The 280,448-nt window shown below is 44.2% G+C and overlaps 19 protein-coding genes and 1 long non-coding RNA gene across 37 annotated transcripts in view; 11 read left to right on the forward strand and 9 right to left on the reverse strand.

The window, feature by feature from the left end:
- Positions 1-8,584, reverse strand: part of LOC148405360 (uncharacterized) — a 51,912-nt gene extending 43,328 nt beyond the window's left edge. For both annotated transcript variants that reach the window (XR_015864218.1, XR_015864219.1), the window contains exons 1-4: positions 8,505-8,584; positions 7,825-7,885; positions 5,896-5,972; positions 5,671-5,813 (exon numbers count right to left, since the gene is read on the reverse strand). This is a non-coding gene — a long non-coding RNA (uncharacterized LOC148405360). The remainder of the gene's footprint in view (positions 1-5,670; positions 5,814-5,895; positions 5,973-7,824; positions 7,886-8,504) is intronic.
- Positions 8,585-11,659: 3,075 nt separating this feature from the next.
- LOC148405362 (keratocan) lies at positions 11,660-14,349 on the forward strand. Of its 2 annotated transcripts, XM_088406577.1 has the most exons (4): positions 11,660-11,702; positions 12,197-12,265; positions 12,347-12,896; positions 13,246-14,349. In XM_088406577.1, the coding sequence occupies exons 2-4, from the start codon at positions 12,199-12,201 to the stop codon at positions 14,342-14,344; spliced, it is 1,716 nt and encodes a 571-aa protein (XP_088262703.1). In that variant the 5' UTR covers positions 11,660-11,702; positions 12,197-12,198; the 3' UTR covers positions 14,345-14,349. The 2 variants fall into 2 exon arrangements, with proteins under 2 accessions (XP_088262703.1, XP_088262701.1); XM_088406575.1 differs by lacking the exon at positions 11,660-11,702 and having other exon boundaries at positions 12,160-12,265.
- Positions 14,350-24,835: 10,486 nt separating this feature from the next.
- On the forward strand, positions 24,836-35,400 carry dcn (decorin). The gene is made up of 8 exons (XM_088406705.1): positions 24,836-25,033; positions 29,791-30,029; positions 31,623-31,735; positions 32,339-32,552; positions 32,641-32,754; positions 32,823-32,916; positions 33,417-33,555; positions 34,696-35,400. Exons 2-8 carry the CDS (start codon positions 29,813-29,815, stop codon positions 34,894-34,896), a joined length of 1,092 nt encoding a protein of 363 aa, XP_088262831.1. The 5' UTR covers positions 24,836-25,033; positions 29,791-29,812; the 3' UTR covers positions 34,897-35,400.
- Positions 35,401-38,450: 3,050 nt separating this feature from the next.
- On the forward strand, positions 38,451-41,164 carry lum (lumican). Its single transcript, XM_088405792.1, has 3 exons — positions 38,451-38,620; positions 39,135-40,013; positions 40,085-41,164. Exons 2-3 carry the CDS (start codon positions 39,140-39,142, stop codon positions 40,237-40,239), a joined length of 1,029 nt encoding a protein of 342 aa, XP_088261918.1. The 5' UTR covers positions 38,451-38,620; positions 39,135-39,139; the 3' UTR covers positions 40,240-41,164.
- A 1,869-nt stretch (positions 41,165-43,033) lies between these two features.
- On the forward strand, positions 43,034-45,135 carry kera (keratocan). Its single transcript, XM_088406595.1, has 3 exons — positions 43,034-43,264; positions 43,560-44,434; positions 44,521-45,135. The coding sequence occupies exons 2-3, from the start codon at positions 43,573-43,575 to the stop codon at positions 44,682-44,684; spliced, it is 1,026 nt and encodes a 341-aa protein (XP_088262721.1). The 5' UTR covers positions 43,034-43,264; positions 43,560-43,572; the 3' UTR covers positions 44,685-45,135.
- A 1,199-nt stretch (positions 45,136-46,334) lies between these two features.
- On the forward strand, positions 46,335-56,889 carry epyc (epiphycan). The gene is made up of 10 exons (XM_088406580.1): positions 46,335-46,453; positions 49,167-49,356; positions 53,014-53,179; positions 53,408-54,091; positions 54,240-54,434; positions 54,676-54,795; positions 54,942-55,100; positions 55,175-55,377; positions 55,461-55,556; positions 56,107-56,889. Exons 2-10 carry the CDS (start codon positions 49,174-49,176, stop codon positions 56,275-56,277), a joined length of 1,977 nt encoding a protein of 658 aa, XP_088262706.1. The 5' UTR covers positions 46,335-46,453; positions 49,167-49,173; the 3' UTR covers positions 56,278-56,889.
- Positions 56,890-57,566: 677 nt separating this feature from the next.
- On the forward strand, positions 57,567-61,279 carry psmc2 (proteasome 26S subunit, ATPase 2). Its single transcript, XM_088406578.1, has 12 exons — positions 57,567-57,747; positions 58,075-58,112; positions 58,202-58,283; positions 58,387-58,486; positions 58,800-58,931; positions 59,014-59,086; positions 59,179-59,274; positions 60,182-60,346; positions 60,434-60,521; positions 60,591-60,793; positions 60,856-60,952; positions 61,023-61,279. The coding sequence occupies exons 1-12, from the start codon at positions 57,678-57,680 to the stop codon at positions 61,178-61,180; spliced, it is 1,302 nt and encodes a 433-aa protein (XP_088262704.1). The 5' UTR covers positions 57,567-57,677; the 3' UTR covers positions 61,181-61,279.
- On the reverse strand, positions 61,246-69,229 carry slc26a5 (solute carrier family 26 member 5). Its single transcript, XM_088406573.1, has 18 exons — positions 69,066-69,229; positions 68,386-68,595; positions 67,934-68,073; positions 67,624-67,734; positions 66,723-66,898; positions 66,453-66,617; positions 66,132-66,367; positions 65,193-65,340; positions 64,383-64,496; positions 64,234-64,311; positions 63,950-64,045; positions 63,786-63,892; positions 63,644-63,713; positions 63,480-63,572; positions 62,837-62,929; positions 62,187-62,393; positions 62,021-62,075; positions 61,246-61,779 (listed from the first exon to the last, which is right to left on the reverse strand). The coding sequence occupies exons 2-18, from the start codon at positions 68,559-68,561 to the stop codon at positions 61,652-61,654; spliced, it is 2,193 nt and encodes a 730-aa protein (XP_088262699.1). The 5' UTR covers positions 68,562-68,595; positions 69,066-69,229; the 3' UTR covers positions 61,246-61,651.
- Positions 69,230-71,137: 1,908 nt separating this feature from the next.
- Positions 71,138-90,164, reverse strand: LOC148405369 (protein bicaudal D homolog 1-like). 6 transcript variants are annotated; one of them, XM_088406572.1, is made up of 14 exons: positions 90,018-90,164; positions 89,275-89,430; positions 81,851-82,413; positions 78,432-78,644; positions 78,147-78,302; positions 77,285-77,589; positions 76,702-76,876; positions 75,320-75,820; positions 74,506-74,684; positions 73,469-73,862; positions 73,199-73,393; positions 72,615-72,766; positions 72,308-72,518; positions 72,032-72,201 (listed from the first exon to the last, which is right to left on the reverse strand). In XM_088406572.1, the coding sequence occupies exons 3-14, from the start codon at positions 82,085-82,087 to the stop codon at positions 72,178-72,180; spliced, it is 2,742 nt and encodes a 913-aa protein (XP_088262698.1). In that variant the 5' UTR covers positions 82,088-82,413; positions 89,275-89,430; positions 90,018-90,164; the 3' UTR covers positions 72,032-72,177. The 6 variants fall into 6 exon arrangements, with proteins under 6 accessions (XP_088262697.1, XP_088262696.1, XP_088262695.1 ...); XM_088406571.1 differs by having other exon boundaries at positions 71,138-72,518; positions 78,147-78,299; positions 81,866-82,413; XM_088406570.1 differs by having other exon boundaries at positions 71,138-72,518; positions 81,866-82,413.
- On the forward strand, positions 83,140-87,329 carry strap (serine/threonine kinase receptor associated protein). Its single transcript, XM_088405776.1, has 9 exons — positions 83,140-83,572; positions 83,799-83,934; positions 84,686-84,767; positions 84,843-84,915; positions 85,006-85,105; positions 85,195-85,332; positions 85,541-85,677; positions 85,809-85,958; positions 86,653-87,329. The coding sequence occupies exons 1-9, from the start codon at positions 83,461-83,463 to the stop codon at positions 86,712-86,714; spliced, it is 990 nt and encodes a 329-aa protein (XP_088261902.1). The 5' UTR covers positions 83,140-83,460; the 3' UTR covers positions 86,715-87,329.
- On the forward strand, positions 88,313-90,991 carry spx (spexin hormone). Its single transcript, XM_088406579.1, has 6 exons — positions 88,313-88,371; positions 88,585-88,665; positions 89,209-89,266; positions 89,361-89,423; positions 89,639-89,725; positions 90,824-90,991. Exons 1-6 carry the CDS (start codon positions 88,366-88,368, stop codon positions 90,886-90,888), a joined length of 360 nt encoding a protein of 119 aa, XP_088262705.1. The 5' UTR covers positions 88,313-88,365; the 3' UTR covers positions 90,889-90,991.
- A 55-nt stretch (positions 90,992-91,046) lies between these two features.
- gys2 (glycogen synthase 2) lies at positions 91,047-101,237 on the reverse strand. Of its 2 annotated transcripts, none has more exons than XM_088406574.1 (16): positions 100,998-101,237; positions 99,175-99,356; positions 98,200-98,391; positions 97,900-98,085; positions 97,054-97,198; positions 96,870-96,987; positions 96,004-96,124; positions 95,822-95,928; positions 95,544-95,603; positions 95,381-95,459; positions 94,392-94,505; positions 93,593-93,719; positions 93,280-93,375; positions 93,038-93,201; positions 92,859-92,939; positions 91,047-91,284 (listed from the first exon to the last, which is right to left on the reverse strand). In XM_088406574.1, the coding sequence occupies exons 1-16, from the start codon at positions 101,119-101,121 to the stop codon at positions 91,066-91,068; spliced, it is 2,115 nt and encodes a 704-aa protein (XP_088262700.1). In that variant the 5' UTR covers positions 101,122-101,237; the 3' UTR covers positions 91,047-91,065. The 2 variants fall into 2 exon arrangements, 1 of the variants encoding a protein (XP_088262700.1); XR_015864217.1 differs by having other exon boundaries at positions 91,216-91,284; positions 93,038-93,115.
- A 2,677-nt stretch (positions 101,238-103,914) lies between these two features.
- ldhba (lactate dehydrogenase Ba) lies at positions 103,915-109,762 on the reverse strand. 2 transcript variants are annotated; one of them, XM_088406440.1, is made up of 8 exons: positions 109,744-109,762; positions 106,935-107,070; positions 106,702-106,819; positions 106,457-106,630; positions 105,901-106,074; positions 105,637-105,754; positions 104,844-104,967; positions 103,915-104,548 (listed from the first exon to the last, which is right to left on the reverse strand). In XM_088406440.1, exons 2-8 carry the CDS (start codon positions 107,061-107,063, stop codon positions 104,381-104,383), a joined length of 1,005 nt encoding a protein of 334 aa, XP_088262566.1. In that variant the 5' UTR covers positions 107,064-107,070; positions 109,744-109,762; the 3' UTR covers positions 103,915-104,380. The 2 variants fall into 2 exon arrangements, with proteins under 2 accessions (XP_088262566.1, XP_088262565.1); XM_088406439.1 differs by lacking the exon at positions 109,744-109,762 and adding an exon at positions 108,140-108,383.
- Positions 109,763-114,784: 5,022 nt separating this feature from the next.
- On the forward strand, positions 114,785-117,740 carry LOC148405374 (tetraspanin-8-like). Its single transcript, XM_088406689.1, has 9 exons — positions 114,785-115,019; positions 115,134-115,199; positions 115,887-116,003; positions 116,165-116,239; positions 116,317-116,412; positions 116,479-116,568; positions 116,670-116,738; positions 116,819-116,902; positions 116,970-117,740. Exons 1-9 carry the CDS (start codon positions 114,960-114,962, stop codon positions 117,102-117,104), a joined length of 792 nt encoding a protein of 263 aa, XP_088262815.1. The 5' UTR covers positions 114,785-114,959; the 3' UTR covers positions 117,105-117,740.
- Positions 117,741-119,456: 1,716 nt separating this feature from the next.
- Positions 119,457-122,200, reverse strand: ucn3l (urocortin 3, like). Its single transcript, XM_088406430.1, has 2 exons — positions 120,444-122,200; positions 119,457-120,340 (listed from the first exon to the last, which is right to left on the reverse strand). The coding sequence occupies exons 1-2, from the start codon at positions 120,549-120,551 to the stop codon at positions 119,813-119,815; spliced, it is 636 nt and encodes a 211-aa protein (XP_088262556.1). The 5' UTR covers positions 120,552-122,200; the 3' UTR covers positions 119,457-119,812.
- A 38-nt stretch (positions 122,201-122,238) lies between these two features.
- On the reverse strand, positions 122,239-147,692 carry col7a1l (collagen type VII alpha 1-like). The gene is made up of 102 exons (XM_088406429.1): positions 147,654-147,692; positions 145,757-145,947; positions 145,417-145,597; positions 145,196-145,355; positions 144,089-144,182; positions 142,811-142,984; positions 142,579-142,742; positions 142,388-142,517; positions 142,084-142,200; positions 141,853-142,008; positions 141,466-141,582; positions 141,119-141,265; positions 140,931-141,050; positions 140,709-140,867; positions 140,520-140,633; positions 140,302-140,451; positions 140,104-140,241; positions 139,850-139,996; positions 139,651-139,770; positions 139,410-139,556; positions 139,158-139,343; positions 138,820-138,959; positions 138,621-138,744; positions 138,407-138,550; positions 138,139-138,329; positions 137,989-138,060; positions 137,898-137,915; positions 137,813-137,836; positions 137,688-137,753; positions 137,497-137,577; positions 137,388-137,414; positions 137,235-137,279; positions 137,084-137,158; positions 136,920-137,006; positions 136,811-136,828; positions 136,693-136,746; positions 136,551-136,622; positions 136,418-136,477; positions 136,307-136,342; positions 136,183-136,227; positions 136,072-136,107; positions 135,820-135,864; positions 135,169-135,240; positions 134,974-135,006; positions 134,711-134,782; positions 134,578-134,637; positions 134,475-134,510; positions 134,333-134,413; positions 133,945-133,980; positions 133,836-133,871; positions 133,681-133,752; positions 133,556-133,591; positions 133,339-133,365; positions 133,157-133,192; positions 133,026-133,070; positions 132,908-132,946; positions 132,779-132,832; positions 132,615-132,647; positions 132,480-132,545; positions 132,342-132,386; positions 132,231-132,266; positions 132,137-132,163; positions 132,004-132,075; positions 131,756-131,818; positions 131,673-131,690; positions 131,570-131,605; positions 131,453-131,491; positions 131,352-131,387; positions 131,164-131,283; positions 131,037-131,099; positions 130,862-130,969; positions 130,674-130,775; positions 130,546-130,590; positions 129,709-129,753; positions 129,333-129,419; positions 128,719-128,760; positions 128,505-128,633; positions 128,400-128,435; positions 127,771-127,797; positions 127,649-127,708; positions 127,229-127,354; positions 127,084-127,155; positions 126,974-127,009; positions 126,859-126,918; positions 126,749-126,793; positions 126,640-126,675; positions 126,533-126,568; positions 126,390-126,446; positions 126,244-126,315; positions 126,112-126,183; positions 125,925-125,960; positions 125,772-125,852; positions 125,603-125,710; positions 125,482-125,544; positions 125,351-125,413; positions 125,151-125,267; positions 124,865-124,942; positions 124,723-124,776; positions 124,614-124,662; positions 123,369-123,461; positions 122,470-122,707; positions 122,239-122,389 (listed from the first exon to the last, which is right to left on the reverse strand). The coding sequence occupies exons 2-102, from the start codon at positions 145,830-145,832 to the stop codon at positions 122,380-122,382; spliced, it is 7,929 nt and encodes a 2,642-aa protein (XP_088262555.1). The 5' UTR covers positions 145,833-145,947; positions 147,654-147,692; the 3' UTR covers positions 122,239-122,379.
- Positions 147,693-151,758: 4,066 nt separating this feature from the next.
- lrguk (leucine-rich repeats and guanylate kinase domain containing) lies at positions 151,759-158,994 on the reverse strand. Of its 2 annotated transcripts, none has more exons than XM_088406648.1 (19): positions 158,847-158,994; positions 158,324-158,422; positions 158,157-158,238; positions 157,984-158,084; positions 157,704-157,785; positions 157,509-157,633; positions 157,207-157,350; positions 157,049-157,129; positions 156,860-156,946; positions 156,605-156,711; positions 156,250-156,369; positions 156,025-156,121; positions 155,743-155,856; positions 155,439-155,640; positions 155,148-155,222; positions 154,885-155,054; positions 154,715-154,803; positions 153,102-153,142; positions 151,759-153,038 (listed from the first exon to the last, which is right to left on the reverse strand). In XM_088406648.1, the coding sequence occupies exons 1-19, from the start codon at positions 158,856-158,858 to the stop codon at positions 152,863-152,865; spliced, it is 2,004 nt and encodes a 667-aa protein (XP_088262774.1). In that variant the 5' UTR covers positions 158,859-158,994; the 3' UTR covers positions 151,759-152,862. The 2 variants fall into 2 exon arrangements, with proteins under 2 accessions (XP_088262774.1, XP_088262775.1); XM_088406649.1 differs by lacking the exon at positions 158,847-158,994 and adding an exon at positions 158,765-158,822.
- A 432-nt stretch (positions 158,995-159,426) lies between these two features.
- exoc4 (exocyst complex component 4) lies at positions 159,427-202,457 on the reverse strand. 2 transcript variants are annotated; one of them, XM_088406842.1, is made up of 20 exons: positions 202,330-202,457; positions 201,613-201,802; positions 201,357-201,551; positions 199,858-200,051; positions 199,130-199,236; positions 197,615-197,715; positions 197,386-197,540; positions 196,427-196,607; positions 193,897-194,042; positions 193,716-193,804; positions 186,538-186,634; positions 175,924-176,026; positions 175,328-175,444; positions 167,862-167,998; positions 167,647-167,802; positions 167,346-167,524; positions 164,348-164,492; positions 163,180-163,358; positions 162,946-163,105; positions 159,427-160,453 (listed from the first exon to the last, which is right to left on the reverse strand). In XM_088406842.1, the coding sequence occupies exons 1-20, from the start codon at positions 202,407-202,409 to the stop codon at positions 160,216-160,218; spliced, it is 2,949 nt and encodes a 982-aa protein (XP_088262968.1). In that variant the 5' UTR covers positions 202,410-202,457; the 3' UTR covers positions 159,427-160,215. The 2 variants fall into 2 exon arrangements, with proteins under 2 accessions (XP_088262968.1, XP_088262969.1); XM_088406843.1 differs by having other exon boundaries at positions 160,305-160,453; positions 163,180-163,362.
- A 3,293-nt stretch (positions 202,458-205,750) lies between these two features.
- Positions 205,751-241,003, forward strand: chchd3a (coiled-coil-helix-coiled-coil-helix domain containing 3a). Of its 4 annotated transcripts, none has more exons than XM_088407091.1 (11): positions 205,751-205,953; positions 206,536-206,814; positions 207,058-207,136; positions 210,435-210,528; positions 215,879-216,059; positions 223,387-223,401; positions 224,120-224,203; positions 228,964-229,034; positions 236,662-236,797; positions 236,919-236,953; positions 240,559-241,003. In XM_088407091.1, the coding sequence occupies exons 1-11, from the start codon at positions 205,873-205,875 to the stop codon at positions 240,566-240,568; spliced, it is 1,065 nt and encodes a 354-aa protein (XP_088263217.1). In that variant the 5' UTR covers positions 205,751-205,872; the 3' UTR covers positions 240,569-241,003. The 4 variants fall into 4 exon arrangements, with proteins under 4 accessions (XP_088263217.1, XP_088263220.1, XP_088263219.1 ...); XM_088407094.1 differs by having other exon boundaries at positions 206,536-206,706; XM_088407093.1 differs by lacking the exon at positions 236,919-236,953.
- Positions 241,004-249,290: 8,287 nt separating this feature from the next.
- Positions 249,291-280,448, forward strand: part of plxna4 (plexin A4) — a 138,545-nt gene continuing 107,387 nt past the window's right edge. For 2 of the 4 annotated variants that reach the window (XR_015864213.1, XM_088406533.1), the window contains exons 1-3: positions 249,648-250,062; positions 258,077-259,395; positions 267,498-267,680. Coding sequence is in view for 3 of the 4 variants with exons in the window: in XM_088406533.1 (XP_088262659.1) it covers positions 258,169-259,395; positions 267,498-267,680 (1,410 nt within the window). In the remaining variant the exon portion in view is untranslated. Of the gene's footprint in view, positions 249,386-249,647; positions 250,063-258,076; positions 259,396-267,497; positions 267,681-280,448 lie in introns of those variants that run through there. The other 2 variants (XM_088406532.1, XM_088406531.1) reach the window with 2 other exon arrangements.

The raw sequence follows: 280,448 nt of genomic DNA on the forward strand, positions 1-280,448 counted from the left end.
TCCGCTGCATATTAGAGGAGGTAGGACACCTTTCAGGCACCCGCGCAGAGCTATATGTCTTCATAAAGGGTACTTGCCAATGTAAATGTCCGCCATTGTGCCTTTCTGTCGCTTGCGAGTTCATTGTGATGGTTGATGCAAGTACCGAAGGGACTCAAGAGGAATACTGTTGCTTTATATTCAACTCTAAGTGGACTGTTGATTTTATTTCAGGCATGGATGTAGAATATATTTACTTCCTAGGTTAAGGGATTTAACAGACTGAGTTGAGACTATTCAAATGAAGTCCAGACAGAGCCACATTGGAGGTGTGGGCTCAGTGGGGCTAAATACGGGATTGTCTTTTTACAACTGAATCCGGGAAAACAGCCTGCGCCTCCTGGGATATTGTGCGAGTGAGCGTATTGCATCCATCTGCTTCATCACACCCCTCCAATAGCCCCTTATCGTCTCCCCCGGTTTGCCTCATTTCAGCTCCAGGTGGGCCTCCCTAAAGCCTGCTGCATGCATGTATTAGCGCCTCCTTGAAGCGAAGCGACCTTCAAACGTCTTTTAGTTTCCATAGCAGCCAGCCCGATGGACACCAAACATATACGGTTGGTGGACTCCGTCCCCATCGAAATGATGTGAAATTCATCTGGTTAAAACATTGGCAGTCTTTCCGCTACATTCGTGGTGAAAATGTCTACAATTTGCACGATACAAGTAAATGTTTAAATTTATATGTACAGCGGACCCCCGGTTTACGACCTCCCTGCCTTACATTTTTTTTTACCTTACGACGTGGACCGCGCTCATATGTGTGTACATGCGTCACCGCTTACCTCATTAATATGCTGGTTTGCTATTGGTCGGCGTCACAACTCCTAAGATACTTGTCTAGTATTGGTCGGCGTCCAAGAGGCACACAGATGCTAGTCTGCTACTGATTGGCGTTACTCGTTCTAAAACGGCGGACCATTTTATAGATACAGTATATATAAATCATTATTGGTCCAATTTCAGAATAATTACTGTCATAAACGGACTTTGCCAAAGGCACACTCATTCCAGGGTACATCTAGGAATGCCTTCCCTCAGTCACCAGGCCAGACATGGGCAAGATCAACAGTGATTTTCACTAGGGCTTCCTTCCAGCGGGGAAAAACAAGGACGAAACGAGGACAAATGTCAACCACAGGTCGGAGCATTCAAGCTACATTGTCTCCACGGGTGGTGCCCCCCCCCAACTACTCGATGATTTCAGTGTATGCCATTACGTTGGCCGTGGGGGACCACAGACTCAGCACTACCGCTAATGCATGTCTGTCTTCAGCCTCCCCCAATGGATGCATACAAACATGAGAAGAAATGAGGTCAGAGCGCCATAATCGTGTCTGCTGTGTGTCCGCTTGCACTTCACATGGCAGCGAAATGTGTCCGTATATGTGTGCGTTTCTACAAGGTTACTGTCATGGGTGGTAAGTATCCGATTGGCGGCTGGAGACGAGTTGTTGACGAAAAGGAACAGACCCCCTGCAGACTGCATCCACTGGACCAGACAAACACACGCACGCACAAAAACACACACACACACTGTAGTCCTCCAGCCTCACCCCCACTCGTACCAGGGAGAAATTTGTTATTATGCAGACACACCCTTGGTCTCCCGCTTTGGCGAGTTCGCTTTTGGTCTTCCTAACAAGCTGACAGATGTAGGGCACCATGGGGCGATTGCTAAACAAACTTAGATTCACATTCCTCCCTTTTGCTCAAAGCTCAACGCTGGTGAACTGTGAAAATTCGCAGAACAAACATGTTTCTATACTGACATGCCAATTATTTGCATGTGCGATGGATGCTAGAAACAATGGAAAATGTTCTATTTGGGGGCCCGGGGAGCATCATTATGCAGAAAAATGGGGCAATCCGTGCGCTTGTCACCCCGCGTGCAATATGAGCGAGGCGGCGTTGCGTGTTTACGCTAATTTTATTGTCACGCATGAGTATATTTCTGGATGCGGCATGAGGACGGCTTCATATTTTCTGTATGTGCCGCTAATGGTTTATGCGCGGCCAAGTATATGCTTGTCACTTTGGGTTTGCGCCTCATAATTACCGAACAGGGGCACGCAGGAGTCCACTGTGAAAGTTTATTTGACTATTTATTCATTTTTCGGATCAGAAATTGGTGCAGAATTTCAGATTGATTTATTTTGTAAGCTAACCATACACAGTATGCACAGTACACTAAGTAAACTCGCTAACCTGTTAAAACAACCTTGAGGGCAGAAAGAAACAGATTGTTGTCTGGTTTAAACAGGATTTCCTCATTCAAGGGCCGGCTGAGGCAAAAAGGCCATCCAGCGTTTCTATGGTGACCCTCACCTTGAGGCAATGCTCCACCGACCTCAAATGTGATATAACAGCTTCAATTGTTCATTGATGGGAGCTGGTGTTGATCCAGCACACCATTATTGTCACATTTATTAAGCAATTTTCCAGGAAGAGCAAACAAAAGGATGTTTCATTTTGTTTGTTTGTTCTAACCGCTGTGCAGACTTTACAGCTGCGCGAGAACAAAGAACGGTCTGTCGTTTGATGTGTGAAAGTTCAGTTACGAGCAAAAGGAAACAGAGTATATTAGCCTAGACGCTTTATCATTGGCAATTTGAGTAAATAGTTGTATGGAAACAATGACAAGACATTCCATTAGGTACTTTTGTATCGATTTAATACTCAAGTATCTGGAAATTAATGTCATTATTGTACTTAATACATGCTGTATTTCTACCGGCTCTGCCACACGGTTTGCTGCATTTTCCATTAATATGACCAGCGACAAATCTCTGTTGCCATAGTATCTCGGTTCTGTGAAGGTCAAAGCCAATGACCCAGGCAACGGTTCAGTGGATGCTTCTACAGAGGTGCAAATGAACCTCTAGACCCTGACGCTTTTTGACAGTAGGTGAGAGGATACGGGAACGTATAGGGGCGGGGACAGTGAGAATGGGAAGAAGCACTAGGATTTCAACCAAGGGGAGGATATTATGACAAAATAGGAAGCTTGACAATAGAAAAGATGGTTGAGCGGTAAGTATGAAGGTAGTCGAACGAACAGTCATTGAGTCGTTGCGTAAGTTGGTAGTTAGATAAGTAGGTCACTACTTGCTGTATGTTTTCATATTCATGTTAAAAAAAAAAAGAAAAAGTCTTACAGTCAAAACAAAAATTTGCAAGCTATAGTCCCTCTTCTCTGTTTTGTTTTATTTTTGAAGTCCCAAGGTGTTATATGCCTGACAAAACGAATTTAGGGAGTTTGCACCTACTTAGCTCAATTTGTTTATACCACTTTGCCGCTAATCCCTATGACGAAACCTGCTGGGAGATAAACAACTCAAAGTCTAAGCAGTGTAGAGCAGCAGTTCTCAAAATGGGGTACAAGTCCTCTTGAGGGTACATGAAAGCACCTTAGTGGATATGTGAGATTTAAATGGGGTTTCTGCACGTATCGGCACATTTAATTTAATGCTCTTTAATGCAATGAATAAAAACACCTTCAATTGTGATCAAGATCCTTAAAAAGCAGTCATTCGAGCTGAAGAACTACATCACCGGCTTTGCATCTACCACACTCCTCCAACAAAGATTTTTGATGAAACTGTCAGAGTTTTAGCAGTCTTATGAACTGCAATGAATTATTTAGATTTCTTTAACAGATCCTAGATAGGGCAAACCGCAATAGTTGTTCATTCTGCGTCTGTCGCCACCTCAAAAAAATCCATTATGTCATTAACACAGAGCGGCACATTGATTTCCAATGCCAGAAGGAAGATGGAGTGATCTACCTGACAATGTGGTATGTGGTGTTATACGATGCGCAGGCACGTCATACAATAAAAGCCGGCGAGATCTTTTGGCGAATTCCAGATGTCATGGCAACAGAAATCCTACTCTGTGATGGCCGAAGGTTTTCAGCGCGCATCATGCAGTCTCGCCGCTTGGCAGTGTCGCTGAATGAGCTTGATCCAGCTTTTTTTGTCGTGTACTTGGCATTTTTTCGCATTGAAATAAACCTGGCACGACTTGGGAATTTCTTGTGCTGCGGTACATTCGTCTCAATTTACATACTGTATTCTCATATGACGTACGATTGACAGTGGCTCAAGATGGGTGATTTGCAAAGTATTGGAATGTAACAAGAACTGTCCGCAACAAGTAGCAGACGGCGAAACAGGTCAACGTGACGTGACGGCAATAAAAATCTAGCTACGAGGCCAATAAAGCTAAGAAAGCAAACTTCAAAATAAAAGCGATGATTGCATTTTCGTCCATGTATTTTTTGGAGCGTTTGTATTGAATTACTGATTAGCATCTGATTTGTGGCTTTAATTACTGAGGTAGGTCTATGCTGAACCACCAAACAACACTAACTGCATTAAAATTACCGTATTTTTCGGACTATAAGCCGCGACTTTTTTCTCATGATTTGAGCCCTGCGGCTTGTAGTCCAGTGCGGCTTATCTGTTGTTGTTTTTGTTTTGTTTTGCTAGCCACCAGCAAGCAAATGTGTGTTGTATCTGTTCGAGGTTTCAATTTTTTGGAACAACTATGAAATAGAACCGAAAAGATGTGAATCAACGGCTCAAAAAGAGTTTTAAAAATATCGGGTCAGTTCATACTATAAAATTCTTCTATGTTGAGGGAAAAAAAAAAAAAAAGCCCCTGGATGGTGGTGTATCTTTTTGAGGTTTTTCATCCAAGGCCAAAATAACCCAATACGTTTTTTTGTACACTACATTCCCGTACCCTCGAGGTTCAATCCATGCAAATATATCCAGAAGGGCCAATTATTTACACGCTCTTAAGATCCGTTGAATACGTTTGAGATTACAAATCTCTACTAATGTTATTGAACTCCATCAGCTGTGTGGGAAGCAAAGAAGAAAATGTCCGAGAGAAACGTGGTTACGAAACGGTGGCGCGGAGGATTATGCAAAGGAGGGCTCACGTTTGACAAACAAGGCATCTTCAGGACCAGTGCGGTACTCCCAAAACAATGCGCAAGATATGGATGTATGGAGAGAAGCAGAAAAGCAGATGGCCTCGCTGTACATAACAATAGGACGAAATACGTCCAGTTAAATCAGTCACATGCCTTTCATATACACATGTGAATACAAAAATGACATTTCGTTGAGGTGTTACTTGATTGAGTTATGTCATAATAAACTATTGTGTCAAATCACAGCCATAACATAAGTTTCATTCTCTCAAAATTCCCTTTACCAACAGCCGATTGTATACGCGCCCCGGCTCTTTATTTTGCATATGCAAATATCCCTGTTCTTGAGGCTGTTTTATTTTTCATGATGAATTAGTCACCTAGCAACCAGAGATGACAGCTTAGCTTGATCAAAATCTAAGCCATTACGTGATGATGGTCCACTTTCACAAGGATTTTGACATTTTGAATCACAGAGACCGATACATTAAGAAGGAGAATGAAGTTAGGTCAGAAAACGCAGAACTGAGTTTTGGAGTGCATTTGTGGGACATTTTACCCGTTTGTGAGACTATGTTCAAATTGATCCCAAAAAAGGCAATCATGTCTAATATGAAAAAAAAAATGACATTCTAACAGGACCCAAGTTTGAGTAAATGAGGACTTACTTTGTTTTATTTACTTACCTTGAGAAATCTCTTGCAGTTTTCATCTCGCTAGATCTTGTCGTCATCCCTTCCTTAATATTTATGTTGTTGGCTGACATTTTTTTCTAGATAGGAAATGCCTCAGGCGGTCAAGGAAAATTTTCAGGTCTATGTCAGGGTACCTTTCACACAGAACACTGCGTGAAAAAGACGGCTCGGATAGCAAGTGCGAAAGGATCTTTTGTTTACATGTGCTTGAGTTACCTGCTAAAGTTGTTCATTTCAGAACCATGCTGACCTCCATGAGTCAGATGACCGTTGGGAAAGTCCTTGAGGCCCCCCTGTGAAAAAACAGAACAGTCCATTTTGCATTTCAGCACATTTTTAGCAGAGCACGGGACGGAAGAAAAATGAGATCATGAGGCTAATGGGAGTTCTGCTAGGGCGCTTCACAAAAGAGTCCCGGAACCATCTGCTTGGATCCACTTCATCCGAAACCGCATTTGCAAAGTTCAACGTGACCAAAGGTTATAGAAAAAAAAAAAAAAAAAAACAGGCGGCGTGGCATCCTCTTCCAGGCTTAAATGTTCTGTTTTGATCCTATGTAGAATAATCCGGTAATGACATCTGTAATCATTGTTGTCAGGGAAACAGAAATTGGAATTCATGTTGTGCATTTTTTCCTTCTCAGAATCCCTTTAATCCCATCTGATTTCCCTGACGCAAAAAAAAAAAAAAGTGGAGGTGGAAGCAGACATGATAATCCAGGACTGGACTATGGATTAAGATCAGATTGTCTGGGCAATGCAGTGAGAGTACCATGAAGCTCATTTCTCACATTTGGCTATGGTCTCAGACGCTAAATGATTAATAAATAAATGAATGAATACTGTAATACCCCAAATATAGGACACACATTTTTGCCAACACGAAGGCCATAAAAATGTCCTATGAATGGTAATTTAAAGACATATTTATTAATAATTATTTCATTTTGATTAAAAAAAATGTTGATTATTTATTGTGCACCAATACAAATTATGTTTGAAAGGTTCTAATAAGTCAGACATTGATGACGATTTAAGTTATTTTGTTGTTTTTTTTTTTTTACCCAAAAATGCTTTACACTGGTCTGAAAACATATTGACCTGTTGACCAAAGTTATAAAGTTGAATTTAACGTTTATGAATCAAGTTGTTTGCAACTACTGTAAACACATCATAAACTATCATTCTGCCATTTGTGCAAAACCTCAATTTCACGATTTAACAAATTTTCAAATTGCTCACTTGCAAATCCAAGGTCAAATATTGTACATCTTTGGTGTTCACTTGACTTTTGCTTTCATGTGAGAAGAAAAACATCATGATTTGCCACAGGCGAGGAATAGCAGCACTTCTTATGTAAGACATTTTCAAATCTGCTCGCATGCCAAGTAATATCTCACCAAAGTCCCTTAATGACAACGAGATTTCAGCATGTTTAGTTGACCTACATGCAAATGTTATCATTACAGCACCAAGGAAGATTTTAATGGCATTAATGTTTGCCAGAGTGGAATGTGTCAATAGTGAGCAGATCATTAGTCTATGTAAAGTTGAACTCCTGGTTATTTGGGTTACTTATGAAACTTGCATTTGTGCCAGGTCACCATGTACCAAGCAGGTGTGTGATCATTATTGTCATTATGGCCATCATCATGATTATTGCTGGTTTTCATTCCCATTTATTTATTTATTTTGTTACACAGCAAGGAATTGAGTGCCAGCTAACCCGAGATGCTGTTAGCTGCAACACGCACTGGCGGCTAACAGCAAACTGACTTCCGCCCTCTAGCTTGTCCCGTTAGGGTCATTATTGTAAAGTAAGAACACGGGCGATATAAAAATGTGCGTCTTTGCATCAAAATTGGCTTATGTGGCTGATGGATCAATCTTAAATAATGTCAAGTAAAAAATACTCAAATCTTTCAAGTTACCATTTATAGGACGCAACCATACTTTTCTGGGGGACAAAAGTGTGTTTTATATTTAGGGGATTACAGTGTGACTATTTTGCAAGATGAAAACCAAAATGGCAACCCCCTGACATCGCTGCCTGAGATGATTCCCATCATGTCACAATTTCTGGGATTTGCTCTGATTAGCAAAAGAGCTGGTCAGCGTTAGTTTACAACAACACACAATTCTTTACCTTTGCTCGATCCAGGTCATGTCGCTTTTAGGAGAAGCTGTAACTGCAGTTCCGATGAATACTGTGGAGAGATTACAGATTAAATGAGTCTAGCAACGTGTAACATGAACACAGTCGACAAAATTTGGCCTAACAGGGGAGATTTCCTGCAACTTTTTTTTTTTGTTCTTGCCTCCCAGGCGAGCTTGCACGTGCGTCATGGCCCACAGTAAAAACAAACATTCATGATCCCCCTGAGAAGAGACTCAAATCCCACAAAAGCCCACTCCAAGCTGTTGGAAATGCAGGTTCAGTTTGTGGCACGTCTCAGCTTGCCAAGCCGAAAAGCTTGTAGCTAATAAAGCCATCACCTTTGTTAAACACTAACAATGGCCATAAAAAAAACTGTGAAATGAGTTCAGATGGCTTTTATTTTATTTAAGTATCCAAAGGTCCAGTAAACTTTGCTTTTTTTTTCATTTGACGTTTGAAAATGTCACCGATTGCATGATCGTCGAGTTTAATTTTTAAAGAACTCGAAAATATTTGGGACAAGTGAGTTCAATTGTTTGGATCATAATGCCAAATGACTTCGTATGTGCTCTGCAAAGTTGTTTGGCATTTTTGCATTTGTTGTTGCAGAAACGACAAACAAAAGAACACTCTTTTAACTTTTGGCCCGTAGTATAGTGAAAACTTGCCCATAGTTTTGAGGTTGGGCTCTTCCCCCTCTTCCTCCTCACTTTGTTGTGGTTTTTGTCAGCGGTTCACTTCCGCATTGTGGCTCTTACGCTATTGGTCGGAGGCGGGCGCAAAGTTGACCAATGGGAGGCAAGTTGCTAGGCAGGCCGCCTCAGTTGAGACGAGCTGACACGCACGCACAGCTGTTTCAGTGAAAAACAGCGGGGTGTCACAACAAAGCTCTGCAGCATCTAACACACACACCATTGATTATTTTTCGGTTTAGAACTAATGCTAGTTATTGTTTAGCGAGTTAAAAATGTCTCTATAGTTTTCCTGCTTTTGCAAACAAACTACGTGTTATTTAAATTTGAATGTTTTTTATGGTCTATGCGCCCACTTCCGGGTTTAAAGGACAGGAACGATAATCAAGTCATAAAAAAAGTGGAGCGATCGAACAACAGACCTTCATTGTATGCGTTGTTATCATTTACCATGTTTTCACAAAGTAATATTGCAGATTAAGAAGGAATTTGACATGTTTTAATGTAATGTGCTTAATTGCAAAATCAAAGACCCAAATCAGCAGACCAATATAAGCCTTATGAGTACTGTAAACTTTGCATTTCTGCACACACTTTTCACACTTGTTGCATGTCGGCAGATTGCAAAAACTTGATTTGTGCACAATATCGTTTGCAGAGCAACAGCGAGAGCATTTATTGCTCGATCTTAACCATCTTTCTCGATCCGGCCTTGCAGCCAAAGCGCCATTTCCACGAATTGTGGATCTTTGGCCCATTTCTGTTGTTTGGATCAGCCTGTTCCACAGCCGGATGTCATGCAATCGGGGCGCGATGACCCACAATATTTGTAACCATCATCACCACCGAATAAGCAAGTCTATGCTTGCAAGGCCTTGAAACGAAACCCAAAGAAAGAACTGTGAACAATAAATAAACAAATCAATCATAATCCCAACTGTCTTGCCTCTCCCGGTGTTCCCACATGCCTCTCGTACAAGAAAACACACGTTTAATTAGGTAGGGAGGTATTCCGGGCAGGGTTAAGACAACATGGTGAGTTTTCGCGAGCTCGCCGGGACTATGAGCGGAATAATATTTGGATTTGAAGGCATGGTCAAGACGGCATCTGCTGGTTCTTCAGAAGAAAACACAATTTTCTCCTCTTGCAAGGAAAAGGACACTCCCAAAAGGAAATGTAATTGAATAGAACAACTTGGATGTGCTTTCTGTGAGTCTAGGGAAATGTTTATTTTTCCTTAATATACATGGAATTATGAATTGGAGTTTTAAGAAAGAAAAACTCGCAATTTTTGTAGATGACCATCACGCATCATACTGTATCATGCTCAAATTTGAAAGATGATCTTTTGTTCATTTGGAGAATGTGGAGTAGCAAGAAAGTAAAAAAAAAAAAAAAAAAAGCCCATTGTGTGTGCTCACACTAGTGTGGCGGTGACGCTTTTAGCCCACAAAATCAATCACAGTCTGCGACCCTTGGCCTTCGCCCTTGTTAACCTTGCCGATGACGCTTTAGCCAGCAGACAAGCAGATGGGGGAGAGGGAGGGGCTAAATTAAGCTAGGCCATGTTCGTAGGTGTCACTGTCAGTCAAATTCCTGCCTCTGCTTCCTGTTATTTAAGTCCCTATTTGATTATTTTGTCAATATTAACCCTTGTGGCATTATGTTACCAATTATTATGTTTTTACGATACGATAAAAGAATCAATGAGGAAAAAAACACAACATCAAGCAATGCAGTAATAAAATAAATGAATAAATACAAAAGTAACTACAAATGCGGTACAGTAGCTAAATAGATTCACGCTGGGCGTGTTACTGTCATGTTGGTCCAGTTATCTAATAATCTGTTGAATATATAATGGTGCTGCTTTTATTTCTAAGCATTCAGGCATGTTCAGTAACCCTAACCCTAAAATAAATAAAAATAAAATAAAAAGCACACCTCTAATATGTCTAAATTCTTTGTTACTATTACCTACCATTTTTCAACAGGTTAAGGTCGACTTTCTCTTTTTTTTTAATTTTCTTTTGTGACAATATTCCTTCCTGTAATCAGATGTCAGTTCGCTGGAAATAAATGATGAAGTGTTAAGCATTCAATAGGATTTCAACATTAAAAAATTCATAGAGAAGTAAAAGCTGCCTTTTGGGGATTTTTTTGGTAAGTTTAATGTGATTTAATACATCATTGATGCTTTATAAAAACGTATTTAAAAAATGTACAATATTTTGCCGAAGTTTAAACCAATGCGAAGTCCTTCTAAGGCATATGCTGCTCTCTAGTGGACATTAATGGAACTTCACGTTCTGCTTTGCTGTCTTGCAATTGGGGCTTGTTTTTTACTGAAGAGAGCAAAATTGCGTAAGTATGTGTGACTGACCGTTTTAATAAATAACCAGGTTGTTTATTATAACGATTTAATTTAGTTTGATTTAATTATGCGTTCTTTATCGGGACTTTGTTGTTATATCATGTTTGTCTAAAATTTAACATTAATTTATTACAACAAGTCTAAAACGCCATCCACATATTTTCATGTCTTTTTTTTTACCTTCTTGAGTCCCTTCTGGTTTTCCAAAATATTTTCTTATGATTTGTTCGCGCAACAACATTATTTATTTATTTAATTGTGATTTTTTTTCATGTCCAAAAACAGCATTCCGTTTTCTCTGCATGTCAAAAACTACCCGACCCCTCCTTCAACAATTTTTTTTTCGTTTCAAATATATTGACAGCATGACTTACATTTAATGCATCCTCGTCATTCCTTTGGGGTAACTTATTAGCATTTGTCCAGGCTTCCCGAATGAGTACAAAGGTCAAAGGTTGTAGCCAGGCGAATCTACACACCAGGATGCTAACTTTCAGCAGCAGCCACTGTTAAAAAGAAAGAAAGAAAACAAAAATAATTACCCCCTTTGACCTGCATGGGCTTGCTGTCCTTTCCCGCCATTGATCCCACATTGAGGGTACGTGCGACAATCCTTTTCCCCAAAAAGGCATTTTGAGCGTGAACATGGATCATTTAGGTCATCTGTAGGCTTGATGTCGCCGGCGTGCGGTTCAAAGTTTGACCTTTTGTGTCTGGACGGCTCCGAATGGCAAACTCACCGAACTAGAAGCGGGAACAGGCACGAACGGCAGTTTAGCTCGGAGGAGATACATTTCAGGTATTGTTATTTTTCATTTTTAAATTTCGTTCGTCTTTCTTAAAGATGTTCAAGGTCTGTTTCGGGCAAGAAGCCAGATTTGGACCTCTAATGACTCCGTTTGAGGCATTTAAAGCATGTGATTTGCAGCCAATAAGAATGAAGAGGAAGGGAAAATATTGTAATACTGCAAAATTTAATCACCTTGGAATAACATATATGTAAAGTGGTTGTTTTAATTTTAAAATGAAAAAAAAAAATCTTATATTGTATTCTAGTTAACTATCAAAACATTCCCATTTTTCAGAAAAATATGCAACTTTTGGGATCATAGTAGAGATGTGTTTACAAAATTAAATCATTAATTCAACAGGTAACGAGAGGTGGCATGTGAGAAGTTGGGTCCAACCATTACTGACTGAACATAAATTTGTTTCATGAACTTATACTCACTAATTATTTTGAAAGGATTTCTACATTTAAGTACTTACTTCTCACTCTGATGCCATCAGAAGAAATGGAAGTTCTCCCACTCTTGTTTCTACTCTTCATAGTTCCTTCACATCTGTCTATCGTCCAACCAAGTAAGTACCGGAAAACAGTAGAATAATCCGTCCTCGCTCGCTTGTGGAAACCTCCGATTGTTTTTAATCTTCTGACCTCAGGGGAAGACGCTTCGAACCCGCGTGAAGACACTAAACTGTTGACAGAGAAGAGCAAAGACGTTAACGGAGATGAACTGAAAGAAGAACGGGAGAGCATGCTAGTAGCAGGGATGTTCCCCCATGAGATGACTGCAAACACAGCAAACAGAGTGCCCCGTGGTACTCCTCAGTCTTACACTTTTCCCACTCCTCGTCTCTTCTCAATTGTCACTCCTAAAGACCACAAATCCGTGGAAGGGGTCCTCGCCGAGGTCCTGAGAAGTCCGGGGCATTATTCTGAGGATTTTAATCCAGGTGTGGAAGTCAAACCTGTGACGAATTCCATGGACACAAGAACGACCAACACCGTCGTTGAAAGTAGGGAAAACGATCAAAATAAAGTCAGCAAGCCTTCGGTCGAACTATACAAGACCAAAGGCGACCAAAATACCACAGATCGTAAGCGGAATGGAAAGAAAAAGAATCTCAAGAGGCAAAGTCAAGAAATGAAGAAGCATTTTCCTTACTTCCTGGACAATTACTGTCCTCCAGATTGTGCCTGCTTTGGAAGGTAAGACGTTGATGAATTTTCATTTCTTGCACAGGGTATTGAAAGGGGATCTGTTCACAAAACTACATCCATTATCAATAAATATTTCTCCCCCCAAAAAATAATCAAAATAAAGCGTCAGACCCGTTCTCAAAAAGAAATATTTATAAATATTTTTCCCACGAAAAATGTTAAATAAAGCACCCTCTTTTGGGATCACATCAAAGATCTGTTCACAAAAATGCATCTGTAACTTAATAATTAATAAATGTTTGTTTGCCAAAAATAGTCAACATAAAGTGTCAGACTTATTCTCAAAAAACAGAAAGCTAAACAGGAAATTCACGCTCTTCACGCGCCTGTTTTCCAGAGTGGTCCAGTGTTCGGACAAATCGCTAGACAAGATCCCGTACGGCATCCCCTACGGCTCCCGTTACATCCTCCTGATGAACAACCGCATCAACAGCGTCCAACTGGACCTTCTCCAGGGATACACCTCAATGGAGTTCCTAGTCCTGAGTCAAAATCGTCTCACGGATGGTTCGGTGGAGGGGGCCTTTGAAGGTGTCCCGGCCCTGAAGCGCCTATACCTGGATCAGAACCTACTGTCGAGCGTACCGACGGATCTTCCGGCTTCTCTGGAGGAGCTTCGACTGGACGGCAACCGCGTGAGGGTGATGTCGGAGTCATCTTGGGCTCGCTGTCCTGGCCTTTTGGTTTTAAGCCTCAGCAACAACAGTCTGGGTGACGGGTCGGGATCTCTTCCGGATGGTATACTGTCCCCCTTGCGTCACTTGAGGACTTTGAACCTGGATCGCAACCGACTGACGACCATCCCGCTCGGGTTGCCAGCGTCCATCAAAGAGCTGTACCTCAAAGGGAACCTCATCGAGCGATTCCGCGGCAAAGCGTTAAACGGGAAATCGCAGTTGACAATTTTGGACTTGAGCGCCAACAGATTGAGCGACGACGGCCTTGGCAAAGACGCGCTCCTCAACGCCACTCGCCTGGAAAGCCTCAACCTGGAGGCCAACCGACTCACCAAAGTACCCCGGCACCTTCCCTCGTCTATCAAAACCTTAAACCTCGAGGGTAACCTCATCCCCGCCGTCCGAAAAGTTGCTTTCAAACGCTTGAAGAACCTAGAACATCTGGGACTAGCCCGGAACAAGATCTCCAAAGTAGCCCCGGGAGCATTCTTGAGTTTGCCCGCCTTGCACCAGTTGGATCTTTGCCACAACGCCTTGCGCCAGGTGCCCAGACGGCTACCGCGGGCCCTCCACTCGGTGGCGCTCACTCACAACAAGATTGAGTCCGTGCCCCGGGATTCCTTCTGCTGGGGTCCAGCGGACTCGGGTCTCAGCCGATTGGTTCAAGTTCAGTTAGCCGACAACTTGATGGACATGGGAAAGCTGGACTCTGAGGCTTTCAGGTGTTTGCGGGGATTTCAGGTTGTGCATTTCTACTAAAACGAAGGTGCTTAGATGGCTTGGGACAAACGTTTTTTTTTTTTTTGTACAAGTTATCATGGTCTATAGCAGGGGTTCTCAAAGTGGGGTCCGTGAAATCATTTGGGTTATTAATAAGCAAAATGCGTATCTGTGTTGATTTCATGTTATTTTATATTAAACTGTGAAAGTATTCATGACTCTTCGATAAAGCAATGGATTATTCAGTTTCTCATTCAATGCCAGGGACGTATTTTCACGTTTTTTTTTTCCAGACATTCAATCCCAGTTTCTTAAGTATTGATTTAATACTTAAGAATCTGTAAATTAATGTCCTTGGTGTACATAAGTATTGATTGTCCGGATTCATGAAAAAACATGAAAATATATAGACCCGCCTTTTGAAGAAAAAAAAAATAGCTGGCGTATTGACTGTCTGGATTATTAAAAAAAAAAAAAGTTAATAGTTAACAGCATTTCTGGCTGAAAATATAGATACTGTATATTTATAACAATCAGCGCTCTGTATTCACTCTAAGTTGAGTTTTCTATAAATAGGATATTTGTTTTTTAATGTAAATATGTGCTAGTAAACCATATGGTCAAGATGAATATTTGCTTATGTTCCCAAAATAAACATAACATCGTACTGTATTGCTTCAGTCAACAAAACCAGACTCGCATTTTAGATCAATAACGCCGCTAGATGGCAGTAAAGTACAGGGAGACTATCACACAATAACAGTCGCGCTGATATTTGCACAAAACTGTCCATTGCGGCAAAACTATTTATTTTGCGGGTTCAAATATTTTATTTTAACTGCAAAGATTCGAATAGGACGCTAAAGATGTTTAGAAGCGGAATGTCATTTGCACATAGACGTTTTGCGGAATTTAATGAAGTTCTTCTCAGCAACGTGGCACCGCAAACACGAAGGGCCGGGGAATGACGGTGAGGAGGGAGGGAGGAAGTAAAAGAAGAAGAGAGGAAAGAGGGAGGATGGGGGGAGGATGGAGGATGGATCCAGGCTCGGTGTCCGGGAAAAGGAAGAGCTGTGACCGGGCAGACGGCTCACCAGCACCTCCCTACAGTCCAACAGGACCCTGACCCAAATTATAAATATCTGCAAACAACCCCTAATCGTGTCTTTTAAATTCTTATTTGCAGTGAGTGTCCAAAATCCATCATTTTTTTTAACATTAGAATTTGAAACGCCATCAAAATTCGGGCCGTTTTTGGATGTATTTTCTGCAAGCAAGCGCTGCTGCTTTATTCAAGCGTTTGCAGATTAAACAATCTTTTAACCACTTGATCGGCCATTAACATTGTTGTTATTTACTCCCGGCCTGAAAGCACGTCCATATGTTGCGGTTTTGACCACATCCAGCTTGACTGGAAGTTTCACCACATATTAAGTGGATGTTTTGTAAACACTTGAAGGCCTCTATCTTCAAAAGGAGGAAATCAACGAAAAAGCATTCCCGGGTTGTAGCGGCGCTGAAAAAGGACATTCTATATCATTTGAAGAAAAGATCCCGGTGAAGGGTTAACTGACACCTCGCATCCACAGCAGAGTGCGATTGCACGCGAGGGAAAGGAGGTGGCGCTTGAGCAAGTCGAGAGGAGCTGAGGGAAGGAGGGGAACCATGGGAGCCAGAGGGACCTCCACACACACGCATGCAGTCTATATCTTAAGCAGCATGCTCACTTTCATGATATTGTGCCTTTTTTTTGTTAAATCTCAGGCAACATACTCCAAAACCGTCATGCATTATTCATGACTTATTACTGTCATTTGAAAGTAATTAGTTCCATTACAATATGACTGTATTTGAAACTGAAGGCCTTACACTACCACTGCGTTATTTTTTTTTTATTACTTTCACCGACATAACTGGAAATATGGATTTGCTCATTAAGATTATTGCACTAAAGCTTGGTTTAAGCCTAAAAACAGTACAGATGAAAGGCTCATAACAGCGTGAAATATACTGTAAATAGACAGCTGCAAAACTTATATTCTTCTCGTCTTTATCTCAGAGGAACTGAAAGTAATGGGCGCAGTGGTCTTGGGGTGTTTTGGGCCAATCTTGGGGGGGGGGGGGGGGGGGGGACACACACACTTTCAGGTTAAAAACGCATTGCAATGCATTGCGTTACTCTCATTTGTACCGAGTAAAATAACTCCTATTTTTTGGTGTGTAATGCATTACTGTATACAGAAAAAAAAGTAACGCATTACAGTAATTGCATTACTTTTGTAATGCATTACTCCCAACACTGTTATCAACATTTCCTGTAAGGCTGTGACCCTCTTACGTACCGCCACAAAATTTTCAATTGTTTCATAATGCCGCAAATGTCCACTAAATTGCCTTTGCCGGAAAACGTGGAAATTTTCAGCCTTTTTAGGGCTTTCCGGCTAATTTGGCGAGCTGAGGGCTTAGTTTTAGCTTTCAGGTGAAGCGCTTCTTGAGAACAAAAACAAGTCCATAAAAATTAACGGCATACAGATCCATCTGGTTAACTTCATGGCTTGGACAAATTGAGCAGACTTGATGACGAGCATTTTCGAAAGACTTCTTCCTGGATTTTAACGATACCCTCGTTTGACTCATCAGACCCAAAGCGACAAACGCACACACAGGTGGTCTTGTCCAATTCCCGTCAGCCTCGGGGATCAAAACTATAAAGCGGGTCAACGCTCGCCTTTCTGTCTTTGTCGCAGTCTAGACTGACCGAATCACAAAACATCGTAGCTGGAGTGTGCTAAATGTCAGGAAATTTCTGCTGAGCATTAAAGGTCATATGTGAAGTTTTCCAACCCTGGGAGCAGACATTACCTAAGCCCTTGCCCTCTCTGAGACATCACGAGCGGAGAAAATACAACTCTGCAGGAGTCAGCAAAGTGCCTAACAGAAAGTTTCGCTCAAGCCTCAAAAAAAAAAAAAAAAAAAGGTGTGGAATACCGAGATGTGATTATGTGCTAATGTGAGCAATTATCACCAAAAATGGACCTTTTTTTAAATATAATGTGACATTTGTGCACACATACTATGCTGCAGGTTAGCTGACTTTTGATGACTCATTGCAATTCTGCAATCAAATGTGCTAAACGGCACCTAATAACTTCTCCATTTGTAAAAGAATTTCTGCTGAGTTGACATCTAAATAAGCGTCTCATTTAGGAGGAGCGTACTATAACTTTCCGCATGACAATGACTTTGTGGCTGAGAAGTATTGTATGATTGTCCATCGCCTCATTTCTCAAGTGATTGTAGAGCAGGAGTGTCAAAAAAGTCAAATCAATTTTGACCGTAACATTCCAACCAATGACTGTGTAATAAATTAGCTATGATTGATTTTTAAAACAAAATATTTCCTGAAAAAAAGTGCCTTTGGAAAGAGTATTTCATCAAATTACCGTATTCTCCGCACTATAAGGCTCACCGGATTATAAGGCGCACCACTTTATCAGTTCATTCCCCATCTACGAACCCCAATCTCAATATTGATCCATATACCGGATTATAAGGCTTTTAGGTGCGCCTTATAGTGCGGAAAATACGGTAGTTAATTCATGTATTACGGCTAATATAATGAACCTAAAGCCCCGCAAGTGCTAAAACCAAACCCTTGGTAAAGACCGGCACCGCATTGCTCCTGGTTGATGCGATGAAGCTGAAATTTGATGCGCTCATCATCCGCACGTGGCCTAATTTTAGTTTGAGCCTCCTTCGCTCCGATCCAATATGATCCTCAGGCACGAGAGAAAGTGTAAATCTGTGTCTCCGTGCATTACTACCTAAGTCTGAACAAGTCGGAGGACCATGACACAAAGTTGGATGTGACAGCGGGACGTTTGCGGCGCAGACGTCGGAGTAAACTGGGAATAATCCAAAAAAAACAAAGTGATTGACTGCCGGGCGCTGAGAAATCCAGATGTACGCCACCAGTCGGACAGGGCTAATGAGTAAAAAATATTACAACTGCAGCAGATGCTTGGATAAGGAGCACCAGAAAAATACTTCGATTCATGCGCAAAAGTGTAACGTGTGAAAAAGTCGACGCGCGTGATGAAACTGGATTTACGGGCCCGCGGTTGCGCGCCGTCGGCGACCAGTCCACATCCGTGTCGCAGCTTTAAATGGATCAACGTACGGTGTCATTACGTTTGACACTTTTGATTGCAGTACACTAGAAAAGACAAACGAGACGTCTTGGCTGACCGCACGGCACGGCTTTGTCACTTACAGAATAGAGCAGCGGGAATTGGAACTTTTGATCACTTAGGTTTGGATTCTAGAGAGAAGTCACTGAAACATTAATGCTTGCGTAGGACATCCTCCATCATGAGTCCAGACCCATTGGAAAAACTCACAGAATAAGCCTCTCATATGGAAATATAAATATGTGATGGCTGTCATTGCTGTGATTTTAAAGAACAGGAATTTTCAACCCTTTAGGACCCAAAACTAGATTAGATCTTAGTAGTTTTTTCTTTTGAGGGACAGCATTGCTGAGGTGCATGATTTATGCAAGGACTTGTCAACAATCCATCGCTCTATAGCGCAAGGAGATTCTGTTCCAGACCAACGCCAATGTGTCCTATCAGGATAAACCCCAGATTGTACTCCAGAGACAGATGACACAGTTTAGCAAACAGAGTATTGGAGCAGAAGGAACAAAAATGTCTCATTCCATCCTGCAGCAATATCTTGCTCCAGGAGACCCAGACTTGGTAGACTTGGTTGTAAATGCTACAACACATGGCTTTGCATATAGCTTTTTGCTAGGTCAAGCAGGAAAATGAACAAGTCATTTGTTTTCAAATGTGATCCTGTTCCAGACCAATCCAATAAGGATACGCCCTTAAGAAAAAAAAATAGGTTGACTTGGTTGTAAGTGCTATAAAACTGCATGTATTTGCTTACAGGTTATTGCTAGAGCAAGCAGGAAAATTGACATTTGTTTTCAAATGTGATCCTGTTCCAGAACAATCCAATCAGGATAAGGCCTCGAGAAAAAAATAGATTGACTTGGTTATAAATGCTATAAAACTGCATGTATTTGCATTCAGGTTCAGGGCAAGCAGGAAAATGAACAAGCCGCTGGTACTCCACTGAAAGCTTAGTTCAGAACAAGGGGAACGTGTCCAATAAACCCCAGATTCTACTCCAGAGACAAAAGAGGTGCCATGGCCATAGACAGTACAAGACAGCACAGATTAGCGACCAAATTATTTGAGCAGCAGGAACAAAAAGGTGTCATTACATCTTGCAGAAATACCCTGTTCCAGGAGACCCTGTACACCATTGTGGTCCATCAAGATGAGCTCCAGAGAAATAATAAGTTGACTTGGTTATAAATGCTGCCACACTATGTGGTCAATGCTCGATCGAGCAGGCAAAGGAACAAGTCATTTGTATTCCAGAGAGATACTGTTCCAGAACAACCAGAGTTCAGACAACTCAAATGATTGATCTGTTCAAAATGTAGAAATCTGATGAAGAACGGTTTGCTTTTTGTCAACAAGTGAGGAGCATGATTCTCTGACCGAAAACTAATTCAGGCATAGATGCCTTTGACCCCAGGTTTGTCACCAGGAACAAGATGACGTGATCACCAAATCAAATGTAGGTGTGGACACCTACGATTGTATATTTGAATAAAGTAATTGAAGTGTTATTTTTGTGAATATACTCTATGACATCATTCTGGCGGGGAGACCCTGTTCCAGTCTGACTGACTGCACGGCTGAAGAAATAAACCAAATAGTTATAACTACACGTTGACTGATCAATGCGGTGAGCAGTCAGTTTCCGTTAGTCTCGTCCCGTCTAGCCAGAATCGGGAACTTTCTTGTGTAGAGAGCGGAATAACCCGCATCACTGCATTCAGTCGGGATGAGCCCGGAGACCGAGGGCGTGGGGGACAATGGACTAAAACCGCCGGGCCGCCAAATCCCCGATTTTCGAGAGATTCAAGTCCGGACAGGAGATTCCAGTAAAAGCAGCAGGAAAACATTGTGAAGTCCTTTCGTTTCATCAGTGTTGACCTCAGCTGATTTGTTCCTCCTTCGGGCAAGGATACCAAACCCCGCTGGACCATCACCTCTCCACCAACATCCCCACCACCTCCACCGGCAACATTTTCCATGTTGTTGTCGAACGTTTCAAGATGTTTGGTAGGAAATTTCCATCAGATCTGTTGCCATTTTTCACCATACGTAGCCAAGATTTTCCAGGAAGAATCAATGGAGCGCATGTTACTGGTCTGCTTGCAATAAGCAGGCACGCACGCACGTATACACACACAAACACACGCACAAGCAAACACCCGCACGCATACAGCTTCACACACATTTTATAGTCCAGATCAAATAAACTGATGCCCCGACAACATTCCTGATGGCTGGGAAAAGGCCAGCGTTGTGGTTTTACACTTCAGGGAGAAACGAGAAAAAACAAACAAACAAAAAAAAAAACAACGGATGCAGACTTGTAACGGCGTGACTTGATGTTCTATTATCTAATCATAATAATAATAGTAATAATGGAATCAGAAAAAAAACATTTTAGCCCCACAAGTATTTATTTTTCTGTGATTTTTTTTTTTTTACATAGAATACTGTTGATTTACTGATGCTTTTAGAAAATAAAGATAATAAATTTACTGATTTTAAATATAAATTTGGGTGCTTAGATTTTTGTGAAATATGAATAAAATATGAAGGAAAAACATTCATTAAATAAATAAATAACAGTACAAAAAACAAACACATTATATATATATATATATATATATATATATATATATATATATATATATATATATATATATATATATATATATATATATATATACATTTTTTTAATCTATATTTTTTTAAATTAATTATAAAGTAAAAAACATGGAATAATAAGTGGACATATATATATATATATATATATATATATATATATATATATATATATATATATATATATATATATATATATATAATTTTGAATCTATATTCCGTTTTTATATAAATTATATTAAGTTAAAAAAATTAAGTGGATAAAAAAATAGAGCCTAAAAATTGTTTGTGATATAAACATCAACTTTCCTGCATTTCTAACTGACACACACGCTCTCCGCAGGCCAAATAAAAAAAAAGGAGGAGGGGGGTGTCACTGGCTTTTTCCAGTCTAGATTTCATTAGAAACAAACCCTGACATAATCGTAAGCAACGAGTACAAAAAATAATTATGTAACATGGCAAAAAAAAAAAAAGAAGAGAAATTCATGTCCTGGTGTCATCTGGTGTGATTTCAAGGCAGGACATGTTAAATGTGCAAGCTCTTTAACACCATCTACCACATAATTACAAGCCATTACAACAATTAAAAAAGACCCATTAAAAAACACAAAAGGAGTCTGACGGCCTAACATGCAAACAGCGTATCATATTACATGTAACTATGCTTTGCAGCAATGCGTTGGAGAAATCTTATTGGATACAGATGCGATACATCGGCGTTGTCAATTTTTCTTACATATTTTGAAGCCTATTTGTTTTGGGCCTGAGAAATGTAATAGCTCATTTCTCTCGAACAAGATGTTCATTTTGCTGTTAAAAGCATTTAAATCGGCTGAGTTAGTGCGATGCTATTACATGCCGTTTGTTGGATTTGCACGGTGGTTTTACTGTGTGTGATTCATTTTGTTTGGATGTAGCCTAAGGGGGAAAATGTCCATATGACTTTCAAAGCGTGTGTTTTTTTTTTTTCTCATTTCAAATCTTGGCGTCCGACACACTGAAAGGATTCTGGCAAAGCTTCTTGGCTGCTCACCTCACGAGCAAGCCAATCAAAAGTCCAGTCGTAGCGATGGAAAGAGAGCAAGGCTTCGCCAGCTGGGAAGATACGTGGGACCCATTATAGCTACCCGGTAGCCGTTAAACACTTGTTGCTAATGTAGATTTATGGCAGGAGACGCTAGCTATTAACATGGTGTCAGGTTCAGGCAACCTAGAATATTTAACACCTGGTTGTCCGGGGATTTTTTACTAACCCGGCCTTATTATCGCCCAACTTGAGCTGAATTTGAAAGGCTAATAACGGGAATGTCATAAGTTGAGCGCCCCCTGATGGTTTTGGGGTCTTAACACAAACATTTCTAGTTCACGTGTTGTCGTTGAAAGGATTATGCAGAAATCGGGGGAAATGCATGACACAAACATGAGGTTTTCAATATGTCCAAAATTGACAATTTGTAATGGCAGTAAATGAGCCCGACATGGGCAAAGTTTGACATCTGGCTTCCCTAATGCAAAACAAAACAAAACAAAACACCGAATATTACTGCAGCTTACCAAGTCAACTTAGTGTTGAAACTCATCTTTATCGTACTTTATCGTACTCATCTTTATGTATTATATATGATTTTATTATATTGCCCCCTGGAGGCCAAGGTATGCATACAAGAATGACCGCACTGCCAATAGGCATTGAAGCATGAAATCATGATGTAATTTTTAAATAATAAAAGAAATACAATATTTTGAGAGTCAGTTTTCATGCTATAGAATTTTTAGAGCAAAACAAAGGACTGCCTTTGCCACCACCGTCCAGAGTGTGTGTGTGTGTGTGTGTGTGAAAGAAAACAGTGCAAACATTGAACTAAACTTCCTCCAGCAAAGCATCATTATCACATGAATACGCGTCAGCGGCCAGATTAGTTTGCATCGGCCCACAAAGGTCATTTCCCACAGGGCCCCGTGTGTGTGTGTGTGTGTGTGTGTGTGTGTGTGTGTGTTCTGTTTATTCCATTAGCCGAGGAACAACCGGTCCGAAAATGGGGACAACTTTGTTCCCGCTCCTGCGAAAAGACTTAAGAATCCGTCCAGTCTGGGATTTACTTGCACACTCCCATCTCTCATTCTTGAAATATTTCCGCTCGTATGAATAAAAAAAAAAAAAAAAAAAGCCGGGGTGCTGGCCTATGGCGGAATAATGATGGAAACAGTGACTAAAGTAAACAATTTGATTTTCAAACCGGTGGCTTATTTTTATTCCAGGTGGGATCCGCGATTGTGCGCTTGAATACAAAATAAACGCTGTGTTGACCTTTCACCTTTAGCGCAAAAAATTTTTGCGTAAATAATTGTCAACTTAAAGCCTCTTGAATTTTCAAATCTTTTGGTCAAACTCTTGACGTACTTTTATGGTGAGTCATAAAACTTTGGCGCCGTGCTCTGCTTGCAGGCGATTAAGAAATCTTAAATGAATCTCATTGTGATGCGCATCTGTCTGATGAAAGCTTGTTAAAACACAGAACCAATCGGAGAAAACCTGAAGGATTTCTTTTTAACGCAAAAAATCCAAACCAAAATGGCAGACGTATTGGGGGAGGGCACCTCAAAATGGACATAAATGTCCGCAAATTACGATGATTAAGTCAATCATATAAATGAATTACAAATGCCATTCATTTCAATACATAATGTTAATTAGATGCAAATGAGTTCTTATCAATGCAAAACATTTGCATATGCTAACATACCGAAGGGTAAAAAGCTAAACGTTCTACAAGGCAGCACTATGTAGCATGCTAAAATTAGCTAGCATGTTACCCACAGTCACAAGTTGTTGGATCAACTACCAAACTAATTTTAGGCATGTTATTATAAGCTAGAAAACATGAAATTGCGCATAAGCGCTGAAGCGAGAGGCGTTGATGGTGGAATGATGTTTGAATGGGTTGAATCTGTGAAAAAATGTGAATATTACAAAGGTGGAACGGTTTGAATTGGCCAAATATTGTAGAAGATACAAGGGAAAAACTGAAAAAAGTGGAAATGATGTGGGTATTCAAATTACAAAAACATAAACGGGTGAAAGGAAGTATATGTCAGTGGAAAGAACAATCTTTAACATATAAAGTAGGAACGGTTTGAAAAGGCAAAAAAAATAATATATAGGATACAGGCAAGACCGGCACTCCTACAAGACACGTGATTGGCTCACGGCGCCACCACCGACCGATGAGGGCAGGAGTTGGGGCGGGAGTAGATTCCAACTCCCGCCCTCACTGGTCGATTGTCGTGCCTTGAGTCAATCACGTGTCTTGTAGGAGCGCCAGTCTTGCCTGTATCTTATTTATTGATCACATATGCGGGCGGGCAACAATTGATCCACCGGCACCGGACTGCTCTATTTTTCTTCAAAAAAATGACATAACCAACATTAAAGATTGAGTCGCTGCTGATGGTGGGACTAAATTAGGCAGGAGTGCGTTAATGAGAACGAAGCGAAGGAGTTTTCAAGTCCTCCCTATCATTACCAGATGTGAAAGCGGCTGCCAGCTGAATCACTGGCCCACTCTCTCTTTCCTCCCCTCCTTTTTCTTCTTCTTCTTCCCTTTCCAGCTGTTTTTGTTGCCTGGCCTCCACCAATTGTTTTGGGTCTTTGCCCTCCCTCCTCTCCTCTCCTCTCCTCTCTCTCCTCCAGTTGCGTCTCTCTCCCCTCCCCTCGTTGTGACACAGCACACCTGCTTGATCTGCGCTGTCGAACGCTCCCGAGTCCAATTACCCCAAAGGCCCGAGCAGCCGCTTTTCGCTGCCTCATCCCCCCGAAATAACAAACGTGCCCGGATTTTTTTTGTGTTTTTTTTTCGGGGAGTCCCAGCTTCTGCTCTTTGCCTTCTGCTTTTCCCAGGAACAGGTTGGTCGCTGCATCCTTTTCACTTTCGGGGGGAGAATGTCGGGAAACGTATGCACTGACGGACGTTTTTGGGACGGCGTCATTTGATGTGTATGTGTTTTCCATTTCTTTGCCATGGTTTCCGATTCCCGCTTGGAATTCCACTCAGGCACCCTTTAGTTGGGCTAAAGGGGGTGTGGTGGGCGCCTGTTGATGCCGGTCCCACACTCTCCCCTCTTTGGCCTTTTGTCCATCCAATCCGGTCTTTTTTTTCCAGGCCAAGTGGACTGTTTTGACACTTGGTCGATTGATTGTTTGGACTGAGCCCGTGCGGAACCTCCTGCATTCCTGCGTGGCGTCGGCTCCAGAATCCGTTTTTTTTTTCTCGAAAAGAACCAGACGGGGGGAGGAATTGGTGGTTGGATTTTTCTGTGATGATTCACCTCATTAAAATTAGTAATGGCTTGTTTTTGAGCAGCTAATCTGTCAAAAAAAAGAAAAGAAGAACCTCCAACCCAACTGCTTTTTTTTTTTTGCAGGAGCCAAATTGCTCAAGGGGCTGTTTGAAGGCTTTGAAGATGAAAAAAAAATGTACCTGTCATTAATCCTGTAATTGCACAGCTTCCATCTTCTATCATTGAGAGGAGGTCTCAGCTAACTCATTACATCCTTTTTGCCAGCAGCAAAAAGAACTAATAGGGTTCAGCTGTTGTGAGGAAAAAAAAACAAAAAGAGAGACAAAAGTGATGAAAATCTGGGCTTGGAGGACAATCAGCGTGGCGCCAAGCAGATGTTTAAGATTTGAAGCAGCCATGAGTGAATGGAAGGTTTGCGCGGAAGAAATTTGAAGTTCTTCCTTTCCATCTGGAGTCCAAAAGCTAAAGAACAATGCAAGTTGCACATAGCTTTTTGGTTAGGAGGATCAAACAGGGGAGGAACATACCAAAAGCAATGGGGGGATGGAATTGGGTGGTGGCAAAAATGTGGTTGAACATGCTGTATGAAAAAAAAAATCCTAATAAGGCTTTTTTTTCTTATAAGGGGAATCTCGTTCACTCGCTTGAGTGTTTGCACATGTTGCGCCTTGTGAAATCTCCTGAAAAGTCACAAATCCGTCGTCAGGAGCTCTTCCAGAAGATCTTCATGGCAAACACGTGGGAGGAGGATGGAAGGAAGGAGAGCATGTGTTTTAAATGTCCCGTGGCCTTGAGAGGATCGGGGACAGTATGGCTTCCTCCGCTGTTGTCAAAAGTCGAACGCAAGCTAGGAAAATGACACAAAAGCCAATGGGGGCGCTGCTTCCTGTCTGGGATTCATTAGGAGTACTGGGGCCACGTTTGGAGGGGAGGCTGCCATGGAGAAAGGGGGGCTGACTTGGATCAAGACATGCTTTCTTGGTCATACATTGAGATATCAATCATGTGTGAAGAAGAACATGCAGACTTTTTCCAATCTGGATGCCAAATTTTGATGAGGTCCATGCCCAACATCGATACCCACGTTGGTATCAATCCATACCAGTCTCAGGGGATCGATACTACAGTTTCTGGAAAAATCATTTATCTGAAAGGTGTATTGATCTTATTTTTTAAAAATAGTTATCGATTTGGCCTGTTACATCAGACAAAAAAAACAAACAAGAGGCATCATTTTTCTTTTTCGTCTAAATAGCTTCCAAAGAAATGCAAAAATTAATTTTTATTTAACACAAAGATAGAACTCGGAGGACAACAGCCAATCATCGATTAGTCAATTAACTGTTTCGGCAAAAATCTCGTTTTTCAAACACTATTTTCTATGACTTTCATAACGGGTGTTTACATCGGGGCCAAAGGAAGTAAATATTTTTTTAATAATTATTGAGGTAACAAAGTTATTATTATTTTTTAACACCTAAAATAAAAACGATATTTGAATTAATCTCCAGTTGAAGCTTTATCTTTGACAACCCTAACGTGTATATATATATATATATATATATATATATATATATATATATATATATATATATATATATATATTTTTTTTTTTTGACTCAATGTCCCCGATATACATACATATATCCACACAAATAAGTATTTTGAATCCAATGAATTAAACGGGTGCACAAAATGGTAGTTTAGCTAAATGTTTGTTAGCGCCATTCACCACTTGTAAGATTACTTGGACATTTGACAACTTTTGATGACTCAACCAAAAAGTATGTTTAAAAACAACTAAATCCTCCTCATGGTAAGTCCCTGCAGTACCTGCCACACACACATACACACACTCACGCACACACACACACAAAGCCACAGCTGGGAAATATTACAAGCCTATTTAAAAAGGAATGCCGTGAAAAATGATCAGCAATCATCTCTTTGAAAATAACCATCTCGCTCACTGAAAGGGAGACAAAACATAAACATGGATTTAAAACAACAACAAAAAAACGGGGGGGGGGGGGGGGGGGTTCCTTTGAGATGCAGATAAGACGTGTTGGAGGTGGAGACAGGTTGCGGCACGTTTTTGACACGTGTCCTGCTTCACCATACATCCCGCCAGCGCCTTGACAGAATTTCTAAGGGGGTGTGTCATCTGTTGCGATTTTAGCTAACTTTATCCAAATAAAAGGATAGGAATCGAGGGAATTTATCTTTTAAAAAGTTTAACATCGTCGAAAGCATTAAGCATAACTCATTTTGGAAAAATGGGGGAAAATCATTTATGGTACAACTGTGGTGAATGATGAGCTAATGCTGCAAGGTCCAATGATTTAATTAATCGCTTAATCTCGCGATTAATCCACGAATCAGATTTTTTTAGCGTGTTTTTTATCTAATTAAAATACCTGTTCCCAAAAGCTCAGTATTTTTTTTCAAACCGGCCGCAGAAAACGCTCTCGATTCATTTGCATCTTTCGATGATTTCAATCATTGATTAACGCAATTTGTCGATAAAGAAAGATAGATAAAGAAAGCTCATCAAAGTGAAACACCAAAGAAATGAGCCCTGTTGATTTTATGGGCGATAAACAAAGCGCGTGTCAGATCGTGCACTTTCACCGATGGGATTAGCTGCCGCGGAAAACTCATCTCCACGCGCATCTTCGGAACTACTCGGGGGGGCGGGGTGCAGCGCGCTGCCAGATATGTGTCCAATCCCAACAATGAAAATTTCCAATGAAGGACCTCGCCCTTCACAAACAGCCTCGAAGGCATCCGTCGAAAACTTGGCCCACCGCGCGCGCAGACAAGACGTCTTTGCTTCTTTTGCTGAATTCGTAGTTTGTTTTTTTTTTGAGATAAGAGAGCTTAATGCAGCCAAGGTGACTCAGCCCGTGAGGAGATTGGAACAACATGTCCTCGTGGATCTCAGACAAGAAGTCTTTGTTGTAACCAACATGAGACGACATGGCAAACAAGCGGAGCAATATCAACGTTTGTGGCGTTTTCTTTACAATAAACGCATTATGAATCTAATGTAGCTCGTTCTTGGATTCTAGGAAACTTGGACTGCGGCATTTTTAGCGGACAAGAGTAATCATTATGGCTTGGGTCGACGTCATCCATGTGACCTCACGTAACCCTGGTTCGGATTGTTAGAATTCACACTTTCGAGCGCCAAAAACAAAGCGGTAGATACTGTTTGTACGAGCGCGCAAATAGTCGATTAGTAGGAAGTGTCGCCTTGGTTTTGGCGTTGCGGTAGCGATATCCAAGTCGTTGCGCCAAATCGCTTGTTAGCTGCATGTGGCTTATGTGTGCCCTTTGATTACGAAGCTTACAGAGGCCACAAAGCGTGGCAAGAAGATTGGCGGGTCCTGTGAAAGGTCAGCGAGTGTGCGCCGCAGTTGCGCTGTGCATAGACGACGTTAAACGCAAATGACATATTTTCATTAGCTCGCTAGCTGTATTTTTGGATGAATTATTATTACTGCTGCGCAAAAGGTCATTCTTAGCAAACTGTAGGCGAAACGTTACGAATGAATGGTAAATAAAGATTTGAGCCATGAGCTGATGAGGGTGGATATAACGACTCATTTGTTATCTTCTATGCTAAATGCTAAATATGCTAAATGCTAACCGAATACCATTTTGGGTCAACAAACATTAACTACCTTTAAGTAAAAATATTACATTGTTGTCTGCCACTAGGTGGCGCTAAAAGTATGGGTTTCAATAAATCAGTACATTTGTGATTTTTTTTTAAAATTTGTGCAGCTGAGTTATAAAGCGGTTTGTCACTCGTGGCGAAGGAAATATTACACGCATATTTTGAAGTCCTGCCCACATTCTTTTTCAAATTAAAAGCAAATACAGTTTTGCGGCTACTAAATTATTTGTAAATTGATTTGTAAATTGATTTTAATCAATCCGTCTAACAAATGTCAAATGAAATCCATCTTTGTTTTGGTTTTTGTCAAGCTCAGCCCGTCATACAGCCGCATCAGGCCTATTCACGTGGCTTTTGTGATGTCACAGTCCTGAAAACATTCGATATTAGAAAATATGGAATCATATTTAGTGATTACCTCTGACCTAATCACTTTGTTATGCTGTAAAAGGGTCCTAAAGGTCTCAAACGCTTCAAATTTCACCCCCGACAATGTTGTCAGTGTCTTGCGATATATCATGACTGCTCCTCAAGATGTTCCCTAATCTGCTAAATTGGAGAACCAGGTTTTTAGCCTGCTTTGGCAGTCCACCTCAATTTATCATCTTCAACGTGACCGTAATCATCTTTTTACCCGTCTTCTATTCCAGAGGAGTGAGATTTTGTTCCTCTTTCTGCAGGCTCCCCTCCACTAGCAGCACCATGAGGTCGGCCTGTCTCTCTTTGCTCCTAGTCACCGCCTGTTGGGCTCTTCCCTTCCGCCAATCTGGCTTCCTGGACTTCATGATGGAGGACGAGGCCGGATCCGGTCTGCCCGAGTCGCCCAAACAAGTGGAGGAAACAATGATGTTCCCCGAAGGACCCAAGTGCCCATTCCGCTGCCAGTGTCATCTGCGCGTGGTCCAGTGTTCCGACTTGGGTAAGACCACCAGATGGGATCAAATTTCCTGGCGTTAGGGTTATTGATCCATCCAAGGGATTTTCATTTCAGCTAAAATGGATCTCTGATGTTTATATCCGTCAATGGCAGCGAATGAGTGAATCCAAGAGGAAATTGCATTACCAATAGGCCCGGAACGGAGGAAACTCTTAACTCTCCAATGTTAATAAAGCCCAAATGTTCTGTAAAACCACTTAAAGACCACAATTAGTCTACACACAGTCACAAAAGTTTACAATGTTATCGTCCATGTCTTTTCTACTCTGACGTACAGCATAAACACAGGACGAGAAAAGGCTGTTGTATAAAAAGAAAGGGGTGCTCGGGTCTCAAGAGTCCAGGACAAACTGGGCGGGGATCATAAAATACCAAGCCCCGCGCAACCGTATTTACTTAGATGGCCCGATAAAGAGCAAACGGCACTCCCTGGAGATGAAGCTTCAAGGCTGGACTCCTTAAACCACACTGACATGTCCGACAAACATTCCGCATGCAGTCCACGGTAGCAATACCCATTTGGGTTCGAATGACACTTAGGGTGGGTTATGAAAACACTGTGGCTTTGTCATCATGGAAAGGCTAATGACAGGAAGTAGCTAGCTGCCAGGGGCTCCGTATTTGGTGATTAGAAACATGTGACTGCTCATAGGGGTACGCAACCACAAGGGTGACAGGTGACTTTAATTATGAGCAAGTTAGCAGAATGACGCAAGTGGTTTCCATGTAGGAGTACAACTCGAGTTAAGCGTACTTAAGCGGTCTCGTGTACAGAGCAAAACTTGCTCGCTCCATAAAACCTATCCCTGAGGAGCATGTTCTGGGGAACTAGTCGATATGTGGGAGTTAGTCAAACTCCAAAGGATCATCACTTGCGTTTACCAGCTAAAGACTCATCGATCATATACTTCCCGTTGTCGTAATCATCTGTCGCAGGCATGGCGAGGAAAGTTGCTTAACGTTTGTTGGAAGTGATTCAAACGTGGCTTTGATATCAAGCAACGTGATTCATGGTGAATTTCAACTGCAGAGGGGTGTCAGACAGTACTTCTCTAATCCATTTCCTGGATCTGAATCGCCTACTAATTTGTCATACTTGACAACTCTTGGCCGCAAGTTTTCAAGTGTTGCGTAAAGTTTGACATTTTACTATGGTCAGGAGCGCAACACCCTTTGTCTTCGACATGTTAGGGTTTAGTGTAAACAAGTCGACTAGGACGGGCGAAGGAACCCAAACCTCAAACAACAAAACCGTTTGTTTGCCCGTCAAACGTAGATGAACCCGATAAAACGCAGTAGCCGCCAAATGCCTTTCATTCGAAACAACTTGTCATGTGATGTTAAAAGTTGAGCTTAGCGTGCCGGTATGTCGCTCAGGAAATTTGTTTCCAGCTCCATTTCCTGCCATGTGCGTCTTACTGAATACTTATTCTTATTTGGTCCCTTAGGAACATCAGCATATTGTCAACACACTGGACTCGAGTTTCTTCCTTTTGGACCGTTTGGAATAAACCAATTTCCATAAAAACTGATGAACATGCAAAGATATTACTCCTGTTTTCCCCTTAATCACAGGTCTGAAGGAGGTTCCCAAGGACATCCCAGATGACACCACCCTGCTCGACCTGCAGAACAACAAGATCACCGAGATCAAGGAGAACGACTTCAAGAACCTCAAAGGGCTTCACGTAAGAACCTTGGACCTGTGAGTGATCATACCCTGTCAGTTTTCATGCACCTGGCAACTAAGGAATTCACCGGTTCGCTTAAAGGTAGGATAGTGGTGAACCCTTTGGTACCGCCACTCCCTCAGTCACCAGGTGCACAGAAACTATTCGCGTCGATTTCTGAGATCTGACTCTCGTTGGAACGGGCTGCATTCCACGCATCGTACGGTTACGCGAACATAGAACATCAGCGGATGAATGCCAGTGCGGACTTGAACTTAGAGCCCCCCTCCCAACTTGTTCTGACAACTGATAAGCTTCCAGGATGTCATGGAAAAGTTTACAGTGACCTTACAGAAAGGCAATATCGTGGAGAAACTTTGTAAGTGTCAGAATTGTAGAAGGAGCCAATCATTGAGTCCGACGGAGCAGGTAATTGCCTCGCTGTCTTGGAATTTTTTTTTTATGACGTGTGAACACATGGTTATAGGCATGGCAAAACATTGTGGTCTGGCTTGATTTATGCTCTCCGGTTATGTCATCGCTCCCAATTACGATGCAAAAGAGTTGCGCTGATTGGTAACAGAGCACAAGTAGAAGATCCCAATATTTTTCCGCCCGCAGGCGCTGATCCTGGTGAATAACAAGATCAGCAACATCCACGCCAAGGCCCTCAACCCGCTGACCAAGCTACAGCGCCTCTACCTGTCCAAGAATAATCTGAAGGAGATGCCAGCCAACATGCCCAAGAGTCTGCAGGAGCTGCGCATCCATGAGAACGAGATCACCAAGATTAAGAAGGCCTCCTTCCAAGGAATGTCCCACATCATCGTCATGGGTAAATCAATTTAAACAAATGTTTGTTTGTGAGTCCCGCAGGGATGTATCGTCCACATTTTTCTGATTATTGAATTCTTTTGTTTCAGAGCTCGGATCCAACCCCCTGAAGAGCGCAGGAATCGATTCCGGCGCTTTCGCTGACCTCAAGAGAGTTTCCTACATTCGTATTGCCGACACTCAGATTACAGAGATCCCCCAAGGTACTCATTTGATTTTACACAAAGTACTCTGCCTCAAAAATGATATTCTGGATATTTGTTTTTCACAGGTCTGCCTAGCTCACTCTCTGAGCTCCACCTGGACGGAAACAAAATTTCCAAGCTCACCGCTGAGAGCATGAAAGGCCTCAAGCAACTGGCAAAGTATTCAAAATGTTTTGTTTCTCTTGTTTATCCATCACTATAATTTACTAGAAGTAAAATTTCAGGATGTTTGAGTTATGGGATTTCTCCACTGCTCAACTTTAATCACTAAGCATGGCAATAAAGTCGTTTATTTTTTTTAGATATGGGCCTTAGGTCTTCCCATAAAACAGGATTTGGGATATTTCATCCTATTTGAAACACTTTATCTCCTTGGATCCAGTTTGGAAACGCAAACGATAGTTGCGGGATCGTTCAAATGCCTGGTTGGACACAAAATACTGACGGTGGAAAATTGAGAATGAACAAAGAGAGCTTTGATGCAGGACCAGTAGAATGTGTTTCATTTTCCATTTGGTCCAACCGAAGACTGGGATTGGGACATCAACAGGTGTCGGTGAACTGTTTCCATGTCATCATTTTCTCACTCGCTATTACTACTGTACTACTAATGATAATAACACAATGAGATAAGTGGTGATGTCACTTGTTCCCCCCAGACTGGGCCTGAGCCATAATGAGATCAGTCTGGTGGAGAACGGCACCCTGGTGAACGTCCCCCACCTTCGGGAACTCCATCTTGACAACAACGCCCTGACCACGGTGCCTCCAGGCCTGCCCGACCACAAATACATCCAGGTTAGGCTTGAACTTCATCGCGATGGCTGCGTTTTAGCTGATTCGCGATAAGACGCCACTCCTTCGCTCTGATCAAAACCACGCAGCAAACCGTAAGCAAAATCACATGTATTCAATTACTCGTTAGGAAGACCGCTGACATCTCCTCTCTGTAGGATCAGTTTGACTTGTTTTCTCTCCTTTTAAAAAGACAATCGTGGCACGTTTCGCCACATTTGCGCAAGTATTTGTGAGACCCCAGATACTGCTGACTTGCATGAGACACAATGTTGTTTTGTGGGTTTCTTTGGATATTCATCAGAAAGCTCCAGAGTTTCAACCCTCATTTTGAAATGGGAGTTTTAAACCTTGTGGCATTATTTCCAGCATATGATTAAAACGTGTAAAATTTCAAATTGCAACGATTGTGACATTTCAATGTGATTGCAGCTAGACGTGCTTTTGTGTACAAAATAATCCAAATTTTGGACCATATAAAACCATTATAACGACAATTTTTGAGATGCATTCGGATTTACGACATTGAATTTTTGCAACATTCTGTTAAGCGGTCAAACTATGTCAGCAAATAGAAAATTCTTTTTTGGCTTGTGTTTCACCTCAAGACAGTAGGTGGCAGTCAAGACCAGTTAATGGCTATGTCTTAAAGGGCCATAATCACATTACAGACTACGACAATAGACTACAGCATACCATTAAAAAAAAAAAAAAAAAAAATGTGGGTGTTAATAAATGTAACCTACATATGTATGGATAGAACTGAAGGAAAACAATATTTAGAACTAACTTATTACGGCTTTAAAGCATTTACAAAATTAGGAAAAAAATGCAATGTATAAAGTGCGCACAAGGGTTAATTGTTATGAGCTCTAGCAGTGAGCTTTTTAGCAACATTTGTGGATGGTTAGCATCTGGCAAAAACGACTCAACTGATAGCCAAGTAACTTGGCCAGCTTTTTTTTTTGGTAATTTTTCAAGGGGCGCCGATCCAAATTGGGATTGCTTGGCCCCGGTATTCAAGTGTCCTGGACGTTTGTACAAAAATTTCCAGCGTATTGGGTTTTCAGAGTAGCTCTTATTGTTTTTTTTTTTTTTTAAACAACGGTTCGACGGCGTAATCGATTCAATCCCTTCCCGCAGGTGGTCTACCTCCACGCCAACAAAATCGGAGTGGTGGGAACGGAGGATTTCTGCCCTCCAGGCTTCAATACAAAGAAGGCCATGTACTCTGGTATCAGCCTCTTCAGCAACCCTGTCCCCTACTGGGAAGTGCAACCCATCACCTTCCGTTGCGTTTTCGACCGCTCCGCCATCCAGCTGGGCAACTACAGAAAGAAGTAGAAAGTCTCTGCCCCCAACATCTGTTCTTTTACCACCACAGAAGAAGTGTGCGTTTGTAAATGAGCGTGTTAAAGGTTGTGTTTGACCACTGACCATCACCCCGCCGACCCGACTCTCTCCCGACGGCGGACATGGACCTCAAGCACATTTTTTTTCGAATTCCAATTTTTTAAAAACCGTTATTTAGCTCGGCTTCGGTTGGTAAACGCGGCTTGCAGCAAACACGCACTGCACATCATTTGTAGAGCCGTAATATATTCTCACACTCAAACTGTAGCATAGTCACGCGCATCATACGGGACGGTTATTTTGAATTTTTTTTGGAGACGAGGCCTGTGGAGCAGGCGGCCAAGCCGTGAAAGTTTTCAATCACTTCTGTTTTCAAGTAAGCGTGACTTCCATCGCTTCCTCATGCTCACCACTCGTTTGCCTTTTCCTACTTTTGCTGTTCGGTGAGAACCAAGGTTCCTTTCGAAATTTAGAATAAACCATATATGTTTTAAATGTCACGCCCAAAAATTTATATGCATGCTTTTATTCCGCCATTTTTCCTCATGTTCTTTCCATTGCTGCTTTATTGTTTGTCTCAAAAGAAGGGTGCCCCGCTGCACACCTAAGTCGGTGTGAATGTTGTATGTATAGACACTGTATATAAATGCTGTATAAAAACCTCTCATTGCATACAAAAGGCACAAGCACTTATCATAGCTTAAACCTTTAACTAATATATCAGCAACAAAGGTGTTCCTCTTCATCTACAGAGTAAGGGGTTCCCGCTAAAGGTGTCCTGAAAGAATAAAAATACTAATGGAAAACCTTTGCGATGGTTGTACTGACAGAAACCGTGCATCGTCGTCACCAAACACTTCCTGGGAGCCAAAGCGAAACCAAAGGTAAGGCCATTGTCCAAGAAGAAGCCAGACTGCAGAAATGCACCACATCCTGGTCCACTAGCAAGCAGGAAACGCCACCTTCGCACCGCCTCACTTTACGTGACCATTTTTATGGTCCGAGACAAAAAAATATTGACACGAGAAGCACATTGGGCCTCTGTGATTTACAGCTCTCCGGAGACTGTGGGAATATTTAGGTGAATGAAATGAAGCGGGACGCAGTGGATGAGACAAAGCGTTTAGCTTCAAATAATCCCTTTGCGGTTGAAGATCGACATCGATCTTTTGCCGCAACATCTGTAAAAATAGTCGCCCTGACAACCGGGCTGCAAGGATTTAACCTACGTTTTCCAGGACCTCGTTTTTGAGAACCAAGACTGGAAATGTGGCTCCATCTAGAGATTGTATAAAACATGAGAAGGTTGTGAAAATGAACCGGTATGTTTTCCTTTGTAAACTGACATAGTTTCACAGATACAGCAGGCGACGACGGGGCGCAAGGGTTGTACGGAGGAACCGAGTCCTTCTCAGGTATTTACATTGTTGGTATTTCGGTTTACATGTCAACGCGGGGACGCAAACCAGCTCTGGATGGTTTACAATAAACCAGACCAGAAACAACATACTCCGGTGAACTTTAGCCACCAGATGGCATCTGTCACTAGTTTGTTTTTTTCACATATTTGTAAATGTCTGAAGCATTATCTATATATCACTTAAAACAGTTTATAGGATTGATCCACATATTTACCTGAGGATCATTGAAACCTGATCCAGATGTGACAGAGAATATTAGGAATAAGATGGTGCCGGCTAAGTTTCCTCATGCATCAGTCTGTTGCCCCCATGTGGAGGTTAGGAACATTGCTTCGATTCTCTGGCTCAGACACACACAAGCTCAATTTGTCTGTCGTCAAGCCCCGTAAGCCTAATTGCCTGCTCGAGGCTCATTACCCGCAGTTTGGCTGCAAACGGAGTTGGACGCACGTGTAATGCGGCCTTCGGGTTGATGTGTGAAAATCCCGAGACGAGAGGGAGGTTAAAAAAATATGTTTTCCATCTGTTTTGGTCACACAGTTAAACGACGCTAGCAGACGGCTTTTACATTGGTAAAGTGCACTCAAGCAGATGTGTTTCTGATTCGCAGCCTTTGCTTGCTCTAATCTTTAATCTCATTAGGAATATCTGGACCAAGCCCGCAATTTGCTACCTTATCACTAGCGGAGCTTCTTTTTGGCACTTGTGCAGCACATGTGCCCCCACGAGGGTTCGCAGTGACCACATGGCCGCACGGCAGGGACAGAAGGTGGCGTCTGGCGTCTTGTCTGAGAGTTTATTAGAGGACTCAGTGTGTCAGTGCCAAGGCGTCCCAGAATATCCCTGTTTGCTAATGCTGCGTGTGCCTGAATCTGCGAAGAGCCCCGTCGGAGCATGTGCGTCCCGGTGGAGTTTCTGTGCAATCGCTTACTCGGTGCGTGCGCGTTTGTCAGCCTGGGAAGTGCTTGCGACTTTGTATCATTCGCTGCACACTTTACTGAGTGTAACAATGGTGAAAGGAACACAATTTGCCACAATGCTAATGTTGGCATGGAAGATACTGTTTCAAACAAAGGTTGGTGCCTCAAAGACTTTTACCCATTGGTAGAACGGAAAGTTTTCTCCATTGGGTGTCTGTGCTGGGGAGTTGATTCAGTAAAGAACCAATGAGAGCTTTATTTCTCCACATTTTGCCTGCCTCGGGGGTGGTGACACTTCTCAAGTTCAGGGGGTTGAAATGAATAATAAACCTAGATCTTGTATTGCAGTTGGTAGAAAATAAATCTTGCCAAGTCCAAGAACTTCATAGATCCAAATATCTCAGCATTTACACCAAGAATGCCTACAAAGACTAGCAAATGGTGGCGAAACCTAATCTTCTTGATGGAGGTATTGCTTAGAACGTGTGTGATCAACTAGGCTTGGTGGGAGGACATTGACTTCTACGCCCGGTGGAGTACAACCAATCAAAAGCATCCATGATATCCCGCCGTGCGTTGACAGGGTGATAAATGTCATCCAACAAATGTTGGAGGCATTTGGCGCATCTAAACTCTCGTGCCCCCCCCCCTTTCTTCAAGAAGGTAAACCCCCCTGCTCGGTTGTCAATGTAGAACCAATAGGAAGGTCTAGATGGACAATTGTTGGCCTTCGAAATGTGCTGAGAGGAAAGAATGCAGCGGTGGTGTAAAAACATTGACGGAAACACGAGATGGATGCGATCTGCTTCTACTTACCTTCTAAAAGCACTTTCCAATTCAGTCTGAATGTTATGCAAGACTTTTCTGGCCGTCTTGCTACAATTTTTGCTCAGACTTTCCAGAACCGTATTGACAGATGATTAATTCCTGCACTTAAGTCTCTGGGTTTTTATATTTTTTTTTTCCTTTTACTCCACTTTTTGTTTTTTTCCAAAGAACAACCAGGTGTACCAAAACGAACACCTGGGATGCTCGGTGACAAGGTGACACCCAGACTTGCTTGCACCTGTTGTTGGTTTTGGACATTCACATCCATCCGCTGATTCTCTACAACTGGTATGGATAGAAAAAAGCCCCCCAAAACCTCTACATACACCCCCAAAACCTTTTCCTCCTCCTTCCCAGCCGCCATCCTCTTCTCCTCCTCCTTTTTCCCCTCTGTCTATCCATCTCCCCCCGCTTTCTCTCTCCTGTCTCTCTCTCTCCTCCCTCTCTGTCTTTCTGTTCTGTGTTTTCCTCCAGGGACGTCTACTTTAGTGTTCTACCACTGGCCCTCCAACCCCACGTAGACAGTACGTCGTGAGAGGAGAGCAGGTAAGACAGTATGTTGCATGGACGGATGAATTCAAAATTGATTGGAGATGGATGTGAGCTTTTGAGTTGCAGAGAATGCAAGGTTAGCAAGGAATTTTTCAAGGTTTTTACGTCTGTAGAGATGTCTTTGGATATGTAAAATTTCATGGTTTAAGACCAAGTTTTCAAAGAGTCTTATTTTCGTGCACCCTCGGCAGGATTGGAAAAACACACAAGATGGTAGGACTAAGTGTGACGAAGTGATGGGCAATATTTAGGATTTTTGGGACATCTGTGTTGCATTACCGCCGCCGTGGCCTTTGTGTGCACAGGAATCTAGGAAGGTGATCGGATTTGTTGTTGAGGCTTCAAATTGCCCCTTTGGGTCTCAGGTCTTGAACTCTTGGATGGTTATATAATGGTTCAAAGAAGTGGGTGTGGCACTGCTGCTGAATGAGTCTCCTCTCTTTTTTTTTTTCTTGCAGCTCTGTTGACCACCTTATGTGTGCTTCTCTGCTTCTTCTTCTCCTTCCAGAAGCCATGTTTCCTCTCCGTGTACACCTGTTGGCAGCGCTAGTCTGTCTGGCATTGTGCCAGTACGAGGACTACGATTATGTGCCGCCCTCATTGATAGGACCCTCAAGCGCAAACTGCGATCGCGAGTGTGAATGTCCCATCAACTTCCCCAGCGCCATGTATTGCGACAGCCGCAAACTCAAGGTTGTGCCAATGGTGCCATCTGGGATCAAGTATTTGTACCTTCAGAATAACCAAATTGATGAGATCAAGGCCGGCGTGTTTGACAACGTCACCTCCGAGCTCCGGTGGCTGGTCCTCGACAACAACCAAATCACCAACGGGAAGATCGCAGCCGGTACCATCGACAAACTGACCGCCCTCGAGAAACTCTTCTTCAGCCACAACCTTCTCACGGAGCCGGTGGTCCCTCCTTCCAAGGTTCTTGACGAGCTCAAGATGACGCACAACAAATTGAACAAGTTCCCCTCCGGTCTCTTGAACGACAAGGAAAATCTGACCTCCGTCAACGTGCAGCACAACGAGCTTAGCTCCGACGCGGTCGCCGGCGCCTTCAAAGGCTCCAAGAGGCTTCTGTCCCTGGACGTAAGCTACAACAAGCTGAGGAAGCTGCCCGTCGGTGTGCCGGCCTCGCTGGAAATCCTCTACGCTGACCACAATGACATTGACGCCATCGGCTCGGGGTACCTGGGCAAGGTCCCGGCTCTGCGCTACCTGAGGCTCTCTCACAACAAGCTGGTGGACTCCGGGATCCCGGCGGGAGTATTCAATGTGACGTCACTGGTGGAGCTGGACCTGTCTTTCAACAAGCTTCAGTCCATCCCCGATATCAATGAGCAGCTGGAGCAACTCTACCTCCAAGCCAATGAGATCAGTAGTAAGTGGCCAACGCCGCGTTGCCTCAAGTCTATTTTACTGAGGGACGACGTTATTCTCTTTTTCCTACAGAGTTTGACCTGTCAAGTTTCTGCAAGTACGTGACTCCCGTCAACTTCTCCCACCTGAAACATCTGCGCCTGGATGCCAACAACCTCACGCACCACAGCATGCCCCCCGAGACCTCCAACTGCCTGCGCATGGCCTCTGAGATCTTGTTTGAATGAGGAACTTAATTCCACATTTCCATCATTGATGGATTCACATGTCGAAATAATCCGCGAATCCCCTAGGACAAAAAAGTCATCTACTTGTTGAAATGATCCTCAACATTCACACATTCAGTATGGCAAAAAGGGAACCGTATTACTGCATAATTTTCAAGCTTGAAAAAAAAATCTGATTATACAGTAAATAATGGCAGGGGGTACTAAAGTTTCAATGCTTAAAAATATTTGTAGATACCAAAAAACGAAAATAAAAATAGTTTTGAAAAAAAACCCTAGTTTAGTGGTGCTGTAAGCTAATTTCGCTAACACGCTCATTTTTGTAGCTCTATATGACAAGGCTTGTCCCCAACTTGCTCGCATTTAACGACGATTTTCATAAAAAGCACACTTCAAACATTCCAATTAGACACGTTAGCTTGTCCAACAGAGACAAGACGGAGTAAACGATGACGTTAGCGTCTCCGGTGTCTCTATAGTAGCTTCACTTTGTCTTGTATGTTCTGTGTTTAGCATGTATAGTATCGTGTTTAATAAAACCATTGCTGTGTAAAAGGGCCAGCAAGAAAGACCACATATTTAGCGTATTCATGAATAAAATGTAAAATACTTGTTCATTAAACAGAATTAACACTTAACTTTTGAAAAAGTTCCACAAGCATCACATATTTGTTTGTCGCGCACGTTGGTGGTTTTGTATTCTTACCCTTTCATGCATGAATTCAAATGCTATCATTCTTCTGATAATAAACTACAGCTTTTTCAGTTGGAGAAGTTCTCTATCGTTGCTTAACGTGACTGTCATAAACTACCACATCTTGTCTGGATCATTTTTTTCTCTTCTTTGTTTGAGAGCCACTTTGGAAGATCAGTGCTCATGAATTCACTGTGAGGAACTCCGTTTCAATAAACCATGTTTCCAAGATGTTTGTATGTATAGAGCTTTTTCATATCATGTGTGCTTGCATGGAAACACCAAAAAAAAAAAAAACGTCGGGCTCAGAATGATTCATTTCAAAATTAGTTTATATTTAAAATGCGTTCAATGCTAGCTTTGCGTTAGCTTGGACCTTCTTCTGCAGCACCCCTAAAAAAATCATTTGATTTTTTTTTTTAGCTGCAGAAATAGAGATGGCAAAGCTAAGTTGCTCCAGCACATGGCAACCAACATGCTTGGCTCTTTGCATCGTCTGTCAAGCACTCGCTGACACCACTGTCAAAGTGCCAAATCTCTTACTGAGCTCTTGGCTTGTGTGTACAACACACATACAGATCATAAGCATCTGTAGTTTCACGCAAAACAATCGAGAACACATTGTCCGATTCTGTTCTAGTTAGGGGTTCGGTTTTCTTTTTTCATATTGCGGTGCGTGGACAATGTCAAGAATGTTAAGTGCGGTACTTGAGGGGGAAAATGGAAAAAAAGAAGATATTTTCGTGGTTTCTGCTCCATTTTGCAATACGCTTAACAATCCCTACATGATATAATCGGACTTGACTTTTCTCTTGGTGGAGGGAAACGTTCTGGTGTCGGTGGCCCATTTAAAATAACAGGTGGAAACCCAGAGGCAATGCGGTTTAAAATTGTAAATACTTTTATGCTAGGCAAAGTATATGACAAAAAATCCTACCGTAGGATCCAAAATTGTCAGCAGAAATTGAAAGTGTGATAGCTACTATTTAAATGGTTTCGTAACCAGGGGGGTCGGACGACTTCCATTGTATTCTTTCACTTCTTTACATGTTTTTAATGAGAAGAATGCCGTCTCATTATGAAGCTTCAAATCTCCTGCTAGTTCTAGACATTTTAAAGTTTAATCTCCTGATTCCCAAACATTGAACCACCCAAAAAAGGTTTAAAACCAGGGGGTTGAGGAGCCTCTATCAATTCACCTAACGGAGCTAGCAAGCGTGGCCCCAAGGCCTTTGAGTGGTGTAACCGACTGAGCATTAATAACAAACATTGACAAGTGAGGAGCAAGTCCACGTAGGGTAGGATGAAGACCAGATGCGTACCTTCCTCTACATTCAAAACCAGATGAGAAAAACAAAAATGCCGGACCAAGGACATGGCGGTTTTCACAAAATCGTCTTCAGCACTACAAGATTCAGAAGGAAATCCAAGTAAACGCTGACAAATCAATACAGCTGCGGACTTTACAAAAACTACTTACTGATCGGACTTTGCCTGTGTACAGTTTCTGGGAGATCAGGTAACGACAACATGTTTTGTATATGAACTTTTATGGTTAAAAGTCTTTGCCTTCAAGAGTTTTTGCTCAACTGTAAGGGCACGTTTAAGCCTAACGTCCGATATTTTCCATCCTTTCGACAAGAGATTCACAAGAGAGCAAACACGCGAGGTGGACGGAGTCTGGCGTGTTGCCCACGCCCTCGCACAAGTCTCTAGGGATTATCCTGTTGCATCGCCGTCTCTGCCGTCATCGCAATTGGCAAGTCTGATTAAAGCTGACCTCACACCAATGCAACCCATACCACCGAAAAGCTTTTGACAGGAACGCTACTAATAATAAAGCAAAAAAATAACAATAAATACATCAGGTATTGTGTAGCGTTATCTATCGCACTGCAAGGGCGCAACCGTAAAACTCCAATCCGATTTCTGGATGTCAATGAAAAGACAACTTTGGAGACATTGTAGATCTTGGCGCCACGGAATTAACGCAGAGATTGGCAGTGACCCTCGGGGATTTGTTAGTTCAGAAGAGATCAAGTGCAGCACAGAGGAATTAAGCAAGACTAAGGTGCATGCGGACGCAAGCAGACAAGGTAGAACAGGTAGAGGTGCAATGACCTCTTTCTAAATGGGCCATGTCTCGAGTCTTGTTAAGGCTTAGCACACGAGTCCTCATTGGCCAGTCAAGGATTGGAGTGGCAAGCTGGTATAGTTGAGGGAAAAAAAACAAAAAAAAACGGAAGTACAAATACTAGGAGGTGAGCGCTAGAGCCTCAACGTTTGGCTGTGACGACTCCACGAAGGACGCGTCTTTTGATTGAATTTGAGGTAGGTTTCTTGACTATCATGATGTTTATTCCAGCCTGTAATCGATTTTAGTGACAACGCTTTGACGGCAAGAGAACCGGGCGCACATCTCTTAAAACTAGTGGTCGACCTTTGTCTTTGAAGAAGTTCTATGCATGGAAATGTCTGAAAAAATTTGTTCTGCGCAAAACGCTGGGGGCATTAAGAATTTAAACCAGATGTCATCTGCAAAGACTCAGTGATCTGGAATTGATCGGGACTCCTGACCTGTGAGACGGACATGCTAACCACTCTCATGTATTTCTTTCCATCCAAGGAAGTCCATCAAAATGCGACTCTTTTTGACGCTTCTCTGTTCCGCGTGCCTGCTCGGGAAAGGCCTGAGCCAGGACATGCCTTACGAGGAACTGATTGCCCAGATCCAAGCTTGCCCTCGGGAGTGCCACTGCCCCTCCAACTTCCCCCGTGCGGTCTACTGCGACAACAAAGGTCTGAAGAGTATCCCCCCGATCCCTCCCTTCACCTGGTACCTCTACCTGCAGAACAATCAAATTCAAGCGGTCTCAGCCGACTCCCTTCATAACGCTACCCAGCTGCGTTGGGTTAATCTGAGCCGTAACAAAATAACCAGCGAGGGAGTGGAAAAAGGCACCCTGGATGCAATGTCGCGCCTGGAACACCTCTACATGGATGACAATCTCTTGTCCTGGGTACCGTTTCCTCTCCCGGCCAGCCTGGAGCACCTAAGTCTCTCCCGCAATCGGATCTCCAAGATCCCTGACGGAGTCTTCTTTGGCCTGGATAAGCTAACCCTCTTAGACCTGCAGGGGAATAAGCTGATGGATGATGCCGTGACTGAGGTGAGCTTGAAGGGTCTTAACAACCTGGTGCAGATCAACCTTGCCAAGAACCAGTTGAGCAGCATGCCTCTTGGCCTACCGCCCACCACCACTCAGCTCTTCCTCGACGGCAACAACATTGACAAAATCCCCGCAGGTTACTTCAAGGGCTTGCCCAAGGTGGCTTTCCTTAGGCTAAACCACAACAAGCTCGGCAGCAGCGGCGTACCAAACTATGTGTTCAACATCTCCAGCATCCTGGACCTGCAGCTGTCACACAACCTGCTCACCGAGGTTCCCCTGATCCCCACGGGCCTTGAACAGCTGTACCTAGACCACAACAACATAAAAAGTAGGTTTCCCAAGTTTCCTACGGATGCGGTTGTAGTAACCGGTGAAACTATGAGTGACCGTAATCGTTTCCCTTCTTCATTTTAGGTGTGAGTAGCTCCAACGTCTGCCCCGTGGACATTGATGCCGTGGACGCCAACGACAGTGCGCCGCGACTGCGCTACCTACGACTGGACGGCAACGATATTGAACCACCGATTCCCAGGGATGTCATTCTGTGCTTCCGTCTCCTTAGGTCCATTATCATCTAAAGAAAAATGGTCTCCTACCAAGAACAGTCCGAACGCACGACACAGGCAACATAAGAATTGTTTTCTATTTCAAGAAATGTACTCACTAGTTGTGCCTTCAATGTACAAATCTGTTGTTTAGTTACCTTGTATTTAAACGGAACAAAGTCTTCTATTGACATCTGCTTAATTTTTATGGTTTTTAAAAGATTTGGAGACGAGTACTTTTTCTATACATTTGTATTTGCCGGCTGTAATTTATGTTTTTAACCATTGTTCTTTTTGGGATTCTGGTCTTTGTATTTCTGAAAAAGTAAATTTCTGTATTTCCCTATGTCTAGCATGCAACCGTGCGTGACTAAATGTTAGGATCGAATCCAGGAATTTTCTGTTACCGTCTATAAAATGTACCAACTGTTTGGTGATCATGTAAAAACTTTAGAAAAACAAAATAAATCTTATCTTTGCTGTCTCTTCATATTTTTTTAGCAAAGACATCACACAGGAAGCACATCGCATGACCCCAAACTAAACTAATTTACATGCTCAAAATAATCCAAAAATGAATATTATTGGACTCTGGACATAATGATTCCTGGATCACTGGAAATGTAAAATACAAACGTAGAAATTAAATGACCTAAAAAAAATGTCTCTCTGTGCACTCATCACCAACACACCAGCACCATCTCATGGCAAACAAGTGAACTGCATTCATATGGTCAACTGCTACAATTAAGATGATTCATTTAAAGGGTTTAGGAGCATTTCCTATTATATTTTACGTGATGCACAGTATTGTGATTATTAGGCGCTAATGTAATTCTACTATGTATTTTTTATGGTTTTTGGTGCATTTTTAGAATTTATTCATGTTCATTTAAAGGATTTAGGTGCATTTTGGGGAGCTTGGAACGGATTAGGCGATTTACATGTAAAAAGCAGCTCTACTTATGAAAGATTCACATAACCACTTCCGGAGCTAATCCATTTTGTAAGTAAAGGTATCTCTATGTACAAAAGCAGGATGCATTTTCTATTCCAGATTCATTCCCACAGTGTCCGGTCGAGTATTCTTGGTGGTTCTTTACCTTTGATTCCAGATCAGATAGTTTTCATCCAGGACGACATTTGCAAGGTTTCCAGCTGAACTCAGATCAGCTGTGAGGAGATGCGGGGGGACTTCCTCTCGACTCCATGCTAACGGGGGCTCATCACAGAGGTTCCATTGTGTGCACAGGCCGGCGGATCATACCTGCATGCACATACGCACACATACAGAGATGAAACGCCAAGTTCCAACTTCAGGAAGTGAAATATTTTTGAGTGTCGTAGCAAAATAAAGGATACGCGTGTCGTAGCAAAATAAAGGATACGCTTGTCAAGGATCAAATCTGCCAGGGGGGGTTCTCCTGGTTTTTGTGTTTGATGTCTATGTGTAACGATATGCGCCTATTTGGGATGGGGTGCCCAGCCCACCTCCCCTACTCCAACCGAGTGACCAAAAGCAACCTGCTCCGGTCCAATCAGCCTCAGTGCCTACCTTCACACGTAAGCGGCAAGGGCACTCAAGTTTGCCGGACCCTACACATGCACGCACCACATACACACTTGTGACACCCGGACACACTCGTTGGTCCACAACCGAACCCCCCATCCCCCCCTCCCCTCCTCGCCACCCGCCCTCGTCGAGCTACCTCTGCACGACCTCTCCGCCATTGGCCGAGTTGCGGAGCCCTCAGCATCTCCATCGTGGCTGAAGGGAGCATTCGGGAGAGCGGGAGACACAGGTAAGCGTCCTTGCGGCGGCGAGCTTCGTGATAAGAATGGAGGGGGCCGCAGGGGGCTCCTCAAAAACTCATGGATTTCAGTTGGGGGGGCACGACAGGTGACGGTTTTTCTTGATCGTTGGGATGCTATGGATGGCGATTTTATGACCTTCGTGGTGGATGTATCAAGATGCGTTTCAATCTGGTAACCTTAGGGAAAATGTGTTAACTATGGCGCAATCTTCTAAGCCTGGGAAAGCGACAGGTGCATTGCACTGAATGTTGGTTTTATGACCATCACGGATGTACGCTGGTTTGTTTTCGAATGCTTGGTTTTGAAGGAAAAAAAAAAGGCTTCGAGAACTTTGCCGTTTTTTCAAGCCCATTCGGTTGAGTTTGGAAAAGCTTCGTGTGAAAGTTTGTTATCCTTGGTGATTATGATGCATTATTGATGTTGATGCATAAGAAGGTTTTTACTGTCTGAAGCGAAGCCATTTAGTTGAGATTGATGAGTGGGATGCTTTGAATTGTGGTTTTCTGATCGCCGTTCATTTGACTTTGGGTGCTTGACTTTTGCTGGTTCGTCTTTACGGTGACCCCAATTATGCAAATTCAGTTGGAACGCTGGGTGAAAAATTGCTTTCTTTGATTTTGGTTGATCACATTTTGGAATCTTAAACGGGCTTGCAAATTTATATTTGCAAAAAAAGTGGGGTTTGGTTTTATGATCTCCCTGACGGAAGTGCGAGAATAAACTTTGATTGATTTTAACGTGGTTTGGGATGCAGATGCGGATCAGAAAGCAATTAGCATTGCTACACTAATAGCTTTTCTTTTATCTGAAAATTTGCGGGATGCTGATAGGTAGCATAGGAAAATTGGTTAGGGCTACTTCGTTTATCACTGTCATCATCAAGAAACGTGCAGATTCTTATGCTTTGTACAACGATCGGGTGTCTCTCTCTTTCTCCGAGACAGTGCGCATCTGTGAGTCTTTCCAAGTGTGTGTGTCCTATGTGTGTGTGCTTGTGTGTGTGTTTCCTTGCCGCCCAAAAAGCTGACTGCCATCCTGTCCACAAACCTCGGTGGAATTTGGAGTTTGAGTGCTGAGACAGGCAGTGACCAGGCGCTCATAAAGGCCCTCTGTGAAGGGCCAAGGGGTCGAGCAAATCTTGAACCGGACCCCTCCTCCCTCTCGTCCCTCCTGTTCGCACTCTCTCCGTCTAACCCTGAGGGCCAACATCTTGTCCGTGACTCTCTCTCTCTCTCTCTCTTTTTTTTCTTCTTCTTCTGCTTCTTCCTCCCTCGCGCTCCATTTCTCTTCCCCGGCCCGGAGGACTCTGGAGATTCTTTTTAACCTCTTACACTGCACCTGTCATGCCAATAAATTCAGGAGTCTATGCAAGCTAAATAATAGCTTATTATGCGCAAATCTCCCGATCATCAAAAATGCCTTAACTCAGATCGGGATACAAACAAGAATGAACCAAGGAATCCAAAGTAAACAGGAGCAAAAAATGTGCTCTTCAGTGGATTCCAAGCCAAACCTAACATTAGCCCAAAAAAATACAGTTTTCTCCCCTATGTCAATGGTATTTGCTCCCTAAAATTTAATAAGCACTGACTTGGCTTACCCGCTTGACAAGTTCATGTTCAAGTTATACCCACGCACACAGAAAACACAAGTCCCTTATATCAGGGGTCCCTAACCTTTTTATTACCACGGACCGGCGAATATAAAGTGCACATGAAATATAAGCTCAGCACTACTGACAAATTAACGGGAGCACTCAGCTTGAGTCACGATTTTTTTTTTTATGGCTGCCTCCTCAAAATGTTCAAAAATGTACACAAATTACAGTGATTAAATTCCAAATGATATTCGTTTCGACACAAAACATCAATTGGATGCAAATAAGTATTGATTAATGCAAAACATTTGCATAGGCTAACATATACCAAAGGGTAATACAGTAGCTGGCGCCAACGAAAATGCTAACAGGCAAAACGCATACATGCTAACATTAGCTAGCGCGTCATCAGCAAACAGACTCAATTTTGGGCATATTCTCATCAATGACAACATTCTTACAAAGAAAGTACTGTACAACTTACAGACACTCGTAGGCTGGATTTCACAGAGAGACACATTTGTCACTGCCACGCCGTCCTTCCTCACTACAAAATGTAACATCACCGGAGGCGGCGCCTATAAACAAAGATCAAGCCAAACAAAGCATAAATGAATGAGCTGTTCGAGGATAAAAATCCAAGGAAAAAACGACGTCAACTGACACACCATATATTTAGTTTTAAACATAAATGCCCCATAGAGGACAACCCCAAAACAAATCATAGTTCAAAACAAAATGACAACTTCAGTTAATAACCCAAGCCAAGTAGATTTGGTAACCACAAATAGGCGGTTTATTTACGGCATGTTTTTTCCCATGCATCTAGTCAATTAGATGCAATGATTAGCCTGTCTTAATCAATCTAATTAATCATTTGTTTGATTAGGAGGTTTTTGTCTCAACAGTAAATATTTCGATTTTAGTCCTCCATGACACCAGACCGATTATTCCTGTCTTAAATCCAAATAATTGTTTATAATAGTCGCAGGACAAGTAGTAGTCGTAAAGTCGAGTTGTCAAAATTGATGATGAATGAATGGCAATACATTGAAGGCGATTTGGATTTTACTCCAACTGCTTATATGATTTTTTTTCCAAAGGTGAACGATGAAAACGCTTGTGCGACTGGTACTAGGACTGCTCGTCCTCGATGCGGCGGCGGCCAACCCCCGGTTCTCCCGGCAAGCCGACCTGGACTCGTACGACGACGGCAACTACGACGTGGATGACATTAACTCCGAAAATCAGGAGTATGACTACGAGGACGGGCCGACCATCGAGGATCCCGAGGTGAGCTGAAAAGCGGGGATCCTAAATTCGTCGCAATGGAGAATTTGCGTTCGGGCGGCGGCGAAGTGGTTTGTATCGATCGCATGACTTTTGGGGGGAGCCGGTCGGCAGGATGAACCGCTTTCCAAAGCCTGGGTGCGTTTCCAACTTGAAAGACGAACAATTTCAGAATAAAAGAATCCGAGGCGATGATTGGCGGTTGTCATAAGCAACAATGACAGCTGATGCTTCCAGCGCTGCACTTCCCCCCTCCCTCCCCCTAAAAAACTGGATTCCACAACTGCTTTAGCTCAAGCCCAGCCGTCTGATGTGGCAGGCCTGCGAGGCATATGCTTCCATCCATCATGTGAATGTAGGCCACAGAAAGACGTGGGGAGTATAAGAGGGGGCGACTAAGCTGGGAGACCACGATGTCAACGAGTTTAAAAATGACTTCTACCCCCCGATTCCACGCAAATGAGATAGATAGATAGACAGACAGACAGACAGACAGACAGACAGACAGACAGACAGACAGACAGACAGACAGACAGACAGACAGACAGACAGACAGACAGACAGACAGATAGATAGATAGATAGATAGATAGATAGATAGATAGATAGATAGATAGATAGATAGATAGATAGATAGATAGATAGATAGATAGATAGATAGATAGATAGATAGATAGATAGATAGATAGATAGATAGATAGATAGGGCACTTGGTAAGAGGGGGGCGGGAGGGGGGGTAGTCTGTGGAAATATCCTATCCAGGAGAGAGTACAGATAGCAGTCGTTTTGGGAGCAGGCCGACAAGCAATGTGGTTGGCCTTGAGTCCTAAGATGGGGGTTGAAAACGAGGGAAAAAAAAAAACTCGACTTGTACACAGAGATATACGATAAATAAAAATTTTGAGGAAGTTTCCTCTCGAGAAGTTGAAATTCCGTGTGATTGGACAACTTTCAATCTTCAAACGATTAATCGGTCGTCAAAAACAGACAAAGAATATACGGTAAAGCTTTGGCCATCCACAGACGTTTTGGAGTATACCTTTAAGTGAAGACACGAGCTTTCCGACATATTTCGTCCATGTGAATCTATTGTCAAGGGATCAATGAAGCATGAAGATGAGCTCCATGCCTCTGGAATGCTGAGTCTAGACTTTCCACTTCCAAACTTTGTGTGTGTGTACGTGTGTGTGTGTGTGTGTGTGTAGTGCGATCAAGAGGGAGTAAAGGCTCATCGGCAGTGAAACTGGAGCAAATCTCCAGCCAGCTCTTAATAACCAACTTGAGTTTTTTTTTTTGTTTGTTTTTGATGGTCTACCACGACGCAATCTGACTCCTTGTGCAGGTTTTGTGCAGGAAAGATCTGGAATAACAATAATAATACGCACATCATATTACAGTGTAATGCAATGTTGAGAGTAATGTATTATATAGCTAATGTAATTACTTTATGCAGTAATGTAGTGTAACGCATTATACACACAAAAATAGTAGTATTTTACTCACTACAAACGGGAGCAACGCAATGCATTTTTAACCTAAAAGTGTTTTTTTTTTTTCACCAAATTTGCCAAAAACTCCGCAAGATCAGAGAGAGAAAAGTCCGGGGCAAAATGTTTACTTCCTGTTATTAGTATCTACTGCAGCAGAGGTGTCAAACTCATTTTTATCTTGGGCCACAGTGTAGTTCTAGTTTTTACACCTTCTGAAAACAGAGGCCACTAAAAACTGAAAAGGGGTATTAGTTACAAAAAATATGGAGATCTTACAATGTGTATGAAGATGAAGCATACAAAAACTCACGTTAAACGGGACGTTAAACACAAAAACAATGATGTAGGCTAGCTGCTAACGTTAGTCTCGCCAAAACCATCTATTATTAAAACATATGTCCCTAATCTAGCTGACTGAACTCGAAATTAAATATTAACTTTGAAATTGTGGAATGCACTAACTGTTTCTACCCAGAGCAGGACTAAATAATGATGTAATAAATATTCCTATTTTAATATCATAAATATATTAATATGCAGCATAGTTACCTTTGCTATTATCGCATTTTTACAATTTTCGTACAGGAAGGGCTGAGGCCACTGAACGTTTTGAGGGGTTGAAATTAAATATATATTTGTATTTGACGACTGTTACGACCCTTTCAAAGTCAGCCCTTTTCCTCAGTGAAAAAAAAATTGTTTTTTTTTTTGCGAGACTCAAAAAATGCAAAGACAACTTGAAATATTAGCTTTGTGTTTTTGGTATGCCCATGCAAACTTTATTTTGGAAACTTTTGTCTGCTCTGGAAGCCACAAATATTCTGTCAAGAGCATTACGCTGCATATGAATGATATTAAGTCTTTTCAAAACCAGTGCAGCTTTTCCCTCAGCTGAATGCTTCCAGTGACTATTAAAATATGTAGCGGGCCAGCTACATACTGTTTGGCTTTGACATTGAGCGTCAGTATTCCCATGCTGTTTTTTCTGCACGTCTGCTTGCCAGCTTTTCGCCTCTTCTTCCCCCCTGGGGGAATATGTTTGTTTTGGGGGGGGGAAAAAAGGGGGGGGGGGGGGGGGGGGGGTCAGTACTTTCAAAGGCCTGCCTTGTTGCATCCCGCACTGTCATCCTGCCAAAACTCTAAAACACTGGGATAACTCTTAATTGCTCCAATTTAAGACTTATTACGATCCTACATAGCTTCGCTTTGTTTGATTTTTATAGATTTGATATGACAGTTTTAAATACGTAGCAAAATAAAGATTCGTGTAGCTACCGTGTGTGTCTTGGTTCCATAAGGACCATTGAGTGGTCTTTTTACTGCCTATGTTTAAATGTCAGGTATTACCTGTGCTGTGTGGTGTGTGGGGGTTTACTGCCACCAAGTGGAGAAGAATTGAACTGCAGAGTTATGAAAACGTCTCATCGTAATTTCACGGTCTTTTTTTTTCTTTTTGCAGACATTAAGAAAAAAAATTATGACTAGTAAAGTTTGAAGGTTAATGAGAAATATAATTACTAATATCATTTCATTTTGGAGTGACAGAGATGGCATAGCACTCCTTTCAAAAATGCTTCGGGCTGATTGCAAGGAACTTGGCAAAAAAATAAAAATAAATCGAAAAAATATAGATGATAACAATAAATCGAAATAAATGAGAAAATAAAATATTTTATTTAGTAGTTATTTCTGTCAAATGTATTTAGTATGAATGAAAATAAATAAATAATAATAATAGCACTTTTTCCATCCAAAATGCTTTGCACCTGTTGCAGGGTATTTAGCTGAAAAATACCAAATAAATAAAAGTCTATAAATAATAATAATAAATATTAACAATAAATAAATCTTATATTTTATTGATTATTTAATAAATAACCAGAATAAATAAAAAGTAAAACATATTTATTATATAAATTATATCAATAAAAATATGCATGGATATAAATATAAATAAATTAAAATTATGATACTAGAAATATAATAATAAATAAAAAATAAAGGGGGTTAAGGTAAATAAAGGTTGAGAGCCACTATAGTATAGTCTAGTATTGTATAGTATAATTCAGTACAGTATAAACGAAAGGATTGTGATCCCCACAACCACCGCACGAGTTTAATTGTTTCCAAGACGTGGCATTCGGGCGTCAGAGCTTTTGCCTTCTCCTCAGATAGAGATTGGCACCCTGGCCCCACCTGACTACAACTACCCGATGCCCGAGGCCTCGTTGGAGGAGCAAGAGGAGGAGGAGGAGGAGGAATTGCCCCTAAAGCCCCAGCTCACCCCTCAGGGTTCAGGAGGCTCCGGCGTTCTGATGGGCCCGGACACACAGAAAGGTCTGAAACGCCTCAAAGCAGTCCCAAACAGGAAGTTGCGTGATAGCTGAGGTTTTTGGAGGCTCTTGGAGTTGTGCAAGCAGCATCGGCCTTCATCAACAACAACTAATCGATTTTGGTCGTCTGCATCCTTGTGCATGCGTTCCATTTAACTAGCTGCTCATGGTTAAATGTGTCCTGTTTATTTGTGTCCTGTGTCCATTAATAACTAATCTTGTCTCTAACAAGAGGTGGAGCTGCGTCTGACGCCCATTGACATCCTTCATGTCTCCGGGGATTTTGGGGGCTCAGTGGGGTCCGGTGCCTCGGGAGCCTCCGGGGTTTCTGGGTCAGGAGGATCGGGAGACCTATTGGTCTCCGGTGCCTCGGAGGGGTCCGGTCATATTATCTTCATCTCTGGGGCTTCAGAGGAGATCCTTAGCAGCTCCGGGGGATCGGGGGAGTTTTTAGTCTCCGGTGATGTGGATTTCTTGATATCAGGAGATCTCTATGAATCCGGGGAGGCGTCTGGATTTGGGGAGCACTCCGGATCCGGGGACCTCCTGATTTCAGGGGATATCCCAGTATCAGGAGATTTCTTGATATCCGGTGATCTCTCTGGGTCCGGGCATCTCTTGATATCTGGAGATCTTTCGGGATCCGGGGATCTCTTGATATCTGGGGATACCGTGGGATCCGCAGCCTCCGGGTCCTCCGGAGACTTTGGCTCTGGAGGTTCTGGAATTCTTATTGAATTGGGATCAGGGGGTTCTGGTATTGTCAGTGAACCCCCTCCGGGCCCTGGAGGATCCGGGGACCAGTCTGGTTCTGGCTTCTCGGGAGACTTCCTGACCTCAGGTGCCTCTGGAGGCTCTGGGGTTTCTGGGGTCACTGATGAGTCTGGGGAGTCAGGGATAACATTATTACCTGGAGGTTAGTACTTGCGTTACTCATAACAATTGTCACCTTGGCCTGCTGTTTGGTCTTCACTGTGAGAGTGGTTAACAAGTTGACTGAATGTCCATACCACGTCTTATCCTCCCAATGTGTCCCCTGACCTCTCCACCTTGGCTCAAACAAGAGGTGGAACTGCCTCTTATTCCTACAACTTTGCCACAAGAGGTGTCAGGTACTTCAGGGGATTTCTCAGGAGTTTCAGGAACTTCAGGGGATCTTGGAGTCTCTGGAGACAAAGATGTCTCTGGAACCTCTGGTGTCTCTGCCTCCGGAGAACCCGAGGAACCTGATATAATTCTGATCCCTGACACTGATAAAGGTCAGTATCTAATCGAGGTCAAAGAACTATGCAAAAGTGTATTTGGATTTTTTTAATCGCGGTGCCAACGGACTATCTCATCTTTCTAACATTCAAACAACTTCCATTTAACTGTCGTTAAATGCAACGGTAACACTGCTAACTACTGCGGCAAACAGTTTTCCACTGATTGCCAGACTTGTGGTTCACGTCCATGCTCATCTAACCTGTTCCCTCAACGCCTAATCTTGTCTCTAACAAGAGGAGGGGCTGCTTCCGACACAAGAGACCCCTCAGGAGGGTACTGGTGGTGTAGAAACGACACTGGGCTCTGGCCTACCAGAGCCCGAGGAACCCGAAGAACCTGAGGTTGACGCGAAAGGTGAGCAAAGGAACGAAGAAAAGAAAAGGAAAGGACGTTTCAACATCAAACCCCGGTCGCAAAATGAGCCTGAAAGATGCATCTTATCTCTTACTGGATGTTCCGTTGCTCTACCACGGTATCTTCTCGCTCCTCGTGACTTTCAGGTATGCCCACCTGCTTGCTGTGCACATGCCTCGGTGGTTCGGTCTACTGTGATGACTTGAAGCTGGACAGCGTACCACCTCTGCCCAAAGACACCACTCACTTCTACGCCCGCTACAACAGGATCACCAAAATCAACAAGTCCGACTTTGCCTCCATGAGTATGTTCTTCACCCAAGGTCGCCGTGACCCGCTGACACAAAGATCTGACGGCGCGGGTCTCGTTCCGTTCCAGACAAGCTGAAGAGGATCGACCTGACGGCCAACGCCATCTCATCCATTGAAAGCAGGGCGTTTATGGGTCTGCCGGAGCTTGAGGAGCTGGTGATTCGAGAAAATCGCATTTCGCAGATGCCCGCCCTGCCGGAGACCATGACTCTGATCGACGCCAGTCACAATAACCTTGAATCCAAGGGTATTCCCAAAGAAGCCTTTAAGGTGTGTCTGTCGGAATCCGACACCGAGTAGAAATCCGTTCGTCCTCTGTAACTCGAGCTTCAAACATCCCGTGTGACATTCAGGACATGACCGGCCTGCTCTACTTGTACCTGACGGACAACGAGATAGACTACATCCCCGTACCTCTTCCAGACACTTTGCGATCCCTACATCTACAGGTAGGTTCTGCTTAGGTTTTAAAGTACTTTTTTTTTTTTTTTTAATGGGGTGCTTCTCTTGTAAGTTGTTTTTGTTTCTGCATGCTTTCTGGTTTTCTATCCCCAACACACCTGATTGAAATGATTAGCTTATTAGCAAGGTCTACAGGAGCTTCAAAATGATCCTGAATGATGAAAACATTTTTAAAACAACGCATTAAGCCACAGGTGTCAGACTCCAGTCCTGGAGGGCCGGTATCCTGCATGTTCTCTGGTGTTTTCTCCCCAACACACCTCATTCAAATGATTAGCTTAAAAATAAGCTTGAAAAAGATCCTAATCATTTGAATTAGATGTGTTTGAGAGAGAGAGAGAGAGAGGACTCAAAATGCAGAATACCGGCCACCTAGGACTGGAATTCCACACCTGTGGCTTTGTCCATTGTTTTAAAAATGTTTTCGCCATTCAGCAGTCCATCACTGACTAAATAAAAGTAGGATTCAAGCTAGCTAGCTGGCTGGGAGTAAGAACCTCTACATGGCGCTCATATTTCCCTGTTTCTTTCCCGCAGCGTAACAACATTCAGTCGATGCACGAAGACACCTTCTGCAACTTGCACGACTTCAACTACATCCGCAACGCGCTGGAGGACATCCGCCTGGACGGCAACCCCATCAACCTGAGCCGAACTCCGCAGGCCTACGTCTGCCTGCCCCGCATCCCGGTCGGAGACCTCGTCTAAAACACAAACATAAGCAGCGACCCCCATCACGCGCCCCTGTAAATATTGACCCGACAGGTACATGGGCCGTGCGGACTCCATCCACGTGCCGCTGGAATTTTTTTTTTGTTTTTTTGCGGTGAGCTACCACTCTGCCTGGATATCCACGATTCCATAAATGCGTGAGATGTGACTGACAATGCACATACACACCGCTGTAGCACAACTTGATTTAGGAGTTAAATTCAACCTTCAACTGAATGTTTCCGGTGTCTGCTCACAACTGGTCCTTTTTTTTTTTTTTTTTTGGTTTTGTTTCGTTTGTTTAAAGATGTTGGGTTTGTAAAGATGAAATATAAATATTAATGAAATCTTTTGGAAATGTAAACTTATTGAAGGCCGGAGCTCAATGGAAGGTGAGAGTTTGAGTATCTAATGCAATAAAAGACGCATTTTAAACACAAGTATGTGTTGCAATGTCTGTACTGTAATATGAAAAAGTTTTTCGCTATTCCCGAAGACTTTTGTTCATGATTTGGGAGAAGGGGCGTGGCTACGAACAATGCTAACAGCTTGCTACTGTGTGCTCTGTTTGGAATAACTTCATGAGTGAATAAAATTGTTTTGAACACCTCTTCCAAAATAAAAGTAGCTTTTAAAAAAAAAATGCTATTTCTCATTGTTTAAACCAGTTTTTCCAATGATGTCAATTCTTTTTTTCAGCCCAATCACAGCACTGAGCATTTTTAAATGAATATATTCCCCAAAACACAAATTAACAATGAGCTGGTTCGTGTTCCAACTAATTTGCTCTCAATTTAAAAACTAATCTTCCGAATAAATTAGATTTTCTGATTCCTGCATTTAGCTTCTGAAGTGTCTTGTACTGCCAGGGGTGCTCATAAGGTTGGTATATATATATATATATATATATATATATATATATATATATATATATATATATATATATATATATATAGCTTGTTTTAGCGATAGCCTGGAGCGGAAGTGACGTTGAGATAACTCACGCTCAGTTCAGTCTCAAAATTCGACCGGCTACACACTGCATAGGTGGCATTCAGAAAGAACACACAAACAGGGGGTGCTAATGACTACTTCGTCATTTCACGCAGAAAAAAATCCCAAACTGTTAATTCTTTTTCTCAGATATATTTTTGTTGTTTACTGAATCTATTGCTTAATTATTAATTTTTTATAAGATTTTAATAAAAAAACACGCTCCGAATGTGTACGGTCTGTATACGTAATATAATTGGTGCATCCAAAATAACGTTCCGACGTGTACTTCCGGTCCGGGAACGGAAACGCAAAGATGCTGTGTAATTCTCCAAACTAGCTCTTACAGCATCTCCGTGTGATTATTCAGAACAAAACAAAACAAAATAAAATCCAAATTAAATATGCCGGACTATTTAGGAGATGATCAGAGAAAGACAAAGGAAGATGACAAGGATGACTCTCCAATCCGAGGTATGTTTTAGGAAGCAGCCACCGTTGTTAACTAGATTTTTTAAACGTTAGCTGCCTTGCTAATGCTAGCGCTGATCGAAACCGACGAGAAAACAAAACAAACAGAAAATGTCATGTCTGGAGAAATTGTGTTTGCTTGCTTGAATAAAAAAATATGGAAGTGTGTGTGTCATGGATCGAATCGAAATAGCATCCAAATGTGGAATTATATTGTCAAAAATATTGTCAAAGTGAGCATGCATATTTTACTTTTACGTTTCAATACAAATCCAATGTCCCAGTACCTACCATGATTATTCCTTTACGTTGTGCTTATTTTGCGTGCAGCTTTGGATGAAGGAGACATCGCTCTGCTGAAGACATATGTGAGTGCCCACCCTGCAATGAAACGAAGTTGTAGTCATCCTTAAATGTTTATTTTAGTGCACATCCTAAAACTGTTTCGCATCACTAGGGTCAAAGCACCTACTCCAGACAAATAAAACAAGTGGAAGATGACATCCAACAGCTGCTTAAAAAAATCAACGAGCTTACAGGTGAATGAAAATTTGCATCTAAATTAGATACTATATGCTTTAATGCTTAAAGTGTATACTGCATCAGTATACCAAGTACAATGGTGTTTTCTGGCTGTGATAGGTATTAAAGAGTCAGACACCGGGCTGGCGCCGCCAGCTCTCTGGGATCTGGCCGCTGACAAACAGACCCTTCAAAGTGAGCAACCTCTACAAGTTGCAAGGTATGATCGCATGAATAAATCAGAATAATGAGAGTTGGGGATATGACAAGACTCAAATCACACAATACGAGATGTCTCTTGAGCTAGAGTCCACGAGATGAGACTATGAGAGTATGTACTATAAAATAATTTATCCAGTATCCAGCATTTATTTTGAAGCTTTGGGTGACCTTAATGTAGCGTTTTAATCTCGTGAGATTTCCTCCTATGATTTGTCATCCAGTCCCTTATGAAAGTATCTACTGTAAAATTTGGATTATAAGATGCAACTTTTTGCCCGTGTGTCTGAAGCCTTTTAATCCGATTTGGACAGATGCACAAAGATTATCAACGCCGACTCCGAGGACCCCAAATACATCATCAACGTCAAGCAGTTTGCAAAGTTTGTGGTGGACCTTAGTGATCAAGTGGCCCCGACTGATATCGAGGAGGGCATGAGAGTGGGGTAGGCGGGAGAACAAAAAATCTGATTACCCAAGAGATCGATTAAGACTGACTGACACTGGCCAATTTGCTTGTAATTTCAGTGTTGACAGAAACAAGTATCAGATCCATATCCCTTTGCCTCCTAAAATTGATCCGACTGTCACCATGATGCAGGTACAAACACGTGGGCCAACATCTACATGCTTCGTAATTCAATACCAGTCTACCCCAAAATGAAAAGTAGCAACATCTTCCCTCTCGCGTAGGTGGAGGAGAAACCCGATGTTACCTACAGCGATGTCGGCGGTTGTAAGGAGCAGATCGAAAAGCTGAGGGAAGTGGTTGAGACCCCCCTGCTCCATGTGAGTTTTTCGCCTAATAAACTGGATTACGTGATCCAAAGCTATTACCCGATAGGCACGTCAGTTCAGAAAGGAGACACGAAAATGGAAGAGCGTGTGAAGGTTATCGGTCAGATGAATATTCGTGTTACCTTGAAAATAAATAAGGCCCCGACGGCACCTTTCGATAATATTGGAAGAAGGTGTTTAAAACCCACAGAAGCAGCTCAAGTTTAGTTTACCACATCAATGCGAAGCACCCAGCTGCCTAACAATAACGAGAAATGTTAATGTAAAAAAAACTAACTATAAACTGGAGAACGCTCCAGAAATGAGCAAGTCTGCAAGGGACCGAAGACGAAGTGTCGTTTTAATATGATTTTCTGATTATTTGTAATGATTGACAAAAGAAAACAGCACCATTAAAAGGAAGTGCTTTGGGCAAGTCTCAGACAGACCAGACGTTAAGCACAAATTGCCTGTGCTACCTTTAACTGGAAATACTTCAATTTTTCCCTGTTGATGTACAAGTGTTAACGTGTGCATGTTACAAATTTGGGAGCAACACTAAAAACGTCCACAAGAGGGCGCCCTAAGTTTAAACCAGGGGTCACCAACTCCAATCCTTGAGGGCACCTATCCAGCATTTTTTTTTGTTTTCAGTGTAACCCTCCTCCCCTGCACCTGATGCAAATTATCATGATCATTTTGGTGCTCCTGCAGAGCTTCTTGATGAGCACATCCTATGAATCAGGTGCAGTGGAGGAGGGTTACACTGAAAAAATGCTGGATAGGTGCCCTCGAGGACCGGAGTTGGTGACCCCTGGTTTAAACCTAACTCAGACAAGGTCACATCGGCTAATATGCGGTATCAGAACTTAATAATAATAATAGTTTGAGGGGTCATTTGAGCGTTTTCTCTCACCAGCCTGAGCGGTTCGTCAACTTGGGGATCGAGCCTCCAAAAGGCGTGCTGCTGTTTGGACCACCCGGTACTGGAAAGACCCTGTGCGCTCGTGCGGTGGCCAACCGGACGGACGCCTGCTTCATCAGAGTCATCGGATCTGAATTGGTGCAGAAGTATGTGGGGGAGGTAAGAGAACAACAACAAAATATATATATACTTTTTAATAATTGTTAATCATTATATATAATAACAAAAAAAAATGTTTGTTTTTAGGGAGCCCGGATGGTTCGAGAACTCTTTGAGATGGCCAGAACCAAGAAGGCCTGTCTCATCTTTTTTGACGAAATTGATGCCATTGGAGGTATGGGGTGCCGTTGAAGTTGTGATCAGGAAAATAATAATGCTTTAAAAAAAAAAAAAAAAAAATCAGGTGCACGTTTTGACGACGGCGCCGGCGGAGACAACGAGGTGCAGAGGACCATGCTGGAGCTCATCAACCAGCTGGATGGTTTTGACCCGCGCGGGAACATCAAAGTTCTGATGGCCACCAACAGGCCCGACACCCTGGACCCCGCCTTGATGAGACCCGGTCGTTTGGATCGCAAAATTGAGTTCAGCTTGCCCGATCTAGAGGTGAGGTCGTACAAGTTTGAGTCGGGGCTTTTTAAAACTTCTTCCAATTTTTTGTTTTGAAGGGTCGCACACACATCTTTAAGATCCACGCTCGCTCCATGAGCGTGGAGAGAGACATTCGCTTTGAGCTGCTCGCTCGCCTCTGTCCCAACAGCACAGGTAAAACAGCCTACAGGCTTGAAACCATTTGGCAAAATTGTAATTCCTTTTTTTTTTTCTTTTTCGCCAGGCGCCGAGATTCGCAGCGTGTGCACGGAAGCCGGCATGTTCGCCATCCGAGCTCGCAGGAAGATCGCCACAGAGAAAGACTTCCTGGAGGCCGTCAACAAAGTCATCAAGTCCTACGCCAAGTTCAGCGCCACCCCCAGATATATGACCTACAATTAAGCGTCCTTTTTTTTTTCTTCCCTCTTGTAGACAAACTTAAGAAATAACGTCTTTTTTTGTTGTCAGATGTTAAAAATAAAAGTTTATTCCATGAGTGCAGATATTCGGGTTTTCTTTCTAGAAAACATTTGGATAGTCAGCAATGTCATTATACAACATTTCTCAAAATATGAAAACACAGTTTAGTCGAGATGCAACAAATCTCCCTACTCAACTCATTTACTGCCAATGACGTCTGTAGACATCAAAAAATCATTTTAACGGGCTGGCAGCGATCAAGCTGATGTTCAACCTATTTGCAGCTGTTTAACACATAACACAGCACACATATCCAGCACAATGCAACACTGCAGTAACAATAAAGACATCTGTCTTCAGGATGGATTTGTTCAATCCAGGGCATTTCACACGAGCCCTTGAGTGCTTTGTAAGAGTGCAAAAAAAAAAAAAAAAACAATCACTGCAGTCATATCAGCATGTGACATTTGGAGAGGAATGTTGACAGTGCAACACAGCATCGTGAATGGTGGGGAAAACCATCTTAGGGCTAATAACTCCAGTGAAGAACTGTAGCTGGTCCAGTTCAGACAGCAGACTTCCTAGTTGAGCCAAGAAGAAACGTATCAGATCAAACAACTATTACTCGTTCACTGCCATTGACGGCTAAAGACGTCAAAATACCAGCAGTTTGTTTATGAAGCTGTGGTTTTCAAATGGGGGTACGGGCACCTCTGAGGGTACTTGAGATTTTAAATAAACATGCGGAAATCCCTTTAAAAGTATTTTTCACATCACATCTCAAAATATACTGTCCTATCAATATTTGCCAGAATTACTTACTGTTGCAGCCCGCTATGACAATTCGAACATCTGCTGCCGCATACTCCTTAACCACCTGCGGAGATGGATGGTGGCTTTTGAGCTGCTGGCCTACGTAATTTTGATACGAGTCACATTCTTCTAGACGCGGCGTACAAAATATTCTTGAAAAGGTGAAACGAAGAACCTGTTTGATGGCTTTGGCTCCCACAGAGTCAATAAAGCAAACGTGAGTCCAGTCCAGGATGATGGAGTGGACGGAGCCCAGAGATTGAAGGAAGGCAACCTCTTCGGGAACGGTTTCTCCTCGACCCTCTCTGACGCGCCCGTTGGTCTGATCGCCGGTCGGTTTGCTAAAAGACAAAACCTCGTGCGTCGCGCCTCCTTCCGTGTCCTAAGAAGAAAAACAAAAGCTGAAGACCTGAACCTGAAGTTCATTGCAAGCCCGGTAAAAAAATCCCAAAACATGCGGGATACCGGCTCTCGAGGACTGGAGTTCAACACCATCGCTTTTTAACAGCTACTTAAAGGGCCAGGGGGCCCTTATCAAGATCTCCGAACGGGGCCCATTTGCATCTTGTTCCCTCTCTAATTAGTAGTATCAGTAACTATTTTGTGCCTAAAATAAAGATAGTTTTATTACGGAAAAGCTTCCTTCCCTTCTCAGCCATGAAAACAAGAGTTTCAGTCCTGTCAGCATTGACGCAATCCAGCACAGTACATGACACAGTCGCTATTGCGCAAGTAAACAGACTTGCAATGCATATTCGACCGGTGCAAACATGTTACTCATACTTAGAAAAAAAAAAAAAAACACTAAATAGTCAGTAAACAGACCTCAGAATTTTTGGGGGGTGAGTATGTCAGATTGCTGTTTTGTTTTTTCTGAGCTTTTCTGGCAGCTTGGATGTGTTCTGGATTGACGCCCGTCTGTCAAAATAAATAAGACAAAGGTGAGCTCAAAAACGTATTGCAAATGCAGCCAGGTTGACCGACAATAACTTCTTTCTGGAAATATGCAGAACTGATATTTATTATATCACATTCACCCAGTAGTTAAATGAGGTTTTGGTATTATTCATTTATGATTATACATTTGGACAAAAGAAGGAAAGTCAAACAGTTGTTTGACAATTGTAGTTTATATTATTACACAACATGTAAATGTTGACCTTTTGTTAATATCTTGCACTTAATAATATTCAAAAACACAAAAACAAGTTAATGAAAATTCAAAAGTAGCCTTTTCTAATGAATAAATAATTAATTAAATCCCATAAACATACATTTACATCTAAAGAGATGACTTTGCATTCCCATTCATTCTCAAAGACGTATATTTACGTCTTTGGGATTGAATGAGAATCCCGCAGACATTTCTTCCTTTCTTTTCCGGTATTAGCGTGAAAAAGGGTCTGAAAATGTCCGTCAATGATGAGTTTAAACTCATGGAATTTCAAAACCAAGCACCGGGACTTACCTTCTCTTTGAGAGCGCTCACATAAAGGTCACTGTTGGCAAAGTAGATTGACGAGTTGGAGTGGAAAATCTTAATCCCCTCACATTCCGCCGCCTTGGAACAAGACAAATCACAGACGGTCACTCTTGAAGGTCATTGCTGGCAGCTCTCCTCTCTCTACTAACCTCTTCGTAATCGTCCACATTATAGTAAAGTCCCGTGGCGGAAACCTGCCCAAGAACGGCATTTTTGGGGCTGCGGGACAAAACGATTGAACCTGAATCACTCGGACCACAGGAAATAACGTGTTTATGAAAATATACTGACTTCTGTGTTCTGTAGATGACTGTCAGTAAAGCAAAGGTTATGGCGGAGAGAAGGCCATAATCCAAGCCCAAAAGCACAGATGCCGCAAACGTCACCAGCCAGATGGCCTGGAAAATTTTCATAATGAGTTTGTCCATGTATCTTTTTTTTTTATTCTCACTAACCAGTTCAATCTTGCTGGTTCTCCATAGCGCCGGGATGTCTCGGAACTGTTTGAACATCCCCAGCAGGTTGACCATGATGATGGCTGCCAATGCGGTCTGAGACACAGAAAAGGCAAAAGAAAAAGACTGATTATTCATATCCACTGAACTCATCGACCCTGTAAAAATGTCTACTTGGCGTCTGAAGCAGAGGTCAACAAGTGCATTTTTCAATTATTTGTGTACACGCACACACGTTCGTTGCAGCACAAACAAAAAAATATGACATCGCTTCCTCGGCTCACCTGTGGGAGGGGCTCAAAGACAAAACCGATGGCGACGATCACCAGGAACACCAAGAGGGAGCCCAGCAGTCCGGCAATCTGAAGCAAGCAAACAAAAATGGCGTTTGACGTCAATATTGCAAAACGATTGTGCTGATTTCAGCAATTACCTGCGTTTTCCCTCCCGTGCTCTCTTGCACCAGGCTCCTTGACATGGAACAAGTGATGGTGAACGTTTGGAAGAAAGAACTGATGAAATTACACAGGCCGAGGGCAATCAGCTCCTGCAAAAAAAAAAAAATTAAAAAATGGCGAATTCTGTTCTCATATAGTGGGGGTGGCCCACTATATATATTTCAGGGAAAAGGTTTTGTTTTTGCAATGTGTAGTGTAATGTGTAAGGTGTAAATCTGTATAAACATTGTAAAAAATAGTTAACAGTTGTTGAAAGATGATTTATATTGCAGGTTACATTTTTAGGTATTATTTAGAGTGGGGATGGGGGGGCTGGAAAGGGGCTTTGCAAAAAATGATAGAGAAGCACTGATTTACATGTATATAAAATCATTTTAGGCCTTGCAAATGACATAATATTCATTTTGACTTCAAATGAATATTATTTTAATAGAGATATGTGAAAGAAAATTGGCCCTCCTAATCTGGGGGTTGAAAATGAGGGAAAAAAACTCAACTTGTACTGTGAGAAATACGGTAAAATGTTGCTTAATTTTTAGGATGGACTATGAATGATCTCCACAATCAACATACAATGCAGAGTCCAGTCTGACAAGTCTTTGTTTATACGGTAGAACCAACCCTCAGACGTTAGTTGTTGACATAATTTCAAGGGTGAACAAAAGTTTATGAACAAAGATGGTCCTGGACGCGTACACTTCAGACAAGAATTTTCCAAAATTTCTCTTGCTCCATTACAAAATATAATAACAACAAAATGTCAATATATCTTCAGCTTTCCGCACCTGATTACTGTCCACACTGTAGTTGTGCTTCAGGGCAAAAATTTTGGCCAGTGAAATTCCCATGGAGAAGCCTACAATGGCAATAGCGAAGGAATCGGTGATCAAAGAGCGTAACAGAGAGAAGTCAGGGATGACAGGTGGGAGGAGCCTGAGAACACACAAAAGGACGCTTGTAGCATTTTTGCACAGGTTAAACAGTTTATGTTAGAAGTTTGTTATATTTATTAATCAGGAGAACCAAATTTTTAAATTGTCACGTGCAATACAAAAAAATGCTACTCCTTTTACAATAACAAACAATATTGCAGAAAGTTATTCTTGGTTTCTGATTTAGAACGAGGAAGGAAAGTAAAAATGAATCAACAACTGATCGATGGTAAAATTAATACATGTTTTTGAGATGAAATTGTCCAAATACTAAGAATTTCAGCTTCTCAAAAACAACTATTCTTCCAGTTGGGTTCATTTTCTTGCGTGGAACCAATCTTTAAATCAAAACATTTGCTTTGGAAAACAATTATCATCGTTTATGGTATTTTCAGATGTGAAATCACTGAATTAGTTATGTTTTCTGCAAATAACGTCCTGTTTTTTTAAATAAAGGAGGAAATTGAAGGATACATTTTTATTTTATAGACAAAATAATCAAGAAATTCATTAGTGGCAGCCCTAGTTGAGCATATTTAATGATACAATTGAACATTTATTAGGTTTTCCCAGGAAATCCTACCTAAAAAAAATGACTTTGACATCCCGATAATAGATTGCAAACGCAGATCCTGTTAGGAAAACCTAAAAGGTCATAAATATCAACCATCAGGTCGGCTCAGATAAAACACGTGTATTTTCTTTCAGAAAAACATCAAATCTAAGAGGAAGACAGCTAATAGACGGCGTTTAACACTGAAGTAGAATTACGGAAGAAATGTGAACTCTTACCCAGTCGGTATCTTCCCAACGACATCAACATTATGATTGCCTGCCAATGTCATGCCATAAGAAACGCCGGTTGACACTATGACCACAATAATCTCTCCAGGAATGGGTATGGGCAGTTTTGTTTTGAATCGCTCGTTGAGGTATTTGATCGCGTACAGAAAGACGAGACAGACCAGGCCCAAACCGAGAGTGGGGATATTGGTACTTGTGATGACGCAAAGTACTGCCTTGATGCTCTGCGAAGAGAGAGGACCAAGGCGAAGGTTGATTTCAAAAAAATAATCTGAACGTATGGAGAAAGCACGTCCGTGAAAAACTCACAAATATCACGGAGAGAGGCCCACTGAATCGCTTTGTTTTCACTCCCAGCAGGTATTTTAACTGAGACACCACTACGTGCACGGCAGCGGCTGTCGTGAAGCCTCGCACCAGGGGCTCTGTGAGATAAATCGCCACAAAGCCGAACCTGAGAAGACCTAAAATAATCTGAAAGAAAGAAAGAGAAAAGTGCAGCCAAAAAATTTAATTTCGGATAAAAATGAACTGGAAAGAGTCAAAGTTCAAGTTGTGAATACGACATTCCACACTAACCTGAATGATTCCCACCAGCGTTGTGAGTACCACAGCCACCTGGACCCTCCTGGCTTCATGATCAGACGCGTTCAAGATGGCCGACATGTTCGATCCATTGGAGGATGCCACGTAAGTGTCCGGAACCTCCCTGACTGCGACACTTCCAATCATCAGGCTTATTACCGCAAACGTGCCTGCAGATCACAAATGAACAGACCTTGACGACTACCGTATTTTCCGCACTATAAGGCGCACCCTCGATTAATGACATATTTTAAATCTTTTTCCATATATAAGGCGCACCCTCGATTAATTACATATTTTAAAACTTTTTCAATCACAATATAGTAAGACTCAAAGTAATAAAAATAAATAATAATAAAAAAAATAATAACTCAAAAATAATAACTAATGTTTTTATAATTGATCATTCTATCGATTATTCTGTCGATTGAGCGAATAAAATTTGAATTTGTATAAAAGCATATTAGAAACCGTTTTTTCATGATTACAGTTTTTTTTAATGATTGTTATTTCTTGGAATCCATTTTGTATATGTATCATGGTGGTACAAGCGCTTATTTCCTAACATTGCAGTTTTGTCTTGATAATTACTACTGGAAACCGCAAAAACATGTCAAATCAAAAGCTCCTCTTGCCTTTTTATTTAGAAGCACCCCGGGTGCTCTCCCCGCTTCTGCCAAATGTGAAGAAATTATTTCCCTCCCAAGTCAGGAAACAAAAGCTCCAGTTCTTTGTTTAATAGTTGAACATGTTTGTTATCCTGGTTGTGGGAACTGAAATGTGTGGGAGAGCTCTGACATTTCACATCTTCCAAGAATCAAAAAGCTACAACATCTACATTCTGTCAAGTTCAAGTTAGTCTTTCATAAAGTAGTTTATGATTTTTGCTCCTCACCTATGGATATGTGTCTTGATGTGCCAAAGAAAGTGTAGAGCAGAACAGGGTAGAACGACGAGTACAGACCATAAACCGGCGGCACGGCAGCGAGCATAGCGTAGGCGAGACCTACAGTACAAAAGAGAAACAACCGGGTCAGTCAATTCATAAACAAAACCTCAGAGCTACAGAGATAGCAAAACTAAAGCGGCAGGTTGCGACAAGGAGCACCCCAGGAGTTGGCGCCGGGCCCCCAAACATTCTTTGTTATCGCAAATGAGTATCAAGTCTGCTGGGCAGTTCTGCTACAGGAATGCAGGCTGCTCACCTTGAGGGAGTTGCACAACTCCGGTGCTAAGACCTGAGACCACATCATGGAACAGGTATTCCCTGACGGGGTACTTTGGCAGCCATGTGAGAATAGGCAGGAAGCTTAGTACTGCCGCCTTTGTCCGCTGAGACGAACATCTAAGTACACAGACGAGATTTCATCACACAATAAAAAAAAATTGGGTATTGCATATCTATGAGCATCACATGGTGAATTTCTACATCACAGAGGAACTTCCTTGAATATTGCTTGTGAGTCATTTAATAGTTTTATTTTGCATGAGACAGTTTCGGTGGTGTTTCTTGGTGGAAATGGAAGTGGGGAATTTTTTTTTTCAAATTACAACAAAGTGGAGGCCGGCTAGCGTTGAGAAACAACTTGTTGTCAATATTGTACTTCTGCTGTGCATAACACCATAAACATTCAAATAATTTCTTGTATGGACTTACTGGAAGTAGAGTGCAAGTTTTTCTCGCAGGGTGGTGGAATTCTCCTTGCGGTGGAGAAGCTGTGACCTCAGATGGGCCTCGTCATAGACTGGACGCTCGATTTTGTATATCGGCAAATTATCTGCATCATCCACCTGTACAGCCGCCGTTGTTGCTGGTTCTTCTTTCGGCTCCATTAGTTATATTTCCTGCCTGTCTTCATTCCTTTGACTGACCCGTGCAAACGACACAGATGATGTTAGGCATCAGTCACATTTTCATTGATTCGCAGTGAATATGCGTTCGTTTGTTGTTTTTATTTGAATTGTGATTTTGGGGGGCAGCTGATGGTTCGTTTGGATATAATGAGTAAATATGTTTTGGATTTTGGATAGGACTTTGTATTTTTCTATTTATGAAGGCTTCTGTGAATGCATTTATGAAGCTTGTCAAATCTATTTGTGCATTATGCACAAATAGAAACGTGATATGGTACGCGGATTTAGTTGGAAGTAAGCAGTATTTCTACTACTTAGTTAGCTAGCAATCATTGCATAGCGACATTAATAACATGACAATTTATGTTTTAGAATCCCAGCTGTACGAAATTAACTAATCTCAGCTGCATGCCCGGAAGACTTTTCTCTTACTTTCGTAATGTTAGCTAACGCAAATGTATAATAAAAAGGCAACGCTCTTACCTCCTTTCCTTCGGGTCTCGTTAGGATGCTGCGAGCCAAATGTGAACTTTAAGAATGACCTTCTGAGTTAAAGTTTAACAGGGATACCGTGAACAGAGGACAGAGAACGTGACTGAGGGCGTCAGGACTACATTAGCTAAATTACAAAGATCGCTTCCGTTTCGGTAAGTGAGCTACTCGAGTGCTGTTTACTGTTCACTTCCGGTCCACGCGACCAGTGTTCCCCATTACGTTGGAGCTTTCTAAATAATAATAATAATAAATATATTGGCTTTAGAAAACTATCACTACACTCTGTTTTCATGGCTGAAATATTTTATTTCAATGCGACGAGTTCGAGAAATTTGATCTTTGCTTAGGATTCTGTGCCGTAAATATTGGTTCACGTGAGAGGTCTTCGCTTTGAAGTCGGTGTGGTAATTTAACGACTGGATGACGACAGTAAATATGATAGTAGTCACAACAACAACAAACAAACAAACAAAAAAAAAATAATAATAATAATAATAATAATAATAATTTTGAAATGAAACTGTGTTAATCATTTATTTTATGTTAGAGTCTCTGTCAAAGGTCATTGGAATTGTCATGCCACCACACACTAGTGATGAGCTCAATATTATGACGACCATAAATTATTATCTGTCGTTCTATCATAACCGTCAATGCCTGCCTAGCAACTTGGAGTATGTTTATGATAAAACAGGGATGGACCCAAATTGTGTGGATCCTCGATTCATTTTCAACCATCCATTTTCATAACTGTAAAATATTCACAATGATATAAATACGTTTTTTTTTTTGTTTGGTATTAATTTGTTGCAGGCTTTTTTCCCCAAAAAACGTTTTTGTCAACAGTTTGTGAAAAAAAAATGCTGGGGGTGTTGGAGGAGTCAAACTTGTTGAAGAAAAACAGCACACTGGATGGATGTATGGATGGGTGGCTTGTGAGTGTTTTTATTTTATTTTATACAAATTACGCGATGTTGTCAACTTTTAAGATGTAATATCACTATTCCCCACTAGATGGCAACCATAACTTGTGCTTGCACCAAATGTTAAATATGTTGTGTAAATGTTATATGGTGTCAAATTTAAAAAAAATAAATCAAATTTACACTACCGTTTATCAGATGCTTTTGGCCTTCATTTTTTTAAAAGAAAAAGTGTGTCTAATATTTGGGGAATTAAGTCCTTTACTTCAAATTGCAAAAATAAGAAAGCTTGCATATGACCTTTTGTGGATGCAGAATGTGAGATTCAATACAATTTCAGACAATGTGTCACTGATCAAGGCTATGGGATTCACAATTGCTCGCAAAAAGTCACGGGAAAATCTGATTTTTTATCTTGGTTTTAATAAATCTTGCATATGCGTTCCCAACTCAAAATGCTCATAAAAAGTCTCATAATCTCCTCTTCTGAACCAGTTAGTTTTAACAGAATAAATGGAAGGCAGGACCACTTGTGCTCCTGGTATCAAGTCCCTGAGAAAAGTCACAAAATATTCTAAATGCATTGCCCAAGGTGCAGGTCCAGGAAAATGGAACGCTCTAAAAACAGTTGGGTCAAGAATAACCCAATATAAAAAAGGATGTTTTACACAAATAACCTAATATATAATTTGGGGATAACCCACAAAACAATACATTGGCATAATTTTCTAGGTTGTACAACCCAATTTCCGTTTGTTTGATTTTTTTTAAAGGGAAAAAGTGAGTATTTTGTAAATACTTTTCGAGAGTTTATCGGTCAAACCACTTTGGGGGTGTTTGCGCAAAACAATGTAACATTTGGGGTAACCCACAAAACAACACACTTTATAGCGTGACAAAACAAAACCCTTTTTGGCATTATTTTATTGGTTGAATCAAGTAACCCAATTTTGTTGCTTTCTTTTTCGGTACAAAACGATGCAATTTTGTGAGTAAACCACAAAAAAACACACTTTTTGGTGTTTTTGGTTTGTAAAAAAAAAAAAAAATATATATATATATATATATATATATATATATATATATATATATATATATATATATATATATATATATATATATATATATATATTTTTACAAACCGATAACACCAAAAAGTGTGTTTTTTTTGTGGTTTCCCCAATTCTTTGGGTAACCTACAACACAACACACCTGTGTTATTTTGTGGGTTGTCTGACCTAATTTTGGGGAGCTGTTTTATAAATTAAAAAACCCAATATTGGCATTTTTGTACAAAACTGAGGGAAACCGACAGAACCAACAACGTTTTTGAATTATTTAGTGTGTTGTATAACCCACTTTTGCAGTTCTTTTGTTAAAAAAAAAATACTGTAAAAATCACATTTTTAAGTAACCATTTAAAGGACGCCCCCATATTTTTGGCCTTCAATTTTGTGTCTTATATTTGAGGAATTACGGTAATACTCCAGCCATCAAGCCAAACTGTGGAAGGGATTTTTTCTCTCTGGGCCTGGATCTGACACCTCTGAACAGAAAGAGAGGACTTAAGAAGTTTTACTTTGAACAAGGAAATAGAAAAAAAATAGAAGGTCAATGTCTGGGTCGATAGGAACTGTAGTATCTGGGGTAAAGAGGAGTGTAGTGGCTAGAGTGGCTGTATGACGCCGCACCGGAAGGGCTGTAGTAAGCGGGCGTATAACCGTGGACAGAAGAAGAGTAGTGAGATGACGACGAGGGAACGTGATGCGCCGTTGTCCCCGTCAGCCTGGACAAGGGTCGAGTTCTGGGTGAGGGACTCCACAAAGAGCGTTTCAGTCCCAGAAACGGGGAGCGGTAGGGAGGTGAGGGGGCGGAGCCGACTTGGTTAGCTCTGGTTGTCGTCATAGTGGCGGTTTGAGCATCTGGAGAGACGTGTCTTGAAGGGGTGGAGCTACGGGAGAAAGGGGAGGTGATTCGGAAACTATGGGAATCGACGACGAACGTTCGCATCCCGAGGGACCACCGCGACGGAGAGAGCCTCTGAGGGGTCGAGGACGCGGTTGACACCTCCAGAGGAGGAGGGATTTCTACTGGCAGAGTTTCAGGTGGCGAGGCAATGGCTGGTGATGATGGACTGCGACTGGGTATGTGGGATGTAGACGATGCCGGAGTTGAGGTCAAGTCTGTAGCAGTAGAAACAACTGACGCTGGACTATTAAGGCAGGAAGGGGAGGAACAACTCGGGACCAAAGCTGCGCCAGATCCTCGCGCCAGGTCCGAGGTGGAAGCTGAGGTCGGGAGACTTACTTTGGAAACGCTGGTCTTCCTGCGGGTCAGTCTGCTCCCACGGTTTCGGTGCGTTTGCTCTTGATCGAATGCCAAATCCTCAAGCCGCTGGGTGAGGGCCAGTTTTTGTTGAATGGCCATTCGCAGGAGAGAGTTCAAGGTCTTCTTTTCATCCTCAGCTGCCGCCAATTGTCTTTGCATCTCATCCAGCTGGGTCACATACTCATCGCACCTGAAAGACCAGGTCCAAACCGCGGGATTGACCAAAAGCAAAGAACATGAGAGAACAACAACGTAACATCTATGTGAAGAGGTTACGCCCACTGACCTGGTGGCGAACATCGCCCGTACAGAGGAGAAAGTAGCCGCGTCCTCTTTTAAGGCCTTCAGCTCATTTCTCAGCTTCATCATTGTGTCTGTCACCATTGACTTCTCCGTTTCATACTTGCTTTTCAGGTTGGTAAGTGCCACCTCTGCTGTCTGAGGGATTCCACACAGAAAGATACAAATCAAGATCATGGAAAGAGTGGACGTTTGCTTCATATTAGCAAATCATACCATATGTTAGCATATGCAATGTTTGCATTGATTAGCACTCGTTTGCTTCTTATTCATGTTTTGTATTGAAATGAGTAGCATTTGTAATTAAGTTATATGACTGACTTAATGTCATTTGTGTACATTTTGAGACTCGGTGTTTTTGAGACTCAAGCAAGCTGCGGGCTCCCATTAGTTTGCCGCTAAGGTATATTATGTGCATTTATTTTGCAATTATTAGTTTGTTGACTAACCAAGTCGTCATTGTACTTCTAGAATCTAGACAGAAGTATCGAAGACCAGCTTCTATGGCAATTGGGATTTTCTATCGCCTGTTTTTTGTCTGACAGAGTAATTTGTTAAATATTGATCCACCTGCTTGTTAGCTTTGAGCACCAGCCGGAGAGTGGCTATCTGTTCTCTCTTGGTGCTGAGCAGAGACTTGAGCTTTAGGATCTCCTCCAAGCAGCTTTCCTTGTCCTTATCAAGCAAAGGAGCCAGTTCCCTCGCCGCAGCTCTCTGCCTGGACAGCTGAAGAGCCCTGTCCACTGCTCTCTGCAGGTGCTTCACCTGACAATTGAACGGAGCGTTTTGAAACCAATTCTGAAGAAATGAGCGGAATAAGATTTGTGATTTTGCCTCTACCTGGTCTCTGATGATGGCGTTGAGATTGTAGATGTTCAAGGGCTCTCTGCGTAGCTCACCGGGCGGCTCCAGAGCGGGCGATGATGACGACGATGACGATGAGGAGGCACTGATGCTGGGAGATCGCGTCGGCGGACTGCAGGGAGTCGAACTTTGCTCCGACGGACCCCGCGTCAGCTCTTTGTGCCCCTCCTTACCGTCTTTATCTCTATCCCCGCCGGAGAGCGGTTCTTTGGACGGAGACTCGGAGGGGCTCCGCGACTCCCCGGAAGTTGAGGTTGTACAGGTGGCGGTGGCCAGTCTTCTGGCAAGGCGTGGCGTGAGGAGAACTCTACTGTTGTCGGCAGACATGGCTTTGAGACTGGCGCAAAGGCCCCTGAGCCCCCTGCCCTGTCTAAAAGGGAAAATAAAATACCGGTCTTTACGATTTGCCGGAGTTGCTCGGATTCTGACCTGTGGAAGCATGCAAATAAAATTTGATTGATTTATTTATTGAACTACAAGTCCCATAATGCATAGTAAGAACGTTGCAAAATGGGCGTCAGGCTAAGCCACTTAATTAAGTCAATAAAAGGCTTGCATATGTCATAAGTTGTCCGCAAGCACCACCCAGTGGTTTTGGGGTCAACGCAAAATTTGCCATTGCACCCCGTTCGCGAGTTGCCGTTGAAAGGATTATTGAAAAAAATCGGGGGAAATGCATCGGGTTTTCAATACGTCTAAAATTGACGCTATTTCCAATTTTTAATGGCAGTAAATGAGCCTGACATGGGCTAAAGTTGACATCTGCAAGGTGTTCCTCTTAACCTCGTCTTTGCAAGCATTTACCATGGATCTTGAATAAAGAATTACTAATTGAATACAAAGCCAGTGCTTTGAGATCTGCAGATCTATTGTTTTGATGGTGAAGTTGCATTTGCCGTTTATGCTGCACACAAGTAGGCGGTAAATATTTTTAAATCCAGGTTAAAAAAAACAAAACAAAAAAAAACGTCTGTGTTCCAATACTGTTCATGCGAATAAAACGACAATAAGACCTGTAGTAGTCCAGCATGACACGGTTGGGTGTCTCATTGTTGCACAGGCAGACATGATGGTAGAGCTGGGCAAGCTCCTCACTCAGATTCACCAGTTCATCCTGAGCAGCATTTAAAGCCCCTTGGCTCTCACCAGCTGCCAACTGAGCCGCCTGCAACTCAGCCTCCAAACTCGAGATCTGACAAAAGAAAACATCCAACTCAACAAAATATATATTTTTTAGCATTAAATGTTGATGCGTTCAGGTAAGTCAGTCAATCTGCAAGCCATTTTACTAATTAATTTGATATTAAACTACTAAACCCTTTAAATTAATATTATTAAATGATAAAAAATCATCAAAAAGCATAACAAATACATATTAGAATTATATTAGTGCATAATCATCAAAATATAACAAAAAAAAAAAATCACTCCTAAAACCTTGATATTAATGGTAGCAGTTGACTTTATGAATGCAGTTCACTTGTTTGCCATGAGAGGGTGCTGATGTGTTGGCGATGAGTGCAGAGTGAGACACCTATTTAGGACTTTTCATTTGTACGTTTTTAGTTTATCTTGTCCTGTTTCATGGACGGTCTTGTGAGACATCTTGTCTCGCGGGATTTGTGTCTCGTCCCATCTCCACCTGGAATGACTTTAAATTCACAGCTGTGCATTTTTAGGAGTATTAAGTATACATTTCTTGACCCAATTATGGGTTAAAAAGGATCGGTCCAAATATTGACCCATTTTTGTGATTGTTATTGATTGCTTGTTATCTTTTAAACCACAATTTAAGATAATACAAAAGAATGGCCTGTGTAAGCGTACCTTCTCTTTCCCTTCCTGGCAGCTTTTTTCCAGAGCCGCTACCTTCCGCTCCAGCCTCTGTTGCAGAGCATTTCCTCTCGGTTTGTCATGCGCTGCGCCTTCCCCACATTGAGTCAACCTGTCCCGCAGGGCTTTCACTTCTGACTTGAGCTCAACCACCTCAGTCACAGCCACCTGGTATTTGCACTGCAAGATCTCCAAACCAGGTGACTGATAAGGGAATACTGGACTTTGGTTCACTGCGCCATGCTTGTCCTCCTCATTTTCATCTTCAGCTTCAGCTTCAGCTTCTTTATCTTTGTCAAGTGCATTCAGGTCTTCAGAGCTGAGCAGAGAATCTAAACTGGTCTTCGCCCCTTGATGCCCGTGGCGGAGAGCGATGACTTTTTGGCTAAGGCGGAGGGTCTTTTCGTGCTGTTCGGACAGAGCCCCCTGGGTGTGCTGGAGCTGAGTCTGGGATTCCTGCAAACTGGTCATCAGTTCCATTTTCTCACGTTCCACCTAAATACGACAGGTGACAAAGTATAGACGGTAATTTTTCTAATAGACGTAATAGTACAAATGAAGTCATTAATGAGTAGACAAATTATAGCCAGGGTCCTAATTGCTATCATATCGTAGGTGTCGAATTCCAGTCCTTAAAATGATTATATACACCTCTAATTCGATATGCTAGGCAACCATTTGAGCTTGTTTGCTCTTTTAAATGCTCTTTCGTCATGCGCCAACTTATTGCCTCTTTATTGTCAACAACAAGTTAAGATAATTTTCCTGCAGACTTTGACGCATTCTGAAAAGGAAAAGACGTCTTGACTTGTCTCCTTCAGTCCTTGGACATGCTGGCAGAAAATACACCCCAAGCACACTCACGACTTCTAGTTTTGTTTTGGTTCCGGAGCTGAGGAGGAGTCGGCCAAGTAAACAATAACGTATCATTCATTAACTACAACGTTTTAATGTAGAAACGCTGAGGTGATCAAAATTCGTGTTTGGGAGCACACAGTGGGACAATCACCATCACTTGAAAATAATCGTGTCGTGAGAACAAGCTGTCGGGATGATGAATGGATGCGGTTACACGATAAGAGCAAACAAGCCGGTTTTTTTCTGGTTAGAAAGATTGGTACCATAAAAACTCAAATTTAATAAGAAATTAAATCGCTAATGTGCCAAAGATAAAATACGTAAAGATAAATCTAGGGAGACTAAGGGGCATAGTAAGGTACTGTCATGTGGTTTGCACGGTGGGAATATTGTCTGTTAGCATTCCTTTGCACTAAATTATTCATAAACATCTGGCTTTAAATAGGAGACAACTGCTCTATTATAAATGTTCTATTTAGAATGTTCTACTAGGAACACGGCTGCTTGCTTAAACTCACAGTCAACAGTTGTTGCTTGAGCTTTTGAACCTCTGTCAGGTTCATCTCGCTGAAAAGGTCTGACGTGGCCACGCCGTCGCTTTTACGACTTGTTGCCCGGATTTCTCCGTTAGCGCCAGCTGCCAAGCCCGAGGCTGTTGCCATTCGGGTTGCACCTTGGACATGGCCGTTACATCTAGTGGTTCAGAATAAAGGAAAGGCACAAATGAAAACATACATATTAACTCATTCACTGCCAGGAACGTCTATAGCCGTCATTGGCCGTGAATGACTTACAGTATATGTGATATTTATGGCATCAGATCTTATTTAATGCAAGTAATGTGTTTTTTTTATTCTTAGATATATATTCAGTGATGATTAGTGGTGAGTTGGATTGACTCATGCACTGCCGGCTGAGGAAAACTTGAACGTTGACGTCTATAGCCGTCATTGGCGGTGAATGAGTTAATTTTGTAAATTCTGTATGTCACAAGTGTCAAACTTTGGTCCTCAAGCGCCACTATCCCGCATGTTTTAGATGTTTCACCTCCTCCGACACACCCGATTCAAATGTCCTTGAGAACTGGAATTTGACACCAACCTCGTTGGATCTTCTGCAGTTGGCGAAAGCAAAGTCGTCGGAGTAGCTGTGCCGCTGGGTGGGGCGGATGTGAACGTCAGGTGCGCGCTGCCGGTGTATGCCACGTCACACATGCTCAGATGGTGAACCAGCTCTCTACGCAAGTGATACTTCTGCTCACGCTCGCTCTTCAGAGACTCCAGCGCCTCCTCCAGCTGAGAGTCCGAGATATCTTTCAAACGCAGCACATCCTGCAACTGGCTGTCCAGAACATCTGTCTCCTCTTCCAAAACCTTGATTTCATGTTTTAACCCTTCGTACTCCACCTGAATCCAAAACATTTAAAACAAGGTCAAAATCAATCAGTTTGCTTTACTATACATCTGATATTTGTTTAGAGCAATAATTGTGATTGGCTGGCAAGCAGTTCAGGTGGTGCCCCCCACCTACTACAGCTGAGATCCACCCCGGAACACCACACGTCGCGTCCGGGGGGTATCCTAAAAAGATCCTCGAGCCACCTCAACCGGATCATCTCAACATCGAGGAGCAGCGGATCTGCACTGAGCCCCTCCCGAATGACCAATCTTCTCACCCTATCGCTAAGAGAGAAAGTGATCCCTCTATAGTTGGAACACACCATCTAGTCCCCCTTCTGAAACAGGAGAACCACCACTTTAGTCTCCCAATCCAGAGGCACTGTCCCCAATGTCCACGTCAACGAGGACAGTCCTCTACAGAGACTTTATGAACGGAAGGTGGATCTCATTCACCTCGTGGACCTTGTAAACAAGGAAAGTGGCCATAGTAGCCCTAATCCGGGCCACCATAAACAAAGCGTGATGGTCATGCAGATTTCTTTTTCATGGTCCATATTCTGTACCTGATTCTGTTTGAGTGTTGAAACCAATTTCTGCAGAGAAATGTTCTCCTCTTCCAGCTCTGTGTAGTCCTGAATCAGCCTGGACTCGCGAAACTTGTACTCCCCTACCTCTTCTCGCACGCGGCTACGCTGCAGCTCCAACATCTCATTACTCTGCTGAGACACAGCAGAAAGAAAAAAAAAAAAGACTTTTTTCTTGAGTCAATCTATTTGTTTCCCTTGATTACAATTCACTACAGTCAGAATTTGAATTCTAAAAAACTAAACAGCCTTTCTGCACTTTACCTCCCGCAGCTCCTGCAGCAGGCAGCTCAGGTGGTCATTATCAGCCTGTGCATTGGCCGCAGTAGCCTGACTGTGTTTGACCTCGGCCTGGAGCTCCAGGAGCCGGCTCATGTAGTAGGCCTCCTTGGTGGCGGACTCCTTCAGCAGTGTCTCCTCGTTGGTCTCGCCATCCTCGGCCACCTTACGCTGGGTGGAGTAGGCCTGACCAAACGCCTGAATGAAGCAAAACAATGCATTTTATCCCTACCCAGTTATTTTAGTTATGTCTTTATTGCCATACAAGGAAAAGGTAGTGAGTTAAATCATCCCAAATCTTTTTATCCAGTCAACTCTTGAAATTTCTATCCACCCAGCTGCCATTGAATCTATTTATCTGAAATGTTGACCCATTCTTTTATTTGTGCATTTATTTATTCATTCACCGAGCAACACTTGTCTCATTTTTGCACACACTGTTGTGTTGTATGTGATTCTCTCTTGTGTTCTGCATTTATTGCTTTGTTCAGCACTGTGCTTGCTTTTAAAGTGCTTAACACATAAAGTCGGATTGGATTGAAATGGATTTTGAAGTGCCCTACGCACACAGACACACACACACACACACACACACACACACACACACACACACACACACACTCACACGGTTGCATGACCTCAATCTATATGAGGACTAAAATGCTAATAAAATGTGGAGAAATTCTTTTAAAGGATATCTGGGAATTTTTCACTAACCTGGTCTTTTTAATCACCCAACTTAGTTTAGTTCCTTTTGTCACTACAAGTCCCACAATGCATAGCAACATCTTTGCATTATGGAGGTCAAGCTAAGCCAGTCAATGAAGTCATTGAGTGGCTTGCAAATATTACAAGTTGTCCGCAAGCGCCCTCCGGTGGTTTTCTGGTCTTAACAAAAAAAAAAAAATCTATCGCACCCTGTTTGAGAGTTGCCATTCAAACGATTAATGCAAAAAATCAGGGAACTGCATGATAAAACATCAGGTTTTCAATACATCCAAAATTGACAATATTTCCCATTTTGAATGGCAGTAAATAAGCCCGACATGGGCTAAATTTGACATCTACAGGGTACTCAATCTTTTGATCTGATTGAATATGGGCTACTAAATGATAGTCCAGATTAAAATGTTATTTGAAATGTTACTTAAAATATCTTAAATGTGTGCTCAATTTAATTTAATTACATAATTGGTTTGATATCCAACCAAGAGAGACAGTCTGTCAGAAGGTCGTTAATTTCTTCAGGAAAATAAGAGTGCACTGGTGCAAAGGGAGGGATTAAGTCGGAGCAATTGACAGGGTATGAGACGGGAATATATAAAAGGAGGAGCGCTAATCAGATTTAAAAATACTTCACTCCCTTGGCATGGGTCCTTTGTTCTACTGTCCTCATCCTGTCATTGCTCGATTGTTCTCAACACTATGCCAATAATGCATTTTCTACACTGGGAACAACTTTGCATATCTTGGTATTTTTTCGGTCAGCCTTGTGATACAAATGCTGCTTTATGAGCCTGAATGACTTTTGATTCACAGCTGTACACAACGAACGGGTTAATAGCTTTAATTACCTGTTATGTGTTTGACACAATTTACTTGTCCTGTAATTTTCACTCTTATTAAATTACTACAAAAACTAAAATGACTACTAAATCTGAAATACTGAAATCCACATTGTATAAACAATGGGAACGGATGTTGGAGATTTCTGATGAAATTATCATGCCCTCATTGTTATGAATAATTCATGACACTGCTTCCACACTGTGTGTGTGTGCTTGTGTGTATGCTTATGTGAATGTGTGTCAGGCGTATTTGCACACATGCATTTTTCAGGGTTAGTCTGCTCCTGAGTGCTTCTGGTCTGCCGCTCCGTGTTATTCATAACCAAGACGGCTAAAGACCAGAAAGTTACGACTTTTAGACAATATCGTGATATAGTGAAATATAATACTGTCAGGTTAAGGCAATCTAGAACATTTAATAAACAACAAACAGGAAAGAAGAAAACTAGCTTTTTTTTTTTTACGAGGAGAGCACACAGGAATTCGCATCTGCTCAGATCTGCTTTTGGTCTCACTGCACACCTCGCCCGTTTCTCATTCATTCATTTGGGTTGGCCATTGCTGCTCATCAGGGTTGGGGGAGAAATATGGCAACAATGGAAACAATCACTTTTCGGATAAAGGGGGTTGTAGGTACGAGTCCACGCTGTTATCTTCTTTCCCAAGAACATCAAGAGCAACCCTATGCTGTTTCACCCTTTGATCAGGTCATGGTACCTGTTTTCTTTCTACAGCTGCTGGAGATGTGTTGCCTCCTCACAGTTTTTTTTTTTCACAAAAAGTTATTCCCGTGCGCTCCTACAACCTCAGTAGAAAGCTGACCTTCAGTATCCGATACCAAGCAGAGAAGCGTGTCATTGATAGTGACATAACAGAAGAGCAACGAAGCATCCCTTTGAGCCAAAGGCTCCCGCTGTTTTTAGTTGAGATTCTTCTGCATTTTTCATTAAGCTCCACTCACTAGAAATACATCACAAACAACTTGACTTCCAGCCCTGTACAACACACGCTGAAATTTGGAACACCTTCAAGAACCATTTGAACAAGATCTGGAAAAACAACAGTCATTTCATTACAGTGCTGATTTATAGCCGACAGACCCATTATTGATTATACCCTAAATCCTAATTCAACCCACCGGTGTCAAGTTGGAGGTTTCTCTTCATTTCTTTTTGCGGGGTTCTTGTTTGTTTCCCTCGCGTCTGGCCTTCTAAGTGCGATTTGTTTCCAAGTGTCTGTGTTTACCTGCCTCCCGTGTATCTATCAATCAGCTTCCCCTGCCTATTGATTTGGTCCATCTGTTTTGTGTCACCTTGTTAGTGTGGAGTGTATTTAGTTCCCTGTTTAGTTTCACGTTTTCTTGGATCATTCTCTTGTCTAGTAGTGTGTACCTGCCAGATCTTGTTTTTGGTTTTTTCTCTGAGTACACGTCAACCTCGCTTATAAGTTGGCCCCCGTTTTTTCCTTGAATTTGGGAGAATTTTCAAAAACACAAGGGTTTGTATATGGCTTTGTAACTAGAGAACCGAAATGAATAAATGCAGGAGAGACAAGGTGTGCATTTAGACAGGAAGCAAATCTGAGAAGGTGCAGGGCCCTGTTCACTCTTCTCGCAAGTAAAAGCTAATTGTCTTCCTTCTGGTTTGTTGTTTAGTAAATGTCCTAGGTTGCCTGTGCCTGACACTTTTCATTTAAAAAATCAATTTCATTTCAATCGTCATCTTCAATCTACAATTCTGTATTGACATCAGGGATGTGTTGACCAAATACTCTGAAATATTTGAGCCCGTTTCCCTCAAATGCCGTTTGACTCTTTTTCAAGTAACAAAGCCGTACCCCTGCCGAGCCCACCTCCTGCAGCTGTTCCAGCTCCAGCCTCAGAGCCTCCTGATCGGCCTCCAGCTCGGCATATTGCTGCTTCAAGCTCTGGTTTTCCTCCAGAACAGCAAGCCCGCACTCCGCCGCCCGGATCTTCTCTCGGTTGGCCTCCGCCAGCTCCCGACTCAGACGCTCCACCTCGGCCCTGCACTCCTCCACCGTGTCTCCGCATCCTCCCGCTGCTCCGGCGGCCATCGCCCCTCTCCTCCCTCCTTGCGTCGGATGAGCCGAACTGCGCGTCCGCAGGAGGGAGAAACAGCAAACTACAAATCTTCGCCGCCACCCTCTGAGGATAAAGCTGCTTCAAATCGCGCGTGGAAAACAATACGGAGAAATCCACGGAGTGGCCTCCTCATCATCGCCAGATTGAGTCATCTTCATCCATGTGACGCTGAAAGTGGTGCAGCTCCTCCCGATCCGCACCCGCGTCCACTCCCTCTGTTTTTCTGCTTATTCACCAGCTTCGAGCCGCCACCTGTCCCCGCAGCCGACAAGCAAGGCATCCTCTTTGTGCGATTCAGCTGCAGTCGCAGGTTACAAGGATACAGTTAGGACTACAGCACTGCCTAGTGACAAGCCGCATGCGTGCTCGCATAGCGTGAAATATTGCAAAATCATTCAAGACGAATCACGAGTCGTCCTTTAATCATGCAAACCCACAACAGATACAGTAATAAATAAAACAAAATAACACAACAAACGGCCTTTAGCCAACTATCATTTTGAGCGTGCAATTACAAACAAACCATTTTTGAATAAAGTACATCAGAAATAGCGGAATTGCTGTAGTAGTAGTAGCGAGGTTGATGAACGCGACAAGTATATTACTGTTTTGATTTAATTCCAACAAAACTTTGTCATTCAATACTTTCTGTGCAGTTTAGAAACACATAAAAAAAATACAAATATAACATGTTGTTGAGTATGATAGTATCCAGCAGGGGGCAAAATATATCAAGTTCCCCACCTCAAAATGAAAGAAATCTTGCTATAAGTGTAATTCCTGATTTCAAAGTGGACCAAAAACGGGCACATAAAAAAAATACGATGATTGATTTTAATTAGACATAACGTAATTTTAAAAAAGGTCGATTGGAAGAAATGAAATTTCTTGGATAGTGCCTGGTAGTTCAATCGGTTTGGCTTGTACACATCCGCTTCACTCAAAAATGTTTAGTCATACTGCACTTACACTGATTTTATTTTGAAAATATTTCCCGGAAGTGTAACCCCGCTGTGGCAAACAGTGTGCCGGGTTATAACAACCCCGCAATAGTTCCAACGCATTGCACGTTGCTAGTTAGTTGCTATGTTGTAGCTATTAGCACGATAGCCATTCCTTTGCTGGGAGGGAGCCCCGCCGTCCGAGTTGGGCCAAAACACGCCCCGAATTTTCTCCTGTTTATACACATCAAACAACTGTAATACGTACGAATATCGCCTGTCAAACTTCGGAAGTGTTTCCCTTCCTCCGTTAGCTTTGCCAGCTAGCTAGCTAGCCGCAGCTAAAGTGCTAGCCGGTTCTTGCCCTTCTCAACGCGAACCGTCATCTGCCCGGCTGGAGGACCATGGCGATGAGACAGACTCCGCTCACTTGTTCTGGTCATACTCGGCCTGTGGTGGATTTGGCCTTCAGTGGGATCACTCCTTATGGCTACTTTCTCATTAGCGCCTGCAAAGGTGAGACCGGCATATCCGCTCCTTCACTTTCTTGTTTGATTTATGTGAATTGAAGCGCAGTACCTGCTGTCCACTTCCTTTGTCGTTCTAATCTGACATTTCTTCATTTAATTACTGAAAATAAAATTACTTGGCTGAATGGCTGCACCGAGGGGAACTTCGGGTTGTATTCAATACAATTTTTGGAGCAGGAAACGTTTAACATTGTTGTTATTTCTTTGTTTAGATGGCAAGCCCATGTTGCGCCAGGGAGACACAGGGGACTGGATTGGAACGTTTCTGGGTCACAAAGGTGCTGTCTGGGGAGCCACTCTGAACACCGATGCCACCAAGGCAGCCACTGCTGCGGCCGACTTCACGGCGTGAGTGGACAAATGCATTTTGGACAAAATCACAACTCAAGGAAGTTGCAATTCCTAATTCCCCAAATCTAAGATGCAAATTATGGTATTTTCTATATTACCATGTATAAGACGCACCGGCAGTTTGTTGGTCAGTGAACGCAGCGGCAGTGTGATGTGCTCCAAGCAGTTTGAGTTCATTTTGCCATGAATACCCAAAGTTGCGAAACATTCATGTTCCATTAAGTTTATCATTGTATATGCCACAAGATCAACATTAATAAACAAGAATAAAATATGAACTTATCATTACCATGCATCGATCAGCGTCTGTTTAATATCAAACATCGTTATAACTCAGGTAACTCCCATATGCGAGGATTATATCTTACAAAAATATACACAGAATACATTGACTAAATCAATCATAACTGAATAATAAATGCAATTAATTTCAATACAAAACGTTAGATGCAAAAGTGTACTTAACGCAAAACCTTTGCATTATATACCAAACTTAACAAAAATTAACATCTGTGCGTCAAACGTGTGTCTTATATTTGGGGAATTATGGTACATTGTGAAAAAATAACCAAAGGGTTAGTAGTAGCGGTTAGATCTTTTACCTAGTCTTCTCTGGCTTTATATTCATTTTCACTCCGCCCACTTCTATTGCCGCACCAATGGTGAGTGTGAGTTGTTACCATGACGACGAAAGTCGAGCTTGGACTGCTTTGGACCTTTGACAAATGTTTCGCTATGTGTTTCCCAGAAAAGTGTGGGATGCAGTCAGTGGTGACGAAGTCCTCACATTAGCACACAAGCATATAGTCAAGACGGTCACCTTTACTCAGGTGAGTATTGAAGTTTGGATTTAATATTTGTATTGTATATTGAATCGTTTATAGGCGGTATTTTATAAATATTAGGACAGTAATTGTCTGTTGACCGGAGGAAATGATAAGCTCCTGCGCATCTACGATCTCAGTAACCCTGATGCAGGTGAGTAAATAAATCTTGTTTTTCATCAATCAGAGATTTGGAATGACTAATATTTCCATTTCAAATCTTCTCCTTGTTTTGTTTCTCCAGCACCGCAGGAGATTGCAGGTCACACATCACCTATCAAGAAGGCCCTGTGGTGTAACGACGACAAACAGATTATCTCAGCTGCGGATGATAAAACCGTACGGTCAGTAGGACGGCTGCCCCCGGATGAGCTTAGAAGACATATCAAATGATGAATGATGTCATAATTTTTTTTTTTTTATACGTGACCAGATTGTGGGACAGGACCTCCATGGAGGCGGTGAAGACACTGACGTTCGACGCTTCCGTGAGCAGCATGGAGTACGTGGTCGACGGTGAGATCCTGGTGATCACGTACGGGAAGAAAATCGCTTTCTACAACGCTCTCAGGTATGTCAAACTGAGTCTCGGCTTCATTTCGCTCAACGAGATGTTCACAAGTAGCAACAGCAATCGTGTCAGGATGTCACAATTTATGCTCTAATAGAAAGATCTCGCAAGATTTTGTTCCATCCCTACAGTTCAATGGAAAAAATGAAATCTCAAAAGATACAATCTCAAGATCTGTCATTAACTCCGCCGCAAATTAATTATTCAGTCTGGACCCGATCAAGTCTGTGGATGCCCCGGCTACCATCAACTCTGCGTCCCTCCACCCCGAAAAGGACTTTTTTGTTGCTGGTGGAGAGGACTTCAAGCTCTATAAATTTGACTACAGCACCAAGGAAGAGCTGGGTAAGAGGGTTTACGGTTGGTCTTGTTCACTGCCATTGACGAACATAGACGTCAAAGATCCATTTTAGAAGTACATACATGCATGCATTGAGCATTTCTCTGCCTAACACCCATTTTTTGTCTATTTCCAGAATCGTATAAAGGTCACTTTGGTCCTGTTCACTGTGTCCGCTTCAGTCCAGATGGCGAGCTGTACGCCAGCGGCTCAGAGGATGGCACTCTTCGTCTGTGGCAAACAGCAGTGGGGAAAACCTACGGCCTCTGGAAATGTGTTCTTCCTGGTAACCTGCTTTTAAGCCTTTTCAATTTGAAGGAATGCTAGGCATGTAGCAAGATGCTATATTGCTTATTTTCAAGATTCAAGAGTTTTTATGTTATATGCATGGTAATATTACACAATGAAATTCCTATTCCGTTCACTTCACCCAGCAGACTACGTTCCACAATCGAGCAAATAATAAAGTAGGCAATAAAGTCGAGGTCTTTCTTAGGAACTTGAGATTTCAACACAGTTTCTGGACTATCAGCAAATCTAATTGTATGTTTTGTAATATGAGAGGGACATTACATTTTCAAATTAAGATCAAAGTAATTTGAACATGAAGCTAAATTGTGGTTTTATAACTCTTTGTTTTGAGTTTCGTATTTAATGTTCAGTTAGCCTTAATTCATCGTTAGTGGGTTTTCTTAATGTTTATTTATTGGAAAAACTTTATTGTAGTTTAGTTTTTGTGGCTTTAGTAGAACCCTGGCCCAACATATTTAATTGCTTAGCTGCTGCAGTGGTTCTCAAATAGGGCATATTGCAATTTTTTGTCACATAATTTCTGTAGGTTATCAGCTTTGTAATATTGCAACAGGAACCCTACATTGTTTTGTTTTTCAAATTAAGAGAAAATTAATTGGAACGTGAACTGATTTATTGCCGAACCGTTACCGTGATGTATTTTTATTTTGTTTCGTGTGTCTCCTCAGAGGAACTTGCAGCAGAGAACTCTGAACAGATTTACACTTCACCTCCCGAAATCAAAGCCTAAAGAGAGAAGCTCGCTGGCGATTTGGGAAGGGGCAAAATCCGACGCAAGGAAGGCGCAGCTGACACGGCGGCCCCGGTTGAGTTCTATCAGGCCCCAGCAAGGAAAAGAGTGCAGAACATCTCCCATCTATCAGGAAGTGATGTTGAAAACGCGGCGCACTTGTCTGTCTGTCATAAATCACACAAACCCAGGTTTTTGCCGGCATGTAGACAATAAGGGCTACAGAGACAAGCAGTAGAGCTATGTGGGTGTGCGTGTGGGTGTGCGTCGCTCATTCGTAGCTGCCTGCTTTCTCTCTGATCACCCTGGTCGGTATGTCCGCTTCAACCTTTCCATACGCTGAGTTCCATTTTGGTTATTTCAGTTTTTAACGAGTTGGAACCGGGCTTTTGTTTTCAGTTGAGTTCCGCTACGGAAGCCTGTTGCGCTACAATGAAAAAGCTTTTGTTGAATTGCCGCCGCTTGTATTCGTTAAGGAAAACGTTAATTGTACATGGTAACGAATGTTTGGTGACAAAGCGGAAAGGAAAGAAATGTCGCTTTTTTTTCCCTTTTTGGTTTATCATTAACCGGTGATTAAATAAAGAAATAAATGTTTGTTTTCAACGTACTGTACTTAAAGTTATTATTCATTTGTGTCTGCTGTGTGGATTTTTTTTTTTTAAGTCTATTTTGACTCAGTGAAACCACCTTACTAAGTCCCGGTGACATCAGTAGAGGACATGGTATGGAATACTCCCCCCCCCCCCCCGGGGAAAATTTGACACTACTCGGGCCGTGATTAACCCTAAAATAAATAAAAAAAACACTAGAATATTGCATAGACTGTCCAAACATGACGACTTTCAATATGTCATGCTGCCCTACCTTTCTAAATGCTTGCAAACGGGAGGTCCCTATTGGTGTCAAATTTAGCCCATGTCAGGCTCATTTACTGCCATTCAAAATTGGAAAGGTCCATTTTAGACTTTTTGAAAACCCGCTTAAAACGCACTCAAATTACCGCTCACGCCCTTAGCAGGCAGAATTTTTTTTTTTTTTAAATACAGGATCGAAATTTTTCAATCTTTTATTCGACAAGCATGAAAAAAGCATGGCGAACAAACTTGCTCATCGAGAAGCAGTAATTAATCACCCTCACTTAAAATTTATTCCGGCCCTCGGACAGAAATGATAAGATCTATCCCTCCGTTGTTTATTTCTGCGCTCAAGGGTCCAGCATCAATATATTACAATGAAAAAATATTGCTGCTGACGTTATTTAACAGCGGTAACATCAGCTACCGCATTTTCCATTATCCTTCTTTCCCGCACGCCGCAATATCATCTATCTGAAAAATTGCACCATTGGTACGGCGTCAACTGCTTACGGCAGCCTTTTTAATTGCGAAATATTTACAGTGTGCCGCGTCCAGTCAATGAACACGTTGAATTGATCGCTGGTCTCCATTCATTCACTCTCGCGCGCCCGCCCCAACGTCCATCAAATTGGCGTGACCTATTGCCGCTGGCATCATAAAAAAGAAGGAGGGGGGCTGGGGGGGGGTCATCTTGAGGGTATAAATACAAGAAGGGGGAAGAGCAACAGAAGTCCTTCAGGACCTTTTAACACATCTTTGCTTGGTTTCTGGACACCAAACTTGAGATCACCATGAAAGTAAGTCGTGCAAGATTTTATGGTTGAATTTGATTTGGATTTGAATGACGTCTTGTAGGTATTATGCATGCAGTTGGAAACATTTTGATTGTCGGAAAAATACATTTCCTAACGCAAAAAGATTGTCCCGTTATAGCCCAGAAATTATGTAGTGGCTTTGTTATTCATTATACGAATATACAAAAATAAGATTCCTCCTCTAACCCCTCACAGGGATTGAAGACCATTACTTTAACGTATATACTCACTATTCTACTGGTTGCATTTGTGACGCAAACCCGGAGCGCACCCAAGGTAATTATTTTCCCATAACTATCAGCTATATGCAAAAATACTATATATATATATATATATATATATATATATATATATATATATATATATATATATATATATATATATATATATATATATATATATATATATATATATGCTCAGAATGTAAGTTTATTCATATATTAGTGGTTCATTATTACTGCCTCTATTGCTCTAATTATTTTTTTTTTCCATTCTATTGCCTACTTTATTATTTACTTGATTATGGAATGTAGTCTGCTCGGTATATGTGTATTATATTCAGTATTTTATATACATATACACTATGTGGATATATATGGTTAGCATGTCCACCTCACAGTTCAGGGACCCGAGTTTAAATCAACCTCACTTTGGCGTCCCTGTGTGGAGTTTGCGTGTTTTCCCCGAGCCCGTGTAGGTTCTCCCCGGGCACTCCGGCTTCCTCCCAGTATTGGATGCTCTAAATTGTCCTTAGGTTTTATTAGGTGCCTGTTTAAATACCACATATATTCATATATTGTTATTTTTCCCTTACTCTAGGGCTCTTTCCAAAGGAGAAACTGGACACCGCAGGCTATGCTGTATCTGAAAGGCACCCGTACGTACCTCAGCTCAACTTCCCGTTTTAGCTCGTTGTCAATTGTATCCAGTGGTTGTCATGCGTTGCTTTTCAATCCTGCACATTTTTCCAGAGGGACGCAGGTTCATCTCAGAGGACCGAAAAGAGGGAGACGTGTATGACACTTTACACTTAGGTATGATCTGGAATTGAAAAATGTTTCTGTTACAGTCAGATGGAGTTTACTTATAAAACCATGTATGTAAATGTTTATTTTCATAACTAAAGGGCATTCAATAAAATACTTAATGTTCGCCGCTTCCTATCAATAACATTGTGGTCGTTTAAATTATCTGTAATAATTTAGCATCTGTGGTGTGTTTGTTTGTTTTGTTTTTTTAACTCATTTAGAGACTCGAAGTCAGAACACAGAGAAGCTGAGTGTGGACCAGGCTGCTACTATTTTGCTCAACTTTTTGCAGCAGGCCAGGGATGGAGGTAAGATTTTAATTTTTGGCATTTTATGCAAAACCGGCGATTGGCTATCATGTCGTAATTTTATTGATCACTTCCGCAAATTAATTTACTTGAGCAAATGAAATAATAACGAAAATTAAGCACCATGCATTTCACCCTTTTAACCATACCCTCAATAACCAGTTGCTATTCACAGACATCAAACTTTTGACGTTCTCATCAGTAATTGGTAACATGTCAAAGGTTGACAGAGACAATCACCCCCCAACAGCGACAACCACAAACAGTCCATGATTTCAGCTGTGCTGCTTACCGGTTTCCTCTTTGGTTTTCTTTGCCGGTGTCTTCAGTTGCACACGATAGCTCGTCAGGAATTGTAGATTTAAACAGGCCGCCACTTGCTCGTTGTTTTTGGTAGCGTCTCATTGGTTCTGCGTTTTTTTCTTTCCGTTTAGGTTGTGCGTTACTTTAATAAGTCCGGGTGAAACACGTTGTAGATTTAAATAGGCCGCCACTTGCTCGTTGTTTTTGACAGCGTCTCATTGGTTCTGCGTTTTTTTCTTTCCGTTTAGGTTGTGCGATGCTTTAATGAGTCCGGGTGAAACACGGGTGATCGTACACTCAGTCGGGTTTTATGTTGCCGCAGTTTATTTACTTTCCTTTGGTCGTCAATTAATTTATATTTTGGCGTTTAAATTTGATTTATTTAGTTGTATATTTATTCTAATAGGCTGATCGCCCCGTCATATACATGTAAATATAGAAAAAGTGTTTTGATGAAACCAGGTCAGGGATATTGAGGTATTGACAAAACAATGAATTTTCTTCAGAAATGTCATCTTTTAGATTAAAAAAAAAACTCCTTAACCCCTATGCAGTATTTTGACCATACACACACATACACACACACGCATATACTGCACACACAAAATTTTTAAGATCATTTTTATTTTCCCAACAGTTTTACGTACATAGAGCACTGGATTTTTTCTGCAATGGAATGTTGCCAACATTACTTATCTGTGTGTATTTGAAGATATACGATCATAGTAAAAGCAGACATTTTTACTCTGATATAACTGATATGTGATTCTCCCGATGTTTTTCTTTGCCTCCTAGCTGACGAAAACCCAGACGAGGTGTACTTTCAGGAGTTGCCGGTGTGGAAGAGAGAATACTTCTGAAAGTGGCCCAATGTCATCATTTATTTCTGTTCAAGGGAGGAAAAACTGATGTTTTGTACATTGTATCAGAAAAATCTGAAAAGTGTATGTTTGAAATGTGACGTTTTAATAAACTGATGAAAAAAATGGTGTGAGATTCAAAGTCACTCTGATCTCACCCTTCAAATGAGTTCAAACTCAGTTCCTGGATTCTCCTGGTTGTTTGGTTTTCCCTTCCGGTGATGCACCCAAGACGAAGGGAGCCTTAATGTTCAGTCGGTCTTTCTCAGCCTCTTCGTCTTCATCATAGGATTCATCATCGTCATCCTCCACATCGCTGTGGTGGGGCGTGGAGTGGACAGACACTGACGGGGAGGCGGGTACGGAGTAGGGACGGGGATAGCGGAATCCCTCCGTCTGTTGAGATGTAGTTCAAAGATAGCTTCAGAAACATGTCACCAAATGTAAAAATTACAGAATTTGTGCAAAAAAGGGAAGCTGCCACTATGAAGTCAACATTTCTGACAAACTCAGGACTCAAATATGGTCCAACGTATATTTCAATGTACATTTGAACATATTTTCATATGTCTTCAAACATTTGAACATACAGTATTTGCAAATCTTTTCAAATGCACTTGGAAGCTAAATGCTAATAAGGTAGCATTTTTCCCCCATAATGCTACGGCGTATTCACATCCAATCCAGCGTTCTCGTTTTCTTGTGTCCCTGCGTACCCGACACATAATTTTTGATGCATATTTTCAAATAGATGTGGCAGCATGTTTTTTGTTGGTTTTTTTGTTTTTTTTTTACATCAAAACATAAAAAAAGGACAACTTTTTCCGCCATGTTTGTTTTGATCTTGCGTGAAAAAAGAAGACAAAAAAAAGAGACAAAAAGAACACATCTTTGTTTACATAAATAAAAGCCAAACAAAACTCTTCAGTAACCCAATCAGCGTCAATGCACTCCAAAGTTATGGCTTGTCAATCTTGAATCACCCAAATGCTAAACTGCCAATTAAAGACTGGCAAATGTGGCTCAGATACAACCCCGCGCTTGTCAATCACACCATGAGAGCTCCACTAAAAATTCATGAATGGAAAGGTGGATTTTTTTTCTTTACTAAATTCTTTGCTCACAAAATATATAAAGGTTACGAATATGAATGAACATTATGTTGATTTTTCATTGACAATCTATGGGTAAATATATTTTTTCAACACTGTGATAAATAAGTCTGGAGTCATTTAATTCCAGATAGTCCAGACAGGTACAGGTGTTTTTTTTTTTTTTCAGTGTAGCCTAAAACGAGTCTAAAACGGCTGATGCTTAATGTATTAAGTATTAATGTAATCCATGACTTCCTGTAATTAACCCTTGTGCAGTACTGTATTTTGTTCACCCTTTGATCTTTATATCAATGGCATTTCACATCAAATGAAAGACTTGAAAGAAGACAGGGAGCTGAAATTTCACCCAGATGTTGACAATACATTGAGGTTCAACATTGTTTGAGCCTTTAGTTACCACAACAGCAGGAGTGTGCCATCCCTTGGATAAAGTACTGCAAGAATGATGTGGAAGGAAATGACCCAAAAAAGGTCAAAATACTGCACAAGGGTAAACTACGAAAGTAATGGATTATTTTAATAGATTACCGGAGCAATAAATTACGTTAGGGTTCGTAAATAATTATTATAGGTACTTCTGCGCAAATGCTCTAAAACGGATGAATCCTATAGGTATATAAAATAATTTAAGCCTTGTAAAAGACATAATAGAATTTATTCCACGTTGAAATAAATGTTATTCAAACGCAGATTTGCAGGAAAAAAAACTAGTCTGTTTTGAGTTATGCGGTTGTGAAAATGAGGGGAAAAAAAAAACTTGTCTTGTGGTCAGAAAAATCCGCTAAGTACCTGACATTGAATGCCTGGACTTAAAAAAAAAAAAGTCTTCGTAATAGTATGAGCTTTCGATCTGACCTTCAAAGGCGCCATGGGGTCCACTTTAAACTTGTCAGGGAAAGCTCTGCTGAGCGCAAGAAGACGTGCATGGATGTAGAACTGTAAATGAGAAGTCAATAATTTAATCACTGAAAAGAAATTTGCCTTTCAATGCTTTCCCTCTCCCCTATGAAGCTTAGTGTTTTATGAGAACATACCCGTCCCAGATATCTCCAGTCCAACAGGTCAGACAACCTCTCTGCTCTGTTGCGCTGAATGATGCGCTGACGCCGTGACTGTTGGCAGAAAGTGAACATGAACTGAGTCAGCTGGTTACAGGAATCCTCGGCAGAACGGAACCGCCGGTCCACGATGTAAATACCTGAGAAGAGAGGAAGGAAAACATTTTTTTCGGAGTAATTGCCAATCAGTCCGTTAAGCTGCGCGCGTGTATACAAACCATAGGCAGCGGGGTCTGAAACATGTTCCTCCATAAAACACCCAAAACCAGAAAGGTTTGTCGTCACACTGGGAATACCCATTACAGTGCATTCACCTAAAGAAGCAGAAGAAACCCAAAAGTTTCTGATCACTTGGAGATATTTTCCTGAAGGCAAATTTCATCATCACAAAGGTCGCAAACCACCAAGTACTGAGCCAAGTACTGCTTAGAACGATTTGGTCTGACCAGACAAACCCTTTATAAAAGATATTTGGACTCAGCTTTTGTTCTTGGTCTATAGTCTCTCTTGTTGATAACGCTGACACCGTACCTGGTGTGTATCCCCAAGGTTCATAGTAAGAGGGGAATACTCCAAGGTTACAGCCACGGACAAAGTCCTCATAGTCCAGTGGCAGCAGAGGACTTGTAGAGGATAGAAATTCAGGATGGAAAATTACCTGGAAAGGAGAAAGCATTGTCATGTGAAATACCATACCATAAAACACATTTAAAACATTTATGTTTGAGCATAGTGTGCGCCCTATGTCCTGATTAAGTGTGGGAATCGACCCCATAATCGAGACCGCCTGATAATGGAGCGCCAAGTATGGTACCTCTTATCAAAACTCTTGAGTAATTATGAACAACAAACAAGAAGGAAGACAAGGGTCTTTTTCTCACGAGGATAGCTGACAGAGATGTGCACCTTTGCAGATCTCCTACTGTTCAGAAAACTCTTTCAAAAGCACTTGCTGCACACCTGTAAGGTTGGGAAAAAATTATGGCAGCAAGTAGTTGGGGATGTATCGTATCTCTCTGTGCACAAGTCGGGTTTTTTTCCCTCGTTTTCAACCCCCATTTTGGTCGACTTAAATGTATACCCGCAGAACCCAAAACAGAACTATTTTTTCTACATCTGTGTTTAAATAACATTAATATGAATTTGAAATGTAATATGTCATTTACAAGGCTTAAAATGATTTCATATACCTCCAATTCCATATAAGAGTATACAGAAAATATACACAACATTGTGAGGTGGTTTGGGTTTGATTGCCTTACTCACCAAAGACAAAAATCAGCTCAAACTCAACAAATGAGGAATAAGCTTTTGATATGACTCCCGGTACCTTAACACGGTCCATCCTGGAATTAAATAGGCCGATCCGTCTGATATTTGCAAGAATGGGATCAGATGAGTCATCAAGCATGTTGTGTGTTGTCACTGGAGGGAGGCTGTGTCTCTGTAGATACGTTGCGTATTAGAAGACGGAAAAATATCACAAATCGTAGAAATTGCACCTACAAAATCTGGTTTATACAACAATATTTTAAAGATTTACTCGGAAGCAGTTCCAGGGTTCAGTTTTGTGGATTGCACTTTAGTTATATCTTTTTAGCTCGTGTAAGAAAAAAATACATACAAATACGGCGAAATGTAGGGGGTGCGTGGATTCAATTTAAAAGTAAAAATAGGCGTGAAATAGCCATGTTTCTCCGTAAGAATGGAGCTAAGATTGACATTTAAACCTGTAATGCCTTGAATGCAGCCTGGACTGCAACATGACACAGGAAACAAAAGTGTAACTTTGAGAAATCAACAACAAAATGCGGGTGTGGTAAAAGTGCGAGGACTGCAGATGAAAACCCACAAATCACAACAATGCATTCTCCAGTTACCAATGAGGCAATTCAGTCCAGTCACTTCCATTTGCACTCAATTTTGAACCTCTGAAATATTGACATTAACATAAATTCCCTTCATGGGGAAAGACTTTTAATAGGCATTTGGATTTTAACCGTCTGATATAACATCGATCATACTGACACAACCGGTCTATTAAACTCCAGTCTGGGATGGGAGAATGTCATTAAGTCTCGGCTTAGTTATTGCACTGACTTTCATTCATGTTTTACCACACAGGAGGATCAAGCATCACGCCCATTGATCACGATTGGGAAATACCATATCCATTCAGAAATATAGCTAGAGCTGAGATTAAAAATGTACGGATTGCGCTAGTCACAAAAGACTCCAATTTCAGAAGACAATTGCTCAAACGCTAACACGTAAACACTAAGTATGTTAGCATTGCAAGATGCTAACTTTAAACATTACCTGAGCGGCGTAGATGGCTCTCTTCATTATAGTGAAGTCATCTCGGTCCAAAATGGAGTCCATATCCGGGATCTTTCCTCTGATGACAATACCAGTTATTCATGCCCTTATTTTAAAAATAAATGGACGTTTGACCCAAAAAAATATTAAAAGCTCTGCTTACATTAACAGCGCATCGTACAGTCGTTTTCCAAACTTCTCTTTCACGGCGTGGGCAGTATCCCTGTGAAATAGTAACCAAAATTATCTAATACTCTAATTGTACCGTATTTTTCGGACTATGAACCGCGAGTTTTTCAATATAGTCCGGTGCGGCTTTTCTGCTGCTTTTTCCAAACGGTCAAGCGATTGCAGACACACAGTTTTTCTTTTGCTTCCATATATTTGATGTAAAGCCAGCGTTATTATCCATTAGCGTTAAAAAAGTCCAGTAGGGCTTACCATAGCTGTTTGCGTATAGCTTGGCCCTTCAGGGATTCCACATTGAAGTTGTTGGTTTTAGCTGGCATTATAAAGAAAACAACTACAGTCACATCATGTCTGTGGATCTGCGGAGGGCAGAGAGTAAAAAGAATTGTTTACGTAGGAAACGTATTAGTTCAAACAGAAGATCGAGAACTCACTCGGAGCAGGTAGTTAAGCCTGGATAGCGATTCAAGGAAAAGATCTGCTCCTTTGTTGGAGAACTCATAGCGCCCAGCAATGAAAAAGAACAGTGTTTTATCAAGGTTGAAGTCCAGGTGTCTGTGAAAACGAATTGATTGATTAGCATACAATTCATTCATTCCAACATTGTAGCACCTTAACGTGTGTAAGATGGGTAAATGCTAACTATTGAAGTTACTTTTCCAGTTAGAGTGTGAAGGGTCTTTTTAATATAAATGTTTCAATACTCTCAATACTTTGCAAAAAGGAAGCAAACAAGTAAAAAGAAGCAAATAAGTGAGATTACACAAACAAGAAAAAGGATGCAAAAAAGAAAAAAAGAAGCAAACAAGAAAAAACAAATAAGAAAAAAGAAGCAATCAATAAAAAGGAAGCAAACAAAAAAGATGCAAACAAGAATAAAGAAGCAAACAAGAAAAAAGAAGCAATCAATAACAAAGATGCAAATAAGAAAAAAGAAGCAAACAAGAATAAAGAAGCAAAGTAAAAAATGCAAACAAGAAAAAAGAAGCAAAAAAGAAAGAATACACAAACAAGAAAAAGGATACAAAAGAAAAAAGCAAACAAGAAAAAAGAAGCAAAAAAGGAAAAAAAAAGCAATCAATAAAAAGAAAGTAAACAAGAAAAACGATGCAAACAAGAGTAAACAAGAAAAAAATGCAAACAAGAAAAAAGACGCGAACAAGAAAATGCCCGCAGCTCTCTTCTAAGATGTTTTTTTTATGCGATTTTCTTTTTTGTTTGCTTAGGGGTTTTTTTTTGTGTAATTTACACTTCAGCGCCACCGCACTTTTCAAATATTTTTCCTCTAAGAATCCCTTACCCGTAGAAGTGCCCTCTGACAAACTCCTGGATGCGAGCCTTGTTAATGGAGTGCAGGTTCTGAAACTCATGCATGGCTGAGAACTTTTTTACATTCAGCCCATTAGGAGTCACGACATCTGTTCAGCGAACACAGAAAAACAGTTATTACAGGAACATATTATAAAGCTGAGCCAATCGTCTACCTGGCTTCCTGTGTAGCATATGATTGGCTTCCACGGCGGTGATTTCCGAGACTGTTGTGAATACATGAGAGCAATGGACTGCGGCTCTCTCCAAGCAGTAGCGGTGGTAGATCTGACGTTCGCCAGCCTCCTTGTCAATGTTGAACTACAGCGCAAAAGGTGAGCGTTCAACTGGATTTGTTCTAATTTATTTCATCAATTATCATTTTTTAGAGGGTGTGGGGGGGACATACGTGCTTTTATGTACAAAAATGGTAAAAATACGATAATAGCAAAAGTAACAAGATTTTTGCATTATGGAATTTTGGGGGGTTTGGAACCGATTAGGCTGTTTATATGTAAAACGCGTCTCTACTTATGAAAGTTTCACCTTTGGAAATTACTTCCGAAATGAATGAATTTGTACCACTGTACCTTAATTCTCGTCGCAAGCAGGTGTGTTTACTATACACAAAGTGAAAAATGGATAATGCCCCCCAAATGATTCCATCCATAAAAATGATGAAGAAAATATGGATTGACCGCTCAGGTCAAACTGAATAAGTTTGTTGTCAATTACCCATTGAGCGGGTGCGCGGCCTTTAAACTCCGCGTTGACCTTTCCAATCGGCCAATTATGAAGCATCGGCCCCTTTACACGCGTTTCAAAAATCTTTAACCATTTTGTGGCATTTGCCCAATCCTTTCATCTTTACGTCAAAGGGAACGCACTGAATGAATGCACTAGGGAGCTGAAATTTCACCCAGATGCTGACAAGATGTGAAATTTCAAAATGGCACTCGTACAACTGCAAGAATGATGCGGAAAAATAAATAACCAGAAAGTGATCAAGGGTTAGACTTGACCTTATCTAAGTTGTTGTAAAAATCAACATTTCCGGCGCAGAGGTATCGTCCCAGCAGAGTTGCATGAGTGGTGAAGATAGTCGCTATGGGGATCTTCCGGGAGCGACACAGAATGAGCCCTGGACCCGCCTGCCACTCGTGGAAATGAGCAATGACGTTGGGCTTGTCTTCAAGATGATCTGTTAACTGGAAACACGAGGTATAAAATACATGAAAAAAAAATTAGAGGTCATAATCCTTTTTTTCAAACCTGGAAACATCACAGCACTTTAATATGTTGTTTTGAGTTAGTTTCGAGACCTCTTTGAAGAACCAAGCAATCAGGGAGCCGAGGATGAGAGCGTCATTGGCCTCCCGGTCTTGGTACGGCAGACCGATTTTGCAAGTCTCCCACAGGTCCCCCTTCCAGCGGTCCAGGTTCCAAGCGGCAGAACCAATGTCAAATAGGATCACGTAGGGGCTGCCCTCAATTAGCCAGCGGCCAAAATACACCTAGAGCAAAGAACAAGAGTCATTCCTTTGAATGGATTATGTTAATTGTAGCAATTGACAATATGGTGAAGAGTGCAGAGAGAGACACCTTTTTAGGACGTTTAATTTGTACGCTTTTATTTGACATTTCCAGCAATCAAGGAAGCGATATTTATTTTGGGGATTATTTTGAGCATGTAAGTTTACTTATGTTTAGTTTGGAGTCATGCGACGTGCTTCCTGTGTGATGTCATTGCTAAAGCGCTAAAAACACGGACATCAGACACGTTACGTGTTTTTTTTTTATGCGAACGTGTGCAATGTTAGCCGTAGATAATGCCAGTTTTACGTTTGTATGTTCTAGGCTGTAAATTGATTGACGGGAAGCGTAAACGAGTAAAGATGAAAGTGAAAGACAACGGTAAACATCATTTCAGAAAACTATTGTGTTGTTCGTGGGCAAGGCGGCATATTAATAAATGATAAAAAGGTACTTATTAGAATTAGCGCCATTCAGGTATGTCTTAAAAACGTTCCTAAAACTAACATCACCGATTACTAAGGTCATTTAATTGTTATTTTCAACCAGTTAACGTCTTGTTTGACAGGTTGTGGAGCTAATATTTGTGCTGGCATCTGACCACACCAGATTGCATTGTAGTGTAATACTGCCGTCTAGTGGTGAAATGTATGAATGTTTGAAGTAAAATAATAGCAGAAAATCAACAGTAGATTGCAGCAGTGTATCTAAACTGAAGTGAGTGTACAAATTACAAGCACATATGTCTGCGTGAGTTCTCTCACTTGGCAGCCATTTTGGATCAGCGCATCCATGGCCTTCCTGATGGGAGGAATCCGTGGCTCACACTTTTCCACCTGTGTCTTAAAGTTATGTTCAACGTAGGGTCCCATCATAAAGTAGTTCTCTCCCCATTCGTCCACGGTGATCTTGGCTTTGGTCTGGATCACAGTGTAGATTCCTCCGACTGCACCGACACAGACCGAGACCATTTATTAAAATCCATCTATTCGTTTGAAATAACTCCTGTAGAATATGGTTATGCATAACTTATCACATAAAAGACCATATCATTTCAATTACAGACAAATGAGCACTTCTTTGTTGTTTACATGCTTTTTGTTGGATTATCATTCACAAAGAGGTCAAAGGTCATGTCCAATATTCAGCTTGTACCTACATAAATGAAAAATACACAAATAAATTAGTGCTGTCATATATATATAATGGATATGTATTTGGTTTTCAATTTGATTTGTAGTTTGTAGCTTATTGTCACATGTATAGGTGTATTAATAATAGTTTGAAAATAATTGATAATCATAATTGAAAAAAAATGTTTTTGTTAAAATAAATGGGAGAATTCACATTTTTCTGATTCACTGCTATTTATTGTGGATAAAATATTGTGTCTTTTAAGCACTTATGTTGTGTATAATATCCAGTATAATAAAAGTAAAACACGTGGAAGTGTTTGTTTTTCCACTGCCTGGCTTGGTAAAAAAAAAAAAAAAAACACTGATATGAAAGCCCTCACTGAGTCCGCAATGACGTTGAAATGACGTTATTTGCGAGGACAGATTGAAACACCTGGAACGGCCTCTGAACTGGACAACATGACGAGTTAGGATTCATAAAAAAAACAAACCTCATTTGTGCGCAACAGAGTGATAGTAAAAATGATAGAAAAAAATAATACCATGTTTTACGTGCCAATAAATCTTCATTGGTAAATAACACTGTTTTAACATAAGTTTTTTTACAAATTTATATAAGTCAACATATAGGAATGACTGATCCCATTTGTGTAGCTTAATGTGTAACTTTTCAAAAGCGTTGGACTATCTCCACTTTCTCCGCCTTTCAATATTTACACAGCCACACACAGAAAATAATTCAATTGAATTCCTCATGGATTTCTACTGAAACGTGAAGCTTGAGATGTATCATTGTCAAGTATGAATGGACTTTTAAGTTTGTTTTTTTTAAATTGACTTTCAGATTTTGACGAGGCCGCCCCGAAACTTTTTTTTTTTTTTATATACATTTTTTCAAGGCATTTCGAAATTGATCATCCAGGTCCTGAAGTGACAAAGCAGCCCCAGAATTTCACACCACTACGACTATTTGAGAAGATTTTTGCTTGGGATGTTTTCGGTTCATTTTATTTCATGGTTTAGGTTTTACTTAACCGATTTTTTTGATTGAACAGACCCGAAGGTCATCAGGTATTCTGTTTATTATACATTTAAGGCACGGGTGTCAAACTCAAGGCCCGGGGGCAAGATCTGGCCCGTCACACTATTTTACATGGCCCACGAAATTCTGATTTGACTTCAAGTTTCTGGTTTAAATACCAAACTTGTCTTCTTTTTTCTACTTCCTCTTCCTTCAAGAAGCATTTTTTGTTCCCAGACTCTCTTTGGAAGAGTTTTTACAGGCCTCTGTTCTCAAAACTTAAATAAGTACGTGAGGAACACACTTCAATTTGATTTCGGTCTTCTGACAGAAAGTAGAAGGACAATGGACAGGACAATCCTTGATTTAAGGTTTTTTTCTTTGGTTCCTGGAAAAAGTTACCGAATAATATTGAGATTTTTTTTCTGACCTTTATTGGTGACCTCCCAGGCTACCTCAAAAAGAAGCAGGTCCTCCACAGGCAGGTCATCCTCCTCCCAAGATGGCAGAACGCCACTCAAAGACGTCATCGACAAAGATCGTGATAACGGCATCCTGGATTGAAATTTTCCAATCAAATTTCGACGATTGTATTCTTCGTAGGGGATTCTGTGTTGGATACAGCAGGACGAGATGCGTAGATATGGTCGGATGGGCTAAAGAACTCCAACCCCACTGACAAGCGCCAACCTTTAGCCCGCATGTGCACACACTCACAAACATCACGTGACTGCAAAATTTGGTTTAGTGGTCATGTATGAAGCTGCTTGTGAAATCAAGTAGATCTGAAAATGTGTCATAAATCCTTTTAAAATGAATTGTAATTGCAATGGTTTTATATGGTCCAAAATTTGAACAATAATTATTTGTGTGAACAAAATCTCGCACGTCCAGCTGCAATCACGTAGAAATGTCAAAATGGTTGCATTTTGATCATTGACATGTTTTATTCATCTGCTGGAAATTTCAGCTCCCTAGTGTTTTTCCCATTGATTCTTTTATGATATAAAATCAAAGGAATGTCCATAATTTGTAACATAATGCCACAAGGCTTAATTTTGATTCACAAACATACAGTAGAAACGACTGTAATGGAAACTTTGCTATTTTCTGATGAAAATAACGCCTAGTATGTGTTCCGATAAACGTTTGAAATGTTGAATTTCGTAGTATTTTACCGCAAATTGTTTTCCGGCTTACGCCGATGTTAAAAGCAAAGCCGGTAATGACATCGTAACAACTTTGAATCCCTGCTCGTGGAAACGGGCGAATCCAACTCCAAAGCGGGGCGTCATTTCCGAGAAATGAATGATACATTTCCGCGCCGCAATTTACGGCCGCCCAAGCGCCGACGGATGCGATTGGCCGCGAGACGCCGGGTCACCAGGTCACCTACTGGAGTGGAATATAAAACAAGCCCCAATGGATGGCAGCGATCATACGTTTTGAAAAGATATTAGCGAAATATTTTGAAGCTTTTCCCCGCACAAGACAGGAAAAGATGAAATTTGCAGTTCTGGTTTTGATGTGCGGGCTGATTGTTGGTCAAGATGCCGGATGTCTCGGTGTTTCTCTGGCAGGATTTCTACCAGGACGGGATTCACGGGCAATGGGTAAGATTTTATAAGTGGAAGCAACCTCATGTTCATACTTATGACTTTATATCGATATCGATACAGCTAAATAATTGCCAATTTGTGAACCATGTCACTGTTATTTACCTCATTCATTCATTAGCACATACAAAACAATTACGGTATTTTAGGTAATATATTATAGATAATATATTACGTTCAACTACTTCATTTATTATGATTCATATATTATTTTGAAATATATTTGCCACAATAATTGGATTCATTAATATTAATAAGTTATTAGGTTTTTTTAAGTTATTGCAATTATTACAAATGATTTTTTTAAATGTGTTTTGGGACATTTAATGTAAATAATTGGATTAATTAATATTAATATGTTAGTTTTTTTTTAAGAGTTATTGCGATTATTACAAATGAATATTTTATATGTGTTTGGGGATATTTAATGTAAATAATTATATACAATTGCATTGCAACAACTACTTTTTGCAGGTTATGATTATTTTGTCCATTTTGACTAAACTACCGTCATAAGAGCATGATTTTGAGATGATTTTTCTTCATTAGTTACTACAAATAAATGTTTACTTGTTTATTGCCCAACAATTGTTATTACATTCCATACGATAACGAAAACATGCTCGCCAAGGTCTTATTTTCTTTTGATTTTTGATAAGGTCCCATCCGCTCCAGAAGAAGCACCTTGGGAGACTTTTTGGAGGAGCCCAACTTGTGTTTGTCCCGGAGGGAAAACCACACCCAGCAGCAGCAGCAGCAGCAGCACTTGTGCAACGACCTCAGGAACAAATTCAACGTCAACCCGTTCGGCCTTCGCTTCGGCAAGCGCTACAATCACGCTTCAGTCTTCACGAGAGCTTTTACAAGAGCCACGAAAAGCAGATTTGCTCCTCCGACGTCCTTTCCGCGACAACTGACCTGAAGCACGTTTTGCCTTGCGAGTCCCATGCAGGATTAATGATAAATCGGGGGAAAAGTGAAAAAAAAAGACATCATCGCAGCTATTCCAAAAGCAATGCAAAATTCGTAAAAAAAGCTGTCATATTTTCTGTAGTGATTATATTTGCCACAAGAGGGCAGTGAAACGCCGTTCAAAGTATTCCTTTTTTTTTGTTCGTTTTGTTTTGAATCTTGTAGTCTTTTTGTTGTCCAAAAACGAATGAAAAAGTTTGTTCACCTCATGCAGTGCTGTCCATTTTGTGTGATGTCACTCATTTTTTTTACTCGTCGTGTTGACGTAGTTTTAATTTTTCAGTCGTTATTAATAAAACGAATTAGAAATATGCTGTATGTATTCAGATGCTTATTAATGAAGATCTTACCAAAAGTGTTCGCTCACCTGCCTTTGGTGTTCTATCGGGTTAAGGTCAAGAGGTTAAGGTTAATCCACGCCAGACTCTGTCATCCATGTTGGATGAAGAAGGGGCCTGCTGCAAACTGTTCCCACAACAGCCCCACAAAATAAGAGAGCGGCTCGTTCTTTCACAAATGTCTTGTTTCACAGTCTGCATGCCTGCGTGCTTGACTTGATACACCTGTGGACAGGCCAAGTGATTAGGACACCTGATTCTAATCATTGGAATGGGTGAGGGAATAATTTTGGTAATACTGTGTGTGTATATATATATATATATATATATATATATATATATATATATATATATATATATATATATATATATATAAAAAACGTCACTAAATAAATTCATAAAAACGCACACAAAATACTCATTGTCAATTGGTTAGGTTCATTTAATGTGATTTCGTCGAAGAAGATACTAACAGCGGCTTGTCTAAAATTCCATGTGCTTCGGGTTCATGGTGTGATTCAGTACAAAGACAAGACAAAAAATGCACGCCAGGAGTTTTGGGTTCTGTCTGACAGCGGTAAAGAGGAGCAGAATTACCGATCCGTTTTGTTGTGCTTCAAGTACACCGACACGACAATTTACTTCGCAGTTTAGGAGAAAATGTGCTCTTATTTTGAAATGACTTCAGCTTATACGACACCATCCACAAACACCGACGTTGTGCGTTAAAAGAACCACAGGGAGTGATTGAGAGGAATATAATCAAATGTAGCAATGAGCAAACGAAGCTTCGTGAAGCTTCATCTGTAGAAGTGCTTCACGAAGCTTCGTTTGTGCATCGCTAATCAAATGACATTGTGCATGACTTGTGTGGATCTATTAGGACTTCAAATGTCCTTGAGGTCCCTCTGGATGCCCCAAAGAGTGTCGGCGCTCCTTTTCAGCTGAGCCACTTCGTCGTCCGTCAGGGTCATGTTGACGACGCTGCTCACGCCGCTGTTATTCAGGACACATGGCAAAGACAGGAAGACCTCTTCTCCGATGCCGTACATGCCCTACGTAAACACGGAATTCCTCGCGGTCAGCTTGTTATTCGACAGAACTTGAGGATTTAGGAACATTTTTTGACAACTTCATCCGCCATGTTTGTTTTGATCTCGGAACACGTCTTTGTTTACGTCGGGGAAGCCCAGTTGAAACCGTTGTCATCTTATACAGTAGTAAATGATGCCAAAAATGTATACTTAACTAAGATTGACAATTTTTTTTTTTTAATTTTAAAAATAAAAATCTACATTTTTAGGAATTTTTCTTCCATAATTCAATATTGTGTGTGTGTGTGTGTCTGACCTTGACCATGGTGGAAACGGGGTGCACGCGGCTCATGTTTTTGACGATACTCTCCGTCAGGTCAGCCACGCTCAAGCCGATGGCCCAGTTGGTGTAACCCTTGAGCTTGATCACCTCATAGGCACTGACACACAATCCAGCAATTTGTTAACGTCATTTGAATGCATCCAGAAACTTGCAGAAAACACACTTGTCCCCCAATGGTTTTGTAACTAAGACCTCCCCAACCACTAAATGAGGAGGGAGGTCTGAGAAGGTGCAGGGAGCTGTACTCTCTCCTCGTGAGAAAATGCTACTTGTCTTCCTTCTGGTTTGTTGTTTATGAAATGTTCTATGTTCCCTAAACCCGACACTTTGATCAAAAAGCTCAATTTTCAAGCAAAGCACCATCATGTTGCTGATAATTAAAAGTAACATCATTTCCAATACTGCTGAGTGTTTTCATAAGTGCCTAAGTGACATCCAGATCTAATTACCAAGTAGCATGAGCGCTGCTCCACGAGCTGCGTTCAATCGACCAGAGTTGCATTTAACAATCCCACGGGACCATTTGTGGTAAAAATACGTCATCGCCGCTGGGCCTCAAATATCAGAGGCGCTCCAGTTTTCCCACAGCGACAGCACCATCAAATACCATCAATTTATGAATTGACTGACTTTAAACGCCAGATTTAATGACCGGTATATAGTTTCTGACCGCATTTTAAGCCCTAAAAAATGATTAATGTTGCAGCAAATCAATCATTGAATCACTTATATTAGTAATGGAAAGAAAAGTCAATAAAAAACAAACCTGTCCACCACAGCTTTATGTGTGGCCTTCCACTGTTCTTTATCACCATCACTACCGACGTCGGGATTCAGCTTCTGCAAGTTGACCCCGGCGACATTTGCACCGCTCCACACAGGCACTGGAACAGAAAAAGCGCAATACTTCAATACCGTCAAAAAGCGTGCTGTGGTCTGACGAGTCCACATTTCAAATTGTTTTGGGAAGTTGTGGATTTTGTGACCGAGGGTGAAGGCGTGCTAATAACGATAGTTAATCCCGACTCACCACTGGTGTCTCCATGCTCACCCAGCACCCAACCGTTGAAGGAGCTAGCATGGATGCCGAGGCGTTCGGCCATCATGAAGCGAAAGCGGGCAGAGTCCAGGTTGGTGCCGCTGCCGATGACGCGGTGTTTGGGAAGGCCGCTCAGCTTCCAGGTCACATAGGTAAGTATGTCCACTGTAAATAATCAAATCATGATCACACAGACAAGTGAGTATGTTACAGTTTGCACGAATCGGAACGTGACCGAAATTTCCAAGGACAAAAAAGCCTCAAAAGTCGAATCTAGCATCACGACACACTCGATATTCTTCTAGTATGAAATTCAGCGACAGTCTTTGTTGAATGAAATGGAAATATGTTGGTAAAAAATGTGGAATTGTGGGAAAAGCATGACGTTTTGAAATGTAAAAAAAAATAGCTTGCACGGCATAAATTGATGTTTGAAATGTTTCAAATGAGTCAGGATAAAATAAATGATTCGGAATGACATTTATGGGGATGCTTTGGGTATTTCCACAATTCCAGCACCAAATGTGAACCATTGTGTTGGATTTACCAGGATTGGAGACAACGATGAGCGTGCACTGCGGACTGTGCTTCATGATCTGGGGTATGATGGACTTAAAGACGTTTACGTTCCTTTGTACCAAGTTGAGACGACTCTCGCCTTCCTGCTGGCGGACTCCCGCAGTTACCACCACCAAGCGAGAATTGGCGGTCACTGCGTAATCTGGGAGAGGAAAACGACGGCCTTCGTCATGCGAGAAAAAGACAGAAAACAAGCGAGCGGCGCGACCCGACCTTTGTCGGCAACAATCTTGGAGGTCTTGAGGAAGAGGCTGCCGTGCTGCAGGTCCATCACCTCACCCTTCAGGCGATCTTCCATCACATCGACCAGAGCTAGCTCGTCGCACAGATCCTTCAAACGTAAACAATAAGCATACATGACTTTCTAGCCATGGAAGAGCGCCGTCATATTTGTCAAAACATCCCGGCAATGTGCCGTAAATCATTTTTTCATTGCTGAGTCTTACCCGCAGGAGGATGCTGATAGCGCAGGCCATTCCCACTTGGCCCACCCCAACTACTGTCACTTTGTTCCTGGGGGGCTCTGCAGAGGTTCCCGGCAAAGGGCTGATGAGCTTCTGTAGCACCGAGGACATGATGGAGCTGCAGGGATAATTTTAAGGTCACTCAAGACTTCCTTATGTCCACAATCCCCCCTGTACACTATATATATATATATATATATATATATATATATATATATATATATATATATATATATATATATATATATATATACATATATATATATATATATACATATATATATATATATATATATATATATATATATATATATATATATATATATATATATATATATACACACACACACACACACACACACACACACACACACACACATACACACACGTTGGCAGCTGGCGCCTGGTGAGACGGACTTCAAAAAAATCTCCGAAAAAAAATTACTGAACGCAAAAAATAATTCATCTGAGCAATGTAAATGTCTGCAACAGTCCAGCGATGCTATCAAGGTCATATGCTTGTGTTGGTGACAAAATGGGGACACGTTGCACAGCTAAAATGACCGGCACATTGTATGCTAGTTTTTTTTTTCCGCTCTGCTGTAATGTGCGTCATTCGAAATATTTTTCATATCATCGAGCTTTAATTAAAGCCCATTTGGGTTGAATTACCTAGCAGGGACACACGGGCAAAAAATAAAAAAACAAAAACAGAATATTATAGACATCATCAAGTTTAAACACAATAATGAAATGCATGTGCATGGACAAAGGCAGCATCATTCAAAAATCAATCAAAAATGTAATAATCGTTCAGCGACCATATGTGGCCTATTATATTAATATCTAATCGGTAGATATGGGACATTTTATGAATATTTTTCTCACAATTAGAGTATCACTGAATTTATGTAAGAGGGCGAATATTACGCAGATATTTTTTCATCGCCATATGATTTTGATTCAAATGATCAGACAGCGAATACGTACGGCATAAAAGGTGTTAATCGCCGCTCAACACGATCAAAATCAAAGCATCACAAAGAAGCATTTTTTCACGCGTGCACAAATAATATGATGGGTAAATGAGCAGAACATTTCAAGTCAAAGCATCCATTACTGTTGAACGCATCTCGAAAAAAATCCCCGCAGTAAACATTCCGATATATAACGATTAAGATACTTACGTTTATTTTAGTCGCGCTTTTTAAATCCGTTATTCCGACCTTGTCACGGGCAGGTGGCGAATCTATGAGGGAGAATAAAGTGGGCGGAGAAGGAGGACTGCTGGGAAGAATACCAATATGGGGTATCCCACATAAGTGACGGTATTCAGCCTTTTTTCACGGCATACAGTGTGGCATTGTTTCACATTAATAAATTGACCCAATATTCAAAACCAGATCGCATTGTCTCTTCCAGGGATTACGAAAAAAAACACGACGTGATTTAGAATATTTTAGCACCCCTGAAATGTTTTGAATAGCTATATTCACAGAGGCACGCACTTGCTTGGTACTACAAATCCCAGAATGCACTTCAACATCCGGCTATTTGTCATCTACCGTTTGGCAGTAACGATATTCATTTTGATGAAAGTTTAAAGGCGAAGTCAAGCCAAAACGTTCATGGACAATGGATCCCGATATAGTATTCTGGATAAAAATGGGTTTTAAAATACGGATCAAGCAGAAGAATCCACCTCTTTTTGGCTATAAAAGAACCAAACTTATCAACAAATGCCTACTTGTCATGTTTACCGACGGTGGCCTTCACAGAACAAAAGGGATTTCCTAGAGCTATACAGTAGTATCACATTTTTTATTCTACCTAAACCACTCAACTTTTCGATACTGTGATTACTAGTGATTTAAATTGGTATGACTAATAATGGGGACCTAAGATCTTTAATTTTTTCCTTTTACATGACGCACTAACTAGCGCTAATCACTAGCCGAGTATGATCATGATACCTGTAGCCTATAATACGCATTGCACCATCTTGAACATCTTGTACCTCTGCCCCCCTGCTGATGCTGCACACCATTATGGCGGCTGTGATACAGGCTGCTGTCCAATAGGACGCCAAGGTCGTGCTTCTCTCCCCATCCAATGGGATTAGAGCGAGCTCATCTCCTAAAGGCACCAACCGGGCTGCATCAGGAGCTTTTGTGTGGATGTTTGAGGACCGTTGCGTTTCAAGCATGAAAAGAGTGTATGTGTGTGTGTGTGGTGGGGGGCCTCACAAGGAGGCGGGGCTATTACATAACCACCCAAAGCCCCATCATGGAATGCCTCACGCGATGATTTAATCCACCAGTTTCTAAATCTCCTTTTTTTTTTTCACCAACACAACAAGCTCATGAAACAGGCTCAGAACATTTGAAATGGAATTTTTTTTTTTAGATTTTCACTATTATATCAGCTGGATGACAAGTTCAGAAATGTGCAACAAAAATATTCTTTTCTGTTTTAGTACTTACACTTAAAGTTAAAACCACATCTGTGGTTCTGCAGTTGACTGCAACTGAATTGCAACACAGTAATATAAGTGTAACACGAAAACAAAGCCAGATATGGCGTAAAACACCATCATGTTTGATACAGGTGCAATTAACGATCATGTCCACTGAATAGCATTATCATATTTTACATGACGCTCAATTGGCGGCTGTCGGTTCTCGTTTATAACTGCCTGCCCTACAACTATAGAAGACAGTTTCACTAACATTTGTCTAAATTCCACATCACATACACTACAAGTAAAAAGTCTACGTCGCATGTGACTCACCTCTCCCAGAATGCTTTTCTAGCCCCTCACCTCCATGGTTCCAATCACACAAACATTCCCAGGCCCCATATTGAAGCGTGTTATCATTGGGCTGGAAAGCCTCATGGCAGGAGGCTTTAAAGTCAATGAATGGACGCATGAATGAATGTGCCACTGCGATATTTCAGCGCCTTTGTTCTCGCTAGCTCTTTGTTTTGAGACCAATATAATTCCCGCATATTATCACCCTAGCTTTTGGGCATGTAGCGTTTGGTGGCGGCCCATTACATCTGCACAGCATTTGAGAAAAAGAACTGGAAGGCAACAGTAAACCAGTGTGATGGGTCAGGGGCTCCTACATTGTATAATAATAAAAAAAACGAAATAAAAACACCAGGGTGCTTGTATTCATTTTGGGGGTGCTTGAGCACCCAAAACAGTCTTGAAACAAAATCAAAATGGCAAAAAATGGCAGTGGGAATAAGAATGGTAGCAGTAAAATAAAATGGCATACCAGCGGTTCATTACACACCTATCTACACATTCTAGTGGCTCCTAGCAACTTGTGTTGTACAATTTCTCGTAAATTACGAGCATCCTCGTGTAAGATCATTTCATGATAACTAGACTACACGTGAACACGTTTATTTGCGAGCTTTTGAACTTTTATAATCATTTCATTCATTACCTATCATAAATGTAATTAATTACACCCTGCCTTATTTAGCTGGCACACCCCCCCCCCCCCCCAACATAAAGCACTGCCCAAAATGTACTTATTCCGTTTTTCCTTTCCGCATGAGGACATTAAATCAGAACTTTAGTGTAATTCCCGCAAATGGCTGACACCAATCGCTGCTTATCCTCCAAATCAGGCTTATTTTGCGTCATCCCAATTTTACAGGTAAAAACGCAAAAATGTGGAAATCGTTTGACAGCTTTGATATTTCCTTCAACGGCATAGAGGTGACTCCATTTCCCGTGACCTCGCTCGGTTCGACGCATCCTCTTTCCTTCGACAAGACGGGCAGCATACAAAGTGGCTACTTTTTAAGCGACCAAATGGATTCGAATGATGGCCGCGTTGTGTGCTACTACGACCCAGGCCGGGCCTGCTACCATTAGATGATGCAGATATTTCCACATGTAGCACATTAGGATTCACACGCTGTGCTAAATGGGGCCAAGGGGTGTTTGATATTTTTAGGAAATACTGTACCACAATATTGATATTTCCGACTGCGTGTGCGCACGCGCCAATGCGTTGGTGACATACATAATGTTTCAGTCTAAATACTGCCATCCACTGGTCAGCCGTAATTCATGCGCATTCATTCAAATTGACACAAAATCGCACATTTATTATTGAAAAAAAATGTTTTCAAACCTAAACAGGAACTCAATTCAAAGTGTTTTACTTACGCAAAATTGATGAATTATGGGTAAAGTACACTTGGAGGTCATTGGCAGGGTCAAGTGAAACGCTGGATCGGCCTCATTCGGAAAAATACCTGGTTAAAAAAACAAAACAAAACATTTTTGATTTTCTGAAAATGTCACAAAATTTACAAGAGTAAAAAGAAACATATATATTATATTATTTGGGGTTTATTTTGAAAATCTCGGATGTTAAACATTTAGTAAATTTTGTTTTTTATTATTCTGGAGTATTCTGGTGCCTTTTTCCGGGTTTAAATGCTCCTTCCCTGTTACAACATGGATTTGAAATGTTAAACGTTTGCTTTGACTCTACTGCCCTCTAGTGGTCATTATCAGCACACCGCGCTTTAAGGAGAACTGGCTTCATGATTGAAACAAGTGTCTTATCAATTATTCTAATATACTGCTTGTTCATAGACTTTTTTTTTGTCACACCTTCCACAGATGATGTTCAACATTTTAGGAAGAATGACCAATGTTAGAATTAAATGTTACTCTAGCTTCTAATTGTTTATTATTATTATTATTATTATTATTTACATTTAACGCTGCAGGAAGTCTTCCGGATAAAAATTGGGCAATGTAGGCATAATGAGTTGAGAACCCCAGGTAAAAACATCAAAATTGTACATACATATGAAAAATTGTTACCAAAATAGTATAGTAAGTGTTACCTATATATAATATACAATCAAAAAACATCACAAATAAAACATGTAAAAAGGATTTATTTACCTTTGAGTGGCGCTTGTTATGCCCATATTCCCTAGTAAAGGTAGCCTAAGCTAGGCTAGCTTCAGATTTCTTGATTATCTCCAGCTTCGTTTCCATACAAATCATCTTCTTCTCTCTTTAACATCATTAGAAATCTTGGGACCCATGGCTATCCCTTTCAACTTTGAATTAAACAATAAAATACACTATGAATACGCTTTTAGAACCACTCACAATCCAACAAAGCCTTCAGTTCCGCCATTTTGAAATGAGTGAGGCCGACCAATAGTAGATCAGCCTGTGAGGAGACTCCGACCAATAGCAGACCAGCATTGTACTGACATGTTACATGGAGGCATTGAAAATAAGTGCAATTACCTAAAAACGCCTGCAGATGGCGACATCTGGGCCTAGGGTCATGACGATTGTTTTTATCGCAAAGCTGGAAAAATACTATAAAGAGGGGATGAAAAAACTCAGTATTCTGCGTTGCAACAAGAAAAAAAACATAAGGGATTTCATTAAAGAAAAAAACTGCATAATAACGTTATGTTTTAATGCAATACAATTGAATAATTCCTAAAATTAAATTAAGCTAAAAAAAAAAAAAGGATTCAGCTCAGTTGTTTTAATGTGGTGTTTTAAGTGCATTTCCTCCAGGAATGTATAAAAATAATGAATATTGTTTCTTGGTGCTATAAATAAACTATGACTAATATTTGACCGGAAAGGATGATTGTCATCCTCCCCATTGAAAAATTCCCTTCCCTTGATCTTGCTGAAAGGCTTTTTCACATCATTTTTCCTCGATAATATCATCAAAGGGGACTTTTTGGAGTTGAGCTCAACTTCACAGTTGCTTCTGTCCCACTCAATCAAGACGCTACCAATTTCCAAAAGAAAAGACAAAACTTGTTTTCCCCTCCTAATTGTTAACGGTGGCTCACATGACTCAAGCTTGAAAAAGCATCCAGGAATCTTGCGTAACATCCCTGAAAACTCGCCGCGCTCTGCATGTTGATCTAAAGAGGCCAATGGAATAGCCCAGCCACATCTGGAGCGGAGTTTCGTCCGCCGTGCCGTTTCCCCGAAAGCCGGAGGAAAAGAAACGGCCATTGTACGGCGCCCGTGCGTGGGCGGGGCCAGTACTCCTCCACATGACGTCATGTATTCCTCAAACAAGCCCAGTTTGTATCCAAACAACGTTCATGTTCTGATGGGTCCTTGGCATCAGTCCTGTTCACTCAGAAAACGCATTCAACTACATTTTAAATTCATTGTTCAGCCACATCAATCATAATAAAACACATCGATGGAATTATTTAGCAAACATCCGCCATCAAAATGAATTTCCTTTCTTCAAACAGGCCCCTTTAGACGGATAACAGCTTTGCGCATCTTGATAGTTTCTCATTCACGTGTATGATGTGGAAGATTCTTTATGAATTGGAATGAGCCAGTTCATTGCAGGTAATAGCTTTGCGCATCTTTTTCTTCGTTTTCTGACGTTGATGATACTTTACGACCGGAATTACTTTCACGACGCAGGTAGTTTCTCAATCGGTTTCATGATGTGGATAATTCTTTATCAGTAGATAAACATGTTAGTAGTTTCTCAGCCGTCTATATAATGCGGAAGATGCTTTGTGACCTGGAATGACCTTCAGTAGATAGATGCAATGTTTTATGTCGTACTTCTGGCCAATTAGGATTTTTATGCGTGCCCTGAGTGCTGCTGCAAATGTTTTGACACATTCAGACTTTCGCCAGACACCCGCAGCAATCCTGTCATGTTTACCCATCCAGCCCCCCCCCCCCGAGCCATGGCGGCCAAGAGATAGTGTAAACGTGGCTTTAGCACTACGCAGAGCACAGCGACGACCCCCCTCCCCAAGCATGTGGAAATCTGGACCCCTTTGTTTATGTAAAGGTGACATCAAGTACTAAACGGGATGCTGAGGTGATGTGTCAGGCAGATGGTTTTCTGCCCTCGGCCTGACCCCCATTCGAAGCGTGGAAATGTGGCGGCGCCATTTGCACCCAAGAAGGGACGACGTGTGCAAGAATCCTGCAATAATTGCGCCGGGAACTTGTGGCGGTGGATGCGATTACAATAATTATCAAATAAATCATTTTACATTGACATCTGACTTGGTTTTTGCTTTTGGATTTTGACTGGGACAAAAAACGTATATATATATATATATATATATATATATATATATATATATATATATATATATATATATATATATATATATATACTGTTTCTTAGTAAATAAGGCTAATTTTCTCTGCTTTTGAGTCAGAAACTGGTGCTTGCTAACTGGTGCTTGTTGAGCATGCTAAAAGTGTCCTAGATGGATGGAATTTTTTAAATATTATTGTCAGCGGTATCCGAAGCTCGCCACTTATCTTGAAAGTGTTGATCTGAGCAAAATACTTCCCTTTTTAGGTATGGAAGTGGGTGTGAAAGAGGAATAAACGGGTGGGGTTGAAGTTTGGATGTTTTGTGCAATCGTCAATGCTCGTTGTGTGCGTGTATACTTTTTTTTAATGTAATTTCAGTGATGGTTCCTCCCGCAAGACAATGCTTGCTTCATGTTGATTGAGCAGGAACCAAGCGGCACCAGCGCCAGTTTTTTTTTGTCCTCCTTTTTGTTAGACGATTGCTTCCAAGCATTCCTTTGCACGGGACACATCTGGATGGAGGCGTTTGAGAAGGAGCCCCACCAGCACTCCTCTCCGCCCTCCCTCCTTAGATCAGGAAAAAAAAAGAAAGTGCGATGAACAATGCGCACATGTGTTCCACTTTCTTCCCAAATATCCTCGCTTTCGCCCCCCCACCCCCTTCAGTCCCCAATGCAGTCCTAACCCCGCCCCCCTCCCCCCTCCCATATTTCCTTCCCTCACGAGTAGAACAGGCCAGTTAGGAAAGAGGGGGGTGCGGTTTTTGTCTTTTTTTGTTGTTGTATTTGTGTGTTCTTTTGTTTTGTACGTTTGTAAATGTCGATGTGTTCCAACAACGCAGTTACTGTACTTTGACTTTGTTTTGACGCCGCGGGACATTTGTAGCAGACACAATGGGGAAAGTAAACATTTGGTTGAGAAGGAGTTTCATTGTTGTCACAAGTCTGATGGCGGTGAGTGTTGTTTTTTTTCCGATGCATTTGCTTCCATGCATTTCTATGACGCGGATATTTCAAAGGTTAACTCGAAACATGTGGCAAATTGGCTGTTTTTTCTCCACTTGGCAGATCATCGGAGCGCTTATGTTGGCTGGAACGCTTTTCAGCCATGGGCACTACCACCGGGATGAGCAGGTTACGCCCCCTATCTGCCAAACTGTCTATCTACTTTATCTCTCCTTGAACGTAGTGCCCCTCTTCAAAACATTTGCATTCAAGCAGTGAGAAACGTTCGTTTTCATTTGAATGATAAAAGTATTTTCCCGTTAATACATCGCTTGTAATTCTTGAGATGAGGCCCGCGTAATAGAAAATGGTAGAACTGCTCAATCGGTGAATATTTGTAACATAAACACTATTAATACAAACAATAAGAAACGTGACTAAATTGAATAGAAATCATTGTTTCACTGTTGTGCATATTAACCCTTTGGCAATTTGAGTCATTTTCTTCCACATCACGTCACCATGTGGGTGAAATTTCAGCTCCCTTTTGTCTTCTCTCAATGTTGTCCCTTTGATTTGAAATGCATTTGATTTAAAAAGCAAAATATTGGGCAAAATACTGCACAAGGGTTAATAAGGTTCAAATCTCGGGGGTTAAAAGTCTGTTTTTTCCGGCTTTTTTAGCCCCGTTTCACCCCTTAAGTCATGGATATTTGAACACAATCAGCAACACATGTCGACAGATATTATAACAATAAATAAATACGTCAAGGCACCACTGTGCAAGTATACCTGCTGCTGATAAATCATAGTAGTCCAATTTTGTGTCGGCTTTCCTGTTAAGTCCTCATGAGAACCTCGTTACCAAATCCACAGATAGAGGACATGATCGTGGGCATCAACGCCATGTACGCCCTGTCCATCACCACCCTGGTCCTGCCCATCGTCGGCTTATACGGCGCCTGCAAAGAGAAGAGATGGGTGCTCATTGTGGTATGCAAACACACGTGCATAGGAACACATCTAATTAATAATGAAATATAGTGGGGTTAATGAGGCATTTATTCCCCCCCCAAAAAAGTGGCATTCGAGCGAGGACGTGCAGGTTTTGTATTTCCTTTGACACTGTGATAGTTTGCTGATTTGTATCTCAGTTCACAGTGGGAATGATCCTGTGCAGCTTGTTTGTGCTTTACATGGCCATCCATGTGCTCATCATCCGGCCCATGGTAATTCCAAGGCATCTTTTTCTCACTTTCTCGCCGAATAAGGACGCTGCGAGCATTCCTTTGATTTTTCCTTGCAGATCATTGATATACTATCCAGCTTTTACTTGAGCATGCAGCCAATCAGGAACGCCAGTGAGATCCATCTGAAAATCCTGCAGGAGACCCAAATCGAAGTGCGTGACATCGGGCGGCGCGCATCCAAAATGGAGGACTCCTCTTTTGTTGTCTTTGCTTACTAGTTGCAGTGCTGCGGCGTGGAACGTGGCTACGAGGAGTGGGGCTACAACATCTCCGAATCCTGCCTGTGCAACAACTCCTCGGCCCGCTGCGTGAGTACGCGCAGGAACAACGACCGCCCTTGGTCAAAATTTGAAGCATCCCTGTCAATCAAATTTCACCACTGATGCCGTTGCTGTGTTTGGTGTGGCAGGTGGAGGCCCCCAAGAACAGCAGCCTCTTTGGGCTCAACGGGGACATGACAGTCATGATTTATAAAGAAGTAAGGTCCGGTCTGCTTTTATTCCATACGAGAGGGATAGTTTTTTACGTTCGCGTACGCGATTTCCTTCGCCGCCGCAGCCTTGCGTTCCGATCCTGATCTCGCATCTGAACTTGGCCATCAACATCATGGTGGGGGTTTCAACGGGCCTGGCTTCGCTTTGGGTAGGGATTCGCTCGGCGGCGCGTTCTAGACGCCGGCGCGCTAGGAATTTGCTTGGTTTCTTCCTAGATATTGTCGTGCGCGCTGAGCGTCGCCATCTTGTGTCAGCTGAGAGAGAAAAAGGACACGCTGGTGGTGGCGTACAGTCGAGAGGCCAAAACGGGAAACTACGCCGTCCTGGCCGAGCCGGCCGAGCTCACTTGATCGGACCTCCGGACGCGAAAGGTTAACTTCCGACGGGCCATGACCTCCCGGCGCAAAACCGACGAGCGCCTCCTATGATTTGTGAATGTGTCGGATTGTGTGCAATCGAATTCGAGCGTGGGATTCCGCAACTGACTTTTGCATGCCGAGGAATCTAAATGTTGTTACTGTGATGTTTTTTTGTTAATTGTTTGAAAATTGATTGCGAAATGAAACGATTCATTTTTGCTCATTAGCAAGATTATGTCTTTTTTTGTATCGTTGAATGATAAAGGGATCAAGGGTCAGGTGTTCTGGCTTTTAGCCAGACAAGAGTGCCTTCAACTTCCAATATTTCTCATTATAATTTGTCAGTAAGTTTGATTGTAGCAGCAGCATGTTTAACATTAAAGTTCAGATCAATAACAATAAAAAAATAACTCGTGAACATGGTCAGTCCGTGTTACATTTGCTAACTGGTTATTAACGTTCAGAAAAATGTATTAAAAATAGATAAAGACTATTGATTTACATTTTACTATGGAAACACCAACATTGAAATGAAGCGCGATTTTAATATTTATTCTCTGAAGCGATGTAGCACATTTTTAATTACATTTTTTGACGATGTAGAACGAAACAAAAAACTTTGTATTCCCGTTTGTTGTGATCTGCAGCGATTCTCATTTTGAGATGAAGCGCGATTTTAATATTTATTCTCTGAAGCGATGTAGCACATTTTTAATTACATTTTTTGACGATGTAGAACGAAACAAAAAACTTTGTATTCCCGTTTGTTGTGATCTGCAGCGATTCTCATTTTGACCACAAGACGGCGCCAGATGACGATGTGTCCTATAATATGCCATTCCCAAAAATGCGCTTGCATATTCTTTAAGCTATTTTACCCGAGTCGTATTTGAATTGTTCCCTGTTTGGATCAATTGCGTCTTCAATCTCAGCCTTACTTAAATAAATTACAGTTAACTGTGATATTGACAGACATATGCTTCTGATAGTTACCTAAGGGCCATGGAAAAATGAAAAAAAAATCTAATGTATAAACACGAAAGTTGTAATGTTCTGAAAATAACACGACGCGCTAATTGAACGTCCCCCAGGTGTCTTTCTAACAAGCACGCGTGCAATGGTGATTGAAAACTCACCAACATCTTTGCTTGACCACAACGTCTGCCTTCTTGAGGAGTTCTCTGAAGTTTTTCACCGTTTTGCGGGTTCTTGGGCTGGAGTTAGGAAGAGCGTCCATTCTGCGACCTGCAAACGGATTGAACGTATTTTGGAATTTTCATATGAACTGTATAATATTGGTCTAATGACTGAATGGGAGAATGGCGCTGCTAAGTCATCTTGCACAGCAGGGGGCGTTGTCGACAAGGGAGCGCTATTCCACCAACAACTTCACAAGCGGAAAAAGACGCTTCTATGGAGGCAATATTAAATCACTTGGATGTTTTAAATTTTTATTTTTGTAATTTTCAACTTTTTTTCCAACTAATTGTAGTTGAGCCTAGTTTGAGGGTGTCGTGTGGGGTTTTGTGCCCACCATTAAAAAAATAAAAATACAAAAAATAAGCCGCCGGAAAGTACTGTCCAATCAACTCAGCTGTGTGAAGTGAAGCAAAACAGCAGGTGGGCCGTTTGAAATAAATACACAAAAGGGCTCTCTCCGGCCATCTTCTTTTTGCGTCATCACCCAGTTTACACTACTAAATATGCATAGTTTTGATGGGGCTCCTTAAAATAAAGTGGAGGACCCGACGCCCACCAAAACAAGGCACAGTTTATTGGCGAAGGATCATTACAGCGGAATGCTGTCGCCGCCTTGTGGTCACAATGGGAACTGCCATTTGCACCTCGCGCTCTGTTTCGTTGAAGACATACCGACAATTACACATTTCCTAACTCGTCAATCGAAAATGAAGTAATTGAAAATGTCAGCAACTTTCCTCACCTCGTAAGTCGAAAATAAGTATCTTTCAAAGTTAGACGTGTCATACATAAGCACCAAATCCGCGTCCTTTCGATGGGCTTCTTAAAATAAGCTGCAGGACCCGACGGCATCAAAACAAGGCAAAATCAATTAGCGGATCATTACAGCGGAGGGTTGTTGCCCTCTTGTGGTCACCATGGGAACTGCTGTTTACATCTCGCGCTCTTCGTTTCGTTGAAATAATAAAAAATGACAATAAAACTTTCCCTAATTCATAATTTAAAAACGAAATCACTAAAAATGACGGCAGAACTTTTGCCTACCCGTAACTCGAAAAGAAAGACTTTCAAAATCAAATGAGTCACACATAGCATCATATATTGCGCCTCGGCGTTTGGGCAATCAAGGACAGAGAGACGGCGTGGTTTTGTTGCGTCTGCTTTATTTGGGGAAAATAATTTGGAGTATAAAAATAACATCGGGATAAGCGCGCCTTTGCCATGCATTTTTCAACGGAGAGAAACTTTGAAAACGAAATAAAAAGGGGCTAAAAAAAAACAAACAAACAAACTCGGGGGGTGATGATGACGTCCAAGTTGACAAAGTGCTTGAAGAACACCCAAGAGGGCTCGAGTCCTAGAAAACGTCCATGCAGGATTCATGAAAAGATGCTTTATTGACTCGATTATCCCCCGGCGACGTTGCGGTTTTGACGGCCTCGCCCGGAACAACACATCAAAGTCCCCGGCCGTGAAGCGCAAATCAGCCGCGGAGCCGGCTAGCGTCCGACGTGCGCCAGAAGACGCGCGTTCTCGGCCGCCTTGGCTCGCAGGTTCTGGGCTTTGGCCACGTCGAAGAGCACGTTCATGATGTTGGTGGGCACGTCCAGGGACAGGGTGAGCCTGCTCCTGCGCTCCTCCGCCCCCCCGCCGCCGCCGCCGCCGCCGCCGGCGCGCAGCAGCGAGCCGCGGAGCTTGGCCCGGATCGCCGAGCGCGACTTGGCCGGCCCGGCCCACGAAGTCCGTTTGTCCCGGCTCGCGGCGAGCTGGAACTCGGCGGAGGAGCGCAGGAGGGAGTCCCAATCGTCCTCGGGGGGGAGACCCCCGACGCCCCCGCCCATCTGGCCCGGGCACAGGAGGTCCGAGCGGCCGCGGGCCAGGCGGAGGCACAGGCTGGACGAGGGCGGGGACAGGATCGAGAGAAGCACGAGGGTCTTGAGGGGCCACAGCATCGCCGGGGGGGACGGCGGGGGGAGGGGCCGCGAACTGCGCAACGCTTGCCTTTCCTTTAGGCACACCTGTGCAAACTAAAACCACTGTTAAACCAGACTTTATGACTTCTTTTTTTTCCCAACTTTATGAGCGATCAAGTTCGGCGTCAAATATCAAAGTAGGAAAGTTGAAACTTACCACGCCAAGCAAAGCAAAAGAAAAGCGAGCGCGGCAGCGGTCTTTGCAACACAAAGCAAACGGTCCCGTCGGGGAGAGAGAGTGGCGAGCCGCTCTTTGGACCTTCATTTACCGCCGCCTTTCATTTAGTAGCGGCGGTGACGTCACAAGTGACGCATACAGCCGCCGCGCCCCCATCGACGCACGCCAGCCATTGGCAAACTTCAAGTGAGACGTTTCAGCACCGCGGACAGCTCACTGACTCAACAGCGAGAAAAAACAAAACAAAAACATTTCAAGTGCAGTCAAATTCGGTTGTTTGTATCAAGTACGACGTACTTGATGATCTTCAAATTTCGATTGATTTTTTCCCCCCTTTATCATGGAGGCAAAATGAGTTGAATTGAGAAACTTGGGGAGAAAAAAGTCGTCATCTTGTTGTCGAGGTAGTCTACGTTGAAGTGAGCTGAGGAGTTTCATTCGATGAGTAAGGAGCTGGGACACAAGTTGTGTTTACTGCCGCCTTGGGGCCGGAAAATGTCGCGTTTTTACTTAGATAAAAGTAGCGCTTGCGGCATCGGGCCAAAGTTGGTTTCCGCCGAAGCCTTGGCCATTTTTTTTTTTCCGCCATCTTGGCACGTCACCTTCCCCGGCTGAGAGCAAAGCGTTGACTCAAGGCGATTGCCACGCACGAGCGACTTTTGGCGGGCGCTCAAGATGTTAAGGAGGCGTTGACAGCGAGGCGTCCTCCCTCGCGCTCGCCAGGTGGGGGGTGATGACTTACGCCTCTTCAACTCCTTTCGGCGCTCCCGTCCAATGAGCCGCCTTTTCTTCGTCGAGCCCAAAAGGTCCATCAGCCGTCATTACCTCCTCCAGGGAAGCGCGCGGCGAGATGAGGCGGAGGCGTTGGCCAAACGTGTCATCACATCATCTTCTGCTTTTACAGATGACGTTTTTGCAAGAAGAAATATTAGATACAAACGTTCATATACAGTGATTGACTTGAATTTGGTTCTATACAGCAATTTTTATGATATAAGAGCTAATTGAAACTGCTAATCTTAAATTCTGATGAAAAAATGTTTTGTTTTTATCTTTGGAATGACACCAATATTTAAATACAATAATAAAACTGTTAAGCTACATTGAAACATGTGCCACAAAATGAAAAATTAACCAAGCTGGTCGAAAACAATTAAAATGAATTTGAATCAAAATGAAACAAAATAATAATGAACAAATATTCAGTAATTTATCAAAAAAAAAAATTACAGTGTTCCCTCGTTTATCACTCGGGTTACGTCCCTGAAAATACTCACAGTAACCAAAATCAGCAAAGTACACATCAAAGTTCTATTTCCTTTTTTTTTTTTTTTTAATCTTATTTTTTAGTTAAAGGTGAACTTGCAATAGATAAATGAAAATCCATGTAGCCGAGTTTGACATTTTTTAATAAATTAAAATGTAAATTCTTTTTTCTGGTCTGACTTAAAGGAAGAAAAATTGCAAGAAAAATAGTGACATAAACCTGCTATGGAAAAGGTTATGATCATGAATTAAAATCTGTAAAAAGTAAAATAATATCTAAGGCACGATGTGGCAAAGGAACACTGTAATACTAAAACTAATAAAAGCAAAAGTCAAGAACATTAAAAAAAATAAAACAATTGTTGTCAAGCAAAACCTGCTTTATAAATAAATAAAAGAGATCCGCCTATCGGTCTCAAAGCCGGGTTGCTGTCCAAGGTCTTTTGCAGGTTTCCCTCCTCCAACACAACTTATTCAAATTATTAGAGCAGTGAGAAAACATGCAGGATAGCAACCCTCCAGAACTGGACTTTGATCTTCCGCTGAAAGCGAGAAACCGTAGGTTTGGCTTGTTTTGACTCCGATTGTGTTTCTTTGACTGCAGTCTCTCTTATGGACAAAAGTGCGTCCTTCTTGTCTTTCCCGGGCATCACCGGCGCCTGTTAAAACACAATCACGCGCCTTGAGGAAAATCCATAGCGACCATTTGGGATTTCGGGGCTTTTTGGGGCCAAGGTACCTCCGGGGCCCGCACCAACGGCGGCACTGGCGCGGCGAGGAAAAGCGGTTGCGGTTGCCGCCGCAACCGCCGTACAGGAAGGGCCGGCAGCGGCCCGCTCCGGCGTGGAAGTACCACGCCAGGGCGTATTCAGAGCAGCCGCCCTCCGACATGGGCTCCAGGCAGCATTCCTCCCGCTCACCAGAGGATCCCCTCCCAGAACGGTCTCTTTTTTCCCTCCGCAGCATTTCCGTATCATCTTAGACGAAAACAAAAATGATTTTGGCACCTTCTTGCACATCTTTTGATTTTCTCAGTCGGCTTTATGACGCGGATGATAACCTGAAATGACTTTCAGTTTAAAACTTTCTCCGACTCTTTTGCCCAGAGAAGAGCTTTCCACATCTTGCTAATTTCTTAGCTTCATGATGTGGATGACGCTTTATGACCTAGAGAGAACTTTAGTTAACAACTTTCTCTAAGTAGGCACCGTTTTGCGCAGAGAAGAGCTTTGCACATCCATGATGTGGATGATGCTTCAGGACTTGGAATGACTTTGATTTTACTACAGTCCAATTAGGCACTTTTAGCGATGTCCAAGCAGGAGAGTGGAAAATGTTGAATTTTGAGGGGTTGATCAATAGCCAGTATGTCCAAAATATGAGCGGCGTGTCATTGAATGGGGCAATGTCAGTCTTTTGATGGCAAGAAATTGGGCCTCAAAGTGATCCTGCGCCGAGGAGAAAAGGAAAGGAGGGGGGGCGGGGGGGGGGGGGGTGATGATTGTGCGCCCTCATTAAGGAGTCGCCTGAAAAGCCCCGCCGCCCCTTGCACAACGTGGACCAGTCCAAATGTACTGTAATGACAATAAAAGCTACCTACTGTAACTACCAGTCTTCCGGCCACAAGGTGGCACTCACCCGTGCCGTTGGCCGCGATCCCATCCGAAGGGCCGACGGGTGCGGACCTCCCGTCGGGATCCACCGACTTCACCATCAACTTGTACTCCAAGCCTACAGTGAAAGGCGTTTTTTTAAATTTCCATCCTCCAACACACCTGACTCAAATGATTTGTCATCAGGCTTCAGATAATCCTTTGAATTAGCCGCGTTGGAGGACGGAAACTTGCAAAACATGCAAGGCCCCCGAGGACCAGGTTTGGACACCCTGACCTACAGCGTGTCCCCTTTATTGTCCTCTCTGTGTGTGTATTTATGTGGAGCACGGCACCGCGGTGCGTATGTGTTCCTCTGACGGAACACAACAGATGGTCGCACACGCACGGGTGCCATGTCGCCGCCGCCGCCGAACCGCACACGCACGCGGACGCGGACACGTTTTGGCACGGACAAACAAGGCCGAGTTCACCACGCCAAGCCTTCCCTCATTTCTTGTAGTGAACTCTGCAAAATATCGGTTGATTTTTTTTCTCTTTTTCATTTGGATACGTCCCAATAATATGGGGCCACGTTGTGTTTTTTTCGTTTATTGTACATAGAGTAATAATTTGCTGAGCTCCGGGAGGCGCCATTTTGAGAAAACTGCGCACAGCAGTTTTACAATTCCAAATAATGATTTTCATAGGCTTTTTGGGTTTTCACGTTTTTCTCACTTCTCTGCAAAATTTGCCTTTTCACCATGTGTTTTTTATTATACAGTTTTTATTGATTATACATTCTTTTTGTTTATCTTATTTTTCCCTTTGATTTTTCATTAGACTGTTGTCTCCATTTATATCGTTTAGTATTTATTCTATATGCTTTTGTTCAATATTCTTTTCATTTCAAACGTTTTTGTTACACAGTAAGTGCTTTTTGTTTATCATGTTTATTATAATGCTGTATGTTTTTCCATTCGCAGCATTTTTTTGTTTTTTTTTCCACTAATGTTTTGAAGCACACAGTTTATAAACAGACATTTACATTTTCTCAGGTTTGGCTATCAAAATTCAAAGAGCGACGGACGCACGAAGCTTCATGAAGCACTTGTGATACATTTATATTTTTTGCACTCTGCTTAGTTCAAAGAAGTGGGGAAATTTCATACGTTTTCCAGTGTTGTAAAATCAGTGTTGATTTTACAGCGAGCGCACCATCTAGAGGAACGGGTGCTTCATGAAGCTTCGTTTCTCCGTGGCTTTTCAAAGCTTGGGCACATCCACTCACCGCACTTGTCCGTCACCTCCTGGGTGACCAGCTTCTTCACTTCACGAGCCTTCAAACGGACGAACGGAATCAGCGGCCATCTCGGACAAACGTGCGCGCGAGTACGTACCGAGAGGCCGGGCTCCCCCTTGTCGCCTTTGGCTCCTCCGATTCCCGACACCCCCTGCGGAGACACGCGCTTCAAAAACGACAGCAAACGACAAAGCGCGTGCGTGTGTGTTAAGTTGCGTCGAGCGCCGCCGCGCGCTCACAGCGTGTCCTCTCAGTCCGGGACTCCCCGGCGCCCCTCGTTGACAAGGCTGCGTTTTTCCTCCGCGGCCCCTCGCGCCCTCATTTGGAAAAAAGCACACGCGCGCGCATTACAGTAACGACGTGACGCGGGCCCAATTAAAGCGCTCGGCGCCATCTCGTTAGTGAAGTCCAGACACTCTGTGGGCGTCCTAATTGTAGCTGCGAGTATCTAACTGATGAGGGACGCCATACTTTTAGCTTCTTCTTTTCAAACTTGCAGAAAAGTCCATGCGGCGGATTTTATACCTTGGATCCAGGGTCCCCACGTGGTCCGGGCGCGCCCGGCGGTCCCGGGCTTCCATCTTTGCCAGGTCTTCCCACGGAGCCCTTGAATCCCGGGAAGCCCGGGAAACCGCCGGCGCCCTGCACGAGACGCAAAGGCGGGAAGTCAAGATTTGGCGTGCTCGCTAGGAGACGGGAGTCCAGGTTCTTGGAGGTGTACAAACCTTTTCCCCTTTTCCTCCAGAGTCACCGCCGACGCCGTCCATGCCGGCGTTGCCTTTGTCGCCCTGACACGATTTTCATGTTAGATATAATGCAGCAGTTGGTTAGCGTTACAGAAATGTAGCTACCATACCTTTGGTCCAGGGAGACCATGGAGACCGGGGACGCCAGGGGTGCCCGGTGAGCCCCTGTCCCCCTGTTGACGAGAATTTTTAAAATTCCCCCTCGGCGCGATCGTTAAACTATCAACAAACCTTTTCAGCATTGCGAGCGGGAATCCCGGAAGGTCCCGGGACACCCCGGAAACCCTTGTCTCCCTTGGCTCCCTTATCTCCCGCTGGGCCCCTTTCTCCCGAATCCCCCTGAAACGCCAGTTAAAAAGCCGAGATTTCCTGAAATCCCGTTACGTTCGCTGACCCGTACCTGAAGACCTTCTTGGCCTCGCAGTCCCCGCTCTCCTTTGTCCCCTTTGACGCCGTTCACACCGTCGTTACCGGGGCTACCCTTCAAAGTGACATCACGCAAATGCGCTGAGTGGACGCTGCCGGACTAGCCCATGATTTTGATGCTTTTTACCGTGGCCCCGAGGACGCCCGGTTCTCCCGGATCTCCCTGCGAACGAACGTCTTTTTCAGATCACTTGGGCTCTGAACTCGATTGACAACATTTTCTCCATTCGGTCGGAATCCTGGAACCTCCGTATTCAAGTCGGTGGGTTCCCGATTTAGCGCGCGCGGCTGGATCGGAGAACAAGTTTACGTACCTTCTGACCGCCGGGTCCTCGAGCGCCGAAGCGTCCCAGTGCGCCTTTAGTGCCCGCGTCTCCTTTCAGTCCCTGAAAAGAATTGGAAATTCTAATCTTGGCTTGGAAGGGAATAGTGTTTTTTTATCATACCTTAACACCAGGTGGACCGTCTTCGCCCTTCTCCCCTTTATCGCCGTCAAACCCCGGGGAGCCTCGTTCACCCTACAACACGCCAAAGGTCTCAAGCCTACTCCGTTGCGGAGGACTCGAGTAACTCTGCGACGGAGGACTCTCACCGTGTCGCCTTTGCCGCCTTTTAGTCCACGAGGTCCGGTAATTTCAAGCGCGCTCCCCTACGGAGTCGAAGAAAATGAAAAGGGTTTTACGACGCACAAAAGACTTGAAAAGGCGCCCGAAAAACTAAACAAAAAAAGCATACTCGTTCTCCTCGGGTTCCTTGCGAGCCACGTTCACCCTGGCATGACATAAAAAAAAAAAAAACATGACGCCGATGGCAACTTGGCATCTGTGGAAGAGGACTTTTACCTTGACGCCTTTGAAACCACGTAAACCTTTGGCGCCCTAAAAAAACAAATAGAGAGGAGCATTTTGGAAAATTGGTAAGCGAGCAATTGAAATGTAAGAAGCTGCTCACGATGCGTCCCGGGCCTCCTTTCGCACCTGGTGCCCCTTGATCACCCTGAAACAAAATCCACCTGAGGCCACTTAACAAAGCATGCAGAATACTGGAGAAACAAATCGGACCTTTTTTCCCGGGAAACCGGTGAATCCGCGAGGGCCCGGCTCTCCGGGAACACTTTCGCCCTACGGGGACGGGTTCGTTGTTTTCAATTGTAATGACTTCTTTCAATTTATTTACCTTGTCTCCTTTGACCCCCGGTACACCAGGAGATCCCTGCGCGAGAAGAAAAACCTAGGAACGCTCCACATTTCGCTTCAGAAATGTCCCTCGCATCTGCGTATGCTTACATCGAGTCCCGGTGCTCCAGGAGTCCCCGCGACTCCCGGCGTTCCGTTTTTGCCCCGTTTCCCGCGTTGGCCCTGCACCCATGTATGCGGTCCACACCCCACGAGCGCCATTTTGGAAAGCGGGGACGCGAGAGGGCGCCGTTACCTCTGGACCGGGTTCTCCGGGGTCTCCCGGGGGTCCTTTGACGCCCGGGTGGCCCCGGATGCCCGCGCTGCCCCGGATGCCTTGGATTCCCTGAGCGCCCGGCGGCCCCGCCTCTCCCGCTTCACCCTGGAGTTTTTGGAGGCGAAAACGTCATTTGAGCGAGCGTTGATACTTTTGGAAAGTAAACAAGTGCTTGTTTTCCCCGGTTGTCATTCAGCTGGCAAATTCTTGGAAATAATTGCTTTGCAATTATATGTTAAGATCACACATAGCGCTTTGACTCACTCGGCCAATTAAATCTCCCCAAATTAAAATAGCAGCCAGACGCGAAATCAATCAAAGTTGAAGTGATTGTGTTGTAATTATTAAAGCGGGAGAGAGAGAGAGAGAGAGAGAGAAAAAAAAAAGGAGGCGTGTCACCTTGTTGCCGGGCGGACCCGCTCGGCCCTCGGGCCCTCGGTGGCCGATGCCCGGCTCTCCCTGAACGCGCGTCATCAACGTTGAATAATAAATCACATACATAGCAGCCGCGCACAGCGTACCTTTTGTCCTTTCTCGCCGACGTCGCCCTGCGGACGTGAGGAAGAAAACGCGGAAAAGTCAGAGCGCACCTTGGCGTCGTTAAAAGTGAGCAAAGCGAGACGGGAATAAAGGCGTTTGTCGGCGCTGTTAAACAAGGGGAATTATTCATGCGGGCGCTTCTTTAATCTAGCCGCCATCAAAAGCAGCGGGGAAAAGGCCCCGACGCCCGCCGAGTGTGACGCAACGTGTCCGACGTGGGCCGACCCAACGCTTGCGTTGGACGGGACGCTTGCCCGAACTTCTGTCGCGAGGGCCGGGGGCCGTGGGGGGGTGATGCAATTACAGAAAAAAAAAAAAAAGCGGATAGCTAAAGTGTCCGATGCAAATGTTTCACCGGCTTTTTGCTTCGCAATCTTGAAGCCGAAAAGAGTTAGAAAAGTCAGAAAAAACAAGATTGGTAAATGAAATCAAAAATTGCTAACATTTTTTTTCCCGTTTTTCTCCCGTTTAATTAAAACCTAGCTCACAGCCATTTTCAAAAGCAAAATTGACTTGAAAATTGGTTCTAATGAAATCCCTGATTGGACGCTCTTCATCAGCTTTGGTTGCTGGTCTTATATTTATTTTAAAGAGTAAAAGAAATGTTTACCTTGGGACCCGGCGTTCCATCCTCACCTGGTTGTCCCTTTATGATGCAAAACGCATCAATCAGCTTGTTACTGCGAATATATTTACATTTGTTTGATTTTCTTACCTTGAGGTAAAAATAATCAAGGTGGTAGGGGTAAGGCCGCCCGCCTTCCTCTTCCCGGTCCCGGTCGCCGCTCCAGTCCTCATCATCAGGGCCGGGTCCAAGCCCCGCCCCCACACTTTGTGCATTCATCTACAAAGTCATTGGTAATTACTACAAAATGTTGCATGAGGGCTAAAACATGGACCGTTTTGTATAGCGCCACCAGCTGGTTTACCTTGAAGTCAGCCCAGTTCCTCTTGACCCGGATTGGTGATACCTGCCAAAGTGCCCCCCCCCGAAGCATTGTCAGCAAAATAATTCAATACCTTGCGCGTGTGAAGAAAAGCCAGAGACAGAGTTGCTTTTTTTTTTTTATAGTGAAAATTTTCACCAGTGACAATGGATTGCTTTACATGGTTGACGTTTCAATAAATAAAAAGTACACAAAAATGTAATTTGAGCAAGCAATCACATGATGTTTTCCGAGAGTCCATACGTTCAATCCCAGGTACTTTTTTTCATATTATTTTTATGGATAAATACTGAAAAATTGAATTCATCAGTTCATTTGATATTATCTTTATAAATAACAATCCGCAGGCTCCTTTTTCCATTTTATTTGCTTTTTCCATTGTTGTCGCGTTCCTTTAAGAACCTTTGTAAGTCTTTGGTCAGTCTGTAATTACTCGACATCCTGTTTAAAAGATAAAAAAAAAAAAAAAAAGTTACTATTGTGTGAATTTGAAACGACTTAGTGAGCTCATTCCCATTCAGGCAAGCGTTAAATTCATGCTGCGGGTTGCGCGACTGGTGAAAATTTTGAAGAGTATTTTCAAAAGCTTTCAATACATGCATCCAAGCGCATGCGAGAGTGTGTGTGGACTCCACCGTTTCCGCCGCCCGCGTGGTGACGGGAGCCGTCGGCGACTCTTCACCCTGTCGGCGATGAAGCGAAAAAACGAACGGTCGCAAGGTTTTAACCGGGCGGTCGGATCAAAATCAATCTTCACGAGAAAAAGTCACGTGCCGCGACTTGAAAACAGCACGTCCACTTTTATAAGTTTCCAATGAGTAAAAGTGTGGGCTGTGACACCAATCAATGGGATGCTAACGAATAATAGAGCAAGTGGGCGTGCAATTAATCGTCTCCTTCCCGGAGATGATGCGATGACAGGCCCGTTAACGAGACGGACGTCACTTGAAGCGGGAAAGCGGGGCCGCCTACCTCCTCGTCGGGGTAACGTTCCGCGTCGGAGAGCTCCTCCTCCCACTGCCGGATGAGACGAGAGGTCGGCGTTTGACATTTGAGCTCGCGGCAGCACGGAAGCTTTTCAATTCATTTACTCATCGTGTTCAAAAAGGGGAGTGGCGTGTTAGCTTGTGTTAAGTCGTAAACAACATCATGGATGTAAAAACCATATTTTACAATTCATAAAGATTCCGTCGCTCGAATCATGACTTGTGTGATATTTCTATATTTGTGGTATCGTTAATAGAAAAGAAAAAAGATTTAGAGGGTGTTTCCAAACCTTTGACATTGGGATAAAACTACCGTATTTTCCGCACTATAAGGCGCACAGGATTATAAAGCGCACCCTCAATTAATGGCATATTTGAAAACTTTTTCCATATATAAGGCACACCCTTAATTAATGACATGTTTTAAAACTTTTTCAATCACAACATAGTAATAATCAAAGTAATAACAATAACTCAAATCATAACTCTAAACTCTCAATAGCATAATAACTCAATGTCAATATGAGCAACCTTGTTCAACTGTAAACACACAAAAGAAAGAGGTCAAGCTTACTTATAAGCATATATATTACTTATAAACATATATAAGGTGCGCCTGATTATAAGGTTCACCACCAGCTTTTGAAAAAAAATGCAGGCTTTTAGGTGCGCCTTATAGTGCGGAAAGTACGGTAATCAATTCAGCAGCGGTGCAATAAAAGCCACGGGTCTACAACATCTATGTTAGGTCATAACGCTAATATTGCGTTAGCGAGTCAAAGCCGGTTGCGGGTGTGATGCGAGCATGCTCCGCCTCATTTACCAGAGGATGCGTCTGCCTCCATTGTCGTCCTTTATTCCCCCGGCCCTGCTTAACACGCGGGTATCAAGCGAGAGGCGGTTGGGTGCAGGGCTGCGCTTTGATCTGCATTTGACCCCCCTGACATTTACCTTCCCGCGTTGTCTGTTGGGCTTCTTGTGTCCTGTGTTTTTCCTGCCCGTGTGTTTTTGAGTGAGCGGGACTGCCACGCTCATGGCTAGGCCGGAATCCCTCTGCAAAACATTCACGAATACATTTTGGGGCTTCTCTGCTTTGCTTTTTTGTTTTTTTGACAGCGATGCCTCATGCCAACTCTCACCTCCGTCGAAGCGTCTTCGAAAGTGGAGTTGACCAGAGTGGCATTTGCTTTGGCTAAAGATGTTGCATTCGCGGCCGTCCCTGCTTCGGCGCTTTCGTTCCGAGTGTCCTTCAAGTCGAGAAAAAGAAAATTCGTACGCGCGTGGCGCTTAGCGTATGACGGGAGTGTCACTCACGGCTTGCGTGGCTTGGTCCGACTCCAATTCCTCAAGTCTGGAGAAGCCCGCCTTGACAGAGCTCTGCAAAAACACGGCTCCGGATTTGAAGAGCCGCTGCAAAAACTAGCGCACCGCGTATAAATACCGTGTATTCTGTAATGACGTTGGAGGGATCCCGGTCCGGCCGGCCGGTCTCGGCGCTGTGGGGCAGCTCCTGGACGCCGTCCTGCAGCAGCCTGTCCATCAAGGCCTTCAACGCAGGCAGCTGGCAAACACGCAAACGCATCACAACACAAAGACAAAAGGCGCACCCGACGAGGTCCCCGAACGCACCTCGATGCCATACGCCTCAAACATGGCTTCGATATCCTGGCCAAGAAAAGAGCGATCACGTTGACTCGAAACAAGCGGTAAGAACAGCAGGAGCAATCCACCTTCATTTCCAGTGATTTCCCGGAGGCCCCGGAATCGCCCTATTGAAGAAAAATGTTCCGTCACGCACTCGTATAGCATACGGCTGTCAACGCTCGATGTTGACAAACCGACGATACCTTTTCTCCTTTTATGCCCGTGTCGCCTTTATCTCCCTGCAGCGAAAACACAAAATGACAAACTCGATTCGGGATTCGGAATCAAGCCCGATTCGTGTCCTACCTTCATTCCCGGCGAGCCCTGAAACACACGCGAGAGGAAATATGGGTTTGGATACGCACGTGCGCGTCGCATCGATCACTCACAGTTGCTCCTGGAGGACCCATTGGAACAGGAAAGGCTTGCCGGATTTCCTCCATACTGGCACCCTGTCAATTGATAGCACAAAAAAAATGCAGGGGATCATATTTTTGTCTTTGCGCCGGATCGAATCAACCAAGCTAGCGATTACGCGTCGTCTATGTCAAGCAGCTACTTCAAAAGCGTAATCTTACGTGAGATCAATGTCATTGATAGATTGGCAAATGAATGAGGGCAGTTGAAAAATTGTTACCTCTGCAGTGACCAGAACCTGCTTGCCAGGCAAACCCGGCACTCCCGGTTCTCCTTTGCTGCCATCCTGACCCTGCAATTGGGCAGCGAGGCTCAACTTTTGCTCCTTTTGTCACTTTAATCAAAGCACTCACGTTTGCGCCCGGGTCCCCCTTGTCCCCCTGGAACGGGACATCAAAAGTGTCAAATGCCACACAAATCAATAAATATCATGTGTTACGCGGGCACCTTTTGGCCTTCTTGTCCTTTTTGCCCGCCCTCTCCCTGAAAAACCAACAAAAACATCAAAACGGGAGTCAGAACGGAACGGCGTTGGAAAAGCAAGCCGAATCTCCTCACGTCTTTCCCCGGGAGTCCTCGCTTGCCGTCGATGCCGGCTTTTCCCTGGAAAGCAAAGAGAACAATCGTTGAATGCCCCGCCGCACGCAGAGGACTAATATTCTACGGTGCAATGGCTGTTTATTATGAGGGCTTGACCGGCGTTCCCGGTAATCCCGGCATTCCGCCGATCCCCATCCGACCGTGTTCGCCTCGCTCGCCCTTCTGTCAAAGTCACAAGCGGGAGGCGATCAAAGCGCACGTCGCTCCTCCGCGTTCCCTCGAGGCACGTACCGAGCCGGGTTCTCCTTTTTCTCCCCGCTCACCCTGCGGTTCAATATAAACTCATTTTAGGCCTTTACGCAGGGTGTGCGGAAGTGCGCGACCGCCGCCGTGGAGTTCAAAAGCCTCGCCTCCACATCGGCGGTCATGAAAAGCAAACGAGAGGTTGATTTCACCTTGCGGCCCGGTTGTCCCGGCGTACCGTGGAGACCGTCTTTTCCGGAAGCGCCCTGCACGCACGCACGCGCGCGCGTGAGCGTCGACGCGCGTGAGGCACGCGCGCCGGAGGAAATTTGGACACCAACCGGAGAGGATCCAGGCAGTCCCGGTTTCCCGTCAGGACCCTTAAGGAAAAGAGGAAATTTGACGGCGCCGAGAGCCAACGAGCGTATTCGTTGCCAGAAGGGGAAACGGCGGGCTCACTCTTGGTCCGGGTGGGCCCGTTTCCCCTTTAGAACCTGGCTCGCCCTGACGGAACAAGATTGAAGAAGGTTCGCGAGGAGGCGTGAGAAGAGGAAAAAAAAAAAAGCCATGCGTGATATGGACAAAGACACCTTGATGACCCTGGCGAAGATATTGTCTGTCGGCGTCTGGCGAAAAGACAAAAGACAAGATTGAGAGTGTTCATTTGGCGTTATTGTCTCCGCTTTACGGGCGCCGGCGTGACAAATGGGCCTGTTAAACATGACTGGACTGATGAGAACCTGTCACGCATGACTATAAAAGCTTTGTTTACTTGCGTTCCCGGAGGTCCAGGTTTTCCCTTTGTGACGACAGCGGAGGACAAAAAAAACAAAAAGCGTTACAATGGCATCGAGCGGACATCACGCGGAATATTTGCGGGCGCGCAATCGCGACGCAATACAAGATATCGGAAGGGCGATCGCCAGCGCAAAGCAAAGCGGCGAATCGGAACGACGCTTAGAGCAAAAGCGCCAACAGCGCGAACGCACCGGCTCGCCTTTGTCGCCTTTGCCGCCGTCACGCCCCTGGGGCAAGACAAAGAAATTCCATTTCAGGTTAGCATCGACTATCGCGCTCTCAAATGCTTTATTATTTTAATCGAAGCAAATCTTACAGGCGGGCCGCTTTGTCCAATATCTCCTTTATCTCCCTGCACTCCCGCTTCCCCCGGTGCTCCCGATTGGCCCTGATTGAACGTTTCATCAAACACTGTTTGGTCGTCTTGAGAATTCATATTTTTCTCATTTTGGAGAAACGGAAAAATCATACCGTTAATCCTGGGTGCCCGCTTTCTCCTGGTTCCCCCTACCGATGACAAAACGAGTTGATTCAGACATTTTGGACATTTTATACTGATTTTTTTGGACTGCGAGGACACCTTTATCCCCGGTTCTCCTTTAACTCCGGCTTCTCCCTGCAAAATCGACAAAAACACATTTCATATTGCATTAGAAAGTCACGCGAGTACAGAAGAATGAAACTGCCAATTTTAGACAGGCTAAACCCAATTAGACTTCACGTGCAAGGAAATAACAACAAATATTTATTTATTTGCGCAAGTCAATTGGTAAGGACCCTGTGGCATTAAAACGTTTTGAACATTTAACCCACTTGTCAAATAAATGTAATGTATGTCATGTACTTTGAAACTATATCGTTTACTCCGCGCTTGCGTATTCACGAGCATATAAGGAACGCAGGGAAAAAGAATTGCTGCTTTTGTGATGTGCGTAAATTCAGCGATTTGTTTCATGTGAATTACTTACATCTTTACCTCTTAATCCAGCTTCTCCAGGAGTCCCAGGTGCGCCCATATCGCCCTTGTCACCTTTGGAGCCGTCTTTTCCCTAGTCATTGATTTGGATGAGGATTTTAATGCATACGAGCTTTACGTTAAGCCGTCGGTACCTTTGCTCCAGGCTTTCCGGATAAACCCACGTTTCCCTGTGAAGGGGAGAAAAATTGATCAAACCAAATAAAAGCAACAAAACGTTGTTATTTAGGGACTCACTCGGTCGCCGTTGGCTCCCTTTGGTCCCGCTTGGCCCGGAATCCCAAAACCTGGACTTCCCTGCCGGCACACGACAATTCAAGCACAGCTGCGCGTCGCTCATTTTCCCGAGCGCCGCTTTGAAGCAACCGACCTTTTCTCCTTTGTCCCCCTGTTCACCCTTGGTTCCCGGGGGCCCGGCGGGACCCATCGGACCGACGTCTCCCTGTCGGGCGGCAAGCGCGACTTTTCAAAAGCCAACTCGCTGAATCATTCGACGCAAACTCGCAAAGCTAATGAGAGGAACTCATGTTTGCGTTTGATTGGCGGGCCCAGAGGAGAAGGCGTCACCACAACAACCGTCAATCGCCCTAAAACCCAGGGGATTTCTCCTCGGGAACAGCATCAAGTACTCACCCGGGCGCCCTTCTTGCCAGTTGGACCAATAATCTGTTATGATGGGGACACAAATACGAAATTTGAGCACTCTGGAAAACAATATTTTTCTTGATATATATATATATATATATATATATATATATATATATATATATATATATATATATATATATATATATATATATATATATATATATATGTATGTGGTCTTACATCCTTGGCAGGGTCTCCAGGGGGTCCTCTTGGACCTTCATCTCCCTTGAGGCCCATTGGTCCTGTGGGTCCCTGGCAGAAATAAGAATTATGGCCAAGATTGAAAAGAAACAGCCTCAACAGTACTAGTCAAAAGTTTAGAAACACACAAACATAATGTTTGATGCGGATGACGCTTTGAGAGCTGGAATGCATTATTAAGAGGAAATAACCTGAAGCTCTTGTTAATGTGTTGGTGAAGAGCACTGGAAGGCGTTCCCAAACTTTTGAGCGGGACCACATCGCAAATAAAACAATCTTCCGTTAGCTGACGCAATTAGCGGTTATCTTGTGGACTTTTTCAATACGCCTTAAACAAAGAGGGTATTAAAGCAAAACAGGGAGATAGCATCTTTGTGACGACGTCTTTACCGGGAACGGAGGCGAGCGAGGTGAGGAGGCGGCTTCAAATTAAAATCGGCGAGGCGCTACAAAATGCGTGAAAGATATCCATTCAAGCTTTGATCAAACATCTCTCATCGGGGCTAATTTAACAGCCGCGACAATACCGTCAATATATTCCGGTCCAATTCTTCCCGTAATGCCCGAGCCTTTTCAGGCCAATCAAAAGTGCTTTTTGTCCGCAGGAACACCACCGCTAATCGCACTCACCGTTGGCCCGTGCGGTCCGCTGGGTCCCATCTCGCCTTTTTCACCCTAAAAAGGAAGACATTTCTTCATTTAACACCGACTTTGGCCTTCTATCTTATTAGCGTGGCCGATGCCTCACTCATTAAGCACGTTTGTATTTTTACGGCTAATGTGCTAGGTCGGTCAAAAGTTTGGAAACTCTGAATGTAACGCAATAATTCCTTCAGGCGCCAACATCTTGGTTCCATAATGAGAAGGTGTTGGTGGACTCACCTTGTCCGCCGGCTCCCCTTTTAGGCCCTTTTTCCCCTTGGAGCAAAATATAGAGCCGGTTAGTTCTTTCGCGGCTCATCGTGTGGGGACGGGCAATCAGGAAATACGCACCCGAGGTCCTATGCGACCTTGGATGCCTTGCTCCCCGAGTTCACCCTGGACAGAAGCGTGATACGATCCCAAATTCAAATGAAATTAAATGAAGGGCGATAAATGGGAATGGAGTATGGGGTACCTTTGGGCCGACCGGTCCCGCTACACCTACCGTTCCCTGCAAACGATAAAAGTAAATGAAATTGGCATGATGGGTCAGACTTCATTTTTTTGGTCGCTTTGTGTAGAGCACCTGCTGGCCCGGTTCTCCGCGGGGGCCCTGAGCACCTTGCCAGCTATGTTCGCATTCGCCCTGCAAAATTTTTCATACACAGGAGTAAAATACCACCATAAATTGAGAACCGGACCTTTTTTGGCATGGTTACCTTCTCCCCTTTTGGACCCGGTAAGCCCGGCACGCCGTCGATGCCGACTGGACCTGGCAACCCTGCGCTACCCTTGGTAGCAGGGGCAAACAGAGAAGAAAGGTGAGTTTTTGATTTGAAGGCCGATTGCGTTGGCACTTACTTGGCTCCCGGGCTCTCCCGTGTCACCCTTGGTGCCCGGCTTCCCACGTAAACCCTTTGCGATCAAAATACAACACATGTCTTTTAAAGTCCCATGAAGTTGCGGGATTTTTACGTACCTTTTCTCCTGGATCTCCCTTCAAAAGACAGTAGAACAACACACGGTGAATAACCAGATCTGTACATATTACATCTGTAAATCCGGAATTCCCTTGTTTTTTTTTCTACCTTGACCGATGCTCCCGGTGGCCCCGCTGGCCCAGGCAGACCGGGGACTCCGATGACTCCCGGATTACCAGGAGGTCCCCGGGGACCCTGAAACGTCATCAAATTTAATTTGAGCAAAAGTCACGGGTGAAGACTCCCCAACAAACGTTGAGCCAGAGTCTCACCGAGGATCCGGGTTCTCCCTTTCGGCCAGGGAGCAGGTTTGCATCCGGGGCTGCGATGACATAACCGGGCTCGCCCTGTGAGGCGACAAACAAGAGGCGTCGGTATTTCCTGAAGTCTTCAAACTACACATTCCGATAGTAGGAATCTTACTCTCTCTCCTCTTTGGCCTTTGGGACCAGGGACACCTTGAGGACCCTGTTATGACAGTAGCAACAGCCATTATTAAACCTTACTTTACACTCACATTTGGAAAAACTTATTTATCTGGGATTTAAAGATCGGACTCGGAAATTTCAGTTTTACCGTATCGCCTGGTAAACCCGGCGTGCCCTGAAAGAAGAGAAGATCCATTTCAGACTAGATATGTTAAAACCACCGAGTCCATGCGACATTCTTTTAGGAACTGATTTACCCGCTGGCCAGTAGAACCTGGGGATCCGGTTCTTCCAGGGCGCCCGGGCAGCCCGGGAACGCCATCTGTTCCGGGAGGTCCCTGTCGGCGTAGAGCAATATGGCCGAAATGTAATCAAATCAAAACAACGCGGTTGGAGCGGCGCATTTAATAACCCGGACCGAATTTGTGAGGAAGCGTGCGCGTTGTACCTTTTCGCCCTTCTCTCCCTTGGTGGCGCTAAAAAGATCAAACTGTCCTGGACTTTGCCTGAATCGCTACGAAAGCAATGAACATCTCAGGTGACGTTGAAAAATGCCAAAAAAGGGAAACTTACCGGACCACCTCCCACAGCATCGCCCTGAAAGAGGAGTTGGCTTAAACGCGGGTTGAACATACGACAAAGTTTCATTTCAACTCACCCGTTCTCCTTTCTGGCCCTGGGAAAAGACGCAGAAATTCAATGGACTCGCGAGTTTAGAACCTGAAAAGTGATGCACGTGGTCGTCCTACCTTGACACATTGGCAGGGGGCCTGAGCTTCCGCCGGCTCCGGGTCCTCGGTGGGTGTGTCCAGCAGCGTCATCTAAAAATGAACAACTGGAGTGATGTATCCCCCCCCAAAAAAATGACATCATTCAATCGATCAAGGGTGTCCTCGGACCTCGTCGTCGCGCAGCCGGAACTCGGCGAGCAGCTCCTGGCCGCAGACGCTCCCGATCAAATCTCCCTCGACGGAGGCCAGGTCATCGAAGGTCGGCGAGTAGAAGACGTTCTTGTACGCGGCGGGTGCCGATACGCGCTCCAGCTCCCGCGGGTCTGCGTTGGCCACGCCCACCGCCAGGATGCTGACGCCTACGGCGAGCCGAAGAGTCCCGTGAGAGGGGAGCCGGCTCGGTCGCTACGTCGACCGCGCCGGGCTTCGGACCGACCCAGAGCGCGTGCCATCTTGGAGGGGGGCTCCACGTTGTCCTGGGCCTTGCCATCCGTGATCAGGATCAGGACGTGGGCCGAATCCCGCCTCGTGCCCAGAGCGCCCTGAAACATCTCCTGCAGGACGTAGCCGATTGCCTTTCCTGCGTCGAGACCGGGCCCGACGTCGGACGAAGCCTTCCACCCGCCGCGCGCGTTTGGTGCGGCACAAACCCGTCTTGGTGTTGCCCCCTCCGTAGCGCGAGGCCACCAGCGCCGCGAGTAAAGCCTCGCGACCTTTGTGATCGCCGAGCCGGAACTGGAGTCGAGGCTCATCGCTGAAAAGAACCAGGGCCATCTGAAAGCAGGGAGAATTTGTCCGCGGCCATCTTGGCAATCCGGACGACGTCGGGCGGGGTCGGCCGACGGTAACCTGTGCGCCTTCGGGCCCGATGAGCGGAAAGTAGTTGACCAGCCGGGATATGAATTCCTTCATCTTGTCAAAGTTGTCGGTGCCGACGCTGGACGATTCATCCACCAGGAACACCACGTCGACTTTGCTCCGGCTGCAATCTGGCAGAGACGGAATTTACATTTCCAAAACCTAATTTGGACTTCTACAGGATTCTAAGTCAAAATTCTGAGAATAAATTTGGAAAAAAATGAGGATTCTGAGAATACTGACACTCAGAAGAACTTAGAGAGACTTTTGAGTGAGCCTTAATACTTTTCCAAAGCAATTATACTATTATAAGGAGAAAAATAACATACCTATGGTCGATGGAGCTGCAGTCGGCGCACTTGGTGTTTTCAAGAGAGGCGGGGCCACTGTTGAATGAGTTGGGGTCTTCTTACGGGCACCAACTGGTGGCTTAGCACACGTCTGGGGGGTCGTGGTACCGCTTGCGACAGACGGGGCCGACGTTGTCCATCGGGATGTCGGAGGATCCTGTCCCACTGAGATGCAGATAAGCAAAATCCTCAGTCATGACCCCTGTCCCCCGAGTCTCTCTTCTTCCTTACCGATTCTCTGGTAAAGGGAGCTGACGGGTCCCTCCACCTGCCCGTACAAGGGCCTGATGGAGAAAATATATGTTCTTCCATACAGGAGCTCGCCCACTTTAAATGAGGTGAAACTAACACCAAGCGTCTCTTTTTTACTGTCCAACACTGAAACAAAAGACACGGTCAAGATGTCACTTTTTTTTTTTCTTTGAACCTCCTGCCGAAACACACAATGAGAGGTTGTGTTGGTGGCTCGCACCTGAGATGTGCCTCCAGCTTAGAAGGTACCCAGAGACACCCGCTACTCGGTTCCAGCTCAGAACAGTGCTGCTGTTTGTGGTGTTGACTGCCGCGAAGCCGCTCACTTTTGGAAGGTCCACTTCATGAGAAGAGTCAGAGTGCCTGTTTTTTTTTTTTTTTCATACCTGCGCCTGGACGTTTTGTCAAGAATGACTCACATGTCCGCGCCGTGACCAGGACGGAGCTTCCCTCTCGACCGCCTGTCACAGAGGACACTTGGATCTTGTAGGCCGAGCCCTCGCGTAGGTTCTCGATAGTGAAGGTTGTGACCCCCGCCGGTACCACGTGGGACTTTTCTTCTCCCCCTAGTGGATAAAGCAGTAAAACAAATGTTTTCTCTTGAAGATTTGCAGATGCGCAGAATGAGCTCATAAAACGTTCATGATGTATATTTCAGGAGACGAGGTGTTACCCATGAAGTGGATCCAAGAGACTTTGTAAGCGGTTGCGCCAGGCGTTTGTTTCCAGGTGAGGGTGACCGAGTTCACACCCGTGTCTACAACTTTAACTTCCTTCACCAGCTGGGGCAGTTCCGACTCCAAGGCAGCCGCTAAGGAGAACAAGCGGGTGGTACACGGAAGAATGGAAGACCAGGGCTACGGTTCCCCACCAGTGACTTGACTCAAGGAGACTTCCGGTCCCTCGGCGTTGCCGTATACGGCGGCGACCGTGACTGTGTAGGTGGTGAGTGGGCTCAGGCCCGTGATGAGATAGAAGAGAACGCCGCGGTCCAAGTAGCGCGACTGGAGGCCGCCGTCGCCTGCCGACGCAGAGGTGCGCGCGCGTGACATGGTTTTCCGGCTGGGGAGGCCCAACGGGAACATTTACCGGTGCGCCAGGAGAGTTTGTACTCGGTGGCGCCCACAATGGGACTCCATTGCACCCGTATGGAGGCGCTGCTGTAATCCACGACCTCAAAGCTGGACACGTAACCGAGAGGGGCTGCGAACCAACCGCGGCAAATCTTAATCGGCACGAGAGGTGACTGGAAAACGTCAACTCAATGTAGGTACTGACATGTTCGGAAAGTGGCGGTGATACCGGGCCCGACCAGAGATCCAAAGAGCACATAGAGAGTCAGGGCGTACTCGGTGTCATGCGCCACGTTCCTCAGCTGGTACTCTGTGGTGGTGGCGTTGAGAGCCAACTGCCTGGGACGGTCGCGACCTGCGAATTCTGACAAAGGACGGGACGGAAGAGGAAGCTCGTGCAGGCACGGAGGATAAGTGGCCAACGCACCTACTGTGGGTCCCCAGGCCAATCGGTACCCGCTGGCTCCCGGCACGCCGTTCCACGTGACGACGGCGCCGCTGGTGCTCACGGCTGACACTTTCAAAGTCTGCACGGCGCTGCTCTCCACTGTCGGGGGGACGCCCGGTCATTTCGCGCAAAATATAAACCCTGGGACTGATTCGGGCAGTTGTTACATGTCTTGACTTTGGTGGAGGTGACGGGCCCCTCGATGTCTCCGAAGACGGGGTTCATGGTGACGGTGTACTCGGTGCCGGCGTGGAGGCCCTGGATCATGTAAAAGTCAAAGGTGTCTCTGAGGTTGATGTTCTCTATGTGACCCTCTGAAAGGACAAAGGAAGACACGGGGACACAATTCCTCAAAGAAGGCACCGATACTAATCCATCCCTACTAAGCGATAGAAAAGTGGTTATCAAATGTGAGATTTTAAAATAGCTCTCAGAAGAACTATCTTGTAAAAAATTTACTGTAAGTTCACAGAAAGAAGTTCATATAGTGAAGGATATTCAATTTCCGCATTACCAAGCGATGCCCACGTGAGCCGATATCCTGTGGCGCCGTCAACCGACGTCCATTTGACCTGTGCGGTGTCGGTGGTGGCATTCTGAACCAGCAGCTCTTGAATTGCTAGCAGCTTCACTATAACACACAAACACATCCAAACAACAAACAATATGAAAACGTTGAAGAGCAAAGATCTGCATATTACCCTCAAGCTTAGCAGACAGGAAAAAGGGACCGATCTGAAATGGCACGGAACAACACCGCCCTCTTGTGGACATAGTGTAGTACCAGAAGCAAGATGGGGCTTTTTAGAATGCTTTTATGTGCGTTTTCTCCACGCTTCCTGAGCTGAAGTGGCCTCACTGACAGCAATTTTCACAAAATCATCACAATTAGAATATTTACATGTCTTTCCCACGATGGAAACCGGTTTACTCAGGCCCTGCGGGTAAACCGCATCAATACTGATGGTGTAGTTTGTGTCCTCCTCCAGGCTGTCAATCACGTGAGAGGAGGCGTCTCCCGAGAGCCGCTGCTCGTACACGAAGCCCGGTCGGTTGGCTGCGTTTGACAAAGCGGACAAGGTTAATTACGCCGAGAAACGACAGAGCGCCAATAAAGTCGTCGTGGACGTACCTCTCGGGATGAGGATGCGGAATCCGTCGAGCTTCTTGAGAGGGGGCGTCCAGCCCAGACGTAGCGAGAAAAGACCCTCTTCGATCACTCGGAAATTTAACACCTGAGGCAAGGGCGCTGGAAGACGAGAAGTGCGCCGTCAAGCAGCGCTTCCCAAATACTGCTACATAAAATTTTAGCAGCTTAAAATGCAAGTGTAAGCGAACGGCCTTGAAATGGCATTGCGAGAACAGCCGGGTTTTCAAATTACGAGCAAATGAATTGGAACACGAGGTGGAGCGATCGCATTTGGCGGCGCGCTCACTTGTGCGGGCGGTAGTCGTCACAGACTCTCCGATGAGACCGGGGTACACCGCATACACGCTCAGGGAATAGGACGTCTCGGGGTCCAGCTCCGCCACCGCCACCGTGGTCACCTCGGCTTTAAGATCCACCTTCAATCAGAACGGGCTTTAGTAAACATGCGCCTCGTGCGTCCGGAGCTTTCTCGCTTACGTGTCTCTGCTGCGAGTGGACGGGTTGACCCCCTGAGCCCTGAGGGACCAGCGTGAGCCGATAGCCTGTGACGTCCCCCGTGGCCGCCGTCCACGTCAATCGGAGGGAGCCGTAGGCTAGCTGGCTAACCTGAAGATCTCTGGGACCCAAGACGGGCTCCTTGACTGGACACCGGAATCAGTCAGCAAGTCATCATGCACTCCGATGAAGTTATCTTGGATGTGTCCCTCACCGGGCTGGAGCATTTGGACAGGCCGCGGCGGCTCGGAGGCGGTGAAACACACGCGGCGGGACAGTTTGGGGAGGACGGTCTCCAGCTGGGAGAAGTCGTCGGCCATCAAGAGGTGCTCCTGGTGCGGCGGGGACACGGCCATTCGAAGCTCGGCCTCCTCGGCCCCCCTCACGCCTGAGCACAAGAAGCATGATGAGCAATATTGCAACGCCTGTTTTAGTCCACTAGGGGGAGCTGCGGTATTCTGAATCGCTTCACTTCGAGCGTGCTTAACCTTCAATGAAACAGCACATTTTCAACAAGCTGACTCAGACGTAAGATTATTTTAATAGTTGATCCATCCGTCGATTATTTTGTCTATGATTCTAATAAAAAAAACGTTGTTCTTGCTATTTTTTTTTATTCAAAAACAGCACATTTACTCAAAATAATAGCAGGGAACAGAAACAAATGTATCCTATTATTATTGTTATTATTAGATTACTGGTTTGGTTCGCAACGCTAACAAACAAGGTCAAATATTGATTCATTTTATTTTCATTAAACACGCCCTGTTTTTGGAGAGCTAAAAAGGTCGGCGTCTAATTACTGTCGAGAGTCTGAGATTGGAAGGATTGGGACAATTTTACGTCTCGATACAAAATTGATCAAATATGAGAAATGATGCGACTGCAGATTATTTTAATTATTAATCTGTCGGTTAATCAGATTTTAGGAAACGCGTTTTTCTTAATTAGAAAACAGGACATTTTTCTGAAAAGGAAAACAATCTTTCATGATTTGGTTGCTGAAAATCTGCTAGATCCTTCCGACAGATTCTCCAAGCGTCGATAAATTTGGTTAATTAATCGTCGTGGATGAACGGCGGCGCATGAAACGTCGTTTATTTCGATATCTTGCGCATGTTGGATGGAGAATTTGAATGGCTTCTGGCGTGACGAGGCTTGAATCCATTCGCCCCGAGGCGCAGCACATACGTGTTCCATATGCCGTAGCCAGAGCGTCTTTTGTTTTTGGATGCGCGTTGACAAGCGAGGCGCGGTGATGAATAAGAGGAACGGAATCCCCGTGTCGGAGGCGAGGACGAATGGGCCGCTGAATAATGGGCGCAATTAGAGAGCCATTGGCTAATGAGCAGTAATTATTGCAGCGCTTGTGAAATGTATGTGCGAGGGAAGTAGTGGACTTCGCGGGGGGGTGGTGGTGGTGGGGGGGGGGGGGGGGGGGGGGGGGGGGGCTGCTATCCATCGTTTTCATGACATACTGTATAGGACTCACCCACAGCATAGAGCGAAATCCCATTGTCGGCCACTTCTTTGACGGCGGCGCCCAACGGCTCGTCCGAGGCTCCGTTTGTGATCAAAATGGCCACCTAAGCACAAAAATATATTCCATAAAAGGGTACTTCATTAAAAGAATGTAAATATGCTCTCATCGGTCGCTCTGTGCAGAGGATAAAGAATACGTACATGCCCGCAAGTATTATTATACAGTCTTGCTTTTCGCTAGCACATTTGACGTTTCGCATTGTTTGTTAGCATTTAGCTAAACAGATAGTGGAACTGTTTTATGTTTCATTTGACAAAAAGCTACAAACAGTTTGAGGTCTCATCGATTTTTCATTTCGTCAAATGAATGAGTTCAAACAGTGCTCATGTGAAATATTTGCTCGCAAGTCAAAGCAGGAAATTCAGAAGAACGAAGCAACCGGGTCTCACTGTATTTGTAGAGATAATGTACCAGTCAAAAGTTTGGAAACCGCAAATTCAAATTGGCCCAGAAGAAGAAATTCAACCTATTAAGCATCATTTAGGTCATAAAAGTGATTGAGAAAATATCAAAATGAGCAAAACTGCTATCCAGGCAAAAGTTGCCTCCATGGACCAATCAAAATTGTTTATCAAACTGTTTTTCATTCGCCAAATCATTTCATCAATACTCTTCAGTGTTTTTAAACATTTGAGTGATACAGTCCACCATTTTTTAAACTCAATTCGACAAAAAAAAAAAGCCCCATCAGGATTTAGCGACTATGTTTGTTTTACAGCTGGAATCCATTCTACACTTTAAACATTTGCACAGTTATGGAGCTAAATAATTAATTCACCACAGTTTGGGCGAAAAAAAAAAAACTAAACCCTCGTTTCAAAACAGCATCCCACTTGTTAAAGCTCCCCTCGGATTTGTTCAAGATTTAGTTTATAATTGAATTCATAATTGAATAAACGAAGCCAAAAGAACTGATTCAAGATAGCAGGCTGATGAGGGACGCTAAGCGCCGGCGTTTTTCCGAGCCTTCCCGCCGCTGCCGGGAAAATACTTGATGAGTCGGGTTTAACGCCGTTTTTCTTGGGGCCAATCGCGTCATGGCATCGATCGTAGTACCTTGGGCGCGTGATCACGACTGATGGCGGCGCTGAAAACCTGCTGGACCAGAAAGCGCAGGGCGGCGGCCATTTTCCTGGCCCCGCCTTCATAGGGAAGCCTCCCCACAGCCCCGAGCACCTCCTCCAGGGAACCGTAGTCCGTCAAGGCGATGGGCATCCTGGGGGGGGCCCGGAAACAAGTCAGGCGCCCCGCCGAAGCCGCGCTCGCCGTCGCTCTACCTGGGGACGTCCCCGAAGACGGCGACCCCGAAGCGGACGCCCTCGGCGCCCGCCGGGCTGTCCCGGAAGGACGTCAGCATGGCGGAGACAAAGTTTTTCATGGAAGAGAAGCCGCCGGCGCCCACGTCCCACGACCCGTCCAGCAGGAACACCACGTCCGCCTGCGCCGCTGTCCTGCACCCTGCCGCAAAATTTCCACCATTATTCCTCACAAAAAAACAAAAGAAACGCTCATGGTCCACAGCAAGATACGAAAAAATGGTGTCCTTATTACCCAGTTTGTATTGAATACTCACGTACTTCCGATACCATTTATTTTAAATCCGATACTCATACCTACCTTCAGCTGGTGCCGTCACGCTCCAACATGGCGGGCAAAACAACAGAAGCATCATGCAAAGGTAAGAGCGCCCCATCGTCTCCTTCTCCCGGTGCACTTTGTCCTCGCCGCTTTTTTTTCAGCCTCTCTTCCTTCCGCCCGGCCTCACAAGCACGCCGGGATCATCAATTCCCGCGGTTTTTTCCTTTGAACTGACACGGGGGACGTCAAAGAGAGAGAAAAGGTTAGCGGCCATTTTTCATCACTCCTAATTTCCTCCGCTGCGGCATCTAAACCATAGATGTTCAATCCAGTCCTGGAGGGACGGTATCCATGTTTTCGACACTTCCTTCCCAAACACACCTGCTTCAAATGGTTAGGATGCGTTTCAAGCTCGCTGGTAAGCTAATCATTTGAATCAGATGTTCCGGGGAAAGGAACCTGGAAAACACCAAAGACCCTCGAGGACCCTCGAGGACCCTCGAGGACCGGCGCTTGACACCTGCGCTCTAAACAAACACGCCGTTTGGAATTTACGAAGCCAACCACTCAAAAGAGGCCGGCACACATTGCAGAGCTGGAATCCACCCAGCCTGCGAACATATTTTTTTTTTTTTATAGTCACCTTTCATCTTTGACGATAATAATGGCATCCTATATGTTTAACGACAGCGAGTTTTTTTCTGTTCATTATTTCCCCAGAAGACACATGAAAATGCCGTTTAATTTTGCTTGCTTTTACTACTCTTATTTTCTTCCCTTGCTGTATCACAATTGGGTTATTGCAGTTTTACTTGATTGCCAATTTTCATTGATGACCGGAACTATTGCGGGTTCACCTCGCTATTTTTTATATTTTTCCTCGAAGGCAAAAAAAAAACATACAATAAATGAAGGTAGGTCTGCTGTGGCCAATTCAGCTATGCACAAAAGTGCCATAAAAAAAAAAAAAAAAGCGGGCTCCCGAGGGAGCGATCGCGCCAAATTCCAGATGGCGGTCGGAGCGCCTGGCCGAAGGGCAGACGACATATGCGACCTTTGCGAGCTCGAGCCGGCCGCTTGTCTCTGCATGTACAAAAAATGTCGCTTTAAGAGACACTAAAAGAAATTAAGAAAACATAAAGTTCCATTTATTGCTGATGTAATGACCGCCATCTCAAATGCATCCAAAAAAATATCCCCAAAAATAAATTCTAGACTCCAGTCCTCGAGGGCCGGTATCCTGCAGGTTTTCCCTCCTAAACACCCCCGATTAGGATCATTTTCACGCTCCCCCAGAGCTTACTCACGAGCTAATCGTTTAAATCGGTTGCGTTGAGGGGAGAAAACCAAAAAACCTGCAGGATACCGGCCCTCGAGGACTGGAGTTCGACACCTATGGACCTTGTTTCTTCATTTCTTTTAGTGTCGTTTTAAGCCGGAAAGCGGCTTTTGGAAATGACTTTTTTTTGCACAAAATTAAACAACCGCATGAACATCCTACAAGAGTGGCGATTCCATCATTTTTGCCGGGGGTTATAAGCCAGTCGAGACGTGGAGGATTTGATCAATGCGAGGCGGCGCGCCGCACTGATTTCTCTTTTGTGGCCTTAGGATCGTGTGAGCCATCCAAAACGGCGCGAGGGTTTATTTGAACAACTTGACTGACTCTCTCCGCGCAAGTGTAGCCGTACATCAGCTTTATCTACATAATGGCATTTTCCACCTTGCTGCTTTCCGGAATGGATTATCTCCGCCAAACTACGCTCACATTTTTTTTTTTTCCCCCCAAGCCGAAAGCGTAAAGTTTCCACGTGGGAAAAAAAAGCGACGAAAAAAAAAAGGCCAGGTGTAAGTGCGTCATCCCAAAGAGAGAAGATGATAAGCATGCGGTAAAAAGATGACAAATTCTGAATGGATTTGCAAGCGCTCGACTTACCTCTGTGCTCAAGTGACTTGCAGGCAGGGCTGGAAAAATCCCCTGCAAGACAAAAATGGGGAGGAGTTAGGTGCGTGCGAATGAATGACACTTGCATTTTTGGGGGCTTGGCTAATATGCATGAAAAGTTGGGCGAGAGGCCCGGGTGGGGGCGCCTGCTGGGCGTCCGCCCCGACGCCCAAAGAGCAAACCGACACCCGGGTTCCATCGGCTTTTACAAGCGCGTCCTTTCGCTCGCCTTGTTGGAATTTTGGAGCGATGCGGCCAGCTGTGAGCCTTGACACGCGTGACCTCGAAAGACCCCGGCAGGCACGACGTCACGGGGTACGGAAAAGGCGGCGGGCGGGATTTATTCTCAAAATAAAGGCAAAATGTGTTTTCCGGCATCCGCGCCAACGCGCCGCTGACCTCTCCGACATGAAAGGAGCGGCGGGGCATCGCACCGGAGCGTCAAAGAGGAAGTCACGGGGCCCGAGTTAGGCTGTTAGTCTTCTTCTCTGAAGGGAGTCCCGATGGGACCGTAAAGCACACTGATGCTTTGTTTTCACAAGGCTTGCAATGCGGGACGCTGAAAACAAGAAGGACCGCCGTTTTCCCAAAACCAGCTACACTTCATCCCTCCTGACCTCTTGAGCCCGGTACGCGTAGCGAATTCGTCACATGCCATCCCTGGACGAGCCCGCTCGGGAAGACCTTCTGGTCTCACCAGAGTTCGGTTTCCCGATGGGACCTTCTCTCGCATTGCAATCACGATTTTGATAGAAAATCAAATCGCACTTCTTTCATTTCAAACCTTAGTGGTCCTACAACTGCTCAAAATAGTTTTTCGTTAAGTTCAAAATGTCAAAGGGTCAAAAGGCCGTTCCTGCATTTATATATATATATATTTATCAATATTTTACAACAACATAGTTACTGTCAGGCGGCTCGCAGTGATTAGCACCTCCACCCTGAGAATAGAGTTTTCCCCGAGCTAAAATGAGTTTGACACCACTTTTTTGCAGGCTACTAGATTTCTTCACTTCTTGCGCCGTACAAGCAAGCCCCAAAAAACAAGAGGAGGCTATTCAGAAAGGGCTTTGGTGGGCGCACGTAAACATGTCACGTCGGGGCACGACGGCGCCATTACGGCCGCCCGCACATGAAGCCGCGGGTGCGCAACGAGAGCCGCGGCCCGGAACCTGCTGGATGTGTTCATGCGGCAGGGGACACGGACGGCTAATAGCGGCGTTTACTCCGAGTGGGTCGGCGCGTACGCCAGTGACTCGTTCGCTCCCCCGGCGACATGAGGCCGCGGCGCACTCGTGATTAAATTCACGCCGCGGGCAGACACAGTTGCGCGCGTTGGGAGGCGAGAGAAACAAAAAGAGAAAATGGGGAGGGGGCGGGAGGGTTAAACAAGCAAAGAAAAAAATGCAATAGATGTCGAAAGCCGCAGGGAGTCGAGGATGACGAGCGAGAGAGTTTGGAGGCTTACGAGTGGGCGGGGCGCGGGGAATGTGCGGCCAACAGATGATCAAACACACAAAAAATACAGGAAACGCAAGTGAGCCCAATATGAGCAAAAGTATTGGGACACATAGCCCATTTTTGATGATCTATTACTCTATCTACACACATATGCACATACATACCGCACACAATCATCATTCGTTTAAATTCGAATAGCGATTACGATCGACCCCAAATACCGAATATGGCTCCACGTTCCTGTGTGCGATTTTGCAAAGCCGCGCGTTGGGCGGGAGTGTACGTTTTAGAAAGCGAGGGCGCGTAAACAGTGCATCCACGACTTTTTTTCGTTCTTTCTTCCACTTCGGCCGTGATGAATTGACTTAATTAGCCGTCCGCGACTGTGACGCGAGCCGTCATGGCAACGGGAGGCAAAAGAGAGGTCGCGCGGCGAGGCCGGCGTTTTCGACCCGAAAGAGAGGATTGAGACGCGGCCGAGAGAATGAGGAGAATGAGTCACGAGCGCGTGTCCAATTACCGCTCCCCAGCCGACAAATGCATCTCCAAATAATGAGGGAAAGCGCCTTGGCTGGGTAAATCCCATCAATGCTGAGAAAACAGAAGGCAAGGGAGCAAGAACAAATGTGTATTGCTTGATGATACATGAGAACTTACTAGAAGATTGCCAAGGCCTGCGGCCGCCCTTCTCCAACGCAGTCAACAGCACTTCAAGTCCCTGTGGGAAAAAAAAAAAAAATAGCATGTTCTGTCTTTAAACTTGATTAAAAACACAAAAAAAGGGAAAGCGTCAAAGTACACGTTTTTTTTTAACCTTTACCTGTCAGGAGCTTAGTGGAATGCGTTGTATAAAACGGCACGTCGGTCACGGTTGAGGGATGACGCACGCACTTCCACACACAAGCAGAGACAAGTCTTCTGCCAGCGGGTCATTGCAATTTTTGTGGCAGAGCTCACTCGGAAAAGAAAATGGCCGCGGGATGCCAAGGTGAAGCGCTGATATGGGCCGATTCCTGTTTTTCAAACAGGCGTCCGGGCTTTCGAACGCGGTGGTTGAAATCGCCCGGAGGTTATTGTACCTGCTCTGCCAAGCTGCTTGACCCCATTCCCTGCTTCCAGGTGGAGGTCGTCCCACCCTGGGGGGCTCACGGGGGTGATGTCACTTAACCTTTGAAGACACAAGCTCAGGAGGGGGGATTGAAGAGGTTAACAGTTTCAAGAATAATTTTTTGGGTCATAACGGGAGCCTTTTCTTTTCAAATTAAGAGCAGATCAATTGGAAAATGAAGGAACTTATAGCTAAATTGTAGTGACTTCTTTGCAAAACGTGTTCTCAATTATTTTGTTCCAAATTTTATGAAATCACACAGATGACACAGCAATGTAGTCTGCCCTGCTTTTTTTTTTTTTGCACGCTGAGGGAGTACATGCTTGACAAAAAAAAGACATGAATGCTGTCTTCTGCAACAGGACTTTGTCCTTGGCGTGTGCTCACGCTAACCCGTCGTTGTCGAACTCCAGTCCTCGAGGGCCGGTATCTTGCAGTTTTTGTGGTTTTCTCTCAACACACCTGAATAAATGATTAGCTCATTAGTCAGCTCTGGGGGGGCGCTTGAAATTGATCCTAATTTCAATCAGGTGTGTTTAGGGGAGAAAACCAGAAAACCTGCAGGATACCGGCCCTCGAGGACTGGAGTATGACAACTGTGCGCTAAGCTAACTTCTGCTACAGCAAGCCATTGCTTAAATGTGACAAAAAAAAAATCCCTTCAAGGTCAGCGGAACTTTACGAGGCGTGCAAGGTAGGACCCAAGCGGCAACTCCTCCACTCTAAATTTATAAAAGCCCACTTCTTTAGTACGCACTATGTATTGATTATGACAATTACACACCATTACGGTTCTATTATCCGCACTGGCTACCTTTAATTACGCCGGAGAGCCGGCGGGGCGCATGGAGGACGACGATAGAGACGAAAGGAGAGGGCGGCGACACGGATAGATGGACGACACACACACTGCACCAAACTAATTAAAAGGGAAACTTTTTTTTTTTTCCTCCCCCAAGTCGACAGCCAATGAATCTGGCAGAAAATGAATGCGTCCGCAGGGAAGAGGCGGCCGGGAGTTAAACGTCCACGCGCGGCGGGACAAAGGGAGGCGGGAGGATGGGGAGGAGAGCCGTTGCCATGGCGACTGAGCATTGCGCCACATCATGCGGCAGTCGGTGCGGACGCACGAGATTGACGGCGCCTTTGTTTGCATACTAACGCGCAACACCTGCAAACCTTCTCAGGATGCGTTCACTGGCCAATAGTAAACATAAGAGAATTTCTGATCAATTCTTAGGAAAAAAAAAAAATTGAAGCCATTCACAGAAATGCATTAGTTATTCTCTTCGGGTTCAACGCATTTTCACCTGTTTTACTGCCACTTCCCTACCCCTCCTCGAGCGGCTAGTCAAAACGAGACTGTTTCCGGAAATCCCTACAGTCCCCGAAGTGCTAGGGACCAACTGATGATTGGCTGATCCCGTAATTAGTAAATTCCCATAATTAGTAAATTCACAAACATTGGAATCTGCATTTTTTTTCAATAAATCTGATGGCTGGATTTATAACTTTAAGTGCGTTTATTTCAAGAAACTACAGTACATAACTTTTTGTGTTAACTTTAGAAAAGACTGCTTGGATCTGTGCAACGTGATTGTTTGAAATAAAAATATACAAAAAATTGTCACATTTATTTAGTTTTTTTTTCTCTGTAATTAACTATAGGGAGCAGGCTATTGTCCCTAAATTTTGCAAATAAAATTGTCCAGAAAAATACATGCAATCCTATGTGAGGGGTTGCTTGCTGCTCTAAAAACCACAACATCCGTCTCACTATTTATGTAATATCAAGAGCGGCCAGAGACGGCGCTAAAAACAAAGTTCAACACAAATGTATGAACTGGTAAACTAAATCGACTCCAAAACATTATTTTGGTTGCAGCCCACGCGGCCCGGTACGAGTTGATCCACGGACCGGTACCGGGGGTTGGGGACCAAGTTAGAACATCAACATTTTTCCTTTTAAGAAAAAATGCTCTGTTCAAAATATCTGATTACGAGGCACTGGTATGAGTCCTGGGAAAAAACGACAACAAAAAAACCTGTGAAGTCCTTTGAGACTTGTGTGGATAGTGGCCAAAATTTCATTTATAGGAAAAAAATGTATTTGTTAACCACAACGAGGTTGTAGTCATTTCCTTGGCTTCAATTCCAATCCTTTGACTGTTTTCCAGCGGATGCAAAATGGCCAAAAAGACCATTAAAAAAAGGGAGAGTGCAGGTTTTTCCTAGTCCTTTAACATGGTCATCAGCATTAAAAAAATATATTTCTATCCTGACGTGTTTGAGCACGAGAAGCACCAAAAGCCAAAGTCGAGCACAGTTGTTTGTTTTGGAACAGTGCCACTGACAGATGAGGTAGGAGTTGAAAAAAAAAAAAAAAAAAAACAAGCGGCCGTTTTGACGTCCTTGTACAGTATTGCGTCCTACTGGAAATGTAACATCAAAGGCGTGTTCCAAGGAATGAAAACGATGGGGAGCTGAAATTTCCCCCAGATGGTGACATCATGTCAAAGTTGAAAACGGCCCAACAATTTTGTAATCTTAAGAGCCCGTGGCTGAAATACGTGGAGAAACGCGTCCCTGTTTTGGACACAATACCGCACAAGGCTTTGAGGAACCTGGACGCTATCCCTGCGTGCTGGCTTGGACCTGGCGCCGACCGGCCGACGGCGAGGGGCTATGGGTCCGCGGGGTCTTGCGTCCGGGCGGGATGGGAGGCAGGACGGGCTTGACGTCGGAACCGGGACGCCTGTCGCAAAATGGCGTGATGCCGGTCGGCGTTTTGGACGCCCGCCTGTCACCTTCGAAGGACATTGAGGACATGAGAACCCCACAGGTGAGACGCAAATTTCTCACCCAAATACCTTGGACGGCATCCGCCGAGGATCCCGGAGCTTCGTCTGAGCTGTCGGGGCGGGGACACATGACAAGTGGAAGTTAGAACGGATTCCGAGTTGAAAGGAATCGAAAAAGTGCACTTTTGTTTTGTTGCCTGGAAACCGAAACGACGGCCCAAGGGACTCAATGATTGGACGGTGACGTGATGCGCGGTGACAATACATGAAGGAGACACTCGCAAGCTGGAACGCATCCCAGCTAAGATGAGTGCAGACAAGAAGACACGTCTGGAATCCTCTGCGCAAACACTCCGGGGCTGAGGAACAAACGTATGACGGCAATTCTGAGTGTGTGTGTGTGTGTGTGTGTGTGTGTGTGTGTGTGTGTGTGTTGATGAGGCCCCGGGGCCTACAGAAGAAAAGGCGTCACTGGAATTATATTTGGCCTGACATTTTTACACTTAGGCTTCAACCTTGTGCATTTGGCCATTAATTACTCGTTTGAATTCATTTTATTGCACGATTAAAGGATTAACTCATTCAATAAAAGACATTTTTTTAATGTCTTTTTGAGTGGAGACACCCACATCAATCCGAAGCACTTAATACATTTTTCTGGGGGGTCAAGAAAAGGTCAAGGAATGGCTGGCACTTAAGGTCAAGTAATCAATTACCGTATTTTCCACACTATAAGGCGCACCCTCAATTAATGACATATTTAAAAACTTTTTCAATCACAATATAGTAATACTCAAAGTAGTAATAATAACTCAAATAATAACTCTAAACTCTCAATAGCATAATAACTCAGTCAATATGATCAACCTTGTTCCACTGTAAACACACAAAAGTAACAGTTAAAGCTTACTTTATCTGGATCTCAATATTGAACCATATATAAGGCGCACCTGATAAGGCGCACCATCAACTTTTGAAAAAAAATAAGGCTTTTAGGTGCGCCTTATAGTGTGGAAAATACGGTACTTGATTACCTCAGGCACTTTGAGTAGAGGTAGCAGTAATAATTCACTTCTGGCAATCAATGAGTTTATGTCATGCAGTGATAAATTGGTAATATGACTATCAGTTTGACACTCTTCTGAAATGACGCATTTGCTCAGTCATATTGTTATTGTTATAGGTTAATTGATGTTTTTTTGCGAAGATGCCGATCAAGATTTTTCACAATTGGCTGTTAGAAATATGTCAATCAAGCGCGATGTGAAATTTACTATCATTGTAAAATTCTATCACTTGCGGGCTACTCACGCAATCCTTAAGGGCCACCTGGGTTTGGTGACCCCTGGTCGAGAGCGTTCCTTTCTTGAAATCGTTCCTTAAAGTTGTATCTCAAGGCACCGGCAATTTATTGTAAGCATCCTTTCAGGGCTCAACGTATGATTTGCTCTTTTTGATCTTTTTTACGAGGAGTTGAGGGCTCCGCGCTGAGTGGAAACACTACACCGAGCCCATCGAATTAGCCCCATCGGCCTCAAGGTCAAAGAGAGAGTCCAAACAAAGCGCCGCGAGGCAGTTAGGACAAGTGGGCCGGCCAATCAGTGCAAATGGGCCCTCTGGCAGGGGTCGGAGAGGGTCTACACTCAGAAATACGCTCAAGTGCGTGCCGCTTCACGACGAACCTTCTGATCAGCCAACTGTAGACCCCGGGACTCTTGCCCATGACTGCCTCTCTCACCGGCTGCTCGCGCTTCTGCATGGAGGCCAGCTCCTGTGCGTGACAAATCCATGAAAAAAAAAGGCAGGTTCTGAGGAGCAAAGAAGCTTTGGCTAATTTTCCAAGAGAACTCACGGTGGGAGTCTTCTGAGGGGCCGGCTGATCCTGATGCTGCTCCAGGTGCTGCTCCTGGAGCTGCTCCTGCTCCTCGGTCTGGGCGCAGGTTCTGTTGAGGGGCTCCGCCACTGGGGATGAGTCTGAATTCAGCTGCTCCGTGGGGGACGTATTTTTTTCTGGAGCCTCCTCTGCGGACATTTATGCAGTTTTGCTTTCAAAAATTGCTCCATGACATGTAAGGAAATTAAAGAAAGAACATTTTTGAAAGAGTCTATTGTTACCTTCTTCCTGGTCCTCCAGCAACAAGTAGTTCTTGACAACCCTCTCCAGCATCTGGTAGGCCCTCTCCCAGTAATCTGCAGGTACACAGACACAAAATGAAGTGGCCGAGGCATCTGCAGAAGCTCCGATTCCGCGTCAATGAAAGCAAAGGCGGCTGCATAATTGTGACCAGTGCTCTGCGTTTTGCCGGCATGATTTTTTGCCTTCATCCAAAGCGATAACGGCGGTGGAATTGGGCTGTATGGATTTTACTGAGGCCCAAACTGCGGTCCGGGGGCTTAGGTAGGTACCGCAACGGATGACGTTGTCAAAGAAGACGGGACGCTCTCTGTTGAAGTTTTCGTAGATCTCCATGCGCAACATGGCCGCCTCGATCTGGGCGTCCGTGTAGAGGTTTCGGGTCTTCAGAATGTTCTTGTAGTTGCCGGCGAGAGTTGGGATCAGCAGGATGCACCGGGGTTCGAAGATGCTCTTCTTCATACTCAGGACGCCCTGGGAAGATCACAGACGACACAGATCAGGACAAATGAGACCGGATATTGAAAAAGCCTTCAAGAGGCGCCTCATGAGGCTTCGTTCACGTCATCCACTCGCCTCCAGCTCCATTTGCACGCAGCACGCCAGTCCTTCCCGGGCGACATCTTCAACCGCCTCCCTGCTCAGACCGTACCTGTGGCCGGCATACTGCGTCGTCTGGAGGAAAGTCCCCTGCAATGGGACAACAACGTCAGCATTGACTTAGGAGAAATAATGGGAAGCCCCGGTTGACCCAAAGGGTGACGTGGTCAAAGCCCCTCCCCCTTCAGTGATTCAAGGACAGCAAACGATGCTAAAACGTCAGATGACGATAACAAGAATGTCGGCAAGCAGACGTACACATTGCACAAGCAGCTCAAAGTCTTCCTCACTGACAAAATAGTAGTCGCTGCCGTTTTCCTCGCCAATGTAGGGCTCCCTGGTGGTGTGACTGATTCTACAAAACGGGGGAGGGAGTGGAATGCACGTTAAAGGAATTGGTTTAAATAAGTCGGGTTTCGTCACTTTAAAGCAAAAAAACGTCTCAGTTTTGTGGGACTCCCCAAAAAAATCTAAGAAACCGACCCATATGCAAAGTACTCTTCAAAGTCTTCACAAAGGCGATGGGCCATCTCCCTTTTCCCGCAGCCTTGTGGACCGGTCAGAATCAGCATGGGATACGGAGTGTCGTGGCTTGGTAGAGTGCTGCATAGACAAAGGTCAAAAAACAAAGAAAAGCTTTACATGAGCAGGGCATGCCCTGCTGAAAGTTCATGTTGAATCATATCAATTCAAAAATGGCAAATGGGTCAAAAAGATCCCGGGATATTATTGCCGTTCCACGCAAACAAACAACAGGAGCATTAAAAGAACGACGAATGAACCCATGTCTTTGAGCAAGAAGATAGGAAGAACGGCTCCAGGTAAGCGAGGTACTAACGAGTCATAGAGGAGCTGAGGCTGCATGAGCTGATACATCAGCTGGGTCATGTGATCTCTGGCCGCCACCACATCCAAGGGGGGGTCGTACTTGTTGATGGACAGCACCTGGATGACATATACCCGACCTCGGTCGTCATCGCCGAGTGCAGCGACACCAGTCAAAAGTTTGGAAACATCCTCTAAATCTGTTTTTCCCATTGCATCAAAGTTAAATACAACTGAACTGTACGTGCGGATTTCTATTGTGACAAACCTTCTCTTCAATGGTGACATTTTCTTGGTCCAACATAGTCAGATGCTGGAGGAGGAAGACCACCAGCAACCTGTACTCTGGCTGCTCCTAACACAAAAATATTGTCACATGTAAAGCATTTAAAACCAAGCAGTATTTTCTTTCCAAAAGCAGATTTTTTCTGACATTTCTAGTCTCTATGTATGTTACCTGCACAGGGTTCCCCAAAAGACTCAATTCCCTCAGCAGCAGAAGACTGTGAATGTGCTTACACTCATCCGTCTCAGAAATCTGTTTCCAAAAAAAAAAAAAAAAAGTGCCAAAGTGTAACCACGGCCACTGAGGTTTCTTTTGCAGTGCACGAGCACCTGATTATTTTCCAGGTTGATGGAGCCCAGAAGGTGAAGGTTGTTGAGGCCAGCCAGGCTGCGGATGCGGTTGATGGAGAGGTCCAGAGTCTGGAGCCTCTTCAGGTTCTCCAGACCTTCTGTGCTTTTCAACTGGTTCCCCCTCTGGACACGTACAGAGAAGACATTCAGCGATATTTTTCTGACTTCAAAGGACGAATAATAGCTTGAAAAATAGATCGGTAAACCCGCAGTATTTTTTATTATAGTGTTTATTTATTTATTGAATGGAAACGGAATGAATAACGGCACATCGGACTGACCAGGTTGAGGTCCTTGAGCGGCACGTTGTCCAGACTGCAGATGCTGGAAATGTTGTTGTGCGCCACGCTGAGATGGCTCAGCTTGCAGCATTTTTCCAAACCGTGGATCTGCTTCAAGCGGTTGTCTGAACGGCGGCCAGTCAAGGGCGCCGCGTGAAACCCGCGCGCCTCTCATTTTCGCTTATTAAAGGATACGGTCCAGATCGAGTTTGACGAGTCTCTCGTAGGCAGACATGTCCTTCATTTGTGTCAAAACGTTGTAGGAGAAGTTGACCTCCTGCAATAGCAGCAGGCAGGAATGGACTAATTCCAGCAGGATATTCAATTAGCTGACTATTCAAGGGCGCCGGGAGCCTTTTAAGCATGTTTGGAGTGACGGCAGATGGCGTGCGGGTCCGTCATGGGGAATAACGCAGCCACCAGTCAAAGTTTGTCTTCCGCTGTCAGCTCAAGGTCCCTCCCGCTCGCCGCTTACCTTCAGGTTCTTCGGTGGATCGAAGCCAAAGAAATCCGCAATCTCGTTGTGGGAGACATCCAGGATGACGAGGAAGGGCATGTTGCTCACGCATGACAAATCTACACAATGGGAACATTATCAATACATAACCCGCAACACCCTAAAGAAATATTCAAATATTACGTATTCACCTGTAATTCTGTTGTTTGGAAGCTCCAGCTTTTGCAGGTGAATGTAACTACACAAAACCGAGATGTCCTTGAGCTTGCGGCCCTGGTAAAGTAAAAAAAAACAAACAAAAAAAGTCATGTGATAATGAGTGTTTTAAGAGATGAAAAGCTGAAAGAATTCATTTTACAGGAAGCGCCACATGATAGTATGGATGCTGAAGTCCAGTGTCAAAACGTCCAAGGCGTGCCACGCAGCTGGCCACCAAGCCGGCACTTAATACCACGTCCTGGGAGCACAAAATAACAAAAAAATAAAGAATAAAATTCGTACAAACGCACCAGAGCAAGCGTTGCAGGAACTAGACAGAAAAACGAAATCCAGGTACAGTAAAATTCCCTGCCAGAATTTGTCTTTAGCCACAGGTGCTTCCTTTCAACCGAAAAATAAAATAATAAATTAATAAATTAAATTAAATTAAATTAAAATTGTTCTTTTATAACATTTGAATTGGAGCAGATAGTGTGTACTGCTGTGCTTATGTATTCAGAAAGCCTCACTTAAACGGCACTTTATCATGTATGCCGTTTCTAATATTAGTATTAAATACAAAAACGCAATTCACATTCACCTGGGCGTGATTGCAAAAGTGGCGAAATCAAGGTGAAATATAGCAGAAACTTGGGGCGTTTTCCCATTTAAGTCACACTTACAATTTCGGTCATGTCCACACACCTGATCGCCTCTTTTCAATCCACTCGGCTCAACTATTGGTTGCTTATTTAAAATGTGCAATGACGAAAAGTCGTCAAAAATGACACTCGGCGACAGACTAGGACGCCGTCGTTGTGACGTCTTCCAGGTAGCCGTCTGGCAATTAGCGCACCAAGGCTTTCGGCTACATTGCTAAGCAACGAAGCATGACAGAGAGAGGGTTTGTGGGTAATGTAGTGTTTCTACGTCCATCACTCCTGTGACATGAACGGCGACTAAACAATCGCCAGTGTAGTTTACAAAGAAAAGAAATAGCACAAAAATTACCTATAAAGTTGAGTTGGATGACGAGGCCGACTGTTAACGTTGGTTTGAAAACGGGGTGAGAAAGTGCACATTTGCAACGCATGTCGTCGGACGAATACCTCATCGGATGTGAGGTAATCGGGGCATCTTGAAGTAACCATGTGACTGTGACGCAATAATATACGCGTAACATGTTTACGATGTTATTTAAATGACTAAAGATGCTGACGTGAATCGTTCACGATGGCCGCCGAGCAAAAACACCAGACAAAACACATTTTTGTTTTTATTGTGTGCATGATCGGTATTGTACATTTAGACTATTATACATTTAAAGTGACGTTTAAAAAACGTGAGGAAATTAAAAAAAAAAATGCAGGAGGGTTGTTTGAAATGGTCTCCCGTGACTGTGTGCATTCCAACGCAGCCTGTCACTTAATATTGTGCTCAAGTTTCCCATGTACGGAATTGCAGCAAGAAAGAGCCTTTTTGAGGGATTTTGCCAAGTTTCGGCAAACTCATCCAAGAGGAGCCTGCAGCTGTTTTCCCGTCGGGCCAAAGTGTCAATATGATAGATGCTGGGAAAGGGGGACTGAGGTATTAACTTCGAATCAGTGATAGTTATCATTTGTGTGCTTAAATGCTTCCCTGTGAGTACAAATGAAAATTGTGTTTTTTCTTCTTCTTGTGACTACGAATCCAAAACCTGTGAGCGCAATTTCTACCAAGTACAATATCCAAATTGTGATGACATCACCACATCTTTCAAAACTGCGTATGTATTTTTCGCTTTGATTTTTTTCGCCAATTCGGTTTTCTTCTATTTGCATTGTTTTTTGCACTATTTGCACAAATCCAACCCTGACGAATTTGATTCGTACTCGCAGTGAAGCATTGCAGTATCATCGAGCGCTTTCCAATTATTTCATTGGGGAAATACGACTTGGAAGAACCGTGAGGCATCGCCGTGAGGTCTTGAGGGACCGGCTGGGTTGAGATGAAGATAGCAGTTTGCCCGCAAGAAACAGAAGAGACGAGACAGGCCCCAAGTTTGTGGTGGGATCACACGGTGGTGATCTTCTTGTCCTTGCTGGCCTGCTTGATGGCGGCCTGCTCGCACACGATCTCCTTCAAGCGCTGCAGCCGCGTGTTCTGAGTGCCGAGGTCGCCCACGCCCGTTTGGCTGCGGTGGAGCAGCGACAGGGCGTTGATGTACTCCAGCTCCGAGTAGCGCACACCCTGGTCCACCACCAGATGGAGCAGCTCGTCCGCCGTGTTGTACAGCATCTCGTAGTACTGCCTAATGAGGGCAAAGAAGAAAAAATGAAAAAGATTCCCCTCTGTTGTATTGGGCCCGATTGAAACATATATCCGAAATAGACCTGAGACCTGAAAAATTGTGCAGCTCCAGACCACTATGTGGCAGTACAATTTATAACAATAACAGAGAAACAGCCAAAACTGCTCTATAAACAGCTGCAATGTTGGTTGTTTGCAGAGGATGAAGAATATATGCGTGTGAGTGGTGTTACACTGTCTGTCTAATAGTGTTGCTGCATCTTTTGTGTTCAAATATCCCTTCACATCAATGCTTATTTCCTGAGCTTGTCACAAGGCTTTGCATTGTGGGTTAGCATTAAGCTAGCAATGTTTATGTAAGGCAGTGTCATGTATCCTTTTTAACATTAACAGAAAAATACATTCCACATGACCCCCCAATTTGATAAGCACTGATGTAAGGCAAAGCTATGGGCTTGTTTTACAGTGTAAACTTGTCTTTGTTACAGTATATAAAGATTTTATGTTTGAAAAAATCTGAACAATGATGAAATGATGAATGATGAGTTTTTCGCAAGTCAAAGCGGGAAAAAAAAAAGGCTGACTATTGACTGTCAGGCCAGTAAAAATGGATTTGATGTCTGCAGCTGTCAGTAGCAGTGAACCATTTATCTTATCGACAGTAAAAATAGATCTTTGACGCCCACGGTCGTCTGCGGCAGTTCATGTTTGCGATGCGGCCCCGGCGTTGTTGACACCAATTGTTTCGAAGCGAGCCACAAGGGAGCTCCCCGCGCTGTCATTTGCATCACAATCTAATCAAGCAAACCCCCCCCCCACACACACACGCACACACACACACACAACACTCACACTCTCTTCCCGGTTGAGCGAGAATATAAAGTGACTTTCCTCTTCTTCGCACGTTCACACGTACGTTCTCAATGAATGAGCGAGGAGGCCATTACTGGCCGCCTCTGTCAGCGCGTTTACTCTCACGCATTACATTAGCTAGCCGTGCGGGGCGGGAGGTGGGGCGGGAGGGAAGGACGGACGGGGAGACGGGCGCAACGTCCGTTTGAAAAACGTCCAGGTGTCAAGGGTGGAGTGTCTCCCGTTTTAGGAATCAGGTGTTAAAAATCGCGTCCGGTACTTTAACCGTAAGAAAACATCCTTCCCGTGTAAAAGCCGATTCCAGCCAATGCCATCAGCGCAAGCGGCGCTAACTCATTTCAATAATCCAGAACAGTTGCCCATGCTTGAAATAACTTTCATGCATTTGAAGAAAGCGTCATTATATGGTTATATTGCTCTTAAAAAGGTGTTGGCATATGTTCGCGCGGCGCTAAATAAGACCAGGGCAGCCTGTCGCTAGGCAACGCCCACCAACTTTTCATTGGGATTCTTGTCTGCTCTCTTTGCTGGCACAGGAGATAGAACCCTGCAGTTTTGCTACTCCGCCACATGGTGGCACTCTTTCAACATCTCACACTTGCGGCGGCGTTGACATCGGCACGTAGTGTGTGTGTGTGTGTGTGTGTGTGTGTGTGTTGCTCATGCGTTGCGCATTGCTGGCTGTTGGGCTTGTGCTCACTTTTGACTCAGATCAATGCTTATTACTGTGCCCTTGTCCAGCTCCCTCCTTCTCTGCCACTCTTTTCCCAAACACAGGCAGAAAAACAGTCTGTCCTTAACACACACACGCGTGCGCACATACAAAGTACATGTGTACATAGAGGAACACCTGCCACCCTCTAATGCACAGGTGTCAAACTCAAGGCCCGGGGGCCAGATCCGGCCCGCCACATCATTTAATATGGCCCACGAAATGCTAATTATGATTTAAACTTTCTGCCTAAAATAGCAAATTTTGCACGTTTTCTAAAATCTTTACGCATTTTTTTGTTACCGTTACCCCTTTGAACAGTATTTGGCGGCCTCCGTTTTCAAAATGTGTACAATCTATCCCACTTCCCATTCTCAATGGCCCTCCGACAGAAACTATAACTACAATGTGGCCCATGATAAAAATGAGTTTGACGCCCATGCTCTAATGGGAGGAAAAAAATGCTACAGTTTGAGCAGTCTGCAGCGATTAGATCCACGCATAAGGCTCGAAATGATGCAACTGTTACTGACTACCGCCTTTTTTTTTCTTGATTTCTTTTAGTGTCCATTCGAAATCACGTCATGCCCGTGATCTTTGTTTTTCTCCACAAAATTGAACAACGGCGCGAATATCCCATTGGTGATTCCGTTCTTTTTGCATGGGGGTCGTGATGGAAAGGGGTTTGTGCGCGCGCGTCCGACGCGGTCTGGGGAAGCGTAAACAGCGGCCGTTCCCAATCAAGGCGTCCGCGCCGCCCACGCCTCGTAATCAGACGAGAGGAGCCATCGGCCGGCGTAATCAAAGTTGACAAGGAGCGACAAGGCGCTAATCAATGTTCTTTCTTGAGCACTGGCTGCACTTGGGCTTGTTTGGGTTCAAAATAAATCAATAAATAAACAAACCACCTGGCGAAATCAAGGTCGGCCTCCCGGGACATGGTGATGTTGGTGAGGTTCTGCTGCAGAACGAAGATGTTGCGGCACATCTTCTTGATGCCCGACTCGCTGATCCTTTTCAAGTACTGGGCGCCGTTGATGAGGATGCAGGAGATCAGGTGGCCCAAACCTGTCAACGGTTAACAACATTCAACTTGGATCGCTCGCCCCGCCCCCCGCCCCCCTCCCTCCCCCGGGGCCTACCTTCGAAGATGTAGCGGAACTTGTGCGGCTGCAGCGCGGCCCCCATGGCCTCCTCGGCGGCCGAGATGTCCTTGTTGAGCTTCAGCACCAGCGGGTCGTAGTCCATGCTCTCGGCGTTGGCCACGATGGCGTAGTTGCCCTGCTTGCTCAGCGGGATCAAATAGTGGAAGCAGTGCACCCTGCCTCCAAACAACACATCGGATTTGGATTTGAAAGCTTTCCCGTGATGGCCAAACGGCAAAAGAATCCGTTGGCGGCTTCATTTAACCGGTATCGGGGGAAATTCCGCACGTGACAAGAGCCAATGGAGTGTGGCGGAGTGCGGGACGCGCGCCTCGGGGAGGCCTTTTCCTGACGGAAAAGCATAAACATAAGTTGCGAGATGTGGGTTGATGGGGGCTATTAAGGGTTTGCGAGGGGGGGGTTATGGTCTGGTAAATTAACTGGGATATTAGAAGAGATTGAAAACACCTACACTGTATGGGACAAATAATTGCTTCCACCTACAGGAAGGCAAAGAAAATGGAGACTTTGTCCTTTGCTCCCACATGCTAACGGCCTATGTTTGGCGAATGCAAAAATGGCACAAAACAAATGCCTAATATATATTTCTTTTTACAGTTACGTTTGTCGTAATAACGACGATAAGATAATAACGGCATCGACAATCATTTTTGTTCAAGCAAAAATTCATTTAAATTCTTAAATTCATTTAAAAAAAAGTCTATTTATCATGAAAAAATTCTGTCTTTGACGTCAGATCAGTATTTTGTACCAGCCATTTTGATTTATTTAAAAAAAAATACACCTATTACGTTCTCAATTATTTACGGGCATCTCTATTGCGGGTTAGGGTTAGCTCGCTCTTGATATTTTTAAGATCGCACGTATATAAGTTTAATCACTGCTTTGTGGGCATTTTTGAGAGCATAAATAAACCCCACGAAAAATGACGGACCAAATGAACGTGATTCTCTTTTGTCAACTTTTAAGGAAGAAATTGATGCAATATGGGAAGTGACTAACTTTATAATTCCGCCAAATTTTCAGTCAAATTACGATCATGAAATGTGGTTTGTAGCCCAAATAAAACGTGAAATAAAAACGAATCTTGAAGATTCTTCTTTTAAATGTCTTTTGTGCGATGTGACTTTTGTCGCAGGCCGACCTGACTTCCAGGTGTAGCGTGAGGAGGCAGCGGTTGGCGATGTCCTGAAAGCCGGCGCACAGGTCAGCCAGGGTTTGCAGGATCTGCTCCCGGCTGCGTTCCCCGTCGCCCATGGCCTGGCTGTCGGACCAACACGGGGACACACCTGCGGGAAACCGCCATGAGGATCCGCGCCGCTTCCATTTCGCTGGACCGCGTTGAGCCCGACACCGAGCTGGCGCTGAGGCAGCAGGAGCGCGCAAAAGCCCAACGGTAAGCGAGCAGGCCAGGGGGGGCTCGGGGGGCACGGAAGCATGATGAGTGTGTATAAATTCAGACCGGTGCAGATCAATGGTGGTAAATTGGCCAACGGGGAGGGCAAGGGGCTAAGAAAGAGGCCCCGGTCTATTTGCTCAATGAGGCGAAGGCAGGGCTCGCCGATCGATGCGCCGACTGCCCGGCCGCTCACCCCCCCATGCGCACCTGGCTCATCATCATGCTTTTTGTCACTTTTACAGGCTGCCACCTCCAGAAAACGCCTCGGCTCCCCAGTTGCCACCCCTCGCGGCGATCAGTAATCCGAAAGTCGTCACAATGGCCAATGCCAAGAAGGTCGCCGCCGCTAGCGGCCAATCATATTCTGCTACGTTTAAACTCCCCTTTGATTCAGCGAAAACCCTCATTACCGGTTACAAGCGGCATTAATGGTTATTGAAACCACGGCAAAACCGCCTACGCGTCTCCAATCTCGCCGCGTTGGGAGCGGAAGCCTTATCGGCGCGATTGCCGCCGACTCCCATGCAGTCGACGCCTCACCGACATCCAATCCCCATTGGAGATCCTCGAAATGAACTGCCGCCGATAAGAAGGGAAAAGCGCCGGTCGGCCGGCCGGCCAGCCGGCCGGGTCATTCCCATCCAATCAACAAGGCAAACACGGCGGCCGACTCAACCGGCGCCGCGCGCGGCGAAGATAAAGCATTTCTATTAGCCTCCTTTCATTCTGCATACGAGGACTCGCTGGTTCATTAAGCGGTACGTAGCATCCAAGCAAGTGGAGCCATCTCCAGGCCTCCCGTCGCCGCTTTGATATCAATCTCCCGGCCGCCGTAATGAGCGGCGCCAATAGCAAGAGCGCCGTGATTTCTCCGGGGAAGGAACGGCGTTAATTGACTTCCCGTCATTGGATTGAGGCCCGTACTCCCCGCGCTCAACTTATCAGATCATTAGGAGCGGAGGAAGCGTCCGGCGTCCCGCTCGCCTTGACATAACGCAAAAAAGGAGACGGCGGTGACGAGCGCCTAAGATGATCATAATGATTGTGTTAAGTTTGGAAAATCTTCATTGGAGGCACGAGGTTTTGAAATTGAAAGGGAGCTTGTTTCCGAGTCTACATCTCTCTATATAATATGGAGCGTTTTGTGTGTGTGTCGTGAACACACGCACGACTTGACGTCCGGGGTTGACACGAGATAACTGATAAGGAGCCATTTTTAGAATGGGAAATTCAGCATCGACCTTGCCAAGTAGTTAACATTCATCGGCATGTGTGACTAAAACAAAACAAGAAATGCTCTCTTCTCAACTTGATGATGGTGGGATGAAAGGAGTGAAGAAAAAAGGGTAAAAAAAAAAAAAAAAAGAAAAGAAATGAGTTCATACCTGAGTGCTCCTGTAATATAAAATCCAATTTGGAAAAGCATGGACGTGAGGGGCGGGCGGGATGAGATAAGGTGGGGTCCCTTTCTCCCCTGCGGTAGCCTTGTACCCTCACAAGCACACACACACACCCTTGGACACACACACACTTGGCCGCTCCTTCATCAGCTCGGCAAACACTAAATAATGAACAATGCTCGGGCTGTTCTGGCATGATAAGTTCCCTTTGCGCGCGCGCCCATGAATTCATGACAATTACTTTGTCTTGTCCTCTTATTGAATCCTTATCAAGGAGAAGGAAGTGAAACTAGCAACATTTTGAAACAAAGTGACGAATCCAAATTGGCTTCAATGGAAAAGGCGGCCCACCGCACGCGCGCGAGCGCAGGTGAGAGTGATTCGCCGATGAATGATGCAAAAGTGACGGGGGCGCAGGCGGAGGCGTCGCTAATGCTTTGCAGACTGATTAGCGGCGGCATTTAGGCGCATACGCTAACGGAGGAAAGGTAATGGCAGGATGTGTGTGTGTGTGTGTTCCTGTACGGCTGGACTTGTGAGGACCGTTTCTACCGACATACTGAGGACATTTAGGCCGGTCCTCACTTGTTCTAACCTCTTTTTGAAGGGGGGCCCGCCTCACTATTTGAGAAGCACTGGGTTAGGGTAAGGGTAAGATTAGGCAATCATTTCTGATGGTTTAGGTTAGGGGCTTGGGAATGCATTATGTCAATGTATGTCCTCACAAGTATAGCCGTACAAACCTGTGTGTGTGTAGGTATGCGTGACAACTCCAATAGAGAAGGTAATAAGCGTGTGTTAATACACTCAAACGAAAACTTAATGGAGCGCAGATATAAGCGGCACTGCGGCAAAAAAAAAAAGAAAAAAAAGCAGCCTAATTTCATACTGGCTGGTAAATCTGGTCCCAAACAGCAACGGGCGCAATGAATTCAGATTAAACAAGCTTGCTGTCTTCTGTAGGGTTAGAAATGGCGTCAAGAAAAGACTTCTACATAACAGAAGGGTTAAACGTGTTGATTTTTTTGTGTCCTCTCGCCAGAATTGCAGGAGGACATTTCCAGGACAGGGGAGCGATTCCCAAAGTCTGCTCCCGGCATGCTGAGTCGAATGAACAAAAAAGTGTAGAGCGCTTTCCAGCAGCGACGAGCGCGTTAGCGGCAAAGTCGGCGCTATCGGCGAGCGGCAGGCGGCGCGGCTCGGGGCTTTGTTCACAGTTGCAGGTGACTTCTACTGACAAATCCGGCGACGGTGCCGCGCCGATCGGTGACTCCTTGAGAGAACGTCACCATCGACTCTCGACATTGACGTTCGCCCGCCAAGCCAGGCTAACAAGAACTCACCGGAGCTGGGAGGCAGGCTAGCGAAGAAGGCCTTGAGGCGGACGGCCAGCCACTCCATGCTCTCGTGGAGGTTGGCCAGGGACTTGAGGTCGCCCACGTCGCGCAGGATCTCGTTGTCGGGGATGAGCTTGTCGCCAAGGTTGCCCGTGAGCACCTCCGACTCCTTGGCGAACGCCGCCCTGCGGAACGGAGGATGAAGAAGAGCGCTTTTTTTCCCTCCGCGTGAAGGCGTTTTTTTCCATGACCCAAAAGTCATCATGCAAGTCAATTCCGATCCCTAATTTGAAACATCCGAGCGTACCGAGTGAAGTCCTCTTCGTCTTCCCGTTTCTGCCGCGCCTGCCTGGGCTGGGCCATGTTGGCCCAGTTGGGAAGGGACTGGAGCAGGCGACTGATGTCCTCGTCTTTGGACCAGGATGCGCTGATGGTCAGCTTCTCCTCGCATTGGACGATCCCTCTGAGGACGAGCGGCGCGTCACTCTTTGGACGCGGGGTCGGAAAACGAGAAGGCGTTACCTGTAAGCTGTGTTGCAGATCTCCTTGTACTCTTTGAGCTTGTCGCAGACCATCTCCAGGAACTGGTTGGAGTAGGCGCTGAGGTCCTGCATGAGATTCATCAGATCCTGGATGGACTTTTCCACCACCACCGTGCTCTGCGGGAGAAGGAGGCCGCAAAGGTTTTCTTTTGTTTTTCATTTTCCCCTTGGCCACCAGGCAACACAACAGCCGGGAGAAGTAATGACCCGTAACGAGCCATTTTTCAAACTTATTTTTCAACCGAATGCAATTTCGGGAGGAATTGCGTGCGAGGGCTGAAAGGTTTGCGGAAAACACATCGAAGCGTGACGTGGGATGATATGACGAGGAGTGCAATTGAATGACCGGAATTGAGAGGTTGGAGTTGGTCAATATATGCAATGGGTGTGAAAAAGGGTGTGAATTTTTGGTGAAAATGGGTTGAAAAATGTGGTGTGCGTCAAAAAATGGAGGATAATGGTGGAGAATACCACGTGTGCCTTCAGGGAGATTTACCACTTGGTGCTGATCCAAATCAATATGGCTTTGGCGTTGGCGGACATTCTCACACTGGCGTGTGGGACTCGCTATTTTGAAAGTATTTAGCAAATGCAACAATACGCCATTGAGAAAACGTAAATTTGAGGCCAGGGAATGAAGAAAAGTAAACAATGCGACGAATGCTTTCCGCTGCCAAATTGCGCTCGTTGAAGGCGGCCATTTGTCTTGGGCGGCAGAAATCATTAAAAAGTAATCAAGGGACCGATTGGGCAAGGGAGCATTTGACTCCATCTTGGTTGACCATGACATGGGAGAAAACACACCATGCAGGCGCATCTGCAGAATAGAATAGAATAGAACGCTTTTATTGTCATTGTATAGCTGGTAAATAACAAAATTGCAAGCGCTGTGCCAATTGGCGCATATGAGAACTAATAAATACAGTATAAACGATGAATAGAATAAATATTATGGAATAAAAAGTAGAGTTTCAGAGAGTGCATTTGGTCTTTTGACTGTTCTTGTTTTGTTCTTATTCTGAGCTCTCGCTCTCTCTCTCTCGCACTTGTGCAATGATTCATGCTTAAAGGTCAATACGCGTCGCTACTGAGAGAAAAGCACATAAAATTCTTGAGTGTTAAGCCCCGAACGTGAGCCGGCATGCACTTTGCATCCGCTCTTTTAGCACGCCGCCACCAAGGAATATCTGAGCCCCATCTTCACAAATGCGTGTGGTGGTTTGGTGGGTTAAACTGTTGTCATTAAGAGCAAAAAAAAAAAAAAAAAATGTGATGGCGGCACATTCCCAATGGGAAAAAAAGTGCTGTTAATGCTCCAAAAGCTATTGCAAAAAAAAAAAACACAAAATGGGAATTCCGCTAATGCGTTAAAAGGTATGGAACGAGTTTCATGATCTCAAAGCCACCCCCATGAGCTAGGGGGTGTCCCTCAAGGTCATACGGAGGTCACGGTGTTTTAACCCCTTGTTCTCTAGTGGAACGCCGTGCCATTTGCAGCAGAAGGCTGCCAAAACGCAACGCAAGATGATGTGGCCCCTCTCTCGGGTGAGGCAGGCGACGGCAGCGCCTTTTTGACACATCATCCATCAACGTCAGGGGCAAAGTCACACATGGGCTCCCACACTTGACATGCGGCGGATGGCCCGGCCCGCCACTAAAATCTTGGCGCCAACTCTTCGGGGATGCGCCTTTTTGAAACTTTTGTTTCACGGTGAGGAACGGCACCCAATGGAAGACTATCGGAGAGTATCAGAACTCAAACTTGACAGCATAAAACAGAACAACATAAACACAAAGCACAATTTATAATAAAAAAAATGACCCAAACAAGCTCAAACATTTATTGCACTTAGCCAGGGCCGTATTAAGTTAAATAAATAAAGATGAATAAGAATAACTTCAAAAATGTGTCTGCGTTTAGGCGGAATAATTACATAGCTTGCGGGCTCATGAGATTGAAGTTGATAAAAAAAAAAAAAAAAAAAACATCGTCGCTATGGCCATCTTCGACGTGGCCTTGTGTAAGTGCTCTAATTGAAAGATGAGCAGCAATATCACACTTGGCTGCTCGCAGATGGACTGCCATATTACGCTCCCGCCGTTCGCGCACAAAACACACGCAGAATTAAATACGGAGTCCCGGCATAAACAATCCAGAGGGTTGAGATGTGCAATTTCAGTCCAGGCGTTGGAGCGAAAATCCATTATATTAATTATCTCTTTGTTGGATTTTTTTTTTTTTTTTGAAAGACTTCTCATATTCATTATTCTAATGGAGCTGAGAAAATTGTACGGCGTCTACACATTTATCCTCACATCTCATTAAGTCAATGTCAAAATAGAAGGAGCGATACGCTTCGTCGTCACACTTCAAGGTTATATTTGAACACTTTTAAGATCCAGTTCTCAGATTTTCTCTGTCGCCTGAGAGCAACCCTAAATTCTCAACTGAGTATCCCCACCCCCCAATTAATAAATAAACATGCGCAAACAAGTTTTGGATGGGTGGGGAAATGAAGAACATGCCTCGGCAATTTTCATTTCGCTGGCACATTTATATTATTATTATTATTGTAAAATACCAATGGGACAAAAAAATCCCAGGGCCTGTATAACCTAATCTAGGAAAGTTGGAATTTTACAAGACTTATAAACAAGTAATATATAATAAATTTGATTTTAAAAAAAATAATAAAAAAAACTATGATAAAAGGGTTAAGGATAAACGCTACTACATGTACCGTATTTTCCGCACTATAAGGCGCACCTGATTATAAGGCGCACCATCAGCTTTTTTTTAAAAAAAAATAAGGCTTTTAGTAGTGTGGAAAATACGGTACTAAATTCCCACTTCAAGAGTGACTTCAAGAGAAATATCAAGTGCTTCATGAGGCTTCATTTTGCAATCATGAGTCTCTTTTTGGTTAGAGCGTAAAACGCCCCCAAAACAAACAGAATCATTCATTTAACTAGTTGAATGTTTACACGTTTCTATCTCACGGCAGACAAAACGAGTGATGTGCAAACCGTAACTTTGATCAAGTAAACGCTTTGAAAGCGGGGGGGGGGGGGGGGGGGGGGGGGGGTACGCTTGTGGCTGCTATCTCTCACTTCCAGAGTTCTCCTGACTTGTCACCTTCAGTGGAAGCCTCGCAGCAACCCCGCCGGGGGCGAAAATGCGCACGTTTAACGGCGAGAGCACAATTGTACTTTTATGTGTATACGTACGCACGACGAGGAATACAAAGCGATGGCGTATTGCTGGGCTGGCGCCGTGTTGAGACTGGGCGCGAGGCGGGAGAGCACATGTGTTTGGCGCCAGATAACAGGAGCAAGGTTGCACCTCAGGTAATGAGCAGGGGACGATTGAGTCCGTGGCGTGGGAAAAAAGGTCTTCTTCAAGTGACAAGCCTAAGTATATTCTCAGACAGCGCTCGCTTTGAGGTACAATTCATTTCCAATCAGCTTTTCCCTTTTGAAATGAATGGAAATTCTATGAATTATCCCAAAATGTTTGCTGCATGCTTTTAATTCTGTAATCGGCACTCTATAATATTACATTGATAAAATACCATAACAGGATATTAAAACCAACAAATATTGTAACTCTCGGAAAGAATTCACGCGTTACGGGCTTATATCTTACCTCAAAATTCTAAAATATATAGAAATGAAGAAATCACATTTACACACGAGTGATGCTCTTTCCGGATGCAACATATCTACAGAGCTAGCGTGTTAGCGTCTGGTGCAGCGGACACATGCGTCGGTGTGCTTCAAAGTTAAATGGGAGTCGTTTTGTGTTTGTGTGTGTACGCGTGCGCAAAATCCTCCGGCGTCTTTCCTTCTTGCCGTCGCCACTTGAGCCCAAATGACAGGGCACGGATGATGACGCTAACAGGTGTATTGTGCTGTGATTGCTGCACCCGCTGATGGCTGCTGGGGTTCTGCATATGTATATATATATATATGTGTGTGTGTGTGTGTGTGTGTGTGCACGGAGGCAATCAGTGGGGAGCAAATGAGCGTTGCGTACACACATCGCGACAAACAATAAAGGTCAGTGTCATTACGGGAGGTGGTGCCTAGCGCACGCACGCACGCAAACACACACGCGGGCCCGTGGAAATAAACGATGAAAGGTCAGCATCATTAGCGGATCACTGGTGGTGCGACATGCCTGTGACACACTTTTCACACATACGATCGTGACAACGGGGGGGGATGTTTGTAAACACCTGGGGGCGATTAAAGTTTGAACGTCACGTCTGCAATGAACATCGTTAATGCCACAGTTTGAGATTCCAGGTTTTACAATAAAGGCTTTTTATTTCTAGCTTGAGATCCTAAAACCCTTTCTGTAGCTTTTCAGTTGAAAGTGCAAAGTGCAAAGAGTTTAGAGGAAGATGGTAGCGCTGGGTATGCTTTGGGTATGCTTTCATCCAGGCATGTTACTATTGTGCTGGTACAGTATTATAAAAATCTGAGTGTGGAGGTGTTGACATTATGTTGGTGCAAGTCATATTTCTAAACATGCAGGCCTGTTTTTTCTCGCGTTGCAGGCATGATGTTGCAGTAATCAGGCCGTTTGAAAAAAAAACTCGCATTGTAGCGTAAACATCTGCGCAAATATCTGATGTTACAACCTGTGGCTTAGAGTCCGGCTTGATTTTCTTTTCTGATTAACTTTAGTTGGTGCGTTTTACAATCCCGCCCACCTTACATTCATTTTTCTACTAAGCATTCATTTCAAATATATAAATGAGTTGCTATCCGATTAATCAGAAATCAATGAAGAGATGATGCTAACATGTTCGGTTGCTGGGGTGCATTCGAGAATGTGGGCGGGGGTTGGGCCAAGATGAATGGAGCCAATCCGACGCGCTATCCAGCAGCGCGACCGCAGCCCTCGCTCGCCTCCGCTCTTCTTCCTCTATCGAACTCTAATTAAATAAATCCATCAGGATTGGACAGATAGCATCTCGCACACGTGCTTGGGTATCTGATTGCCGCACACACATACACGCGCGGAAAAACATAGAAGGGAAAAAAAAAACGAATTGAAGCTTATCAGGAGTGAATGGACACTCACCTCTATGGAGATTATCTCTTGGTCCTTGCGGAGTCTATAGAGCCTCATCATCTTATTATTACTCCATGATATACATAGACGATAGACGGCAGCCCCCTTTGGGGATCACTGCCGACCGGTGATAGGCAAATCGTTTCTCGTATCGATATTACTTATTAAGCCACCGCTCAAAGGGTATTGTTTATAGGCGCTCCTTCACCTTGACGATTGGCGCAAAGTCAGATAGAACCGGGCGCCCTGATATTTCATAAAGCTACCTGATTTATGAAAAGCCGATAGGGTGCAAAGTGCAGCCATAAATATTACGCTCATGAAAAAGCCAGTCTGACAAAAAAAAAAAAATATATATATATATTTATCACCTACTCATGTAGATAGACATGGGAAGCACATTACGGCCAAACTCCGTTCATCACGAAGCTTACATTACAGAGCCAAGCAAAAAACAGGAACTTAAAAAAAAGCAGTTATATGTCAGGGAAATTGACATTGCACAGAATTGTCCAGTTCCTTTCCCCGCAGTCAAAAAGTTCAAATTGTACATGAAAATATGAGATAAGTAGATGATGTGCACCGTTGTTATGGTCTTTTTTCATTGATTATTTTTTAATTCCACAAGCGAGCTAACAGTTGAAGCTTTCAACAAATAAGCCGGAGATCCTCGCCTCCGACGTCTCTTTCTTTAATGAGTTTACTTCTAACTGAATGCTTTCCTCCATGCCTTAAAAGCAAGTTGCGTCACGAAGTTGTCCTTTTGTTTTTTGTGATTTTACTTATTAAAAACAAACATAGAAATTGCTTTTTGGGGGATATGAACGATATGAACAGCATTTTCTTTCATTTAAATGCCACACAAAGTATTGGCGGAATGCTATACGTCAAAAAAAATACTTCCAGCCGCACCTTCGGCATGCATTAGCAGCTTAGCATGCTCCAAGAGCCGCGAGTGAGCAGATGCGTCCATAAAATGCACTCCCCCTATGTTTTCCCATATGCGGCTGCAGCCCGCCACAGTGTGCTTAATGTGCTGAAACTATATTGAGCTCTCTCTTCCTCTCATCAGCCCCTAAGGTGATGATGCCAACAGTTTGTGTGTGTGTGAGTGTGTATGCATGTGTGAGGGTCCATGACAACACCTGGCACCCTAACACATATGTGCAAAAAAAAAAAAAAAAAATCAAGTCACGCTCCAGTCCGGCACAAAGACACATCTGCTACGTGATTGGAAACTCTCGCAAGCATTTAATGGTGCAGTCACCATAATCTTTAATCATGCACTGGCGTCACGGAGGCAACGGGCGAGGACATTACAATCAAAACAGACTTTACTTTGAACTTCTTGGAAGAAAAAGTGCTGGGTTACTGCATAGAAAAACTATTGTGAAGATAAAGTAGTTACCTAAGAAGCAGAGCAGTCGCTTAGTCGATTCAAGCTGAGATATTTCGCCAGTGATGCAAAGAAAACGGGAAGGGAGAAAAGTATATTAAAAAAAAAAAGGTAATTGTTGTTGTCTAGAGTGATGGACTCCAATTTTCTTTTCAAATGAAGAGCAAATTAACTAGAAATGAAGTTATTGCTGCATTGTGTTAGGACTCCCTTGCAAAACAGTGTACATTTTTTTCTTCTGAAATTTTAAAGGGATGCGCGAATTTTAAAACAGATTTTGCGACATGAGCTATCTTCTGGAGTGGCGGAATTAAAGATGCCGAGAACTGCCACGACAAATAGGTCTTTTTTTTTCAAACCAAAAATGCTTTGCGCTGGTCAGCAGGTACTCGGTTGAAAAAATATTTGAAAAAAGATTTGATTACATCGAAAAATGTTAACTATTTAATTTCACTGTGGAGTGTGCTAAATTTGAAACAATTATTTCTTTGACCGTCGACCGAGAGTTTTTGTTCATCCCGAATGAGACACTGAAGCCTAGCCATAAGGTAGCAAAATGAAGCTTGACGAATCCAAAAAAAAAAGTGGTGAAAAGATGCAACCGAAAGGTGCTTGGCTCTTTTATTCAAGCCAATTAAAGAAGTAAAACTCCCAAACAAAGAGAGTGCTTTATTGCTTGCTCCCGCTATCAGCAGAAAGGCTCATTAGCCACAGCAGCATAATTAGCAAGATGCCGCACTCCTCTGGTTAAGGGGGGGGCCTAGCCGTAAACAAACCCTGCTGAACTCCCAACACCCACTGCTTCACGCTACCTCTGTAATGAACTGCCACTGACGTTTGCGGCACAAGATATGAGCGACCACGCACAGTTAGCGTACACATCCAAAAGGTGCTACAGTACGACAACTAGTTGACAGTGTCTTTTTTGATAAAGACTAGGCTAGCTGCAATATTGGTAGAACCTTACCTGGAGAACGGGTCTCTGCACACCCAGAACTTTCATGGTATCAGCAGTGGCGAGGATCTTCAATGGATCGGCTACCTTGCTCACCGCCTCCATTTCTTTGTTGATCTCGGTGCGCACCTGATAAAAGATGTCATCATTCAAACACATACGGAATAAACTATGTATTCAATCATCAGTATTTACTTGGATGCTACAAAGGTGGATGTAAGGAATGCTGATGGCGTAGAAGATGGCCGAATGCTCGTATTTCTAGAAACGGGTGGACCGCTTCTATATAGAGTGGAAAGCCTCTGACTAGCTTGGGGGGATAAGCAACTTGCCTGCAGGATAAATTCTTTGCTTAAATTGTAAACCGCACCGTGCTTAACACAGGTAGATGATTTATTTTGTGGTATGTATAAGATGTTGACTCGGGTAGTCTTCTTTGTCTGCAGTCTCTCTTATTGACAACTCTGACAATGCCTGCATCATAAAAGATGAATTATTTTGTGGTAAGCTATTCTCTGTTTGCATTGTATACCACACCCACGAATAAAGGACACTTGCATCAAAAAAGATTTGATGAGCCGGCCCATTCCCTGGGAAGCCTCATCTACCTGGTTGAGGAAAAGGTCATTTATGTAGTACGTCAGGAAGGTCCGTAGTTGGCACTGCTTGGCCTGGCCTCCGCCCATGTTCATCTCCAGCTCCTGAATGAACCTGCAAGAAAAACCTAAGATTAGGCATGGGCCGACAATCAGATTCTGACGGTATGATAACCTTGAGAAAATAAAAACTGTATCATTCTGCTGTTTTTAAATGCCCCCTTTGTTATGTTGAGCAAAAAAGAAACATGCTCATTACCAGTTATGGACAGTATTGGCGGTTATTAAAACCTTGCATTTTTAACATCACGGTCCAAAATCTTTTTCCAGCTCTCCCAATACAGGCCGCTGCTGTTAGCTTGAGTACACAGTACGTTTGGAATCCTTGGACACTAACGTATGGCTTCACGTGCACCTCGTTTGTCAAGACGGCCAGTTGCTGACCTCGTCTGACGCGCCGCCGGGCCCGCGCCATGCAAGAGCGAGCATCTCCTCCAGCATGCGGCACATACAAATGCACAAATAAATCAAACCCCGCAAAAAAAAAAAAAAGTTTGCTTGACCTACTAGACGCGCGCGGCTACGCATGACCCCGGCAGCAGACGCGGGAGACGGCAACAAGCAAGCCAGGGTTATGTAAGGACGCAAAGACAAAACACCAACATTTGATTGGAGCGAAAAACTCTTTTGTTTGGAGTTCATTCGGAGTGGAGCTAAAAGTTGCATCATTAAAGTTGGTTGCGGCGATGGGCATAACGCAAGTTTGCCGCCGTCAACTGGAAGAATCCAAATGAAAAGTAAACAAGTGTCAAGTGCTTTTGTCGACTAAACAATAAAAGAGAGCACATTAAACTGCTGCCTTCAGACACAAGTGACCCCACTTTTTCAAGATACTAGCCGTTGCTAGCTTCGCGATAACACCATAAACAGGCTGTTAAATAACATCTAGAACAACCTTGAAGCCGCTGAGATCTGAACACAAACGGCGAGGCCACACATGGAAATGGAGAATACCACAATACTTGTAAGCAATTATATTCTTTATCCTCTGCAATTAAGGACCTGTAGTACTGTGGCGTTTTTTTACTTTGAGCGTGATTTTTCAAGCAGTAACTATGCTTTAGCGCCTCCCCTTTGTTGCCACGGCGGCGAATCTTTGGCCTAGCCGCGAAGGATATGATATACTGTATAAACCCCAAATTTGTTGTCAATGTGCCACTGTTATTTGTTTGGCACCTTTGAACAGGAAGCCCCGGGTCAAAGAAAGCAGACGCCACGGCCCCGAGCGCCCACGCTCGCGCACTACTCAGCATTTGCGCCCAATTAGTCAGCAAGGCAGGAAGGCCTCGTGTGTGCAGGCTAAAGCCACTGTAAATCCTCCATTGATTCTCCAAAGTCGAGCGCGGCGCAAAGTGGGAGAAACTCTTCTGTGGCCTAATTAAAGCTGTCAAACAATGCGGCCCAGATAAACAGCTCCTCTCTATAAATACGGAGGGAAGTTAAACACCCTCCCGGCTGCCGCTCGTCCGCTTTGCAACCGTTTCTGCTGACAACTTCATCTTCAAAAAAAGACGAAAAATAGAATAGATTTTTGGGGACGGAGAGTCGCCGCTTTGACAGTGCGCTTTATTGCCCCGAGATCCATCCCGGGCTGTCATTACTGTCGTCGTTTCCATACCGGAGTTGAGATGATGGATGGTCCGCTTTGTGTGTGGGCACAGATGGATTTTTCCGCAGACAGAGGTGATAACATATGAGTAATGCGCCCCACCAGTAGTAAACGTGCCATCTGGAGGCGCGAGCGAGGACACCGGGAGGGTTGGACCGAGGTAACCGGCAGGAATGGAGCGAGGGGCGAGGAGGACGTCGCCGCCCGAAACGCTGGCCCGGGTTACCGTGGAAACAGCGACGACTCGGCCCGCCGTGCGAAATTCTAATAACCCTAAATAATTCACTTAACCGCCCTGGCGAACGCAGACAACGCTGGCATGTTGCCGAGCTTGTACTACAGCGTGAGTGAAGAAAATGGGGGCTAGACATTCTATTGTCAACATCTCGGCTATTGAGGAAAAAAAAAAACACGTAATAAAGTGACTAAAATGTACCTGTACTTGCTCATCCTACTTTTAGACGTTCCTATTTCTAAATCTGGTTCGGTATTAAAGTGCGTTTCTTTCAAATTGCGCCAATGTCGATGATTTACCATGCAAGTCAAATTTAACTGTAAACAAATGGCAAGTGCCTCCGATTTTTTTTTTTTCTCGACGCCACTCCCAAAGCCATCTTGAAGCATCAACCTTGCTTCTTTTCAGGTTCCGTATTTGGAAGCAACATCCCCTTGCCATGCAGAAACTGGTGATTGCGCTTGACAACATGTAATTATCCGTCATTAGCAAACAGATGTCAGGGTCTATGCTAGGGAGCCGTATAATTGGCCGTGTCGTGGCCCCCGTCAGCGTGCGTGTCGGTAGGGATACGGGCGCTCTTGAATGGCCTCATGCATTTTTGCCGGAAGGGATTTTGACCCGGCCAACCCCCAAATGGCGTTCTGGAGATTCTCGGCCATTTTTCAATGTTGTCGCCAAAAAACGGAGTCATCCCTGTCCAGTTTATTCAACTTTATTTGCAGTGGTATTTTATTTGGCCATTTCAGGAGCAATTGTGGAAAACTTAACAAATAAAGTACCAGAATACTGTACTGTATCCCCTGCACCTGTGTATAAGATGGACCGTCAATCCGGGATTTTTTTGCATATACATATACAAATGAAATGGATTGATACCTGCGTAAACCCGAGTAAAACCTCATTTTTGCCCTGAAGTGTCTTCACATATAACCGTTTGAGAAGAACTGGTCTAAGGGCAGCTCTTCTGAATTCACAGCCCAAATCTGGAGAGCAACCGTTTCTCGTCATTCGTCTTCATCCGCGCCGACAGAGAAATGGGATAGGAGACCGCGTCGTTTTCGGCGATCCGGAAGAGGAGAATCTATGACGAGAAGCCGCGGCATTACAAGAGCCCATCCGGTGACACTCCAAAGCACTTATCTATTTGCAATAATTCTTTCCTACGGCACTCCTCAGCCACTTCAGCAAGAATGTCAAAGTCATTACGAGATCCTAATGGATGGGATACGCTCGCCGAGTTCAATGGCCAACGCTCGCGCTAAATCTTTCTTCCTTTTTAATTGTTATTCAACTGCACATTCAATATTGATTCTCCGGGATTATCGTGCGCCGCTTGCTTCCTTTTATGGTGGCGTGAATAAATGAGATGGGGGGGGGTTCCTCGAGAGATTTCCAGCAGGGACATTAAAGTCTGACAATCTAAATGCTTGATTTGGAATATGCACATGCATGTCTTATGCATACAATTAAGGACAAGAGAGATGAGGATTTTTTTGTGCAATCTCCATTTCAACCAGCAGATGTCAGTGTGTAAGCTAATAGACTTCCGTTCCCATTTCCAGCAAGACCTCACCGGTAAGGTAAGAGGCAGCGGATGATTACATGCATAAAAGTCCGGTCAAATTGCATGCATGAGGAAGTGTGTGCATGACGGACAAAAATGGACCATCAGCATGACAAATGTTGGCTCAGAACTTCATTCATTTCATCCCAAATATGTTTACCTATAAACAGCTTTACACAATTAAAACATTGTGAAATTATGGATTATGAATGGATATCCAATCCAATCCACTTCATTTATACAGTACAATTTTAACAAGCAAAAGGTTTCCTAAGTGCTGCACAAGAAAATTAAAAACACAATAAATAGGTAACACAATAAAAAAGTAAAATTTATAAATAAAATTATGGAAGAAGAAGAATGGAAGAAGTGATACAAACAGTAGTAACACACACAATATCGGAGTGGGTGTCGGCCTGCCTCACACACTGCCCCCCCCCCCCCCCCCCCCCCCCAAACTATGTTAGCCCCAACCATATTGTACAATATAATAATGAGTAAAAGAGTATTCAGTGTGACATTGGTCTCTGGTGCGCCACAAGGTTCAGAGCTAGGTCCCCTGCTGTATATTTTTGCAACATATGTGTCTTCAAAGTGAATCTGTGCGCCTATTTTCACGCGTCTGTCTGTGTGTGTCGGCTCGTCGCAGTGCGGCGCAGACCAATTAAAAGAAGCCAGATGGATGAGCGACCCAAGAAGCAGCAAGCGGCGGCGGCACAAACGCAAGGCAGACAGCTGCTTCCTGCAGACAACAGGAAATGAGATGGCCTTGTTTAGCTGACGCCACCGGAACCTCAAAAGACAAATGGCCACCTCGCCGCCGCTACTCCATCTTCCTAAGGCTCACCTTGCATCTTTTTAACGCCCTTTCGCGCTGCCTCCGAGGCCAGCTCATCATTCTCCAATGCTGACAAGCAGGTGAAAGTATATGAACCTGGTTTTTATGGCACTATTTGTTTTTTTTTCTAATCTCCGCTAATAGGGTCATGTTTTCATTACAACATGCGGGGCCCATGTTGTGGCACCAAGTTACTAACCCTAACCCTAACCCTAACCCTAACCTTATCTCTGCGTTTCCCATTTCCGCGACACTAACTCTATTTTTAGCACAGCATGGCCGTTATCTCTCCATACGCCCGGCTTTCGTCCACGGCCTCTTCATGTTAAACGCATCCGGCCGTAGGCAATTGAAATAGTTCTCAGGGCTCCGGCGGAGATCGGACTGAATTTAAAAAGAAAAGTACGACGGGGACAACTAGCGGCGGAGACATGGAACGCACCCAAGGGCTCCCCAAGCCAAAACAAGCTCCCATAAAGGGTTGACGAGCAGCGAAAAGAGACAGAGTGAGAAAAAGTGAGATTTGGAAAGATAGACGCAATGCTGATGGCACCTCAATCAGGAGTCGCGAGGCCCCCGGGGAAGGGGGGGCATGGAGTGACAGCTCTCATTTCGTACAAAATGCAATTCCGGGGAACTGTGAGAATTGCACCGCATGTCGCCGTGTATAAAGGGTAGGTTTCAATGAGGTTTTTTTCTTCCCCTCTGGTCCTCTCCCCATGTGCGTTTTAACAATCGCGTTCCAATATATGATTCATGATACATACTGTAAATGTATTTCATTCTACTAAATTGCGACTGCAAAATATAGGTGGACGGCGAGCAAAGTGACACTCGGGCGGTGTTTTCGTATCGGGCAAAGGGGGTTAAATTATTCATGGATTCCCGGGCCGTTGTTGTCATGTTTTGCTCGGCGAGCGTCCACTTGAGAGATATGACAACCTTGACCTTTTTCTTTGTTACCTTTCACGCCTTTCATGTTCAAAACCATATGGGGAATGTTGCGTCTGTCCGTCAAAGAAGCGTATGGCCTGCGAGGGTGACGAAAGGTTAGCGTGGCTCAAAAAGCAAAGAAAGAGATGGCGACGTCAACCATTTTGTTGTTCCATATCAGAGCAAAATATCGTTGCAAAACCGCTGAATAGGTCAGAATTAGGAATTTTTATTCACTTATTTTAGACATTTACGTTCATTAACTAACTGCCAGCCCAGTAAAAATGAATCTTTGACGTCTACGGTCGTCAATGGCATCCTTTGTAAATTTTACTTGACTTTATTATTTTTTCATTTTTATTATCATTTATAAATGAATTTATTGTTTTTTAACACATTAATGGATGCATTTTAATGTTTCACTAATATATATATATATATATATATATATATATATATATATATATATGTTTTCTGATTCCTTTTAATAATTTGATTACAGTCCTTTCCTTCATTTTAAGTTCGCTAAATTTCATTTTTTTTACGCTGTTGATTCAAACGTACCTGAATCCGTTTTTTTGCAAACATGCTGTCAGTTTGTCAGAAACGCTACACACTTGTATGATGATTAATGATGAAAACATTCAATCGCTAGAAAAGAAGGCGCTCATGTGCCACGGAGCGGCTGCCAATATCTTCTGCTGTCCCTTTCCTATCACCTGGCCGATGTGACGATATCCAATCATTTTGCCTCCTGTCCTTCCGATCTCATTTACACTTGACACCTGACATTTGCATAATGGCCTCACTCCATCTTCCATCTCAGCAAGTGGCGGAGAGCTTCTGTGCGCGCGCGTGTCAATCTGCATTCTCCCTAATCTAACTCATTAGGTCTGCTCATGCTTGTACCACTTGATTGATTTCCTGCAAAATGTCGATGCTGCACATCTATATACGCATATATCTCAAAATGAATCATCTTTCGTGGAGAGATGTATTACTTACACACACAGACACACACAGTATATAGATGGTAGCGTTTTTCATGGGACTCCTCCACAAAAAGAATAATGGCTCCCAGCTGGAAAGCGCGCAGAGGAGCGTCATACTTAGCAAAACAGCATTTGAAACCAGGAGGGGAATAAATATTACAAATAAAGGATGTTCTAATGCGCTCCAATCCATTAGAAATCCCATCTTGGCAAAGCCGCAATGGCATTAGAACAAGCCCTAATGTTGTTTGGCCGGGTTTCCGCTGTGAGACGCTCACATCAAACATAATGGATTTTTTCCCACCCCCGTTTCCACTAGACGTAGTCTGTCTCATATTCCCGATCCGCCGCGCTCCACTTGGACAAAGTTGTTTCGCTAGACTCGAAGCACTTTGAAAAGGGGTGAGTTCAATCAGTCTGCTGCTTTGACTTTTCCAGCGCTCTCACTCTCAGTGGGGGACCGCAGGTCGGGCATGGGGGAGCAAGGACGAACCGTGAGGAACATCCATCTCTTTGACAAACGGATTTTGCGCTCTTTCAAGAGCTTGTGGGCGGGTTTACGAGACCAGGACGCCGACTCAAACTCTTATCTTAGATTCTTAAGAGTGACATCACTGCTAAGGCAGTCCAGCATCAAACTTAAGTAATTGCTGGAAAACGCCGCAATTACCGAATGGTAAAAGTTGTCTCCTGGGAGACTGCCATCATCAAACGGCAGAGCATCCATCTTGGAGAGTAATGAACTATCCAGAAACATGGACTAACTTCTAGAGGGAGCAATTAAGAGATCACAAACAAATCTTTAGGTTGAGAGTAATAAAAAAAAAAATCCCGCAAACGTTTCTGTCAACTTGGGGGTAAATCTCAGCTTGCACCGAGCGCTTTCAAACGCGAGTACAAGGAAAATCATCGAGTACACTTGACCTTAAAATATGATGACAAAAAGGAGGAAGTAACTAAACGCAGGTAGTATACGTCTGAGTTTTGCGCACTCGCCGGCACCTGCCCAAGCTCCTTCCATAAAAAGACCATGCCGATCAATCAATTACATCGCCGCTCCAGTAATCAAACAAGGTTATTATCAGGGAGCGACTCGCCGACCTGGAAAGGCCCGGCCCCCAATCAAAGGCTCCTGCGCTGTGATGTGGGTTCGCTCATGTGATGCTAACGCCCAGTGGCAGCTCATGTTGTCAAGGGGATTGAAGGATTGAAGGAGGTGAGATAGCGCAAATGGGAAATCTGGAAAGCGCACTTTAATTACAAATCCTTCGCATTTCCGCGCGTTGTGGCCTCCCATGTTTGTTCTACTAAGCTACAAGGGCTATTGAAAAGGAAAAAAAAAATGCCTTTCATGACATTAAATTTTCCAACATTTCGTTAGCATAATACCATCATCGCCAAATCGTATTTTTGGCACATTTTTATCATAACCGATACACTTGCTAAAAAAAAATCTGTGTACTATACACACAGTCATGTAGTATCTCTCGTTCAATAAACGTGTTGTTTTTAGATGTAGGCAAGTAGGCTATGCTCTTAAGCTAACATTTTCATTTTAGTGTAAATAACAAATAAAATCAGATTAGATTTTCCTCAACTGAAATCAGGAGATTTATCAATATAGCTGGAGATCCACTTACATTTGCGTAAACACAGATAGCAAGTTCCAGTATGTGATTACATCATTATGCCTTGCAGTTTCTGAGGAAAATTTGAGCAAGATTGAATTTTGTTTGGTTAAACTTCACCCAATAATAAAACTGAAGACAGAAGAGTATTGAATATGAGGGGCTGTTTAATGGTATGAGGCATTGGAGTGTTTTTACCAGCCCGTTGTGTGAATTGCTCAATCTGTAACGCAGTGTATTAAAACGAGGCATTGTAACATTTCATTTTGTTCCACCTAACATCAGTGAGGTATATTGCAGGGTTTAATGTAAAGCACTTAGCAGTTAAGCGCTCTTGTTCTGGGCCTTGCATTTCCATCCAGCGACAATGAGAGCACGCTCAGACAAAACTACCGATTCACTAACAAGCCATTCAACACAGACACAATTTTAAGAGGCTTTCTGCCTTTTTTTTTTCTTCTTGGCGCTTATCTTGTCCTACTCTAAACCCACCTGTCCGTTTGTTCCTTTTGTTTAATCATCTTTACTTTTGTGCTTTTTTTTTCTCCCGTCGACATCTGCTCCCGCCTTTATGATGTTGCTTTTTTTTTTTTTTAGGGGGGGTGGACTGCGTTCATCTTGACATTTTCTAGTGTAAACTACAGCTCCGGTATTTAATGGGTGTCTGTGTGTGTGAGACTAGAGGAAAACCTCGCTGATCAAGGGAAAAAAGATGAAAAAAAACAATTAAACTCATGAGCTGAGAGAGAGACCAAGTACAATTTCAAGTATTTACATATGCGTGGGGCCCGATCGATAGGGTTTTTTTAGGCCAATTTTTTAGCAGGGAGAAAAATAGAGATTACAAATTAATTTAAAATAATATAATGAACAAAAATATCATTTGTTTCCGTCCAATGCGCATACTTAAAATATCTGCCTGGAAGCTCTGCCGGAAGCTTTTTTTTTTTGTTTTTTTTCACAGACCTTTCTTGCAGATGTTGTTACGATTGCAGCGAGGGAGCAAGACTCCCCAAATTTGGGATTATTTCCAATTAAAATAAAAAGTGACAAAAATAGTCATTTTCAATGATTGCATTATCGCAAAATGAAAAAGGCATATCAACAAGCAGTACTTTGAAAAATAAAAGACTCGTATGCTTCTTGACAAATGGCTCCATTGCTTGTTTGGTGCACCACCTAGTGGCCGAATGGCTGATGCTACGTGTGCTTAAAAACACTTAGTAATTTAGGACTTAGGAGGCTTTCATAAAAGACAATTCAAGCACACAGAGCCCGCTAAGAGAGAGGAAAGAACTTCCCAAAAAAGCACCGAGCCAAACATCCTGGTTTCACCTTGCCACTCATGCTTTTTACGTTTTGTGGTCTTTGGTCTGTCTGCTCTCAGGGAGGGGATTTAATGAGTGTGTGAAACGAGTGCAGAGTCATGGGGCGTTGGCGTTTCCACCACAGGCGAGTGCGGCGGGTGGCCAGGACCTTCTGTCCTCTTCCTGTCATGGAGCTAGCTCTCTGTCTGCTCCTTGCATTGTCCTTCCCCTCCGAGCGCTCCTCGTCACGCGCTGACCTTGCCGACCCTTTTTTTTCTCACTCCAACTTTTGCCAGGTCCACGTATGCACCCGCCACGCGCGTCTAATGAGCCCGAGCCATGCCTTTTTTTGTCCAGTTGACATCCGTGAGCATCGTCGAGTGCGACCGGTGAATTGGGAGAGATTAGCAGCCCTGGCGGAATTTTTTTCAAAATGCCATGCCCGTCCAGCGCAAGAGGTGGAAATATCAGCAAAATGTCAAGCGGAGAGCCCCGCACGTCATCTGAATGGGCTACTACAGGCACAAACAATCCCCGAAACCATATACTCCATACCTTCAGTCGCCTCTGAGGACACGTCATATTCTCCAGGGGCTTTTAATATTAGCGTTCATGCATAATAATTGCAGCAGATGGACGACTATAGATGCAAAAACATATTCCTACTCTTCTCCCTCATTCTCATGACAAAAATGCCCCAGGCAGGGGGGGTCAGAACCCACTTAAGCCCCAGTTAAACAAATAATTTCCCTCAGCATATTCCGAGTCAGACACCGATGGCCTCGCATTGTAAAATAGTGCATTGCTCACATGTTGACGTCATTTTTGCAACGAGCAAGGCAAGAAAAAAAAACCCTGAAATTCAAGTTAGCAAAATGACCGACCGATCCCCGTACGACATAGTTTTGAAGTCAGCGCAGCTTTTGCGTGGACAGAGATTAGAGTTCACATGTACGAAGCGGCAGCGGCACATTCCAGACGCCACGTGCGGCAAAAGAAGTATCATCATCCCACCCCTGCGAATTACAGATAAGACATTGCGTGGCGAGGAATTAAGAAGCGTCTGGCTTTAATGGATCCTTGAAGGGAATGCATCACAGCATCAAAATTCAATTAGGTATCTTCATCATTAGATTGGCGCAATTCTTCTGGGGGGTTATGAGGAAAATTAGAAGGCCTTCCAAAGACTTGAACCCAATACGAAAGAAAAGCGACGACGGCTGCCCATTCCAATCGCAAGAGGCTATCAAAAAAAAAAAAAAAGCATTTCCAACCAGGGGTCCCGTGCGATTTACGTTAAGAAGTCACTAATCGATGGATGGCCACTAAGAGCCTCCGTAATGGAATTAGTTTGATTTTAACTGCTCTTGAGTCACGTGTGTTTCTTCTCCGGTAACTAAGTTCCATTTTCCACTCATTGATTTGGATTCTTGGATACATGGAAGAAAGCGCTGTACCTGAGAAGAGGATGGAAGATGACGGTGATGTTCCTCGCTCCTGGCTTGCACACAAACTTCATTTCACCGCCTTCCATAAGGTTGTCATCGGCGCCACCTACAGACGCAAAGAATAAAGCAATCAAACACATTTGCGTATAGAAGACAAAGGCATTATTGATTTGACTGCTGTTGAATCGGAGTGGAAATTCGCAGAAACATTTGGGATGCGCTATTTATAGACCAAGCTCTGCCACTTCCATTCAGATTATCTCAACTAATGAAACGGTACCTCAAGAGCCCCCAATTTTATTCGAGAAGTTACTAGTGTTTGTTTTTTGATCAAGACCGGTGGAGACCAACGCTACAACAGGTACATGGATATTTGTTTGGTTGCTATATCTTTGCTATATCTTGATCTTGTCTTTGTCTGGACCTCCAAAAGTCTCCCCCATAAAGTCTTAGCTGTGATTGTTGTGGTCTCGACTCCTAGATGACACATTGGACACTACATCGGCGTGATGCCGAAGACTGGAGTGACAAATGCAAATTCATAGCCACCTCAGCTAACAGGGGCTAATCAGGAAATCACGAGAACAAGCTCTGACATCGGTGGTGCGACGAGGTGGTAGATGGGGCTTCATGCAGAAAAGGGGACGTGGTGGGTATCGCAGGGGAGAGAAAGAACACTGAAGCTCATTACCTCCGCTCACGCTGAAGTAATCGATATAATTGACGGGAGACGGAATTGCGGCTTTCCGTCCAAACGGCAAAGCGCGCAGCGGAAAGAATCATGGCGCGCCTCGCCGAGGAATACAATCCACCGACGAAGGCGCGCGTGGTGCTCACAAGCAAATATGGAAGCTCGCACGATACTTTCAGAGAGCTAATGAGAAACCTGGAGGAGTCTAAGATAGGTGATGGGCAAAGTGACATGCTGGAACAAAGCTTGGGCTTGGTGTTTTCTCCTTTTACCATTTCCATTTCCAATATGGCCTTGCAAAGCTTGTGCGATAGAACACAAAGACACCTCGGCGCCGCGCCTGAGCGCACCGCGCATTACCTCGGCGGCGTGCATTCAAATGCATATCAAGCTATTGTTCGCTCAATAATGCATTTCTAATCGAAACACGTTTTATTTGAAATGTACGGGAAACTGAATTTTCATGAGAATTGACGAGGTCAGCCTTTATTTCTTGGCCAACTTTCCGAAGGAGAATTTCTGACTTTGATCTGCTGTCATCTAAAAAAAAACGCCGCCGCCTCTTTCCTTTCGCGCCAATTCAATTAGTACTCAATTAGCGGAGTACAAACAAAGCCGCCACCTGAGCACTTGCTCGCCGTCCATCCTTTCGGCGCCACTTCTTCGACTTCTGGCAAGTTTTCTGTGTTAGCGTAAAGCGCTCGAACGTGCGCAAACAAGCAAGTCCCCCGCGCGTATGACAATGACCAATTTCATTTCACGCTCGACACATCTGCACCCATGTCAGACGAGGAGGAAGCCTCACTGATCCATTGAGGGTCCGTGAGCAGCTGCCGACAGGGCATAACACCGATGAATATTAAATAGCGGCGGGCATTAATATGCATGGGGCTCCTTCAGACTTGTCTGGACGTGACAGGGTCAGGATGGCGCCAGATCGCTACCAGCCGTCGCCGTCTAATTGGGAGAAAATGTTTTTGTCAACCTGGACTTTGTGAGCATCTGGGTTTACCGGTGTGTGCGACGGCTTAGCGCGGGAACGGGGAGGAATCATGAATCTTAATGCGGCCGAAACTTGAGGGGTACTCTTTTCCGTATCTCCCCGCGCTTACCGACGCCGCGCGCGCCGCCGCCCCGGCCGGTCGGCGCTTTGGCATCAAGCTCCCCCGGCCCACATGTAATCAAGTCAGTCAGTGACTTAGTGAAATTGCATTAGCCACACTTTCCTGGGTTTGATGAGAAAGTGGGTTTGATCCTCCCATCAATTGGGGCCCCTGACCAGATTTACAAAATGCATGCGTAATATCAAACGCCACAACACGTCTGTGCCTCCTGGGACTCGAGGTGTTTGAGAATGCACCAACAAGTGTCAGCTGAAAGCAGCGAAGAGTAAAGAGTCCGTGTCATAATCCGGTTGTCCCAACCTATACTCATCAACGGAAAAGATTGGACAGATTTTGACTCGAGGATCTGAATTTGGACACCGGCGTGGACAAGTAAAAGGCTTTATGAACAAAAATTGACCCAAAAAAAAAAATGGAGCCTGAAAACTAGACCTGGGGAGAAACGAGGGAGACGGCTTTGACGGTCTAAGGTTCTGTCATTTCACTGAGAGCCTAGATCTTAAAAACAGTCACACGTCACTCCTAATCCCTGTTTAATTTCTTTTCCACAAAGGCAATATTCGCTAGAATAACATATTTAGACCTGTCAAATGGTACATTTCCTTATAAGGATTTTTTTTCTTGAATTCACTTCCACTTTAACTACTTATTGAATTAAGAATCGTTTATTTGATTCCAGTGTGTTGCGATTTAAATATCACATGGCATTTTGCCGCGTTTTCAATCGTCAAGCATTTAGTTTCTGAGGGAATGTCGCTTTGTCAGAAAAATCTGCAAATCCCCAGAGTTGACACCTGCGGCTCAATTATACATGAATCTTTCGGGCATCCTATTAAACTCTGACTGCCTTCGTGTCTGATGGGATCTTAATGAGAGCTTTCCATTATTAAAATGAATTTGAAGCCCGTGCTCCGCCAGCCAGGTGGGGGGAACCCAACTCTCAGATGAAAATTAATAGCATAAATAAATGATATCATAAATATTGCCAGGCGTGAAACGAGCGGGATTAATTATTAAAGGTGTGTTTTGGCTGGCGTGGCTGTGTAGATTTTACGCAGCGGCCGGCTGTCAGTGATGCTGTGACAACCATCTATAGGCTTGGACGGCTCCCAATGGAATATCAAGTGCTCTTGGAATGTGCGACAAATTGAGCTTTGAAAACGCCACCTTCTAATAAAAGTAGTTGGAACTGCTCTAAATGTCAATTGTCAATTTTTTTGTGCGTCACAAAAGTAATAGTGGGGCTAGCTAGTGATAGCTGCACGCTCCTCCACTTTTACGCCCAAGAAGAATCTAAGATTCAGGATTACCGATGACGACAGAACAGCAAATCTCTGGATTAGATGAATTTTTAGTTATATTAGATTATATTAGGTTAGATTGGATACATTTTGATTATATTAGGTTATATGAGATTCGATAGTTTGATTAGATGAGATGAAATAGATGCTTTGAATTTGATTGTATTAAAATTGCTTATGCTCGATCAAATTAGATCCTATTAAAATAGGTTGGATAAAAATAAATTAGATCAAATTAGAATAGGTTAGATTAGATTGGAATAGGTTAGCTAACTGGATTAGATAAATTTAGATTCTATTAGAATAGGCTGGATTAGGCTGGATAAAAGTAGATTCTACTAGAATGGGTTGGATTATATCAAATTAGATTATATTAGGACATAGTATTAGATTGGAATAGGTTCATTTAAATTTGGATAGACCAGATTAGAATGGCATGAGTTAAATAAAATTAGATTAAAATCGGTTCTTTTCGATTCGATTGGGTTAGATAAAATGAAATTAGATTATATTACATCAGGTAAAAACAGATTATATTGGAATAGGTTGGATAAAATTCGATTTGGAATCATTTAGACTGGAAAAGGTGATATTAAAACCAGACTAGATTAGATTAAATGGGTTGTACTGGGTTAAATTGCACAGAAAGACGTATTTTGCAGATCAAACACTTTGTTTTGACGCCCCATGTACAAACCTATTTAGGGTGGCATCCTTCTAGTTTTTGGAAAGGATGCCTTCTGTCAAAAACCGCCACCTGATCAAAAATATACGGCGTTGAAGGAGGATTTCCCGACACGGAAAGAGCCGCGGTTCAGTGAAAGCGTCTGAGGTGTCTGTCGCCTATGACATAATTGCTACGCGTGGTACGCCCGCTCTGGCCGTCATCCGTCATCCTGGTGACACAAGCGCGCGAAGGACTGGCCAGATTGATTCCTATGAAGTCAGCACATTCGAAACGTGCAGAGGCCGTCGCCCCCGGCATTCAAATCCCATAACGATGACAATAAATCCACCGGGTCCGCCGACCAAATTCAAATCTCATCTGCGCTTTGCTTTGGGAATATGTTCAACCGTAATGGCGAGGTCAGGGGAAGTCGAGTATCGATTGCTGTGTGCGGAGGAAAGGAAAAGTACTCGGGAGGATGGATGACTGAAAAAGAAGGCAAATACAGTATGAGCCTAATGGCACCTGCGCTTGCAAATCATTCTAGAACGCAAATGATTAAAGGCCCGTCCTCGACCGCTAGCGTCGGCATTTCAATGCGAAATTAGCTAACATCGCATGACCTCCCCCTATGATGCACGTCGCATTTTCTCTTCTATTTGTAAAATGTGACATCACCGCAAATTTTGGACATTTTCTGTCTTTCCTGGTTGTCGCAGCTAGTTTATTTCCATTTTGTGTACAACTGGAGTAACATCCGTGTGGAAAGCTTTTGAATCTGATTTTCTCCTATCAGTGGGCCAGGGGGGTAGTTAAGCGCCTTGTCAATACATTTGTCAGCACCAATAATGTGGAATGTCAAAAGGAGAAATGTGTGAAAGACATTCCATCCCAAAGCGTGTTTCGATGCATACGTATGGCGGGCAGGCTTGCGCGGTATGACTTCAAATATTCCCTCGGGCAAGACAATATTACACGTGACGAAATAGCCAGCCGTAAACAAAAGCCGGATAGCGCTTTTAAAATGTATTATTGCCTTAGCGTGGTGAATGCGTGGGGGAGGGGGGAACATACACAAATATTTTCACTTCACCTCTAAAACCACCCACGGGCTATTCCGTGTCATCAGCTGCCGGAACAGACAACGATGAAACAGTGGCGGTATGGGGTGGGGGGGGGCGTAACACATCTGCAGCTGGAAAATTGCAACTTTCATCATTTATTCATCGAAAGTGTGATTGGAAGTGGATGCGCTGGTGTGAAGTGAAGAAACCCCCATGCACACGTGCAATATTGCTACATTCCTCGCGATTATAAAGACGCGTGGGTTAATTGAAGCGTATGAGGCAATTGTGTCTTCCCGTGCATGTGATACATTGATATACGGCCGGCGCTTACATATATTATGCCTTCATTTCAAAGTCTACGAAAAATGAAATCGAACTCGGCTCGCGCGCTGGTTCCTGTTTACGTGACCTCTCTTTTGTATTCAAAACCAAAACAAAAGAATCACTCAAAATGAGCCGGAAAAATCTCATGCAAGACAACCGCCAGACGAAAACGAAGGGCACTATAGTTAGAGTTTTACGAAGACGTAGATTTGAATGTTAGTTTCATTATGTATGGGTGTTGAATATTTTCTTTACCTTCACCCAAAAAAGAACCCAACAGCCTCTGCTTTATAATAATAATAATATCTTGTTGTGGTATTCATGTTACTCGATGGAGCTGCAAATTTCATGCGATGCATGTTTTTCCTAAATTCTTTTCCGCTACAAATCTCTTAATGGCTTCTTGGCTGGACGGACGGACCCTGATGAAAACAAGGACTTTTAACCCCCTCTCACAGGCGCAGTGGACTTATTTTTACTTGCTAAATGATTTCCTAGTGGTTCAATCCCGTTGCGCCAGGGGCCTGGTCTCTTTGCGGACAGCCGGCGCTGGCGCATTGTGACAGGTGAAATGAAAGCCCAAAGAAATCTCATCTTCTTATGAACGCTCGCAGGCATTCAGCCACTAAAAAAAAAAAAAAAAAAAAAAGAATCCTGCCTGTTCTTTTTTGAGTTTCAGACAGATGGAAGATGGGGGGGGGTGTTATTTCAAGCCCATTTGTTTTTTTTTTTTCCCCTTTATCCACAGTTGATCAATGCCACTCCTTTGTGCTATGGAAAGAAGCTGCCATTCACTCAGCGGAAAAGCAAGCGAGTGCTGCAACATTTTTCCTTGTTTGTGACTCAAATGCTTGTCATTTGATTTCATATTGCAGCATTTGGATGATGGGAATGTCTTACTTGCTTGTCAGCCGAGCAATGACAACATTTCTGCATCCTCTTGAGAGCAGGACTATTTATTATCGTGGATACGTGAGATATACCCTACTGTGTCCTCATGTGCTCGGTAGAGGACATCCTGGCCCTACCATTCACATCGTCTTGCCGGGATTAAATGGACACAAGAGTGGACGCAAGGCTGGTTTTCAGGAAGATACATCAATAAATAAGTGAACAATTTTTTTGCAATTATATTTACTTTTTTTTTTTTAATATATTTGTTTGCCTTTTCGCTTTTACTTGGTGATGTATTTCTCCTTATAGTGTGGCCGCGTAGAACATGTTACTGTCAAGAAAATTTGACTTGCCCTTTAAAAGGCGGGGCCTGGCACGCTGAGTCGCGTTATTATTGATAGTCGCAGCCGTAATTTCGAGCATTTCGGCAGGAAGCCATTGAACTTGAGATGAAGCTTGATTAACCGTGGTTTCGATTTTAAAAGCTTGAAGCTTTCCTGTCTGTCTTTTTCCTGCGTTTGATGGCCCCCGGGGAGCTCGGGTGTGAAGGTAGGAGCGGCTGCAGGCAAACAGCGGCGCCGAGCAAAACCTCAAGGTCACGGCCGAAGCCGCGGCGAGGAGCAATCGAGCAGCTTTGATTCTCCGGGGTCTGACTGTGCAGCTTGCTCACTCGCTGCTCGCTGTGTGTGTTTGAGGGGTTTGAAGGTCTGTCCCGTGGCTATACTGTGCAAAGTCACCCCGCTATCCCTTTCTTTTTCAGGGCGGTTACTTCAGGGTCCGCTTTGTTCGGGCGGTATGCGCACTCCCTCTCGTCAACCCGCTATTATCACTATTTTAGGAGTAGGCTAATAAACAAACAATGTTATGCATGGAATTGTTGTTGTGCTGTTCAAGGTTAATCATGCAGTTAACCAAAAGAAACAAAATAATTCAATTGTATGGAGAAACTTGTTTCTAGACTGTGCACATGATAATAAATCTTGAATCTAACTCATGCTAAAAACAAAAATCCTATATAGTAAATAAAAATGACTGCTGAAGACCAAACTGAATAACTACTGCTAATAATAATATATAACTTTGACTTCGCGCCGACACTTGGATACTCTGCCTCCTCACCTTGCAGCTCTCCGCTCTTGCTGTAGAGTTCTCGTCTCTGCTCTCTCAAGTAGGCGCTCATGCTGATGGCGTGAGATGACGATTCGAACCTAGGAGAGGCGTGGAAATGTTGACACCAAACAAAGCATCACGATAACGATGTCTCACAGAATCGTATGCCCGTGATCAGCGTGGCCCTTACTTAAAGAGCGACTGCTTGGCGCGCTGTGGTTTCTTCTTGGCGAAGAAAGCCGCAAACTCGCTGCCCGTGCTGGCGTAGGCGAGCTGGGCTGATGGCTCCGTGGCGCTGCGGCTGTTCTTCACATCCAGATACTCCATCAGCAGCACCTGTATCCGCACACAATGCGATTTTTTTTTTTTACCTGCCACCAGAGGACAATGTCCTGATAAACAGAGGCAGAAGAAGACTATCAAAAGATTGATTTTGAATTTGAACTCACCACCAGGGGACACACTCCACCACTACATACAAGCAGGTGTATTATTGTTGTGTTGGTGCAGTATTCTAACAATCAGTGCGTGTCGATGTTACTTTAAAAATACGCTGTGTTGCGTTTATTTCTAAACAGGTATTTCTATGCATCACAAAAATACATTTTCTGTTGAATTTTGTAGGTGCATCTTATACTCCAGTGCGATTTATGGTAGAAATTTTGCGGTAGCTTTGTCTAGACATTAAAACCCATTGCTAATAACTCTTTATTATTATTATAACTATTATTATTTTATTAATCGTTTAGTGACACAATTTTCTGGAAATAATAATAATAATTGTTGTTATCGAATACATCAAGCGATAGTTTCAAAGTTTCATATACTGGATATGGATGGCACAGCATTTTTTTACCCGTCCAAAATTGCTTGGCTGTGAGGGGGGGGTCACAGGGGGTTACATCATTGAAAAAACTTTAGAGAACCACTGGCCTATCTCACCTAATGTTCTACACAGAGTTATCCCAAAGATGTTCCTCAAAACGTGCCTACAAGATTGAGTGCATGAAATAGCTGAAAACATCTCTGAAAGAAAAAAAGATTAAACGATTGATTGACGTCCATTTCACTATCACCTCAAACTATCCCAATCTGTGAGAATCAAACAATTTTTTTCTACAGAAAGAGACTGAACATGTCCGTGTGACCACGGTGCCGGGCCGCGTCCTCCTTTTAGCCAAATCTATCAATGTCTTATCAGGCTTCATAAAAATCTTATCAGATTCTAACTATAGGACGAGCCCCGACAGAAAAAAAGTTAACTTCCCCCACATCATCATTGCATTCGCTCGCTCTCGTCACCTCCCATTTTTCAAAAGGTTCCGTTATTCTCGCTCCTCGGATATGACGCGCCCCATGTATGACATGACTCCATATGTCCATTTAGCCTCGGTGCACGTCTTCCTGGGTGGCCCAGGAATGGCGCAGGACTAATGATGTAAAGTTCGTGAAAAACGGAAATACGAGGGGAAGAAATGTGATTGAAATTTTGGCCATTTGCTCTTCATATCTCATTGTCTTCTACATGCACTGCTCTCTGCTTCAATTTGCCCCCTTTTCATAGGGCTCATTTGCATATTGGAAGAAAAAAAAATGACTCGGATTCATTTTTCCCTGCGTGTGTTGATTTAATTTGCAACCATTAAATAATCATTTTGTGGCCAGAGATATGAATAGGAACAAAATCCAACGCGATGAGCAAGAGAGATTAGCAAGTAACAGTGGAGCCTTGGGATGCCAATAATGGGGAGCAATGTGTCAAAAAGATATCATCGTCCAAGAAAAGGAAAATCACAGCAGACGACTTATCAAAGCGGAGTCCACATTTAAGAAGCTCGCCCTTGATGCTGCCGCCTGACAACTTTGAGGAACCGCCAAAGCGTCCAAAAGGCCTGGATGTAAATCATATTCAAGAAGATCTTTTAACAGTCTTCAAAATGGAAATTAATGTGATCTGACCACATTAATTCTGTAACTAAAAAAGAAAAAAACATGGCGTTCCTAATCATTCTGTGTGTATGAAACGTCTACACACACATGTTCATACTCTAAAAACAACATATCCATTAGGCTCAACTACTTCATTTTAAAAATAAACTACTGAGACATTGAAGTTGTAAAATGACTAAAACTCCAACTGCACGGCATCGGGAGATAAGATCCATCACAGCAGCCAATAAAAATATACAAGGGTGCAAGTCATCAGAATTGCCACTATGCTGCCGGGCGATCTCCGGCCGTAATGAGATTACAGAGGAAATGATAAAGGTGCAAGCGAGGTGTTGGAAAATTGCGACAATGTGGAATATGCAAACAAGTGAGTAATCAGCAATAAGAGGAGAGATGGACACTTAGAGGTGTGCTATCGTCCCCAGCGATGAAGAAACTCCCTTTATGAAAAGAATAACAATTCAACATGTCCGAGAACGAAGATGATCATGATCAATTGCCGCTCATTTAGGACTTGCTGACAAACCGAAGCCCATCCATAGTGCGTTCATCTGCTGCTCATCATAAGGTGAATTAATATTCTCAGCAACCGTGTGGACGTAAGACTCAAGCCATATTAGAGAGAGAGAGAGAGATATTCATTATAAAACCCCAAACGAGTAAGACTGAGTACACCAACTAATATAGATCATATCATTCCACATCAGTGAATGTTTCCTCTTGCGCGGTGGCCACGGCAGGCTTTTTAGCATTCCCGAGTCGAGTCTGACCTGCAGCACGGTCTGGATCTTGGCAGAGACGTCGGCCTGCTCGTACAGCTTGATGCCCTCCTGGTGGGCGCCGCCCGGGCACTGCGCGGCTACACGCTGCAGGTGGGCCAGCACCGCGCCGTGCGCCTGCGCCACCGCCTTCAACTTGTCAAAGAGGAGCTCCAGCAACTCCAGCAGGAGCCTGTGGGGGGGTGCCGCAGAGCATGCCGGTCAACCGCTGAGACGTATGCACAACAAAAAAAAAAAAATCTAAATTCTCCCAGGGCTCTGCCAAGGCCGTCGGGTGCATGGGAAATGGAGCACAGACCGCTTCATTTAATTCACAATATCTATTATACGGTGTAAAGAATGACGTTTTTAGATGTTTTATTATTATTATTATTATTTTTTGTTTTTTTCCGAACTGATACCAATACCATTTTTAAGTATAAGACATTGTAGTAGACTGTCCTCCACAAACAGTGCTTCCTTCAAGTTTCCATGGCAACCCGTCTCAACTCCAAAAGGAAGTGAGTGTGCGGATAAACAGGATGTGTTCGCATCCGATGCAGTACGCAACACGCCACGCGTGCAAAATTGTAAATAAGCATGCGTGGCGCCCTAATGCATGGCGAGGTCGGATGGGATGCCACGGAAAACAAGCAGAGCTGGAGGAAGACGGCGCCGCTCCTTAGCCATCCGGCATCGCCAGGCGTGAGCACTTTTAAGCTGTCGACCAGTTGTATGGGCAGTGTGTTAAAAGTGTTTTTTTTTTCTAGCTGCACAGCAGGGAAGACTTGACTAGAGGCCTTTGCCGTTGTTTGCTTTCATATCTGGCAGAGGTTAAGTCTGCCATCCATAACTAAGTCCTTTTTTTTTCATGCAAAAATACTTCACGCTGGAGAGGGGTAGAATATTTGACACAAAGTACACGGATGAAAGAAGCTCGGATTTAATCTAAATCTCCAATTGCAGTGTACCTGGGTTGGCTCTCCTGAGCAAGGTTCTGGCCTCTTTGGTAGGCATGGTCTGCGATCTGCGTGGTGGACCTCTTGGCTATCTGCTTGAGCTCCGGCTCCAGCCTTTCCATGATTGCTTTGATGGTCTCTGGGATCTTCTTCAGCTTGGCCAGAGCCTGAGGGAAGGAACCACAGCCCGTGTTTGATGGTATGTTGTGACAAAATCAAGTGGGTCAATCGGGTCCTGTACCTTTATGAGGATGCCCATGAACTCTACGCTGTTTTCCTCCGGGTCCGCCTCCGGGAGCTCTAATTGAGCAGAGTCCCGCGCGTCTGGTTGAAGGTCCCGCACTGGAGGGAAAACACAGCTTAGGACATGCAGATATTCAGACCGCGAGGAGCAAATTGAGATTATGATGAAAATGAGTGGCATCTTTCATCCTGCCTCTCTACAACAACTGCCGTAGAAACGTGGGCCTCAGAGATGCTGGGGGCGTGCACAGGAGGAGCTTTTTAATATAGCACACACCAAAAGATAAAAACATAATAGCACTTCGCAGAATTAGCGGCGAGCAATTTCCACGAGAATATGGGAGTTCGTGTTTATGGCAAGTTAATGGACTTTGGGTGGCCTTTGCCTCTTCTTGCCGTTTGTGTAAGAATGATGACAATGACGAGCTACAAATGAGGTGCTCTAATGCTATTAGGCAAAATGGCATGCTGAAGCCACGGACCAAGGCGCCGCGCAGCGCAGCTGTTAGCGTGCCAGCAAGCAGGCACTTTATGGCCCGCGGGCCTGCTAATTGCTCCTTTCTTTGAATCATCTAGACAAATCTGCGGTTTAGCTTTTAGCGCTCCAGCGCCCTTACTATCGACATATTAGTGACCAATTGTGCTCGTGTCAGCTTATTGGCCGCATAAACATGAGCGCATGTGGACCAGCAGGAGAGAAAATCATATTAATACTGTTCCAATTCATTTCACATGGTTGCATGTACGTTAATGTTTTTTTTTATTAAGCCTTGACATGCGGTTCCTCCAGAAATGCATTCTCTACACACAAAAAAGAAGTCGAGATAAGTCGCAGTAAGACTCAAGAAAATCTTGAATAACAAGCTAATAGTAAAGTGCGCAAAATGTTATTATTATACAATGAAAAACTCCTATGAGTCTGGGATGTGTGACACAAACATATTGCCCGCTTGATGTTTTTTCATTAAATTCTCATTTTTGTTCTTGTGCATTATCAGCACCGGTTGCCAGTTGAAGCGTTAGGAATGCCCCCCTCTGCGATGACAGCGACGGCGGATGACAAACGATGCAGATAAAGGCGGACAAGATGATTGTAACGTCGGCGAGGGAGGGAAAGTCACACTAACGCAGCGGTGGCAGCTGAGGCTGTTGTGACAAAAGAGGCGAACTTCCTCCGCTTCCCGCCACGTGTGTGATCGTCTAGTGGGGCTGGTAATGCAAAACCCGAATGACATGCAAATTATGCTTAAGACGAGCCTGATCACAAACTGCGCTCAACATAGTGCACGGAATATTCTGGAAGTGGTCAACTATGTTTTGCGAATAAAAAGGTTTTCTCCACAAGTCTATACACAGCTGGCCTAACATGACCAAAATATTTTAGTATCCATGTAGAAAATGTGATATTGTGTAAAGGGATCGAATGATGTGTGTGTGTGTGTGTGCACCTTAATAAAGAATCCCATGTGAACGGCAATCGTAAAATTAAAAAAAAAGGGTAAATATGCTCTACCACTTGATCCTGGAGTGCCAAACTGCATTGAATCCAGGTGTTTGCGCGGGGTGGAAAGGCCGCCGACCTCCAACGCCGGCACGGGGGACGTGTCTTTTCCCGCCGAACTGGAAAGCACAAACATCAAATGTCTCAAACAGGAAGTGGCGCATTAGCAGCCAAAACGAAGCCGCCCTCCGCTACTGGTTAAGCATGTCGTATCACATCTGCGTGGGGACCCGGAGCAGACTTCCAATGAGCCAATTTCCTTTGGACCCTTTCAGGCCCAGCGACGGCTGACTAACGTGCGAAGGCGGGCGCCTGTCGCCGGCTGACCCTCCGGAATAAATGACCGTGCCTCGCGGAGCCAGCGCCGCAGTCATTAGATCACCCACACATGCAAGCGTGAACAAAACAAAGAGGCTGCGCTGCACTAGCCCCAATATGATGATTGCACATCTGCACAGTCCACATTGAGGCTTTGGAGTCAGGGAAAGATAGAGAAGCGCCTGTCTATAATTGGGCTGGTGTCCAGACAGGAAATAATTGGCACTCGTTTGAACTTATAATGAAGGCCACTTTTGGACACATAAAGCCAACTATTAAACAAGATGTAGGCAGGAAGATGTGTATCTATCAATGCACAATAATTGGAGAAACATTTCCTTGGCGCACGAATGGAGATTTGACGCAGGCAAGCTGCACGAAATCAAGTGATTAAAGAAGAAAAGGCCTAGTCCAAGTCATACCCCGGAAGGCGCGGCGCGTTCCTGTCCTTGTTCTTGTGTCCCAGGCGACTGGTGGATTTGATGTAGAGGTGGCGGTGGAGCTCGTCGATGAGCACCAGGTGCATGTTGAGCTTCTTGCTGTGGAGCTCCAGGCGCAGGTCGCCCAGGCCCTCCACCTGCAGCAATGGACCCTCCAGCGACTCCACAGCCGACACCTGAGCGGGACGGGGACAAAGATGAGAGGAAACAATCATGCAGAACAGCCCAATATGATCATTACAATTTATTTTAGCAACTACTTTATTCGTAACATCATTGCCAATAAAGTTGAAAGACCATATTGCCCCCTTTTAGAAAGGTACTAAATATTCTAGTACTGTATTTGGACATCCCACTGAATTTCATCCGATTATTGGGTACTGGATTGAGAAAGAAATATTTTGCTTGATTTATTGAATTATGAAGGAACAAGACAATAAATCCACTTGACAAAAAGAAAAAAAGGGTTCGTTTTTTTAGACTTTTTATTTTTTTAGACTTTTTATAGTTGAATTTAAACTGGGTGTATCGTAGCAACGGACTGTAGTAATGAATTTTGCACATTTGCGTAAGCCGTCTTTGTTCAAAAGCAACCAGTAATTCAAGTATTTCCAACACTTGACAGTGGTTCACGGCCAAACATTATCTATTTGTGAAATGAACATGAAATTTACCATATCTGAACTCAAAAAGTTTCTGCCCAATAGCAACGATGTATACAAAAAAACTTGGGGCACAGCGAATTTTATTGAGCTTACAAAAGTGGAATTCACAAAAAAAAAAAAAGAATAAATGAAATGAAAAGAAAGAAGAGAAGGGGACGTTTTCATCCAACACGACGGGGCTTAAGGACTGCTGCTCAGTGGAGGAGAGACCACAGTCTGAATTCCAATTGTCAATTCTTGGAGATAGGCTGCACTCACACTCACAAATTACTCTGTGATTAATCCAACTCATTCCATTGAAGACCAAGGAAGAAAATTATGAATATTTGCAAGTATAAAGGCCCTCAGAAAGTGGGCTTTATACCTTGGCACTGACCCCTTTCTACCAGCGTGACTCAATGAATTTAAAGTCCGACTTTCGACTCCTTTCCTCCTCGTTTACTAAACATCCCAAAAAAATTTAGCTTTTTAGATTTCTTTAGACCTTCATGGACATATTGATTATCAATGTGTTGAATGCATATCTGCAACAATTGCTTTAGTAATCGAGTGAGTCTGTTGATTATTTTGTCAATGAAATGATGAATTGGAGTTGTTATTTTTTTTTTTTAAAAGACACTTTAATTGACATATTGTTTCTACTAAAATAAACCGTTATTTCAAACGGCCAGTGCAGAAAACACACAAAAAAAAATCATGTAAATGCAGTTGAATAATGGGGGAAAAAAAGGGGAAAATCATTTGTGGAAAAGTGTTTTCTTTGTGATTAGCAGAGACTCATGTATGCTCCACTTTAAAATTTCTTTCTGCACTCACCAGCATGTCCGTAGCGTGGAGGTAGTGCTTACTGGCCATGTAAGCCTCCAGGCTTTGAGGCACCTGCTTGATGCTCTCAATCTCATCCAGGAGCTGCAGGACATGCTTGTGCTCGATGCCCTCGATCCACAGCTTCCTCAGCTCGTCCCGTTTGCAATGGAGCAGCATCTTGCAGGACAGAAGGTTCTCCTTCACCTGCGCCAAACACGTCGTCAGCGTCGCGCTACTCGCCGGGAGGTCTTGATGGACTTCATACCTGTCTGATCTTGTTGCGGGAGGTGGTGATGCGCTCGGTGATGCTTTGGTAGGTGCGGATAGCGGTGGTGAGTTCGGCGTAGTGCTGGACGATGAGCTCATCCAATTCTCGGTCGCACGTCTCAAAAGCCTCCTCCAGACGTCCCTTCTCAGTCTCCCTGTCCTGGACGTCATCGCTGCTGGACAAAGTCCTGGATGGATGCATGGATTGACAAATGAATCAACCTTGCGGTATCGTATCCTCTCTAGAGCCAGTTTTTTTCCGTCAACAGTAGTTGACATTTGTTTTTGATATGTATCTTTTGACAGTCAATCTTACATTCGTATTCTATTCATATGTGTTAACTTTGCTGTCTTGCTTTAACACAAAAGGGACAAAAAGATGGACGCAAATTATTATACAGGCTTTCAGGAGAATAAAACACATATGACAATCACAAATAGTATTTTAACCTTTCGGTGGGATTTAACGATTGACAAGGAAATGCGGATTAAACAAGAATATTCACGATGAAGGCACACTTATAAAAACATGTTCCCCGAAGAAATGTATAACCAGGGAATCAGTTTGATATACAAATTGAAACGAGAGCTATCCGAGCCAAACAGGAAGCCAACGCCGCGAACCTCAGCAAAACTAGCCCTGCTTCCGTTAGTAACCAAGTGCATCGCCTTAATCTTTTACTTCGCAAAATAAAATATATGCGACAAACATTACCTTATGACGGATATGAGAAGACCGGAGGGATCTTTGTTTCTGTTGACAGCGCCCCTGAATCGCCCTGTATCTGCAGCCATCTTTTTCAGCTGCAGCAACAATTAAACCGGAAGCAGGACGAGCGTGTTTACACCGAGGAATTGTGGGAGGAGGAGTGGTTTACATCCGGGAGTTATGGGATATGTAGTTCTAATACAAATTTTACGAGTTTGGCAGTATGAAACATTTAATTTTCCGATTACGAAGGATTTTGTGAATGTATGTATAAAAAACAGGGGTTTAATACCTCCAACAAGGTTAAGAACTACTCGTTTAACACTATAGAAGCTTTTTTCCACGAAAATTCAGCAATGAAATTTAATTTTATGTTGATTTAATGCAGTGATTTTTGTTGTTGTAATAATAACAACAATAACAATAGTAATAATAACAAGAACAACAATAATAATACCCCCTGATGAGCCTTACTGTAACAAAGAGGTTTGCGTGTCCCAATAATCCTCGGAGATAAGATGTCTGGGTCTTGCTGTCTGGCAAACAGGTCCAAGGTGAGGGACCAGACTAAAGCATGGCTCACACATGTCGGGGATGCGGTCCTGCCCAAGTGGAAGAGTTCAAGTCTCTTGGGGTCTTGTTCAAGAGTGAGAGGAGGATTGAACGGGAGATCGACATGTGCATTGGTTCAGCATTTGCTATCATACGAACCCTGTACCAGTCTGTCAGGGTTAAGAAATAGCTGAGCTCACAATTTGGACATTGTGCTTGGATATGAATGGTCAGGCACATGTCTTTTTGAGAGTTCTTGTCCTCCATCCATCCAGTGATGTCCTTTAATGCAACATTGATTTTCACAGAAATCTTCAGATCACAGCGAGAGACCTCCTTTATTGAAAAGTTCGATCCATATCTCACTCAGGAAAAAAAAGAAAGCCGGCAGAGAAGCAAGTGTTTGTCAGTTAGTTAATAGCCTCTTTCATTAAGAGCATCCGAAGTGGTAATTTTGGCGAGGCTTTGCTTGCTCTTATCCCTGACAATCTTTGGTGTGCCAGTGACAATGGTAGAGGACATTGATTGTGGAGGTGGAGGTGGTCGATTCCCACTAGTCTAGACGATGATTGATGTGCCGGTGGAATGACGAGATAACATTGTCACCTATCTTTATGTCTCTTCTCACCTAGCTTTAAAAAAAAAACTGAGAAGATGCAAAGGTTTTCCTTTTTAAAGGAGAGTCAAGTTCCTCTGGCCCAGGTTTAATTTCAACATTCTTATGGCTTATCAGTCCACCTAATCTCCCGACCTTCTGTTCACCAATAACAACAGGCCAAGGTCACGCTGTGAACTCATTCACTGCCAGACCAGTAAAAATGGATCTTTCAAGTCTGTAGCTGTCAATGGCAGTGAATGACTTTAAGAGTTTATGAGTGTGTGCTTTGTTGCCCTGGAAAAAGGTTAGGTTCCACATGAATATTAAATCAGAGATGACCAAAGAACCTTTATGACCCACACAAAAAGTTGTCCTTATTCGGCTGCAATTCAGTGGTGTATTTATGATATAAGTGCCGCTTTCAGTGCGTTTTTTGAAGCATATTCCACCTACTTGTTATGTAGATTTAGAGATGAGGGTTTGCCCCGAGGGAAGCCAACTTTTCATTAATAAAAGACAAACAGAAGAATTGCCAGGGCAATTAAGTTGAGCTTGTTTGTACAGCCGAGGCAAATGACACCTGGGATATAATACAGTGAGAGAATGTGCTTTTCACATGTAAAGTGAAACTAGCAAAGGATGACATATGGAATACAATTAAACATGCACATAGAATAGAGACTTAAAAAAAAAATGTCCCAAAGTGCCGTAAAGAAGCAGTCAATTTCATATAAACGATGTTATTTAAAGAGCTGATTATTACAATGGGGTAAATTTAAAAGTACATCATGTGTCTCCAACAAGAAAATATACTTGAAAATGTTTTGTTGAATTCAATTTATGCATGTGCAGCATAATCGCTTCAAGAAACAACTCTTTTTCTCATCATCTATTGAGTTTTGAGGACAAGACTTATGAGCTGTCATCTATAATGAGAGCCTCTGTACTCAAGTAAAATCCAATTCTGCGCTGTACTTTGATATTTTGAGCACCATTTTCTGGAACAAGCAAAAGCTGTCATTTTTCACTGTGGAGTCTGAATTATAGGACCTAACACAATCAAATAGTAAACACGTCAACAGTAGTTATACTCAAGATGTTTTTTAATGATATTTTTTGAGCAGGAATAGGACTTTTTAGACTGTATATTTTCAAGCATTTTGTGTGCGTGTGTTGCCGGGAGACAAAGGCAAAGAAATAAAGCGCTGAAATATGAGTCATAATACAATGTAAACAACAGATGTGCCTGTGCACTGAGTGGACAAAGATACGCTCCTCGGTGGAAAGTGAAGCTGGCAACAATCTGGGCATTTTTCCAAAGCCACAAGCAATATGCTGTGTTGGATGTGAATTACAATAGGTCAGCTGTGGCAAGACTGCGCCTGCTTCTTCCTCCTCCTCCTCACCTTCTGTCTACCCTGTTCCATAATTACAGCACACGTCCCTGCAATATGTATTTTTTATGATGATCATCGCTTGTTGTCAGATTGAAAAACTATAGTTCTTCGCCATAGGAGCTATATTATGGAAGCACCGAGGAAAACAAATTTCTTAACCTGAAAATCCGTTCAAACATACTTGCAAATCCATTTGAAGGCGTTTTTTTTTAAAGAGAATAAAGAATATGTGCCTGTGAGTACTTTTACATTTGTGTCCTTTGTGGAAATGTGTTGCTCTTCATTTGTGTTAAAAAATCAGTCAGTGCAAAGCATGAGCATGTGGGATTTTCCTTTCTATGTCAGTCATTTTAATGGATTCATGGCAATATAATTTGGTTGTTTTTCTTTCATTAATGTTAAGTTTGTCACTGAGTCCAAACAGTGGCGTTAAACAGCTTGAAGCTTCCCCCTTAAAAAAACAAAAAAAAACAAAACCTATGCATTTTCCCACGTCACAGGGATTGCGTTTAGCTTACAGTATACAAGTTTAAAAAATGAAGCAAGTAAACGTTGTTTATTTGGCATTTTCCCATAATGCCACTGTGCAAGTCAATTCACTGTAGCATTTTGGGAACTACAGTAAATGTTATATTTAAAGCAAGTACGTTTAGAGGTTGTTGGATTTAATATGATTAAAAAATATAGCGGTAATAATTTTAATTATATATTTAGACAATCAAAACGAGTTAAAAATATTGAACATAATTTCGTGACTCAAATTCCTGGTTCTATGAGACCTTCATATGAGTATTGACAAAAACCACCAATAGAAAATCTCAATGCTGCAATGAAAACCAATCAAATCAAGTATTCTTGCTACGTCACGAAAAGCCGGAACAAAAACGTGTGGGTGGGCCACGGACAACTCGCAACACTTCTGAACTCTGCTAAAAGTCCAATCGATCGTAATTTTTACTATTATATGTAGCATTCAACGCATTTTAGGCCTGCGGCGTGACAATGGGAGCCAATAACAGTACCCGCCGCGTGTCATTTGAGTCGGATGAGAATGAGAATGTAACAGTGGTGAAGGGCATCAGGGTGAGTTGACAGCATGTTTGCACACTCCAAAAAAAAAAAAAAAAGACAACATGAGCTCCACTCCACTTACAAAATATTCAAGTAAACCGTCACAGCCAATATTCAGGCGTCGATTAATTTAAAAATATACATTGCACCTATTATTTTTTTTCAGCACATGCGCAACTGCTGCAAAAATGTCAAAAAGTAGGTGGTTGTTTGTGTAATGTTTTGGTGTCATGTTTTTGACGGTCGCAAACGTTTTATCAAAACAGCTGTTGTTAATGTTAATTAGGGCGCCTCCTTTCACTTATGAATGTGTGTTAAAGTGAAATGTGGGGGAAGTATGAATGTCAATGCATTTACGTCACAGACCACGTGTGCATTAATCTTTTGTGAATGAATGAACTCTCGCTTGCTTGTGTACGTTTAAATTTAGACGGTGACACTTTAAGTCACTTAGTTGAGACTAGGAGTTGACCTGAGTAATTTACAAAAGCATAATTCCATCTATGTCATTACGATGCTTCCTTAAATATAATGATCGTGTCTCTCCTTGTGTTAAAATGTTTTGAGTCTTTTTTTTGTTATCTTCATTTTTAGCTCTCAGAGAACGTCATCAACCGAATGCGTGAACCTTCGATGGTCCCTCGTCAGCAGCCTCCTGCTCCTCCTCTTCCTCCTCCTCCATTAGACCCCATCCCATCCTTACCTCGTCCACCTGCTCCACCTAAAACAGATACTGCAGCACCTCCTCCTGCACCTCCCGAGCAGGTAGAGGCACCTACTGTCATTGACATGGTGCTGCCCTCTTCCTCCTTGCCTGCAGTTGTGCCTCCTGCTTTTGAGCCAACTCCTCCCGCTCCTCCTCCTGTTGAGCCGGTAACTACACCCTCCCCTTCTCCTTCCGATACCCCTGCTCCTGCTCCTTTTCCTGCTTCAGTGGATGCTATAACACCGCTAAGCCAACCTGTATCATCACCCTCTTTCCTGCCTCCTGACTCAGACCTCCTCTCCTCTATTCCTCCTTCTGAGCCCGTTGCTGCCCTTCCAACACCTTTTCCACAATCTCAAATGACCCCCCTTCCTCCTCCTCCTCTTGCTCCCACTCCTCCTCTTCAACAGGTGCTGGAATCAGAAACCTCTGCTCCTATTTCGGAGGCCAGTCCAGTAGCACAACCTCCTCCCCCCGTTGCACCTGCAAGTAAGTTTCATAACAGTGTGTGCAGAGATGATGTTTTTTTGTTTGTTTGTGTGTTTGTTTTAGGCCCTTTGCATTATTCACTCTTTATTTCCCTTAATATCATATATTTGCCTCAAAATACCGCAATGACGATAAACCTCCAAAATGCACTCCTACCAGGAGAAGTAGAAAAAAAATTACCGCGCAAAAAATTGCACTGAAAAAAAATATTTATATGAAAAAAACAAATAAATCTGGATAGGTTTGGTGTGGGAATGCAGGGTTCCACAATAGTAGCGGAAAGTTTAGAATCCCACCTCCCCCGCCCTAATATTCCCCATTTAAACGATGGCTAATGCATTTGAATTTCCGTTTCATTGTTTCCATTATGAGCATCCTAGAATTCTGCAAAAAAAAAAAACACTGCTAGACAACCGAAATGAGAGCATGTGAGAGACGAAAAATAATATCTGTCAATAAGTGGATGTGCATGAGGGAATGTCGGGGTCGAGGTATGTTTAGAACCCCCCCTCCCTCCTGCAGCCCACCCAGAGTGTGGGCGAAGCCTATTGCTGATCATGCTAATGAAAAAACAAAAACAATCACCGAAAGCTGGTCGAGATATCTCAAAGTGTCAACATTCAAGTGTTAAGGTTTACAGAACTACATATTGCACATCGATGATGGAGCTGTTTTTTTTTTTTTTTTTTTTTTTTGCGCTTTTAACTATGATGAATTATAGCGCCCCCTTTTCAATTGGTCTCACTTAGAGCCTCGCAGTAAATTCCCTCAGACATGGGCGCACAAACTGTTGTCATCTGACCAATGAAAAGTTAATAGACGCATTGTAAAAGTAGAATGATTCTCGGTAGTGACTCATTTCATTATGATTTATACGGGGGCCGGCGTGCCTCCTCGTCAAAGTTAATTAGAGGTTCTACGAGGATGAAGTGTCTGGGGATTAATTTTATGTTTGAATTTTAATCATGTTTACTGTGTGGGTGTTTACTTGAGGCCACCTCACGATTTTTCTTTTCAACTTGATAATTAGTCTCCGTTCTTGTGATTCATTGTCAGCCTCTGATTGCTAATAAAATGATCAATTCTTTGCCCTGGCCATGTTGTAAATTAGCAACGGATCACGGGGGCTATTTTTGCTGTCATGACCTGCGACGTCAAATTTCATCCGAGCCGCTGCGCCGGTTGTCCGACGCGGAGTAATTGCTATCAGACAATCGAATTTATTCGCCCGTGTCCGACGAGAGCTTCTTTTGGCCTTTTTCTCCCGGCGACTATCCGGTTAAAGCATCCCTCCATTGTTCTGCGCTAATTGCTTTTCGGATTCAAAGATAAAAGCAACAATAGCGCGCCTTGTTTTTGAAATGCTTGCAATTGGTGAGGCGAGGAGGCCGCGCTCGCTTCACAGCACAGCGGTGGAGTTTCATGCAAGCTTTAGCGGGCTGGTGCGTTTTTGAAAACAAAAAGGTTTGAGGCACGCCGTAGTTAAGACAATTGGAGATAAAGAATTATTATCAAGCATTAAAGCACGCCCCTTGACTCTGCTGAGGATATGATTTTACGCCCATTCAACCCCTAAAATAAAACCGAGCCACACCCCAAAAGATGAATAAAAAAATGGATGGTAGCTCAAATGCCCCACTCGAATAAGTTTCAAGACTTCAGTACGTTAAGGTCTTGTTAAAAAAAAAAAAGTGCTGTAAGGCTGCGACTTAAATAAGACCCGTGTGAGAATGTTTCCGCATTCCACCTTCGTCAAGGTGAAGAACCACTCGACACCTTCTTCGTCTGCTGTGCTGTAAATATTCATGTGAGCCTTACACACACACACGGCGCTGGACTAATAGCTGGCTCTCACACTCTTCTGCCTTTTCTAATGCATTGAGATGAAGTGGAGAGCAAGTGTGGCGCTTTCCTTAGTACCTGGCCTGAGTCTGAGCTGTCAGTTAAGACCATTCGGAATGAGGACTGAGAATAAAAAAAAAACTTAAATGGCACCTGTATGCTCTAGGCTGGAAGTTTTTTTTTTTTTTTTTTTAAATTCTTGCCCCGATTTGAGTGTGGTGACTCCACTAAGGAATCGTGAGGAAGTGTTAATGTTACAGATTAGGCCTTCAGCGCGGGTCTCGGGGTTAATAAAAGCCCTGATGAGAAATGCAATTTGCCTTGGTCCATTATCTCCACCGGCAATAGTTTGCCAACTTTTTTTTTTCTTCTTCCTTTTCATGCCGGCTTTTTTCCACGGGGCCCTGTGATTGGTGGTGAAGGACGATGATGAATTTGTAATCTTTTTTTTTTTTAAACATTTACATAGGCTGCTCTGGGATTGATTTCGGCTTGCGTCTGGCCCAAAACGGCGACCCCTTTGGAAGAGTGTTTATCATATCTGGTTGACTGACCCCTGTGGGGTCCTGCCAGCTATTGGGAGGCTGCTCCCCACGAACGGATATGACGATAAGTGGGGAGTTTTTCAGCTTAACCCAACTCCCGGGACTTTAAAATGTAACTTTTCTCATTTTGAGAACAAGGTCAAATTTGACTTGGTGTGGAGATGACAAGCTTTTTACAAAATAATGGTTTTACCTCAGTATTATCCGAGTCTGAGAGATATTTTATTTTGAAAAACCTATTATTTTGAAAACAGGCTAGATTCTCTTGGATTCGTTTCAGTCAAAAAGGCCCAGTCAAGAGACAGGTGACTTCGAAGAAAATGAAAGCTTTACACATACATGAAATAATGACTTCTCGCTGTATTGACTTTGAACGCCACTTTGTCCAAAATTGACCCACCAAGTTGATAAAGATGAGCTCCCAAATGGCAGCAGCCTCAAAAGTCTTTTCGAGGCTCCCGACGTCCCATCTGTGTGAAGCGAGAAATAAGCTGAGCGCACCCGTAGTTTATCCCCCACGCCCCTCCGTGGTCCTCTAGTTAAAATGAAATTTGCATTTGAAGCAGCAACAATTTTCCATGCATGTTTCGGCGCCGTGCGGCACTTGCGCCTTCCGAGCACGTTTTGCTTTGCTCGCTGGCCGCCGTCTTTACGGCGATGCTTAATTACCTGCCAAGATAGAGTGGCAAGGACGCAAGCGGTGTCCATGTGTGATACCTCTGACATGAACATCGCGAGATAAGCTTGCAGGGATTTGAACGCCGAAGATGTGCGTGGTGATGCATGTTGTGAGTCATTTCATTTGGGAGGCGCTCTGAAAATGTTCAAGTATGCCCTTAGCACATACTGCAAGTGGAATGATGGCCGACGGTCCAAACTTTCACTTTGTTTTGTTTTTCCTTTCTGCTCAGTTGATGAAGAAGCCCTGAAGAAAAGGATCAGCGATGAGCTGTACCAAGGCTTGGAGAAGCAGAGGGTCAAGGCAGAGCAAGACCTACAGGCTTGGTAAGAAGCAAAAACATACGGCACACACCATTAGCCTAAATCATTTCATGGAGTATGATAGTTTATTTTAGTACCCGAAGTTGTTAACCAAAATATTAGGAATAGGATTTGGCTATAAAGTCGGGCGATCTTTTAATCCCGCAAAATGACCGAAACGCAGCGAATCTACTCGGCACGCAGCTAGCGGAACAAGCAGGTGCTCTGCGGTGGGGCCACGGTACTCGATAATGGCGGCCCTCCCGCAGCCCCCCACTTTAATAGACCTGGCCCCTGTCCAATGGGGCCTGCTGAATGGACTACTGTGATTAGTGGCTAAACACACACAAAAACACAAGCTCTCTTGATTTAGGAGGCTGTAGCGTTAGATTATTGATTAACTTCCCTCTATAGACTCCTTCAAGAGAAAAGTGACTCAGACAGGTGGTTATTTTTTTTTCTTTTTGGAGGGGGTGCGGCGGCAATTCGAGTTTTATTTTTACATGAAACTGCTTCCAGCAGCAGCTCATTTATTGATGTCCGTTCAAAGGAGTAAGTGCCTCACAATTGCTCCCTCCTCGCAATTAACGGACATCATGGCGCCTTTCAAGCCCTCGATTCTTTGAGGGAAGTAGAAAATGCAGCCATAAACAAGCAATCAGCAGATACACTCGTATGTTTCTCTGTGTATGCGCACGTGTGTGTGTGTGTGTTGTTTCTATTCGTCAATTGACTTAACCGTCATTAGGGCTCTGAACTGAAATTGGACGGCACTTTTCAAAAAAAAAAAAGAAAAGAAAAAGGACTGTGGTTTGTGCATTTCCTGTCCCAAAACTGCTACATTCCCTGTGGGAACTGGTTGCACCTCAAGTCAACTTTTGTGAAGGCAAGCTGTTGGAATAAATAAGGTTCAGTGTGATACCTTAGGAAATTTCCAGAAGCAGAAGACCAAACAGCATCCTGGTCTGTATTTGATAAAGGCATTTTTTTTTTTAATGTTCTGCTCCTTTCACATGTTTCCGCCTGCATGTTTCTCATGCTGCTTTCATTTTTCTCATTCCAAATATGCACCGTTTTGCCAAAACCTATGTTTGTTTTTAATTAAAATTTCTTTTAAATGAAAAAAAAATGACATTCACAATTTTCCACATATATTGCCCGATTTTTCATAGTGCAGGCCCAGCAGATCAAATAAAATCCGAATCGGAGTCATAAAAGCAATCCAAAATAAATTTTAAATAAGGTTGAAACAAGAGTAGCAAAAAGTGGGCTCCGCGACCGAGTGAATTTGGAGGAAAAAGTCGAAAGTCCTTATTTGTTCTTTGGCGCTTTCAAGCCGTAAATGAACTCCTGAGATCTGCATTTGGTACGGCGCGCTCGCTGGAGCAAACAGGTGAAGTTTAGGGCTCAGCGAGGAGTCAATTTGGACGTTGCAAGACGCTGCAGCTGCAGGGTGCAGATTTGCCCGCCGCGCATCGGAGCAGAACGCCTCCCAAGAATTAGGATGAAACGGACGGAACCCAAGTCAGCAGTTCATCTGGACGTGCTCGCTTGTCCTAAATGAAGTTTCAAACAAAGCGATCAGACCCCTTGTTGGAGTGGCGCTCACTCTGATACTTTCTGTCTCTCGTGTTTTGTGTTTTCGCAGCACTTTGCATATTCAAGCATAAGCTGAGCGCGTTCTCCCGATTAGCCGCAGTCATGCTTTGAAAGATCCTTGCCGTTATCTTTTCACGTCCCCGGCTTGATAGTAGAGCGGGAACGACGCAAAACAGCTTTTATGTTGCAACGTCTCGAAATGAATTTGCTCCGTTTATTGTTCCGGCTTCATGTTCAACTCCCTTACAGTCAGGTGTGCCCTGTTTATGTGCCAGCGCGTACGCGTTGGAGAGAGCGCATCAAATATTCATGGCGAGCGTTCAGCGGCATTATTCCCAACATCAATATTGCATAAGGCCTCTAAATGCCTTTGTTTCAGTGTGCTTTCGCCGGACTCCATCCTGTCTGGCCAACTGTTGAGATAAATCTCATGTGGAACACTGGTACATGACTAGAGGGGTTCATCTTTGGGCAGGCGCAAGGCGCAAAGTAGAAAGTGACAATTCAAAGGCAGTAAGTACAGGATTACATTAAAATGGAAGTCAGGATTTTTTTTTTTTTTGTCAATAATATCTTCTATGCTCCCCCACTAGTCTACACGTGGTAACTCTGTGGAATATTGCATTTAGGGGTAATCCATCTCAGGGACTGTCCATTTTGCCACTTGCTGTCAACTGAAAATTACATAATGGCTCACCTCTTTTCTGTTTGGGTGTGTGATATTTGCAAGGAGAACCATTCGCAGGGCTAATGCACTTAGACCAGAGTCCAGACAACAATTTTTTTTTCTCAAATCCTTTGCCGTTTAAGTCAGACTTGACCGCAAGCGCCAATGCACGCAGTTGTTTTCTTTTTGTCATGTCAGCTAGCAGCTAGCGGGTAGAATTTGATTTCATGAAGTCTTTAAAAAACAATGAAGGGTTGAAGAAATGTTGAGCATAATGACATTTCTCTAATTTTACGGTCGTGTGGTAGTATTTTTCTTTGAACTTGGAGCCTCAAGAAGAGAGTGCCAAAAGGGTTTAGCAGGCCCACAGTTCCCCAAAACGAATGACATCCACTGGAGAAACGGCAGCAAAACAGGCCACAATTCAGTGAGAAAACGTGAGAAAAACACGTCAGTAGGCAGCCCATTCTTTAAGCGGTTTTTGGCCTCCTTGTTTTCTCTCCTTTGGACCTCATCCCTCAAGCCATGTACTTCATCCCTTAGACATGGGTCCCTGGTCTATGATAACAAAGAACCTCTGAGTATTCCGTCATCCGTTCTGAGCTCGGAGGCCAGCTGTTTTCGAAGCATTGGAAGCCTTACTCGGTGCCAACTATCTCAGCAAGTGCAGTTTCGTGAGCACTGGAGCCTTGGAAGGATCACCATACTGCATGACTTCCTGTTAGGTGTTGCCCCCTCTTGAGCGCTTACATCCATAACTCGGCATGCGTTCAGCCCATCACAACGCAGCGTGCCAGCCAAGCTGTTCACTTGGAACATACATTCCTGATTGAATTCCTGGATCCCCACAGAAAATAAAGTGTCATCACTCCATTTTGCACACTTCCATTCCAAGGGCAAATATCATCCATGTCCTCCAAAATCATCCCATTACACAGAGGATTTTTTTTTTTTTTTTTTTGTGGAATGAACCATCATCTTTCTCACCACTCTCTTCCCCACCTGGTGTCAATCCGGTACAGCCAAATGAAAAATGTGTCCAATATCCCGGCGAGAGCGCAATAATGGCTGGAAAGCAATAGAGGCGAGGCAGACAGATAGCATCCAACGAGTGATAGCGGTCTTTGCTTGGCTTAGCACTTGCGAGGAAGTCTATGGAAATACGCTTTTCCTTTGCCAAGCTTTCTGTATTTATTTCCAACGCGGTTTGGTCTATTTATGCCAGACGTTTATCAATGATTGCAGGGGCGCGTGACACTTATGCTCCATTTGCCTCCAATTTCTTTGCACATCAACTTTTCGAGTCAAGCCACCTTTGAGGTGCAGGCTGTGGGGAAATGGTGAATGTAAAAGGCTATTAGGAACTGTCCCCCGTGTGTACGTGCGTGCGCGAGTTGGTGTTTGTGTGAGCGAGTGGGACTCGGAGGCTTATGATGGATGGAGCGTGCTGACGTGTGCGGCCCAGCGGACTGGAGGAGTGGACATGGCTGGCCTCCCTCCATCTCCCTCTCCAGCTCCGTCTTTGCTTGGCTTCCTCCAGGGCCAAACATGTCAAGTCTCCACTATTCACTTTTCCCCTCACCTCTGTCGTTGTTTTTTCAGCCTCCTATCACCTCCCGTTCACCGTCGCGCTCTGACATTTTGAGTTGAGGGACACGTGGCAGCATGAAGGCATCCGCCAAGATGTCCTCGTCATTCAAATAGCGTCCCTTGTTATGGTCATCGCTGAGGCCTCAGTGTCCATTTGGATCCTTCCTAATTTTGTGTGTGTGTGTGTGTGTGTGTGTGTTTATTTATTTATTTCTAAATTGCTTTAGAATTGCTTTTCCCACCAACTTTCTCATGCTAACTTGACCCTACATATAGTATTTGAGCCCCTAAAGATGCAAGTTACCAGCAAATCCTGGGTTTCTCTTAACTGACTCACAGGCAGTCCGCTCATTGACAAAGTCACCTCTCCACTTGGGAATATCTGTCACTTGTAATATCTGGGGAAGTTACTGTGCATTTTCGGAGTGTAGGCATAGCAAGAAATAACTTTGTGCTTTGTGGGGTAGAAATAGGCTGTTTAATAATAAATAGATAACTCGCAATGTTGTGGAAGCTCAACTAGCAAGACATCCTTGTATGGATGGACGGTATTTTTTTTTTCTTCTATTACTGCACAATAAGGGCAACAGACCAGCATTGTAAACGAGTCAAACTTTTCTTAACTTCTTTTCAACATCCATACATAAGGCACTCCTGCTCATAAGGCGCAATGTGCTATTGAAGGATTTTAAGTGCACCGTAAAGTCCACGAAATATGGCGGTGGAGGAAAGGGGTACGCATTTCAGCTTAGTTTTCCATCTTTGTTTTTTTTGCTTTTGCATCTTTGTTGACTTACAATGTAGTTGTGTCAGAACATATTGTGCATTTGCATACGAAACATAGGGTGCACTACACTGAATCAAAACCAACCCTTCAGAAACGGTCGGTTGTGAGACGTATCGGGGAAATTGTCACTGAACTATTCGTCAGATCGTCAGCATTCACCTGCCTCTCTACCTGTCTGTCCCCATTCTCTCAGGGTTTGACTTGAAGTATATCGAGACTTTTCTTTCAGTCTGTCATAATGGGCCTTGCAGTTCGCTTTGTGTTCATTTGACTTTGCCACTTGATTCCTAGCCGAGGAGGCTGTTGAGGGGTTTTCAGGGACGTTCCCGCTATTCTTTAATCAAGCGCACCGTCGCTGCACAGGGAGCGCGTTGCTAGGTAACTACGAGAGCTCAGAGACGGGGGTTCAAATCGTGGTCTTGTGTCTGCGCGGAGGTAACGGCACTTTGCCGTCGTTAAATATTGACATCCTCGCTCGAGTGCAAATGATTTGGAAACAATACAAATTCATTTGAAATCTCGGAGACACGCTCACTGATTGTTTGATTGCAAGGGTGCGTGTACAGTAGCTTTCCTGACACATCCGAGCAATCAATATCAGAGTGTATCAGCCTTTATCTGTGCTTCATTAGCTCGCTAAACGCATTTGCGACTTTTTGAAAATCGTGGCGAAACAGTCGCATGACTCGCCAAGAAGTTGCAAAAGACAATTTGTCTTCTGTCCTTTTCAGGCTTGAGGCCGAGAAGTCCCGCGCGTCGGCCCAAGCGCAGGCCGAGGCCAAGCGTCACGTGGAGGACGAAGTGTCCCGCATCCTCTCTGCCCAACGCACCGCGGCCCAGGAGGACATCCAGCAGGCCGTCGTCAGAGAACGCGTCGCCGCCGAAGAAGAAAAACTCCGCGCTCAGCTTCTCGTGAGTACACGCGTCTCACGCGCCTTGACTTTTGAAAAACTTTTCCGCACGTTCGGCCCACCGAGGTGATGCTCGTGTGCGGGAATCGACAGGTCATGCCTGGCTCGCTGACAAATGTCAGGGCTGTTGACGTGTGAGCGAGAGTTCATTGATCCTCACCTCTTTCTCCCCCTGTCTCTCACACACACATTTTACATTAGCTGTAGGAGCAGAGAAAATATCTCTACCATGGAACCTAATTTTACCTATCTGCGTCTCCGCATCTTTCCGCCTAATATCATTACACCTTTGTTTTTGGGTGGTCTGGTTTGGATTTCTTCTCGTTCGTCCCAGGAAATATTGTCAGATGCACATTGGGATTATCCGCTGTTATCACAAGTGATTTAAATCCGAATGTATTTTGAATTAGGATTTTACTCAATCTAGATTGATTTTAAACGGCGCAGCACAGCTCTTTGAGAGCCATACAAACTTAAATAATTTTGAACTTCTTTACTAATCTCCGATGAGCGCTAATCATAGATGAAAAAAACTTCTTCTGCGCAACTCACCCTCGGTGTTTTGTTTGAAGTGTTTTCACAGTTTTTCGATGAGAAAGCGTTTCTGTGTCTCCCAGGGAAGACGTGTAAATCTTGTGTCTTTTGAAGGTGGTTCAATATTTAATCAGGTGTTTTTATCGCACGGCTGACTGTATTTCCGTGTGTTTTTTAATTGAATGTGAATTGACCTGAAGCCTGTTTTCCACATTCATTGCCGCCGAAAACATTTGTCATCGGCAGTAGTTGCTGTTGACGGCGCTATCGATTACTCCCCCTCAGCGCCAAACTCATTAAGATACAGGTCACGAGGAGCCCTGAAACCACATGCAGTCTCTCCTCGACTTCACGCGCAATAAGAGCCGTGATGTGAACAGTTATGCCTCCCCACGCTCAACTATAATAGCCATAACCTCTGCAGCCACGGCCCCAGCCAATTACATTTGTGCAGGCAAGAGTTCAAACGGCGTGTCGGATTTAAATTCAGCTCATTGATTCGGGATCTCATTGCACCTGATTTGTACCATGCCTGTTTGGCAGCAGGGAAATATAAACACACACACACACACGATTATGGACAACATTCCGCTCAATGGAAAACAATTTGGAATTGGCCCGCCCTTTGGACCTTGCTGGAACATGTTTTAAACTATGCATCCAAATGGTCAAATCTAAGGCGAATTACGATGATAAACCAGCTCAAGTAATGTTCTCCCTGCTTGAAAAAAACAAAAAAAAACAACTGCGTAAACCAGCGTTGGCTTTGGTCCCAATTAATTTGCCGTTCTTTTGAAAAGCGGGATGTGACAGCGTTAAAAAGCATGGCATTTGACTTGCAGAAAATCCAAGATAGAGCATGACATTCGACTTGCAGAAATCCCCACATTCACTCCAAAGTGCCTTCACGTCCACGGACCTCCATTTGAGAAGCACTCCACTGCAGTGTAGCGTAGACGGGGTTCGGTGGTGCACGCACTCCAGGCCTTTCTGTCAACCGGCAGTCACTCTCCTTCCCCTCTGACAAGCCGACCCCCTTCCATCCAGCGAGTCCAGCTCCTCGTAATTGAAACTTCACAGGAGCGCAGGAGAGGTTGCTGCTTGTCACTCACTTCTGTCGACTTCGCGTGTTTGCGATGTTTCGGCGAATTCGGTGTCAGGGTCCGCACGTGTTCTGCCACTCGTGCGCACATGTTAATTGTCAGTTGCACAAATAAACCGCGAGCCCGAGGAGGTCAATACTTGCAAGCGTTTGCTTCCACGTCATGCATATTGTTATACCTGCACGTTAGCGCAGGCCATTCACATCCGATGTTCTTCACGTTCTGGTGTCGATAAAGTCAGGGACCCTCCATCATGCCCTACCTGTTTGATTTTGAACCAATCGGGCCCTTGCGGAGCCAAACCGGTCTGGGGGCCAATCCATCACTGGACACACACAGGCTCGAACCTTAAGGCGGAATTTTCAATCAAACCCAAAGTCATCAATCTTTCCGTGCTTCTAACGTTGGCTCGGTGCACCCGTGCTAGTCTGAAACGTCTACTCGTAACGCAATCGTCCAAACGTGTCATATCCCACGTTTAAGATGGGCTTTAATAATCCTGAAAATAGACCCACTTGTGACATAGGACCCAAATGTGCTAGGCCGTATTTCACAGTAGAAGAACTATAATAAGGAATGTACTGAGAATGAATAATTTAAAGGGCAGATAAATCAGAACTTGGCAACTCTTTATTGCATTATTGATGCACGTGTGCACACCAGTTGCTAATGTGAATCTGATGATTTTACCTTTCCACTACCGAGTCACCAGTTAAAACCAATTTTACCCCCGGATCAAGTGTTTTACCCAACATAAATTTTAGTCTCCAGTTGAGAGAGGACACCCCCTCCCATGTTTCTTGTTGCGTCTCAGATACAGACGACTGGACTGGGCTGATAACATGCTGACAATTTAATTTTCTTGGTATTAAAGGAGACTTGCTGGTTTTTGAATTGGTGCCCCTTGGTGGTATTGAAAAAATCCTTTAGAATCTTTTCTCTCTCTCTCTCTCTCGCTCCCTCCCTCCCTTCCTTTCTCTCCTCAATATAACAGATGATGGGAACATAAGAGGGTGGGGTGACTCCTTATGTCTTACTGTATCTTTTGTACACGCTTTTCTCCTTTTTCTCTCCCACGCTCGATCTTGGAGGGAGTCGGCTCAACCGGTTTTTCCATGTTTGCGGTGTAGGCCTTCACCCCGCCCAGGCTAACGGTCAAACTCTTTGCTGGCATTCCGCCGCCACTAGGCCCTCACCCTGTCAATTGGCTTAGCGAGTGGGGAGCAGCGAAGCAGATTGATTGATTGACAAATGGATGGATGGAACATAGTGTCAGGACAACAGTAAGCCTCAGCAGATGATGACACTTTTCACCAGTTCATTTGACACAAAACCTGGAAATGGTCGCGAGCTCACCTCGTTCCGTATAATAGCTGCAATTGTGAACACTTGAACTTTGTTTGCGCGTTTGTGCTAAGCACTTTGGAACCTCCTGGCTCTTTCATTTAGGAATAGTTCATTGCCTTCCCCCTCTCTGCTCTGACAGGAGAGCCATATCAGTTAGCGGGAAGTGAATGTTTGCCGCCGCTAATGGTGCTTGCGGCGCAGATTTTGATTGAACGGCAGGGAAAACTTTCACACGGAGAGAACAAAGACAGAGTGGCATCGAAGAGCTTTTGAAGAGCTGAAGATTCTGGGTGATCTATGTGCAGGAGAGATTGCAAGGTAAGATGGGGAATAAACAGAGACGCCTGGAAAGAGCAGACAAAATGAAGGTATTGATTTAAGAAGCCGTTTTGAAAACAACCGTCAATTGGGAAACAAACCGATTCAAAACTTTGAACAGACGTCAAAGGGGAGATAAATAAAGTACAGCAATGACTCAACAAGCCGTTATTCTGGGAAGTAACGGGGTGAATTTCACGGCAGGCGGGTTAGAGGTGACCCTGAATCTGTTGACGCGGACTTGATAGACAGATGCCGGAGTGGACCGCGAGCCCTCAAGGCCCACCTGCTGCCGCCTGCGATGAATATGCATGAATAGACTGCGAAAATGTCCACTGCATCCCGATCGCACAAGGCTGCAAACATTTGGAGATAGGAAAGGATTCTCGTGCTGCAGGACTTCACGCACAAGACAGACAAGACGCATCCTGTCACTGTCCGTTCCGCATCGTCCTGTCGACATTCTCCATGCTTCCAACCTGCCAAAGGTTGTCCTCTTCTCCCCGGCGCTGTTCCTGTTGTGGGCTCGCTCTGCCCCCTGATCCTTGTGTCTTGGATGAGACCCTCTTACGTATGCCCCCCATGTCTTGGTAATGAAGGTTCAGCCTTTCGTATCTCATTCATACGTGTTGGACGTGACGGATGAGCAAGAACCCAGAAGAGGTTGCGCTCCCCTGGGCTCGCAACAAAGGCAAAGGCGCTAACCTCAACACAATCAATCAGTTTGCACTGCAGGCATCCTATCGGCCAATTAATCAATCCGCGGTCCAGGTCCAGCAGATGTTGTCATCGTCACTCAGCAAGCAGGCGCCGGTGCAGCTGCATGGTCGGCATCTTCAACAAAAGGCCGGAGGGCTTGAAGTGTCAGGAAGTAGAAAGGAAATTGATTTTTCATGTTTCTACCAGGATTTTAAGCTTTGAGCGCTCACAAGCCATTTATTTTCACCGGAGGATCATTTCCCCAGATGCTCTCTCTCTTAAAAGAGGAAGCAGCCCGAATTATGGCTGATGTGATTATTCATTACCATAAATTGAATTTTGTGTTGTGAAGTGTTAGCAGGATCTTTAAGTTTGAACCCGTGGTCAAAGTGACCGAGATCCCAACTTTGCGAGGACACTTCATTTTGATACATCCACGTACGTTCATTGTGACACACATGCACCTCGTATGCCTTTTGGCATGGCCTTTGCATTGGACTTTTGGTCCTACTGTTGGATAGGTCATGATTCTGACCCTTGGGGTCGCTGGATCATTACTTACTGTGCAAAGAGATCTCTAAGGACAGTCATTCTGTCTGAAGCCTGAGGTGATGGCTTCATCTTGCATATTGACAATGAAAACACTTGATATAGAAAAGAGTCAATAATAGCATCGCTCATTGAAGATAAACAACCAATAACTCCTCTGCTTTAGGCCACTATTCTTTCTGGACTCCTGCCATTTTATGTACCCAAGCACTTTTGCTTCGTTCCTGCGCCCCCTCCCTCACCCCCCAACAGTCTATCATTCTATCCACATGCAGACCCATCTCTTTCCCTCCCTTTTATCCATATCCCATCTCTCACATCTCTTGTGCCACCGACACCTCGACCATGCCAATTAACACCAAAGCACAGTCACATTGCGCTGCCCTCTGACCCCCACCCCCCACTCCCTCTTCTCCCCCAGCTTACCGGAGTACACTGGACACAATGTCTCAGCTATCACTTTGTCGCAAAGCTTCGTGATAGATGGGAGCAGCCCTGACCTCTTCGTTCTCTGCGAAAGACATGGGGACAGCGCAAGGGAGCATTGATTGCGATGTTAGTCCTGACATGACTGAGTCGGACAGGAGTTGGGGGGGGGGGGGGCAAAATACACTAAGGTTATGGATGAGGTGTTGTTAGTTATTGCAATGAGATTTGATTTGTGCCCTATCGATCTTGGCACCCTGTAAGGTTATTTTGATCGAGTGGACACTCAGCGGAACCTGAAGTCACGTCATTATATTGCGGTGAAGATGGCTTCATCACTGAGGTGTGCATTGGGGGTGACATGCACATTTGCCCCAAAGCTGGTTTCATTGTTTTTTTTCTTCCACGCAAATGAAAGTTGTTCGACCTTTTTTTTTCTTTGCATGAGTTCAAATACACAGTATGTCTGATGCGGCGCAATTCAGCTGTGTTCATCATTCTGCCATCCTCGAGCACCTTGGTCCACAGCTCAAACTGCGGCGCTCAGCTAATTAAAAAACACGATTGTCCCTAATTATTCAACGGCTGGCTAATTGATATTCACAGAGGCATTCACCTCGCCTAAATGATCCGTTTAATCTGACCGCCGCGGTCGTCTCGTCATCCTGAGCCATCGCGCTACTCTACCGGGAGAAGATGGCCACAAGTTCTTGGAGGCCTGAAAGTTTCCTCCTGGTGCTGGTACACTTTATGAATCTAAAAACCGCTGTCCCGCATCTCTGTAAATGCCACCTATTTGCAAATTCTGCCTTTACAAGAGGTGAGGTCTTTTTTTCCTCTCCAAAGCCGTCATCTTGTTTGTGGTAGGAACTAAAACCAGCACTCCATTTTCATTGTCCGTCTCATCCTTTCCCTCCTGTCATTTTTCTTCCCTCAAACCTCCAACTCCTCTTGTCCTCAAGCCTCTTCATCGCAGAGACAAAAGGTGTATGGGCAGCGGTGAGCTGGGTGCTATTGTTTGGCCTTTAGCATGATTAGATTAGCTTTGAAAGTCCGCTGAAAAGGGGCGATCGCTTGGAAGTAATCCTGACATAGTGTGCGCGTCGGGGTCTGAATGTGTCGTCGAGGAGGCGGGCCAACATGCCCGCCAGCAGATTTAATGCGCACGCACAAGAAAAACCCAAGGGTGCTCATTTTCTATCACAACCTCTCCTCCTTTAATGGCACCTTAAGTCTCGCCTTTAGCACACATTTATCTCCGCCCGCCCGCCCGGCCTCTGTGGGTACAGCTGCTCCGGCTGCCGTGTGGATCTGTGTGTGTGTGTGTGTGTGTGTGTGCTTCGGATCAATGTCTGAGGTTGTGTTTGTGCGCTGACGCCTGAATGCATCTTTTGTCTGCAAAGCCTGTAGACTTCAGGCCCAACGTTGGGCTTCAAATCTCACTGCAGTTGACTCTCAGAATTTTGTCCATTTGTCCAAAGCGCCACAATTTGCTCCTGTCCGTTAAAGTGGACAGTTCAAGTTCGGTTGACTGATTCAGCTGTTCTCAAATGGGGCTACGCGAGATTAACAGGATTTCTTTAGCTCTCGGTACGTCTACTTGTCTTGCGTTTTAATTCCTGCCAGGAAAAGTACAATTTTCCTTTCGAAATAAGAGCAGTTTAATTCAAACAATAACTTTTCGGGTCGCTGAACAAAATATTCCTAGAGGTGAAAAAAAGGCACGGATCCACTTTGGAGTTTGTTCGAGGCTGAAAAAAGATTTCACAGGGGCGTTGAAAAAAGTTTAATAACCCCTGGTCAATACACAGCGGTATATTTTTTCTTGCTCTCCCACTAGTTCGTAGATAGTGAACCGAATGGTGTTTTGAGTCAGGTTTTCCAGCGCGCTGACAGTTGATGCTCCCTCAGACATCATGGGAGTCATAACGCATGCAGCTCCACCCGCAAGCGAATGGAGTATTTGAACACAGATGCTTATCGGCGCCGGGTGAAATTGGATGGGCTAATGCATTTTTTTCATTAGGTGTACTTTCGTCATTATCTCGGTCTCCTTCAAACAAAAGCGCCGGCTTCAAGGCCTCATTTGCATTGCTGTTATCCTCCAGAACAGTGTGGCGGTAGATGCCATTAATGCATACACATGAGGAAGGCTGTAGCCTATATCAAGTACAATATGTGTAGATGGAGAGTGAAAGGACTTTGTTGGAGAGTTTAAGGGCTGAAGTATGAATAGTAAACCTCTCCATAAGTCATGGAGATGAAGTTCATGGTTAAATAAGGCACTACTTCAACATTAATTTTCTTTTTTTTTTTTTTTTTTGCTTCCGTTTTCTCTGCTTTCTACTTCAGGAGGTTGGACTTGTGGTAAGTCTTTGACAATTTCGAGTGAAAGTGGTTTTTTTTTTTTTATCATGGTATAGCCAAGGACCCCCCCCCTCCCACTTCTACTTGAGTTTTGTCAGCCGTTGCACATCAGTGGCATACATATTTCAGCTGAGGCCTTGAAGCTCAATTCTCTAACTTGAAAGACGCTTCAATGTACCTGATTCATTCGGTTAAAACGAAACTAAACCTCCTTTTCAATCTTTCTGGATGTTAATTGAAACGCATAACGTCATGTTTTTACATCAAATTTTCGGCTTAGACTATCGTCAAAAATACAAGTAAACGTTCCAAATAACACCATCTACCATTCAATAAATCAGACACCAAACTCCTTTTCAAACTATAAGCGCTTACCTTCCATCACTACAGTATTGTTAAAAATAAAAAAAGGTCTGTAACCTTCAGTTAAATGACAGTTTATCCCTCTAAGACATTTTTTTTTTTGCATGGTCAAGGTCACAAAAGTAAATGTATACAGTTGTTTATACCAGTTACTGATGTTATATTTTTGGGATTGTATTTCCCCGTCTTGAAGATTCAACCAAAACGTTTTTGCTGTCTTTAATTTGTACAAGATTGATCGCAATTTAGTTTATGCATGCTGTCAAAACATAATCCTAATCTTTTTATATAAAGCTGAATGTAGTTTTGCAACACTTGGCCAGTCTTATCTCTCAGTGTGTGTGTGTTTGTGCAGGCTAAGCAGCTGGAGGCTAAAGAGGCCGACCTAAACAAGCAGGACGCGTTCTACAGGGAGCAGGTGGCTCGACTGGAAGAAAGGGTGAGTTTTCAGCTTCAACCTTCGTCCGACGTCGGAACGGCCAATCCAACATTTCAATGACATTTATATAATCATGTTGCAACGGTCGCTTCGTAAACTACCTTCCATATAGTTGGGCTCACTAAAGGTCAGTTGTATTTTCAACACATTTAAACTGTAAATGTATGAGCAACCTTTCGAGCGTTTGTTCGCTATCCCCTCTCCGCACATCTGCCTCAAGGACAAAGGGTGAAATGTCATCTTTGGCTTCATGTTTTTCCGCCGTCTGTGGAAAATGACTCCCCCCCCACCCCTAAAATAAATCCTGTGCGAATGGGGTACAAGGTTCTATCACGTTGCGCAAATGGCAGCTTCATGCCGGGCGGCAAAATGATGCGGTAACCTGCAAGACAAAGCGCAGGGTCAACAATCAGATACTCGCATGCGGCTTTCATATCCCACAATCAAACGCCCTGTTGATATGATCGAATGTCACCTTCGTGAAAGGCGAAAAAACATTGCGCGCCTCGATGCACCCGTCTCCACAAGTTCATTTCCAAATGCTTCATTTAATTAGGCCCTAGAAGTTCCTTGATGATTTGATAATATACCAATGTTGATTTACATGACTAGTCCAAATTTGTGTAATCTAGTCCCAGCATATTTTGTAAGAGGAAGAAAAAACATTATAAATATATTTTTTCATGCACGGTTTTATTTTAGGAAAATTTTATATATACGGTGTACTGGGTACAGCAACTGATTCAAATTTATTGCAGTTTCAAGTCCATATCCGTACACAAGGTGCACTGTCAATTTTTGAGAGAGAAGCGCTTCTCAACTTTTTTCAGTGATGCACTCCTTGTGAAATATCTTTTCGGACAAGCATTTAAAAAAAAAACAAGGATCGAAAAAAAACATTTCGTCAGTGTCTGTTTTTTTAAACTTTTAAACAATTCAACAGTATATATCTCTTCACAAAAATAAATCATTGACTTAATTATTAATAAATATTCATCCACAAATAAATATTTGTTCAAAGAAAAATATTAAACATGAAACGTCGCGTTTTGGGGCTATAGCGGAGATCTCTCACAAAATAAATATTTACCTTAATTGTTAATAAATATTTGAAAAAAAACAAATCAACAATAGTGTCAGACCTGTTCTCAAAACAAAATAATTATATATAAATATTTATCCACAGAAAAATATTCAATTTAAAGTGTCCTCTTTTGGGATCATAGTAAAAATGTGTTCACAAAACTAGAAGTGACAAAAGCTGCGTCGAATCTGAGAATCTCTCTTTTCATAAAAACGAAATTGAATAACCTACTGACTCTAATATTTGTTTTATGAACTTATATTTTCCTGCAACAATGAATTAATTCAAGAATTATTTTACAAGATTTTTACAAATTCCCACATTTGAGAAACACTGAATTAAAGGATTGTGCATTTTCATGATTTTGTCCCACCTGGTTTGATTCTTAACCCCTCCAAAAATTTTATAACGCTAATCTATAGAGCGACTGTGTGTGGGTGTATGCGGATGTTTGAACACTTATTTGCTGCGTTTTCTTGCGATTGCGATGGCGACTCCAAAGGCACTTAAAAGTGATATTGAACCTAGATCTCTTTATCCTTTTTGCCTCTCAAAAAAACATGATTAAAAAAAAAAAAAAAGCAGCACACGTTTGAAGACGAACCTCAACTAAACGAGGAGGCATTATCGACTCCAAGTAGGGACCATTCATCAGCCGCCTCGTCCTTGGATCAATAAGCGTGCATCAGTGTCAACACATCACCTTCACATGCCAGCGCCAAGTTGAAAAGGAAGGATCGTCAGATTTGGAGAGGAGAAAAAAAAATCCCAGTGATAAGTTTGCGGAAAAGTTAGCCCGATGCCCCCGCGTCTGTAAAAAGTCCAGCGTTGCTTAGAAGCGTCGATTTTTGAGCAAGAATGCAGCAAATGGGATTTGGAATCTTCCGCACAGTATCTCCCTCGGCCCCATTCTTTGCCCTTCGTCTTTTTTTACCTGAGGCCGCTCGCGCCATATTTCACTCTGGCGGAAAAGTAGCAGAGGAACACAGAGAAACAGAGAGCGCAAATATAAGCCTGATATATATTGCACGTCTGTTCCAATCCAACATGGCCATTCATCAGAGAAGCTCCCAGTGACAGGCCATCAGCGCGCTCAGCCTGATGCCTCTGCTGCTTCTGCTGCCGCTGCCGCTGCCGCCTCTCATCGGGCCCACGGTCAGCAAATAGCCTCTGAAAACAATATCTATATATTTATTACGTCTTCACTCAATACCTGCCCGCTGTAAAACAATCTCATATTTAACAATCAACCAGCCCCCTTTTCTTTCTTTTCGGCACATTCGTCTCTCTCTGCTCTTTCTCTTATCAGCATTTTCCCTCCGTACCGCAAAGTTAATTCCATCTTTTTCCACTAGGCATTTCTCATCTTTTTTTTTTTTTTTTTATTGATGAAATCTGATTTATTTTGGCCCTCCCACGGAGAACCGATGTCAGTGGTATTCGTCACCGCTGAAAGGGAAAGTGTTTTGAAAAGTCATGGTTATCTTCAGATGTTGTCCTTATAATTCTCATCTGAAGGTCCCTGGAACTAAAGGAGCTTCCATTCCTTCTCCTCCCATTTGTCTGTTGCTCTGTGGTGCATGCTGCGGTTCCTGCTCAGCTGCAGATAAGCACCAGGAAAAAGCCATTAACACCTGCAGTTATTTGCTACCATTCATTAAAAAGTGTTCAATTAAAACTAAAAGATGTTTGGGGAGGGGGGGGTCGGTTGTTAGGGTTGTTTTTGGGTTTTTTTCTTTTAATGCGACTTCTATCGTTTCCATATCGCCGCAGTGCATTAGCGGTAATGACTTAATTTGTCTTGTCCACCACAGCCAAACCAAAAATGTCATTTAATCCAGAGTTGATAGCGATTGATTTGTTTGCAGGGTAAACATAGCCCGGAGTTTTGCTCATCACAGTCTCTCAAAAAGCGTCTTTATTCACCATATTTGTTATATGGCACACTTGTTTAACAAAGCAGAATTCCGCGCACTTTATTCAACTTCAACTCAACAAACATTGACTGCAAACTTTACATTTTTCAAATTACCAGAGTAAAGATGAGCCTTATTGTCTCCACAATACGAGACTTCTTTCATTTCCATGAGATCATTTTAGGGAACAGTGCTAATTATCCGCCGCCATCCAAAATGAGCATGATCCCTTTCGGCCCATAAATCAGTTGCCAAACACTTGCGCTTTTCTACTTTTACGCCTCAGTATTGAGCACCAGCCACCAGCGTATGGCAGTTGCATGTGTCAAGGTGTGCACGTGACGGTGCATACATTATTTGCGCATTCAAAGTGCCAATCACTGTCGCCGGTGGGCTTTTGTCTTCCCGGATGGATTAGTGCACTGATTAGTGCCAACCCCGCCATTTAGGCAGGTAATACTGCTTTAAATTTATTATTCCAAGCCTCTCCCTAGGCAATGCTTCAACTTCAGCACTCCTGAGTATACTTTTCTCTTCCCACTTAGGGGAGCTCTCCAAAAATCAGCTTTTTATCTGAATTAAAAAAAAAAAAAAAGAAGCTAACGCTAAATCCCTTTTCCCGCGCTCTTGACAGTTTCTTTGTACAAAATGAAAAGCACTCTGTTCAAAGCCACGAGGGCATAGATACAGCATGGGCTTACAAGCTAACTCTTTCCAACTCTCCTTAGTCAAACCAGAAAAGCCTTATATTGACTTTTATTTACATTTGTACAGGGATAGCAGGTAATACGTTACTTCAATGCTTGTGTGTGTGGCATGGTTTGCCAGGAACAAATCTATAGCTAGCAAGGTGATTGGATAAATTGCAACCATTAATCAATGATCCATTGAATTTGGACTAATTAATGAACAAGCAGTCATCCATTTGACCTAATGGAAAACAATGACCCAGTTGAAATCTTACTTCAATCTCAAGCGCATACAAAGGTTATGCCAAATGCAATTTACAGCACATATCGATGTCGCCAAATGGCCGTCATCTTTTTGAATTATTAGCTACAGGTGTCCCATTTGCGTGGGACCGTTTTTCACAATTGTCACGTCCCATCCCACGTCGGCTTTCCAACACGACTATTGATCTTTTTTTTAGTAGTGCAGCTCACTCCGATTGATCTTTCCTGAATGATGATGAATGTCTTCTTTTATGAGAAGGTTGAGCTTCCATCCATCCTTCGTTCGTTCATATATCCGTTACGTACTGTAGCTTATCCGCGCCGTTTAGCTCCGCAAATCCGAGACTCGTCGAGATCATTTGGTGTCAGACGCACAAGTTTCCTACTCCGTCCTCTCCGTTGGCTCGCATTTTACAACCTCCCCGCTCGTCCATCATAAATGTGCGAAACAGCCACCCAGGGCAAGGGAAGCAGACCTTCCTCAAGGAGAATAAATGCTGTCACATGGAGGTTATACGGCCGTGTTTGAGGAGGTAACTCGAATGGAGTACCCACGCGACTGCTCCGTTTACGACTCCCAGGCCCATCGGGGGGCTCTGGACCCGGTTTCTGCGAGACTAGAAACCCTCTGACCTTCCATGGCTGCTGCTTGTTGTTGTTCCAACTGATAATAGGCCTTGTCCTCACAGTCGCAATTTTTACCGCAGATGACGCGTCTACTAGTGCGCTTAAGTGTTTCGTTTTACTTTGATTGCTTCCACTTGTTTTCAGGAAGCGTAATTTGGACTTATTTGTTTTTGGCTACAGAGTGCTGAGTTCTACAAGGTCACCACAGAGAACTACCATCAGGCCGCTGACCAAGTGAATGCCAAGTTCAAGTAAGTCCCCACTCGCTTATTCCGACTCCAACACTCCAATAATTCAAGTTATTGAATTATGCAAGCCGCATTGTAACCCCTAGCTTTCAATTAGGGGCAGCATTAGTACAGCCCATTAGCTCATGTTGATGATGCAGCTGTGATAAGCCTGATGGCATGTTGATGATAGCTGACGGGGCTTTTCTCGCGAATGGACTGCAAAGGCTTAACGGCCTGTCGTTAATTGAAGGTAGGACAATACTTCCCTAACCTCTTCAATTGAATTAACAAAGAAAATCACAGTATGTCGGGGCCGCAAATCCTGTCCGATGGTTTTGCCGCACTTATGCGAGGTCTTAATCTTCTCTACTTGAGGCAGGGTCTCATTTCCTGCACTACACCCTTGGACCCTACCTTTAGATTTGGAGGTGCTGATTTTTAATACAAAGACATGAACAGAATCCGTGGCAGTATTGAGGCGGTAATAAACTAGCATCCAAGTAGTCATGTGTGTAGAACGTATCCAACATAGACATGTAACCCAAGTACTTGAAAAATCTCTCCCCGTCCTCGTTCCATTCGTCTTCTTAATAAGAGGCCATTAGACTCCATAGTAATGTAGGGAAAGTGGATGAGGAGGCCGCGAGCTGTGGGGCCAAATTGGGCCCCGCCTCTCAAGAGACGGAGTTTATTATGTTATTTTGTCATTAGCCAGCGCTAACACAGGGATCATTGTCTCCCTGAGAAATGCTGGAAACTGATTAGCGTGGCCCACCAGGGGTGTAGCGCTGGACTTGTGCAGGCTGGAACTGAGACTTCCCAAATCGCATTAAAGCGAGTGTGTTGGGGGGGGGGTTCACTCACTGGAATAACATTAGTGCCAAATGACGGCGCTGACGACGAGCAAATGTCGGGCTTAACGGGGTGGCTAGTCATGTGACGCAAGCATGTGTACAAAGACTTTCGATTGGCTGATTGGATTACGGGGGGTGCATTAGGATGGTTCTGACTGGATTACAACAGCGATTGGGGGGGGTCTCTGTGTGCATATGGGTGTACTAATTAAATGTCGAAGGTCTGCTGGAACATGGGATGTGGCGTGGGGAGCGGAGCCGAGGGTTAATTGGATGTTAGTTTGATCATCTGCGCTAACTATGTCTTTTTGAGTGCCTAATACGACGTTGGAGGTCTCCCGTTGAGACGTTTGATTCCGTCTGTATAAATACCCGGGGATTGATTAGTGTTAATTCATGTCCATGACACAAAATAGTAGGTGCTAACATGACACCAGATACGAAGCTTCAGTCCAAAGACAACAACAGTACTTTTTCCTCTTACCTGTGTTCTCATGTGGTTACTCTTCGATATTCTCTGAATCTACCCCATAGGGTGAATTATGGGACTACTTTGTTGACAAGTTGCACCCCTATATCACCACTAGAAATGTAATTGAATAAAGTCGATCTCAATGAAGGGGGGGATGAAAATGCTTTTGCATCTCATGTGTCGATAAGCAATTTCCAACACCCCTCGTTGTATGCCATGCACAAAAGGTGTTATGGGTTTCCACCCCGCAGCGTCCAACAGGAAGATTTCATTCCAGAGGCACAGTACACTCATTTTCCTCTGCGATGTTGAAAAATAAATGAAAGTGTGAAAGGTGGGGCCTCCTGGGAAGCAACGGCGTGTGTATATACGTGCATGCGCACCTATGCTCTTGTTTGTTTCGGTGTGCGCTGCAGCTGTTCCTTGGCATTTTCGATTCCCGCCAGAGTGTGATGGAGCGCTCCCAACTGAAACGAGACGAGCGTTCCTCTGACCTCATTACATCCCCTGGCTTTCGATACGACTGTTGGAAAGAACTTTTGTCGTTTGAGAAACTTTAGACGACGACGCGATTGAAACGTAGGGTTCCCGCGGGTGCTCAAACTCAAAAAGGCTGCACGTTCCCTCTGCTTTGATGGAGAAATAAAAATTTGTTTTGCTAGTATAGCTAGCTTGCGCTTTGTAGGAAAATGCCATCTCATATACTGCAACAATCCAGTAAAAGCTCTCCGTTACAAACAGATAAGATCGGTACACATGCTGTATATAGCTAGCAAGCTAGTTATTCTACAGCTTGAGAACGTCTTAAATTTGGCCTCGGAAAAGCTTTGCGAACCATGTTATTAAGATGATTGGATTTTAGTATCCAATAAAACAAACGGGCCCCCAGATAGCCGCATATGCGATCTCGCTCTTGTGTATCAACGCTCCGCACATTAACATATACATACACATGCGATAGATGATGGATATTGTAACGACACCGCACGCTCGTCACACCGTTTTTACTTTTACCCGCTCTCCGACAGTAGATAAGCGCTGCCAGTTCCCTCCGGAAAAAGAGACCCTTGCATCCGATTTATATGCCGGCGCGTTCAACGCTCCCCCCCTCCCCCGGCGGATGCTTTATCGCACTGTCCGGCGTTTCAATGGGTGACCTTTCCCGCGCGGCACGTACGGAAGGGCGCCTATACGACACGTGCGTTGCGCCGGTTGTCCCAATGGGGCGAACTGCCAGGCATGTAGGAAGGTGAAAGATGTGAGATTATGCAAAGCGTCCAAAGAAAACAGAGACCTAAGCTTCCTGTCAGCGCTAACCTTTCGGCGGGCCTTCTTCGCTCACTTTAACCCGACTCCCGACTGAATTGGCCAATGGTGGGGGATGAATAGCTCATTTTTGTCTGTCACTTCATTCTTGCTCATCCCGTCCCCGTAGGCTATAAACGTTACTATGTCTATTGTTTATTTAATGCTTCCTTTGAAAAAAAATCTTTATTCCTCGCCTTTTTTTTTTTTTAATCTAATCCTGTTGACAATAACAGTAGGCAGAGTCCTGGCTTTATCTCAAGGTGAATATAAAGTGCCCGTTGTGCCTCCATGACGCTCCCGAGGAATGCTCATTCTTCTACTTATACATTTTTTTAAGCTTTATCTTACTCGCAATGGACAAAATAATCAACTGATTGATCGTTGTGAATTCTCTCAATTGAATTGGTTGAAGCAAAAGAACAAAATGAGCCGTGAAATAATTCCATTTTGAAACTACATTTGTTGCGGTATCTCTAAATGAATTTCATTCAGTAACTCCAGAAGATATATCGTGCCATATCATTTTTTTTCCTGGCTGGTCCGCCGGAATATGATGTATCAAATAAAGGCATACAATATTTTTCAAAGGAGTCAGCAGGCTATAAGACAATTTAGCAATACGTTGCTTCATGTTCCAGTTCATTTGCTCTTCATTCGAAAATAAAACAGTTCCAGTTTAGCTTTCAATGTTCAAATGATGCCCACCTGAAGTGCCTTCACATATCTTTTTTGTTTAGTTTTTGAGTTACCCAGGTAGATAGGAATATAATCCAAAGCGCTAAAAGCTAAAAGTGTAAAAAGGTGTTGAGGTAAGGCTTTTACTTCTTGGCAGCGCTCCCATTAGCTTAAATGATAAATAGCCATGCCTCCGAAATGAGCGATGCAATTAGTTGTTGATTATGAAGCAAAAACATTCACCGGGTGATTTAATTAGCCGAGATGACAGGAGTTGATCCGGAGTAGTGAATGTCGCTCAGCGGCAACCTCGCTGTCAGGTGAAGTCCGAGCCAAATTTTGTCACCGTGGCAACCCGGGAGATAACGGTTCAGCGGAGGTGCCACAAGTCAATTACGGCTTTAAAAGCTGTTCTCAGAGCTGCCAAAAGCTCACTCGCTTCATACATGTAGACTCCTCGCATCTTTTACTCCCCCCCACACCCCCCCACCCCGCTGCTTATCTTGTTTTTTTTCTTCCATCCACTCTGACGCATTCTCTGCAGGGGGTCACTTGGGTCTGCTTCCAAAAAGCACCATGTGTCATTTTTTTTTCTCTCTAACCGGATCATTTATATTTATCTACCCCCTGCAGTAGTGGCACTTACCTTAACTGGGAAGAACATGAAAGCTATTTAAGGGGCGAAAGGCACCCTCCCCCTTAACCCCGTTAACCCCTAAGTGGACCCAAATGATGATGAATAGACAACGTGCTGATTGGGAACTCCATCTGGTGGCGGAGCAGTAGTGATCCATTATGGCAAAATCGACGTTTGAGCGAGTCAAAACCTTTTACTCAACATTCTGTAGGATTTGGAAAAGGTTAAGTCTCATTCTGGAATTATATCAAAAGAGCTTTGCATTGATTGGTGGTTTTATTTTCGAATGAAGAGCAAATGAACTGGAACATGAAGCAACGTATTGCTAAATTGTCTTAAAGCTTGCTGCGCTGCATTCGGAATGTAGTCCAAATTTTACAAGTGATAAATAGGAGGTAAAGCCGTGTTTTTCATCTTATTTCGCGGTTCTTGGCTAAACTGACATGCATACCGCAAAGTAATACACGTGTACACTTTCTGTGCAAGGTTATCGGAGTCAATCTTTCTATAGTCCTGCATATCGATCTCAACACGCGCCCCGTCGATAAATTGTGTAGCCGCGCGAGCACAATTGTGTATTTTCCCTCCGTGCCAAAGTGCTGACATGAGCGCCCTGATGTCGGGGACACCTTGAAGGAGGCGACATCTCGAAGGGAAGCGAGCGGGTCATCCTGTGTAGCTAATTACATGTTAAGTGAGACGCGCTTTCACCCTGCTCCTCGTTTCGACCTTCCCGTTTGAGCGCTGGGTTTTTTATTCTTCTGCGCACCCCTTTTTTTGCTCCAGGATACATTGTGCCCTCGCACCCTTTTTGGCTACACCAGCATCTCACATCGCCCCCCCCTGTGCTCTCTCTGTTTTTTGATTTATGGCACAGTGCTAAAAATCTGTTATGGGGATATCTACGGTAAAGCAGCCTCGTCCCTTTCTTTGGCTCCCTCTATCACAGCAAGATAGATTCAGAATGCGTGTGTGTGTGTGTGTAGTTATAGAGGCCTTTAACTTTACTGCAGCTGATGGCACAAGGCGAGCCCCCCATATGCCGCTTAAAATTTACTATCTCAGGGTGACCAATGTCTAAACACTCACATTGACACCCTTCCAATAAAAGGCAACTATATCCAGCGTGATGTCTACATTTGTGTCTCCCACCTCATGGAATTTTATTAACTGTCCCATGAATCTCAGCAGGGATGGAGTAGGAGGAGAGAAAGGTGAAAAATGGGAGAGAGGAAAGTAGCACGGTGGCATTTTTGGATAATTTGGTGGGATGTGAGGAAATGTCATTCGTCCAGGAGGCTGAAGGATAAATTCCCCAAAAGCTCCAATTTCATTTTGATGATTTTTATATCTCCTTCCGTTTCATTGACTGCCCAAATTATTTTGAAATTAGTACGTTCCTGAGTTGGGATTGTGAGGCGAAATTGTCGTATGGCAGCAATAGAAACCTATACTCATCAACCATGCAGGTAAAATTTTATATACATATTAAAAATTAGTACGAAAATAGTATAGTCGGTACTATAAAATATATAGTTCACTTTCTCTCTCGGGAAGTTCTTTGTTCGACTTCTAACTTTTTTAACAATGCTGGATTTTTGTCGTCATACCCTCTGTGACGAGTTAATGGTCACAGCTTCAACTTTTATGTTCATTTTCATAATCCATGATATAGGACTGCGTGTGTAGCGCCGTTCTTGTCGCTGAGATTAACTCAAGCACCGTCTCGCCCTATTTATTGCCGAGCCAGCATAAAAAGAAAAAAAAAACGTTAAAGAAATTCTCTTGCTCTTTCCCATTTCTCTCTCACAAGAGTCCATTACCGGTGATAAACACCGTGCTTTGTATCAGCGGGATACACCTGGCATTACCACCGATGCCTAAGAAAGCAATTAGTGGCCCATCTCGTTGCGCTAGATGCCTGCGGGCAGTGTAAAAAATGACTGCCAGGATCCGTACAAGGAGGGTGGCAAAGATTTCAAGTATTAGCCTCTACAGTGTAACGATACCTGTATTTGGATTCAGAGTTTTGAAGGGTTTTGTAATCCACTGATTGGTGACCATAGAACATATAAAAGACCGTATTTACATCATAGTTTTTCATTGATTAGATTGGGCCTTTTTGGCACATACGTATGATTAAATAGGTGACTTAAGCTTGGCTGTTGTGTCGCTGGAATTGTTCCTTGCTCCGTATCTTCTATCTGCAACCTGGCACACAGAGTCCAGTTCTGGTTGAGACCCTAAGGTCACATCGGTTATGCAAAATCACCCTACTCGTGGGTGTGCAACCAAGACAGAATGAGACTAATAACCATTTTTTTGATAGATCGGACCTTCTTCTGCATCGAGCAGAATAAGGCTCCACAGCCGTGTCGATATACAGAGAGCACATAGTCTTCTGGTGATTATTATTACCTAGCGAGCGTTAAAGATAAAATAAATGGATACAAATAGTAAACGTTCTCCAATCCTTTATCCACGGTCCGAAAATACAGTGCATCTCTTCAGTGAAGGACCATTCTGTATGTCAAATTCGGGTCAATTTCCAGCTAAACTTTTCTGACACCCTGTTGACTTCAAAAAGTGGGTCACGCCTCCCTTTTTTTTTTTATCCTTATTTGACCTTTGGACTCCAACAATGCGATTATGTGTGACCTGCACAGGCAAGGACAATTTCAAAGCCAAAAACCGCATCGGTTTCCTGCTGCATTGCACTCTGGGTAATGATCCGTCGTTTCTCGATCCCCTGCTTTGCATCTAGCAGGGGGATAATTTCCCTCTCTGGGGGGTGACTCAAACATCTGATTGTGACGACGGGGGACCCGGCTTCAAGTCGCTGACAGGCCACAAAGAAAAAAAGGCTTTCACGGACGTTTTAGTGCGATCGGCGGAGTTTCCTGGGCACCGGCGTGAACAAAATGATGACGCCGCCATTAGCATAATAGCCCTCACGTGCGCACATGTCGTCAATACGGAACTTAATGGCGTGTGGGAAGCGTCAGACAAAAGCCGTTAAACATGGGACACGAGTCACGGCGGCGCACGTGCCGGCGCCGTTTGCCTTTTCGCGCCCAAGTCGAGCGGAACGTCGAGCCCTGGCATCTGGAAAATACCGCAACGCTAAAGCTGCAGTAGGCCTTGGGGACACACTTCAGCTTTACGCCTTTCTCGGGATGCTAAAAGATGGGGGGGGAGTCGAGAACAATCACTGATCGATAAATGTACCCTGAGGACGGATCAATATTTTGCTCCGCGCTTCTTTTTTGGAGGATTTCATATGTAATACGCGGAAGATAGAGTAAGCTTTGGGGTAATTTTACCAAAGCATCATCAGTCTTGTAGTTGTGTCTCTATTCTGTAATCCAATACATTGATTTGCACACTACTCTTTCCCTTATGCTCTCCAGGTAGCCAGTAGATGTTTTGTCCATTTTTAAAAGGTCGGACTGTAACTAGACGGGATTTTTTTTTTCCATTCCTCAGCAATTCCTTCGTTGGCGATTTTTGCTTGAGGTGTTTTGAACCGGAATGACAGGAAGGGAGGATAGACTGCTTAACTGTTTTGCTCAATGAGCCGCGTTGTCTCCCTTAAGAGCCACAGATGTTCGTCACTTTTGCCTTTAGTTTTCCCCAGCCTGGCACATTTGATTTTCCCACCTTATGTTCCCTCATTTCGCCTTCTCGCTTACCCTTCCGCAGGCGCTACGACACGCATCCGGTATGCGCCGACCTGCAGGGCCAGATCCTTGCGTGCTACAGAGAAAACCCCGGCAAAACTCTGCATTGCTCCAACATTGCAGCCATGTACCTGCAGTGTGTCAACAATGCCAAGCAGGTACGCCATTTTCACCCCGTTGCGTTCATTACTGCATTTTTTTTTGTTAAAATACACAGTGCTGCTTTTGCATGTTTTAATACTTTGGAATGCCGCTTTTCTTTTGTTCTTTTCTGCGAAGAAAAATAAGCACGCAGCCTCACGGACAGATGACATGTGAGTTGTCCTTCTCTTATCATATGGCAGATTTTAGTCGGCGCGCAAATAACCATTACTTTAATAATCAATTACTCCACAAGTTGGATGGAACCAAAAGCGTTTCAGACCTTGGAAATAAAAGCGCGCAGTGTAATGGCACAGCTTCATCAGACTTTTATGGGCCACGTTAATTGAGAACAAGTTACCGTAATTCCCCAAATACAAGACACACCTTTTTTCCCAAAAATGAAGGCCAAAAGTGCATCCTATACACGATAACTTCAAATTTTTGAGGTCAGCCAAATAAGCCAAGTTTTGACACACAGATGTGCATTTTTATATCATACTTACAATAATTACCGTAACGGGATGAGCCAGAGGGCGGATGTCCGCAAATGCCTGTTGCAACACTCGTGTTAGCTGCACAACTTTGGGTGTCTTTGGTAAAATGAACTCGAGCTGCATCGCGAGTAAAAGGAAAAACAAGAATTTTGAGCGTATTCAACGTTACACTGGCAAGGCATTCACTGACAATTTGACCTTAAAATCAAGGGTGCATCTTATTTGGGGAATTACGGTACTTTAAATGTCATTGCCAAATTATGTGTGGTGAGACTGTGATATTAGTGCCTTGCTTTTTTTTTTTGAAGGCCCTACTTTTGAAATATGAGCTTGTATGAAATCCGACTAAATTCTCCCAATGATAGCTTTCTTTAGCTTATGCGCTTTACAGCTGTAATTTCCCTCCCAGTGAGTAAATAACACACTCTTTGACAGTGAAATATAATTTGCCTCCTCTTACCCAGGTAGCCAGTTTTAACATTGCGATTTATTTCCCGAATAACTAACCGGCATAGGGAGTCCCTTCTGTGTGTTTTTTTAATGTCGTTACACTTGGACACCATTCATCTCCTCCCCGAGCACCAAGTTAAAATGCAGTCTCACTCGAGCCCCCTCGAGTGGATGCTAACTTGATTTCCGGGCGCTTACAATGCGATCCATAACCACGGCTATCCCCCCCAAAATGACTTATTTACATTCATGGAACGTTTTTATTAGATTTTTTTTGCTTTTTTTTTTCACAATTTCATCGTTTGTACGGCAAATGAGGTAAAGTGCTCCGGTGCACCCTCGCGGGCATCGCCATTGGATGCCAAAGTTACACGTGGGGCAGATTTTTAAGCTTTGCGTCATGTAAATTGCAAGGATGTTTTATTCATGGCGTGGGGGAACTGCGTTTCAGCGGCGGCTACCTGTAGCCTCGCCGGGGCGCCGTTATATGATCTTGTAAATTGTTTTGAAGCGAGTCTGCCGACGATATGGTAATCCCGCCCCGTGTTTATCGCCCGGCGGCAATCTCGGCACACTTTTGCTCGTCTGGGCTTTATCTGACTTGTTTTTTAAAGCCATTAGCTGCGAAAAGAGACACTTTTGTGATAAGGCTCCAAAGCAATAATATGCAGAGTGGTGACGCAGCCGGGGGCGGGGCAGGGGGGTGGATAGAAAGAAGAACGACGCCGATAGCGATGACCACGATTACGATGTTTACACTATTTTATCAGAGCGGACGCAGGAAGCCGCGCCGGCATACAAATGTCAAAGGGTGCCATTTTTGACCCTTGGACAATCCGAGCGGGCTCCCCGCCAAAGACGCCTCGGATCCCTTTGCCTTTCTTCGCCCTTGGTTTTAAATCCAGATTAAAAACGGCGCCGGCGAATCCCCGAATCTCACGTCCCTAAGATTGACTCCTCAACTAGACCCGGACAGGACAACAGCAGGCTTTTGTCGCTGATAATTACTCTTATCGCCGCAGCCATTGATGACATTTCGACCCGTTTCCGGCGCCTTTAACGCCCCGGTCGCCGTCCCTTCTCCCAGCGTCCTTATTTCCACTTCTAATGCATTCAGCACTTAACACGTCCAGATAGCAAACAGTAAGTTGAAGGCGGCCCAAGGGCACGCGAGATGAAGCCCGCCCCTTCCCTCCTCCTCCCTCTCGTTCCCTTTCGGCGAGTTTATCGCCCGGCCCGATCTCCGTCGGGTCGGCGGCGGCGGCGGCTCCCCCTCATTGCGTATTCCTGCCGCATGAGCGGCCCCTGCTCCCTATCTTTCCCTTGTCCACTTCATTTCTTTCCCTGACCCTTCCGTCGCTCTGCCTCGCATCCCCGGGCTGCGTTTGTGCTGTGAGAGCTTTGAAAGTGTGACAATGGAGAAGAAGCTGCTAGCATGAATAACAACTCCAAGGCTGACAAGTTCTGTCTGCTCTTCCTCATACCTCCGCTTCCTTAATCACTCGGGCGGTTTGATGCTTTATCATCACCGCTAATTCCGTTTGGAATCTTTTTTATTGGGGGGGGGGGGGGCTTATAAATATACTTATAAATGCATAATACGATTGACTGCTTGCCGATTTATGGGGGATGGGTTTGTTCTCAAAAAGTAGCTCACAAATCACTGCTAAGAATAGCTAAAATTGTTAACATTTTTTGATTTAGTTCAACGTGACATGCGACATGTTTTTTAATGTGCCTGATATTCACTTATAATACCACAAAACATTGTGGTGTTTTTGATTTTTTCAAATATTTGTAAATGGGAGATTCCAGCGTTGTAATTTGAATATCGTGATGTTTTGGCTCAGAGTTTAATATTGCTCAATGTCGAGTTGGGATAGACCAATTGAAACCCTCCCTCGGATGGCGGTTCTTCCGACAATTGACATTTTTCTGGGAATTTACTTTTCTCTTTTAGCAATCAGTTTGGAAAGATACTTTTTTTTTCCGTTTGACCTTGACCAAGGTTCTCAGAAGCCAGAGAGTCGATTCTAATTGGTGCAGCGAAAACACAGTAGTCCCGATTGGTCACGGGAAATTGGCACCTTTAAGCCAGCTCTTGTCTTGTCGATGGTTTTGATTTTTTGTTTTAAAGGACAAACAAGTACACAGGGTGTGAGGCGGAAGAGCTTCCGTCTATTGACCGCACCGAAGGTCAATGGACATTGAAACGCCGGATCGGGATAGAAAGTTCCTTTTCATTTTACGGCCTTAAATATATACTCACACTTCCAAGCGGTACTCTTTATGACCTGGAAATGCTAATTAGCCTGAACATGAGCTGTTGAGCAAGACTACTCGGATACTCCGGGGCGCTCTGCCAGTACGCCTCCGACGTTATAATTTGCAGTAAACCGGAATCAGCCTTCAAGTGCGGACTGGCCGCAACCAGCCGCGCTTTTACAGGCTGATCGATAATAATAGGGACTCTTCGAGGATCTGGACACGTTTAATCCACCGGCCGCACCGCATCGCTCTCCCTGGCGGACTCCTTCTTAATTTCCTCGTCTTCATCCTTCCTCTAAGGCAGTGCTCATCCGTCGTCTATCGCCGCCGCGGCCAAGTTCAAATGGTTATTGACAGCCGGCGCCGGGGATTTGCGGTGGCACTTATCGCCAACACGGAATCGGCCGCCCCCGGGTCCCCCTCCTTTGACCGACTATCCCCCTTGGCTTCCATTGTACTCGCACGCCTTCCTTTTCCGTCTCGTCTTCCACGCGCGTGACATCATCTCTTTGAGTTTGTCTGTTTTTAGTTGGAGTTTGTTTTCTTTGTCTCTTTTCCTCCAGACCAAGCTGAGGACCGGGGGCTAAGGAGGAAAGGGAATAAGAACGGTGGCGCAATCAGGAGTTTATGGTGCGGGATTACTGATTATCAACCGAGCGAAACGAGCAAGAGGAGAAGATTGAGCCGGCACCCAAGTACACGCCCTAAGCCAGATCCCAAACCCTGTCATGCATCTCTCCTGTGGACCTAGCACGGAGGCGGAGACACTTTTCCCCCTTCGAGGCCTTAGAAAGACAAAAATGATACAGCGGATGCACCGAGTGGAAGAAGCTAGTTCCAAGCCACTTCTCACGTTCTCCGGCAAATATTTTTCCAAACGGTTCTGTTTTGATGTCCTAATTCTATGCGCTACACACACGCGGCCACATTGCGTTGTGCTCCGTCTTATTAATGTAACTCTCCGGACCAGCACGCGATCAGAGGAAAATAAAAGATGCTGCAACTGTTGTTGAACTTTTTCCCCCGCTTGATTAATATTCAGCAGGCGCCCTGCGTCTCGCGTGTTTTATGCTAATAACGCCGTCCGTCTTTGATGGATGCGCGACCGCACCGTGTTTTGTCGCAGCGTCGTTTCGCCGAGATCCGGCTCTCGGGCTCCGCGGTGCGTTTTTGTGCCGTTTTCTCCCCGCTCGCTCTCCCGGGCTGACGGCTTCTCCGTGCTTTCTAAACTCCTGCTCGTTTTTGGGTGGAGTTTTGAGGATCCGATCTTAATTCGGAATCATGAGGAGAAAGTGAGCGCGGGTGATGGACGGAAGAAGGCTGTGTGCATGCAAGCGTGAGATTCTTTGCGATTAATCCCCCTCTGTCTGTCAGTCAGCCGGCCCGACTTCTGGACTCCGCCAGAGGTTGAGGGCTGTCTTGTATTATGCCGTGTGTATCGGGGGGGATTTTCGAAAGGTTGGGGATAATGACTCTCAGGGTTCACGACAGGTGCCAATTTCGGCGCCGTCTCTCTGGGTGACCCCGTGCCTCCTCAGCCCGCGATGAGGTCAGATGCCCCGGAATCAAATTAATAGATGGCGGTGGGTGCATGGTGCTATCTAAACAACGCCTGTGCAATCTCAACAGTGTTATTCATTCAAAAAGCTTCTCTGGAAAGTCTCAACGATGTTCTCCTAAGGCTGCGTGAAGAGATTTTCCAGCGTCGCGCCTCTTTATTTACACTGATGTGAAACGGCCAGACGCAGCTCTGGCCTGGCATGATTGGGAATGTATGTATCGATCTTTTTTTCCAGCGTATCCTGGCAGTTCTAATCAAACTATATGATGCTTTCATCAAGCATTTACCTTAGGACCCCGAAGTGGAAATGCGGGGTTCAAATTCAGACCGCACGGAAGGTGCCATTCAGAAAGGCCTGCTGGAGTCCAGGTGAGTCTAAATTGAAGTAATTTTTTTGCAAAGGAATCACAATAGTATAATTTAGCAATGTTTCTTCATGTTCCAATGACTTTGCTCTTAATTTAAAAAAGATCACTGAATTGGAATCGTTGGTACCTGCAGATACTCCATCACATTCACATACGGTACCCCCTGAAGTGGCCCCGGTCTATTTTCAACTGTGTGGATTCCTACGTTGCAGTGGTACCATGAAGCTAACATAGGTAAATCTATGGGGATTTTTTTCAATACACTTGCGATTTGCTTTCATGTGTCGTTTGACTGTAAAACTCAGCTAGGCTTGGCGATAAACCAAATATTTTTTCGGAAAATTCAACCTAAATCTAAGCCGTTTTTCCCGCTGTATCGCTTGAATTTCTCGACGTGTCGCCGCGCTCAGGCTCCTCGAGGTGACTGCTACATATGTAGCGAATGATGGGTTGCAGGGCACGTGTTCAACAAAGATGCAAGCTCCGAAGTTCATTCTCAGGGAGAAAACAAACCTTTTTAAGCATTTGATGGCATTTCCACGCCGCGCTAAACCTGTTACACGGCCGCGCCTAAGCCCATCCAGCCGTGAACTCTGAGAGGCCACTTTAGACTAATCCCTCAGCACTGTTAAATTTGTTTTCTCGCCTTTTACGAAGGGATTTTGAACGACTCGTATGTATGCAAAGAGATTGTTTGACCTCACAGACTTGCAGGGTTTCTATACGTGCGCACCTTTTCCGACACGGACAGAGACAGGCGTTATTTATTATTTACAGTACAAAGGGCTTTAGTGCATGTTGTCGACAGAAGGCCGGAGGGCAAACGGGAGATATTGCACGATAAAAACACACATTGGCGCGACGTGTTCAAGGCCCTGGTCTTGACACAAAGCCTCGGGGCGTTCATGTTCCCATGTCGGCAGACTCTCCACGTATAGCGTCGCGCGGGGATGTTATATACCAAGTGAAATTTGTGTCGGCTTTGGATTCTAAATGTACGTCAAATGGAATACCGCAAAAACATCTGACTGACCAATTAAATACAATTTAAATTATTCATGGGAGAAATAAAAATGGCTCTTTTTGCTCTGATTGGCCAGGAGGGACAGTCGATTACAGTTACATTGAGACAAACGAAGAAGAGTTTCACTGCTACCGTACAACACTCGCAAGTCAAAGCAAAAAATGAAGTCAAGTCACTGCAGTACTTGAAGTGGAATACGACGTTTTTTCGTCCCCTCCGGAACATTAATTTCATATGCCGGGGTCCACTGTATAAGACGCACTAAAAATCCTATAACTGTTGGCCCTATACTCAGATGCACCTTATATATGAATGCTCATTTGCTGTATTTGTTTGTTTCCCCTTGGAGCATAGAACCCGATGCGCCCTAAATACGGAAATTTCCATAAATTTACCTGTTCAATGAGACTGCCCCTTATAATAGCCACATATAGCCGAAAAACACAAGATTTTTTTGTTCTAAAATTGCCGATGATTATTTTGTCCTCTCAATCAACGTATGTCCGATTTAGTTGATTTCAAGTGCCGTTTTGCAGCAAATGCCTGAAATTGCCGTTATGAGAGCCGGCCTCATCAAGGGGCCTTTCATTGGCCGAAAGACCGATGACTTAATTAGGTCTGCTCGCGTTAATCACGCTGCAATATTTAACAGGAGCGATTCTTTTGTTTAGCCTTGACCTTTTTTTTTTTTTTTCTTTTTCCATGAATATGTTGTTGTTGTTATTGCTGCTATCGCTGTTGAGCGCCCAGGCCCGCCGGGGGCCATTATTGATTTCGATAAAGCGGATGCGCAAAGGAAGCGCCGCGAGTCGCATTGGCCGGCGTGTGGATGTTTGTGTACCTGCGTGTCGGAGAAGCCTGAGGCTCGAGCGGCGAGATTGGTGCCGCGCGGTCTGCGGGTTCATGCGCCGATGTCCCTTTGTTGGGCAGTTGGCCTGCACCGCCGTTTGCTTGCTTTCCGTTATTCCCTTTCGGCGGCAGCACTGGCGGGTTAATTGAAGACAAGAAGAGCCATGTTGGATTCTCTATCACAACCATCAGCACACGCGTGCTTGTTATCCATTGTGCTCCGTACCGCAAAATGAATTTGTGTGTTAAAGATAGCAGAACTTTCCTGCTAATGACATTGGCTTCGGGGTGATAAACATTCCAAGGCAAAATTATCCCGATGTGGCCCTTTAATGAAAACCATTAATCATTTATTGTTTTTTTTTTCTTCCTTCATTCTATCTAAAACTTCTTTTGCTCCAAAGAGTTTGTGCAGAGACTTTTTGTAAGTGCCTCAGGTTAGAGTTTTGCTGCAAATGATCCCCTTGCAAGTTAACGATGCATTTGATTGAATTTACGAGGATTTGTTCCCCCCAAGAATGCACATTACCGGAATTAGCCGCTAAATAATTAGAAAAACAAAAGTACTGCTTATACTGTACTGCTGTTTGGACTACTCCTTACGTATTTAAAAATCGACATGCTTTGAATACAAATGTAATTGTTTGATTTATTCAATTGCAGCGATTTGCGCAGCTATGATGTCATGGCAGCGACAGTAGACCCGCACCAGCAAATTTGACCTTACCCAACAACAATAATAATTATAATATTTTTTGCGTGTTCGGCTGAGCGCCGGACTCATTTGTCATGTGTCGCCGAGGTGCGCAAGGACGCCAAAGCGTGGGCGGCTTTAATCACCGCACTCAGGTCAGGAAGTGACCGCCAGCGCTTTGGCAGCGCCCACGTGCGCGCACAATCACGGCGCTGAATAAAAGATCGCATGTTTAAGCGCCGCCGTTTGCCCGTTCGGTGCTGGCGGCTTGAGACGGCCGCAGTTGCAAACCCAATTTCACGGAATTTCTTTCCCGCTCTCGAGTTAGTGTTTCTGCTTGCCGCAGGCCATTTCTCTCACAGTAATGGTTGTTTTTAATGAGAAAAATGGCAATATAGGTAATGTCATATAATTGCATGGCAAGAGGATAAAGAATATATGCGTATATTGTCTGTCAATATAATATCTTCTATATACTATATCGCTATATCTCGTGCCCATTAGCATTTTTTGTTAGCATCAGGAAAGTAAGCTATTTAGGCTAAGAAGTTATGTGTGTGTTATGGAGATGGATAAACAGTTTGATGCCTCTTTTCTGCTTCTTGTGAGTTTGCTCTTTTTATTAGAGGATTATAGGGGGCAACGGAAATAATTTTCTGAGGACTTATTTGTGGATATGTTTGGTTATGAGTAGAGCTGCACAATGAATCGAATTTTAACGGCGATCCCGATATTGGCTGCCACGGGTAATGAAGCCGATCCCCCGGCGATATTAACATTTAAAAAAACGACACTGCATGTCAAATCAAGCGCTTTATATCGTCCTACCACTAGGGGGCAGTAATTCACACGTTTGCATGACAATAGCCTCATCTTACCCTAATATATTAATAGTACATTAGTAATATACAAGTGTGAAATGACGTTGAGTTTCTCACCTGATTCCTTATATACACAATGCTCGCTGTCAATTGAGAACCAAATTTAAATAAATTTGGTTTGAAATAAGCAAAAATTACATTTTGCTTGGTAATTGCTGAAAATTTGCTTACAAGTAAATAATGTGCTTGATTCTAAGTTTTTTCATTGGTTTGCACTCTGCGAGTAAGTTAGCTGTATTGCCTTTTTGAATTAATTTAATTAAATTTTTACTTTATTTTAGTTTCTTATTTTAAGTATCACGCATTGAAGCCTTATTTATACTGCTGTATAGTTTTTTTTTTTTAAGTGAAATAAATAGTCAACATGATGAATAATCATGATTTCAAAATTGACCAAAATAATCGCGATTATTATTTTGGCCATAATCGCGCAGCCCTAGCTCCGAGCGTTTTAAATAATGCAGAATATAACAAGCAGATTTATTCTTTTACAATTGTTTTTTGTTTCTGTTTTTGTTCCTCTTTATCTCGTGTTTGAAATATTGAATCAATAAGGCAGAAGGGAAGCTGCAGAAAGGTCAGGCGGAAAACAAAGTCATACAGTATGCACGTCAACAATGTTTGCTTTGGTTCCAAAGTGAGCCAAATCAGCGTGGAGAAGAAAGAAGCTTCCAGTTTCCAATTCCCCAAATCAAACAAGCGCTCATTAAAAGCCTCGCCGCTGTCGCCGCGCTCGACTCCACGCCGCCAATCCCGTTTGGGCCAAACGCACGAGACGTAATCCTTTGCTTCATTTGCATCCAAATAAGACGGAATCCAAAGGATTCTTATCGACGATCGCAGCCAGTGTAGTATGCGGTCATCGTCCGTTATCGGTGTGCCAATCGGGCTGTTTTGATTTCTTTTTTCTTTTTTTTCTTGCATGTCAATAAAGCCCGCGAAGGACACGGCGCACCCGTGCAAAAACAACACTCGGTTCTAAACACAGCGCAGTCAATAAGGCGCCTCTTGAGTTAGTTTGGAAGCGTGGCTATTCCTAGCCCGGGCTCTCATTTGTCCCTTTTCCCCTCCCGGCTTGTCTCCTTCAGCAGGAAGTGCCATAAATCCACGTTGGCCTTTCTGCACGCTGGGTGCTCTTCTTCCCTTGTTCGGTCGTCGACACCACTGCGTACCCGATGACTTTTCGGTGTGCAGTATTTGCATAGTATGCGAAGCTCTATCAACTTGCTGTTTAGATTGTTTATATTTTTTGGAAACTGTAATATATCGGGCAATTGTTGGGTTAGTTCAGTGCTTATCAGTTATATTTTGCCATATTTTTGCACACTTTACTCGCTGATTATAAGATGTTTATCGACAAAGATTGTATAGGTAGACCTAAACCTGTCTCCTTTTAAACATTAACAAAAGAAAAAAGCAATATAAATCAACTTTCAACAACTGTTTTTTTTTTACAGTGTTTGTATGGTTACAGCTTAGTCTAAAACAGAAAAAAAAAACAAGTGTATCTGAGTGCCTGAAACAGAAAACAAAATAATGAATATTCTTATTTTATTGCAATCAAACTTCACATGATACAACAAAGCCTTTTCCCTGCATTTACCCCCCCCCCCCCCCCCAAACAAAAAACAACATTTGAGAAGCACTGGGTTATTTTAACACTTCAGAAATATTGTTTTGATGGGTTAGGGTTCATTGGAATACATTTTCCCAAGCCCCCCCTCCCCAGTATGAGAAAACCACCCCCCCCCACCCTATACTTGGCACGCTGACTATAAATAAGATTATCTATGAAAATCGTGCACCTAAACCCGTATCCTTTTTAAAAATAACAAAAGAATAAAGCCAACATTAATCAACATTCAACAACTGTTCATTATTTTTTACAGCGGGTTACAGCTTAGTCTAAAACGGAAAAAAAAAAAATTACTGAGCGCATCAAAATGCCCGAAAGTAAAAAAAAAATAATACTCATGAAAGTTCTTTTGAGCTTCTGTGTTGTGAGCGCATTCCATTTTTTTTGTTAGTCCCTCTTGGCATTAGAAACTGGACGTCCCCTGACCATCTGCGGCACCCATGTTCAACTCTTTAGGGGACGGCTTGGAACGCATCTCCGGAGACGCGGCAGGCCAAGCTCACCTGACACACACTCTCGTACGCGTGGACCGACAGACACACAGACAGGCGGGCGGACGGGCAGCTGCTGGCCTGATAGGGAGGCTGACGCGCATGATGCACGGATGGGTAAACACCCCCCCCAAAAAAAAACAAAACAAAATCAAGTCATCAATATGCAAACTAACTAATTAGGTGAGCCCGTCCGTCGCAGCCTCGCTGAAAAATAAAGACAAATGTCACCATCTGAAAAGCTATTTCCTAGCCAAATCAATGGAATTTGAGTGTCATTCACGGCGCATGAGAGCTCGTTAGAAAAAAAATGAGACGTCGCGCACAAGGCTGACACGTGCCCGCTTGACGCGTTTCAAAAGTCCGCAGTAGGAATCGGAAAAGGCGTCCACAACCTTTGCAAATGCCACCATAAGAACAAATTGAATTTATTAAAAAGGATAGGTCTGATAATACCGTTTTTACAAATGGGGTGAGGCGAATTTTTTCTTTTTCCTATAATTGTGAAACACCGGTCTAAATGTTGGTCTAAAAATGACTGTCGATTAAGTACCGAATTGATTATTTTTGTCCTTTAGTACTAAAGTAATCGATTCGGTACTTTAGTGTACATCACTGCGTCGCATTTATATTTTGGAAAGAGAAATCAAAAGAAAATAGCAACAAATCAACTTTAATCAATGGTTAATTGCGGATTTTTTACAGCGTTTTTGTACAGGTTACAGCTTAGTCTAAAACTGAGAAAAATAACCAAGTGCATCAAAAAAAAGATTCTTATTTTATTACAATTTTATTTTAGTATACCCCACTGATTATACAAAAATCTCAAATGTTGTGTTAATACATTTTAGTAGTCCATGTACAGCAGTGCTTCTCAAATAGTGGGGTGGCCCGAGGTGGTGCCAGGGGGGGATCCCACAGATGACCCCAGGGATCAGGCTTTGTTTTTGTCATGTGGAGTCCAATTGTAATAAAATAATAATTTTCTCTTTCCTAGGGGGGGCTTAGCACTGGTATAAATAATCAAAATATTTCAGCTAAAAAAAGTCAGGAATTGTTTGTTGTTTTTTGACCTCCAAAAATATCTTAGCGAAGGAATTTGCAAAAAAAAAAAAAAATATCATAATATTACATCCCAAATTAGTAAGCTATAATTGGTAGTGGAAATTTGCATATGATTAAGGGGTTGTGATACAGTTGACAGTCCCAATCGTCAAGGGCCACTGTAACAGATGTTTGATGGCCATCTGTGTTTTGTGTGAAAGACCCCTGGGACGTGTGTACCCAGGCTCCGCTCCGTTGGGGACGCGGGGTTCAGGGTTTAGGGGGGAGCGTGCAGCTGTGCTCAAGTGGGGACCCCCGCGCACTCGGGGCAACATTGGGAGAACAACACCGTGCCAGCTGGCGCCGGCGGCTCCGTCAACGCCATTCAGAAGTCTTGGTCTCATTTGCAAGACAAACGCGCCTGCCATTGGTCAGCGCGTGTCTGTCAAGAGGCTAGCGGCAAGCTAACGCCCTCTTTCCACAGTTAGAAGACACATTTTTCAAATTTGTTTACCTGGGAAAAAAAAATCAGCAATGCAGCTTTGCATTCCATCTCAGTCGAATTTCAAGGATTTTGTTTGTTTTATTTAAATTATTGAGTACCCTTTAAGAATCCCCATTTGAGAACCCCCGACGTCTGAATTCTAATCCTTTGATTTGTCTTTCCAGGTTGCTTCTTGGTGAGCGTCACAGGCCGCAAAGTGCCCATCTGCCTGCAGTTCCCCTTTGGCCTTTAGGTGGCACTATGATGCAGAGTTTCAGCCAGCAGGAGTCAGAAGCAGCAAATTGGCAAAGGTGGGAGGATGCTGCAGACCCCCAAGAAGTCACATTAAAATTGCAAGGTACAACCCCCCCCCCTCCACTTTCTTCAAACGTGGCTGCGTGAACACTCATTGCGCTAATTGGCCCCGCCCCCCCCCCCCGCGTTTAAAAACGGGCAGACGAGCAAAACGACGGCGACAAAAGTGCACGCGAAGGTGATGGCTTCTTTTCTTTGCGCGGAACGCCGTCCTCTTTTAGGGTGAAGGGCAAAAGTGGCCGACTCGGAGGCACCCCCCCCCACCCTCCCCCTTTCTCCTCCTCCTCCCACTCTCACTCCCACTCTGCTGCATCCACCCCCTCGGCGTCAGTTGAGCAGGAGCGCCGCAGCGAGTGGCATCTCGAGCTCCGCGCGCGTGCACAGGCGCTAACCTCCTCCTCGGCTCCTCGCTCGTCCCTCCTCCTCCTCTTCCTCCTCCTCCGCGGCCGGGGCATGGCAGGTGCGGCGGGCTGCCGCCGGTGCGCGCTCGGCGACTGAGCGGGGGATGCCGCCGCTTCCGGAGCGCCGTCCGTCGGAGGTCTCGCGTTTTGCTCGCGTGTGCGGATTTCCAGCGGGCTCGCCTCCCCTGCCGGGATTTAAAAGACACATCTCTGCTTTCGCTATCTTTTGGGAGCTTGAAAAGAGGGGCCGCTTTTGTTTTGGACGTGCCTCCCTTGCATCCGCAGTGCGGCTGCCAAGTGACATCTGCAGAGAGCGCAGGTAAGCAGGCGGAGACGCACCTGCTTCACCCGCTTTGGATCTGCGTGCCGCATATTCCGTATGAATAACTCTCCGCGCTTTGCCGTCAGGCGACACTTTTGGCTTCTAATTAGGCGATTGAGCGTGCAAAGTTGGGGCCACTCAACAACTCTCGGGCCGGATTGGGAAGGATTCGCGTAAAGCGGCGCGCGTCAAAGCGTGTTTTCCCTGCGTTTCGGTTGTTCCTGTGTGTTCAAAGTATGGCCGGAGGGGTTGCCGCATATGAGACCCTGGAGGGATCGCTGTAGCATGTAATACATGCGTGTACATAACACGGCATGGGATTGTTTACTGTACGTCAATGCTTACCAATTTTTTCCTATTATGCACCCCCTGGGAAGTTTTTTTTGTTTGTTTGTTTCTTCAGCTAATTACTCTAAGCAGCACAAAGCAGTTTTGCTTCAATGGGAGAAAAAAAAAAAACGTCAAAAACTGCATTTGTAGGAATACAGTATCCCGAGGCGTATTTTATGCAGAGACTCTACAAGACAGATCACGTCATCTGTTTGAGTTCTGGCTCGTTTGCTGGAAAATTGTCACTTATCCTTAAAAAAAGACCAAAATACAAAGCATCGTTCATGTTCCAATCAATTTGCTCTTGGTTTAAAAACAACGTACTTTTCCTGTCACAGCATGAAATAAAATGTCCTGATAATTCTAATAATTAACACTGTCAGACAGGTAGGTGCAAAATATCTGCCAGGTGCTGAGCAGAATTAGACAGCACTAAACATGAGGACCCAGATTCAGAACTAGACTCTGAAAGTAGACTTGGAAACTAGACTCTGAAAGTAACTAGGAAGACACCTTGACTGGATGTTCTGAGAAGGTCTCACTGAGAACTTATGCCTTAAATACTCTGCGCTGAAATGGCCCATTAGTGTGCATTTCCGCCGCCAAAGTCCCCACTGAGGGAACTGGGCAAACATTTGAGTCCCCAGGGAGGATTTTGATAATCCTATCTGGCAGTGGCCCCCCCCGTCCGTCCGTCAGTGCGGCCTTGTCATTATCGTGCACCTCGCTATAGACATTGCATTGTCTTTTTACCTTGTGAATGCTTTTCAAGGTGTAATAATTCAAGTTATTTATGTTTTTTTTTTCTGCAACCGCTCAAATTGTTCAGTGGCATCGCTTGTTCACAAATATAAAAAAAAAATGGTATGGGCTGTCTTTGTAGCCTGGGAAATGATGATGACACTAAGACAGAGCTATTAAATGGTCTCTACCGCCACCTACTGTCTTGAGGTGAAACACAAGTCAACAAAGAATTTTTGTTTACCGACAGTTTGACCGCTGCTCAACGAAACGTTGCAAAAATTGCAGATAAATCAACGTAATAAATCTTATTAAAATGCATCTAAAAATTGTAATTCCAGTGGTTTTATATGGTCCAAAATTTGGACAGTAATTACGTTTGTACACAAAATCTCACGCGTCCAGCTGCAATCACATAGTAATGTCCGAACCGTTGCATTTTGCAATTTGACATGTTTGAATCATCTGCTGGAAATTTCAGCTCCCTAGTGTTTTCCCATTGATTCTTTTATGATATAAAATCAAAGGAATGTCCATAATTTGTAACATAATGCCACAAGGGTTAATTTGGCTCGGCAGCCATGAGTCGGAGTGACTCTGCCGAAGCGTGTGCGTGAATGCCGCTGAATGATGAGGCTGTGCGGCAGACATGAATGGCGCTCGCTGTTTGGTCCGCTTCGGCCTTCTGATTGGCCAAAATGCGCCACCTGTTGTTTGGTACTGTTTCATGTGGATACGCAGCATTAGTGCGGTGGGTTTTATTCAACCTAAATAGCTTTTTAAAAGTTGAATTTTGAAGAAAACAAGCCTGTGAAATAGCAAAGAATAGATTGCAGTAAGTTATTCCTTGAAAAATATAAATTTTCACTCTTATTTTGCAAAACTCCGTTTTTGACGATGGACAAATTGTTGTGGAGTACTCTGGCGCAAAGTACTTTGTGATAGAAAAAAAAAGCCACACATGTCTTTTTGTTTTCAATTTTGGCCACTACAGTTGTTGTGGTATCTCTCCGCGTATTTTATTTTGCCGCACTTCTAGAAGATAATCCCTTTAACATCGTGCGATTTCTCTCTGCCAGAAAATTGTGTCCATCAAAAAGTAGAATACAATTTTGCAATAATTTGCTTCTTTTTCCAGTTCATTTGCGCTTCGTTTTGAAAAGAAACAAATGAAATAACATTTGCAGAAGACCCCCTATCAAAATCTTAATTGCTCCAGATCCCGAAATATTTGAAATGACCTCCAAAAAACATTTGGTGTCTGCTAATAGGCTTATGTCCTGTAAATTATGGCTTTGTCTCACATAAAGCAAAAATTTTTAGAGCTTTTATTGTCCAGAGCCTTTTATGCCCTCGCTGTGTCCTTCACCTTTATTCAAAGAAGCTGCATCTCTCCCCACTGATAACATGAATGGCCTGAAAGCGAGTCATTTAGCCTCGGCGGAAGATAATGCGGCGGGGACCGCGTATTGATCCCTGGGGATCACCCGCCAATGTTGGGGATCAATCCTGGGTGTTCAAATTCAACACCTCTTTAGTAGTTTGTGTCCCGACAGGAAAAAAAAGCGACATTATGTTTTGTGGCTTTTATACGCGAGGCTGCCACAGGGTTTTGTATGCTTTTACAATGATATCCCCCCTTTTGAGGACTTTTTTTTTTTTTTGGGTGGAATTGTGTGTGACTGCAGCGATTGACTCCCAGCCAGGTCCCAGCACTCCCCCGCCAAGCGGCCTTCCTGGAATGAAATGTTTTCATCGCTTGTTGTGCTCTTGCCCGGGCCGCGGCGCACTAATGCACTTCGGCGCATTTTCAATGGTGATTTGCGCTTATGGCCGCTCACATGTGATATCATCAGTGCCAGCGACTCATACATATAGACATACCTTAGTGGTGAGAGTGTGCGTGTGTGTGTGTCACCGTTTTGCTTATTCAGAGGGTAATTTACTCACCCTTGAACATGCTTTACATGTCCCCATGGTAACCGGCTTAGCCAGCTCCAAACTTCTGGGAAATTGTCCTTGATGAGTAAAAGAGAAATGACGAGTGTATGGCAGGAGCTGGAAAAGCACCAGGAGGAAAAGGGTGTAAGATATTTTCAAAGTTTGAATTTTATAAGAAAACAGGAACTTAAAGGCGGGATTTTACACAAAGGTTTTGGAAAAAAAAAGTCAAGGTCGCTAGACTTACAAAGGAATCAAAATTGTGTTCCCCACTTCACAAGCAGACAAATAAAAAGGTGCCAAATTTGCATGTACAAAAAAGCCGGAATCCTTTTAAGATATAAAAGGAATAAAAATCATTTTACATTAACGTTTTAAAACTTGTTCTAATACACTTTTCAAGAAGTGATTTTAGGAGAAAAAAAATCAACGTCGTTCAAGTATAAAGTTGTAATTTTGCTTGGAAATATTTATTTACAAGTTGTCGTTTTAAAATTTAAAAATATGACTTTAGCTGTCATTTACAGGAAAAAAGAAGTTATTTTTTTGGTTTGGGTAGATTTTTTGGGTATTTTTCCAGTTCAATTAGAAAAATGCAGCTCATACAAAAAAAACAGTTTTAAAAACGTGTATATTACAAGAAAAAAAAAACATTTCAAAAGCTTTCAAGGTAGAAAAAAAGAAAATATTCGGACTTGTTTTTCTTTTTCAACGTGCCACTTTGTTTTCTTTGCATTTGGACTATTTTTGTGGCATAGTGGTCTTAATTTTGTGTATTGTAAGAAAAATTGAGTGTGTGTGAAATGAGACATTGTCCTTCAGCGAAAATTGTGACCTTTTGCAACGTTTATCTTTGCTTTTCTGCTGTGAGCACCCGCGTGACTTTTTGGGTTGTGTATGAGCATTTCAGCCTTTCCTGCCCCCCCCCCCCCCCCTTTTTTTTGTCTCCATCTGTTTTGCATTGTCACGCCGCAGTTCATCCAGCGGAGCTTTGCTCGTGCGCTTCCGGGGGCCCCGGCGGCAAATGTGGCTCGCTCGCTCGCTCTCTCTCTGTTTGTACATCTCTGTGGGGCAAAAGCAACAGCGAGGCGGTCCAGCTCGGTGGAAAATCGGGCCGTGACTGCGTGTGAGGGGAGGGGGGGAGGGGGGGGGGCAATTTCCATCCTCTGGCTCGGAGCTGTGAAAAAGGACGGGCGGGCTGGCCGGCTGGGAGAAAGCTTGTCTGATGTGTTTACGCCACGGGCTTTTGAGGGCTGCGGTTGCACACGCGGAGAGAACATCTGAGGGGAGACAAACAGGCAGGGAGGTGCGGCAAAAGGCCCGGTAATGGAGTGTAAACCTGCCCGCGCTCACTTTAAACACCTCCCAGCGCAGAGCAAGCACTTTAGAGGAAACGTATACATCCAAACTCTGACTAATAGGTCCGCGCAATTAAAAGAACCGGGCCTTTCCAAATCAAGCCTGACTGTCACTTTCCTCCCCGCCCACAGGCTTGTAAACACAAGCAGAAGAAAAATGGACTGGGAAATCATTTGAAAAATCAAATCAATCCACTTCCAGGCATATTTTCTTTGTCCTCTGCGAAGAACAGTAATATCGCTGGGGCCTGCTGAGCTGCCATCTTTGCATGTGCTGCCCCCTGGTGGCCGAGGTGTGTGACACCAACAGGAGCAGCAAATTGTCCATTGACTTGAAGTAAAAACTGTAAATTTGTGACCAAACAGTGAGCAGTTCCTAAGTCGTCCATTATCGTCCACCAGATTTGATCAAATCCAGATGGCAATTTGCTCAGTGCCAAATATCGGCGCCGGTAATCGGCCTGCCCCGAATGGAAGCCCGTTTTCGGTTCAATTTAATGTCGCTGAATACTACTCCTTGTGTCCAGATGTCTTTAAGACTGGTCCTCATCACCACTCTGGATTATAGAGAGGGGCGGCCTAATCCGGATCCAGATGTTCTCGCCCAAGACTGGCGGGATTCATGTTTTGGTCCAATAGTTGGCAGCGGACTCCGCTACAAATTTGGGCGCGGTGGGCGGACAAATTAAACGGTTCATTCTAATCACCGGCCCAAAGCCTTATAAATCATCAAGCGTTTTGCGGCTAAGCGCTTAATCCCGGAGGTCAAATCTTCTCGGGAGCGTGGATTGGGAATCGGATAGGTCAGTGGCGCACGGACTCACATGGAAAAAAGGATCAAATGCTAAAAGGAATTGTTGCAGTTCGGGGACAGTAGGTTTCCTCTCTGAGCGGGAGAGGAGGGTGAAGCGGCAGCAAAACAGGCCAAAATCCAGTTAGTCTTAAATGGAGATTTCAGCATTTCTCCTGTGGTAGCCGCCGAAACAAAAGTCAAATGTCGTTTGACGTTCACTCCTGCATTCCCTCTAAACTTGTCCCAGCTTGGATCACGGCAATACGATCCCGCGCGCAGCTTGGCCTCAGGCTTCCCGCGTGTGCGTCAGCGCGTCGGACACAGTAGCGTGTCGCGGCAAGCCGACGGCAAAAATGTGATTCCCGACGCCAATAATCATCAGGTGTTGCCGGCTTTCCCACGCCGGGTCGAGCTGCCATTACTCTTGTTATTACTCGCCTTCATATGAGGTTCACATGTTGCTTTGATCTCACAGGACACTTTATTAGTTCTATAAGAATTCCCGAAGAACTCTAGAAAGCATATTGTGATGTTTTGTGTAACGTATGTGGCTTGTGAAGATCCCGCGTTGGCTCATTAGGCGCAACATCCGAACCGGATTGTGAAAGTAAAAGTGAGCGAGGGCCTGCGAACGAGCGGCTGGATGGAGGAACGCGGAGTAGACGTGTCGGGATCGGAGATGATGATTCGCGGCCGACCGAGGGCGAAGCTGATTTGTCCGCACGTCTGCCGACGAGCTCGCCGGCGTCTGGGAATTAGACGAGTGAAAAAGGCCGCTCGAGGCTTTGAATTAGCTCCCGGAACGAAAAACAAAAATAGCGGCGCTCTTTTCAACATTTAAGAGTGATTTTTGGCTGCGGCGCTCTCAATTAGGACACAGATTTGAGCGTTAGCTACAGATTACAAGGAATTATAAAAGAGCGACTTTTGGAAAGCGCTCTTCTCCCAACAATACGTCGAAGCGTCATTTCCGAGCCGCCGTTCCCACGGGCTGGAATCGGTTTTCGTAAGTGAAGGAGGGGCAAATATCTCACAGATGGCGAGAAGATGGGCAGATGTCGGCTAAAATCCAGAGGGTCCCGCCTGCCCGTGAGTCATTTTTTTTTCCAAAACATTCCGGGAAAGGAAATCGTAGGACAAGAAGACCCTTAAGAAGGAAATATTTAATGCCCTGTTTCCATCCTAGTTGACCTTGTTCCTGTCTTTTTCTGATACTGGGTTATCATTTTGCTGTGGGACAGAACATGATGTCTGCAGCATGATGATAACCGCCAAACTTCATGACCTCGCCTAAAAAGGAACACTTGATCAAAGAACACAGGCCAATATTTGAGATATCCCGACATCGTTTTTAAGCGCTTGCAATTTTTCATAATATCCGTTGGATTAGACCCTCCCCACTCCCAGATCCAGAGTGGGTATCCGGTGACAGTAATCCAGGCGGCTAATCCGCGTCTTGATGTAAACACTCAAGGACGTTATGGCTCCATCCCTCCTCTGCCGCCGCCGTCTTCCGGAGAGGACCGCGCGCGCCATCTGTTCAGGGTGTTAGTTTTGCCTCGCGTCAAGCCTGATCGCTCCATCTTTATTTATTTTCGCGTGAGGATGGAAGGCTAGCTGGCAGGATTAGTTCAAGGGTGCGGCTTCATTTCTTTGTTGATGGCGACTATTAATCTTCATCTGAAGTTTGGATTGATGTTTGGGTTGGAGTTTGGCATCGCCGTCTGGGTTTTCCGGCCGGAAACCAAGTTTGGCGTTGCGATATATCCCAGGCTGTTTTTATAGGGACGGTTAGCAATTTTTCGTGTGAGAAACCTCCCGCAAGAAGCTCAGATGTCGAAAGAATATTGTGAAAGGACAATGGCGTCAAAACCAAGTGGTCCAAGTGTCGTCGTGGCCAAACGCTACCGTCCGTCCGTCGTTCAAAAGCTTTAAATCTGTCATCTCGATTGTCATTGGGATCACTGAGTGGCATTGACGCAAAAATTGTTTTTTCACGACGCGTAGTCCTCTCCATAATTGATCGTCGCTCGCATGCTCTTAATCCCTTTTGTAATTTTACTCATCAGCCGTTTTCAAATTCATTTACGCGTTGGCGTCCTCGTTTTTTCGAACCTAAACTCTTCAGTCTTTCAATAGAAAGACGGTTTTTGTCTCTCGCTTTTCAATGCGCGTCATTGCTGAAGCTAAAAAGGCCTCTTGACAGATCCATAAAAGATTGTCCCAATGGTCTCGGAAATTGGCCAATTTGGAGCGAGTTGATCTTTGATTTCTAGAGACGCTTGCGCATTATATCATTTCTGAGGCGAAGAACCGAATGTCCAGATCGCAGCAGCGGTAAAACCAGTCGGCCGTTCGTCTGTCGTAAAGGCGGACCGCTCAGGTGGATTGCGATTTCCCGGATGCCGCATGGGTAAATGGCGACTTCCCAGCGAGGGAGGCCTAACGAGCAGGTGACGCCGGTGAGGGATGGCCGTGTTTACGGGAAGCGCTGTGATTTCCTAGCGTAGTCTCATCAGCCGCTCCGTGCGCAACATCGTTTGGACCGACCTGACGACGTACGGCTTTCCTTATTTCTGCCGGCGTTAGCGTTTTCCCTTCCCTAATTATCGTTCCCCTTTGCACTAGTTTGTAAAAGACGACGCCAAGGTGCCGCGCGGCGTGCCGAGTCAGCAGGCGATGCGCCCTGTCGGGAGGCGGGAGGGAAATCGCTGCTCCGAAGGGGGATTCAATTAAGCGCGTAGGCACCGCACCCGCGTCGATGACCTCCTCCGCGATGAGCCCTTGCGGTCCCTGCTCGATTGCGTTACCTTGATTATTTTGGTTGTAATTCTGGGTTCCGTTCCAGGCGCATGATGCCCCGCACCTCGAAAGAGGCTTGATCCCAACCCCGCGCGTCTCCATCCCGCTCCTGGTCGCCACCCCCGCCTCGGCGCAGCCATGACGTCCGGCGCCAGGGGGCGGACCCGCTTTTTTCTCTGCTGCTTCCTTTCCGCCCTGACGACGTCGAAGACGGCGACGCAGTCCGACGGCTCCGGTTCCCAAGTGATCACGGCGTCGCTGGAGGCGGGCGAGTACGCGTCGTTTCGCGCCGAGAACCCCGAATGGACATTCAACCATTTGGCGGTGGACTACCGCAACGGCAACGTCTACCTGGGGGCGGTCAACCGCATCTATAAACTGTCGGCGGGCCTGGAGGTGCAGGTGTCTCACGAGACGGGGCCGGACGAGGACAACCGCAAGTGCTACCCGCCGCGGATCGTGCAGCCTTGCGGCGAGCCGCTGACCCTCACCAACAACGTCAACAAGATGCTGCTGATGGACTACCGGGAAAACCGGCTGCTGGCCTGCGGCAGCCTCTACCAGGGCATCTGCAAACTCCTGCGCCTGGACGACCTCTTCAAACTGGGGGAGCCCTTCCACAAAAAGGAACACTACCTCTCCGGCGTCAACGAGAGCGGCTCCGTCTTCGGCGTCATCGTTTCCTACGGCAACGCCTCGCCGGACATGCTGTTTGTGGCCACGGCGGTGGACGGCAAGCCCGAGTATTTCCCCACCATCTCCAGTCGCAAGCTGGCCAGGAATTCCGAGGAGGACGGCATGTTCGCGTACGTCTTCCACGACGAGTTTGTGGCCTCCATGATCAAGATCCCCTCGGACACCTTCACCGTCATCCCGGACTTTGACATTTATTATATTTACGGTTTCGCCAGCGGGAGCTTTGTCTACTTCCTCACCTTGCAGCCTGAAATGGGGGGCGGCCCGAGCGCCGGGTCCTCTTCGGCGTCCCGGGAGCAGGTCTACACCTCCAAGATAGTCCGCCTGTGTAAAGCCGACACCGCCTTCAACTCCTACGTGGAAGTCCCCGTCGGATGCGTCAGCGGCAATGTGGAGTACCGGCTGCTGGAGGCCGCCTACCTGTCCAAAGCCGGCGCCAACTTGGCCCGCTCGCTGGACGTGGCGCCGGACGACGACGTCCTGTTCGCCGTCTTTTCCAAGGGCCAGAAAAGGCGGCCCCGCCAGGAATCCCAGGACTCGGCCCTGTGCGTCTTCTCTCTGCGGGAGATCAACGAGAGGATCAAGGACAGGCTGCGCTCCTGCTACAAGGGCGAGGGCACGCTCGACCTGGCCTGGCTCAAGGTCAAAGATATCCCCTGCAGCAGTGCGGTGAGTACTGCCCGCGCCCGTGCTAACGCTCGTGTCCGCGTCTCCTTGGCCTTAGCGCGTCCGCTCGCCCTTTCTCGAACGATGCGGCCCAACGCCGCCATCGCACTTCCGCGTCACGGATACCCCCGTTCGGTTGGTCGCTCACTGAAAAAGCAAGCGAGCTTCAATTGGCTGCTTTCAAAAGCATATTACTCCTTTTTGTGTCTGACAGGAACAGTGGATTTCTTTTCAAATTGAGAGGAAATGGATTGGAAGATTGAGCGATCTATTTTGTGACTGCCTTGTCGTAACGCAACGGTTGATGGCGTCACAACAATTTCAAGACACCATGTTCAAATTGGTTTGCTCTTAATTTGAAAAGAAAAAAACGTCTCTCCCCGTCGCAATATCAGAAAGCGCGATATTAGGTTTGCGAATGCCCGCCGAAGCTGTTCAGATCTCACATCAAGCCGACCGCTCTCGATGATTGCTTTATGGCGAGGAAAAAATAGTTGTTTTATGGCAAACTAATTGCCCTTAACATTTACTAGCTGAATAGCGACACGTAATAAAAGCAATTTTGCACAGTTGTAACAGTTTCCGTAGACTCTAAATAAATGTAGCTTTTGTGCTCAGGGTCATATTTCAGGACTGCGCCCTTGTGACCTTAGCCCTCCACGATCTCCAGATTTGACCCCTTCCCCGCCTCGGCCCCCGGAATCACGCCGTTAATCTGCGACTACGTCTCTGGCTGGCCGCGGCGCACGTGGCCGACCGCCGTCTGCCCGCTCCAGGGCAGAATAAATCACACCCGCAGCGGGGAGGGCGAGCGCGCCTGCATGTGTGCGTGCGAGGGCTCGCGCCGTGGAACCATGCCATTTTCATCACGCGCCACGGTATCATCGCCGCCGCGTGCAACACAAGTAGGGGCGCCGGACGCGGCGGGAGATAAATCACGGGCGCGCTCACACCTGACACCAGGAGGCCGAACGGAATTGAAGCGTTGGGAAATTTTCGTCAAATAATTGAATGAATGGCGATTGCGTTGGCTGGGCGCTTGCGCTTGGATGCGTATGCATTTTGCGGTGCAATAAGAACAAGGTGTCGCGATAATTCAAGATCCGCCATAGACAAGAAAAATGACATTTTCTTAAAGGGACACTGTGTAAGATTTGGCAGTTTTTCATTACAAACAGCAGGAGGTGCTGCATTGACCATTGTCCGTAGCTATAACAAACATGGCAGCCTCCGCTGGAGTGCCCCCCCTTGTAATTTTATTTTATAACTAGACTTACCATTATATTTAAAACGTACTGCTGGTCATTAAAAACACTTATTTGCACGTTTTTCACATTTATAATCATTTAATGTATTCCTTTTGAATGAAAAACGGTCTAGATTTTACACAGTGTCCCTTTAATCGTGACCCAATTTTTCGGGTATTGAAATTTGTCTTCTTTTGGTTCTCCAAAAACATAATTTGTCATTGCTACCCTATGAACATTCTTCCGTGTGTTTTGCATACATTTCTGTTTCTGTGACGGAAATTAGAGAGCGAGAAGAAAAAAGTCCAGTTAGGAGCCGAAGTCGATTTCAAGCCACCGGAACATCTTTGATCAAAGATCTTTCAATGGCACGGCCGTAATGACATCAAAGCCCCGCCGGGCATATTAGCGCCCGCCGGCGGCCCGGGAATGCAAATGAGCTTGTAAACGCCCTCGCTCGCAACATTAAAAGCAATCTGCATAAAAATGTTTGGAAAGCGGCCGCGCCAATCAAATCTTGAAAGCAACACCGACGACCGGCGGATAAATCGTCCTCGGACGGCCGACGCCGGCGGCCTGCGAATTAAATGGCGCAAGTTGCGGCGCCATTACGCCCGATGTCCGCTCTTGATTAAATCCTGGCGCTGGGAGTTGATGAGTCGGCGGTTAAAAGCAAATCAATTGATCATCTGAACATGATGAGATGACCTTGAGGCGACCCCGATGGTCCATAGCTGACTCGTTTGCATGATTTTATTTATTTATTTATTTTTCCATTTGACACTATTTATAGGTAATGCAGCAAAACAGTGATTGACCAAAAATGTATGCGCATTTTTTTAAATTATTCCTCTCCAACGAAGACACTGTCTTTAGATGTCCATAAAAGCCAAAATATCGGGGCGACCGTTCTAATATTTTGGAGTATCAAGCGCATATCATGTGCACATAAGTTTGGATGAATCTTGTAGCATCACATAATGCTTATTTTCGATTGATATTAATCGAGCACGAGCGATATCGCCCGGTACAAAGTGCCGGATTGTTGAAGAGGATCTCAGCGATTGGATAATGTTCGCAGCATGAAGTAATCCTCGATCAGATTAACAATGAAGCCATTCTTCCTCTCGTGATGATTCCTTTTGATTTATTTATTAATTTCTCTTTAAGCGGTATCGAGGTTTAGATCAGATCATGAAACGGAAGCGCTTTGGCTGACTTTGTGACTGTTTTGCACCCGGGAATAAATCAGTTCATCCATGCCTGCTTTACATAATCTGATCCGGGAGAGAGAAAGCGGGATATGATGAAAAGGACGGCGAGGATGCCCCCCCCAAAATGGCCGCCACGCTTGGCCGAGCCACATAATGCACGCTCAACAGTATAAGTCCGTGTCCATAGATCATCGTGAAGTGGCATGTGACCTATAAAAGCCGTTGCCTGCAATTTACATGGCCGCTCGGTCAGCAGAAAAAAAAAATATTGGGGGGGGCAAAACAAAACGGCGGGTCTCAAAAAATGCATCCTTGATTCATTTCTCTTCTCATTCTCTCCCAATGCTTCCCCCAGCACTTTTGGCAGTCCTTTAAATGGGATGAGAAAATGACAAGGTCGCGTGGCAGTCCCAGGCGCGCAGGCTCATCCCCCTCCACTAATGATCATTAATTACATGCCATTAACCGACATGCCACGGGCCCTTTTCACACATTCGTCATGTGTCTCTCGCCTTCCGGATTCGATCCGAATAATGAGATTGTTCTACTCGCCTTTGAGTCGACGTGACATCCTGCCTTCGCGTGCCACATTTCATCGTGCGCAGTTCACCGCGGTTTTTTCCGCCAAACCTCCGGAGGGCGCTCAAACGACTTTGAAAAAGACATCGTGTCGTTGCAATTATTTTCCTCAATATTGCCACGGTTTTAATATGCTAATTTTTCTTGGGAATGCACACATCTGATATCCATACGTTTTCTAGAGCTGCTTCTCCTCCCAAGGGGCTTGCCGGTGCCTATCCCAGTACAGTACACAGCCGCTACAGTAGCGGCTGGAGTTGCGTTGTGCGTCCACTAGATGGAGCTGTGCTAAAGGGAATGTCAACAAATCAACTAAGTCAGTCAAACTTTATTAATAAACCGAAATGAAGATTAAAGGTGATTTGTGGAAAGTATGATCTAAAGAATGTGGAAAAATACTTCTTGATTTTATTTCTGTTTAGATCAGTTTCTCAACTATATTTTGCCAGCCCCCCCCCCCCCAGAAAAGAGGGGGCCCGCCCCACTATTTGAGAAGCACTGGTTTAGATCAATGCCAAGACGAATCAATAGATTAAAGGAGTATGATTATGATTCGATTCAATATTAAACTTATTTTTTTAATTAAATTGCAACCTCAACCCCTAATATATATTATTTTATTGATTAAAAAAACAGTTTCTGGATTTATTTCATAAAATAATGCTTTCGTTTTTGTGCCTTTTAGGTGCGCCTCATAGTGTGGAAAATACGGTTCATCAGGACCGTCCCGATTTGGTTCCTGCGGTCTTAAAGGGGCATTTATGTCAAAGCCGATAAATCCATGACAAATGGTGGCAACTACATGACCATAGCAACCGCGTAGCAACTGTCATCGCCATAACTACTGCAAACAAATCTGTGGCTTTACCTTGAAACAATGCTGATATATGTCAAATATATCACATGCATCCTAAATGGGAGGCATAATCAGCGTCCGATGAGTCAGTCTCGGCCGCGTCCACGGGAAGCAAAAGGCGAGTTCATTGGTTTAGACCATCCAGACTGCCCCCCCCCCCCCCCCCCCCTCCACTTTATCCCACTCCATCCATCCGCATATCCGCTATCCGGCTGGTCCGGCCGTCCCGCTAATTAAATCTCCATACGTGATACCACTTGCTAAAGGTCAGCATTCATCACAATAGAATTATTCCGCGATTAGGCAACGTTGTCTGGCGGCCGGCTTCATCCTCCCGACGTTGGCGTGATCCTTATTTAACGATTTGGACGGGCGCAATTGTAGAAATCAGGCGTTGCCTCGCGGCTTTCATTTTCTCCTCCTTCCGCCCCGATTCTCGGCTTTGTTTATGAGGAATCGGCACCCCGCGGCCGACCTCTTAGCGTTTGCGAGCCGCCGTATTTTTCTTCATCATCGAGCGGTCCCCACAGTGTCACGCAAAGGAGGAGTTAAATCCTACGCCGTGACAGCCATGACTCAAACTAAATTTGAGCTCTACTGACTCGAAGACACGAAAAGGAAATTCTCCGGATACCTCTGCGGAGCATCGGAAACTCAGCATCACAAAGGCATCATCGCCAGCAGATGTATGCGATTAAATTTGATTTTAAGAAAGCGCATTCACGCAATGGGTCGCAGAATAGATTCTTTTTTAACAGACATCCCTCAAGGTAACAATAAAGGAATTATACCAAACAATGACAAACATAAACCAAAATCAGGTGATGTAACCATAGTAACCAAGTGTACCGTAACTATAGCAAGCGCTCGAAACTAGACTCTGAAAACTAGACTCGGAAGAGAACTAACAAACAGCTCGAGGGCTTGACTTTTTGATGGTAAATACGGGACGGGAAAGGTGATTAATACATCTCCATGGCAACCCATATCACAATCGTGTGAATGCCCGGCGTAATTACAATGAGCTCGAGTAATCCTTTTAGTCAGATCGTAGTTCTGCCCATCATCCTGACAGGTCAGCAATTTGGCATCGGCAAATGGCGTATTATGTAATGATATACTTTAACAGGCGCTACTTTTTTTCTATCGAGGGAAAACTTCCCCTTCAATCACCGATAATTGCATGAAAGCCCAAGCAGCTCGCCGCGCTATTAATGTGGAATCATCCCATTAACGCATGGTTGTCATCCAAATTTGTGTGGAATTATTGCGGCGAAAGGGACGAGGCCAGCGCAAGAAAACGGGACTCTTTGGGGCCCGCTGGAGCAGATCGGCCACATGAAATGAAATTTCCCCCGCGCTTGAATATGTGTCATTAACGCTGCCGAACGGCGGCCAACAGAACGGGCCCCCGTCGCCGCGCCAGCGCAGATTAGGCCGTACATCAGAGAGCGTAGGAGAGCGGATCTCCTTCAGTGGCCGCTAATCGCTTTCCGCGTGGCCCCCTTCTCATTCTCGCAGCGTCCATATCAACTGACACGCCGCGCGACCTAGAGCGCAAAAATGGATACGACAGAGAGTGACCCCATTCCGCCTCCGCTTCTGGCCTTCGTCCAAATATAGGAACGGCGCTTGGGACTGACTCGGCTTGAGGGACGCTCGAGGAACCATTCCTTCCCGATGACCACGGGCCTACCTTGTTGGGTTTTGACTTCCTTATCCGTCTGTCCATCCATTCATTTGTTCATAAAATATATGAAGCCATGAAAGGTAGTTTGGGGCTTCTAGGGTCAATCCCTGTTCAGATCCAGACCACATAACAACGTTGCCCATTTTGGTACTTTCTCAGCTTTATGACTTTCATTCCATAGCTGTGTAATTTAGATTTGTAGGCACCTTTTTTCGTGAACTTAATGCATAGGTCGAGGGTCCCCGTCCTGCATTTAGCATTTAACCCTAAGACTGAATTCGAACTGATTAACTGGCCGATTGCACAGACAAAGCAAGACTCGGTGTGATTGCCCCGCCCCCAACCCCCCAAAAAAACAAGTTTCAGCTATAGCGATTGACAGGCGATCAAACAAATGGCCCGTGCCGAAACAATACCAACAAAGATTTATTTGTTGCCGCCACGTTCATCTTAAGGGAGAGTCGTCCGTCAACGACGAGCAAGAAATGTTATTTTGTCATTTCAACGAGATATCCGTGGCTTGTCAAAGGCACAACTTCCGGCGCCAGTCGCATCAGCATCTTATTAGCGCAGCTGGCGGAGCGCCGCGTTGATATCATTTGCCATTCTGACCCAGGACGTCTGGAGCAGCGCAAGTACCAATGTCATGTTCCGGCGGCGTAATGAAAACGTGTCTGCTTCCTGACAGACACAAAGTATATTTCACCAGATTGCGGCAGTCGCGCTCACTCACCAAACACACTCGACGAGATGGCGGATGTGATTGGCAAGCGGCTCGAGTGATGCGGCGAATAACACGGCTGCGCTAAGCCACGAAAACGCCAAAACAGAAATATGCACACGTGCAGATAATGTCGAGCGATTTAGTTGGGATTATCCAAACCACTTATGCGGGCTGGGAATCGGGTAATTGCTCTCGACAGGAACGTCTTCGCGTTTTTTTTGGAGTTCTCCGAGGAAGCGTTTAATAATGAAAGCAGCGAATACTACAAAGTTTTCTATCTGCCACAGCCTGTTAGCCTTTTCATTTCTTGGAAGAGAAAACGCGTCACAAGCGCAGGAAGTACGAAAAAAGCAATTTTAGGCAATGTCTCTTTTGCGGTGTTGTGACAATCGTCCATTTTTTTTGCCAAAGCGTAGAACCGTGGAGGAAACATTTTTTCAACAGGTAAAATCATTTGAACATATTTGCAAATATTTTTAAACAACGTGTCAACCTACCTGTACACTAGACGCTAAAAACGTAGCATTTCTCATAATGCTATGGGGTGTTAGGGTTAGTAATAAAAAAAAACTCTTTTTTTGAAGGGGGCATTCGCCTTACATTATTATATACATTATGCAAAATAAGTAAACAATTTTTTCTGATTTTATTCAGTCTGCAGCTCACGATTTTGTCAGTTTTTCCCCGTAATAGCGCGCGGTGTGCATAGGTCAATACCCCGTGGCATTATGGGGAAAATTGCTATGTTTTTACTCCGCGCTAGCAGTTCCACGTTTCAATACATTTTGATAAGTGCTCCCATATATTAATGGTTGTTTACCCCTTTCCGTTCGTCCTTGCTCCTTTTACCCTCCGACCCCGTGACACCAGCCGGCTCCAAATCCGGCTAATCTTCATCGATCATTCATACCTCTTAAACGCCGGGCCCAAAGGCTCACCGTGGCCGAGATAAGTCGCCTTCCATTTATCTAATGAAAACCCGGGCCTATATTTCTTCTGCTAGCCTCTCGTGAAAGGTTACTACTCCGGGGTGAAAAATGGAAACTAAGGTTCCACTTCATCCGTGAGCGTTCCACCTTTGACCGCTTCCCACTTTGCATTTCAAGCAAATGAGTTCTGTGTTTTCCGTTTGGCGTCAATGTTTGTCGTGCCCGCGCCAAGACGTCAAATTATACCGGGGATAATAGACTTCATGTGATGGCCGGACCATAACTCAAGTCTTCTATCTCCACTGACGCTTTTGAATTGAACGCGACGGCGTCATCACCTGCCAAATCTTCCCTGGCATTCAATCACGCGGCGAAGCCATTCATCACGCCATGCCGCTTTCCTCCTACGGAAAGTCTTTTCAAACGCAACCACACGCACGCACCAAGTGAAATAATGACCAATCCACAGCGCCGTTATTCTCTTATCAAAGCCCATAAGTCATTCTACCCCACCAGGTGTCACACCTGATGGAAATATTGTCTGGCGGCGGGGTGGAATGCCGAATGCAAACAAGAAATGGGCCTAAGAGCTGTTTTTACTCCACAAAGATGGCTGCCCAATGTCAATGCAGTGCAGGGATTTGCTTGAAAGTGTCGCGACGCTTTGCATCATTTCCTGTTTTAATATCTGGGCGCTAGCTAGTTAGCGTAAAGCGCTTTGAGTACCCAAGGCAGAAAAGCGCTATATAAGTGAAAGTCCATTTACCGTATCGTTGTGACCAGATTATTACGCGCAATATCAACCAAAAAAGTATTGAAAGTTGTTAAGGATATTTAGTTTTTGTTTCTCGGTCACTCCCGTGCAGCTGTTGACCATCGACGACGACTTTTGCGGCCTGGACATGAACGCTCCGCTTGGCGTGTCGGAGATGGTGCGCGGCAGGCCCCTCTTCTCCGACGCCGCCGACAAGATGACCTCCGTCGTGGCCTACGTCTATAAGAACCACTCGCTGGTCTTCGTGGGCACCAAAAGCGGGCGCGTCAAGAAGGTAAGCGTTCCGAAACGCCTCGTAAGGTTCCGAGGGAGTGCCGCGGTCGTACTAGAGGCGGATCGACTTTCAAGCCAACTCGGCGAGTCAGCTGTTTTTGTTGCGGCGAGTGCATGTGCGTGCCTGTGCATGCGCGCGTTGACTTTGAGCGTGTTGCGAGGAAGCGGAGGTGTGATCAAGCCAGCCCCCGAGGGGGGATTTGATTCCTGCAGCCAAACCTATCTGGTGTCTCTCTACATCCTCCCGGCCCATTACGCGCACACCCACCCACCCACGCACACACACATGCTTCCTGTGCATCCTCTGCATCACAAAGCGACTTTTTCTCCACTTTGGACTTAAATCCCGGCCCCCCTGGGGGGCGCAAATGGAAGCCCGCGTCAGCATGTTGCAGAAGTTGCTAGACGGCGCACATCAGCATGTTGCAGAACTGATTGGACTTCTTATCGGTCTCTTCAGGCACTGTCTTTGAAGCGAACCCGGCGCTTTTTGTAGCGCTTAGCGCGCGACGACATCACAGCCTCCCCGGAGGAACACGTCACGCGCCGCACGGCGGCGGGCCTGCTTGCGGCCAAACGGGATTTGTTAAGCGAAACATCACCGGGATAAGCCGGGGTTGAGCATGTCGCGGCTTGTACCTTGGGCGTCCCCCGCGTGCCCTCTCGGCCCTTCCGCGGGCTAATAGGATGACTGACGCTCCGCCGCGAGGTGTCGGCGACGGGCGCTAGCTTGCGCGCCTCTTTTTCGCTCTAGGTGCAAGGCCGTAACTGTGACTAACTCTCGGATGGTGAGCTTGAAGGGCGGGTGGAAAACCGCCTTACAAGCAAGGGGAGGTTGAGCTGGAGGACAGGCGCCCGCGTTGAAACGTGTGTGTGAATCGCACCAACCGCCAGACATCCTTGGACTTAGTAGGGTAGCTCCAGACCAAAAAAAAATGTCCGCTACAGTACGTGCGTCCCGATAGGCCGGCTCTGATTCGTTTTAGTGTCAATGTTAGCTTAATGCTAACACAAATTTGGCAAAGATTCGCGTCAGACATCGCAGGAGGGGTTCGTCTTAAAAAATACAGACAAGCAATGTCGCAATATGCAGGACAGGTAACATAAAAATTCCCAAGGGCACATATTCGAAATCCGTGCACATTCGAGTTGATACAAGTCAAATTTAAAAAGACAGCAGTCAACCAAAGTGCTGTACAATCAAATAAAAGTGCAAATAGAAACGTAAAAACACACAAACAGATAAGACAGCGCTTCAGGGACGTCAGCTTTCAAGGCGTATTCAAAGCGAGTATGTTTTCAAATGGATTTAAAAGCATTTTACACAGACCGCTTGCGACGTCTTCATTTGACAGTCAAATGTCAAGTCTCCAAAATAAGACAATAGAGAAAACATAATCTCGCTGCGTTTCAACAGGCGTCAATTATATGCGGATTGAGGCTATTTTTGGGCTCAAATACATCAGACATATTATTAAGTTAGAAGCGATTTGCAAATATGCAAAAAACAGTAAGTACGTAAGGTCAGTACGTAAACTACTTATGTGTGAGTTCCAAATATATTTCCATAATGTAGTATTTGCAAGTACGTCCAAAAGAGTTTGCGAGCGAAAACCGTTTGCTCCGCACTCGCTTAATCACAGAGAGAAGAAGAGAACCTGAGATATCTGCCAAGGCACACAAGCAAAGGGTGATTTTGACACTGTTTGTTATGCTTGATTGCCGGCCCCTTCCTGTGTTTGTTTTGCCGCTTTTATTGCGCACGGGGGCCACGAGTGGCTCGGGCGGCGGCGCTCGCTCCGGCAATAACCATCTCGCTGCAGAGCGACTATGTAATCATATTTTATACCTGCTGCTCATGTATGATAATGAGCAGCAAATTTAGTGTCTGCGGGTAATAAAAGCCGAGGCGGTTGTGAATCTTTTCTGATGAATTCAGTCTGCCCGCAAATCTTCTTTTGGATGAGCGCTACGCTCCTTTCTTAAGACGCCGGTGTCCGTTCGCCGTCGGCTTTCTCGTCAGCTTGTGCCCGTGTGGCACCCAGACGGAAGCGGATCGATACCCCGCCGTGGAAAGTGCGCATTACAAACCGATAGTCCCCTCCCACGCGCGCCGGGCTCCGCCCCGCTCGTTAAAGCGTATACCATTAGATGACATCACGGCCAGTAAAAGACAACAGCACAACAATAAAAGGTCCGGGTCTGGGTCCTGTGACCCCCCCCCCGTTTTCCCGACTAATGGATGTTGATTTATATACACCGCCTCAACGTGATCCATCCAGTGGCTCGGCCCCCCACCACCTCCGTTTTTTTGGGGCTTTTAACTATTATTTATGGTGCTGTGAGCGACACATCCGTCGGAATAAAAACGAGTCCGGTAAAACGGACCTTAATGCCGGCTCACTTTAATGACATCATGAATTGAAGTGGGGCGGGAAGCGCTAGCCAATGACATTTCGTAAGCTCGTGAAATGTTTCTATTTGACGGCCCGGGATAATATTTAACGTTTATATCACCGCATCTCGCGGCGTAATTCAAGAGGTTGGCAAACGATACGTGAGGTAGGGTGTCAAACGACATGAGGAGCTTTAATGCGGACGAATGCTTGCGCTAAATGTCAAAGGTGAGCGTAAAGCTCCGGCTGACGCTAAGAGGTAACGCCGTCTTACGTCAAACCGATCGGAACCTTTTTGCCTGATTGGGAATATCAAGCGGTGAACACTGTGTCATCCTTGTCAGGTGTTAATGGTTGAGTTATAAATCAGTCCGCTTCAAACAAAAAAATCAAAGAATGCTTTACAGCCAAATAGCACTAATAAATAAACGCCGCGCTTTGCCAAGGTTGGATCGATGCTGGCCGGCGGATGAGAAAATGCGATGCTGGATTCATTCCATTGTTGATTTTATGATGGTCTCCATGCAAAAAAAAAAAAAACTTTGCAGAAATGACTCACTTTTCAAAGTAACTTCCAAGATTTGCAGTCGAGTCGAAAAATCCAGAAAAGCTCAGTTCCTGAATTGAAAGCGGGGTCTCGCGGCGCTTTGAAGAAGTGAGCTCTTTTTTTGGGGGGGGGCTTTCACGGTCGAGCAACTTTAAATTGCTTCCCTCTCCAAAAGGAGACACTTGATATCAACTCATTTCGATGCAGGCGTACAAAAGAGAACCTCTGAAATCGTCTCACCTGAGACTTTTGGTGCGTCGCCCCATAGTGACGGTAAACTATCCCACACGCCGTTGAACCCCGATGAACCTTGAACTCAAAACCCGAGGTCAGATCCTCCAGTTTGTCAGAATGTATTCCCGTTGCGACGGGCACTTTCTTTCCAATCGGAAGAGGAAGCAGAAAAGAGGAGGCATGACGAACGGGGACGATGCGGACAAAAAGTGGGAATTTTGAAGCTTCGCCGTCTCAGGTGTTGACTTAGACGCCAAACGGGTCAATCCTGACACGGGATGGTTAACGTTTGCTTTTGCGGAGGGAAAGGTCAACGTCTTCCGTCAACCTCCTGTCAATTTGCCACTTTGGCGTTTCCCCTTCTCGCCTGAGTCGTCAGTTTTTTTTTTTTTTGCGTGCTCCCGCTGGCCTCATCATCGCAAACATGCCATTTATCCGCCATTTCATTATTCCGCTCGCCGGAGTGGCTATGTCGTGTCACGCCGGTGTGCTTCGTAACCTAAAAAATAGCATTTACTGTAGAGTGGAGTCAATTATAGCTGAAGGTTCTCAAATGGCGCTTCTAGGACTATGACAGATTGTTTGTGCAGCTATCAGCAAATCTTGTAGGATTCTTTTTTTCTTGCCCTGACGGGAACAGTAACATTTCTTTTCAAATTGAGAGCAAATTGATTGCAACCGGAGTCAAGTTATTGCTAAATTGTGTCAAAATGACTCATTTGCAAAACAGCTTCAGCATTCCGATCCAAAAATGCTTTCGGTACTTGGCTACTAAAAAAAAAAAAAAAAAAACGCAGAGGCACGTCATTTAAAATAAGTTGAGAACCACTGCATTCAGTTAATCTTGACAGTATGTGTGGTAAACTACTATATTTCAATAAACCCCACCCCTAAATCACCATTTGATTATATATTTGCATTGTTAATAACGGCAACGTTTGACTCAAAAAGAACTCGCCGGCGCCCCCTCTGGACCGGGTCGCTTGTCGACTCCAGCTCTTCCTCCAGATGTTTATTGCTCCGGACCGCCTCCGTGCGCGGCGTGGCTTGATTACGTTATTGTTTCGACGACGTCTCCCACGCTCGTCCGCGGGGCCGCGCGACGGGTCGTTTAGCTCCGCATTCAGATTATTGAAACGGGCCGAGCCGAGGCGCGGTCAGTGGAGCAGAGGATTAACTGCTCGGAGCTAATGATGAAATACGCCCGAGGATGTGTCGGTGTTGTGCTCCGAAAACAACCCCCCCCCGGCTCCACACCCCATCGGGCCTCGTTACGCTATCGGAACATGTGGACGGCCAATCTCCGCAACCCTGAGTGGCGAGCGATACCGCCCCGTGGTCCAAACCGCCGCTGCATGCAGCTAGCATGGCCAGAATGCTAATGTTCCCGTGCTGTTAAGTATTCCTCGGCAGTTCTTCCCAGTTGACTTGGCACTATGGGTGTGTGTGTGTGTGTGTGTGTGTTGCTGCTCCTTTACCAGCTAATGCGGCAGCGTGTTGCCATGGTAGCGAGCGACTATCGCCGGCATAGTTTGGAATGTATACAAGGCACTAGCTCAGAGGATACAAACATACTGGTTTCACAAGAGAACAAGTTCTGCCATGGAGACTATTATTGAAGAGAATATTTTCAGGAACCAAATGACGCCGAAATGGAAAGCCTATTGAGAGGCTGTGGGTTCGATCCCCCGACCGTCAAGACCGTGTCGAAGTGTCCTTGAGCAAGACACCGAACCCCGAGTTGCTCCTGATGTTGTGTCCTCAGTAGTTACAGTAGACTACAGTACAGTAACTACTGTAGGTAATGTAAAGTGCTTTGAGTACCCAAGGCAGAAATGTGCTAAATAAGTGAAAGTCCGTTTACCATTTACCGTATTTACCGTGTTCGGACCATATTATTACTTGCAATATCAACAAAAAAAGTGTATATTGTTGTGTTATACGCTAAACAGTTTATTCTAAATGTACTAAACATTTTTTTGGATAGACTAAACATTGCTGTAACGTGGGGGTCCACTGTACTATTTTTGAGGAAATATAAACTAATCAACCACCCTATGCATTCAGATAGCCCTTTGTAATTGGTTAATTCTTGGGTGCATTCAGGTGGCCTCTGTTAAAGACAGGCACTGTGAGTGGAAGGATTCTTGTGTTGGCTCGTGTTGAGGGGAAACGCGGGGAAAACAGACTAGCGTGCGTGTAGGAAGCCGGGGAAGTGATGCGCCCCACGTCTTGTAGATCCCGACATGTACACACCACACTGGAGTTTTCCATCACGGGAACACGTAGCGAGGTGTTAGCAGGTCAGACGTGATCTGAAGGCCGTGACAGACGCGCGGGATCTCTCGCTGCTACGCAAGGTATGCAAGTCTGACTCAGCAGACGCAAAGTACGTTGTAAAAATAACCGGTCACCTCCCTTGCGTCTTTTCCCGTGCGTATTTTTAGCCAAGCTTCCCCGCCCGCTCTTTCATAATTGATAAGCTTTCCGGGGTGCTCGCAATACAATGGCGATTTTGCAGCACGCCGCACGTAGTCGACTTCAAGCCGAAATCCACCAAGAGGCTTAGCAAAATGGCGCTTATTTCCCCGACGGGAAAACGGCGACGTTCTGATGTTCGTGGCCGCATTTGGAGAGGCCATTCCCGCCTCCTGCACATGCGCGAAGAGACACCGAAAATAGGAAAAAAGAGTCATTTTTCGTCTCTGGGTTTTTTTTTTTCTCCCCTGACGTTTTGAACCGGAGTTGACTCTCTGAGCGTCGACTGCTCGGGGTTAAGAAAAGGACACGGCAAGGTCTGACACGTCACGCGCTCTTTGATCCGACGTATCATCTTACAATATTGCCATTGGCTGCCTTTTGTACGAGACATCCTTGAGCTTTTTTTTTTTTCCATCCTCGCCTTAACATACATGCTAATCTTTGTAGCGTAACATCACAGCGTCTCTAATAGCGAGAGAAAGGCATGCACGCGGCGCCGCGGCGGATCATTTATCAAAACATTAGCTCATTTGTTAATATCGTGAATTTCCGCATCTTTGGAGCAGATTGGGCGAGCTGAATACATGCTATGATTTCTCCTCCCTCCCTCCACTGGAAGTCGTCTCGTCACGCGGCCACAATGCTCCGATCCGCGACTTTGACACCCTCAAAGAGCTTGTTTGAGTTCTTAGCCTCCATCTGGCCTATTAAGCCCACTTTTCAGTCCTGCGTCTAGTCAGCCAGTTAATTAGCCCCGCTATTAACGGCCCTCGGCCCTCGCTTGTTATTGTCAAGGCGGCAAACGGGGAGATAATTATGCGCAACTTTTTTCTCGCCTTCGCACGTCGGCCGCCGGATCACCGGCTATGTTGACACTCTGAACTCGGACGCCCGCTCCCCGCGTGCTAATGCTTTCAGACTAGCCATGAATTCAAGCTGGGATTGTGTTGTCCTTGAAAGAGCGGCAATTTCACATCTTCCTGGTCTACGTTTATCATAGCTGCTCATTGGAATCCACCATCCTACATCAGTCTGTCATTGAAGGTCAAGTTCTGGTACACTACCAGTCCAAAGTGTTGAAACACTTATTCAGCGGTTCCCCACCTTTTTTCAGTGATGTACCTCCTGTGAAATATTTTTTTCAGCCAAGTACCCCTTAACTAGTGCTAAGATATTTAAAAAAAAAAAAAACGTATCCCCCCCCCCAAAAAAAAAAATATTGTCATAAATTAATATTTGTCCACAGAAAAATATTATACATAAAGCGTCCCAAGGAAAGTGCGTTTGAATGGCTAGTTTGTGGCTACAGCAAAAAAAAAAAAAACACACACACATGGCATACGTTTAATTATCCATTCTCAGAGGTCATCTACTTTTTTATTGTTGATTAAACGCTATATAAAATGTTTACGGATGCAGCACCTCAAGAAAATGAACAATGTATGATTTTATTATGTGGCGTAGGAGTACTGAATAATTGCACGGGGACTATTTGTTTGTGCTCCAGTGGTGGTGGGAGGGGGAGATCAATAGTATGTCTACAGCTAATCACGCCGGGCGTTCTTGCGTTGCCCGCCGGATGGATGGCCGGCTGGCCGTAACGGCGCTGTAATTTTCCGTCAATGCCTCCAGTTGTGCAGCCTAGGCGTTAGGTTGAGAAAAACGTTTCGCAAACATGGCACTTGCATTTGGAAAACAAAAAAAAAAAGGCGTTCCCTTTAGGCCGCTGCGCCGCTTGTACGCCCGTGATGGAAAAATAACACCGAGCTCCTCAGCGGAGGCGACGATTGACGTGCGGATCGATCCATTTTTCTGCCTTTTAAATTGGCTGGCGTCGCTGCATTACTCACAAGCTGCGCGTGCAGCTTTATAGAGGACACATCACCGCAGGTGAGACACCCCTCCTCGCCGGCCAATCATCGCTCGCCGGAGGTCCCTGCGGGGCGACCGGCGCCCTCGCTCACCTATCTTTGTTTCCGTCCTCCGCCGCTCCCGTCTTCCCCCCTCTCACTTTGCGGCCTGGCAACTGGGTCATTCCTTCCATCCCCGCGGTCCAAGGCGGCCTCCGCGAATTCGCCGTTTTCGGGCTGGCGACTTAATGGCGCTGCGCTTTCTCGGGATGGGAACGCTCAATCGTTAGATCGTTCGTCTGTGTTAAGCCCGGAGATGTTATCTGGTAGAATCCACTAAGTAAGTGGTTCTCAATCTTTTGTCAGTGAAAATATCTTTTCAAGTAGCCCTTAACCAGCGCGAAGCATTTTTGCCGTCAGGTTCGGATTTATTCAACTTTAGGCCCTTTCAAACGTCATTCGTATCGCCACGCAAAAAAAATGATTAACCTAAAGTGTCCTCTTTTGGATCATTGATGAAATCTGTTTGCAAAAATGTCATTATTCGTTCATTTTTATCCCCCCAAAAAAAACAGTCAATATAAAATGCCAGGCCTTATAATTAGGAATAAATATTTGCGGAAAAATATGAAAGCGTCCTGTTTTGGGGTTACAGTAGAGTTCCGTTGACAAAAATTATTCGTTAATTTAATTATTAATCTATTTGTTCCCCCAAAATAATCACCATAGTGTGAGATTTCTCATTCTTTTTGAGAACAAGTCTGACACTTGGATTCTTTTTTTGTTGACAAATATTTATTAATAGTTAAGTTGGTTTTATTTTTGTAAACAGATCTCTACTGTAACCCCCAAAACAGGACGCTTTAAAATATATATATATATATATATATATATATATATATATATATATATATATATATATAGATTTTTTTGCATAAATGATTTCTTTTTGACATGAAATTTCTTCCATAATCCAAAAGAGGATTTTTTTTCATGGACCGATACAAATGAATTTTGCGAGCGTTTAAATTTTAATAAATCAGACAGGAGCTACATCACTGAAAAATGTTGAGAACCGCTGAATTCACTGTTGGAATCTTTTCAAGATCAATTCCGTAAAATCGAGTCGCTTATTGTCGCGTATTACACACACAGAGATGGTGTTTTTATCAAAAAGCAAACAGAAGTCGTCCGTATCAGTGTTAAATCAAAATGGCTGCCCTCCGGGGCCACTTGTCTGTCATACTGTATACAAGTCTCTGCTTCCAGCGCCTCTTTAACGGCGATGTTTGTTTTGCTTTATTTACCCTCTCTTATTGCACGTTTCCCTTTCACGTAATCTCATAGTAACACATAAAGCAACACGGCGTGCGGTGAGAGGACGGCCACGTTCCCATTCACATTCCTCAACCGAGTGTAAAATCCGACTGCGGCAAAGACACGTGTGAGGAAAAGGAGGTTTGCGCTGCGTAAACGGAGAGAGTCGTTTGTGTCTTTTTTTTTCCTACCGCCACACATTCCCCGCCTCCCTCCGCTAAAAAACGAGCAACGTTGACATTTGTAATCCCGCTTCTTCACGTCCTTGATTCTTGACATACGGGCGCCCTGGGAAATTGGACTTCCAAGGATAGTCTGATGTTAACCCGCCCCCCTTCTTGCTTTCAAATCTCAAAACATCATCTTGTCTACTACGCTTCTCTCTAGAGATGGACGCCTCGTTTTTGCTCATCGTCGAATTCCAATCCTTTCAGTGCCAGAGACGAGAATTTCCGTCATGCGAAATACTTAAGTTGTGTGCCAGTTTTTTGCCATCGAAAACACATTTTCACTGTTTTTGTTCACGTTTTATATGTGGAAGTGTTTCAGATGCTGCAAAAAATATGTCACAGTGCTTCCTTTCAGTACCATAGACGAGAATTTCCGTCATGCGAAATACTTAAGTTGTGCGCCAGTTTTTTGCCATCGAAAACACATTTTCACTGTTTTTGTTCACGTTTTATATGTGGAAGTGTTTCAGATGCTCCAAAAAATATGTCACAGTGCTTCCTTTCAGTACCATAGACGAGAATTTCCGTCATGCGGCCGGTTGGTTCGTCGTTTCTTCGGCCGCTGGTGAATTCGTAGACCAAATCAAACCTCCGTCTTGTTTTTTTTTTTTCTTTTTTTTACATCACAACAACACTTTTGAGATGAAATCCAAGCGCTGCATTGAAATCATCTCGGCTCAGTTGAGTCTCCCAAGTACCTGGCGTCGCGCTCCAGTGGCCCACACTTTAGTTTTGACTGTGATTCCCTGGCGTCTGAACACGCTACATATGCGAGTGCGAAGACGCCTTGGCAGGCGGCGCGTCTTCGGCCGCCAAGTCTGCAGCCCACGTCGTGGTAGACGCGCCGCCTTCGACGGCGCTCGGAAATAGAAGCTTCCGCTTCACCTCCGTCCCAAAACGCGGGGCCGCGATCGGAGCTTGTTTTTCCCTCTCGCAGACTCCTTCGCTTTGACTGATCTGTTTGTCGTGCTCCTTAATTGGAAAACGCTCTCCCGGCGGGCTCGTATGGCGCCATCCTTCTCAAAGCTCTTTTTTTTAATACCTTGTTTGAGATCAGCAGGCCGGCTCGCAGCTGCTGTATAAGCCATTCGTTTGCGATTAGTATATATAGGCCCGACATGTCTACCGGCGCTTGAATAATGAGCTTGCGGTGACAGTTGGGGCGCACCGTGGTTGTTGCGGGTGGAGGGATGGTACTTGGTGGCGGGGGGGGGGGGGGGGGGGGCAAAATGATGTGCAACGTGAACAAATGAGCAGGAGGAAGCGGGGGTCTACTCTCATCTTTTCGGAAAGCCTTCCGCCTCGGCATCATTCGTCTCCATGGATTGCCGCAATCACGGCGGAGTCCCCCAGAGTGCTACTTCGCAACCTTTTCTATTTCTATGAGGTACCCCCTGTGAATTATTTTCTTCAGCTAAGACTTAGTGCCTTAAAGCTTCAGATGCATTCACTTCTTTCTTTCTTTGTGGTGGAAGATGGAGGAGACATCTTCCCATCAATGCGCCCGGGCGACGGCGCACCGTAGCTTCTCAATGTTAAACGATCTCTAATTCTCGAAATCGGGGGATTACACGTCATCGGTTTGTGGTTGAAGAGGGAAATCGCTCATTGTTTAAGGGAGAAAAGGGACGTTTTGGAAGAACTGTGCGCCTTTGTAATTGCAGCTCGAACATGTTCACGCAAAGTAGATGGTTGTGACCGGCATAGCGAAGTCGGAACCCTTTTGTGTCAAACTCCAGTCCTGGAGGGCCGGTATCCTGCACGTTTTTGAATCCTCTCCCTCAAACACATCCGATTCAATTGATTATGGTCCGAGCTGATCTTTTGAATCAGCTGTGTTTGGGAGAGAAAAAAAAAGAAGAAAAACCTGCAGGATACCGGCTCTCAAGGACTGGAGTTTGACACTGAGAATTTCAAGGAACCGAAAGCATTGTTGACAAGCGTTATATGACGCCGCGACACGGCCTCAGTTTACATACACTGTTTACTGTGAGTGTCCGCGTTTCCAGCAGAAGCTCGTAAAGAAACCGATCCCAAAAACCTCCTCCCCAAACGGAAGACTGCCGTCTTATTTTGTTAGCAAACAGTAATAAAAACTCTGTCTACATTACGTTAGATCCATTTCATAGCGGTTGTCCCCCCCCCCCCCCCCCCCCCCCTCACTCAATAAAAGCCTCAGTGAAAGTGGAGGCATTCTCCTCTCTGGTTTCTTCCTCAGCGATAGCGTATCTCCAGCCTCTGCAGTTGCTAGGCTGCATTGCTAGGCAACTAATATCGACTATTATGGGATTCGACCGGACTCAATGGGGAAGTTTAGTAGTAGCGGCAAGCTGGCCTTCTGTTTTTCCGCCGTGCGCTGAACTGTCGCACGTGATTTCCAGTCGGGCCGTCGACAACAGCTGCAGCTCTCACATCAAGTCCTACTTTTTGACGGTCCTTTGCCGCAAGGTCATTTTGCGTAGATAACACGTTATTTTCATATCCCCGAGGACAAACAGCAGCTTCTGAAAGAACGACAATACAAAAAACAAAAAATCGAAGGCTAAATATTCACAAGAACGAGTCCAAGTTGTTTTATTCAGCCATCGGAGGTTTAAGGTCAAGGTGAGAAGTGGCAGCCATTTATTTGGCAAGGACCCCACTTTCACCGTCGCTCTTCGCAAAATGGGATGCGTGCGCACACAAACAAACAATCTCCCCCTACGCCTGATATCGATCGCTTACCTCATTCGCGGCCCCTTCAAAGGCGACTCTCCGACCTTCCCGCTCCCCTCCATTAAAAGTATTGCGGTTGAGCCTAATCTGTCGTCGGGAATCTCGTAAAGACACCCGAGTGTGTACGCGTGAGGTGGACAATTGATGCCTATCCCCAGGGCGATTTGGCTGTTGCAGTATAATGCAGCCGACGCATTTTCGGCGAGCAAACTCGTTTGAACGAGTAGGTTGGAGTTTGAACGTGCGTTTTTGCGCTCCGGGAAATGTTTGTCGGCGCAAGAATGATTTTCAAACTCGTTGCGCGGATTGAAGGATTTCTTCACATCTGTTGGTTTGACAATGGTTGCAAAGAAAACCGTCCAAAATGGAAGCAGGTTTGTGGAAATGCAATCATGTTAGTGAAGGTCAACGATTCTTTTGAACAAAGGATTAAGACTTATAAGCGCGCATGTGTGTGTGTGTGCGTGTGTTTTTCTTTTGCGCGGATTTGAAAGTCGAAATGAGTTTCTGTAAGCCATCAATCAAAGCGGGGCTTGTGTCATCCAACTATATCTTTGTTTGTTGGTTTTCGCAGGGTTACTTGAATCATGTCTCGTAAAGCTTTTACACAAAATGAGCTCCCATGAAGACGATGGGGGGTGCGCGAGCGCATATGTGTGTCGTTAGGGTATCTGTCCAGGTGATGAATGGTCCAATGGGCTGAGTAGAGGAGAGTGTCCATAAAACACCTAAAATGTCCTTAGCCCCTTTCTCGCTTATTGTCCAGCCTTTCATCTTTACTGTTTCTCATCACTCGCCGTCCTCGCTCGCCTTGTTTTGTCTCCACTTGTCATCCATCTTTTCTCTTCCTTCTGTGCTTCTGGCTACAAAAAAACAAGAAAGAAAAACCCCAAACAAATGAGAGCAATATCATTTTACGGGACAGCGACTTCAAAGTTTGTTTGGCAAAATGAAGTAAGGCGAAAAAGTCCCCGAGGGGACGGAGTGAGGACGGACGCG

The sequence above is a fragment of the Hippichthys cyanospilos genome, chromosome 22 (genome assembly GCF_059441005.1).
Source record: "Hippichthys cyanospilos isolate Australia breed blue-spotted pipefish chromosome 22, RoL_Hcya_1.0, whole genome shotgun sequence".
NCBI classification, from domain to species: domain Eukaryota; kingdom Metazoa; phylum Chordata; class Actinopteri; order Syngnathiformes; family Syngnathidae; genus Hippichthys; species Hippichthys cyanospilos.

Coding starts and splice junctions, on each gene's coding strand:
- LOC148405362 (XM_088406575.1), top strand. CDS start 12,184: ATGCCATCAGAAGAAATGGAAGTTCTCCCACTCTTGTTTCTACTCTTC. Junction 12,266..12,346: donor TCTGTCTATCGTCCAACCAA/GTAAGTACCGGA, acceptor TTCTGACCTCAG/GGGAAGACGCTTCGAACCCG. Junction 12,897..13,245: donor GATTGTGCCTGCTTTGGAAG/GTAAGACGTTGA, acceptor CCTGTTTTCCAG/AGTGGTCCAGTGTTCGGACA.
- dcn (XM_088406705.1), top strand. CDS start 29,813: ATGAGGTCGGCCTGTCTCTCTTTGCTCCTAGTCACCGCCTGTTGGGCT. Junction 30,030..31,622: donor GGTCCAGTGTTCCGACTTGG/GTAAGACCACCA, acceptor CCTTAATCACAG/GTCTGAAGGAGGTTCCCAAG. Junction 32,917..33,416: donor GGCCTCAAGCAACTGGCAAA/GTATTCAAAATG, acceptor TGTTCCCCCCAG/ACTGGGCCTGAGCCATAATG.
- lum (XM_088405792.1), top strand. CDS start 39,140: ATGTTTCCTCTCCGTGTACACCTGTTGGCAGCGCTAGTCTGTCTGGCA. Junction 40,014..40,084: donor CCAAGCCAATGAGATCAGTA/GTAAGTGGCCAA, acceptor TTTTTCCTACAG/AGTTTGACCTGTCAAGTTTC.
- kera (XM_088406595.1), top strand. CDS start 43,573: ATGCGACTCTTTTTGACGCTTCTCTGTTCCGCGTGCCTGCTCGGGAAA. Junction 44,435..44,520: donor AGACCACAACAACATAAAAA/GTAGGTTTCCCA, acceptor TCTTCATTTTAG/GTGTGAGTAGCTCCAACGTC.
- epyc (XM_088406580.1), top strand. CDS start 49,174: ATGAAAACGCTTGTGCGACTGGTACTAGGACTGCTCGTCCTCGATGCG. Junction 49,357..53,013: donor CGACCATCGAGGATCCCGAG/GTGAGCTGAAAA, acceptor CCTTCTCCTCAG/ATAGAGATTGGCACCCTGGC. Junction 54,435..54,675: donor GATCCCTGACACTGATAAAG/GTCAGTATCTAA, acceptor GTCTCTAACAAG/AGGAGGGGCTGCTTCCGACA.
- psmc2 (XM_088406578.1), top strand. CDS start 57,678: ATGCCGGACTATTTAGGAGATGATCAGAGAAAGACAAAGGAAGATGAC. Junction 60,347..60,433: donor TGCAGAAGTATGTGGGGGAG/GTAAGAGAACAA, acceptor GTTTGTTTTTAG/GGAGCCCGGATGGTTCGAGA. Junction 60,522..60,590: donor CGAAATTGATGCCATTGGAG/GTATGGGGTGCC, acceptor AAAAAAAATCAG/GTGCACGTTTTGACGACGGC.
- slc26a5 (XM_088406573.1), bottom strand. CDS start 68,561: ATGGAGCCGAAAGAAGAACCAGCAACAACGGCGGCTGTACAGGTGGAT. Junction 63,573..63,643: donor ATGTGGACGATTACGAAGAG/GTTAGTAGAGAG, acceptor TCTTGTTCCAAG/GCGGCGGAATGTGAGGGGAT. Junction 61,780..62,020: donor TGTCATAGCGGGCTGCAACA/GTAAGTAATTCT, acceptor TGGCTCAACTAG/GAAGTCTGCTGTCTGAACTG.
- LOC148405369 (XM_088406566.1), bottom strand. CDS start 82,087: ATGGCCGCCGGAGCAGCGGGAGGATGCGGAGACACGGTGGAGGAGTGC. Junction 75,821..76,701: donor TCAAGCAACAACTGTTGACT/GTGAGTTTAAGC, acceptor TGTCGTATTTAG/GTGGAACGTGAGAAAATGGA. Junction 73,863..74,505: donor GTCATGCTGGACTACTACAG/GTCTTATTGTCG, acceptor TTTCCCTTTTAG/ACAGGGCAGGGGGCTCAGGG.
- strap (XM_088405776.1), top strand. CDS start 83,461: ATGGCGATGAGACAGACTCCGCTCACTTGTTCTGGTCATACTCGGCCT. Junction 85,333..85,540: donor GCTTTCTACAACGCTCTCAG/GTATGTCAAACT, acceptor TTAATTATTCAG/TCTGGACCCGATCAAGTCTG. Junction 85,959..86,652: donor CTGGAAATGTGTTCTTCCTG/GTAACCTGCTTT, acceptor GTGTCTCCTCAG/AGGAACTTGCAGCAGAGAAC.
- spx (XM_088406579.1), top strand. Junction 88,666..89,208: donor AAACCCGGAGCGCACCCAAG/GTAATTATTTTC, acceptor CCCTTACTCTAG/GGCTCTTTCCAAAGGAGAAA. Junction 89,267..89,360: donor GCTGTATCTGAAAGGCACCC/GTACGTACCTCA, acceptor ACATTTTTCCAG/AGGGACGCAGGTTCATCTCA.
- gys2 (XM_088406574.1), bottom strand. CDS start 101,121: ATGCCGTTATCACGATCTTTGTCGATGACGTCTTTGAGTGGCGTTCTG. Junction 98,392..99,174: donor TGATCCAAAATGGCTGCCAA/GTGAGAGAACTC, acceptor TCTTTGCTCTAG/GTGTATTTTGGCCGCTGGCT. Junction 92,940..93,037: donor ACTGGAGATATCTGGGACGG/GTATGTTCTCAT, acceptor TCTCATTTACAG/TTCTACATCCATGCACGTCT.
- ldhba (XM_088406440.1), bottom strand. CDS start 107,063: ATGTCCTCGGTGCTACAGAAGCTCATCAGCCCTTTGCCGGGAACCTCT. Junction 105,755..105,900: donor TGAGCATGGAGACACCAGTG/GTGAGTCGGGAT, acceptor TTTCTGTTCCAG/TGCCTGTGTGGAGCGGTGCA. Junction 104,968..105,636: donor CATAAAGCTGTGGTGGACAG/GTTTGTTTTTTA, acceptor ATTGTGTGTCAG/TGCCTATGAGGTGATCAAGC.
- LOC148405374 (XM_088406689.1), top strand. CDS start 114,960: ATGGGGAAAGTAAACATTTGGTTGAGAAGGAGTTTCATTGTTGTCACA. Junction 116,240..116,316: donor TGCTCATCATCCGGCCCATG/GTAATTCCAAGG, acceptor TTTTCCTTGCAG/ATCATTGATATACTATCCAG. Junction 116,903..116,969: donor CGGGCCTGGCTTCGCTTTGG/GTAGGGATTCGC, acceptor GTTTCTTCCTAG/ATATTGTCGTGCGCGCTGAG.
- ucn3l (XM_088406430.1), bottom strand. CDS start 120,551: ATGAAGGTCCAAAGAGCGGCTCGCCACTCTCTCTCCCCGACGGGACCG. Junction 120,341..120,443: donor CTTTTGCTTTGCTTGGCGTG/GTAAGTTTCAAC, acceptor CAGTGGTTTTAG/TTTGCACAGGTGTGCCTAAA.
- col7a1l (XM_088406429.1), bottom strand. CDS start 145,832: ATGGGGCGCTCTTACCTTTGCATGATGCTTCTGTTGTTTTGCCCGCCA. Junction 140,634..140,708: donor CACCGCCACTTTCCGAACAT/GTCAGTACCTAC, acceptor GTTGGTTCGCAG/CCCCTCTCGGTTACGTGTCC. Junction 137,159..137,234: donor AAGGCCAAAGAGGAGAGAGA/GTAAGATTCCTA, acceptor GTCGCCTCACAG/GGCGAGCCCGGTTATGTCAT.
- lrguk (XM_088406648.1), bottom strand. Junction 155,641..155,742: donor GCGTGCAAATGGAGCTGGAG/GCGAGTGGATGA, acceptor TGATCTTCCCAG/GGCGTCCTGAGTATGAAGAA. Junction 154,804..154,884: donor CCCCTCAGAAGACTCCCACC/GTGAGTTCTCTT, acceptor TGTCACGCACAG/GAGCTGGCCTCCATGCAGAA.
- exoc4 (XM_088406842.1), bottom strand. CDS start 202,409: ATGGCTGCAGATACAGGGCGATTCAGGGGCGCTGTCAACAGAAACAAA. Junction 176,027..186,537: donor ATCTTCCATCCTCTTCTCAG/GTACAGCGCTTT, acceptor TTTTTCTTGCAG/GTTCATTCAGGAGCTGGAGA. Junction 163,359..164,347: donor ACGCTACACCTGGAAGTCAG/GTCGGCCTGCGA, acceptor GTTTGGAGGCAG/GGTGCACTGCTTCCACTATT.
- chchd3a (XM_088407091.1), top strand. CDS start 205,873: ATGGGAGCCAATAACAGTACCCGCCGCGTGTCATTTGAGTCGGATGAG. Junction 207,137..210,434: donor TCCCCCCGTTGCACCTGCAA/GTAAGTTTCATA, acceptor CTTTCTGCTCAG/TTGATGAAGAAGCCCTGAAG. Junction 236,798..236,918: donor GTGTCAACAATGCCAAGCAG/GTACGCCATTTT, acceptor TTTTCTGCGAAG/AAAAATAAGCACGCAGCCTC.